The sequence below is a fragment of the Argiope bruennichi genome, chromosome 8 (assembly GCF_947563725.1).
Source record: "Argiope bruennichi chromosome 8, qqArgBrue1.1, whole genome shotgun sequence".
NCBI lineage: Eukaryota > Metazoa > Arthropoda > Arachnida > Araneae > Araneidae > Argiope > Argiope bruennichi.
In genome coordinates this window covers 113,937,255-114,225,612 of record NC_079158.1, presented here as the reverse complement: position 1 = coordinate 114,225,612, position 288,358 = coordinate 113,937,255, and the positions used below count along the sequence as shown (strand labels likewise).

The following is a 288,358-nucleotide window of genomic DNA, read 5'->3' as shown; positions in this document are numbered from 1 at the left end:
GAAAGAGATAGTGCAATTAATTAGGGCAAAGATCTGAGCAAAGAAGAAAGTGTTGAGATAGCATTTGTTTTAAAATGCAGTCGTAAAAATAACTATCCAAGGTGAAAGAGTAATCGTTATTTATAGCTAATTACTCTTTTGTAAACGCATCATGCAGTATACAGTACAAAGTATAACAGTATACATTTTAAAGTATTACATTCTTCAAAAAAATTTGGTATCGAGATTATGAGTAATTTTTATTTTTTAAACTTCTCTCAGTTAAAAAAAAATATATAAATAAAAATAAAAAATAAAATGTTTAAATGAATGTGAAATGTGAAAACGATAATAAAAACGTTTTGAATTTTATTATTTAAATTATTATTAAACTAGCCGCCTTTGGCGACCAGCCGGTTCGCCAATCTTAATGTTCGTTAAAATTTTAATAATTAAATATTTTATGCAATTCCTACTTTAATAGCTTCTTCATCAAAATATTTTAAAACTTCAAATTTTGATAGTCATATATAATCCACTCATAATATTATAAACACCTTCAGTCATAACGTAATATGTATCTCTCTCATTTTCTGTTAGCTCCCGTAGAATTTATACTTTAAATTAAAGTGACAATTAATATAATAATATTTTTTACTGAAACAAAGTATTTTTTTGTAATATGATTACTGAAAACAGTCACTGAGCGTTTAAACTTTATGGGCACTAAAGAATATCTTTCGTAATTTATGTAATATTTCAAGAATTTGTCAACGAAATTTTATCAGATTCATCATGACCAGATCGATTAATTAATAATGTGTAATTTTAAATGCATCAATCACTAAGAAAATAAAACGAATCGTTTAAAATAATTGTTTGAAAACAGGTTAAAAAAACTACTTAAAAAACGATGTACTTAAAACTATAAGCATATACAAAAAATATATAATTAACATAAATACAATTTAATTACAAAAGCATGCAACTAACCTAAAAATAATTTAAATCATCCGTTGATAATGGTTGTCATGCCAACAATCAGAACACAATGTGCATGCGTGAATTTTCAACGCCAGTTACGGTAACGCAAATGCGTGAGTTTTTCTACGCCAGTTGGGGTAACGCTATGTAGATTAGAAATTTTTAATTTCCTTTATTCTGTTTTATTTTAATTCAAAAGTACTTCAGAATGAATCTGAAAGATCGATTCATTAACAATGTTTAATTTTAAATGCATCAAACATTAAGGAAATAAACACAATCGTTTGAAATAATCGGCCAAAAAATCTAAAGCCTAGCCTCATTACTGTTGGGAAAAAAACTGAAGCCTTACTCATTTGGCGGTGGGAAAAATGAAGATTTTTTTGGCGGGAAAATTAGTTTTTAATTAATAATTAAAATTCTAATTAAAAATTCAAAAAAAGGGACCCCAGGTGCACATTCCCGACCTCCAAGGTTTACATGTACCAAATTTGGTAGCTGTAGGTCAAACGGTCTGGCCTGTAGAGCGCCAACACACACACACACACACACTCACACACACACACACACACACACACACACACACACACACACACACACACACACACACACACACACACACACACACACACACACACACAACACACACAACACACACACAACACACACACACACATTGAGCTTTATTATAAGTATAGATTAATTAAAAATATTAAATTATTATAAAGGAATTATGTGAAAACGATAATAAAAATTGTAGCAAGTTAAGCAGATCCATTTTTAAATAACGGTCTTTATTTTTATTTTATTAATTTTAGGAATATGTATTTGTTTTTATTTAAGTATTATGATTACAGACTACTCGTTTTCTACATTTCTACACGATATTATTCGAGCAGAAACTCTGTGTTTATAAATATTTTAATGATCAAGTGAACATAGGAATCTCATTATTTAGACTGATAAGGTATTAGTATTATATTAATATTTTATAATCAATAGCATTTTTATTTTTTTAAAAACTTATTTAGTGGCTAATATCAAAATAATTTTTTTAAACATCTACTTATAGCCTCCTTTCAGCCTAGAGGATTTGCACCTTCAAAAATCCGCCTTTGGTTTAAGCTAACACAATTGCTTTTAAAAATCTAAAGATTTTTAGTTAAGAATGAAGTTGAAAATTGAACTTGTGTGCACAAACACTAACAAAGCATAGCATTATGAAGTGAAGTAAGCATGAATTTTGGTGATATTCCTTTCTACCATTCCACATAAATATTATAACAAATTTTACTAGAAGATTTTGATGAATCAAATCCTTCAACCAAATCCACACATATTTATTCGGAAAACAATATTCCTTATTAAACGAATATTACCGCAATAACTAAAAAGTGAAATGATTTAGATAATTGAAATTTGTTAGGTGATTTTATTACTAAAGTTATTATTCTGTGTCAAATTTTGTTTTTAATCCGTCTAAAAAAGCTGAAAGCATAGTCGGTTTCTTTCCATCACACCAAGAAGCATAAAACGTTCATGAACGGGAATCATAAAATAAAAATCAAGGAAGAATTATACCTTTATTTGGGAGTATGAGAGAAGATTTCATGTAGAGCATTTTTTCTGTTTTTCTTTTTACTCTTAAAATCGAAACGGATAGTTGGAATTCTGTTATACAGGGTGTCCATTCTAAAATTGCCCCAATCGACAATCACTTGAAATAAGTTTATATTTTGTACAGAAAAGTATTATAATTGAGATAAAGAAATTCATTTTCTGTGGTTTGAGTCAATTAATGCACTGCTGAAAAAAATAATGAAATTTGAATTTTTATACAATCTTCCGATACCAGTATATGTTTAATTAAATAATCTCGATATACTAAAATTTCATACTAAATAAGTTTCACTCTTCTTTGACTAAAACTGGCCGAGTTATGAAGCCTTCAATTTCATAAATTTATTATAATTAATTCCCGTTTAGATTATGCGCCACTTATTGGATTCACGATCTTCCTCACAATGGACATTGTACTGGTATAAAATCGGCTAAAGCAGTCACATTGAAACTTTTATAACTGGTCAGTTTTAGCCTCAGAAGTGTGGAATTTTTTAATATTTAGAATATCAATATATGACAAATATTTTACTAAATACGACTATTAGAACCAAAAAACTATTTAAAAAAACAGAAACTGCATTTTTTCAGCATTTTATTGATCGATTCAAGTAACATAAAATATAATTTTCCCCATCGTTTAAAGTATTTTTTGTATTACAAATATATACCTATCTCTAATGACTTAGAAATTAGTTACCCGGTACAATTAGAGTGGGTACCGTATATATAAACAGTTAATATGATTTCAGTGATCCATATACGAAAACAAGAATTAATTTGAAAACAAACTTTGATTAAACGTTTGATACAGCTGAAAGTAATTAAGATTTGGTTCAAGGACGGTCATCAACCGAATGATCTCGTTTCTTTTTCTTTTTTTTTGTTCGAGTTTCAAATATAATCATGATAAACTTTCTACCATCTTCCACCGAATCCAAAGGACTTTTAAAAAACCGTCAGCATTTAGTCATCTTCCCACGCCTCTCCCATGGGAAGTAAGCACTCCGACGTGATGTCATCAGAGCAAATAGAGAACCGTTGATGACGGCTTCTTCCTCGACGGCGGGATCCGCTACTTGAAACCTCGGGAAGGTAGAAAACAATCAAAATGTATAACAAATTGGCGAAAGAAACCACAGGAGGCAGTTTCTTAAAGTGGGTGAAATATCTCTGTTCCTTAAAAAAAGTAGATGAAATGACGACTACTGTGGCTTGTTCATACAAGTGGCTGTTCTTGAATTATTCATGTAAATGCATTATTCTGGTAGAATTTTTTTTTTATATTGAAACTATACGCTTTCGAAGTTCTATTTTTATCAAATCCAATTGAAGTTGCTATTTTATACATTTATTTCAGCCAACCTATAATACTTTCCTTCGTTATTACTTTATCGTAGACGTTGTAGAAAGTATAGTAATCGTCAAAAAAAATATCGAATTCGAAATTTTGATGAATTTTCACGTTTTAGATTTCTCCGAGTCCGAGAAACATATTTTTGGAAAATGTCAGTCTATGGTATGGTAAAAATAACTCAAAAATGGTTTGAGTTAAAATGATGAAATTTTGTATAATGTATTTACATTAAATTTACAGATTTCTATCAGAATTTGAGCAACAGAAAATCAGTTTGTCCGGCTGTTCGAATAAATTAACACAACTATAAAACGAAGAGAGCTAGAAGGAAAAAATTCAGTACGAAGAATGAACATCCATAGTCTATATACCGATCGAATTTTGAGCCAAATCCAAAAGGGAGTTGATTGTCTATCGGTCTCTACTTTTAGAAACATATAAACGTGACAATTCAAAAATGGAATTATTTAGAACTTTAGATTATTAGAATGGAATTATTTAGCAATAGAAAATCAGTTTATCCGGCTGTTCGAATAAATTTATACAACTATAAAACGAAGAGAGCTAGAAGGAAAAAATTCAATACGAAGAATTAACAACCATAGTCTATATACCGATCGAATTTTGAGCCAAATCCAAAAGGGAGTTGATTGTCTATCGGTCTCTACTTTTAGAAACATATAAACGTGACAATTCAAAAATGGAATTATTTAGAACTTTAGATTATTAGAATGGAATTATTTAGCAACAGAAAATCAGTTTATCCGGCTGTTCGAATAAATTTATACAACTATAAAACGAAGAGAGCTAGAAGGAAAAAATTCAATACGAAGAATTAACATCCATAGTCTATATACCGATCGAATTTTGAGCCAAATCCAAAAGGGAGTTGATTGTCTATCGGTCTCTACTTTTAGAAACATATAAACGTGACAATTCAAAAATGGAATTATTTAGAACTTTAGATTATTAGAATGGAATTATTTAGCAACAGAAAATCAGTTTATCCGGCTGTTCGAATAAATTTATACAACTATAAAACGAAGAGAGCTAGAAGGAAAAAATTCAATACGAAGAATTAACAACCATAGTCTATATACCGATCGAATTTTGAGCCAAATCCAAAAGGGAGTTGATTGTCTATCGGTCTCTACTTTTAGAAACATATAAAAGTGACAATTCAAAAATGGAATTATTTAGAACTTTAGATTATTAGAATGGAATTATTTAGCAACAGAAAATCAGTTTATCCGGTTGTTCGAATAAATTTATACAACTATAAAACGAAGAGAGCTAGAAGGAAAAAATTCAATACGAAGAATTAACAACCATAGTCTATATACCGATCGAATTTTGAGCCAAATCCAAAAGGGAGTTGATTGTCTATCGGTCTCTACTTTTATAAACATATAAACGTGACAATTCAAAAATGGAATTATTTAGAACTTTAGATTATTAGAATGGAATTATTTAGCAACAGAAAATCAGTTTATCCGGCTGTTCGAATAAATTTATACAACTATAAAACGAAGAGAGCTAGAAGGAAAAAATTCAATACGAAGAATTAACAACCATAGTCTATATACCGATCGAATTTTGAGCCAAATCCAAAAGGGAGTTGATTGTCTATCGGTCTCTACTTTTATAAACATATAAAAGTGACAATTCAAAAATGGAATTATTTAGAACTTTAGATTATTAGAATGGAATTATTTAGCAACAGAAAATCAGTTTATCCGGCTGTTCGAATAAATTTATACAACTATAAAACGAAGAGAGCTAGAAGGAAAAAATTCAATACGAAGAATTAACAACCATAGTCTATATACCGATCGAATTTTGAGCCAAATCCAAAAGGGAGTTGATTGTCTATCGGTCTCTACATTTATAAACATATAAAAGTGACAATTCAAAAATGGAATTATTTAGAACTTTAGATTATTAGAATGGAATTATTTAGCAACAGAAAATCAGTTTATCCGGCTGTTCGAATAAATTTATACAACTATAAAACGAAGAGAGCTAGAAGGAAAAAATTCAATACGAAGAATTAACAACCATAGTCTATATACCGATCGAATTTTGAGCCAAATCCAAAAAGGTGTAGATTTTCTATGGGTCTCTACTTTTATAAACATATAAACGTGACAATTCAAAAATGGAATTATTTAGAACTTTAGATTATTAGAATGGAATTATTTAGCAACAGAAAATCAGTTTATCCGGCTGTTCGAATAAATTTATACAACTATAAAACGAAGAGAGCTAGAAGGAAAAAATTCAATACGAAGAATTAACAACCATAGTCTATATACCGATCGAATTTTGAGCCAAATCCAAAAGGGAGTTGATTGTCTATCGGTCTCTACTTTTATAAACATATAAAAGTGACAATTCAAAAATGGAATTATTTAGAACTTTAGATTATTAGAATGGAATTATTTAGCAACAGAAAATCAGTTTATCCGGTTGTTCGAATAAATTAACACAACTATAAAACGAAGAGAGCTGGGAGGAAAAAATTCAATACGAAGAATTAACATCCATAGTCTATATACCTATCGAATTTTGAGCCAAATCCAAAAAGGTGTAGATTTTCTATGGGTCTCTACTTTTAGAAACATATAAAAGTGACAATTCAAAAATGGAATTATTTAGAACTTTAGATTATTAGAATGGAATTATTTAGCAACAGAAAATCAGTTTATCCGGTTGTTCGAATAAATTAACACAACTATAAAACGAAGAGAGCTGGGAGGAAAAAATTCAATACGAAGAATTAACATCCATAGTCTATATACCTATCGAATTTTGAGCCAAATCCAAAAAGGTGTAGATTTTCTATGGGTCTCTACTTTTAGAAACATATAAAAGTGACAATTCAAAAATGGAATTATTTAGAACTTTAGATTATTAGAATGGAATTATTTAGCAACAGAAAATCAGTTTATCCGGTTGTTCGAATAAATTAACACAACTATAAAACGAAGAGAGCTGGGAGGAAAAAATTCAATACGAAGAATTAACATCCATAGTCTATATACCTATCGAATTTTGAGCCAAATCCAAAAAGGTGTAGATTTTCTATGGGTCTCTACTTTTAGAAACATATAAAAGTGACAATTCAAAAATGGAATTATTTAGAACTTTAGATTATTAGAATGGAATTATTTAGCAACAGAAAATCAGTTTATCCGGTTGTTCGAATAAATTAACACAACTATAAAACGAAGAGAGCTGGGAGGAAAAAATTCAATACGAAGAATTAACATCCATAGTCTATATACCTATCGAATTTTGAGCCAAATCCAAAAAGGTGTAGATTTTCTATGGGTCTCTACTTTTAGAAACATATAAAAGTGACAATTCAAAAATGGAATTATTTAGAACTTTAGATTATTAGAATGGAATTATTTAGCAACAGAAAATCAGTTTATCCGGTTGTTCGAATAAATTAACACAACTATAAAACGAAGAGAGCTGGGAGGAAAAAATTCAATACGAAGAATTAACATCCATAGTCTATATACCTATCGAATTTTGAGCCAAATCCAAAAAGGTGTAGATTTTCTATGGGTCTCTACTTTTAGAAACATATAAAAGTGACAATTCAAAAATGGAATTATTTAGAACTTTAGATTATTAGAATGGAATTATTTAGCAACAGAAAATCAGTTTATCCGGTTGTTCGAATAAATTAACACAACTATAAAACGAAGAGAGCTGGGAGGAAAAAATTCAATACGAAGAATTAACATCCATAGTCTATATACCGATCAAATTTTGAGCCAAATCCAAAAAGGAGTAGATTGTCTATCGGTTTCTACTTTTAGAAACATATAAAAGTGACAATTCAAAAATGGAATTATTTAAATATTTAATATGCGATTTTGTAACTACAATTGCAGTTATTTGTTAAATTTTGGATTTAATAAGCTGGAAAAACGAATCTAAAACATTAATTCGATTGTTCGTTAGTATTAACTGCTGCCAGGGATTAATTTCTCAAGAATTCGCCAAGGATGACATAATAGATTTAGTAAAAATATAAAATTCAAGCCAAAGGTTATTATTTTGTAATTATTGTACCCAAATGCCATGCAAGATTTTCACTGGGATAATACCTTTATTAGAGAGAATGCGAGAACGTGTTTGGAGATGGGACAATGGAGGTTAAATCTGTGTACCGAAATTTGTCCGTCTACCTCTTTTCGTTTTGTAATTATCGTGCTAGCTTGCATTCGAACACGCGGACAGACAGATTTTCTCTTAACAGAGTTTCCACAAAATTTGATAGAAATCTGAAAATTTGGTGTAAAGACCGGGTGCCAAATTTCAACTGTCCAGCTCACATATTTTTTGAGTTTTCTTCGTCACAGGTAGAAATACAAACAGACATTTTTCCAAAAATGTGGTTTTCGAACTCAGAAAGGTCTAAAGCATGGCGATTCGATAAAACTTCGAATTCGAATTTTTTGACGCTTACTATACTTTCTCTATATTACGTCTATGAGAAAGAAAAAACTGAGTGCAAATAGAAAAAGCGAATAGTTTCTACAGATCCACCAAATAGGCATTACTAAATTGATAGAACGTGTCTGTTCACTTGAAAACAGATTGCACATTTTGGAGGCACCTACAGACATTATCTACAGACAAAGAACAAACAAAAATACCACCTTGCTATAAAGATATTTTAAGTGAGAAAAAGAATGCAGTTGAGCCATCAGACGAGTTTCTTTAATTTTATGAAGCCGTTGACGCTATAATCCGCTTTTAGTTTTATTTAACATATAATGTGTAAAATTTTTATTTCAATATGTGTTATTTTGTATCGATATGTATGAATATTACGTTCTTTAATTCATACTTTTCTATTTACCAAGCCTTTCCCATTAGTTATTTAGAATTAATTTGAATAAAATTCGAACCGGTTTTTGGCACTTTCCGTCGGTTCCACCAATCATGTAATTTTTGGGGAGTTTATTACTGTACTTTTAAAATATTAAAAACCGTAAAAATTGTATCAAAATGTCATGCTTTTTTCTCCTCAGAAATAGTTTCACATTATTTTTGACACTATATAACTTTACTTAATGATTTCTGACTTCTTATGATGAAAGTAATCAAACTAGATTTTTGTGTTTTTCTAATAGAGTTATTGTAACCATTGACTGTATAGTTGATTATTGTATGCTACATGAGTCACTCCATGTATGAGTTTGACTTACTTGTCTATCAGGCAATTGAAGTAGTGACATAGAAGGGATTTCGAAAAGGTCTCGAAATCAAGAAATGAATGCAAACATTTTCTTAGTATGCACTGCTTATTCCGAGCTCCAGGTCAAGTTTTGTGTGTTTTAGAATACCTGTAAAGTTTTCAATTTCAATGGCCTCATGGATTTTTTTAAATTTTACTTTTTTATGATTAATATCGGTGCTAAATATATCTGCTTGTAATTTAATCTCTCAGGGGCTCCTTAAATATTAAATTGAGGAGTCGCTGAACATGTAAGGATGTTCTTGTTTCCCTAGAAAAGTACAACGATAGTGGCACTATCATCGCCAATAGTAAGTTGTACCTCTTATGAATGAAATCGATGCATGATAGCTATTTGGTAATTTTTTTAATATCAGTAGTGTTATTTATAATTATTCGTAGCGAACATCAACTCAATTACATTTGATGATCAAGCCCAGAGTCGAGTGGCTATTATCAGAATTATTAACATATTAACGTGTATTCTGATGATGATTAGGTGTGTGCCAAAAGTGGCGTTACACCGGTAAAAGCTCATAAATAAAATTAAAAAAAAATAGAATTTAAAAAGCTATCAAAGGACTAGCTATTCAAATTTTTTTTTCATAATTTTGTGTTCTAGAAGGTAAAAAAAAGCCAAAGGAGAAAAAAAAAAGTGGAGAGGTCTAAATAGCCCAAACAGAAAAGTCTACATAATATTCCAACAGCATAATTGAAACTTAATTTGTAAATAATAAAATTTACCGAAGATAGACAATTTAAATTTAGAAAATAAAAATAAAAATAAAAAAAATTATGTAAATAAACAAAAAAAAAAGGGAAAATATAAATAAAAAAAAATAAGTAAATGAAAAAATAAACAAACAGAAAAATAAATATATACAATGGCTCAGTCTAAGGTAGGGAGTCCAGGAATCAGGAACAAAAGGCCTGATAGAATTCTTTTTGCATTTTTTTCCTTGTACTCACTAGATACTGTCCACAGTGCTTGACAAACCAGGAAAAATTATTGTTCAAACGTGTATATATACACCATTGTAATAATAACTGAAATATACGGAACAGAGGATGAAGATGGGTTATATCATCTTTGTGTACTTGTTTTAAACCCACGCCAAGACGAGTTTAGAAAGAGAAATGACTGGCGGTTGAATTCTATCCTCTGCAACTGATTATCTCCGGTACTAGCATTATTCAAAAGCTGTTAGATCGTGATGCGTTATAGATCGAATAGTTCATTAATATTGGGTTGGCTGCTGAAGAGGTTCCTAATTGTCCTCCGACACAAATATGGATAAGTTTCTTCTAAAAATCTCCATAAAGGCAGCATTGTTGAACCAAATTTAGATCACACCTTAGTTGCTATGTAGGTCCTCCGCAGTAACTTGACCAGGCCGATGACATGGAATTTTCTTTTTAACCTGAGTCATTAATTTATTTATTTTGATAAATTTTGAACCACCATTCAGCTTTAAATTCACTTATAAAATAAGTTGTAATTTTTATTTAGATTTACATCAGGTTCAGTAACATAAAAAGGCATTTTACTCTACTCGAAAACACTAATACAACGTAGGAAAATACAGCCGAAGCATGTACGTAAAAAGCACTTAACCACTATTTGAAATAAATAGTGGCATTCAAGCAGCAAACCACTATTTGACAACCGCAACAGTGCAAAGCGGTGTTAGCACAGCTAGAGAAATAATTTTCCTATTGTGGGCTCTCACTTAGTTCTTCATCCCTTTTATATGTCTTGTAAAGGTATTAATCATCTTATTTGTGTTTACCATTCACTTAAATCCTCATTCACAATTTTTCACCATTCATAATTTTTCTTGAAAAATATGTAGTACTATGTAGTAATATGTTCTTCATGTATAATTTACGAAAGTCTCTAAAAAGAAACACAGTTCGGTAGAAAATGTAACATTTAATTTCGTGGTATTCTAGTAGCCACACTCGATTATAAATGATTAGTGATGATCATAAAGAATCCACCCCTCACAGCAGTGATATTTTCTTTTGGAGAAGATTTTAAATTTTCACTAAATAATTTACGCTTTCTTAAAAAGAGAGTGAGAGTGAGAGAGAGAGAGAGAGAAAGAGAAAGTCGAACTTCCGTACATTGAAAATCTCTCCATATTGAGCATTGTCCATTAATACTAGATTTTGAATTAAAAAACAATTTTCATAAATCGACTGAAATTTCTATATATCAAACAAAAATTATTACTTATGAAATTTTATATATTATTGGAATTAAGAAACAATAATATAGAACTTGTGATTTCGTTCTTCAGAAGGAATGGAAATTAAATTTAAAAAATAACTATTTCACTGACATTTATTGCAAGAGAAATTCTTAGATCCAAGATCATTTAAACAAATGAAATAAACACTTATGTATAAATGCAAGAGGGCTACAGTGGCCGGATGGTAAAGTCTCGGCTTCAGAACCAGAGGCCTTCAGGTTCGCGACCCGATTCCACCGAAGAGCCGTCATATAAGAGGGCCTGGCGAACGTTATATTCGTCGGGGTCAAAACCCCTCCCCCTGGTTGGAAATTTGGAGAGGAAGGTGTTAGCTCAGGTGTCGTTCTCGTCATCTAACCGAGGTTCAAAATTGCAAGGTCCGTCCTAAAATAGCCCTAGAGTTGCTTTGAAACGGGACATTGTTGTAACTAAACTAAACGTTACGTTCAATACATTGATGTATCAAACTTAACTATACAATAATTAGACTGTTGTATAGTTAGAACTATATATTAGTTTTGTGTTTTAAATGATTTACTTTCGAATTGCTCTTTGCATCGATCTATTCCAGAGAATCTAATCGACATATAGAAATTTGAATGAGCAAAAATAGAAATTACAAATTTTTATCAATTTCTTTCTAAACCCTTTAACTATTAACAGGAGGTATATATTCTAATAACATCTTAAAATTAATCTAAATAGTTCTTTGTACAAACAGATTTGTGGGGAATATTTGGCCATCATGACTCTGCTTCTAATTTAAAAGTCATTTGGAAAAAAATTTCGGACAAATTTGTCTTTTTAAAAACTAAAATTAGAAAAAAAAGAATAAAAAGTTTAAAAAATTCGTAATAAGGGGTTAAAATAACTATTTACATATAAATAACAAAACAATTAATGTCAAACAATTTAGAAGACTTGAAGGTAAATCAAAATGATTTATCTGAAATCAAATGTAATCAATATTTCTGGCGAACTAGCTGGCTGTCTGAGATGACTAGAATTAAATACAGTCCTTCTTCTGTAGCTTTCAACAACACAAGAAATTCAAACGATCAAATATTTGACAAAACAATGAAAACTGTTTGAATTTCAGGGAGACAATGTAATCTGTTTTTGATAATTAATCAAAAAATATTTTTTTTTAAAAAATTGCCTAGAAAATCAGGAAGAAATTAGCACTATTATTAAATTGATATCATCAAAAGAACAATTTTTCATGTTTTGAAGTGGTGTAAAATTTAATTTTTTGCACTAATATTTGTGGAATTTATTCGGGAAAAATACGTCAAAATTCAACTTGATTTTTAGGTAATTAAAATTTTTATTAATATTAAAATTATTGTTCCCTAGATGAATTTCCACCCTCCAAGGTATACACTTATCAAATTCGGTAGCTGTAGGTCAAATAGTCTGGTTTACAGAGCGCCAAACACACACATACACACAATTAATCTTTATTAGTAGTAGAGATTATGTTATCAACTATAAACCATGCAAATGGTGAATGAAACAGAATCGGCCATTTTAAAGAAACAAATACAGCTGGAAATATCAGCTGAATCCACTTTAATGGCTCAAAACAAAATGTAATCTTCTTAGAAACAAAATTGATAGAGTGAGTGATATCAGAGCAACATCCATCTTTTGTAATGGATTTTCGAGGATGATAGCGAAGCATTCTTGATATAATATTTGCCTAAGAGTAGAAAATGCAAGATTTATGGTTCTCTTTAAGCGTATTGTTTTGTAATGCAAATTTGTCTAGTTAAAATTTAAAATTTAAATTAAAATCTTTGATTAAGCAAGTATGATGTGTTTAAAGTTTATAGGCATGAGCAATTTTTCCTTTATTCGGTAAAAATAAAAAGTAAAAACGTTAAAGCAATGTATATTTGCATCTATAGCATTCTTTTAATGATTTTATTTTGAGCCTGAACTCCCCCTTCCCTGTTGTCATATTCTGGAATCAAATTCCCGTTTATTTGATTTTTGGTACCCTTCTGTTGCAACGGCGACCAAAAAAAGCACCAAGAAAATTTTTTCGCCAATTTGGCGATTTTAACCGTTTAACTACAGGGTAGTTATAATTAAACTTCCCCTATAAACAGCATCATACTACGATAACGGATGAACGGATTGCAGCGAAATTTGGTATATAGACTATACATGAGATGCACACACGTAATTTTGGGGAAAAGAAAACTAGTTCCAAAATGTCCACCAGAGGACGCCTTTTCCGAAAAAAAAAACACGTTAAATTTAACACAATAAACGACCAAAACAGAATACAGAAACAATATTAACATTTATTAAATAGTTTTTGATCACCTTGTCATCGAACCACATTAAGGAAGGTAAGTAAAGATAAGAAGAAAAAAAATAGTAGTTTGCTGTTTGAGAAAAAAATAAGTTCAGTTTGCAGAAACTAGAACAGATTATACACAAGATGAGCAGTTGTTAATCGTGTACAGGACGATGTAGGGAAAGATGCTCCATGTGACCACCCTCACTCACCTGTAGAATTACATGTCGATGGGCAATGTATTCATCGTATCGTAACTATTCAGTTGTGATGCTTCGCACATGAAGCGTTATGGAGTTTCCAGCTTTTCCCGGTTTTTCATTTTATTACTCATAATTACTGTTCTGGGTTGTTTATATTGTTTCTGTATTCCGTTTTGGTTGTTTATTGCGTTAAATTTAGTGGTTTTCCGGAAAAAGAGCCCTCTGGTAGACATTTTGGAACTTTTGTTTCGAAACTCTCTACGAGCATCTCGTGTATAGTCTATGTACCAAATTTCGTTGCAATCCGTTCGCCCGTTTGCGTTGTAGGATGCTGTTCATAGGGGAAGTTTAATTATAACCACTCTGTATGCAGCATGCGATTCGAGACTTGAGTATATTTTTATAATTTGGTGAATTTTTTTGTGAGCGCTTTTTGGTCAGTTGCCATCACAACAGAATTTTACCAATTTTTCTATTCGATTTATATTTATCAAAAAATATCATCTGCAAACGATATTTTTTTCAGAAAGTATAAGACCATGGTGGCTAGTTTTCCTTCCTGTTGATAGATTGTAAAATGCGACGGTTCGAAAAATCAGTAACATGTCATTTTTTTCTCAGAAATAAAGGCATTCGCAAAACTCTCGGAGTTGCGACGTCAGAATATTTCAATAAAAAAATATCAACAAAATTCTTTCATAAATTGGATCGAAGCGACAACATCCCATTATTAAATAAATTAAATCATTGTCTCAAGCTTCCGCCGAATGTCAAGAGATTTCGTAGCTTTCTCCACGCATAAAGTCTAATTTTAGCTTTACATCACCGGCATGAGTTTGAAGCGATTTTTCCGAAAACACCTTACATAAAATTCTGCTTTTTCCCCCCTTCCGAATATTCTTAATACTATTACTACTCAGCGTGATTGCTGATCACCTTCTTAATGCACAACCACTTGCTTCATAATTTCAATGCCATGTCAATATCTTTATTATGCGTGCTCTCCGGAAATTAAAAATTTCTAGTTCTAGAACTCCGTGGCCCATGCCTCAAATCGGCAGAAGCTTCCTTTGGGTTTGGAATTGGAATCAAGAGAGTGGAATTATTGAATGGGTATTAATATTTAAAAGTTTAATTAATTTTTATATTTTGGTAATATGTTTAATCCATCCGTTTTATTGCCAGTGAGTCATTTTATACGAAATTTATAACATTTTAAACTAAATATGTCACCCGATTGACTATTTGTTAGTATGTACGTGAGTATACTAACAAAATCAGAGGGAATGTTTCCTTTTTGACTTTCTCCTGTACAGTACACTCCCGATTATCCGCGGAATTGGGTGGCGCGGCCGCCGCGGATAACACAAATCGCGGATAATCCAAAAAAAAGCAAAAAACGGGTATAGCAAAAAAGAAAACAGTCATTCCAACTTTGAAAAATGTACAATAAAACGTAAAATAAACAGCAGGAAATGTTTAACTAACGCTTAATATTTTAGTATATCACTCAAAACTAACCTAAAATGTCTTTTGCTAATGAAAACAGAAAAGTGCTTTGTATTTACGAGAGGCGTCAAGGATGCACAGAAAAATGAATACATATGTACTGTTTTAATACTGTAATGTATTATGTAATTACAAAAGCATAACTGTAAAACTGCACCTTTTTGAAGAAATCAGTCAAAAAAAAAAAAAAAAAAAAAAAAAACTTTGTGCGGCAGGCGCGGATAACCCGCCCGCGAATAATCGGGTGTCTGCTGTACTTTGATAATACAGCGTTAGTTTTTTCGGCTCTTTCTACGAATGACAACATTCCCTCTACGTATCGCGGGGGTAGGGTTGGGGAGAGGAGTCAGCAAGCTCTGGTAGATCCCAGTTCAGAGGAAATTATCGAAACATGAGTCCTCTCATCAATTCCTGCATGCAGTGCCTCAATATAGTATATTTTATGTTTAGAAATATAATGTAGTAAACCGAAAAGGAATTTGGATCCCATCCTCCAAACAATTTGTTCAAATTTCAATAGAAATCTCTATTCTATCTTCTTTAACAGATATCCAGATAGAGAGCATGATGACAAGCATAATTAATTCAAAAGTGGGGTTTTCGGACTTAGGCAGATGCCATAAAAAATTGAGATTTTTCTAAATTTCGGATTCGATTTTTTTTTTTGGATTATTACAATAATTTGCCTTTGTACACTTCATAGATGAGACTGTAAAAAGAGACAATCTAGAAAAATTTAATTTGATTTGTTGTCTTGATATGATGATGGTATGTGTACGTCAAATTCAATGAACTCAGCCGGCCAACGGGAAGATGTTCTAAACGTATATTCCATTCTTTCCACTATGTGAAGAAGCTGAAACGCAACACACAATGTTGAAATCCATGAAAAAAATGGCCAGGTAAACATTACCACTGTTTTGTGAATTTTGCTGAAATTTATATGAGAATAAAGATATTATTGTAGATTTTCAGATTTTCTGCTACCAGGTAACAGATTTGTATATTTGCGGTAGAATGATTAAATTAAATATTTTTCATTTCAGCTATTATCTTTTGCATATACATTACCCAATCCAGAAGCGACCGGACAGAATTTCCTCGAAACAACTGGATAATCACTTATTATCAACCAGGGCCTGTCTTCTAGAAGATGCAGAGAATACACCAGGACAAGAACTGATCTCCGCCGCCCCCCCCTCCTTCTCCCGCACGCGATCATTAAGAACTAAACGCTCACTTTTTGGCAGTTAAACACGTAATTTTCTGATTAATCAATAACTGAAATTACAATAAAATGAAAGGTTTAGATTTAGATTTAGTGGAGTTTTGTGGCACAAAAACCATTCTTGATTATGCTGTGCCAGACATATGGTATTAATTAAAACCTTGTTTATAAACTCTTATATAATCATAAACTAATCCTAAAAATAATATATAATCATAAACTTCTTAAAAAAATTGAAGCATTTTTAATTAGATCAAAAGGTAAAAACCGACCATTTTTAAAAAAATTGAAAAGATTTGGATGATTCATTTTGTGAAGAATGTCTTACAAAATGATAGAGGAAGACTGAAAGCAACGGGTGCGTTGTGAAATGAATTGTGGACAATCAATTAGAATGTGTTGAACTGGCAATGGGCATTGGCATTCTGTACACTGAGGGGCGGGTTCTCCCAGCAACAAATGCGTGTGCGTGAGTCGAGTGTGACCTATTCTTAAACGAGTGAGAGTTGTATCATTCTTTCTATTAGATAGGCTGGGCCAGTGATCAGTAATGTGTTTAATTGAATGGTTCTTATGTTTAATTATGTTATGCTATAATGGAGCTTAAAATGAAAGGATCGTAACAGAATATTGTTACTTGATTACTTGGTTGCTATAAAAACATAGTAATCTCCGATGACTTTCAAAGATGGTCAGTCTTGCTGATACAAGTGATTAATTTTCGAAACGACTGATTACGATCTATGATATTTTCTTCGCACATTTGAGAAAGACTGCACTTACTTCCCATTTCTCAGTGAGGATAAGGTATTTTTTAAAAGCTTTCCAAGAGAAAAACAAACAAACAATAAACAGCGGGAGTGATCTCTCTCAAATATTTCTTTATACTCTATAATAAACTTGTCATGCCAGATAACGCCTTACATGACAATGGCTTACAATAGCTACGAAATATTAACTTTTGACGTGAATTTAGCACTTTTACTGAATCTTTCGTGTGACACTTGGCGAGTTATTTGGCGATTAATCTCTGGCATGTGGTTAATGATATTCAAATCGTTTTTCCCAACCAACTGAAACCAAAATTTGACACAAATCTGCATTTGTAGTCACAAAATCCCATATCAAATTTGGTATATTTAAGCCATTGCGTTTTTGAATGTTTGCGAATTTTTTGCGTTCTGTTTACATTCTTCTAAAAGTTCAGACCGACAGACAATAAGCCTGTTGTTGGATTTGGATCAAAATTTGTCAAGTGTCTGCGCTTTAGATGTTAAATCTATGTACTGAATTTTATCTATCTAGTTCTCTTCGATTTGTAATTATCGTGATAACTTAGATTCGAACAGCCCTACAGACAGACTTCCTTTGAACAGATTTTAAACAAAATTTGATAAAAGCTGCAAATTTGATGTAAAGACCATATACCAAATTTCAGCAGTCTAACTCAACTTGTTTTTGAGTTATCTTTGTCACAGACAGAAGGACATTTTCGAAAAATGTTTTTTTATGAGCTCAGGGGGGTCTAAAACTTGTAGATTCGTCAATATCTTGATTTCGAATTTTTTTGTGATTACTATATTTTCTTTATTCTGCATGTAGGAGAAAGTCTGAAGCCAGACTCACTTCCAAGGTGCTCAACTGTTTTAAAAGCAATAAATAGTAATTTTAAAAAAAAATGTAGTGATATGTATTACAGGTATTTCAAAAAGTTATACTTTCTGTCCTACGAACGTTATCCAACATGAAATAAGAATATTTAGATAAATACATTTTCTATCATTACGTTTACATTATGTTTAAAGTTTATTTAGAATCCTTTTATTGTTGTCTTTGAAAAAAGATAATAGGAGGAGTTTTTATACTTAGATCCCTTTATAGAGATAGCTGGTACTGCTATCAATTAATATTTTACTTTCATCTTTTTCATTCAGGAGTAACACCTGTAACATTCGAGCTTTTAGCATAAAAGCTACTCAGCGAGGTTGACCAAGTGTTTTTCGTTAATATTAAAGAACCAAAGGTAAAAAGAGTGACGTGTCCCACTTTTTGTCAAAAAGTGATTGAATAAATAATTCCAGCATCGCTCACGCAATGTTATCCTCATTTGTGCAACAACCTGTTAAGCAGTGTGCTAAAAAATAAAAAAAAATAGTGGCTGTTTAAACCTTCGGATTTCACAATCGAATTCAAATGCATTTTATTTATCTAGATCCGAAATGTGAAAGAAGTCGGTTTTTCAGAGTGACAGCAACCTCAATTTACAGGATAGTTTATTAAATATAATTTACATATTGTTTGGAAGAATTTTTATTCCGGTGAAAGTTTTTTTCAAAGATTCGGCGTTTATAAGTGTGCTGTTCGGTAAGAATCCACTGGTTCTCGAAGGTGGGTAAAATTGTTTTGTAAATCTTGAATATATGAATATGATTTTATGGAAAGATCATTCCAAGAATTTTGATATATTAATTGCGTTTACTAATTATAGCGAATGCATGCCTGTGTGTACTTGTCAATTGGCGCTATCAATGGCGGATTTAAACATTTTGTAGTCCTAGACAGTTCACATTAAGATATCCCTACATTAATTTTGTAACTTATAACTTATTCATTATTTATTTTAAATTAATATTTGTTTCACTAATTTTGTAAAAATAACTGCTTTTTTTTAACTTTGTAATGATTTATGAAAGCCGTACAGCCACATTTGTACTCAATATTATTTAATCTATTGTTCGCTGTTTATATACTTAGGTTTATTACTGTTCGCTGTTTATTATATTAGGCCGGACACTGCTTCGGAGTATCCGGCCTAATGTGGCGGAAGAGCAGGCTGGATAACAAAAAAGCCGGATAAGCTGGAATTCCATGAATTCATTTCTTTGCTTACCAAAACCAGAAGATAAAGTTTTTCTGTCAAAGCTTGCTGTTATAATACATATTTTCTCACTTCTTATTGAGTACTAAGCCATCCTTTTATCTCAATGTGAACGCAGCCGCTACCCGGTGAATCATAAAAGCAGTTGCCCGTAACGTGTCGAATAAAAATAGAAGCTCTGTATTGGTAGTTTATATATATTTATATACTGCACTGCAAGCTTCAAGAATTTATAAGAGAAAAAATAAATTAATGGATATAAACTGTTCACATTTTAACATAAATTCTATAATGCCCAACTTAAATGCAGGAAACATAAACAAACAAAAAAATTAACGTAAATCGTAGGCCTAATTCTTAAAACTCAAACTGATTTTATTTTTCGCTGATAAATGATACACACATATGAAAAGGTAACGATAGGATAAGAGTCAAAATTTAGAATGTTTAGTTTTTGAAAAACTAGGCCAGATAAGTACTGTAGTATATTGTATTAGTACTGTCTATATATGTCTTAAAATTAATAGAATTTTACAAACGTTTTTAAAAATTAAATTAATAATAATTTTTTTTTAATTGACCTGCCTGCATCACCCCTTTCTCCAAGGGTCCCTGGATAGTTGCCTAATCAGTTCAGTGGGAAATCCATCATTGTACAGGAACAGACTGTTAGATTTACAACTATCAAAATCAACTAATAAAAAAAATTAGCAAATGTTATTGTTTATTTTAATTTTTCAACACCCAAAATATAATCATAAAGAATAATTTTTCACCGTCTTGAAATTAAAAAAAAAATCTTATCAATAATATCAGTATTTTATCCTGAATTTTGAAAAAAAAATTATGCAGAATTTGCAAAAACAATTTTCCTTCTTTCAGCGAAATTCAGACGATTTTCATTGTTTCTTTCGTTTTCATAATTCCCTTGTTGAAAGCTAAGGAATGAAAATTTTATTTCTTTTTCTATTCTTTGGCAATATCGAAAAACATTTTACATACTTATTTCATTTCATAAAATATTTTTTGAAACTCACGAACAAAGTTCTCCGGAATATTAAGTGTATTTGGCAATATATGCTGAATAATATGTATTCTTGAATTTTTTTTGTACGTTGGTAGATTTTAGTTCAGAGAGTATTCTGTTGGAAGAGCTCATGCAATGCACAAAAATGCTACGCACGATTTAAATGTCGAATCAACTGTTGCATTTTGCATGGTAAATAAGTTATTGATATACAGCATTGCTTTAACCGACTTGGAAATTAGCCATTAAATGACAGGAACAATTATGGTTTTCATGCATACGCTTTTCGTATAACTTTACTCCTTTTGAGTGGTTCATATTTTTAATTAATATAGCATACGGAAGGTTACAAAAAGAATGCTGCTTACTATCTATCACAATTTGAAGTTAAAAATATTTTGCTGAAAGCATTATGAATATTTTATTATGTATCTGTATTGTGTCAGAGATCTATGGAGTTCGGATGTTTATGATCTTCATTAAATGTCGAAAGCAGCTTCTTAAAATTCAGTTCAGAATGAAGAATCAACTTGTTTAAGAAAATTGTGCTTCCATTCTCTTAATTATTAGAAAATATTTATTTTATTCAATTAACGAAAAATATTGTGCGGATGAAATACAAGCGAAGCTGAAGAAAGTAAAAACGTTTTGTATTGCAATCACGGTTAAGCTGATGTTTAAGTAGAAATAATAATACAGTTAAGAATGTCAAATTAGTAAAAAAAAATTATACAGTCAAACAAACAGTTAATAAGTTAAAAAGAGCTTATCGATTTTGTTGTTGCCAACTCACTACAGATCTAATTGAATTTAATCAAAATAATATAATCGGCGAATAAGCGTGTTGCTAAAGACTAAAGAGAAAATTTTGTAAACTATATAACAATTGGTTAAAAAACAATCAAATTATTACAACTTCCTAATAAAAAGCGGCTCAATTTTTCTTCTTTTTTTTAAAAATAAAATTGAAAGCAATTAAGCAATTGAAAATCTATACCAAACTGGACATTTTAAGATATATCAGTTTTTGCTTAATAGGATAAGAAATAATCTAGTGCTACGAGCCTGCAAAATTAATTATTGCTGATAGCAGAAAGAAAGGAAGTCACAAAATACAAATTTTAGCTGAAAATACAAAAACAAAAATTATTTAATATTTTAAAACATATCATGCTCACGTTTGATTATAAAACATAGATACTCTCATTAAAAATATTTTTTGTGTCTTTTTAACGGGTTTTTTTTTGCAGTAAATGTAAATTTTTATAAGAATCGAAAATTTCGGGCGCAAAAAAATTACTTCACATACAAATATAGTAATTTTCTTTGAAAATAATAAATAAATGATAAACAAAATCAATCATGAAATCCATGCTATGGATGCATTATGCATTCACTAAGGGTCAAAAAACCTTATGTTACTATGGTATGCAAATTTAGAGAAACGAACAGTACTTTACAATGTTTTCCATTTGATTAAAAAGATCCAGGTACAGAAACCATCGCATAGCTTCAAATCGAAATATTGATTTTATACTACTAATCATACATCATGTATAAGTGATCATATATCGTTCTATCAGTCTTAATGTGTTTCTTGTTTACGATGATCCCCCTTATACCCCCCCCCCTATGAACAGTGGAAGTAGTTAAATGAAATCAAAAAATTGTTCCTAGAATAGTTAAATAGGAATTCGATGAATTTGCATAGTTTATTTTATTTTGTTTAGAAAAACTGGGAACATCAAAGATCAGCCGACAATATTATATGAAAATCGTCTATACTGTCTGGGATTTAAATGAGACCTTTCTAATGATCATTCATTTTCACCGAACTGGTGAGAATTTTCGGGAAATAAGCCGTAAATGCGAGAAACTTTAAGCTTATTTCAGTACTCGTGCGATTAACATTTCAGTTTTCATACCGATCTTTTTCTTTGAAATCACAACAAATTGCTGCGAGATGAGTAATGCGTTCTCCTGGTTCCTTTCTACATTTTTCTCTTAAGAAAGATTACTTAAGCAAGTTTTTTATTTTCTCGCATGCGAAGTATCGATAAAGTATTGTAATCGTCAAAAAATTCGAACTCGTGATTTTGACGAATCTCCACGTTTTAGACCTTCTCGCGTTCGAAAAATATATTTTCGAAAAATATCCTTCTGTTTGTCTGCCTTCGATAAAGATAATTCATAAACGATTTGAGCTAGACTATTGAAATTTGGTATACGGTCTTTACATCAAATTTACAGATTTCTCTCAAATTATGAGTAAATTCTGTTCAGAAAAAGTCTGTCTGCCCGCCTGTTCGAATATAAATTAGAAAGATAACTGCAAAACGAAGAATAAGGATAGACAGATAAAAATCGGTGAACAGATTTAACTTCTATATTGTAGACACGCGTCAAATTTTGAGCCATATTCAACCACGGGTTGACCGTCTGTCGGTCTGTACTTTCAGATTCATGTAAACGCGGTAATTCACAAAACGCAATGACTTAAATGTATCAAATTTGATATGAGATTTTCCAACTACAAGTGCAGTTTTATGTGAAAAGTTTGTTTCAATCGGTTGAGAAAAATATATCTAAAACATAAATTTGATTTTTGGATATTATTAACTTATGCCAGGGATTTATCGCCAAATAACTCGCCAAGGATGACACTAAAAAGTCAATAAAAATGCTAAATGCAAACCAAAAGTTAATACTTCGTAACTACTGTACTCCAATGCCATTCAAGGTGTTTTTGGCATGACAAATTTATTAGAATGTATGATAGAAAGTTTTTTGGGAACTACTCCCGCTGGTTTTAAATAGCACTTAGATTCTGCCCACTGATAATATTTCGTCTTCCTTGTTTTTGAATTTACTTCTTACAATTCTTAAGTCCCTACCATGCGATAAAATGCACTGAATATTATTGAAGATATTTTGCCGAGTCGCTTAACAATTTTTCATTCTGAGATTACGTGTTATTTTTGCTTCTCTAGAACATTCACTCAGAATGTAACCCTTCTTCAACATTTTTATCAATTTAATTTAAAACGAATCATCAAACGAATCTCGTTAGATTTTTTCCGGGCTTCACTTTCCCGGAAGATCATTTTACTATTTCTAAAAATGTGATTCTCAACGAATTTGTTAAATTTAATCGATATTTTGCATAGATGTGCAAGGTAACGATATATTTGTCTTAAAGTGAATGTAATACCAAGGATCATTTTATTATTCTTACAAATCTACTTGATTTTATAAAAGAATCAACACTCCTACTGTTATCAAAGGACTTGTGAATGATTGATCGCATTCTGAAATAAAGGCGAATTTCACTCTCTCTGTAGCAAAATAATTGGTTAAGCATGCACATTTTCTGCAGCAAATGACGTATCTGCACTTTTCTATTATTCTAAAAATAATAATTATGCACGTATAAAAAATAATCAGAAAGTTTTGCACTTATTTTTATTCTGTAATAAGCATCATTATAAACTACTACATATAAACAAATACAGTTTGCCTTAGTGAATTCGAGATTGAATAAATCTAATACTAGATTTATTAGATTTAATAATCTATACTTTATATCTTTTTAGAAAAAATATATTTAGCTGGTGCTAAAAGTAAATTATTTGACGTGTTATGATTTAAAAAAAAAATGAGAAGAAATTCAAATCTTTAATCCTATAGTGTGATAATGTTTTAGGCTTGACGTATCTTTATTTTATTTCTAAAATTTCCTTTTAATTATATAGTAACGATAGCGGGCACAAAAAATATTTAATATCATCTGAATGCACGTGACCAAGAATCGAATAACCAATACATTAAAAAGTATTGATATTACATATACTCAGAAACTAATTTTCAAAATTTATTGGTTAATTATTTGTTAATTATTAATTGAGAAAAAGTTCTGCTGAAATAAGATTAATATTATTGAAAATATATTTATTTTTTAAATTTTAAATTAATGTAAAAATAGTTTTTGTGCAATATTCTCCAAAATTAAATAGTGTAGCACCTCTTTTTCCCCTTGCGCAGAGAGCGCCCCTTGTGGCGTTTTACAGAAGACAAGCAGTTCAACGGGAGACCGTCATCCTGAGGTCGACTTTTTCTCTATGCGCGACCCTTGCGCTAACGCCGAATGCCTTCGGCTGGAAACGGTGGAATCCCTCCACCATACTGCTTTCTTTAACCTAATTGTCTATGTGGTTTTGTAAATTTTGTAGTGTAGCTGTGTTTGTGTAAATTAACAATATTGTATTTAAAACCGGGCAGCTCATTAGAAAATCACAACACACCCACTATAACTGGAAAAAAAATATTAAAATGCCGATTAATTTTAAGTACATATATAATAAAAAATTTGGAAACCTTTTCTTCGAGATCACCAGGAAATAATTTTGTGCCAAATTTTGATTGCTCTAAATCGAATGAGCTGTCCGTGGAGTGTTTAGAAAGAATTTTTATCGCGCATTTCGCATCACACACATCTACAAAATGCAGTTCACAGAGAGTGTAGAAAATCAATGTGCACATATTTAAAATCAATCGGATTCTCTACATAATAAAATAATAACTGCAGACAAACGCTGCTTTAAGCGAAAACTTTATTAATTAGAAACAAGTTCCATTCAATTTGCAATTAACAAGTATAACAAAAAGAACAAGAAAAAACACTATTGACACAAAAAGAATATTCACAGTATAATAAAAAATGATAAATGAAATTATAAAAACGTTCGTACATGTTCTTAAATAGATAGCATTACAAATTATAAATATTGTTGTACCAAAATTGGATCGTATGTCTCTTATACGTTATTGTCTGCATTGTCTAAAGCACAAAATTTTTCTCTTTATCAGCTTATCAATTAAAAGAAAAGATGTGAAAGGTCTAAAAAATGACTGAAGATTTTGGAGAAAGATTACAAAATGAAATCAAAATAAAAACTGCAGCCTTGCAATTCAGCAGTTCGTTACATTCGCTTGAAAGATTGATATTTCCACAAACATTTATTTAAAAACCAATTATTGTTATAAAATAATGTGCAAAAACGCAATGAAGTTTATTTATCGATGAAATAAAGCATGTAAATATTTAATTTAAAAAGGTGAAAATATTTAACTTATTTAAATAAAATGCATTTATAAGATGGTAATTAAATTATATTTGAAATTCAACTTTTTTTAATTCTATCAGAATTCCAAAGAACTTTTGTTCTTTTTTTTTTTTTTTTTTTAGTATTGCATCTCACTGAAATCATCAAAGATGGTTTTTGAATCTTTGAAATCTGAACATTTCAAACATTTCCAGTCATTAAATTCGCAGGTAAAAATTGAAAGAACTGGTTTTGATGACTAAATGCATTGCAAAAGTTTTTGGATCTGTTCCATTACCTCAATTAAACGTTTCCTTTGGACATCTGAGATATTTCAAAGCCACACATAATTTTATTTTTCTCTTTCAATTATCTTTCCTTGTTTGCATTTACTTTCTTGTATACGAAGCACAGAGAAAATATTGGAATCGTCAAAGAATTTCCCCTTGAAATTTTGACGAACCTCCGCTTTTCAGACCTCTATGAGTTCGAAAAACACATTTTTGGAAAGTGTTCTGTCCATCTGTCCGTCCGCCTGTCTGATTGTCTGCAACAAAGATAACTCAAAACCGCATTACGCTGAACGGATAAAATTTGGTATATTTTCTTTAAACAAAATTTACACATCTCTGTCAAATTTTGGCTAAACCCAGAATGACTATTTGTGACAAATAGTCATCCTGAGTTTGACTCTATCAAATTTTGGACGTTCAGAGGATGACTATTTGTGAGGCTATTGAAATATCTGTTAACACGATAACAACAAAACAAAGAGAGATAGATAAATAAAACTCGATATACAGAATTAACATCTATAAAGTAGATATCTATCCGACAAAAGGTTGACCGTCTGGCGATCTGTAGTTTCAGATACATGTAAAGGCAATAACTCAAAAAAAAAAAAAGAAATGATTTAAATATAGCAAATTTGATAGGGTTTTGTGATTATAATTGTAGTTTTGTGTCAAATTTATTGTTTCAATCGTTTGAACAACTCCTCCTAAACTTAAATTCGATTTTCAGATACTCAGATAAACCAGGAGTTAATCGCCAAAAAACTCGCCAAGGATCATATGCTGGAATCAGTAAAATAAATTAAATCCCCGCCAAAAAATATTTCTTAACTATTGCATGTCACTGCCAAGCAATGCATCTCTGGAATAATACCTTTACTACAAAGTATGCGGGAAAGCTTTGGAATTTCAAAGACTACTCCCGCTGGTTTTTAAATAATCTGATGACAATTTCAAAAAAAAAAAAAAAAAACCCATTATAATCTCAGAAAAAAAGTCAAAGTTGACACTTTTGATGTCTTGCTTTGTAGTATAACTGTTATGTTTCAAATAGCTGATATTATTTCCAATAAAAATAATTCACTCCCAATACTTGAAATCTATCGAAAAAGAAGAAGAAAAGAGATGGGGACATCAGATCACAGAATTATACAACGTACTTAAACAAGTAGTTGATATTCACAGTTATGTTTGGCATACGGCTCTAGTGTCTTATGAACAGATGTTACAATATATAGAAATTTGATTAAAGCAAATTATGAAAACCAATAGAAAACCTGCGTGCTAAAGTTCTTCGTTTTTGTTAAGGGGTGTGGAATTATATAAGGTTCAAACAGATAAAAAAAAGGGCATTCAATTATATGTATATATATATATATATATATATATATATATATATATATATATTATAAAGAGAGACAGAGAGAGAGAGAGAGAGATTAATAATAAAGGTGAATGTCTGCTAGCACTCCAGCAGGACATATCTTTCGATTTAAAACCATCAAACGTGACACAAATATATTTTGAAAGATGCGAATGTTCACCTCTTAGCGAATTCTTTTTGAAATTTTAATTATTTAAAAAATTAACGGGATTTCAGCAGTTTTCCGGTATAATATCCGAAAATAATATTGCGTAAATCTAATTTTCTCAACATTATAAAATTTTAAAAAAAATATTCTTTTTAGTTATAGTTGCCCTGTGTTTTTTATTGTCTAAATTCTTACAATTCTACTTTTGAAAAAGTTTTTTTTTTTTTTGCATGACTTTTTAACAACAATTTTTCAAACCATTTTCATTGCTTCTTCGAATATTTAATTACATGATTTTCTTCCATTGTTGAAAGTAAAAGGAAAAAGATACAGTCTGTATCATATCTGTATCATTTCGATGACTAATATGTCAGTTATGTCACCTTACCACGATTGTTCAAAGATAAACGAACTGGATAGTTACCTTTTTAATAACGCGATGACGTCATGGACCTTGACTCCATCAGGCATATTCACATACACAATGAAATAATGAATAAAACAGACATAAGGTTATAAAACCAGTCTCTACAATATGATACTTAAAAATATTTTGTTAGGGGGACCATCGATATCAAGTTATGAATAATAGATTTAATTATAAGTAAACACAAGCACTATTCTCGAAGAACCAGATAGCCGCGAAAATCGGTTAGTGTTTACTTATAATAAAAATGAATGCTTGTGGATATTTTAGCACTTTAAAAGTTAGACCGTTTAACATAGAGTTATCAAACTTAGCATATATATCCTTTGGAAGGTGAGAATGTGTACCTCAGAACGATGTTTTTTTTTTCTTTTTTCTTTTTTTAAAATTTTAAATAGAATTTTGGTTCTAGTGTAGATTTGGGTGCCCCTTCGGTTGACGACAAATTTCAGCGATGAAGCACGACTTCTGGTTTCTGTAATATTCATTGACGTTACTGTTGGGTTAGCGACCGAAAATGCCTTTGGCGCCGATCTTGGCGTCAAAAAAAATCAAGGAGCACCCAATTGTAAACTTTTACCAAAATTTTAATTAATTAAAAATTGAGAGAAGTTTTGATACTCCCGGGTGGACCCTAGTACAGCCCACCTCTTGGCGTCTATTTGAATTCTCGCCAAACGGGTGGCGATAACGTCGCCAATGTGGCAACCTAGACGGATTTTTTAAATATATTTTTAATTTTTTTAATTTTTATTATTATTTATTTATTATTTTATTTTGTTATTATTTATTTATTTTATTTATTTATTATATTTATTTTTCACTTATTTATTATATTTATTTTACTTATTATTATTTCTGGCCTTCAAGTATCGTTTTTTGATTGAAAAATAATAACAAATATTCAATTAGTAGTCAACTTGGCGAGATTTCAAATAAGTCGCCAAGAGGTGGGCCCATCTAGGATTTTACCATACTCCCCTTCAATAAGTTTCGAAAGTATTATAACATTTTTGCATCATTTTAAAATTCAAAATTTAATTTTTTAATAATACCTATTATTTTAACGTATAATTTGATTTTCAAGTTTTAATAATTAAAAAAAAAATTAAAACAAATTTATAAAATTAAAATTCACATAAATTAAAAATAAAATGTATTCTGCGAAAGCACTTTATGTTTACTTAAAAAAATTAGTTTTATCAACGTCTTGTCACCATTGACAAAAGATTAAATAAAAATATTAAATTAACTCTTGCTGCAAATTCACCTTGAAAAGTGTAAATTTCAGCACTTGTCTGAACGAGAAGAAATAAACATGAAACGCAATATTACTTAGAAAAAAAAATGCAAGAAAAAGTTTACTATAAACTTTTAAAATATCAATATCTTTCTATTAAAAACAAATTTTTTATGCGAATACTGTGTCTTATTAGCTTTGTGATTGGTAGATAGCTAGTCACCTGACCTATGGCATTTCAAGTTTGTTTTGCCAGTATTGTTTGAAATATTTAATAAAAATTATTATTGCATGCGTATTAATAAGTATTTATATTGCACTTGTGCGAAATGGTGACAAAAAAAGAAAAGTTTTAATTAACACCGAATTAACAGAAAATGAGTTTAAAAGTAATATTATTTGTTAATTCTACTTTTAGACAAACCATTTGTGGCAACACTAATGAATAACTTTCAGGTTTATTTACTTTTTTGAGTAACGGTAATTTCCCATCTCGCCACTGACAATCGTCTGAATATCTAGACAATATACATGTTAACTCTGCATTGCTTTTTTCTTAAATAGCAATGTTTTTTAATAAAAATATCAGATGAAGAAAAATTGCGAAGAAAGACCGTGCGAGAATCTGCCAATTATGCTTACCGTGAAGCTGCTTCGTTCACGGTAAAACGTGAAAAATTGAATCAATATTTAGATATTAGAGATATAAGAAAATAATATTCGCATTTTGGGTACTTGAATTTTGAACTGGAAGAGGCCGATCAGTAAATGTATATTCTCATCATGGAAAGGTTAAGCTTCCTACATTGAACGAATTCCCAACGTAGTTCAAAAACTTGCTAAATGGAACTAACGAACGTCATGTAGAGTATTGGACAACATCGGGGTTAGCGAGCAAGGGACAAAGTGACCTAGTAATTGGATACAATAATTCTGCAATGATTAAGACAAATATAGTTTATAATGAGAAGATATCCACTTTGATCGGATCCAAACAGCTGATTTTTAAGCAACTAGTGTTAGGCTTACCCATCCAATAGAAAAAATGATCTCAATGAAAAAAGAAGTATATTTTATATTATTTGAGTCAATAAATGTTATAATGAATTACGAATTTTAAATTTTTATTCAAACCAGTCAGTATTGTTAAATATATTTAATAAATTCTTTCCTAATGTAGCAAATGAATTTTATGTAGGATCAGGGAAATTTTAGTTGAATGATCCGTTGAGATGTTGCATAAATTATAATAAAAAAATACTCTGAATTGAATACTGAACGATTCTTATTATTTAAAAAAATGTATTAGTTTTTAAAATAATTTTTTTTTTGCAATATTTGTTGTTTAATCCATTCCGCTTCAAATTAAACTTCAAATTTTAGAGGAAGTGATTTTAAATAAGAGAAATGTGCAATAAAATGAAAAGGAATAAATAAGCTTTAAAAAATAAAATTAGTTATATATTCATCAAAATTTGAAGATTAGTTATTTTGATGAATAAACTGTTATGTCAAATCTACTTAGAATATTTAATCGAAAACTTTAGTAACCACTAATCTTATCGAACCAGCTAGTCCCTAAAGGCGGCTAGTTTTTAAAAAAATAAAATCAAGGAAATTTTTCAAAAAAAAAAAATGGTGTCAAATGCTTATAAAAATTCAACCTTCGTATGTTTTAAAATTCGTGAAGTTATTTAGAGAAAACAAATAAAAAGAAAGTTTCATTCTTAAGGACTTTAACTGTGATGTAAGCAAAAATGATACCATAAATGTATCGGAAAAATTATGTTATTGGACGGAGGAAAATATTAAAATAACATTGGGAGGAAAATTATCATTCATTATGAAAATCATTAAGCAAAGGAAAACGAAAAAACTAAAATAAGACTCGCGAATCTTTTTATCAGAGAATTATTTTTCAGTTTGCTGTTATTGTGCATAATAAGTGGTTGTAATTGGTGTTTTAGTTTTATAATTTCGAATAAATAATTCACTAAAACAAATTCAACAGAGCAAATTTTTATCAAAAGAAAATAATTTATGATCTAAAAATCTCTATTTTTAGATTTCTCGAAGTGATGATTCGCGCCGACTTGGATCGTCGCACTTCTGAAAGTATTTTTTAATCAATGATCAGCAGAGTGGTCTGCCCAAAACTTTTTCATATACTCTCTAATAAACTTTTCACGCCAAAACTACACCTTACAAGGCATTGGCGTACAATAGTTACGAAATATTAACTTTTGGCGCGAATTTAGCATCTTACTGAATTTTTAGTGTCATCCTTTGGCGAGTTATTTGGCGATTAATAACTGGCATGCAGTTAATAGTATCCTAAAAGGAAATTTGTGTTTTATACAGTTTTCTCAATCGATTTAAACAAAAAAATTGACGTGAGGCTTGAAATTATAGTCACAAAATCCCTTATCAAATTTGATATACATATTTAAGTCAATGCGTTTTTAAATTATCGCGTTTAAAATGTATCTGAAAGTACAACCGACAAACAGGCCAACTCGTAGTTGAATTTAGTTCAAAAATTTGACAGTTGTCTGTCTACAGTATAGATGTTTATCTTGTGCACCGAATTTTATCTATCTAGCTCTCTTTTTTTTCAATTATCGTGTTAATTTATATTCGAATAGCCGGACAGATGGCCTTCCCCTGAATAGATTTTACTCAAAATTTGAATTTTAGAAATCGGCAAATTTGGTGTAAAGAACGTATACCAAATTTCAACCGTCTAGCTGAAATCGCTGTTGAGTTACCTTTGTCTCAGACAAACAGACAGACAGACCCCAAAAATGTGTTTTTCGAACTCAGGAGGGTTTAAAACGTGAAAATTCGTCAAAATCTTAAGTTCGATTTTTTTTTAACGTTTACTGCACTTTCTATGTACTAGAAATGCAAGAAAGTAAAAATACACTCTTTAATTCTTTAGAAGAAAGCTCTTTAAGCACATATCTATACATTAACAAATTAATCAAATGAAATAATTTTAAATATTACGACTACAAGTAATGAAAGTATATACTTTGAAAAAACGCTACAAATGCTACAAGAAACGTGAAAGAAAGTACTTCAGAAAGACACGTAACACAATGACGCATTGAGAAGACATTCATCCTTTATAATGTGAAGGAGTCAATTGATTTTATTGTGTAACGGTTCCTGTTGCGGCATTACTCAACGCCGACGACTCATTCTTTTTTGTAAACGCTTCCGCTTGCCATAAAAATTACTTCCCACTTATTTCAGATCGCACAGACGATAAACGAATATTAGTTCACATTCTTACAATTTTACATGAGTAGTTTCTAACCTTTATTACTTTCTGGTATGCGAAGTCTAAAGGATATATTGTAATCGGCAAAAAATTCGAACTCGAGATTTTGACGAAAATTCCTGTTGCAAACCTTCCCCTTTCGAAAAACATATTTTTGGAAGATGTCTGTGTGTGACAAAAATAGCCGGGAAACACTTTGAATTAAACGAATTAAATTTTTTATATGGTCTTTATACCAAATTTGTAGATTTCCATAAATTCTGAACAAAATCCATTTAGAGGAAGTCTGTCTGAATGGCTGTTCGAACGAAGAAAGCTACACAGACAGAATTCGGTACATAGATTTGACATTTTGAGTGTAATCACTTATCAAATTTTGAATCAGATCCAACAAGAGGTTGAGCGTCCGTCGGTCTGTACTTTTAGAAGCATGTAAACGTGACAACTCAAAAATGCAATGACTTACATATCTCAAATATGCTATATAATTTTGTGACTACAGTTGTAGTTCAGTGTCAAATTTTGGTTTCGACCAGTTTGTTCAGAAGCATGGAAACACCATAACATAAACACTCATTTACTTGTCTCGGATAGCCTGGTTGGTAGGGCGTTGGATTGGCATCCCTTGGGTTGCGAACTCGAACCTCTCCGGCCGAAGACTCTCCGCGTGTGTGTGGTGGCTGGCGCACGTATAAATGTGTCGTGGTCACAAAGTCTTCCATGTTGAGAGTAATACCACTGGGGGTACAGAATCAGGGGTGATATCGTTCTCTGATTCAGGTCTAAATTACGATCTGTGGAGGAGTGAATGAAATGCATGAATGAAGTCTGCCCCGTAAAAAAGGTTGTGACGTGTGAGTAGCTAAGTACTCTTGGTCCTAGTTGGTGCTATAGAAAAAACAAGAGACGCTCACTCGGCTTAAATCGCTGAAGGTAACAGTGAGCGGGCTTGTAAAGCGCCATAAGTCACAACACACAAATAATTTTGGTTTCACTCGGTTGGAGAAAAATGTTTTTAAGACACAAATCCGCATTTATTAAAGAGTATGCGATAACGTTTTGGGGAGACCTTTTCCTCTGGTTTCTTCGCACACTTGTTGATTAGGCGGTTTACTTTTGGGTATTTCTCTACTGTTATATATCCATCCAAAGCTATTCTTTAATTAATAATGGTAAGGGCTTACGTTTACTCAAAATAAGGTCTACTCAAAAATGTGATGTTTATATGACGTATTTGTGATTTTGCATTTTTTCCAGTCTTTTCCAGCTTTTTCGTACATTTTAGATTTATGATCTCACAAATTAAAAGAGCAATGAAATATTTTTGAATAAACTATCCATTGTTTTGATGAATTATTCGAATTGGAAAACAATTTTAATGCAATCCTTGAGCTTGTGTTACGGAGCTGATCTAATAATATTAGATTCAAATCAATTATAATCTCGTACCTGTCAATATAACTGCGATGTATACAGCTCTGTCCTCTATCTCTATTAATAATTAGTTGCCTTTAGCAACTAGATTATTCATCGTGAATACTGGCTACATTTACTTTGTGATAAATCATTAAGATATAAGTTCAAGCACATGGTTCTATCAAATTGTCAGGCATGAAAGCCGTGTTATTTTAATTGTTGTACACATGTTCTGTTCATTGTGTACATGAACTTTTCTAAATAATACAAGTGCCCTGTTTTCCTTGGCTTGCTTTTTGCTGTTGAAAATAGCTTGCAACATCCTATTTGCCATTATTATATCTGTCTTTATTCCGTACCACGTATTTCATTATTATTCATATAATTGAATTGTTGTGCTATTGTAAATTTTTATTCCGTGAAATTTTTGTTGCGTATTTTATATGATGCATCATCTTCTTTTACTTAATTCATTGACAAGGGACTCCTGTTTTGGCTCTCTCTTTGCGTTTTTGTTACCATGTTTTATTGCAGAAATGGGTGCTCATTGATTGAAGGTTAAGGATTGGCGATTCATTGGCGATAATTTTGTTGGTGAAATCTTCATTGGCAAAAATACGATTTTCTTCCTGTGTATAAGCAGCTCAAACAGATGCTTGATTGCTTCTCGTAAGTTAGAAGTACGTTCATAGAGTTGCAATGTCAATTTGGTTTTGGTGCTACATCAGGCGAATTTTGGCCCTTTCACCTTTAATTAATAAGTACTATCCAAAAATGAATTGTTTCTGTACGTTTATTTTATTCTTCAAGTTTTTTTCCATCAACTTAGACATAAAAAAGCAATAAAATAACTAATAGATATTTAGTAAAAAAAAATAATAATAACTGAAGAATTAAACACTTTCCAGACTTCAATTCCTACTCTCTGTCTCATCATGGGTAGAAAGTGTTGGTGAGTGGGATGGGCGACTTCCGTTGAGTGAGTGTGTCCTCTTTATGGTAAAGGAGAAAGAAAAGACAGTAAGGCTCCAACAAATAAAGGAAAAATCACCAGACAAACCCTTCAGCTACATCAGCTGCTTTTTTCTATAATAAGACCCTATTCTTGTCACTAACAAAGGCTTCACTTTCTGTCTATTCGTGAGTTAATGTCACTAGTTACTGTTCGTTCTGTAATGTTCGTCCTGCGGATTCAGAAGCGAAACATTCGAAATTTAAAAAGCTGATCTTATTCGAGAGAAGAACGATTGTCCTGTTTAAAATTTATATTATCTATATATTTGTAAGTGCAGTAATTCTTCGAGCACAAATATGAGGTTGCCATGCAACTAAGAAGTATTCCAAACTTCTTGGAGATTAATGGTGTTGTTGATTAGTTAACATTCTTATCAACGCTGATGAGAAAGAGTGGAGGATTATTGACTGGGCAGCTGCTAAAGATGGAGGTGGAACTCAGGGAGATCACTTAAAAATTGCTATCACCATAGCTATGAAATAAATCACTTCTTAAAAAATACAAATTCTATGAATTAAAAAATATTATGATGAAATTTACATTTTGCTCATCGTGATTGGTCAGATTTCAATATTACGTTAATTACTAATCGCCTTTGGCTATCGGCTGGTGTACTGGGATATTGGTTATTTTTAATTTCTGTTAATTCGTTTAGTTACAACTTCATGTCCATGATAGCGTGAAATTGGAAGACGTTCATATTATTTTAATGGTCTTCTGTATGCTCCGCTCACTGTGTATGAAACTTTCTAACGGAGGTCAGTCCCATGACATCATGGTTCGATTAAAAATGTACAAGTGTGATTCATTTACCATATAAATTTCGGGGTATAATAACTTTACTTTTTTTATCTCGTAATTACAGATATGCCAAACAAGATCCTTATTTTTTAACTTTAGACATTGGAAGAAAATCACGTGGTCAAATGTTTGATGAAACAATGAAAACAGTTTGAATTTTAGAGCAATAATGTAATCTAATGTTGTAATAGCTAAAAAATTATCGAAAATATCCAAAATTTTGCATGACTATTAAACTGGTATAATTAAAACAATTTTTTTAGGTTTTGAAACGGTGTAAAATTTTTTTTATGCAGTAATATATTCGGAAATTATCGCAGAAAAATGCCGAATTTCAACTTAATGTTTGTTTAATTAAAATTCTAAATAAATTCTCAAAAAATGATTCAGTGATGCAAATTACCATCATCCAATGTATATATGTGTATGTGCTAACTTTGGTAGCTGTATGTCAAACGGTCTGGTCTGCAAGGTGCCAACACACAAATGTGCAGATATACATTCATCTTTATAATTAGTAGAAACAAATTCCGAACATCTCTGAAATATTAATGAAAGAGGATTCCGCGCAATTATGAGTTATAATAAATAAGTAAATATTAGAGGATAACAACACATACTTAGCACAAAGGTACTCAGATAGAAAGTTAGTCTAAAATAAATAATTATGTGTTGAATAAGTTAAAAATGCAGTGAAATGTGGACATAAACTGATCAGTTAACTAAAAGAGGGGACACATATTTCGTTCAGCTTAGTGCCGCCAAATGGCTGAATTCACACATATTCATTCCTATCAGGGTGCATGCATGTGAAATTCGTAATGAGATATATCATGATTGACAGAACGTGATTATCATTTGTGATTGACAGAACGTGTATTATCATTTGTGATAGTTCAATAAATCGGCTGTACTATATATCTTGTGTTTTAGCTGGTAACAATTATTTATCTAATATATAAAATTCTCGTGTCACAGTTTTCGTTGCCATACTCCTCCGAAACGGCTTGACCGATTTTGATGAAATTTTTTGTGCTTATCCGGTATCTATGAGAATCGGCCAACATCTATTTTTCATCCCCCTAAATGTTAGGGGTAGTCAATTATTAATTAAAAACTAACTTTCCCGCCAAAAAAATCTTCCATTTTCCCACCGCCAACTTTTCCGCCAAAAAATCTTCAATTTTCCCCAACGCCAAATGATTTAGGCTTTAGTTCTTTTTTTCTCCCAACAGTAATGAGGCTAGGGTTAAGATTTTTCGGCGGATTATTTCAAACGATTCTGTTTATTTTCTTAATGTTTTATGCATTTAAAATTAAACATTGTTAATTAATCCATGTTTCAGATTCATTCTGAAGTACTTTTGAATTAAAATAGCACAGAATAAAGGAAATTAAAAATGTCTAATCTTCATAGCGTTACCCCAACTGGCGTAGAAAAATTCACGCATTTGCGTTACGTAAAAGGCGAAGAAAATTCACGCATGCGCACTGTGTTCTGATCGTTGGCATGGCAACCATTATCAACGGACGATTTAAATTACTTTTAGGTTAGTTGTATGCTTTTGTAAGTAAATTGTATTTATGTTATATATTTTTTGTATATGCTTATAGTTTTAAGTACATCGTTTTTTAAGTAGTTTTTTTTAACCTGTTTACAATGATTTAAATTATTTTTAGGTTAGTTGCATGCTTTTGTAATTAAATTGTATTTATGTTAGTTATATATATATATTTTTATATATGCTTATAGTTTTAAGTACGTCGTTTTTTAAGTAGTTTTTTTTAACCTGTTTTCAATGATTTAAATTATTTTTAGGTTAGTTGCATGCTTTTGTAATTAAATTGTATTTATGTTAGTTATATATATATTTTTATATATGCTTATAGTTTTAAGTACATCGTTTTTTAAGTAGTTTTTTTAAACCTGTTTTCGACAGATTATTTTAAACGATTCATTTTATTTTCTGAGTGTTTGATGCATTTAAAATGAAACATTGTTAATGAATCGATCCATTCATGATGAATCTGAGAAAATTTTGTTGACAAATGCTTGAGATATTACATAAATTAAGAAAGATATTCTTTAGTGCCCATAAAGTTTAAACGCTCAGTGACTCTATTATCAGTAATCATATTATTAAAAAAATGCTTTGTTTCAGTAAAAAATATTGTTATATTAATTGCAGATTAATCCTTTACACTTTAATTTAAAGCATAAATTCTACGAGGGGTAACAGAAAATTAGAGAGATACATATCACGTTATGACTGAAGGCCTTTATAATATTATGAGTGAATTATATGACTATCAAAATTTGAAGTTTTAAAATATTTTGCTGAAGAAGTTGGAATTGCATAAAATATTTAATTATTAAAATTTTAACGAACACTAAGATTGGCGAACCGGCTGGTCGCCAAAGGCGGCTAGTGATTATATAATACTTATCGACATGTCGTGAAGAGAAATTTGCTTCAAATCATCATTTGGTATTGAGCCATGGTTTAAGGTATCCAACTAGGTTCCGTGACAAATTTTTTAAAAAATACGCAAACATTTTTTATTGTACCAAATAGCTAAAACAGACTTGAAAACTCAGTATTAGAAGAAAAAAATGAATTTATTGCCATTAATTTTTGAAAGAAAAAAAACTCTGCTTATTTAACGAAAATTGAGCAAAATTTTCAATATTATGAAAAACAGAAAAAGCTGAAAAAAATAATACTAATATTTTATTTTTATTTCACCTATATATAGCTCAAACTACATAAAATGCAATAGACCATAAAATAAAAATTGTTTTACTAAATAAATTTTTTATGAGCATTTGAAGTTATGATTTTTTGTCAAAATTTGTCTCTGTTTTTAACTTAAAGTGCCTGTAAAACATGTCTAAATGAAGCTATTTTAAAATCTGTGATCTATCACAACCTTAAAGGTTTTATATCCCTGCATACCAAACTTCTTGAAATTTTATTGAATAGATTTTAATATAGGGGTGACCGGGGCAGATTGACACCAATTTTGTTTGTGAATTTTTCTAATTTTATTGGTAATGATTAAATAGCTGATATGTGTACCAAAATATTCCTACATCCTTTGGCTAGTATAAAACGGAATTAATAACAGTTTGGTTAAAAAATAAGCGAGAAATATCGAGTTGAATGAACTAACTCCATCGATGTCAACGTGCCCCGGGACGGGGTAAGTTGGCACCATGCTCGGGGCAGGTTGGCATTATATGTCTGCATTTTTCCTTTTCATACTGTAGGTATTTATCTAAAAATAAAATAAAAAATATGTATTTCATCTAGGAACTTTTATTGAATTAAAGTTTAAATAATTAAATTTAACTAATAATTGCACATTTTTTGTTTGGATTTAAGACATTTAACCAAGGTACAACTAACTCAGATGGACTTAACATTGCCCAAACGTTTTTGTCTCTTTGTCACTCTAATGTTTTCTTTAGTTTTCATTTAGTCTTTGGCCACTTTCCTCTTTTTGGTCTTTCTTTCTTCATTTTTATTGTGTAGGACATTAATCTTGATTTTCACAATTGTTTTTAATTTTTTCATCTTAACGGTTTGTTTTTCTGCCTGAAGTATGTCCTTCACCGGGGTATCTGTCAAAATAGCAGCCTGTCTCTTCCTTCGCCCTTTTCTTGTTCCTTGTCTTGTGCCGGCCTTTGGTAATGTCTATAGTTCTTCCAATGGTGAAACAGTATGCGCAATCAAAACTTCGGGATCTGGAGATGATAAAACCTGCGGTGGTTGAGTGCTATTTCTTTCATGCTCTGCTTCGGGAATTTCATCGGGATCAGAAGGCATCAGATTAGAAAAAATGCAACTTAAGGCTGAAGAATCACTCTGAGATATATTAGATGTGGTATGAGGACGGTCTGTAACGTAACTGGGAAGAAATTCTGAATCGGGAAATTTGTCTGGATTCAGTGGACTTATTCCAGTAGCTGCAAAGCTGGCTGTTATATTGCTCTCAGTGGTAGCCAGTGGAAAAGCAGTCGCTATGATGCCTGGAATATGGTAAATCTTCATTGTTTTTCCAGGATTGTTTCTATGCCATGAATCACATGCACTGTTCACGTATTTCTTTAGCTATCCAGAGGTTACAGCTTATGGCTGCAGTGAAGTGGAAAACTCAGCACCCCAACTCCGTTCGCTTTCAAATAATTGAGTGCTGAAATCGAAAGATGAGAGTCATGATTGTCCAGTAGCAGTAGTGCAGGTCTCTTCTTTGTCGACTTCGCGTACAGGACGAAATGTTCAGAAAAGTGTCGAAAATGCTCTTCCTTCATCCATCCTGATGGATTTCAACATCCAGTGCTGCCTTTAGATGCCCCATTGAGGATGTGATCTCTGAAATTTACACGTGAAAAAAATGGAGAGGAGAAATCTTGTTTCCTATAGCAGATACAACAAAAACCAACGTGACAATAGTTCCTCTTTCTGCAGATATCACTTTGCCAATCTGTTTAAATCCCCTCCGAGCTATCATCCGGTCGGGTTTTTGAACAGTTGGGATCCCTGTCTCATCCATATTCCATATAACCGCAGGTCCGAAATTGTACTTGTCGTAACACTGCGTCAAAAGTTTAAAAAATGCGGCAGCGTTTGTTTTATGAAAAGAGGTCGCCCGGCTGAGACTCGTTGCTTCTGGCCTTCTGATGGATAAAGAAGAGTTCCTTTTTAAAAATAAGCCGAGACAGTCCTCGCCTGCTTGGTGATTTTCTTCCCATGAAACAGGCACTTTCCGTTTTAATGAAATAACAAACTGATACGCAAATTTCCGTACTTCTTTCGGACCAAAATAAACATCTGAAGCTCGTTTTACATATTCTGCGAGATCTTCTTCCTCCTTAAAGCTGAAAATTTTTCGTGTTGGCAGATAGCTGAAAGTCAAAGGATAATCACCCCCTGCTTTTGAAGCTATCTCATCCTGGTACGCAAAGATATCCAATACTTTTTAGCAGCATTTGAATAAGAAAATTCTTTATGCAATATCGCTTTTACTGCTTCCAAAATAACGACCCCGGGGGTTGAAGCTCGGTTTGTAGTCCTCTTTCTGTTTCTAACCATGGCTCTGAAAAAAAAATATTAGACAAATAAATCATCGGCATCATTAAAAGTGAAAGGCCAACCTGCCCCGCCTGGCTTGGTGCCAACATGCCCCGTCACGCCATTTTGATTTTGATTCCATTTTTGATCCAGAAACATTAAATTAATTAAAAGATGCTTTCTCACAGATATATTCATGAATATTAAAATACTAAATATAACACGAGAGAATCTTCATTGCTAATATTGTATATTTTAGAAGACAATCAAGTGAGTAGTAGTAATACTTACTTTTCGAAGCAAAAAAAAAAAAAAACAAATCAAAAACAATTTGAACTCTAATATCTGTAGATCGAAATGAAACTGATTGAAAACTTCTGAGCGTTTGAAGTCAGACTTCCTGTTTACTGTGTTCCTGTTTTTACTGCCATCTAGTTTTTTTTTTTTTTTTTTTTTTTTTTTTTTTTTAAATGCGCTATTAGCAAGTGCCATCTTACCCCGGGTGCCAACTAGCCCCGGTCCCCCCCTACAATATTTTCCACAAATTAATCACACTGAAATATTCATTCTTCAAAAAATGCGCTTAGATATTCTTCATGTAAATTCGTTCTTCCAAATGCGCTGAAAACAAATGTAGTTTGTTCGATCTCGATCCCCCCGTAGACGGTACATCCTGTCATCCAATCCTGTTACCATTACTATACCATAAGTGAAGTCAGTAAAATCTTACTTCCATAAAGAATAACTTATTATTACAAGCTTAGTTTAATCATACATTTAAAATATTGAAATTTTTATTATTTTTTGTTGAATTTATATACACGTCCTTTTTTTTTATCATTTTCATGTAACATATCTTTTATTCAAGTAAAATTAAAGCATTTATTTAAACAAATTATGTTTCTCATTCTTACCAGCAAATGTGATAGTTAACTCTGACCCATTTTCCAAAACCGACAATGTCACTTTTATTAATAAGTGTTTCGTATTGTCTGCTGACTTACTGACATGCAATATCACACCAGGGTCATTTTTTTACAGATGTGTTTATGACGCTTGTTACTGTCAGCATAAATTTCTTCCAATCGCTTTGAATAATCAGTACTATTGCCTTGAATTTATTTCATTGTTTTAGATCATTGCATTTGGTGAAATTATATTTGTTCCGTCATATGTAAGTTTGCATAAAAAATCGCGAATTTTGCAATGCAAAGAAAATATTAAATAACTAAATAAAATATCTGTATATGTAATATTTTCAGAATACAGACATGATTAAAAACATACGCAATGAAATTGGATATTTCATATAAATTACAAACAATTTCTTTCACTAATTTGTAATATTTCTTTAATTAATCACAACTACTTTAATCATAGGCATATTTATTCCGCTGTTTTTGTAATTGTATTTGGTGAAATTATATTTGTCCCGTCATATATAAATTTGTATAAAAAAATCAGGAATTTTGCAATGCAAAGAAAATATTAAATAACTAAATAAGATATCTGTATGTAATATTTTCAGAATACAAATATGAATGAAAACTCATAATGAAAATAAATATTTACTACAAATTGCAGACGATATCTTTGGACAATCAGTAATGTTTCTTTTGTTAATTACAATACTTTAATCAGAATAGGCATATTTATTTCGCTATTTGTATAATTGCATTTGGTGGAATTATATTTGTCCCATCATATATAAATGCACGTAAAAATCACTAACATTACAATGCAAAGAAAGTATCAGATAATTAAATAAGAAATCCATGCTTGTAATATTTTCAGACGTAATTAGAAATCATGATTGATTAACAAAATTTGAATTGTTTTCTTCTTAAGAGTTATGCTTCATTTTCTTTAAATGTTTTATTTTGGTAAAATTGATTTCCGGAATAAAAAACAATATAAAAAAATAAGAACTTTTTTTTTTTTTTTACATATTTTTTCAATAATTTTTTGCGTAACATTTCATTACCTCATCTCAACGGTTGCTATCATGTGCGCTTGAAAAGAACTTACTAATTAGCAGCATTCGTTCCTTTAAATTAAATTTCAGAAGTAATTCTTGAATCATATCTTACACTCGGTTTGTTTAAATAATTTTCTAAATATAGAATATATTTCGAATAAATTCTTTCAAAAAGAGTTTTTTTGAACTGACGTGGGCCTTATTAACTGGCGACTTTATTTAAATATTCTTCTTTAGTTTCTTCTATCCGATGAATTTATTATTTCAAAATTAAATTTTATAATTTCTACTTATTTATTAAGCAAAAATATAAGCTGCATTTTATATTTAAAACCTATGATTTTAATCATTTCACAATGGATTTATTTTCTAATTAGATGACACATCTTATCTGGGATATTTATTGTTCTTTTAATTCCTATAATAATATAAGGAGCTTTGAGATATTAAAGAGTTTCTGAGTGATTTTTACATTTACCTAATACTGTAACTTTACTGAAGAATTAAAATTAGAAATTCAGTAATTCGATGTGTACGTCGAACACGTCATTTTATGCGAAGGGATTAAGTAAATGCAAAATGAAAGAATTAAAAAAAATTCCTAAAATTTTAAAGTATATATTTATTTCATCTATTTCAAGTGATGAAAGTTGTAGTTTATGTTCAAGATGGAGCGCTTAAGTGGTAAAAAATATATAAATGTTTTTGAGAATGAAAAAAAAATATATATATTTATTATTCACTAATATAGAAAATATTTTTATTGCAAATTTCACTGCTTTCCATTGCAAGATTTATTTGTAAAAAGAATATTTATAACCCTAGAATACATTCCATGTATTATTTAAGAATAAATGCTTTTAGGGAAACTTTTTTTTTTTTTTTTTTTTTTTTTTTTGCAAAATTTAGTATTGAAAATCCATTGTCTAATGATCTTTGGTTCTTATTCTAAAGAATTAGATTTCCGTTCTATAAATCATATCTTTTATTCAGAATAAAATGTTTTTACTTCCATTGAATTAAATATAAATATAGAATCGTCTGCAAGCCGTCTGTAAGCAATCTGCATGTTTGATGAAAAAATCTGGCAAATTTTGATAAAAATTCTATTTTGTAACAAAACTTCCAATTCCGATAATAAATGAAACGATTTTTTCTTAAAAATAAAATTTTGTTAATGGAGCACAAAGCATTTTTTTCTCTCTAAAATATATAATATTGAATTCAGGCAAATAAATGAATAAGAATCATACATTAGATATCGTCGTAATATCTTTGGTATCCAATTTTTTTAAAGTCAAAAACCAACTTGGAAATGCGATTATAATCTAGTCTAAATCAAGGAGATAGATCAAGATTCAGTGTTTTAATGTACATTTCTTCTCAAAAATAATCAATGAATGACACCTGAATAAGTGGGAAACCCTCAGAAAGCAAATCGATCGAGTAGGAAGGGGAACTTTATATTTTTGTTCTCTTGTTCGGCTTCGAACGAGAGGAATGAATAAGAACCATGACAACACAATGCCTTTTATGTCCAATCTAATTGTTTCCATCTGTATCTACAATGTTCAAGAGATAACGGCGGTCATTTCCGGAACACGTGGGAAACTTACTTTATTATGACTCAAATATTACGCTGTTGCTTCATGTTTCACAAATTGAAATGCTGTGTCGTTTATTAATTTTTACATAATTTTGCAGAAAAAAATATATGGTTTGATTAAAATTTCCCTTGAAAGGATATTATTCGTCATATATAATTCGGTTATAATTCGTTTTCAGAAATATTTTAAATCAAAACACCATTAATTTCAAAAATATTTTGAAATAAGTAGCACGTATATGTTGTACAACATTAAAGAATTTTTGCTATATTGTATAATATTGTTAAATATTGAATTATATAATATAACATTGTGCAACAGGATGTTCTACCAGGGAAGTCTTTGAAAATTTCCATATTTTTGAGGTATTTTGATTCGCAATAAATATGTCAGCAATTTTTTTCGAAATACTATGATTACTTTTCCTCAGTTCTACACTGACTTTTAATAATTTTATTATTCAAAATTTTCATCTAAAATTGTATCAAAATAATAATTCTACAAATATATGCTGGTACCTATGGAAAATGAATCAAAAGTCAAATTTCTTTATATTTTTACATGTTTTACAATTTTCTTTTAAAAATATTGTTAATGGTGCATTTTATTAAAAATTTTCTGATGAGTTGTTTTAAATAAAAGTTGATTTAAAAAAAGCGCTAAAAATAGTTGAATTTCCTTAAATTTCTTTTAAATTCGGAAATGGTTGTATGCATTAGAAATTAAGTAATTGGATTTTTATTTTATTTATTTATTTGCTCATACAAGTACAAATTTTAATTAGAAATAAATCATCTAAAGAATATTAATTCCATATATAGTATGCATTCAGAAAATGTTGAGAAAAGAAAATAAATTAAAAATTCTGTGGCAACATTAGTTTCGAAAAACTAAAAATTGCTCTTTCGTTTAGGCTACATTAGTTTTTGTTTAACTAAAGTTTTAGAAACTGAAGTTTATGGCAAAAGAATTAATTTGAAACAATTTCAGGATAATGCATCAGTTAATTTGATAAAGCGATATATTTTCTTTAAGAATATTATTTGAAATTGAACATAGTTATAAAAATTTCTATATAATTTGACTTTAATTTCATGTTTATAAAGATGGAAATTTGTAATTGACTTCTCACTTACTTCCTCACGTTTTAGAATAATATTATTTTCACATTTTTTAAACTTAATTATCAGGAAATCTACTAAAATAATTAATTTATAAGTAATTTATGACTTTTTAATTAATGACTTTGTGACAACATCTGGGAATGAGTTTAAGGGAAACTTAATTTCAAAATTCTATAATATTGATAATGATGATTCATAAATCTCATAGAATAAAAAGGTGAAAACATTTAAAATACGAAAAGCAAAAGAATCAGCTTTTCACTCTATTAATAGAAATAAATTTATAAAAACAATTTTTTTTTTAATTTTCTTACGAAGTTGCTTTGAATATTTTGCTATTATCTACAAGCATCGAAATGTAACATTAGTGATGCCATATATAAAATTTTAAATAGTTTATTGCAATTAAAGGGAAGTTTATTCAAATACCATGCCTTATATCAGGAGTGGTGAACTTTTATAGATCAACGTGCCATTTTTTCTGAAGAAATGTTTAATGAGTTATAGACGTGCCGTCAAATAATTTTAACTTGTAATTATTGGGAAAATAATTAAACTAAATACAAACAACTCAAAACTCTTTATTTACTTCGAAAAAAATACATTTTGCACTGTATAGAAGTAAAGGTTTTAGTTATACGAGTAATTCAAATTAAAGTAACGTTAGTGTGACTTCTGTTTTCGCAGATTAGATGACAAATAACCTATATTAGGATTGTAAGATGTTACTTTTAGCAGAATGCATGTTTAATTGGTGTCATCTACCAAAAGGTTTCTAAGTGAGTCTTTAATGATACTTATCTCTGACAATAATGATTCGCAGGCATAAGTAGATGAAAATATGGTTAAAATAGCATGAGCCAGCTTCTCAAAACAGTTAAATGTGTCTGGAACCGAATTCCCTGTTTCCATAATTTCGTTACTGGCATTTTTACTTATATTGCTTGTTAATCTTTTTGTTTCCAGTGAATATTATTATGCATTAGTAAGCCATTATACACTGAGTTGACTTCATCCACGTAGCCTCAATTAAAGTCTTTTCACTTACTTCAAACCTATTCCATTACTATTACTTTCGCTTATTTAAAGCCTACGACGATATGAGGTTGACTATTTTTGTGACTAACGCCTTTATATTATCAAGAAATGTTAAGCCACTCTTAGAACACAAGGCTTGTTGGTGAATAAATGCAGTGGAATTCAAGAATGGAATGCCTGACGTCTGTTTGAAATAAACTAATGAAAATATTTTCCTTTTTTCCCACCATGTTTGAAGCCCCATCAGTTACTGAAACAATTCTTTTCAAATCAATTTCTTTCTCAGCAAGCGAATTTTTAACAACCGTACAATAATATACGTGTTTTTTAAAAAATGGAATGGGAACACTCGCGTTTGTTCGTAATACTTTATAGTGAACTTTGTTATTTTGAACTAAAATGAAAACCGTTTTGATCGGCGGCGTGCCCAAAATATTTTGTCGCGTGCCATCAATGACACGCGTGTCAATGATTCGCCATCCCTGCCTAATATATTTCTTAATAATTTAATTTGACTTTTAGGGAACATGCTTCTAAAACATTTTAACTGTCAAAAGGAACTCGCCACTTCAATTTTTTGTATACGAGTTAAAAAAAATTAGTGTTTAAAAATCAATAAAAATTTTCCTTGCATAAAAGATAAGTAAATGATACGAATTTATACAGAGATTATAGAAAGAAAAATATAAGCTTAGAATTAAGGTCATCTATGACAGAATGTTTTCAGTAAGAATTTTCTCTAAATCAAATGAATAGGAAAAATTGTTTTTTAAAAACTTTTCAAATACAAAATTTTCTGAAAAGAGAGAGCAAAGGACAGAAAGAAAACGCAACTTTTATAAATTTGATATTTAAAGTACACTTCTCCCGGCTACACGAGACTCTGTTTTGAATTTAAAAGGCTGTTTTTAATTTTAAAGGTTTTTTTAATTTAACTTTACTGATAATTCTGTACAATCGCTAATGACTGTGCTCTGTGGTGTGATGTTTCTTTCTTTTCTTCTACGCAACAGATTCTAAAATTAAATTTACGCCACTCATTTTAAGAACTTACATAACTGAAACCAAAGTATTTAAATTTTGATTGCGCACACGAGAAATCCATCCTAAACAATATTTTTTAATTTCAAATTTCGTCACAAATACTATGTAGCTTCAATATTTATGAAAAGTTTCTTAATAATTAAATGCATAAATATTTTTTATTAATCAAAACTATATTTCTTCTGCGCAAGTGAACAATGTAACTCAACCTTGCTTGGTAAATTGGATATAAAATTGCCATTGAAAAAAACATATTTAAAAAAGTTTTCTTTTATCTTATTGATAATTAAAAACGTTTATTTAATTGAAATTTGTTTTGAAATTTGTTTTTAATTGAAATTGAAAATTGTTTTGAAGATTCCTATACTTTCTAACTAAATGAAAATATAACATATAACAGCTTGAACTGAATGAAAATATAACAGCTTGTTTTAACGGTAGATGGAAATCAAATTTATTATTTAAAATGTCCGCCTTCTTATTCCATACTGTAAGCACATATTTAGTTGCCACTCATAATATTTAATTGAATTTTATATCAGTCTTTAAAATTTACTAATTACTTAATAAAAAATTAACTTTTTACAATTTTTAAAAATCGTTTGGGATAGTATGTAATTATTCAAAAAGTTATAAAATTTTATACGTTTCGCTGCAACAGATTTTATAATTAAGTGCAAACGATAGAAGAATTTTTTTTATTATTATAATTCACATGAGAGAATATTTTTAACTTCTTAAAAAGAACTTTTGGTATTCAATAATTTTAACGTTTGTTATAAATATGTATTATGTTAAAAATACTTCTGACTTAACACGCATTCTGTAATATAAAGAATGGCCATGAAGTTTACTGACAATTTATTAAATAGTTAATTTTTCCTTATTATAAAATCAAAACATTTTTTTTTTCATCTCAAGCGAAACGGGGAATATCAGTTAGCTAATATCATGAAATATTGAAACGACTCCATTATCAAATTTTCAAATATTTATTTTAATTAAATTTTAACGAATAGCGAATTTTGTCAGAATAAGTCATAATTTTCTGAGCATATTCGTAAACTTTGGAGTGTGAATTGTTGAATGTATCTGAATATTATATATCTTTAGAAAAAGAATAAAATGAACACAAAGTAGAATTTTATGTGTAACAGTAAAATCTCTAGCGTGATGGAAATCGTGATAAAAGTAGAATATGTACTTTCTTTAAAGAGCAATTTGTCCATTTGATTTATAGAGAGTAAATGCTTAAAACAAGCCGAAATATTTTTATTGGGACGTATTTATAAACTGCGGTGAAGATTAGAAGGGTTAAAAATAGTAACCTTAGCATTTAAAAAAAACAAAAAACGTTTTATTTTCTTAATGATATTTTAATGCATAAATAACAAAATGAAGGACCCCACATTAAATATTCTGCATGAAAATAAATGATGTCTTTCAGTTTGTTTATGAGTCTTACGGCCCTATTTTCTTAATGGGTATTCAGATTTAATGACTTTCTGCTTTTTTGTTTCCTTTCTTTTTTATAACATGTATTATTTTTTCATTGGAATTATGGTCAATAAAACAGTTATTTTCGGTAGGTTACACAGTTTTCGTGTATTTAAGAGACGTTCAAATGAAATTTACTTCACAAGTGATACTTTGCATGTGTTTGAATGAATGATAGTTCTCTTTAAATGTTTCACTTATTCCGAATCGCTCAGTTTTATAACAGTAAATGTTGCAATCGGTGCAGTTGCGGTTGTGAATTGAAAAAATAATTTGAAAACGTAGAACAGCCAGTTTGATTATTAAGCGTGTTAAACAGAATCGATTGCCACACGAAGTAGCTTTTCTTCTTAAAATTCTATTTGTGATTTTTTTAAAAACTTTTTTTGTATACGTAGTATAGAGAAAGTATAGTAATCGAATTCTAGATTTTGACGTATTGCAATGTTTTAGACCACTCTGATTTCGAAAAACACATTTTTGTAAAATGTCCATTGGCCTGTCTGTGATAAAATAACTCAAAAACACTTTGAGCTAGATGATTGAAATTTGGTATTCGGTGTTTATACAAATTTATAGATTTCTGTCAAATTTTGAGAAAAATCTGCTCAGAGACTGTTCGAATATAATTTAATACGATAACGACAAAACGAAGAGAGCTAGATAGACAAGATTCGACACACAGAATAAATATCTACAGTCTAGACACCTGCCAAAGTTTGAGCCAAATCCAAGGAGGCATTTACCATTTGTCGGTCTGTATTTTTAGAAATAATTAAATGCGATTACTCAAAGTTGCGATGTCTTAAATATATCAAATTTGGTATATGATTTTGTGATTATAAGTGTAGTTTTGTATTAATGTTTTATTTCAGGTCGGTTGGGAAAAACGCTTTTAAAACACAAATCCGATTTTCGGATACTGTTAATCGCAAGCCAAGGATTAATCGCCAAATAACTCGCCAAGGATAACACGATAGATTAAGTAAAAATGCTAAATTCACATCTAAGATTAATATTTCGTAACTATTGTAAGCCAATGCTATGCAAGGCGTACTCTGAGATAACATCTTTATTAAAGAGTATGCGAGAACGCTTTGGGGAGACCATTTCTGCTGGTTTCAAAGTGTGAGTGCTTCGATATTTTTTGATAAATTGATTTGTATCAGAAAAAAATCATACAGAATTTATATTATTTCAAAATATAGAAAAAAAAATTCAGACTATTCTTCATTTTCAGAAAAATACAAAAATATTTTTAAAAACATAAATTATAGGTCATATTTTCCCAAGTTGACTGGAACAATGGATGTTTAAATTTAAAATATACCTATCCAAAGCAAAGAAGTGATTAGAAACGTATGGCAAAAGAACATCAAATAATTTTAATGGAAAACGAATGATGCGATTAAAGCCTCGTTGACAAAGTAGCATCATATTTCTGTACATCTCAAGCAACACGGATCTATTATTATTTCATTATTGAAAACTATATTTGTGGTATTCTCTAGAGGGATGACATGATGACATATAAGATAAGACAAAATTAAAAGTTTTAAGATTAAAAACGTTTCTTTCAATTTTTTTAACTCCTTTTTTTTTTCGTCACTTTTTTCCCCCATATATTTAAATGCGTATGGCACAGATGTGATATCTTTATAATCATTATTTCGCTCTATAGTTCTCTGAGCAAAAATTAATTTTAATTTTCCTGTATACAGGACTTTTGACATCAGATGGAAGCAATCCCTCGAATTTTAGAAGAAATCAAATCAAAGAGAAATAAATGTGTTAAGTGCGAGTACCAACAAAATTGTTATATCGATTTCAACACTTAAACTGAAATGGTGTTCAGTGATGAAATATTTACGAAATGTGAAGTGAAATACTTGCGAAATATTGATGCCACTCAAATTTCATATTTAATGTTCTTCCATTTATGTTAGATAGCTTCCTGGTGCTATTATCTTAATCGTCTGGACCATTAATTGTTAGATATGATTGTCATTCTGCCTTTAATGTAGCATTAGCAGATGTTTTATAACATCTGTCTGAGTATTGCTCTTACCAAAGATCAATTTTTATTCGAATAAAAAGGATTCACATTCTAAAATTTTGTGTTTCGCTTTTAAAACATGTTCCATTCCATGCTTTCTGCGCCAATACACTATCAGACAGTTTTTGCTTCATCATTCGAATTTTGGAGCCTTACCTTGCCGTCAGAAAAAGATGGAACTCATATAAATTCGCGCACCGGCTTCGTTCTGCTTTGCTGCGTCCCTTTCACTGATAGCGTCAGAACATAACGCTTTCGTCAAGGTTAGATGGTTTGATAATTAAAATCAAACGCTCCCTTGGGTCTTCTGTTTTTTTTGTTCGTTTTACAGAACTTTGGAACGTGAGAATGCAGTACAAAATTTAAGTATTCACTCGTAGACGAATATTGCTTTTATAATTTGTATAAATATACAAAATAATATTAAAAAAAAAAAACTTTTCACCTCGCCTTCTTATATCGAATTTTTTAATAGTAATATGAATTTTTTAAAATATTTTTTTATTATTATTTGGCAGATTTTTAATGCAATTTGCTGCATAAGTATTTGAATCCGATATAATTTTTTTATCGTATATCGATATATCATATTGTTCATTTTTAAATTTGTCTACTAATTTTCAGACAAAAATGAGAGAGACATTTTTTTTATCTTCGGGTAATTAGTAATTAAAATTCGAAATAATATTGTAATAACAAGGACTTTTTATCATGCATTCTTGTATCATATTTTGTAATAATGACAAGCAATTTTTTTTTTATTTAGCAAATCATTATGTAATTGATTCCAAAAATTTTAAATTGGAGGCAGATATATTTATAATTGATTAACACTTCATTTTAAATTTATCGGATGATTTTCGAATAAATATGAGATTGCAATTTTTTCACTCCGAAAAAGAATGAATTAATATCAATAATAATAGTAGAATCACAAAAATTTATCTTGTATAATAATGGAAAGCAAAATCTAGAAGGAATAATTTTTATATAACATTATCAATATAATTTTAGCAAATTTTTTTTAGTTAAATATAAGTTTATTAATCATTGTTTAATATTCCAATTGTATGCTAAAATGAAATGGTGATTTCTTTAGCAATCGAAAGAAAATTTATATATTTTGAAAATTAAGAAAATAAAAAATTCTAGTGCCACGCTACTATTTAAATTTCGATTGAAAAGTTTAAAAAAATCTGAATATGAGGTTAATAGTTAAACTATAAAATATAATAACGGAAAAACGATCTACTTTTGGGTTTTTTTGAATATTGCCAATAGAAATTTCATTGGTGATTAAAAGAGTAGAGTAAGCGATTTGTCGAACATAATATTGCAAAAATTGTTGTAGCGAAAATTTCATGCATTGGAAGAGAGAAAATGAGACAGCAGTAAATTCGGGACTACCATATCAAATATCATGTATCAAAATTTATGTACTATAAATTATGCGAAATTTTAATATTGCAACTGAAACTACTAACATCTTATAGAATTTCACCATAAAACAATTTGAGAGAAGATTTGTTTAACCTATACAAGTATTTTGCATGAGTAAAAAGTTTTGGCAAATTTGACGTAAAACATTTTGCCATAACTAAGATGACGTATGACAATTCGTGTTAATTGCTGAAAATGCCGAGGGATTTTTTTTTTTTTTGTTCGCTTTCCGTCTTTTTTATAAAATCTTTTTCACATTTACATTTTTTAAATTTTCATTTTCTTTCTAAATGCCTTATGTAATAAGATGTGGTCTTTTTGAATACATTTTTTATATATATTTTTTATTTCTGCAACTTTCATATTTAAATGAGTTTTCGTAGTTTGTAAAAGGTTTTGGAGATAAATGGAGATAAATTTATGTTGTGGTTTGCTTACTAAATACAATTTTTTTCATTATTTGATATTTTGTAAATGGTGTATGTGCCTTCTTGGACATAATTGTACTAAGAACAAAAGCACTTTCTGCATATTTATTTCAATATCAATTTTGAAGTTTCCTTGATTAATCTAATAACAAAAATTCTTCTTGCAACCCTTTCGTCTTAAAATTATTTGGAGTGCATCGGCAATTCTTAAGTACATTATAAAATTATGTATAAGAGTAATTAAGAAATTGGTGCTTCTTTGATGCTACATATTACTAGCAAGCCTCACAGAGTTTTGTTTCTCTACCGTCTCATTTTCAGAATCCGACAGATGGCGTTATATTTCACCTGATGATGATTTAATGAGAAAAATTTACTTAGCAGCCATTTTATGTGATTTTCACAATTAAATTACTTAAGTTTTTTTTTATGTAAGGTTATGGAAAAATTGCATGTTTCAGGTGCTTTGCAGTAATTTTCAGGTCTTACAGAAGTCCATCGCAGCTACTATTATATCTATAATTCTTCAAGCATATGTAAACGCAGAACGTAAAATTGAGCATCGTTTGGATATATAGACAATCAAAGGATCTCATACAGAAGTCTATTAACTATAACAATTATAATATAAATAATTAAACAAATTTTTTTATATATATTATAATATTTGTTATATATATGAATCAACAATAGAATCGTCATCATACTCTATAAGTGACACATAAAAAAAACCTTTAAAATACAAAAATTAGGAGGTGCAGGCTCGTCAGACTGTTGTCATCAGCAAATGTATTTTGAGCTAATCAATCTCATCAAACCTAACACAGATATCAAACCCGGGGATTTAATTAAAAAATTATTGCACTCAGTAGTTAATCAGATTACGGTTAAAACACATTTATCAAAAATATGGGGGTGGGGGACTCTGAATATTCCAATGGAGTCATCTTATTTTTACATTCTACACCCTCATCGAATGTGTATTCAATTTAATTCTTTAATCTATTGCGTACCACCCATGGAAGAAGGGGTTGCCAGAGCCTCCGGGGAGGTTGAACTTCTACCTGTTGGTCAGCGGAAGGTATTTTATTTCCCTTCTACCACCCAAAGGAAAAACTAATGGAGGCATTCCCCAATCCGCCACCTGGGGACGCGCCCTCTAGAGTTACAGGCTCCCCCAAGGGTATTGATGATGCTGAGGTTATTCATGTGGCCAAAGCCATTTTAGACACTTTTGGACAGATCTAATCCTATTGCGCTACTGGACAAGACAACAACAACAATCTATTGCGTATTTTATGTGAAGTAAAAAGATCTGCCTTACTGTATATTGCAAGACAACATAAAATTAGATGCTAAGTGTGCAGATGCAGATATATTTGTATTGTGATTCTGACAACAGATGGGTTGCTTTCAACAAAATTTTGCAAAATAATTTATTTGAAATTATAAAAATGTCAGCAAGTACTACCATTATCAAAATTTTAATAATGTTAGTACTCAAGGATCAATCACTAATAAGAGGTTATGAAAGTCATTGAAATTCACTATTTCTTTCCCATTCTTCTAGGGATTCTTCATTGGTATTTATTTGTTCCGACGAAAATATTTTTCCCCCACTCAACAGCGCAAAACCTTCCGACATGTGCCATTTTTTGTAATTTTTTTTAGTATGAAAATATGTTAAAATTCTTATGAATGGAAATGCGGCATAATTATTTTTCCATAAATAACTTCTTGAGTTATTTTTTAAGAAAAATACTACACCTCCTGATAAAGACCTTTTGCAAGCCTTCGCATTAATAAAAATTGGTGAAAATTCGCTCCAATAGTCATTCCATCTTAAAATTTTTTGGAAATAATAAGTATCAGTATTTCCATCTATATAAGATAGACGATAATAAGAAAACAATAGAAAGGATTAGAGAGAATAAAATAATTATTTCGTTGAATTTATTTTTGTTTTTGTTTTCTTCGATACGAATTATCGAAGGCATTCCTATAGGCAAAGGAATGTAACCATATTTGAGATACTTTTCAAATAGGAGATTCTCTTGTATTTTTCCCTAGACTGCCTGTATCTCTTTTGAGATACTCATGTATAGAGTGTGCATTTCTATTTATTATTATCTGTATATCTTGATGGAGTATGAAACAGCTTGAGACAGACCGATTGAGCAGAATATGGGTTTCGTAGCAGTAAATGGTGATAAGGAAAACACACAGAAGTTTCTCATTTTCGATTACTTTTTTTCAACTATTTAACAGTAAAAGAATTCTATCTCAAGAATTTTTATAAATTTCCACATTTGGGAGGAGAAAAGCATTGTAATTATATCTACTTGTAAACAAAATAGCTGAAAAGTTACTGTGATCTAGATGGGTATTATTCAGCACTCGGCTTTAAAATAAAAATTTAATATAATTATCAAATGTTAGTTCGAATCCATCAATAGAAATAAAAGCTTTTCTAAAGATTATACATAAGTTGTTAAAAAATTTTTGAAACTTCCGAAAAGACGTTATTTGCAAAAATTTCTTTACATGTATTCATTGCCATCTACATTAAATGGAGACACTGTATGCAATTTTGATTGAATTGGCCATTTCAAAAAGGGACCGATTTTATTTTTACAAAGTTTACAGGAGAAGGAAAATTCTTTCCATAATATTTTCAGAAAATTTAAACCATTAATCTTCTATCACTAAAGAGGATTACATATGATGTAAAAATGCCTTTAAAATTATTTATGGGGCTACAAGACGACCAGAAAATATATTTTTCCCAATGATCCTGTTTTTTTTCCCCGCATTGATTAGAGATGGTCTCTTTTCAAAATTAAATTAAATTTCAAAATTTAATTCAATTTAGACGTAATTATTGCACCGAATTATTAACATCGCCGCATCGCATTATAAGATGACGAAGTAAATTAAATCTATTTATTACGAAGTTAAAGTTGCTAAAATTAAAATGAGATGATAAAAAATTTGGTAAATCAGAGAAAACAGTAAAGACATCAAATACATGTTGGTAAAGTCATTAGCTACTTTCACAAAACACATATGCTTCGTTTTCACCTATGACAGCATATCTAAAGTCATATATACAAGAAAAAAAAGCACAATTTTTATTACAACGTAAATGAATCCTTAAACTTGACAAACTTAATTATGGAAAAATAATTCAGAAACTTTTTCCACATACGAAATGTATTTTGTTGAAACAAGAAGCTATATATTTATTTTCATAAATTAAAATGATTAAAATTTTTAAAAGAAAAGGCACAAAAATCGAAGATGCAGAAATATATTAGAAGTACTCAGAAATAAACAAAGATTAAAAAGAAATAGAAGTTCCTTGTAAAAATTAACAAATCAAAATGGATTAAAGTAACCACTAACCAAATGAATAGAGCTAGATGGATTTCGGTCAAATCCATCTAGCTCTTATTATCGGAAACCTTACGTTTTATATTTCTATGCACGGATATTAAATACAATTAACACATAAAGTTTTTCATATCCAAGCATTATTATATGCAGAATGAACAAATTTCAGTTACAACACAAGCGTGAAAAAAGTTCATATTACAGTAAGCACCATCATCTGCAAGAGAGATTCATTAATAGATATGATGGATATCAAAACCGTCTTTTTCATATTATAGTTTTTCTCGGGGCAATAAAATGAGTAAAATAACAAAAAAATTGGGCTATTTTTTTAATTTAATCATTTGTTTCAGTTTTTCTGTTATGTAATTGTAGCAATAAATTTAAATTATTTATATTGTGTTCCATACTAATCTTATAACCTCATCTGACAGGCAATATTACTTTCTACATATGAAATAAAAGGATATAATTATTACCATTAGAATAAGATAATAAGTACCAAGCTTTTAATTAGATATATAATTAAAAGATTTGCCACAAAAAATAATTTTCTGCAGCTTTGTAAAATGCTTCATGCTATTTCGGAGATTGCTCCCTATTGTTTCTTTTACGGTCAGGGCCGCCGCATGGGTATTAGGCCCCCTTGTTCAAACTGAAATTTGGCTCCCCTTAATTCTGTTCTGTTGCACTCTTATAAAGTGCTGCAAGTTATATGTGAAATACTCTTTTATAGTATTCAAAATTTGACTTTCGAACTGAAAAGCTTTAAAATTACAATATTAAAACACGTTTGTCTTATTGTTTTTATTACTTCATAAATTTTAAAAACAAGACAATGATAAAACATTTTTAAAGTAAAATATAAAAATTAGAAAATATATTCAAATATTGATTCTCTTAGCTTTAGCAGCTACAAACGCTCGCATCCAATTCCTTTATATTTAATTTATTCTAAATTTCGCTCCCTATGGATATAATTGACAAGCCCGATAATCTCTCCTGCGCCATGGTAGATCGTATGTAGTTTTTTTTATAAATTTAAGTTTTGAAAAGCTTCCTTTTCCAGTAGCCACCGCAACTGGCGGGTTAAAGAAATCCGTAAAGCTATTGCAATATTTTGAAATGTATCGGTAAGTTTTCTTAAATATAATTTAAAACATCAATAGGTGACATATCCTCTTTGGTAAAACATCGCAAAGATTTTATTTCTTAGAAAAAATTTAATCCATCAATGTCCTTTTCATTAACAATTTTAGTATCCCTTAATTTTTGTTCTAATTCTTTCCAATGTTTTAAAATTTCATTGTCACTCCAGTTTTTTAAATTAGGAATATAGTGTACTCACTTTATGAGCAGCGACTACGTACATTATTAAAAATAAGGGTACCCTGTTAATTCAAGGGCACGCACGCACGGTGGCGCCGCCACCATCATTTAAAAAAAGCAAACTAAACAACGACGTTGAGCCACAACAGCTTCACAGCACATAAAGAATAAATATATGCCGATACAAAACATTCCCAATTCCTGTTGTTACAAATAATTAGATTTTAAAATTGCAAGCGTATAATTAACAATTTTTATTTGAGTAACATTAAATTAAAATACTATAAGTACTATAAATTTTGGCGCCACCTGACCCAGGCGCCCTTGTGTGGTGAACAATTTTGCCACCCTCACGCGGCGGCCCTGTTCACGGTTTATGTTTCAGTAATCTGTTCTCTTCCAATAGATATTCTAAAAATTCATTTCTGGTGTCAAGAACAGTCAAACAGATTTTAGAGTATCCATTTGTAAAAATAAAGTTTCATTATGAAAACTACGAAAGAATGCAGATTAGATTATTTATTATTATTTATTATGAAATGTATAAATTATTTTTATTGCAGCAAAGGCTGCCCTCCCTAATACTAGATTGTCAGAATTAATAAATATCAAAAACGTAAATAAACAATGAACAATTTGTAGATAATGCTTAGGAAAAACTGTTTTTCGGGTAAAAAGAAGATTGGTTTATTGTAAGTTGTTATTATTTATAAGATTTCCATTGCTTTGTTTTCAACTGAAAAAAAGAGAGTCAAAACGTATCTGACAAATTCTAAAAATATGTAATAATTTATTGATATTCATTAATGTTTAATTGCTTTTTATATCAGAAGACGGAATAAAGAGTAGTTGAAAAATTTTTGATGGTAGAAGATTTTTCTTCAGGACGAATCTAATGTTATGCAAACTTTTAATACATTGTTACATGCTTGGATAAAGATATTGTGCTAGTAAAAAAAAATTGGTACTATAACATTTTATTGCAAATTATTTATCTTATTAGTGATTTATAATATTATTTGATCCCCCAAAATTGTAATAAAATATACAAGAGCTTAATTTTATAACCTTTTTATGAATAAAAGGTTATATTTAATCAGAATGATACAGGATATTGCTATTTCTAGATAACTAGATATCATCTAAAATCTTCAATAAAAAAAATTCATTTTACGGTTGCGCATTATGAAAAAGTTTTATTTTCAGAAAACTTCTCAGCATTTTCAGTCAGTTTTATTTGATATCGTATTTTTCAAAAAATCTATTTCGAAATAATATTATTGCAAGAGTTTTTTTTTATCCGCTAATGGAAATTTACTAAAAGATTTCAATTTTTTTCAAGAAACACCGTGTTAAATTTTCAAAAAATTTTACTTGGAACGTCGGTCGCATTAGGTGTCAATGAAAAATGATTATATTAGAACTTAGTAATGGCATCACGTCAAAACTTGCTTTCATATTTCGATGTTAAAGTTACAAACGGCCATTTTGAGTGGCGTGTGGCGGTTTCGTCCACGATTTATACGACGTTCTGTATTTTTCTCATTAAAGGTAAGATTATATTTATTACTTGTAATTTATCTATAGCACTATTATCAGAAAAACAGAATGTTGAATTTATAACTTTTCAATGAGTATTATGAACATGCTGAACATCGCAAAATTATGCCGGATGTATAGTTGTAGTCGGTGTGAGTCAACCTTCAAATTGGAGAAAAAAACACGGGGCTTTTCATTCTTTTTTTACGATAAAAACATGCAGATTCATAAGATTGAATTATCTGAAGAATATATGTGATTTTAAAGCCTCATAGGAAGAGCTATTTAATTTCTGTTGGCCTATTTTAAGCGATTTATCCTACGTGCACTGAGCGCCGCCCTTGTAGGTAAGCCTTTAGAGATGGCTTCTTGTTCTTGTATGGGCGTTTGTCTTAATGTAATTAATTACAATATTTTCGTATTAAATTTTTGTAGACATACCTTTTAATTTAGGATTTTTTTTCTGTTGAAATTGTGTAACTGTTGTATATGTCTGTCAAGTTCAAGCATAATCCCCACATTTTAAATGTTCGTTTTCATTTTTTTCGTAGTTTAGTTTTTGTTTTGATTTGCGTAGATACCTTGCGAATGTCTCTACTTCTTGTTTTTGTGATAATTATTTTGCTTCATAATCGGCGTAGTTAAAAAGCATTTTTTTTTCTATGTATACTCTCATTTCTTGTGATTGTGTAATATTTTTTTCCGGCGGTTGTTGCTAGAATGTGGATTGCCAAATGAAAAGTTTATTTTGTAATGAATTGCAGACAAATCTAAGTAATCACGTGATGCTGAAATTTTTATATTACTTGAAAGTAATTATTGAAATTGTCGTTTCTATGAATTATATAATTCTTTGAAAACTTTACACTGTTAGTAATACGAGAATTATATATATGATTTCAGAAAGTGTTTACCTGTTTTCTGCAATCTGTAGCATAGGTATTCTTGGAAAATTTTAAGTCCAAAAGTAATTTTTTCCGTGAAAGTATTTGATGTTTTAAATGTCAAGTTGTTGACACAAAAAAAATTCTTAGTTTTATCTTTCACTATGATTGCTTTTAGATTTTAGTTAATTTTTTAAATTCAAATATGTAACATTTTAATGCATATTTTTATTGCAATAAAATTACCTTTTCAGTGTTTTCTAGATGTCAATAACATAATTTTGTTGCTGTTTTTATGAAGGTCTAAAATTGCATAATTTTAAGCGACGGATCTATTTTTATTGTATTTCATTGGCACCTAAACTTTTATATGAAATTTTTAAAAAAATTTATACAGTTCTTATATATATTCTATTTTTGATTTCTGATAGAAATATAATCTACTTTGCATGAAAATTAAGTGTCATTTATCTAATATTAAATTCCGACTTGCATGTTTAGCTTTTTTTTAATTGAAATTCCACTTGTTTGCAATCTTGATACTTAAATTTAGTAAAACATTGTGGCATACTTTTTATTTGTTGATACTAATATATTAATGTATTGATACCGATTAATTGTCAAATAACTCCAGTTCATAGACTTCCATAACACATGTTTGCCATAAGCTGTTATTACTGCTAATGTATATTAGTGTCGTGCATTTAATACCAAGTGCCTATTTAAATGTTTCGTTAGAAAATATTGCACTATATTTTTAACATAATTTCATGTTGGCTATTAGCTTTTTATTAGACTTTAAATTACCTATATGTATGCATCAGCGTATTTTTTTCATCTGGGATTATTGATTTTAGTATGCGTTACTTGAAGATTTGTGTTCCTTCTAAAATGCTTCAATTTTATAAACAGCCAGATTATTTTGAATAAATAATTATTTTTCTTTAACATTTTAATATGTAACTGAAATTGATATCTGAAATATTTTTGTATCAAATTTTAATAAAATATTCAAATATGAATGATTTTAAGCCCTCAAAGTAATTGAATTTAGTTTTGCATATTTAACTTCAGAACAAACTAGAACATTTATATGTGCTTTTTTAAAATTCTACTTGCATTTTCGTGCATTAGTTGCAAATGAAAATATTATTAGTTTACTTTAAAATCTTTCGATTATTAAAGGGATTGGCAGTTCAAAGTTTCAGCTGAGTTAAAAAAAAATGGGGAAATAATATGGCTAATTGGAGATTTCAGGTTTGGGTTATTGAAATTGGCCAATCTTCAATATTATCTTAATAGGCCTTTTATTTTTACGATATCTAGTTATTATTTTTTGTTTGCTTTTTTTGAAATGCTTACTTTCTATATAATCAAAGCAATGTCCTTTTGTAAATATTTTAATATTAATGAAACATGATTTTTTCAGTTTATATTCAGTATTCTAATTGAAAAAATTAATGATTTGAAGCATAATTTTACGATATAAATTTTTAAAATTAATAGTACTTTCATATTTAAGCTATTTTTTTGAAATTTTTTTTTTATGAAGCAATATAATTTAACTATGTATATTAAATATTGTTTATTTTTAAAAGGTGCAAATATTTCAAAAGGTATCTGTAAAGGTTCTACTTTGACTTTATTATAATGTTTTCTGTAAGGATGTAAAATTTTATTCTTTTTCTGAGTTTTGCTTAATCTCTTTCATATGTGCTTTGTCAGTGAAACATATCATTATTGAATATTTGTTTTACAATCTAGTATTTGTATATTTTTAACTACATTTGCCTACATACTGATTAGATGACATTTTATGTTTATATTTTTCGAATTTTTAAAAATCATTGGATCGAAATTCAAAAAATAACTTCTCAACTTTTCCTTTTTTTTTTTTTTTTTTAAAACTTTTCTTGAGAGACATGTTGAACTAAAAACTTTTGCATTGACTTGCTATTTTAATGATTTATTTACCATATTCTTCAATTTCATTAATTTATTCGATACAACTTGGTTTTAACGGTGACCAAAAAGTGCAAAGAAAAAATTTCTGCAAATTATAAAATTATATTCAAGTGCATTATTATTTATTATAAAAAATTATAAACATGAAATCGCATGCTATCGGCAAATTGGCGAAATTTTTTCTTGCCAATTGGCAAGTACCATTCATTCATTCAGCACAACCAAATAATGGCTATTGTGTAATAAATTTTGTAACAATTTAAGTTAGATGACTATTTTTGCTTGTACTGTTTATAGAATGTAATAAACTCATTGACTGACAACAGTCCAGCTCCTGAATTTCCCTAAAATATTGACGTTTGAATGTAGAAAGAACGTCTTTTTATATTCTAGTCATTATTGGAGAAACTCATTGTGATGACTTTCTACCATCAGTCAATTGAAAGGTTAAGGGATGTGTTAAGGTTCTTATATAATGATGCATTTTCATATAATTGATATGCAATATTTCAATCTTAAAGATCAGGTAATTTTACTTTCAATTAATTTTTATAAAATTATCTTTCATACTGTTGATCTTTGCTGTCTGTCAGCTAGATTAATTTTTAAGGAAGCTGGAGATATTGTATATATTGATTCAGAATGAAACTCCTGAATAATGTTTAAATACTATAAGATATAAATACAACCTATAGAATTATATTAAATAAGTTAGATATATGAATATCCTTATTGAAACTGTTTTAGCAAGTTTTTGAGCTTTGAACAAATTTAGAAAATTCTTGATTTTCTAGGTTAAATTTAATCTCTAGTACATTATCTCTGTTATAAAAAGGTATGACAAATATATGGTTGTCTAGACATTTTTTGTGCACTACTGGAGTATGCATTGCTGATAACATAGTCACGTCATTTGAGTGCTGATGAACTAGTTGTAAAAACAGATAAGAGAGAAGAAGAATCTGAATGAAATTTCTGCCATTGATAAATCTTCAGGATTTTCTGAAATCCTTGTATTATGTCATTTATGTCTTCAAATCCATTTTTCTTTTACTAATAAATGTTTTTTTCTCTGTAGGCTATTGAAGAATAAAACAGCAAAAATGCCTAAACCGGTAAGTTAAAACACTTATTAAAATTGCGAATTAAGGTTTTGATAAATTTAGCAAATATAAACACTTGTCTTTAATGATAAGGTCACTTAAAAAAAAAAAAATTAGAAGATCCAGAAAAAATTTTTCTTTGAAATATTCTATAGTAAATAATAAAATACTATTTAAATATGTAAAAACAAAGCTTTTGATTACAATTTTTTATAAGAATTAATTGTTTAAATTTGTTCTTATGCACTTTACATTTGAATATATATTTTTCTGTATGAAAATTTGTATTGCATATTTTAAGAGATTATTTATTGGTAATGTGCCATATTATGAATGTAATTTTACACATTTAAAAATTGTATTGTTTATTTCTTAAACTATCGAGCACAAAAAGTATCATATTCTTAAAAAGTATTAAAAGTATTTTTATCGTACAAAAGTATTCTTAAAGTATCGAGTATTTAATAAGTATACAACAATGACTTCTTAGAGCAAGAAATCATTGTTGTATACTTATTAAACTTGTAGTCGTCTAAATGTTTTTAGTTCCTGGGTAATTTTTTAATATGTTGTAAAAAATAAATTTAAAATTACATATTTACAATTTTATTTTCAGGATTTTGAGTTTTTCACAGTTAATAAAAAGGAGTTTAGTGCCTATCATATACAATTAATAAGGCGTGAAAGTTTTTGGTATTTGTGCAGTTATTGACAACACAGTAAGAAAAGGCTATTAGCTAAAGGTTCAATTGATAAAGAATCAAGCAATGAAAGATTAAAAAAAAAAAAAAAAATGGGAAAATTGAATAGCGATCTTTATCTTTAATCAAATCCCGAGGAGACTCGAGCAATAAATCAAATATATATAAATTCTACACTTTTTAAGATAAAAGATGGAATTAAAGTATGGTATAAAAATAGAAATGACAGAAAAGAAGGAATTGAAAAATTGCATAGAGCAAGAGGAACAAGGAGGGAAAAAAAGATATGAGAATTCTTGCTTATTCTCGCAAATCTGCTTAGAAATGTTGGTAAATTATAAAAAAAAAAAAAAGGTTATCATCCCTTCAATATTCTTAGAAAATGCTTATTGATGAGATAATATTGAGTTCATTAACATTAGTAGCTAAATGACTGCAGAGAATTCAGAATGGAGATAGAGAGGAATTCTTTGCTGGAATACATCTAGATTATATACTGATAAATTTTTTACAGAGAATCTTGAAATTTTGTTATATTTTATTAATTGCATTTTTGAGCAAGAAATATTTTCTATTAAATAAAATGTAATTTTCTTTGTTTCGGCTAGAATTAGCATCTTGAATGTTTAGCCCTTGTTAATTTTTGAGTTTATGAATTAAATGTTTAAATTACCTGTAAAGTCCTAATTATTATTTTGATTATCTCGAAACCAATATTACTGTTAAATATATTTCACTTGTGATTTAGGATAGATGAATCTCTAAACATCCTATCTAATGTAACGTTAGAGGACTGAAAAGTGTTTTTCTTCCTTTTTAAGTCATTGGAAAATATAATTTTTATAAAAGAAAGGGACCCAAGAGTGTGACAATTTAAAATGAGAAGATTTCAGAAAATCGATTTTTTCTTTACATTTTATAATCATTAAAAATGTAGCAATAAATGTAGTGTTGAAATGTTAACAATATTTTGTTGAATATTGTAACAAATATATTGGATATAGTAACTTACTCTTTCCTTTTGTGTAAATATTTAGTATTGGTTATTGTAATGTGATTGTTAATAGGCTGTTTGAGCTGAGATTTTTGTATTCAAATGTTTGTTTTCACTGCAGGTAAATGTGCGTGTTATTACAATGGATGCTGAGCTGGAATTTGCCATCCAGCCCAACACCACTGGCAAACAGCTCTTTGATCAGGTACTTTTACTTCTTAATAAATAAAACATATTACTGGAAAAAGAAATAATCATATCTTGTTGAGCTTATTAATAGACAATATATTCTGTATATGTAGCCGTTTTGTAGATTTTAATTTCTACTAAATATAAATAACATGCTTAATCCTCTCACTTGCGTATCCTGTGATTTCCACGGGCAACAAAGAAGCAGTGCAGAATGGTCAGATATGGCTCTTGCGCCAGAAAACAAAAAACTCAACCAACGAAGAAGCAGCAAAATTTGTGTTATCCATAATTTCCATGGGGATGTATTTTTCCGTCTTATTTAGCTGTGCAGTCCGCTCTTTTCCCATTCACGATTTCCATTTTGTCTTCTCTGGTTTCATTCAGATCTAGATTAACAGATAGCTTTAGTTATCTATGGTTCTGCAAAATATACAAGCATGTTTTGCAGCATTTTTTATGCTCTTTTCAAAGCTCAAAGGTATCTGGCAGAAAACATTTTGCAATTTTTGAACCTATTTTGATAAAAGAATTAAGCAACAAGAGTGTTAAAATATTCCATTTTTCGGAGTTCTTGTCAGTTTCTGAAACCAGTGTTTTATTTTTATTTGATAAATTTTTCTTGTACATTTAAATGTAAACTATAATTTTGAATCCGTAGGCCAGAGATTCAGATTAATTTTAAAAGTGGCCCTTAATATATTTCTTTTTCTATTGTAATTTTTTTAAAAAAAATTAGCTGTGTTTTATAATTTAGCATTTACTAATGTATTGCATATTAGCATGCTTCTTTTTATGTAATTTTTTGTGTGTGTGAATTTTGATTCTTAGTAACTGAGGTTTCGATCAATAATTTTGCATTATCTATTTGAGCATAACTATATTGTATATAATTATGCTTTATTAAATAGCTCTTAATATGTATGTGTGTGTGTGTGTTCTTATCTAATATGCATACAAGTAATTGATCCAATTTTAGCTTTAAGGATATGGCTGCTTTTAACTTATGGAAGAAATAACTTTTATGTTTTAAATTTTAGAGAGGTATTGATTTTTAATGCATTCAAATAAATGTTATATTTGAATTCTTCATATAATTTTGTACATTGGTAATATATATATATATATATTTGTGTGTGTACAATATAATATAATTATTTAAATAGTAGCCAGTTGTTTTAAACTTAACTTTTAATATTTCATATTCAACTTTTTAAACTAATTAGTTTAAATGTTAATGTTTTTTTATGTAATATTAATAATTAGTTCTGTTCTGTGAAAATGAGTTTCAAACAATATGATTTTGCATAAATATGTAGCAAGCAATAAGTGTTGAATCTTTGCAGGTTGTGAAAACAATTGGTCTGAGAGAAATATGGTTCTTTGGTTTACAATATACAGACAGCAAAGGGTTAACAACATGGTTAAAATTGAATAAAAAGGTATTTATTTTTAGTTATTATGGTAAGTTTCTTTTGTGGGGATTTATTTAAGCCATTAAGCATCTGAATATGTAAATCGTAAGAAGATAGACTAAATTAAAATAATAATAAAATCCCTAAATCTTGTATTCAAAATGTTTAAGATAACTTCGTTTAAAATCAGTTATTTTTTCCTTTATTAGCTGAGGTAATTCTATCGTGATAGTTCTAGATCATTTAAAAAATATTTTATCAGTTTTCAACATTATGCTATTACTATATTATATATTGTAAAATTTTATAAAAATTCTATTATAAGATCCTTTAAATTTATATTTATATGCATAAAATATGAATGCACGTGGATCATTTTGGAGATATGGATCTAACATAGATCATTTTATGCAATTTCAAAACTTTATTATATTTGCAGATCTACTTATGTCAGCTACTTTATTATTTGGATCTTTAAACTTGTTTTATAACTTTTTATTACTTTTGAAGATTCTGATTTCATTACCTCTGCTATTTGTAGGTTTTGAACCAAGATGTTAAGAAAGAAAACCCACTTCAGTTTAAATTCCGTGCCAAATTTTACCCTGAAGATGTATCGGAGGAATTGATTCAGGATATCACTGTGGTAAGTATCTATGTATTATTAATATTAGTGTGTATAATTAAAAAAAAGATTCTAATATAATTTGTAAAACTATATTTATCTATATAAGGTGATATGAATTATTATTTGGTTACTAGAATGAAAGTTATGTTATAGGAGGTTAAGTAAATTAAAGTATAAGTTATTGAGTATTTTCTATTTTTTGTGTACCAATAGTAGTATTTTGTAATTACTTAGTAAAGTTTGAAAAATGCAGAATATGAGAAAGGTAATATTTAAGACAAATGTTGTGGATTATTACATTGGATTTAGATCCTTGATGTATATAATAATTAGATTTGCTCGTGTTTTTTAATAATGGTTTGTTGATGAAATCTTTCAACTTTTATTACACAAGTTAAAAAAAATATTTTAGCTTATAATTTTTCAGCGGGTTTTGTTTTATAAATTAGCCTTAGTTGATATATTTCTGATATGTCAGTAAATTGTATTTGAATGTTTTTACTTTTTGGAAATAATTTGATAATTTATACTGTGTTTTTTTTTCTGTCTAATGTTGTCAATATCGAATGATTTCTAACAAATGTCATAATTAGTTGTAAAAAATTGCTAAAAATGATTTCTTCAGCAATCGAATATTTTTAGGGATAGGCATTTTAGTAAAGTTTGAATTTTTTTTGCAAACTACAGTGTTTTTTTTATTTAGAAAATAGTTAAAATTATTTTTTGCATGTGTATCAAACTTCTAACAAATATAAATTTTTAAAATTCAATCTTTAGAAAATTACAAACAATTACCCGGTGAAGTCAGTGGTATTTTATCAGATTCTGCTGATAAAAAAAAATTTAATGTTATGATTACAAAAGCATTAAATTGTTCCTTATATTTTATAGATGGTAGAAATTTGATAACATTTAGTATTGATTAGTTAATGAATCTTTAGAAAATTACAAACAATTACCCGGTGAGGTCAGTGGTATTTTATTGGATTCTGCTGATAAAAAAAAATTTAATGTTATGATTACAAAAGCATTAAATTGTTCCTTATATTTTATAGATGGTAGAAATTTGATAACATTTAGTATTGATTAGTTAATGAAATTTTCTAAAACTTAATGTTATAGGTTGAGAATCTTTAAAAAAGTTTCATCATGACTGTTGATTTCTTTTAGGTGGTAATTTAGATATGATGGGAGGTTGTTGTAAAGTAGATTTGTTCTCCTTGATCATATAACAAAGATGTGGCTTGCTTTTTAAGTATTTTGCTAATGAATAATTGTGCCTTTGCCCAAGGATTCATTGCATGTTCCCATTGTAATGAAAGTTATTACATATCAACCCCAATCTGGAATTTTCTGTTCATGCTGCTACAGAGTGAATGTTATATTCTGTGTAGTTTTTGAGTGTGATCCCTTGTCAGACGCTGATATAGATAACGAGGCTTTGTCAGTTAAGAAGTGATTTGACCATTAATATTATTATAACTTGATAGATTGTTGATAGTCTGGAGACTGATTGATCACATTATAAACCTTTATTTACAGCAGATCTAGCATACATGAAAAGCTATATTTGATCCTATACAGGCAATTAAAAAAAGTATACATAATGAGAATAGCTAATAGAAATTATTGATACAGCTAGCTTATTTAATATGATGAAATTAATGTATTGCTGTTTAAAATATATAGTCCAATTAAATTTTATCAATTGTCTATTTCAAATGTCAAGATTACATTTTCAGAAAAGGAGGAAATGTTTTAATTTTTCGAATTATTTTATCAGTACTAGAGCTTGAGTTTTTGGAAATGAATAGTTTTCTTGTAAAATAATACAAGATAAAAAAAAATAGCTTTGTTTATAGGTGTCTGTATTAGTTTATTTTTAAGACCTATGAAGAATAAAAGTTCTTGGTTTTGGTAGTCAAAAAACATTTTTCTTACTTATGTTTACAATTCTGAAGCATAAATGAAAAAATATCAGTCTCATTCTTATAATTTTCAAGCTATACCTAGATTATTAGTGTAAATGACAAGTAGAATAACGAAACATTTATGTGAAAGGAAGAGGCAAATGTTTCAAAAATGCACATTAACATTATCGAGCATTATGTTCATATTTCTAATACTTACCTCAGATATCCAATTCAGATCAGATGCTGATGCTGTTATGCCTTTCTACTTGTATGTATTTCTACTTGTCTACTAGTTAGAAGTGTAGTTAAAATGTGTAATACATTCTTTTAATTTGGTTAGTTTTCTTAGTATGGGTGTGAAATTACCTATGATGTTATTTTTCTGCTTGAAGCATTAATATTTTAATAATATTTATTTTATCAAATATTTATGTTAGAAGAATACACAATTACTGCTTCTTATTAAAATGTTATCTCAGATTACTATTATTAATTTTTAGAATTTATTACTCTTGATGCCTATTGTATTGAAATTTTCGCTTTCTTTCATGGCTGATATGCATAGTTACTCAAATTGTTCTTAATTACATTTTATTTTGATTTTTTACTACTTAAATTTAGTATTTTTGATTGGTTACTACTGCTTAAATTATATGGAATAAGGTAAAAGGCATGATAAATATATTTCAAGAACATCAATTTGAGGATTTCAATGTTAAAGCTTTAATATAAATCTGAGGGCTCTACTGAAAAGTTTTAAAAATGTAGAATTATTAAAGATGAGAATGTGAAAAGAAAGGTCATTACTGCATTGATGTCTTAATTTATATGTTCATGAAGAGATGCATCTCTTTTCAGTTCTATTTCTGAACAAGTTACGGATTTTCAGTCTTCTGTATGTAATACGAAATAGTAATGAATGCTTAAAACTATTAATTTCAAGTCTTTATTTTGAATTATGCAATCTTATTTTATATTAAAATTTTCTTTTTTTCCCCTTGTAGCGTTTGTTCTATCTCCAAGTCAGAAACGCTATCTTGAGTGATGAAATCTATTGTCCTCCTGAAACATCTGTGTTGTTGGCTTCCTATGCTGTCCAGGCAAAACATGGAGATTATAATATTGATATGCATAAATTAGGATGTTTAACTAATGATAGATTGCTTCCACAGAGGTAAAATTTACATTATTTGCCTTGCTTAAAAATAGTGAATATGATAATAAAGATATAAATTGTATACTTAAATGTATTAAAAACTTGCATTTCTAATATATAAATGTACAAAACAAAAATTGTCTTCTCATTTTGTAAACTTTTAGAAGTTTGACCTGTTAGCACCAGTATTGTACTAATACTTTAAAGATAAATGCTTTAAGTTCTGTAATTAATAATACTTAAGATTCAGATGAATAATATTTAAAAAAATGTAATATTAATCTTAAAAATTGATTTACTCTAAGTTATGAATAGTAATCATTCTCTGTAAAAACGCATATGAAGATGCAAAATTGGGTCAAATCTATTAATCATCATCTACAACAGCTTGCACATTTGGATTGTTCATATGCTTGCAGAAAGTCTAGAACTATCTTTTTTTGGACTTGGATAACTAAAATAACTTTACAGCTTCAATTATAAATTGAAATATTCAAAAATGAGAAGTTAATGTGATTAAAAGTGTTAAATCATTCGTAAGAAGATCATTGGGAATAAATGAAGAGAGGTGTAACGCATTTTTGTATATGGAATAAATTTTCCAAATTACAGAAGCTTTCACCAGTTTCTATCAACAATTAATTTTGCCTTTTTGAATTATAACTAAATCTACTTGCTTGTGTACAAGCCATAATATTAAACTATCAAGGGGGAAAAATTAGTATCTGCTGTTTATAAATTCTTAAAACCTTAAGATTCTGCATTTTGTGTTTACAGTTTAAAAAGCAGTGAAGCATTGTCAATTATTGACTAGAAAAGGCATCAAAGCATAATGCATAAAAAATTGGGAAAAGTTAGCTACATAGTATAAAATTTTCTGTTATCTGAGCTGTATTGCAATCAGCCGAATTGGTATGATTTATATGTAAACTGTAAATAAATTAAAGTGGAATGGGGTAATTAGTTGAAAATTTAAAAATTTTGTATTTTAAAAAGTAAAAAAAAAATATATATATAGTGAGAAATTCAATGAATGCCTCCAGTTTTCTCTACAATTCTATATATTTTACAAAAATTATATTGTTAATCAAGAAGCATTATCTAATGTAATGCTTATTGTATAGTTGGAAAAAATTAAATTTGTACTGTTTAATAGAAATAAGTAAAAATACTTAGTTTAATTGTATTTGAATTACAGCATTACTCCTACTTTTATGTTTCTGTCTTTAATGGTTTTTTTTTTTGTCATTTATTTGTGACTCTTTATGGTGAGCTTCTCCACTTTCTTATGTTCACCAAGTTTTGATATTTTCAAGCTTATATTTAAGAACTTTATGCTCTTTGTCATTTACACCATGCTAGGGAGCTTGTTTGACTTAAGAGGAAGGGATAGAAGAAAAAAGAAAGCATCGTAATTAACCAAAATTTCTCAAATAACCTTGATGTCTTCTGTTGTGGGGATTGGAGAATGATTTGAAATAGAAATAATGAGAATGAACACATACAAATAAATCTTAGGATTAATTATTTCAATAGGATGCAGCAGTTGTACTTTTATTTAAAAGGATTTTAAATGTTTAATGCAACATTTATTACATTATAAGTGATTCCATGCTTGTACTATAAAACATAATAAATTTGAAAGAATTAATTATATTATATTTTAGTTATCCTTCCCCTAGCCTGTGGACAAACTGAATTACAAAAACATAGTAGTTAATGCAGGGGTGTTTGTGCTCCGGGGATTTTGAACTTCGATACCCGGAAATTCCGGGGATCGTCGTTCAAAAGGAAGTAGGAATAATAATGAATTATTTATTTTGATCTGGGAAATTTTGTTTGCTTTGAAAGCAGAAAACGCAAGGTCATTGTGTGTGGTGAAAACTTTTCCTTTCTTTCTCCAAAGGCAGTGATAATGCGTGAAAAGGGGGAAAAAAACTTCTTTTTTGTTTATTCCTTATTGAGAGTTATGACTCATTCCCCCGGTTCTCGGACATTCTCTTCTGGATTCTTTTCGGCAAGTAGGCGCGGCAGAAAAAAAAAGGAGAGACTTCGTTCGACCAGATGTGCGATCACGTGACCTGGGTTCAAAGGTCTTAATTTTGCAAAAAAAGTAATTCATTGAACTTTTATAATTAGGTCATTCAATACTTCATAATTGTAATTTTTCATTTCTCTCCCCCCCCCCCTTCTCGAAACTCCAAAATGTCGGTAGTAAGTCTGTAAAAGTTTCAGGGGATTTTTTGGGGTCCCACAAACACCCCTGTTAATGTGCAATTAGAAATAAGAACAAAACATTTTGTATTAATAATGTCTATTTACAAAACACATTAAGTAGTTTCCTACAATAAACACTTTTCCTTTATTTCTCAAGTCTTGAGGTTAATATTGTAGATAATTTCATTAGATGCAAATTTTATGTTGAGCTTTTAATTGCTCCGGCATTTTAAATGTTGTGTATTTTTCTCTTTTCAGAGTGATGGACCAACACAAACTAACCAAAGAACAGTGGGAGGAAAGAATAATGAATTGGTGGGCAGAACACAAAGGAATGCCCAGGTAAAGTAGCGTTTACCAGCATTAATCATTGAAAGCTCTTATCTGGTTCTACTGCATAATCATTCAGATTGGATTCTTACGATTATCTGTCATTTCAGGGAGGATGCAATGATGGAATATCTGAAAATAGCTCAGGATCTTGAAATGTATGGTGTTAATTACTTTGAAATCAAGAATAAGAAAGGTACAGACCTATGGTTAGGTGTAGATGCTTTGGGATTAAATATTTATGAAAAGGATGACAAGTAAGTAGATTTCTTTCGTAATAAGATTTCCTGCAAATCAACGCTTATTTCAATATCATAATTACTGAATTATTTATTAGTTATTTACTAATTACTTAAAAATTATTGAAATACAAGTCTTTTATAATTTGCAAAGTTTGATTTAATTTTTAATCTTGCAGATAAGGACTTAAAAAATTATTTTGTACAATTTTTTTAAAGTTAGTGTTTGAGGTTCTTGATTGTTTTTTATTAATAGAAATTGCAATGTTCTTTTATTGTATTTTTCTTTAAATTTAAATTAATTCATTTTTTGAAGTATTTTAATAATTCTTAAAATTATGTAATTTATTGAAATTTTATATGTAGTTCAATTATTACAGGTTGATGTGGTGATAGAATTATAAAAGTAAACAGTATAATGAAAGCCTAGAAAATGTAAAAAAAAACAACTTGTACTCTTTTTAGGCTGAAAGTAAATCTAAAAGTTCTACTAAAAAATTTTACATAATAGTCTTAAGAATTTTCAGTGTAAGTTGTTTTACTTTTTTTTTTTTTTAATATAGCATGTATATTTTTGAATTCATTATTCATTTGTATTTATTATTCAGATTTTGACATTTAAATCTGATATTTTTAATATGCTTGCTTTGTTTTTTTACTGTTTTTAATTCTTGTTTAAATATTCAATTTGCAGGAAATTTTATTTTTTTATCAATTTTTTTCAGATTAACTCCTAAAATTGGTTTTCCTTGGAGTGAAATAAGAAATATTTCTTTTAATGATAAAAAATTTGTCATCAAGCCAATTGATAAGAAAGCACCAGTAAGTGTTTATATTATTATTACAATTAAATTATTAATACAAGTGTTTAAATTATTATTACAATGTGTGCAATCATTTTCATTAACCTATTGTCTAGTTTTGAGTTAAGTAAAAAATTAAAATGATTGTTTTATTAACCAATTATCCATAGTTTATTCTCTCAATGAAAATGTGCTTACATGAGCTGCTAAAAGGAATCTTATTCTGCAATAACAATAATCCAAAGGGAAAGAGGTTTTTGAAATATTTAGTAGAATTGCAAGTTTTATTTACTAGAAATTTTTCAATTTTTCTCAATTAAAAAAATTGTAACTTTAATTTATACTGTTTTTATAAATTCTACTTACCTTACTTATGATCTATTGATAAGATTCTAATTCATAAATTTCTATGTAGCTTAAGTAAATGCGTTAACATATAAAAAATTATTTATAAAATAATGGGTACTTTTCTAGACTACTGAAAGAATTAGACTTAAAACCTTCTAAAAAAACTCATAGCTTCTTATGTTATATTATGTGAAATTATCTTCTGTAAATATGGAACTATCAATAGATATTTATTGAGAATTGATTAAGAAATAATCAAACATTTTAATTATGATAGTTTTAATTTTTCTTCTCATCATTACAAGAAGTTAAGTCTTTCTTGGCAATAGCTGGAATTTTTTTTGTTTGAAAAATACTGTGGAACATGTTTCTGGAATAGATGTTAAAAATATTTTATTAGATATTTATGAGACATACATTTTTATAGTTTCTGCCCTTATATAAAAGAATTTAATGCCAAGCCTTGATCTGTACTGTTTCTTATACATCAAACTATAGGTTGTTTCAGATATAATTTTGTCCTAACAATTTCTGCTACTTCATGTTGATTCTTTTCTTTTAAAGATGTTTCTTATTCTTGAATTTATAGGTAAATGTTAACTAATTTTGAAAATAATGTTATAATAGTTGATCAAGCTTGATAAAAATCATGTTTCTCATTTTTGAATTATTTTATTTTGTATTCTAAATAAGATAATTTCATATTTAAATAGTTGCAGAATATCGGGAAAATTTCAGTAAAATTTTATGTATATATAATATAAACTTTTGTCCCTCGCCTAGTAAATATTGTTATTTGCCGTTATTGTAGCTTATCCTAATTAATATAATTTACAATTTGAAAGACTTAAAATATTTTTATGGATGACATCATATGACTAAAAGCAGTTAATGTTTTTATATGTATTATGCATTAGTAATACTTACACTTTCTATTAAAAAGAGAAAAGTAAACATATTGATTTTATAATTAATTTCTGATTAAATATTTTTTATTTTTTGTACCCTTTCTTAGGATTTTGTTTTCTTTGCACCTCGTCTAAGGATCAACAAACGTATCTTATCTCTATGCATGGGCAACCATGAACTGTACATGAGAAGAAGAAAACCTGACACAATAGAAGTGCAGCAAATGAAAGCACAGGCAAGAGAAGAGAAGTTAGCAAAACAACAAGAAAGGTTTGTATTAACATTGGTCATTATGTTCAATTTAGAACCATTTTATTCATTAGGAAAGCTAGCTTTCTTGAAACTCAAAGACATTGCAGATATTAAATAGGTCGTTAATTTTTTTTTTTATTTGACTAGTATCCAACTGCACAATATGAATGTGAGGGGGGGGGGAAGAGAAGCTTTTTCAATATTAGAAGAAAATGTATATAATACTTATAATAAGTGGTTGATTTGCTGAATTTAAAACAAAATTTCACTTTCACTGTTTTGCTTAACTACTTTCAATAGACAATGTCAGTTCTAAATTTCTTTAGTATAAAATCTAATAGAAATATAAAGTGTTCAAATAGCATATTGTTTTGTTAAAATTAAAAGATACCTTTCCTGTAAACAGATTTATATGTAATTAATGAGTGTCTGTTAAGTCTGAATAAGTATAAGTTTTATTGTATGATCTGCCTGGTCCTAGTGTGTTTAAAATATAGATGTCTGTAAATTTGATCATGTACATCATTATGCCTCAATAAAATATAGTAAGTTTTTTCATAGTTTTTGGAATTTTGAATAATTAAATAATTATTCATTGTTGAAAATTTTGTTCGAAATTTCAGAGAAAAACTAAGACGAGAAATGGAAGCAAGAGAACAGGCCGAGAAAAAGCAACAAGAATATGCAGAAAAGATTAAGCAAATGCAAGAAGAAATGGAAGCAAGACAGAAAGGTAATTTGAGATTTTACTTTTATGTTATTTATTTCCAGTTTATGATTAGGAATCCCATATAGATGCTCCTTTCAGCATCTATTACCTCTTTCTTCGTATGTAAGTTTGAGGTGTAGATTTGTTGAAAAATTAAAATGGAGATAATGAATGGAATTTCATAGTAGATCCCCATACATTTTTAAAATGCAAGTATTAGTAGTTCATTGCCGACCCTCAAATCTGAATGCGAAAGGGAAGAGTAATAGCATTGTGCAGTGCATATTAACTTGAAAGCACCATCTAGAGCCTCTTTATCAGTATAGGAAAAAGAGGTGTAGAAATGTTGCAAAATAAAATGGAGAATTCGCTAACACCATTCCTCTAATGAATGGAGTTTGATAGTAGATCTCCGTACATTTTTAAAATGCAAGTATTAGTAGTTCATTGCCGACCCTCAAATCTGAATGCGAAAGGGAAGAGTAATAGCATTGTGCAGTGCATATTAACTTGAAAGCACCATCTAGAGCCTCTTTATCAGTATAGGAAAAAGAGGTGTAGAAATGTTGCAAAATAAAATGGAGAATTCGCTAACACCATTCCTCTAATGAATGGAGTTTGATAGTAGATCTCCGTACATTTTTAAAATGCAAGTATTAGTAGTTCATTGCCGACCCTCAAATCTGAATGCAAAAGGGAAGAGTAATAGCATTGTGCAGTGTATATTTACTTGAAAGCACCATCTAGAGCCTCTTTATCAGTATAGGAAAAAGAGGTGTAGAAATGTTGCAAAATAAAATGGAGAATTCGCTAACACCATTCCTCTAATGAATGGAGTTTGATAGTAGATCTCCGTACATTTTTAAAATGCAAGTATTAGTAGTTCATTGCCGACCCTCAAATCTGAATGCAAAAGGGAAGAGTAATAGCATTGTGCAGTGTATATTTACTTGAAAGCACCATCTAGAGCCTCTTTATCAGTATAGGAAAAAGAGGTGTAGAAATGTTGCAAAATAAAATGGAGAATTCGCTAACACCATTCCTCTAATGAATGGAGTTTGATAGTAGATCTCCGTACATTTTTAAAATGCAAGTATTAGTAGTTCATTGCCGACCCTCAAATCTGAATGCAAAAGGGAAGAGTAATAGCATTGTGCAGTGTATATTTACTTGAAAGCACCATCTAGAGCCTCTTTATCAGTATAGGAAAAAGAGGTGTAGAAATGTTGCAAAATAAAATGGAGAATTCGCTAACACCATTCCTCTAATGAATGGAGTTTGATAGTAGATCTCCGTACATTTTTAAAATGCAAGTATTAGTAGTTCATTGCCGACCCTCAAATCTGAATGCGAAAGGGAAGAGTAATAGCATTGTGCAGTGCATATTAACTTGAAAGCACCATCTAGAGCCTCTTTATCAGTATAGGAAAAAGAGGTGTAGAAATGTTGCAAAATAAAATGGAGAATTCGCTAACACCATTCCTCTAATGAATGGAGTTTGATAGTAGATCTCCGTACATTTTTAAAATGCAAGTATTAGTAGTTCATTGCCGACCCTCAAATCTGAATGCAAAAGGGAAGAGTAATAGCATTGTGCAGTGTATATTTACTTGAAAGCACCATCTAGAGCCTCTTTATCAGTATAGGAAAAAGAGGTGTAGAAATGTTGCAAAATAAAATGGAGAATTCGCTAACACCATTCCTCTAATGAATGGAGTTTGATAGTAGATCTCCGTACATTTTTAAAATGCAAGTATTAGTAGTTCATTGCCGAACCTCAAATCTGAATGCAAAAGGGAAGAATAATAGCACTGTGCAGTGCATATTAACTTGAAAGCACCATCTAGAGCCTCTTTATCAGTATAGGAAAAAGAGGTGTAGAAATGTTGCAAAATAAAATGGAGAATTCGCTAACACCATTCCTCTAATGAATGGAGTTTGATAGTAGATCTCCGTACATTTTTAAAATGCAAGTATTAGTAGTTCATTACCGACCCTCAAATCTGAATGCGAAAGGGAAGAGTAATAGCATTGTGCAGTGCATATTAACTTGAAAGCACCATCTAGAGCCTCTTTATCAGTATAGGAAAAAGAGGTGTAGAAATGTTGCAAAATAAAATGGAGAATTCGCTAACACCATTCCTCTAATGAATGGAGTTTGATAGTAGATCTCCGTACATTTTTAAAATGCAAGTATTAGTAGTTCATTGCCGACCCTCAAATCTGAATGCGAAAGGGAAGAGTAATAGCATTGTGCAGTGCATATTAACTTGAAAGCACCATCTAGAGCCTCTTTATCAGTATAGGAAAAAGAGGTGTAGAAATGTTGCAAAATAAAATGGAGAATTCGCTAACACCATTCCTCTAATGAATGGAGTTTGATAGTAGATCTCCGTACATTTTTAAAATGCAAGTATTAGTAGTTCATTGCCGACCCTCAAATCTGAATGCAAAAGGGAAGAGTAATAGCATTGTGCAGTGTATATTTACTTGAAAGCACCATCTAGAGCCTCTTTATCAGTATAGGAAAAAGAGGTGTAGAAATGTTGCAAAATAAAATGGAGAATTCGCTAACACCATTCCTCTAATGAATGGAGTTTGATAGTAGATCTCCGTACATTTTTAAAATGCAAGTATTAGTAGTTCATTGCCGACCCTCAAATCTGAATGCAAAAGGGAAGAGTAATAGCATTGTGCAGTGTATATTTACTTGAAAGCACCATCTAGAGCCTCTTTATCAGTATAGGAAAAAGAGGTGTAGAAATGTTGCAAAATAAAATGGAGAATTCGCTAACACCATTCCTCTAATGAATGGAGTTTGATAGTAGATCTCCGTACATTTTTAAAATGCAAGTATTAGTAGTTCATTGCCGACCCTCAAATCTGAATGCAAAAGGGAAGAGTAATAGCATTGTGCAGTGTATATTTACTTGAAAGCACCATCTAGAGCCTCTTTATCAGTATAGGAAAAAGAGGTGTAGAAATGTTGCAAAATAAAATGGAGAATTCGCTAACACCATTCCTCTAATGAATGGAGTTTGATAGTAGATCTCCGTACATTTTTAAAATGCAAGTATTAGTAGTTCATTGCCGACCCTCAAATCTGAATGCGAAAGGGAAGAGTAATAGCATTGTGCAGTGCATATTAACTTGAAAGCACCATCTAGAGCCTCTTTATCAGTATAGGAAAAAGAGGTGTAGAAATGTTGCAAAATAAAATGGAGAATTCGCTAACACCATTCCTCTAATGAATGGAGTTTGATAGTAGATCTCCGTACATTTTTAAAATGCAAGTATTAGTAGTTCATTGCCGACCCTCAAATCTGAATGCAAAAGGGAAGAGTAATAGCATTGTGCAGTGTATATTTACTTGAAAGCACCATCTAGAGCCTCTTTATCAGTATAGGAAAAAGAGGTGTAGAAATGTTGCAAAATAAAATGGAGAATTCGCTAACACCATTCCTCTAATGAATGGAGTTTGATAGTAGATCTCCGTACATTTTTAAAATGCAAGTATTAGTAGTTCATTGCCGAACCTCAAATCTGAATGCAAAAGGGAAGAATAATAGCACTGTGCAGTGCATATTAACTTGAAAGCACCATCTAGAGCCTCTTTATCAGTATAGGAAAAAGAGGTGTAGAAATGTTGCAAAATAAAATGGAGAATTCGCTAACACCATTCCTCTAATGAATGGAGTTTGATAGTAGATCTCCGTACATTTTTAAAATGCAAGTATTAGTAGTTCATTACCGACCCTCAAATCTGAATGCGAAAGGGAAGAGTAATAGCATTGTGCAGTGCATATTAACTTGAAAGCACCATCTAGAGCCTCTTTATCAGTATAGGAAAAAGAGGTGTAGAAATGTTGCAAAATAAAATGGAGAATTCGCTAACACCATTCCTCTAATGAATGGAGTTTGATAGTAGATCTCCGTACATTTTTAAAATGCAAGTATTAGTAGTTCATTGCCGACCCTCAAATCTGAATGCAAAAGGGAAGAGTAATAGCATTGTGCAGTGTATATTTACTTGAAAGCACCATCTAGAGCCTCTTTATCAGTATAGGAAAAAGAGGTGTAGAAATGTTGCAGAATAAAATGGAGAATTCGCTAACACCATTCCTCTAATGAATGGAGTTTGATAGTAGATCTCCATACACTTTTGTTTTTAAATGCATGTATGAGGATTTCATTTCTGACCCTTAAATCTGGATGTAAAAGAAAAGTTTAATAACATTATGCAGTTCATATTTCATTTACCATCTAGATCCTCTTTATTAGTATAGGAAAAAGAATTGTTGCAACATGAAATGGAATATTTATTCCATTTAGTGCACCATTCCTCCAATAGTTTTGATAGTATGTCAAATTACTTGTGAGAATTAAAAATTTTTTAGTCTATTTATAATTAAAAAAATTTATTATAGGAATTTTTGTTTGGTATATAGTTATGCACTCTATTAAGAATATGAATTTCTGAATTAGGAATTTTTTAGTTTAGTTATTTAAGGTAATTATTAGAATAATAATAATAAAAAAAAATTTAGATATATTTTGTTTTAACATGGTTTTATCTTCTTTTTGTTACAAATAACAGTGAATCTAAGATGACTTTGAAATGTTTTAACTTTGGGCAAATTTTATATTGTATTTTTTCCCTTTGACTACCAAAGGGACATATACATTCCACTAACCTTTTAAAATTAGTTAGTTAAATAAATTAATTTTAAATTAATTACTTTTAAATTAATTAGTTCTCAGTAAAAGTAATTTTTTTTGGTGGGGAAGAGAAGGTATTTGGCCATCATATCCTAGCCATGGGGATTTAAATACATTTGAAAAAATCAAATATATTTGTCTAATATAGTAGTTATGTTTCATTTTCTATGCGATTGCTGAGAAAATGATTAAAAAGATTGATTGTCAAAGGATTAAGGCTTTTTTTCTTTGGTAAGAAACGCAAGTTTCCGAAATGGATGTCAAGCTATAGATTAATAATTGCTTGTTGAATTTTAAAATTGTTTCTAAATTTTACAAATTTAGAAGTATGTGAACAGTATTTGATGAAACAAAACTATTAAGAATTTTTTTTAGTAGTGATTTATCAAATATGTTTATTTGAGTTAATAAAAAGAGCAGTTATTGTATAAATTAATGAATTATATTTTAAAAAAATTGTAATGAATAAAATTATCACATATGTTATTTACTTGTGTATTTTGAATGAATTACTATTAAAGTTGAAAAGTAATTTAAATATACCATGCATATATGAATAAAATGACTCAAATGCTCTTAATATATTAAATAATGAGAATTCTGAGTTCTTATCAAAATTATTATACGTTTCTTTAATTAATAATGCATATCGATGAACCTCCATTACTTAAAATGGAGTGGAGGTGTAGAAATATGCAAAAAGTAAGAAAAGGTTCGTCCTCGCCATTTCTCTATGAAAATGGTGTTTGAATCTTCTGATAAATGTGATAATATTAGGAATTGTGCAGATATTTGAAAGTTATTGCTGGTTAAACTTAGATATATTCTTATATTTTTTAAAATAAGTTTTTACATAAAGAGTTGAGAGTAGAGTTTATTTTTCTGGTTAATAAAATGATTTGCAGCTTAAAAAAAATATTCAATAAACACTCGCTGTTTCTCATAATGCAAGCTTTTGTTGTCACATTGCACAATGTCATTTTTTTTTTCTTAGATTAAAAACCTGGTGTCTGTTTTCGCCACTTTGAAATATCTAACAATGCAATATTTTTCATAGTATTCGTTTTCTTTTGGTGTTTAATTTTTGAATATATTGTTTAATACATATTATTGCTGTGTGTTTGAAAGATATAACTGTAAACAGTAGAAACATAAGTATTAAAAGTAAAAGATTGAGAAAAAGGGTTAGGAAAAGAATTTTCCATACGAGAATGTTTTATTCTTTTGTCAGTATTTTGGAAAATTTGATTGTATTGATGCAAATTAAATATCAAATCAGTTTGATTTTTTATTAACTAATTGAAATTCCATTTGAATTATTTTTCATTCCTGCACTACATAATAAACATTTAAACAAATTGTTTGTTCAAAGGCAATGAAAAATGTACTATAATTCATTTTAATCTCATTCATATCCAGTCCTTATAAATAAAATCCATCTTTGGTAATGATCATCTTTATTAAATTGTGGCCTTATAAATGAAGTTTGTGTTAATATTTTCAGTAACTTGGTTATTCACATTATTTAACTTCTGCTTTCCGCAATTCTTTTCGTCTAAATTTGTTTTTCCTATTCAGAACTTATGGAAGCCCAAGAGAGCATCCGTCGTCTAGAAGAACAATTGCGTCAAGTACAGAAATCTAAGGCCGAACTTGAAGAAAAACAGAATGAGCTAGAAGAAATGTTGAAGAAATTAGAAAATGACAAAGCCATGGAAGCCGAAGAAAAGGCCAGATTAGTAAGTATATCAGGGGAAATGTTAAATTTTGCTGGTTGAATTTATTATTGATGTATTCAATTGTTAATTATTATAATTCAGTTATTATAAGTTATTAATTTCATATATTTATAAGTCTTTTCATTTCGTGATTTCTTTCTTTCATCTTATTGTAAAGATGGTGCATTTTCAAAAGCTTTTGTTGATAAAGGGTGATATTCAATGAATCATTACCAAAAAATTTCCTTTACTAATATCTAACCTCAATATTTTCTTAAATTATTAGTTGTAATAATTAATTTTCAGCATTTAATTTTCATATACTTATCCAGTTATTTTTCATGTATCTTTCCCTTCTGGAGATGACTGTTATTGTTCTGACCATTGGTATTTATTGCATTATAAAGGGTTTATTGACACTTCTCCTTTTCATATTCATTATCTATATAAACTTTGTCTATATTTTAAGTTTTGTTTTTTTGCTTAAATTTTTACAATTTAATATTACTAGTAAGGTTATGCATAGCATTTCTCTATTACCTCTGATTACTGAGTAAATGAGCCTGTCACTTTTTATATAAGTGTATAAGAAGGAACATCTAAATTGGAAATTTCACTGTAGGATTCATGGAAGTTTTAATCAATGGAATGTTAATGGAAGTTTTACATGTTCTCAAAAATTCAGAATGTGACAAAAATTAAGCAAAATGTGACAATTAAAAATCATACATGTGTTTAATGGAAATTTTAATCAATATTAATTGGAATTACTTGCAATATTTCTTAACACAATGTAAGTATTTTGGTTGTTTTATTGTAATCTTTATAGGCTTTGTACTTGCTGATATGTAGCAATTTTAACAAAACATTAAGGAGCTTCTAGTTTTAGCTTGAAATATTTAGCTTTCTGACCAACCTTTTTTTTTTTTTTTTTTTTTTTCCCCATGCCTTTGCTATTCATTTTAAGTAAAATCAGAAATGTTTTAAAAATTCATTGCTCTTGTATATTTGTAAAAGTTTCTTATTAATTCTGAAATGTATGAATTTTTTTTTTTCATTGCTTAAAAAGTTATAGCTTATAATTAGAGATAAATCAGTAGAAGAGGCTTGTTTCTTGAATCTTAAACTTACTCATAAAAAAAAACAAAACAATTGTCTGAAATCATTTCTTGAAATATTTACCATCATTATCCTTCCTTATATAGTGTGGCATCTTGTTAATTTTGTCACTGAAATGGCATTTCTGGCAAGTTTCAGAACTATCTGAAATATAGAAGTTCATAATATTATTTTTCATTTATAATATTCATTTCACAATATTATTTTCTTTCTTAGGCGGAGGCCATTCAGATGAAGCAGATAGAAGTACAGCGCATCCAAGAAGAAGTGAACCAGAAGGACGAGGAGACGCGCAAACTGCAGGAGGAGGTTGAAGAAGCCCGTCGCAGACAGGAGGAGGCAGCTGCTGCCCTCCTGGAAGCTACCACACCCCAGCACCTTAACATTCAAGAGGATGAACATGAGGAGAATGACGATATGGTCAATGGAGAATGTGGTACGTATTCTGATTTTTTATTTTTAAGGAATATATTTTTGCTTACAGACTGATTGGTAAGAATTATTGACTCCGACTCTTTCAGGCACAGCAGTCAATTTGTATTTGTCCAAGAAAATGAAATTAATTGGTGTGTATAAACTCTAAGTTGAATTAGAACTAGTGCTGTTATATAGCCTACCATTGTATCTTTGCTTGTTAAAGGAAATGCTATAAAAAGCCTCTTCAGTAATAGTTCTTCACATCTGTAGCTACAAATTATCCTACCTTCAAAGTTTGAAGAAAGCAAATTTAAATGGAAAAACTGTTGGAATAGTTTTCAACATCTAGCAATTCCTTTACAATTCAACTCTTTGTTTTAGATAGTAGCCCTTGCTTGTGTTAGAATAAAATTCGTATTTATTTGTGCCTAGTATATGTTTTTTAATGTTGCTCCTTCAATTAATATAACCCATGTCTACAAAAGGTTAGATCATTGTGCTGAATTTCTTAAACCATTTTATGTTACATTAGTGTATGAAAAGAAATTTTGTTAAGATTTGGGAATTTAAAAGGAAAAAATGGACATTAATATTTTAAACATATAATTTTTATTAATTTCAACATTAAGTGATTATTGAATATATAAATAGATTTTAAAACTTCTTAATTACCCCCTCCCCCGATTCTGTGTTAATAGTATTTTGATGAATTCGAAGGTATGGAAAAAAATTCCAATTTCACTATAGACTAAGATATGATTTAAAAATTTTCCGTTCCATTTTCTTTTAGGTGCTGAGCTGTCGTGTGATGATTCTATCAATCTGCCCAAACCTGAAGAAGATAGAATTACACAAGTTTCAAAAGAAAAGCACCTTCAAGACCAATTGAAAGTAAGAATCTTTTTTTTTTTTTTTTTTTTTTTATTAATTGAATGCTCATGCAGTATATTTTAATTTTGTGCAATAAATTTAATATTTAATTATCACAAATTTAAAAATCACTAATATCTTGTAAGAAGATATACAATCTTACAAAAGAACTAATTAAATAGGCTAATTTAGCTATCATGTTAGATTTTTCTTTTTATATATTTACTTTTTAAAAAAATCTGTCATTTTATAAAGATTATGCATCTAGAAATAACTAAGCTACTCAAATTCAGCAGCTGTATATAGATTATAAATATTCTGTATTATTGTCTAAGTGCAGATGCTTTTCTATAATTCATTGTTTGACAATAACATATTATTCTTTTGTTTTCTTACAAAGTTTTCTACTTATGTTTGTATTTAATATAATATATTAGATGAACTACCATGTAATCTTAATTTGTATTTGTGTAAAGCTTTTTTCTATAAAAATTAATGTTTAATATAATGTTTAACTTGTATGTTGACTGAACTTGCAATTTTGTTAGTGACTTCTTAAAAAGGGTTTTTACTTAGTAGTGCAGTGCTTTAAAATATTTTTTGGAAGAACTAAGTTCTGTTATTTGAAAGTACTGATATAAAATGTATGAATCTAATACTGTTTTTCCTTGTTCAGGAGCTGAGCAAAGAACTTGCATCTTCTAAAGACGAAACAAAATTGACCAAGAACGATCTTCTACATCAAGAAAATGTGAGGCAAGGTCGTGACAAGTACAAGACTTTGCGAGAAATCCGAAAGGGCAATACCAAAAGAAGAGTCGATCAGTTCGAAAATATGTAATCGCATCTGGAATTTGTTCACGTTTTCTGTTCTGTTAGGAAATTGTGAAAGAAATGTATGTGAAGGGGGCTTAGTGTTTACTCTAAAATCTTAACTGTGAAAGCATTTGCAAATAAAAAAAAATATCATTACAGTTCATAGTTATACATTCCATAAACTAATTCTTTTTTTCCCCTCCTGTTTTGCTGAGCATAACACCTTAAGGAGATTTTCTTCTGGATGTCTTTGAACTTCAATAACTGCAAGTATTTAGATCTGAGTTTTTGTTTATCCAACTGTTCCTTCTTAGAGCAAACATGTTTAAAATAAAACTATTGTAAATTATTAAAATTTGGAAAAATATTTTTAAAGCATCTCGAGCTGTAGTTGAAAAGTAGAGAGTATTTTTTTACGAACAAAACAATTTTACATTTTTCCACATTTTAATCAATGTAAATTTTTCAAGTTGACATTGCCTGTTCATCGTACCCATTACGTAACATGTGCCTTTTGTAATATTGAACCTATGAATGTTTGCTTGGAAATGGAAAGTAAAGACATTAACAGTTTTTGTAATTTTTATATCTTAATTGCTCTACAGAAGTTGATGCTTCCGTAATTTTGCAGAGCCCTGCATACTTACAGTATTATAAATTTCTTGTTATATATATATGATTTGTCTGCAAATAATTCAAACCTGAAATAGGCTTCCTGACGGCTTGTGGTGATGTTGAAGGCCTCAAAAAACAAAAGTGTACATTTTTTGCACTTAAATGCCTTATTAGAGATTCAGTTGTTTGCATTGCTAAGTAGTTTATAAATTAGACTTTTCTACAGCAGTTTTGCCTCTGTATTTTGATATAATATACCAATTGTTAAGTATGTTTTTTAAACCTGTTTTCTCATTCTTGAGCTTTGTTGAAGGCTGGTAGGTTGTTCAGGTTTTCGAAGCCTGTGCAGTATTGCGTCCGTTATGCTAAAAGATGCAAGTTTTATTTTTGTATTGCTGTTCTCTGTTTTTTGAATGCAGAGTCAAACCTTCTTTTTGTCTTTATTTTTGAATGTTACAGAATGAAAAGATTTTATAGACATATTTACAGTTCTCTAAATCAAATTTTTAGTGTTACATTTCCTTTGTCATTTTTTTTTTTTTATTTATGAACTCGTATCTCGTGCCAGTACAGTATTGTATTAATTTTTTTCAAGTTTCAGGGTATATTTTGAAAAAGTTTATCGACCTTGTTTTATCTCTCAATATAGTTTTTATCGTTGTGAAAAAAAATCCGGCAGTAAAAATTTTAGACCTGTGCCAAAATGATTTTTTTGATTATAGTAAAATTGCTGCTTCATACTGGAGTTATCTGTTGCTTTTATATTGATTTATGAATTTAAATTAAAATTTTTTTTCCAATGATTATCTTGTTCAAGTTGTTAAATCCTGTGCATGAAACTGAATTAGCTTTAAATGTTAACTTTTGTTTTGTTTTAAGGAAAAAATCAAATGTATTTGTGTATTGCTCTGTTGCTTGAATGATTTTTTAAAAAATCTTTGGTGTTTAGAATTTTTCTGTTGCATTTTATGTTTGTAACATTACATTGCAGTAACTGCTGTTTCTGTAACAAATTGTGGACTGAGTGAATTATTGTTGTGTAATGCATATCATTACTAGATCTTATCTCTTGCAACTTCATAGTGGTTTGGGCACTGTAATGAGGCAAATTTGTTATGTATATTCATAGTGATTTGAATATTTCAAAAATACAAAAATTCTAGTTAATAAAGAAAGCTAAGTTTTTTATTGCTTCTTTTTGCTTTTACATTTAACATAAAAATCTCGATTACACTATCTTGAGCAAGATCTCAATTTTTTTCATTTACTTCTATTTTAATTCCATTATTTTATAGTAAGAGAAATTTTTGTAAATTTAACAAATATATCAATTTTCGTTCACAATTTTTCACCATCATAATAACTAAAACTTTTTGAGCATGCATTAACCAATGAATGGTAATTGGGAAATCTTAAAATGCAACCAAATATAAATAACCTTAAGTTTATGAACAGGGTGTACGTTATTCAGGAAAATAGTGTCAAAATTTAAGTTCTAAAGTATGATTGAATGAATTCTGATTAAAACGAATAAGCATAGAAATGAAAGTCTGCATGTCTCATAAAAATTTCTCCTTTTGGCACCGGCAGCACTAATTAAGATTACTTCGCTTATCGTCGGCAGTTTTTGAGGTTACTGGGAGATTATAAAATTGCCAAGTTTTACTTGTCGATACTTTATGTATGACACCATTGTGATGTTGCTGACCATTGAGCAATACTTTACATATGACACTGCTGTGGTATTGCCGGACAGCATTGTCTTAAAAACACATTTGAATTCATCCCTTTTTTTTATTAAATAAAAATTGGATTGCCTTATTTTGTTGCATATTATGCCAAAGAAAAATTATTTGATGCAAACCAGAGACATTTCCCATAACATGCCTTTTAGGACAAATAAGCCATATTATTGGAACAATTTAATTAATAATACAATGCAGTAACTCGCATGACAGACTTAAAACGAACACAAATATATAGCTGTGGCCAAAACTATGCAAACCTTTTTTGGAAAGATGCATTTTTTGGGATTGAATGGCTGTCGTAAGAGCAAATTTGTTTGAGAAATATCATAATGTTATACGAGTTTGTTTTTTGGCACAAAAAAAGCCACATTTGACTATCCTGTGCCATACCATATTATATATAATTTTAAAGATAATTTAACCAAAAAAATTTAATAAATTTTTATATTTATATATTTTGGAACAGTAATTATAAGAAAACATAGAAATGATATATATATATATTCACTTATTCCAAGTAATACTTAATTTTGTAAACTTAAGCATCTTTAATGTCTTGCATAGACATTCTAGCTTTCACCAGTGCTTTTAGTTCTTTAGCTGTTAAGTGACAGCCTGTTTAGCTTATTGCTTCAATTGAGTTTTATTGCCGAGTTGCTTCTGTGTTGCTACTTTTTTTAGACTGTGAGATTTGAATTGGGTCAAGGTTTGGGATACACTCAGACCATTCCAGTAATAAAATATAATTGTCGTTAAACAAAATTTTACATTCAGTTGGAGCATGACTTGGAACAGATTCCTAATTAATTGTAGATTCTTCCTTATTGGGGAAAAGATCACATGTGGAATGCAGCAGTTTTGAAATGAGTATTTCATTTGGGGATTTATATTCCCACTCTGTCCACATTTATTGCTGTCATGTATAACTAACTGGTTGCTTAACAATAGGTTCAATAATATGTTGTATATTTTATGCCATCATTGCCATATGAGATTTTGGATTTATTTTGACAAATCACAGTCAAATTGTTTTGCTACCCAGTGAACACAGTGTTTGCTCAGTTTAATCTTATTTAAAGATGGCTTTTTTTATGCACTTAGATCATATTCCTGCTATCTGTAGATTGGTCCTCGCACTCAACTTTATTACACTGCGCCATTACACTTTCTATGCTCCCATATGATTTACTTCTATTAAGTAGACACAGCATTTAATCTATCATCACTTAGTGTGCATCTTTTTCAGTTTTTCATTATAATTAACAACTTGTACAAGCAATAGTAAAACTCTATATTGTTTTATGAATATCTAATCAATTCTGAATCTTATTTTTTTACATTTTGAATACTCTTAAAATTATAAATAGTTAATTTGACAACTTCCATATTAAACATGAAAAAGCGACTTCTTTTATTGCTGCATTCTGCTAATAATTGTTACTTATAACTGTCTTCAATTGCTGAGTTTACTAATAACACAATGTTACTTTTTTGGCTGTATAAACAAACGTACTTATTAGATATATTCAAATGAAGGGGGGGGGGGACTGTCCCTTATTAATTGAAGGAAGTTGTGCTTCTTTCTTCTGGTTATGGCGCTATAATTAAAATAAAAGCCAAATGGACATTCTTGATTAAAAGATGCCTTAAAATGATTGCAAACTTTTATGGTATTGTTGCAAATATTATTACTGTCATCGAAATGTGCCTTTTTCCCAAACGTTTCCATAATTTTGCCCATTACTATAAGATAACTGAAGCTCACAGAGAAATGTATTTACTGCTTTTTACATCTTGTTAGCAAATGTTAACTCTTTAACATCCAAGCACTTTTCAAGTGGCACTCCCTTTAACATCCAGACTTTTTCAGCGTGGCTCTGAAAGACATGGACTCTTCCAAGCTGAGGGGCAGTTTAACCCCTCACTCTGAAGTAATAAAACTGTCGACGCTCTACCTTGAATAATTGCCTTGCGGTTTTCGACAACGAGATTCATTTTCCATCAGCTTAAGAGTTTTATTCTAATGTATTTATATTTTTTAGTGTGAAGTGTTTCGCTCATCATCTTTGTGGGGTATTTTTTTTAACAAAAAATTTGAAATTTATTCTATAATTTAGAAAATTGTTTTTTTTTTTTTTTTTTTTTTTTTTGTAAGTTTTATGTTAGGTTTACAAACCATTTAAATAAAAACTTGCTTTACTAGCAATTTCAAAAACATTTTTATGTTTCATTTGATTCTCAATAGGCTTTTACATTTTTTTGTTGCCAAAATTAAATAATATGTCATATATTACCATGTAAAATTTTTTTGCATAGTAATGTAAAACATACATTATATATCAATGCAATTAGTTCATTTTTTAACATAGTATAGATGTGAATCCTTTTCAGTGATAAACAAGATAATGTATTAAATCTTCATTTAATACCAAAATAAAAACAATCGTTGGATAAAAAAAATGTTATTGCTCTTTTTGAAAGATGTTTCGAAAATAATATGTTCTTTCAACACTCAGCTAAGATTTTTTTTATTGTCTTTAGCATTTTTTTTCAATATTAACGATTATCTTTATTGAATTTTTAAATATAAAATATTATTTTGCATTTACAATAGTGATACTAAGAGAAAAGGTTTAGAAAAATTTTTAAAGAAGTTTTCACATTTTTTTCTCCAAAACCTTACGCATTCTTGCTTTTACATTAAATAATCGAAAAAGAATGTAGGGTAAATATAAATTCCAAAAATATCTTTATTTTGCCACTCATTTTTACTAATCTTTTAAAATATAACTATTAAAATTTTTTTCTAACCAAGGGAATGTATTACGTCAAATCTTATACATCTCATCTATCGAATTGTTTCGATAGATGAGTTAACATATTTTTAAAACTTCATTTAATAATGAAATACAAACATTTATGAAATAAAATTGGGGGGAAAAATTACTCAGCGAAATATATTCCGAAAATACATTCCTTCAGTTTTCAGCCTGAACATTTTACTAAAACATTACATTCTTCATAAACTAAATATGAAGATTTAACACATTTAAAATTACATTAATCATAAATATTACTTTTTTAGTATGAACTGTCATGTTGAATTTTTCAAGCTGAATTTCTGATTTTAAAATGTTATGTGAAGTTTTCTATAGTATTGTTAAGACAAGATAAATTTTTGAACGAAAGCTTCATGTTAAATTTCCACAAATTTACACACGAGGGAATCATTTGCAAATTTTTGATAATATGTACATTATATAACATTTTTTGACTCCTCATCTCTCTTTCTCTCGTTCATCTGACCGACGTTAGTTTCATCTCCTGCTTCTTTGCTTAGAATAAACGAGATATCAGCTAAAGTATCATTTTTTGGCCAACCATCATCTGATAGATCACTGTCACTTTCATCAGAATCAAGTAAAATTGCTTTAATTTCTTCTTCAGTGTGTTCACGATTTCTTTTACTCATAATGAAGAAATAATAAGCGTTTCAATAGAAAAATTACTCTGATAATCCAAACACCCGATTCACAGTACATAAAATAAAGAGTAGCAATTCACAACTGAAGAGAAATTTTCAGAATGGCATTCTAAAAAGGAACTCAGTATTTATATAACTTATCTCACTCTTTAAAGAGGGCGATAAAGAATACTCCCAATATTTTTTTTTTTTTTTTTTTTTTTGTCTTTTAATTCTATTTTAAAAGCGGTAGTTTGTACACGGCCTCAGAATTTCCGACAGTTCTTTGATGAAAGAATAAGATGCTTGGAGTGTAAAACGACTTCCTTCCATAGTAACAACTGTCGCTACCCATTTTGTGAGAAAACTGCGATGTGAATAGGCCGCAGTGTCAATGCAATGGTTTGTCTTTATATCATTACAATAGTCTTACTACTGAAAAGGGCTTCTGATGCTTGTCCGAAAAATAAACAACGTGTCGGTATCCTTATATATCATTCATCGTTACCAGAGAACTTCAGTGGAAAATTTCTTTTATAAATGGCCATAAAATCTTTCCAATTTTGAGCTAACAACACGTGAAAATAGAAACTAAAACCCTTTCAAAATACAAAATGTACGCCAACAACCTATTTACTGAATCCCTCCTCAACCCCTACCGCCCTAAGGCACAGGAGAAACTGAAAAAGCCTCGATTGTCGAAGATAACGAGGACCTCCTGGAGTGTTCAGTAGAGGAGCCTCTTTTAATACCCATCTCCCCTAAAACGGCTAACAGCCGCCCCAAACCGACCCACGTGGGTATTATAGGGTAAATTCTCAAACCGCCCCGCTGGAATCGAGAGGGTTAAATAAAGTAAACTCTAAATCCAAATTTAATAGTACTAATATTAACAAAGTACTTTAAACAGTACTAACATTCTTTGACTTTTATTATCTACTGTGAACCATGTTTCTTTTTAATTGGAAGCTTTTTTTCGTCGAGATTGAAATTATTTTACTTTATTGATTACTTGTTCTCAGTAAATATTTATAGAGTAATAATCAATTAAAATTAAGGAGGGAAAAGTTGTGGGATATATTATGTTTTGTTAAATAATTAAATCAAATGACTCAACCCACATTGATCAATCCAGCCAAATAGGTGTAAACAAAGGAAGTCAGCTAGAAAACCAAAATTCAAGTACTCAGCCTAAGAATAGCATTTATTGAATTACTTAAATCTACATAAAGGCATAGACAAAAAAAAAAAAGGAACAAATATAATAGTTTCATCAAAGTTAATTTCATAAACTTTTGAAAAGTTGAATTTGACAAATGTTTATTGAGATCAAGAACATGTGGGAGTTATTTTATATTAAAACCACATGTGTAAGTTGGTACCCTATTAAACTGTTGTACAAGTCACGATTATATCATACCAATGCAATGAAATTATATGGGAACACCGAGGATATTATATTGAACCAATCGTATTCGCTAGGATTCTGAATTTTGCTTTTGTGTTAGTCAGTTTTTAAAACTTTTACATCTGTGTTTTTATATCAATCGCTGATACTTTAAAATTCAATTTCAAGTTTTATATAATACCATATGCTTGGCGCAGTGTGGTTAAATTTGGCTTTTGCATCAAAAAAACCCAACTAACCAACCTATATTTAACCAAATTAAATTGCATTACCAGACTGAGGGGACAAATAAGCATAGTAAGGTAAATTTAGTATCAACAGTTGTTAATAACTTATTATAATTCAATAAAAATTATTAAAATTACTTATTTTAAACATGCATAAAAGAAAATATATAAAAATAAATGTAATCTAAATATATGTTCTCAAGATAAATAACAGAAGTTAGGAAATTATTCCATTTTAGCAATAACCAATCGGAGGCAGAAGTGGATTTAAAAATTAAGCCATGAGTGAAAGAATAGTAAAATAATTGCACAAAAGTCTACATCATTCTTATTTTTAAAGATGAATGTGTGTTAGCGCTCTGTAGACCATTCGATCTACTAAATTTGCCATATATATGTTACAGTGAAAACCAGAAATAACTAGGTAAAACGCTTTTTAACGAACAGCGCTAGGGATAACCGGTTTTTTCTAGTTATTTCCGGTTTTGCCCAGTTAAAACCGTATAAAATTTAATTAATCCAGTATTTATTTACTAAATATATTGTTATTTACATTAACGTTATCTATAAGTAATTATACAGTAGACTAATCTACCAGCTAATCAAGGTAAAATTATTCGGTAAATACTGAAAAAAAAAAAAAAAACAGACCTTGGAATTTTTATTTAATATTCCTGCACGTTTTTAGGCGTGCAGGAATTTTAGCTGCCCTGGGCTCTAGTTACATTAGCTGTCTTTTTATTCAATATATGTTTTCCTGCCTCCATATTCTACAAAATGTACAGAAATTCTAAAGAGCTTTCCGGCAAGAATAAATTTTTTATGTATTGTAAAAGGTACAAATAAAGAAGTCATGGATTTTTGTTTTTTAATATAGTAAGCAAATTTGTTACAAATCTCTTACACGTATAGCACTTATTGCACAAAATTCATGATGTACATCGACAGGACTAAGTTATTACTATATTAAATAATAAATAACTGCGAATAGAATATAAAACACCAATCAAATCGAATTAGCACTAGAATGATAATGTTATAATAATGATTTTTGATCAACTTTAATTTTGAAAAGCTTCTTTCACAGCTGGCATTAATTTCCCTAATAAGGAGGAATATTTGGATTGTTATTATAATATTGGGCAGGATTCTATATATTGTAAAATTCCCGTTTCTCAGTATTGGTAAAACATTTACAGCCAGCTGTGTCGTCGCTGTTAATGACTAAACTCCTCTAGATAGCCAGATAGTGGATTTTTTCACCGGGGTGGTTTCGCATCTGTTCATTAGCGACTACAGTGAAAGACCACATATGGGAATTCCTCGTCCAAGAGATATTGATAGTACTTTCAAAGAGAAAGGGGTGACCAAACATCTGGATGCTAAATGTTTCTCATTGTGAAAGGACTGTGATAACTCCGTGTTCCAGAATAGTGAGTTATGAAAGGTGCATCACTAAAAGGATCTTCCCACGACCGACTGGCGCCGCTAAAGGATCATATTGCCGAACCCCGATTGGCCGAAAGAGAGCTCAAATGACCAATGTAAATTAAGAGGCGGAGATTTTTTTTTTTAGGGAGAGGACAAGAAACGAATTGCAGGAGACTGTTGGATTACGCCCACGAGTTCGGAATCCGAGAACTACCCCTGGAGTGGTCGTGTTGACTAACAACCTGTTAGTTCCCTGCGGTGTTGTTTCTCCGTATTGATGGAGAACTGAGTTTCAAAATAAACCTTCGACTTCGATTCTTAAGTCTCCTATTACAGGTGTAAATAACTATTTATTTAACCAAGATTAGAACAAGTTGTTCTTTTGTATATATAGGGCTGTAAAATAAAGAATTGTCTGAAAATTCTGCTTCGTTATTTGATCAGTCTAGATCAAGACATTACAATATTTTACAGAATCTTAAAAAATAAATCATCTGTTTTTAATTAAAACTTTATTCGTCAATTTTTTTTCTAAGAATAAAATCTTTTATTGTACTATCAATGCCTATAGCGTCACATATGCCAATGTCATCATTTTTTAGGGTTGGGCGGCGGTATGCAGTTTCCATGCTAAAAAACTTGGTGAATTTATTCTACTTTTTAAAGCCAGTCATTCTGAGGATGTAGGAAAAATTAAGATCATATTTATCCTTGCTAAGCTACTGATGACGTTTGGAGTCGGAAAAAAATCATATTATCCCCCGATCGCTAATTTCACGATACCATTTGCTTGCATTTAGCTTATTTATTCTGTGACAAGGAAAGATATGCATTTTGGAAACTATCTTCTTTCGGTTGACAGATTGGGTTCAAAATTTGGCATTATTATACCAGCAATTCAAGAATTCAAGAACTCAAGCCGCATCTAACCTTACCACTAGGTTTACTATGAGTTGGTATATACCTGTTTCGGATCAAAATGACCCCTTTCGGTATTTAAATAGAAATATATATATATATATATATATATATATATATATATATATATATATATATATATATATATATATATATATATATATATATATATATATATATATAAATTGACCTATCTATTATGAAGTTACTGCAGAAAAAAACTTTTATATTTCCAATATATTTCTTGAGGTGTGATGTGATGAAAAGACAGTTCCTCAGTGTTTAGTTACTAAATAAAGTATTTATTTTCTAATCTAGGTCTTCAAGGCCATCTATTCTTCTACTATCATCTTCTACATTCATCAAAACATTGACTCACACGTCTTCTTACTAACAACTTATAATAGCTTCTATCTGACTGCCTTTCGGCTTCTTGATTCTTATATACACACATTTTACTAACACATACTTATTTATATATATATATATATATATATATATATATATATATATATATGTGCGTCCTTGTCAAGCTGTTACATATTTAAATATAAATGTATGCATTCTCAACAATGTTTATTCGAATGGTCAAAGTAACCCCTTCGGTAATAGTAGATGACTATATACATTCCTCTGAAACTAAAAAAAAGGAAAAAGATAATATTTCCGATTGTATTGTTATAAATGCAAGTAAAAATTAATTAAAATAATAATTTTCTTGAAGAAAATTAACGCAAACTTTCCTCAGAGGGATCAAAATGACTCCTTGATAAACCTAGTGTTAAAAAGCTACATATTAAAGTTAACATGAGGAGTTCGTAATCTCTCTGGTGGCATTTTCTGTAACTGACTGTCTCAAGCAGCTGATTTAGGGCCCTGTGAATCTGTGAAATTTTAGTAAAAACCCAAGCGAGCAGCCAGTATGTTGTTGCCGAACATTTAAGCCATTTACGTTTTGTGTATTTTTTGAATTTAATATTGTAAACTTGTTCAGTGTGACGTAACTCTAACAAATTATTGTTATTCTAATTGTGCTTTTTTAATGAACTTAAACGTTTCCCCTTACAACATTAATTTATAGTTTAGATGTAATTAATTTATTTATTACAATTCATGCATTCAGCTATAGTTAATTACGTTTTTTACTTGAACATGAATGGATATAAAACTTTTCAACAACAAATCTAACCAAAAATTTGATGGATATGCAATTTTGATATGAAGGTCGTTTATTAAATATCATCGTTTTAGCATTTAGGTCTTGGAATTATCTTATCCACGAGCATAATTCTTTAAAAAAATTATTTTAGAGACTTAAATTGTCGGATTCATAAAAATCTGGAGATCGATGATTTCTGCATTACAAATGTGACAAAGTAGTAGTTCATAAAATTTTCTTAAAAAAATATGACATTTGCATAAATCGCAGCATTCCATAATCGAAACTGATATGCAAAAACATACTTTCGCTTATGTTTTTTCAGAATTTTTTTTTAATCCTCGAGCATGCAAATATGTGATTCATAAATATGAAACTTGTTCCGTTACTCAGCACAAATTGAATGGATCTTTTATCACTTCCGAGTTCCTTCAAATGATAAAATGTTCTATATCGAGCGATCCATGTGAAAAAGTGTGTGCATTTTCCCTGTCGTTGAAGTTGAATGCCTTTAGATAAATAAATAATGTTTGCAAAAAACTGTGTTAAAATTATTGCACCTTTTGACGTAATCTCTGTTCATTGGAATGTTCTCAATTATATTCTGCTTTTGTTATAAAATGTCGCTGATGTCAGTGACGTCATTTAGGAGATAATTATAGCTAGGGACATCTAGTGAGCCCGAACAAGGCATAGCCTGGTACAAAATGGATTTGCAAAACTTTGAAACATACTTCGTCCAATAAAATAGCAATTTATTTCATGTTTGTTAGATTACACGAATTGGTACAGTAAGGACTAAAAGAATATGTGAATGATAAATAATTAAATCATGTTTTATAAGCCTAACCTTTCAATAGAAATAAAAAAAAAATCTATTACTAATAAAGGAGAATGTATGTTAGCGGTCTGTGGACTAGATCGTTTCATCTACAGCAACCACATTTCGCACATATATGCATTGACAGGTAGAAAATGTGCATCTTGGAGCGCTTTTTAAATTTTTTAAAATTAGAATTTTAATTAATTAAAAATCAAGCTAAATTTTAGCGTTTTTCTGCGATAACTTGCAAAAATACTATTTCACAAAAATGAATTTTATATCAGTTCAAAAATTTTCTTTCAAATGGTATCCATTTTAATAACCGTGCGAATTTTTGCTAAATTGAATAAATTTTTTAAAAATATTGTTTTGCCTAATTTCTAGCAATTAATTACATTGCCCACAAATTAGAGTCGGTTTCAATTTCCCACCAATTTATGATGTATTTTATCCATTCTTGGAAGTTAAAGAGAGCGTTTTTGTTTAATATCTTTATAATTTTTAAAAGACAAATTAAAAAACCAAGGTAAATATCGTTAAAATTAGAAAATAGATTAATTGGATATTTACGTTTTTAATAGCGCTGTGATGTTATGGGCCTGTCGCAAATTGGAAAGGTTCATACACACAATAATCTATTCTAAAGCCATTAAAATAGCACGGCTTTAATGTCTGACGATTTGGAGGAAACATGGACATGAGGCTATATCTAGATAATTTTATTCGAAATCAAATACAACCCATTTCTCCGGAGAACTAGCTGGTCGCCTGAGGCATCTAAACATTAGTAACTAAAAAATAAAAATAATTGATTCATAAAATTATAAAATACATTATGATATACGAATAATAGAATACGAATTAAGACAATATGATATTTTTATCCCATATTCTTGCATGTTTTGTAGCAAATTTATTGATAATATCACAATTTTTTTGTGTGCCTAATTTAGATTCGATATATAAAATATCCAGGAAAGTAAATCCTTCTTGACTAATGCTAAATCTCAAATAATTTTTTATTTTTATTTTTATTTTCAGCTTTGAGAAAGGTCTCTCGACAGGTACCAAGCCATTGTTAAGGTCAATATAATGAACAAAGTTTAGATACAATTCAAATAATTATTTTTAAATAAGCATTGCAATATTTATAATAGTGTGATCCTGAAAATTAAAACTCGGCGATACACTTTGATTTCATGAAAGAAATTAACGGAATCATTATCCGGTCTAATTAATCTCTTTGTAAAAATAATGCGCCATCAGTACTACGTATCAAATGAAAGTGATATCTTAGGTGCCCTTGAAAAGGTGTCAAAGGTCACCACGTGTATTAAATTGGCGCGTGGCCAGGAATTCCATCTTATATAAGACTAGTGATCATTTGTTCGTTCCTTTTTTTTTTTTTTGCCTTTTCTTACTTCTGCTTTGGTGTCGCACTGCATCTGCTTGTAAATAAATAGCTTTCCCGAGATGGGTATTAAAGAGAATTAAAAATACAACGTCTCGTCTATATCTTCAAACTTGCACTCTGCTTCAATCAAAATTCGATTACGAGTAAAATTAAATAATCGGGGCTAGTTTGTAATAAATGTGGTTAGATTCATCAAACCATACTTGTTTTGAATTAATGGACACTGAATTAAAGGCAAATGAAATATAATTAAAGTGCCTCTTAATAAATGTTTTAAAGAAAAAAAAATCTAAACTGTTTTTTTAATCTCCTTATATTGAAATTTATAAGAATATTTTTGAAAAAAAAAAAAAAATTAAAGACGGTTTTTATCTTTTGCCTAAAATATTTTGCTTGAAGGTTAGATTCGACTATTTTCATTTTTATTTAAAAAATGTTCCCTTCATTATATTGGAACGATAAAGCACACTTCTAACGCATAAGTGTAAAATTCGCAGCTCACAACGAATATCCTTGCGACCTAGCAAAACAAAGCGGAGGTGAGACGAACGATATGACTGTTGAGTGGTGATGTATTAGCTGTTGATTCTAATGAGCCTGTACCCATTTGAGTAGCGCCAAGCATTATGACGAGTGTGTGTGGGTGAGTAGTAGCTGATGCTGGTGCTTCGTCAAGTGAGTCTAACGACTTTGGGTTGCTGTGGCCTTTTTGAGTTGCTGAGTCAAGTGAATCTGACGACTTTGGTTGCGGATAGATGGCGCTACAACAGCTGTACGAAGGTTGAAGGTTTATCGTCCGAGGTCACCCATGTGGCGGATTGGAATGAGCGGGAATAGAACCTGGGACCTTGTGGTTCGCAGTCCAGTAACATGACCAGGATGCAAAAGCAATTGCTCTTGCAATGTAGTTTTTAACTGGCTTATAAGCTAATCACCACAATGTAAACGCCGTAACTCATAAACGCAGTGAATTAAATATATCAAATCTGATATGGGATTCAGAGACTGCAAATGTAATTTTGTGCCAAATCCCCTCCTCTCCAATCGATTGGGAAGAACGCTTTTGAAATCCAAATTCGTTTTTCAATTACTAATAACCGCATGCCAGGGATTAATCGCCAATTATCTCGCCAAGAATGACACGGTGGATTCAGTAAAAATGCTAAATTCAAGCCAAAAGTTAATATTTCGCAGCTATTGTACTCCAGTGTCATGTGCAGGTGTCGTCCTCGTCATCTGACCGTGGTTCAAAATGACGAGGTCCGTCTCAAAATAACCCTGGTGTTGCTTTAAAACGGGACGTTAATATAACTAAACTAAACTAAACCAATGTCATGTAAGGTGTTCTCTGAGATAACAGCTATATTAGAAAGTGTGCGAGAAAGTTTTGAAGAGACCAATCCCGTTGGTTTTACTTTCTTATAAAGGAATAATACAAAGAGAAAATACTATAATTGTAAAAGAATTGGAACTCGTTATTTTGACAAATCTCTATATTTCAGATCTCCTGAGTTCGAAAAATACCTTTTTGGAACTATACTGCTCTGCCTGTCTGATCTAAATGTAATAACTCAAAGAATATTTGAACTAGACGAATAAAATTTCGTACACGAATTTCAAACGAATTTTTTTAGATAGCTATCAAATTTTGAATGAAATCCATAATGAGAAAGTGTGTGTTAGTCTGATTGTTGGATTACAAGTGAATATAGTAACAAGACGACATAAAGAGCTAGACAGATGAAATTTAGTATATAGATCATGCGTATGAAATGTAGATCTTTGTCAAATTTTGAATCAAATCCATTATTATCTGTCGATTTGTACCTTCGCATGCATGTGAAAATGTAACAATTTAGGTTAATGAAATTTGGTTCACAGCTTTGTCGTTTTAAGTATAAATTTTTATCAAATTTTCAACCAAATCTGACTCATAGTTGATTGTATATAGCTCTGTACCCTCGTATGTGTGTAAACTTAATAACTCATAAACACAACGAGTAAAATAAATAAAATTCGGTATGTGTTCTTGTAATGACACCTGTTGTTCTATGTCAAATTTAGGTTTCGATCAGTCAGAAAAAAAGATATCCAAATACCAATTCGGTTTTCTGGCACTTGTGTATTAACTTCGTACCAACGATTAATCGTCAAAAATCGTACTCACGCCAAAGATCGTAAATATTATAAGCCATGACAGTGACATTAATACAAAAATATTGGTTTTCTTTAATTTATTATGAAACGCAGAAGTCTTGAGTGGGACTGTAATCGTAGATTTAAACTTTAAGTGTAGAGCTAGTAATATATTTGCCTTTTTTTCAATGGTTTTTATATTTTAATGAATACAGATGAACAGTTTCTTAAAACTTGATTATCACGAATTGAGAAATTGGAACTAATATTCCCTCCCCCCTAAACGATTCAATTATCGTTTTCGTTCCAATATTACACCAGATGGTGCCTTTCAAAATTACCATTTACAATATTCGTTTTTTAATCAGCGCCAGTTTTATTCTGAGAAAATGTGACAAATGCGAGACAATGCGTTCATGAATTAAACCAATTCACTTTCTAGCTCACATCTCCATTCCGAAACTATCTAAAAGAGAAACAGTGTAGAAAATATAAAAAATTGAATATATATTTGAAATAATTCTAAATTATTCGGCGGAGTTGAAAAACTGTTTAAACTTTTGCATGTTATTAAGGATATTCTATTGAATATTTTCTCCCATTGAATAAAAATTTAACTAGTAATATTTCTTCATCCTAAGAAGCAAAATAATGAAATTCTTGATAAATTGCAAGTTAATACCCGAAAGAATAGTGCAAAAAAAGATATTTATTAAAAATAAATGAGAAGATATCAAATTCAATGGATTCTGAAATGTGAAATATGTTTTACTTTGATATTTTATTCGACTAATACAATGTATAGAATACTCGAATATCTTATAAAATAACAAATTCTTCGAAAAAAGCTTTTATTGAAAAGATGTTTTTGAAATTAATTGAAATAAATACAAAATATCGAAAAATGCGGATGTTTCGACAGAAAAAGATCATTGCTGAACCATTCACTGCTTTAAATGCGAACAGGAATGGACTTTTGAATTGCATTTTGATATTCTGTTTATATGAAAGGAATGGAATTTCAACTTTCGTCTTGCAAAGATATCTCGCTTACATTACCGAAAGTTTAGAAATATATTGTAGAATGTAAAAAAAAGTACATATTTTATATTACTCTAGTTATTCGATAGAAGGAATTTTACTTATTATCAAAAATTAAATATATCAAAAACATTTTTTTAAAAAGTCGAACGATTTCATTACCAAGATAGCACAGTGAGGTATATGGGCGATAAAGTATTAAAAAATAAGATGATATAAAACATAAAAATTCCAAAATAAAATAATAAAAGAATTTAAATGGACGACAAAATATTAAAAAATAGGATGAAATAAAACATAAAAATTTCCAAATAAAATAATAAGAGAATTTAAATGGACGATAAAGTATTAAAAAAAAAGAGATAAAATAAAATATAAAAATACCCAAATAAAATAATAAAAGAATTTAAATATATGATAAAATATTAAAAAATAAGATGAAATAAAACATAAAAATCTCAAAATAAAATAATTTCCAGATAAGAGAATTTGAATGGACTATAAAAAATAAGATGAAATAAAACATAAAAATCTCAAAATAAAATAATGAGAGAATTTAAATGAGAGATACAGTATTAAAATAAAGAGACGAAACAAAACATAACAATCTCAAAATAAAATAATAAGAAAATTTAAATGGGCGATAAAATATTAAAAAATAAAATGAAATAAAGCATAAAAATCCCAAAATAAAATAATAAGAGAATTTAAATGGATAATAAAATATTAAACGATGAGATGAAATAAAACATAGAATAATAAAATATTAAAGGAGGAGATGAATAAAACATACCCAAAATAAAATAATAAGGGAATTTAAATCATTAGATATGTGAAGTTTATTGAGGAATATCAATACCATATTGAGGAAATATTACTTGTTAGCCATTTATATCTTCATCTATATCTCTACAAATAATAAAGATGAATGTGTTTGTATTGGCGCTCTGCAGGCCAGACGTTTTGACCTTTTAACTGCTGAACATCTCAGGGACTGGAAGGAAGGCATCGGTCCATAATGGCATGGATGATAATTGTATTCATTGCAGTTTTTTTACTTTTTCGTATACGAAATATAGAGAAAGTATTGCAATCGTCAAACAATTCGAACTCAAGATTTTGATAAATCTCTACGTTTTAGCGCTTCCGAAGTACGAAAAGAATATTTTTGGAAAATGTTTACCTGTCTGTAAAAAAAAAAAAAAAAAAAAAAAAAACGAGACTCTTGACCTAGATTGATTGAATTTAATAAATGGTCTTCATGCCAAATTTGCAGATTTCTGTCAAATTATGAAAAAAATTCTTTCAGAGAAAGTTTATCTGTCCGGTTGTTCAAAATATAAGTGACTTTGACTGCTATAAAACGAAGTGCGCTAGAAAAATAAAATTGAGAGAAATGGATTTAACGGGTGGATCCTAGCACAGCCCACTTCTTGGCGTCTTTTTGAATTCTTGCCAAACGAGTGGCGATAACGTCGCCAATGTGGCAACCTAGACGGTTTTTTAAAAATTTATTTTTAATTAATTAATTTTATTTTATATTTATTTTATTTATTTTTTTATTCTTATTTTATTTTATTATTTTTATTTTATTTATTTCTTTATTTTTATTTATTTATTATTTTATTTTATTATTATTTATTTATTATTTTACTTTATTATTTATTATATTTATTATTATTTCTGGACTTCAAGTATCGTTTTTTAATTGAAAAATAATAATAATAACAAATATTCAATTAGTAGTTAACTTGGCGAGATTTCAAATAACTCGCCAAGAGGTGGGCCTATCTAGGATTTTACTGGATTTAACATATATAGTGTAGACACCTATTAAATTTTGAGCCAAATACAATAGGATGACCGTCAGTCTGTCTGAACTTTTAGAAATATGTAAATGCGATAATTTAAAAAAAGGAAAGATTTAAAAATACCAAATATGTTTTGGTACTTTGTGATTGCAAGTGTAACTTTGCGCTATTTTTTAAAAATCAATTGGGACGAACGATTCTGAAATCCAAATTTGATTTTCGGATACTTTTAACTGCCTTCCAGGAATTAATCACCAAAAAACAAGCCAAAAATCAGTCGATAGATTCAGTAAAAATGCTAAATTTAGTCAAAAATCAATATTTCGTAATCGTTGTACACCAATGCTATGTAAGGTTTTTTCTGAGATAACACGTTTAGTAGAAAATAAGAAGTTTTGAGGTTCCTGCTGGTTACAAATATAAAATAGCTATTTGATTGATTGCCACAAAACCTTCAATAAAATATTCTTTATACTTCATAAAAGTTGCGAGTAAAATTCACAGCTGAACTATTCTTATTTCTGTCTTTATATTTTTAATGAACATATTTGGTTTCAGCTAGAAAATTACCATATTGGTTGAAATTTTATCATTTCAGTTTCAGATTAAAATTCGAAATTTATATGACATAATCGAAAATTAGGACGACACATAATAGTACACTAAAAGAAGCAAAGTGAAGCTTTAAAATAATACGAGTCACATATCTAACAAAACTTGAAAATTCGAGAAAAATCATTAAAAGCAAGTTTCATAAAATAGTTAATTAACATTTTTAGCATGTTTTAATCTCTGTAGGCGAAAAAATGAATGACTAATAATTGTTCCTTCGGTAATAAAATGAAAAATTTGTAAAAAATTATCTCATTGATAAGTCATTTATCAATATAAACTCTAGAAAAAATATCGAAATTAGAAGCCAGCTGTTACTTTATTATCAAATCGCTACAAATTAACTGAGAACTTCTGGAGACAAATCTTTTAATCTTGCATTGTGCACTGATACTATTTCTTGCTCACGTGATACAATTTAACTGGCCAATAAAATTCCAATTTAATTTTGGAATATACTGAGCATGTCACTGGTGGAAAAAGGATAAAAGATCATATCATTCAGTTTAGATAATATGCACAACATATGTAACCTACAAAAGGATAAGAGATCATATTATTCAGGTTATAACATTTTAGATATGCACAACATATGTAACCTACAAAAGGATAAGAGATCATATTATTCAGGTTAGAACATTTTAGATAATATGGACAACATATGTAACCTACAAAAGGATAATAGATCATATTATTCAGGTTGCAACATTTTAGATAATATGCACAACATATGTAACCTACAAAAGGATAATAGATCATATTATTCAGGTTGCAACATTTTAGATAATATGCACAACATATGTAACCTACAAAAGGATAATAGATCATATTATTCAGGTTACAACATTTTAGATAATATGCACAACATATGTAACCTACAAAAGGATAAGAGATCATATTATTCAGGTTACAACATTTTAGATAATATGCACAACATATGTAACCTACAAAAGGATAAGAGATCATATTATTGAGGTTATAACATTTTAGATAATATGCACAACATATGTAACCTACAAAAGGATAAGAGATCATATTATTCAGGTTACAACATTTTAGATAATATGCACAACATATGTAACCTACAAAAGGATAATAGATCATATTATTCAGGTTACAACATTTTAGATAATATGCACAACATATGTAACCTACAAAAGGATAAGAGATCATATTATTCAGGTTACAACATTTTAGATAATATGCACAACATATTGTAATCGACAAAAGATTGAACTTGGATATTTTAATAATTTATTATGTTTTAAACGTCCTTGAGTTCGAAGAAGCCATTATTTGGAGGACATTTTTTGTGAGTGGAATACTTCAAATGTTAACTCTTTCAAGGAAAGGGAATTTCTAATTTACACAGTCTTGAAGAACTTTTTTTAATTGGGAGGCAGTTTTTGATGATTTATCAGAAAAAAAACGAAATATATCTTGTAGAGCTTTAGTATCTAGCAAAGATAACAGATGGCAACATCAGCGCTAATATTGTTTTCCCTTGTAGATTTATACTTTAATTAACATTGTCTTAAAAAAATTACTTTTCCCCTGAAAGGATTAAACTAAAACTATTGATTTATATCAGAATTCTGGTTGCGTGAATTTTGTTTGTACATTTGCATGATAATTCAAACATGAAATAATAAGAAGAACTGGATTTAGCAAAAGATTTTTTTTTCAAAAGAATTTGTAAATCGATATCAAACTTCCTTGCTTCTAGTTGACTGTTTGTCGGTCTGTATATTCGTGAGTATATGATAATTCGAAAAAGTAACGGACTATACAAATCAAATGTATTACCAAATTAAGACCGAAGTTTGATATTTCTGTACTAGAGTTTGGATCCAGTCTGACAACGGAAAGAATATTCCTAATACATATTAGATTCACATACCTATACGATGAATTTAAACACAAAACGCACCATATTATGAAAATGTACAAAAAAATTGGTGGAAGAAAACTACCATTGATTTATTTTATGAAAATTATCTTTAATTATTTCAATGGATTCTAAAACTATTATTTTGAGAAACAGAAAATATGTTTTAGAAAGTTATATTCATCAACCAAGCTCTCTCAGAAATCTCAGAATATCTTTGAAAGATTCTTTTACAGTTTTAGTTAGATCAGAATCAACGTTCCGGCTTTTTTCTTTTTATATATTTATTTTTTATAAATTTATATAAATTCCCTATAAATTTATATAAATTTCCTATAAATTTATATTAAAATGAATACAGTAAATCAGTAATTCAGGATCTGATATGAGATTTATTTCCTTGTATAAGTGAAAATAATCGTTTGCAATAATAAGCGCGTGAAAATAATTTCGTATGTCAATTTTCTGAATGTTTTTAAACTTGGCTTGCTAGCCAAGTTTAAAAAAGTGCAAAATTCAGATATCCGAAGTTTATCGAATTTTTCCTTGAAATACGAATAATACAGGATCTGGATTTCTTTCTTTTGCATAAGGATGGATACTAATTTCATAATTACTTAGAAAATTGAAGAAACGTTGCTTTCAAAACATAAGTGATTAAATATTTTTAAATGTTAAGAATGCTATGGCTTTTTATTATTAGTACGGTAATCAAGTTAATTTTGATTTCAAATTTTTCTGTACATTATTATGTTTTACTGAGTACAAGGATATTTTCTGTGAGCCGCGAGATTTACACGCATGAGTTAGATAGCAGAATTAATTGAATAGGGCAAAAACTGAAGATCCATATTTAAAGATATATCAATAAACATTCATCTATTTAATATATGGATGATTAAGGTTAATGTAAATATGAAGAGAATCATTCTTTTAGCACATTTCATGTTGAATGAAGCAAACAAACTAAAAATGGATGAATTTAGTCCCATAATACAGAACCGCTCCTGTAGCACATTTAAGATAGAGTGAAGCAAACAAAATGGTTGAATTTGATCCAATAATTAAAGAGCCGTTCCTGTAGTACATTTGATGCTGAATAAAACGAAAAGCAAATAAAAAAAATGGCTAAACTTAATCCTATAATTATCGAACAGTTTCTGGTAACACATTGAACTGAACACTGATTTAACAAACAAATTTAAAAAGTTGGTTGAACTTGGTTTGATAATTAGAAGATATTTCTTATGTGCTGAATGAAACGAACAACAACAACAACAAACAAACAAACAAAAAAAAAAAAAACCCACAAAAAAAAAGACCGAATTTGATATCATAATTTGAGAACCGTTCTTGTTACACATTTAATGCTGGGTGAAACGAACAAACTGTAATGTCTTGATCCTGTCCGATCAAATAAGAGAACAAATAATTCCTTTATTAACATTCCTTATTATTATTATATGTGTACATAAAAACAACTTGTTCTCATCTAGGATAATATTATTTACAAAATTTACACAACAGTTGAAAGTTAATCAAGAAATAGTTCCTCGATCATTCATTGATTCGATAATCATGAAATAATTCCTCGATTCGGAGAATAGACACCAAAAAAAAAAAAAAAAAACGTTAACAGAGTGTTAGCTCATACGGCTACTCCAGGGGCAGCTCCAGAAATCCACCGATCTTTATCGGGTGGATCTTATCACAAAAGCCCGAATCACACGGAACTTCTCACAAAATCAGGAACACCTTCGAACTCCTCTTTAAACGGCTCTCACTACTCTTTTTTTCCTCTCAAAACAAAAATCCCGCATTTTATTTCTGTCAAATCTCCGCCTCTTATTTTCTTATTGGTGCACTTGAGCTCCTTATTACACAATAGCTGCTCAGCAATGATTCCTCAATGATCTCCAGTCGATTGTGGGAATGTCTGTTAACGATTCATCTTTGTAGCTGACCCTTCATGGGCACATGTTAATTATATTCAATTCACCTCTAATATCGGCTAAAATCCACCTGACTTTGTCATTTAATGACAACAGTTGCTGGTGATTGATCGTTCCTCGAAGATGCGACAAGTCCATTCATAATGAAAAAAAAAAAGTTTAGCAACTGGATATTTTGGCGTTCTTCACCCTTGAAGATATGATGAATCTCTTTGAAACGACGCAACACACATGTGTTGTCCTTCATCTGGATGCAACAAATGACCAGACACAATGACTCCACTGGCGAAGAGGATCTCCATATGGCGGTCTGTAAGCACTTAATGATGTGTGGGAAAACGGGTGATGTTACATCTGGCCAGAATGCTAATTATCAGGTGAGGAAAAAGGGGAAACGTTAAAAAACAAATAAAAAATGGCTGAACTTAATCCTATAATTAGTGAACTGTTCTGGAGCACATTTAATACTGAAGGAAAAAAAAAACAAATTAAAAAAAATGGTTGAACTTGGTTTGATAATTAGACGATCAATCTTTTAGCTAATTTAATGCTGGTTGAAATGAACAAAAAAAATAATAAAAATAAAAAACCGGTTGAACTTTATTCAATAATAAAAGAACCATTCTTGTAAGAACACGTAATGTTGAATGAAACGAACGAGCAAATTTAAAAAAATGGCTGATCTTATTCCTATAATTAGTGAACCGTTCTGATAGTACATTTAAAGCTGAGAAAACAACAAGAACAAATAAATAATGGTTGGACTTGATCCAAGAATTACAGAACTGTTCTTGTAGCCCATTTAACATTGAGTTATACAAACAAATAAAAAAATGGTTGGACATGGTTCGATAATTAGAGGACTATTCTCAAAGCACCTTTATTATTGAATGAAACGAAAGAATAAATAAAAAATGGCTAAACTTGATCCAATAATTAGAAACAGATAATGGCTGTTTCGCAAATATTGTCGTTTCAAACCTTTGAGGGAATGTTGGAAGTTTCAGTAGAATTATCGGAGACTTGTAAAATGCTCCTCTGGTGGTCATTCAATGGATGAAAATTCAATTTCGCTCTAATTACTTCCAAAATTTGATGTTTTTGGTTTATTAGTCATTGAGCTGCTGTATAAACAAATTTCTGTTGTCACCGTATCTGTGATGAGTAGAAGCTAATGGGTTGTTTAATTCGTACCAGGTGATTTAATGAATTGCTTAGAATTAAGGATTTAGCTGTTTTCTGAAGGGTTAGATGAATCGTGAGTAAGCGAATGAAAATCATCGAAATATTAGAGACAGCTAAATTGATCTTAAAATATTATAATAACTGCTCTTAGACTTGAAAAAAATCTTATCTTGACAAGTTATATCAGATATAATAAATTGATCAATAAATTCTGTTGGTAGAGCACATCCTTAGAATAAATAGTTTTAGAATAAATAAATGTATTCATGAAATCACAGATTTGATATTATTAAAAACTAAAATTGGAAAGTCCAATATTTAATCCAATCGATCTGTGCTTAAAATGTTATAATTGTACTTAGACTTGGAAAAATATCTTATCTCGCTCAACACTGAGTATATCAGATGTTAATAAATCAATCAATAAATTTGTTGGTACGAATGCTAGATTTGATCATTAGAATAAATAGTATTGGAATAAAAGAATATATTTTTGGAGAGGGGGTGACAGCTCAGGTGTCGACCTCGTCATCTGACCGTGGTTCAAAATTATGAGGTCCCTCCTAAGATAGCTTTAGTGTTGCTTTAAAATGGGACGTTAATATAACTAAACTAAACTAAAGAAACTCGGATTTGTTATTAAAAATTAAAACTAAAACTGGAAAGTACAATATTTAATCCAATGGATCCATACTTAAAATGTTATAGACTTATTTCTATCTAGAGTGGGTATATCAACTATTAATAATAAATGAATACATTCTATTGGTCCTAATTCTAGATTTGATCATTAGAATAAATAAATATATTTATGAAATCACATATTTGTTATCATTATAGTGTTAATAAAACTACAACTAAAACTGAAAAGTTCCCTATTAATGCAATCGATCTGCATAAGATTCATCTAAAATTTAGGCTATTAGTTTTTCGATTTTTTTTTTTTAATTTTCTTGCACGTGGCATTTTCTTTTTTCTTAAGAGTTGATAAGTTCCTGTAATGAAAGATAAGAGTGTTTAATTTTTTTTCTGATAAAAGTAATTCAAGAGTATTCTGTGATAAAAATATTTCATTTAAAATTATCTGGATATTTTTCAATAAACATTTAATTCTATACTGCAATATTTTTGAATCACAGTTGTATGAATCTATATAAATCAGGATTATTATTATTAAACAAATAATTAAAAAAAAGAAGCATGGAAATTAAATCTTTATTTAAAAGTGTGAGAAATGATACAATAATTAATAAAGCATTTAATACGATGCAATCTACATATAATAAATATTCATGGAAATTAATTATTAATTAATAGAAATCCCAAATGGCACAAAAATTAATAAAGCATGTAATGCGATGAGATCTACAGCATTTAAATAAATATTCAAGAAAATTCATTATTATTTAATAAAAAAACTAATTATAGTAATTAATAGTATTTGAATGAAGGAAAATTGCTTCTGTTGTATACAAATGATCTATTAATTTACATATTATAAACATTTTTCTTAGTAAAAAGTTGGTTTACTAAATGTATTCCGTTAAAGTGATTTTTGAAAAGATAACAATAAAAACTACAATTACTACTGTATTGGTTATAATTGCACTGCTATTTTCAGGTATAATACTTTCATAATGTAATAAAGCTATAAAATTATTCAAATATTGCATTAAATTTAATTAAGTCCGAAATAATACTTTCTTTAAAAAATTAATACTACTTTCTTTCTTTTCTGATTTTTTTTATAAAGGCAGAAAAATGACGTTGCCTTTAGAAATAAATTCATTTATTACCTTTCTACCACCACTTCAGAAATATTCGAAATTTAATTTAAAGTTTCTGAAAACAGAAAATTATTTCAATCGATTTCAGGCAAACTAATCACGTTTTATAGTTTATTTGAAATTGGAACCATCGTAAGATTGTCTTAAAAATAGACAATTTTACTTGATGTTAGTTACTTTAAAAATAAGTAACTAAATTACTTGAGCTTGAAATATATATAGCATATACATTTACAGCGGCTCAAAAAATTGAGAGTACACCTTACATTTACTTGATAAATCCGACTTTCAATATAAATAACACATTTCCGGGAAGTGCAAACAGATTTTTATTTTTACACATAACAAATGATTTAATTTAGAGTAAAAATATAGAAATATCAGCATTTTAAATAAGCATACGCAGAATTTTGCCTCAAAAAATTGAGAATACACCAATGAAATTTTTGCAATATCACGCATAGAGACAAAGTGTCACTATTAAGTTGCATGTCTTTTGGCTCTTATAATGGCCTCTAAACGTCATGCTACCGATTCGACCCATTTTTGGTGGCATCTGAAGATATTTTACCCCATTCTTCTTCCAATACTTGTTTTAAATTGGTTTTGTTTCTAATTTTGTGTTTTTGAACCACTTTTTCGAGTATGACCCACGAATATTCAATGGCATTGATGTCGGGGTACTGTGGTGGTGTTTGTAACTTCTGTTTACAATGAAAAAGATACTATATTGTTACGAAATTTCCGGGTTCATTTGGATAGTGGGAGTTGTATGGTGTAAAGAACTCTCAATCAGCAGGCGGCGGTAGAAAATAAAACAACGACGTTTATTTACACGAAGACACACAGGACAGCACAAAGACGACAACTATATACAGCACAGAAAACGATTATCTTCAGCCGAGACGTGCAGCATACAACAGACTCTACTGCAGACAGTAGAACACAGCTTAGTTCAGCACTCACTTGACTCCGTCGCTGCTCCGGTAATCTCTGGAAGGCCAGTTCTTACTGTCGCTTCCGACTACTCTTCGACTCCACTGGTCCACGACTCAATTCACCACTGGTTCACACTACAAGGACGACTCCACGGGTCCACGACCACTCTTCTCTGTCGCTTCCGACTACTCAATTCACCGTCAGCTGCAGTTCCTTTTATAGGTCTCAGGGGGAGGGGGCAAGAAGCCTCTCAACCAATCAGGAACGTTCGAAACGTATCTCCGTTCCTACTGGACGGATCGGGAAAATTCTCAATGTTTCGGGTATAATCTATTTTGGCGCCAAAGTCGCCAAATTCGTCGCCAAGTTACCAAATGGTCGCCAAGTTTGTCGCCAAGCTCTGGGACCTCCTATGGAACCAGCTATGCTGGGAAGCCGCATCACAGATTCGTAACAATATTTTGACGTTACATGCATTCTGTTTCGGGTCATTGTCCTGCTGGAAAATGGAATTTTCATCTAAGCCCAAATTTTTAACACTTTCCTTTAGATTGCTGCTACCATATGGTTCATCCAACTTGTTGCAGAAACTTCTCAAATCATAGGCAGAAGTGTAAGTGCTGAAACTGTGCTAAATGCCATTTAACAAGCTGGATATAAAAGTAGCATTCTTAGAGAGAAACCGTTTACCAGCTTGCAAATTCAGAAAAAGCATTTGAAATTTGCAAAAACTCATCAATTGAAGACCAATAACCTTTGGAAGAAATCTATATTTAGTAATGAAAGAAACCTCAACATTTTTGGCAGTGACAACCATCTTACTGTATGGAGAAAGCCTAATACTGCTTTGTATCCAAAAAATTTACGTCCTACAGTTAAACATGATGGTGACTCCGTGATGATTTGAGGTTACATGGCTTCATTCGGGGTAGGAAATTTAGTTTTTATAGATGGCATTATAAATGATACGGTTTACTTGGATATACTTCGCAGAAATCTAAAGGAAAGTGCTAACAATTTGGGTTTAGATGGAAATTTCATTTTTCAGTAAGACAACGACCCCAAACAGAATACACGTAACTTCAAAATATGGTGTCTTTTTCATTGTAAATAGCAGTTACACACATCACCACAGTACCCCGACATCAATGCCATTGAATATTCGTGGGCCATACCCAAAAAAGGGGTTCAAAGACACAAAATTAGAAACAAAACCCATTTAAAACAAGTGGTGCAAGAAGAATGGGGTAAAATATCTTCAGATACCACCAAAAATGGGTCGAATCGGTACCATGACGTTTAGAGACCATTATAAGAGCCAAAAGACATGCAATTTAATAGTGACACTTTATTTCTATGCGTGATACTGCAAAAATTTCATTGGTGTATTCTCAATTTTTTGAGGCAAAATTCTGCGTATGTTTATTTAAAATGCTTCTGAAACTTTTCAATTTAGAAATTTTTCGTTGATTTTTCTTTATTTTTACTCTAAATTAAACCATTTGTTATGTGAAAAAATAAAAACAAGTTTACACTTCCCGTTAATATGTTATTTATATTGAAAGTCGCATTTAGCAAGTAAACGTAAGGTGTACTCTCAATTTTTTGAGCCACTGTATATATAAAGAAATATTCGTATCTCAGAAAAAAAAAAGGAAAAAGAGCCCTATTTTACATTTATTTAAATTTCTTGTGTAAAAATTGTACTATGCAAAATAATGTAAATATCATTAGGGCACTTGCACCATAGTTTGGGAAATCTTGCTCTAGACCATTCATAATGATTAGAATAATCTTGACATTCAAATTATTTTCATTGATTCTTCTTGCATAAGATTCAGGTGTTGTCAAGATCATCAAATCATTCGCAAAATATTTGAAGAAATAAAGAAAATTTCACTTACAGTTTTTTGGGAAATATCGTAGGAGTTTGATTTTATCTTCAACGCTCGCGAATGAGAAAACATTTTCGAATTTCGCTTAAAACAACATCTTTATCATGTCATTATACATAAAAATGATTGCTTAAAATTGAATAATTATCTACTAACATCTTTTTATCTTTTATCATATGCATTTTGGCATTTACAAATGTATTTTACGATTCATAATTAACTCTCTTGCTCTTATTCAAAATGGAAAAAAAGTATTCAGAATTTAGAAACTGAAAAAAAAGCTAATGTTTTCTAGTATATTTTCAACGGTGATTCTTTTTTTCTGTTCTATATACGAATTGCGAATATTTTTCAAAAGCAAATAAATGTATTTTGAATTTAATCATGCACGCAAACGATAAGTATTGAAAATAAATATTTTTGATTAAAAATCGTCGAACAAAAATATTTCTTTATGACAAAATTATTTATCGTCTGTAATAAATGATACATAATGGTGTGAATAAATATAAAAATTCTTATTCATTTTCAATTAATTAGATTGAACACGGTTATTGACTGGAGAATCAAATGCCATAAACATTTAACAGATCCTGGATTCTTATTTCTATATATTATTGTATTCTACATGACTCTGAGTAATTTATTAAATAATAAATTAATTAAATCATAAGCATGGCCTAACATGTTTCTTATAACACTACATTTAATTTTAAAGATGTATAAGATTTTTCCCGTAAATGTTTAATAAAAAAAGATACATTTCAATAAGTAAATTGTGAGATAGTATATAAAATTTTCATTAACTATCTCCATTTCAGTGATTTTTTTAAAAAAAATTATTCTTTCAAAGAAGATATTTAGTTCGAAAATTACCATTTTCATTAACAAAGCAACAAATTAACTTTTTATGAAAATCTTTTGAAAAATTTCAATATTTTTAATTAACTTAAATTTACATGTAATAATTATTTTTTTATCCTTAGGTAGCTTTTAAATTAAATTACCAAAAAAAAATCTCTAAAATTTATTGAATTAGAGATTTACGAAAAGAAGAAATCTCGCACTATAATCGAAACTTTAGCTGCAATCACAATATCAGTTGTTGGAAATATTTTTTTTTATCCATGGGAAATCAGCAGATGTACATCCGCTTTCAAGGAACATCAATACTCTATTTCAGAAGAATGGATGTTTTCTCTTTTTTCCCATAGCTGATAATATGTGTAACCTTTGACTGCTGTTTTAAAGATTTCAAGTATAAATACCGATTTCTTCTGAATGGCTTCACGTTGGAGGAATTACTGGCAACAAGTAAGTAAAAACTTCAAATTCTTAGTATTTACTTACCTAAAAGTGGTCTTTTCATGGAGTTGAGTTACTTGAATGCTTAAAATACAGGCGTTTGATACAAAATCTGGACCTTCAATCTAATGCTCTATGGATTGTAAAATATTTTTGGGGTTTGAGTAATATTATCTCTAACTGTAAAATTTACGAAGTAAACGAATTTTTTATTATTTAATGAGCATACGAAAGAATGCATCTTTCTTAAGAAAAAAATACTATCGATTTCAGTGTTCTTTTATAGAGATTTAATACGTGAACAACAATATACATTAAGTGACTAATATTTATTAATTGATTATATTTTTTTGGATAATATATTTAATTGCAATAAAAATAAATTATTAAAACTAACTTTTCATTAATTATATCATGGGTATTTGAAATAATGCATTTATCTTAAAAAGAGATATAATTATTTTTCATATAATAAGATTTAATACATGGAAAAAAGTCGCAACGATATGCATTTCGGATTTCAGATTTTATTATAGCTTTAAAATTTTATTATTAAAACATTATTTACTTATTTATAATCGTGTGAAATATTTTTTTTAATAAGAATTATTATGAATCTCAATATTCTTTCATGGAGCAAAAATTAATACATAAAAAATTGCGATAATATTATTTTAAGTGACTAATATTTATTTTTCTAATACAAACTCATAGATCAAATACTTTCCAATCAATTACAAATAATTAAGTCTGTAAAATCTGGCTACTTTGTTTTGATCTCAATTTTATATCAAATTAATGCATTAATTTTGGAGATCAAATATCATAAAAAGATTTTGCGAGAATATGGTAAACAAAGTAAGGTTATTATTACCTGCTTCTAAATATTTAGTACCGAAAAAATATAAAAAAGCAAAAACTTATTGTCATTATTTTATGAAAACGTGTAATCACAAGCTCAAAAAGATCCAATTTCTCGAAAATAAAATTTTAATTAAAACAATGTTTTTATTTTGTATTTTTTCATTTTATCACTTGAAAAAACATTTTTTTTTATATTCAATATTTTATTTCATTCTGCTGTTTGTATTTTTAAAAATAAACATGGCTTCCTATGATTAATGTTTTTAGAAATGAGCATTTATTCTTTCTTTATTTCAGAGAAATGTTAGAAACAAGCTATTTTAATTAAACTTTCTAAAATAATTGAATAAATATTCTATTTTGAGAGAAATATTGACTTTCACATAATAGATTATCTAGTTCAAACAAGGAGGTAAAAGAATCTTCAGTTTCTTTTTACTATATTACTTGGACTCATGCATTAGCAAAATATAAATAATAGCTATTAACAGAAAATACAATTTTTAAAAAACACACTTTTATTATCTGAATTAAAAAATAGAAAATAATTTTATTAGAAATTATAGCAAAATATATAAAAGAATGTACATAACAAATATGTATGCGAGTAACTAGAAATAACAAGTTAAAGAAATTAACAACAGAGAAAACAAACTCACAACGGAGGCCTTTATTAAAGTATATTATGAATGTTATTTCAATTTCAATTTGCTAAACTTATTCTTTGGAGTTTTTAGCAGTTTTAACCTTTAACCTCCAAGTTTTTGATTAAGCGAAATATTTTTTTACTTTTCAGTGTATTAAGAAAAGAACGTATAATTCTGATTGTTTAAAAATATTTTATAATGAGTATTTTGCCATATAACATTTATGTAAATAGTTAAATTGTCTAGTTACATTCTAGATTGTTTTTTTTTCTTCCAGCGCCATGAAGTTTCTCGCGGTGCTCTTCCTTGCGGGCTTAGCCCTCGCCTCTGCAATTCCTGTGCCTCAAAAGGGTAAGGATCAATTCATGATATATTTTTCAGCTTTTCAATTGACAAGGTCATGAATTTAAATTCTAATTATTACTCAGATTAGATGGAAATAATTAAACAATAAAATTTGTAAACGATTTTCCATCCAATCCAAAAGATTTTATTTTAAAGCATCAAATGATCAATGCATCGTAATGTAATAACCGTGAAAAGCTCTTGATAATCCTTTAACTGCTTCAAAAGATAGAATAAAGAGATAGTTAAAGTAACGTTCAAGCAGACAGTTTGACAGTTCAAGCAGACAGAATTTTTGCGATTTCCAACATTTTTACTTTTGATGCTTACAAAATTTGTTACTTTTAATTCTGAATTCACGATTTATTTCAAAATATAAATGTTCAAATCACAATGCAAAATCAACGATTAGTATATTTGTTTCTGTAGAATAATGATATGAATATTTATATTTATTTTTTGTCCGTTTAATAACTTCAATTAAAAATAATTTTTAAGCTAGAAAATAGTTGGAATAAACGAACGATTAAGGCGCGCCAAAGTTGAAAATAAATAATATCGTACTTCAACTAATAAAAATTAAATTTGTTACTATTGCATGAAAAATAGCAATCAAAAATTAATATAATAATTTAATTTAAATTAAATTGAAATGAAATATTGATTCACACTAGCCAAGAATTATCAAGCAGGTATTTTGAAAAAGGCCTTAATCTAAAACAATTGCGTTTTTTCAATTTTTATTAAGTACCTGTTTATTTTCAGCATTAATTCTTTGGAAGTTCGTATAAATCATCAGTTTATTAAAAATATTAACTTTTCAAATTTCTTTTGGATATCTAATTTACAGTATGCTCGAAATTCTTCCAATTCAAAATAAGTCAAATTTTGAAGTAATTTATATTGATTAAACAAAGAATTTATTGATGACTTCTATTTTCCAGAATATAAGAAATAGTTCTTCTCTCAAAGTTATTTTACCTTTTATGCATTCGTCGTTGAGAAATCAAAATTCTTTAAATTCTTGTTGATTAAAAGCTGAAAACTTTCCGTGGTAGAGCAGACGATAAAAAAAGTGAAAGAGAATTATCTTATGTTAAGTAAAAATGCAAACGATTTGCAAAAATTGAAAAAAAATATATATTAATAGCAAATAAATAATTGTTTTGTCTCATTGGAGACGAATAAAATTTGGTTCGAATTTTCGGCGGTTCGAATTTTTTTTTATAATTAAATCGAAAATTATTTGTTGCAAAAGTTTGCGATAATATTCAAATTGATGATCCCTTTAATTTTCATTTTATAAAATAATATTGTACTTTGAATCATATTCGTTGTAAATATTTTGTTATTAATTCCGTTTAACTTATTTTAACTTTATCAACAATAATTTAAGTTGAGTGTAAATGGAAAGCTTTGAATGATAGCATAGCTGGTAAATGATGCGACATATGTATGTTCTTCTTTATTGCAGGGCTATAAAAAAGACGATGAAATATAGTTTTTAATACAGAGTTTCATTAAGAAGAATATTGATAAAAAAGGGTTTTAAAAAAGCGCTGTTTAAATATTCAAGTAACAATAAATGTGTTGGAATAAATTATCAAGATTATTTAATTCATCATATTATCCTATACCATCAACTAGATTTCACTATTTATACAAGAATTAAAAAATGCGTTCATTCATCTCATAGCTCATTCAACGAATTATTCTTTCAACAAAAGTAAGATTCAGAATAATCTAAATTGTACGAATTAAATTAATATTTATACAAATATTGAAAGATTTATTGGCATATTTTATTTCATTGATTATTTATTTAAGAATACATTCAGAACATCGAAAGAAAAATATGAGCTGTTTTACATAATAATGCAAAGGCAATATTTGTGGAATATGTGCTAATTTTTAATAAGAAATTCTAATTTATTACGTTTCTTTTTACAGCTGTAGAGGAATATGAATTCGCTATCGACGACTTGGACTTCGCTTTTGAAGCTGACGAGTAAGTAACAGATGTAGCAAGCATTTGAACATTATCTACTAACAAATATTATTAATTTTAATATACATTTAGCTTATTGTGGTAATATCAACGTATAGAAAATGTATTGATTACAATTTCTGTCATAATCCTAAAAATTCAACTATAATAAGGAAATAATTGATATTCATGCATTTATACAAAAAAAAAATTCTTCTTTATGCTATATTAAATATTAAATTAACCTTACCTTTGTCTATTACATCAATACAATTTTTTTCTATTGTGTATGGTTCGATACAGTTACAGTACCCAAAAAATATTTCATTTCACTCGTCCAGGTTATCTGATAAATGATAAAATTTCTCCCTTTGTTAACGTTTAAAATCAGAACGATTAATTATGATTTCCTTTCAAAAATTTTTGATTTGGAATTAAAATAAATTAGAATATAGCTGGAAATCAAAGTCTTTTGAATGAATTCTTCATTTATTACGATTAATTTTTTCCCCTTTACATGTTTCAATTATCCAGGAAACAAAATCTTTAAAGTATTTGGTAATTTTTATATAATATAATTTAATATAATATAATATATAATAATAATATAATTTTGGTAATTTTTTTATATTTGTGGAAAATTTACAAAAATGAATAATTAACTTACTTATAGGAGCCACTTACAAGTTGTGCTTTAATTGTAAGGTTACTGGACAGATTAAAGCATGGGCTCCATACATATAATTTAATTTTACAGCTTTTTGGAAATAACAGAAAGGAAAAAAAAATACTCCATAAAAATTTCGTTTTTAAAAATAACTTTTTTATTGCTTGTCATTGAGTTTTCCCTTGGAGATTAGGACATCTCAGATCGCAGACTTATTTTGGAATGTCACTTTTTAAACAACTGAGAATTTACGTAAAGGAGGTACTGAAGGAACATCGTACTTGCAATTAGTATCCGAATTATATTGTACTGTTGATTTTTAATAAGCACATCCTATTTTTTATTACTGGAAGAAAATTCTGATATCTCCTGTGCTGCAAGAAGCTTATGTTGTCCCCTATGTGTACATGTAGTTTTGTTTTAATAATGATTAATATGTTTGGTAAACCTGAGCTTATCAAGATTTTCATTATCATTTGCGAATTCAACGCGTCAACATTATTAGAAACTGGTAACTTGCTTTCTGAAGCAAATGAACATTGAAATTTGTAGACCAGGGCTATTCAAAAAATTTTTAGAAAAACTTTTTTCACATTTTATTATATAAATCTCTTTAATAATGTTTTTACTCTTTCACTTCCATTACTCAAAAAGCAAATTAAATATTATACTAAATGTATTTCTGCCTTTTCCAGTGGAAACCTTGAGGACCTCAAGAACAGACTGAAGGAACGATTTCAGGAGATCCTCGAAAAAGTGAAAGATGCCATCGAAAAAGGCAAAGTAGTCAAGGCTGATTACCTTGAAAAGGTATGATTATCACTTAGCTAACAAATTAAAAATTTTTTTTTCACCTTGTTATTTCAGAAATGTTTACCTTCTTTATGACCTGATTTTTTTAATCACATCACTTTCCTAATCTTTTCTTTCCCCTTGCTAGCTGAAGGAGATCCGTGAAAAGCTAAAGGACCTGAAGGTCGATCTGACCGCTAAGGCCAAGGAACTCCTCGAGAAGCTGAAGGAGAAGGCCAAGGACTACTGGCAGAGGATCCTTGACAAGCTCAACCCCGACAACAAAGAATCCTACGCTGAGTAAGTTGATTCTACAAATATTTATCTTACATTATGGAAACATTTTGCGAAAAATTGACATTCATTACATTAGGAAAAGTGGTCTGCTCAATTCCTTCGTGAATTATCAAGGAATTTTGTTATCAAGTCAAATTAACCATTAAATAATAATTTTGACCGATCAATATAGAAGAAGGAACTCCACCATTTTCTCCAAAAAATTATGCAAATATATGACTATTTAATGATTTTGATTATTTATCTATAAAAATCTTCCTTTTAAGATCTGTAACACTTGCATACAATTTATATAAATATATAAAAAAAAAAACCTTTTAAATATGCAAATTTAATTTTTGTAATTAATGCAAAACTTCAGCTATTGTTAAACAAGTAAATTATATAATTGAATTCAGATACAATTCTTCCTCTTCTTATTTAAACACTCACAGATTTTATACTAAAAAAAGCAAATATGATCTTTAACATTATACAGATTTTCATTACAAATAATTGGAAAAAATTCTTACTAGAAATTAAACTACTACTATTTAAATAAAAAAATAACAGTTTTTTTTGGCAAAGATTTATTAAACATGCTTCTGAATGAAAAAATTCTATAAATATAATTAAGGAAAACATTAAAAAATGAAATAGGAAATTGATTAAAACTGTAATAATCTAAAGCTATAAAATTTAAAACTTACAATAGATTTTAGTCAACCCGTTCGCTATTAACTTGAAGGTGTGAAAGTTGTGAAGCTGTGAAAGTTTTATATTATTGATCCATTTTTTGGCAGGTTTCAGTTTCAGCAGAAGGTGCAAGAGTAAAGTAAATTATCATTAAGGATACCGTTGCATTGTACTCTCAATTTTTTATTTGAAGAAGAAACTGTACGCAAAACAGCCCATTAGTACGGAACTAGTACGGTTGGGTTGGGCCGGATTGGTAGCGAGAGGGCTAAAAAATCCAATTAATTTTATACAGTTCTCCCTGTTATCCTGATTTTAAATATTGTTTCTAGCAAAACTTATTCTATAATCGACCTCTGTTCTTTGCTTTTGATATAGCGAAAATCTTGAAGATCTCAAGAACAAGCTGAAGGAGCGATACCAAGAAATCCTTGAAAAACTAAAGGATGCCATTGAAAAAGGCAAGGTTGTCAGTGAAGATACTCTTGAGAAGGTAGGAGACACTGTCTTAAAAAAGGCTTTTCATGCTATATTTCTGTCCCGTTTAGTTAATCAAATTCTAAAGCAATTATTCGTTTAAATTAAACACATTTTTTGTTTTAGCTCAAGGAAATCCGTGGCAAGTTGAAGGACCTGAAAGTTGAAATCACCGACAAGGCCAAGGAACTCCTTGAAAAACTAAAGGAGAAAGCCAAGGACTATTGGAAGAGAATCTTGGACAAATTGAACCCTGACAACAACAAGCGATACGTTGAAGAGGAGCTTTATGCCGAGTAAGTCACTAATTTATTTTCTTAGAATTATTTTACGAAAATTTTGTTTGTACTTCTTCAAAGAATTTTTATAACTATAAATAACTGTATTTTTTTTCAATTATTTCAGTGAAAACCTAGAAGATCTGAAGAACAGACTGAAGGAACGCTACCAAGAAATCCTTGAAAAATTGAAGGATGCCATTGAAAAAGGAAAGGTTGTCAGTGAGGATACTCTTGAAAAGGTATGAGGCACTATCTTTAAAAAGTGACGTTTCTTGCTATATTTCTTCACTTATTTCACTTAATCAAATTTTAAAAGAATTACTGATTTAAGTTAAATACGTTTCTTCTCTTAGCTAAAGGAAATCCGTGGCAAGTTGAGAGACCTGAAGGTTGAAATCACCGACAAGGCAAAGGAACTCCTTGAAAAATTGAAGGAGAAGGCCAAGGACTATTGGAAGAGAATTTTGGACAAATTGAACCCTGACAACAACAAAAGATCCGTTGAAGAGGAGCTTTACGCCAAGTGAGTAAAGTTTCTGTGTGGCTGTTCACAATTTGAGTAATTAAAAATTTCATTTCTTTTTTAATGCCTTATAAAAAAGCACTGAAATTTATGAAAGTTACGATTGCCTTTATTCATAGTTTTTTATTCCATTTCAGCGATTCCTTGGAAGAACTGAAGAACAAGTTGAGGGAACGCTACGAGGAATTCCTTGAGAAATTGAAGGATGCTATCGAAAAAGGCAAGGTCGTCAAAGAAGATTACATTGAGAAGGTAATTCAAAAATACGGAAATTAAATTTCACCAACGAGAATATTGGCAATATTTTGTAGGAAGTCTTTATTTTAATATCAAGTACTAAAAACATAATTTTCTGTTTTAGTTGAAGGAACTCAGGGAGAAACTAAAGGATCTTAAAGTTGACCTCGGCAACAGGGCTAAGGAAATTTTCGAGAAGCTGAAGGAGAAGGCCAAGGACTACTGGAAGAAGATCCTGGACAAATTGAACCCTGACAAGGACAACGAGGAGCAGTCTTACGCAGAGTTAGTAGTTAATTTTTTTATGAGAGTTATGTCCTAAAAGCATTTTTTTACTTTTTTGTTACAATATTTTCAGTTAATTTTAACCAATCACATTTGTTCGTATTTCAGTGAAAACCTCGAAGATCTGAAGAACAGACTGAAGGAGCGCTACCAAGAAATCCTTGAAAAATTGAAGGATGCCATTGAAAAAGGAAAGGTTGTCAGTGAGGATACTCTTGAAAAGGTATGAGGCACTATCTTTAAAAAGTGGCTTTTCTTGCTATATTTCTTCACTTATTTCACTTAATCAAATTTTAAAAGAATTACTGATTTAAATTAAATATGTTTCTTCTCTTAGCTAAAGGAAATCCGTGGCAAATTGAGAGACTTGAAGGTTGAAATCACCGACAAGGCTAAGGAACTCCTTGAAAAATTGAAGGAGAAGGCCAAGGACTATTGGAAGAGAATTTTGGACAAATTGAACCCTGACAACAACAAACGATCCGTTGAAGAGGAGCTTTACGCCAAGTGAGTAAAGTTTCTGTGTGGCTGCTCACAATTTGAGTAATTAAAAATTTCATTTCTTTTTTAATGCCTTATAAAAAAGCATTGAAATTTATGAAAGTTACGATTGCCTTTATTCATAGTTTTTTATTCCATTTCAGCGATTCCTTGGAAGAACTCAAGAACAAGTTGAGGGAACGCTACGAGGAATTCCTTGAGAAATTGAAAGATGCTATCGAAAAAGGCAAGGTCGTCAAAGAAGATTACATTGAGAAGGTAATTCAAAAATACGGAAATTAAATTTCACCAACGAGAATATTGGCAATATTTTGTAGGAAGTCTTTATTTTAATATCAAGTATTAAAAACATAATTTTCTGTTTTAGTTGAAGGAACTCAGGGAGAAACTAAAGGATCTTAAAGTTGACCTCGGCAACAGGGCTAAGGAAATTTTCGAGAAGCTGAAGGAGAAGGCCAAGGACTACTGGCAAAGAATCTTGGACAAACTGAACCCTGACAAGGACAACGAAGAGCAGTCTTACGCAGAGTTAGTAGTTAATTGTTTTAATGAGAGTTATGTCCTTAAAGCATTTTTTTACTTTTTTTGTTACAATATTTTCAGTTAATTTTAACCAATCACATTTGTTCGTATTTCAGTGAAAACCTCGAAGATCTGAAGAACAGACTGAAGGAGCGCTACCAGGAAATCCTTGAAAAGCTAAAGGATGCCATTGAAAAGGGCAAGGTTGTCAGTGAGGATACTCTTGAAAAGGTATAGGACGTTTTCAAAAATAAAGTGGCATTCTTATTAAATATTTACCTGTTCTGTAAATGAAATTTTAAAGGTATAATTGATTTCAATTAAACATTTTTTTGTAGCTAAAGGAAATCCGCGGTAAGTTGAAGGACCTTAAGGTTGATATTACCGAAAAGGCTAAGGAACTCCTTGAAAAACTGAAGGAGAAGGCCAAGGACTACTGGCAGAGAATCTTGGACAAATTGAACCCTGACAAGAACAAGCGATATATTGATGAGGAACTCTACGCCGAGTGAGTTGATAAATTGTTTTCTTATAATTATTTCACTGAAGCATTTTTATAATAAATTATTTTCTTATAAACGACTGTATTTATTCTAACGATTTATAAACGTTTCTATTTCTTTTGAATATTTCAGTGAAAACCTCGAAGATCTGAAGAACAGACTGAAGGAACGTTACCAAGAAATCCTTGAAAAATTGAAGGATGCCATTGAAAAAGGCAAGGTTGTCAGTGAGGACACTCTTGAAAAGGTATGGGGCATTTTAATTGTAAGAAAAATTATTTTATATTGTATATTTACTCTATTGATTAATGCGCTTCAAGGAACTGTTGCTTAAAAATATATTTTGTTTCTTTTTAGTTGAAGGAAATCCGTGGCAAGTTGAGGGACCTGAAGGTTGAGATTACCGAAAAGGCTAAGGAACTCCTTGAAAAATTGAAGGAGAAGGCTAAAGATTACTGGAAGAAGATCTTGGACAGATTGAACCCTGAAAAACGATCTGTTGAGGAAATCTTATATGACGAGTAAGCGAAATATAATTTTCTGATATAAACAGACTGTAAGGTGGCTTTTAAATTCACAACTAAAATATTTCAGCATTATAATCTATGTTTTAAACTGAAGTAGATTTTAATTTCTATCAAATCAGGAGATATTTCTTTTTGTTTACAATATACTAAGAATGTTTTAAGTGAATGCAAATCTTGAATGAAATGAAATATGAATGAAAAGTAGTCTCCATTTCCAGTCATATTTTTAATTTCATGATAATTACTATTTCAGTGAAGACGTCAAGACTGAACTCGGAAGAAAACTGAAGGAACGCTTCGAGGAGATCCTGAACAAAATCAAGGAAGCCATCGAGCAAGGAAAGGGAGTCAAGGAAGAATACCTTGAAAAGGTAAAAATAATTTAAAATTAAACTCCAAATAATGAATTCACAGTGAAACAAATCTAAAAAAATATTTTTTCCCATCTGAAAATATTAATTATTTAAATAATTTTATCACTGTAGTTGAAGGAAATCCGTGGCAAGCTGAAGGACTTGAGAGTCGAATTGGGCGAGAAGGCCAAGGAACTCATTGAGCGCCTGAAGGAGAAGGCCAAGGATTACTGGAAGAAGATCTTGGACAAACTGAACCCTGATAAGGACAATGTCCTCTATGCCGAGTAAGTGAATGTCACGAAGAATTCTTCATTTTTATAGAAAGCACTGTTTTCAAATTTTTGAGGAAATCTTTTATGATTAGTATTCAATTGTATAAAACTATCAATCAAAAAATGGTACTGTATAATAGTTTAGAATGCTACCAATAAGAATGGCAATGAGACGGTCTAACATTTGAAAACCAAATAGGTTTTAATATATAGCAGACCAGGTGCTTTGCAGTTTTATTTGGAATTTATTAAAGAAGTTTTCACTAAGCGATATTAATAAATATTAATAATAATGAAAATTTGACTTTAATATTTTATGGATGTTTTTTTCAGTGAAGACATTAAGACTGAACTCGGCAGGAAATTGAAAGAACGTTTCGAGGAGATCTTGGAGAAGATCAAGGAGGCCATCGAACAGGGCAAGGCTGTCAAAGAAGACTACCTTGAAAAAGTAAAATATTTTTTTTTTAGTTTTTCTTAATATTGAATGAGGAAATTTTAAAACAAAATTGAGATTAGAAACCGAATCATAATTCACAGAGAAAAAAACTAATATTGATTTTTATATTAGAAAATATAAATTATTCGTTTCTTAATTGCTGTAGTTGAAGGAAATCCGCGGCAAGCTGAAGGACTTGAGAGTGGAATTGGGCGAGAAGGCCAAAGAACTCATTGAGCGCCTGAAGGAGAAGGCCAAGGACTACTGGAAGAAGATCTTGGACAAATTGAACCCTGACAGAGAAAATGCCCTCTACTCTGAGTATGCTGATATTAAACTTACTAAATAATTCTTGATTTAATTTAATTTAAAATTTGTAACTTCCTGTCCCATGTCATTCTTGATCTTACTTAATTTAAAATTTGTAACTTTCTATTCCAAATTGTCTTATAAATATTAATTTTTATTATTATGGATATGACTTAATATTTATAATCCATTCAGGACTTTTATATTATTGATATTTAAAATTTAGAAAAGTGTTTTTTAACTTAATTAATTTTATTTCGAAATTAAAAATGGATGAAATATATCAATTCTTTTTAATATTTTTTCCCGAAGAAAATTAAGAGGAAGTTTCAAAAAGTCTTTATTGTTAATGATACAAACGATAAATATGATCATATGTCAAATACACCATTTCCCCGAGACATAATAAAAACATAATAAAATGAAATTCACTTCTTTAATAAAAAGAACAGGAGAATAAAACAGCAGCAGTGGATTTTTTAAAAAAAATAATATTATTTACCGGTAAACCTCTTTATAGTTTATTGAGGGTTAACTGGAGTAACTACAATCTAAATTATCCTTTAATTCTCATATCACAACTAACTTACTAAAGCTAAATCAAACCTTTTTACTTTGTTTTACTTTCGAAAAACATATTTTTGGAATTCTATATGCCTCTGAACACAGTAATTCAAAATCGCTTTAAGTCAGACGGATGAAATTTCGTATGTGGCATTTACATCAAATTAGCAGATTTCCATAAAATTTTTCACAGGAAGTCTGTCTATCTGGCTGTCTGAATATAAAGGAATACGATAATGTAAAGAAAAGAACTAGATAGTTAGATACACAAATTAGATTCAAAATATGGAGCAGATTTTGAATCTAATCTGCCAATGAATTGACCGTCATCTGCCTTATGCAAACAATTGTGGTAGCTCAAAAAAAAAAAAAAAAAAAAAAAAAAAAAAACAGCAGTGATAAATCTTATGAAAGTGTTAAAGCAGTTTATGAAAGTGTTACTAAAATTACATACTCTTATATATTATCTATGTAATATACAAGTTGAATTTAATTTCTATCGGTCGAAAAATCGATTCGGAATGTATATTTAGTTTTATTTTATTATAATTCTAATGTTAGAATACTGAAAATAAAAATCTGAGCACTTGTGGCCTTCATAACCTAGTCTAAATTACATAATTTTATTGGGGGTCTATAATACCATTTAAAGACTTTTCTGGAGAATAAGCAAGAAAGGAGAGGTCATTCCCCCTGGTTAAAATTGTTATATGATAAGCCTTACTTTATGATCGTTCCATTCATTGATTATCAACTTTTACGATACTAGAAAATTTAAAAATTAACTGCTAGTGAAAATCTAAATGATTAAAAAACTTAATCAATTTGTACTTTATGAAAGATACATTGGGTTAAGTGTGAAAAAATATTCCATATTCGCAGCAAGTGTCTGTAACAATTTCTACTTACATCTCAGTATTACCAAGTTTTAAAAAACAAATTCAAGTCATATTGGATAACATCTTTGAAAACATTCCAAAAGACCCTGTCCAGTGACTCATTTGAATTATTTAATGATTCTCAAATTATTTCATGTTTCAACTTAAAAAAATGCGCTAGATTGTATGAAATGTGATTATTCATTATCTTCACAATGGGGAATGAATACCCCCTCCCTCTCCCATGTTTTTTCCGATTTCATTTTATCAACTTTCAATTTCTGAAATAAAATAATTTTAGAAGTGTCTGCATTTTTTCGATCAATAAAATATGTTCTAAACGAAAGGGCTTTAGAAGCTTGAAACAAATTTATCGTTATATATTTTAAGTGGGCCCTTTTATTTTATTATGTAATCCTAGTAGTAATTCGAATTTAATTACTTTAATCATTCTAGGGATTTATTTATAAATTTTCTATTTCTTATGAGAAAATGAAAACATTTTAATTAGTTAGCGGTATTTGTGAGCTATACTTACTATCTATTGCCAGATATGGAACTGTAAAATTAGATGAAGCACCACAACCTCAAACCAAAATCAGAAAACATAATAAATTGAATTCGTAAATGTGGTTGTTATTTTATATAGAAATCTATTGTATATATTTTATCAAAAGAGAAGCCACATTGAAACTCAATCCTAACAATTTGGTGCTGATTTTTCCAGCGATGAAATCAAGACCGAACTCGGACAGAAATTGAAGGAAAAATTCGATGAAATGCTAGAAAAGGTCAAGGAAGCCATTGAGAACGGAAAGACAGTCAAAGAAGAAACCCTTGAAAAGGTAATTTCTCTAGAATTGCTCTATTTTTGGAACTTTTCCATATCTGTATCAAAATATTTTTTTTTCTTAAGAAAAAACGAAACGAGAGATATTCCAAAATCAGAGTCAACAATGTTTAAAACAATGTGAAAAATTGTCAGATTTATTTTAATTTTTCTTTGAGAATATTGTTACAAAATTTTTCTTCTACTACAAATATCGCAAATTAATCGAAATAACGCAGCACATTTAATTGCTATAGTTCAGCAGCTTTCTTGCTGTCTAATCCTCCAAGACCTCTCTACGTGTCGACTCCTCTCTCACACACCTCTTCTGACGATCCACACAACAACTTCTTCGTAGCTTCTGAGTGCCCGTCTTTTATAGTTCCGGGAGGCGGGGCTAGAATCTTCTGACCAATCAGGGCGTACCTGGCTGCATCTCGGTTGTTAGTGGATGGATCGTGAAAGTTCTCGAACTTTCCGGTACTATCCATTTAGTCGCCAAACTCGCCAAATTTATCGCCAAGCCACCAAATGCTCGCCAAGTCTGTCGCCAAGCTCTAAATTCATTGATCTTAGCACGTACAGAACCGATCGTACAACGGTCTTTCTTACGATGACTCTATTCGTGCCGGGTAGCAATATTATAGGTTCGTAACAATATGATGCTTAAGGTGATTGTTAGTTATGAACGCGTCATTAGTATGTTTCATGGTAAATGCATAAAATTTTAGATTTGTATTCTCATAACATTATTAACGACATATAATTAATTCATAAAATGCTTAGGTACTTTGCTTTTATCAATAGATATAAAATTAATTTAAAGAGGTAAATTTATGGATCAAGTGTATAGAAATTGTACTTCAAAATTTATTTAGAACATTTTAATCGATAAAAGATTTAAAAATAACAGAATTGATTTATTTTTTGAGAAAGAAAAAAAAAATAAAGAAATTTCTGTTATAGCGATACTAATCTTTTTTCCCCCTTTCGTCTTATTGCTTTTAATTCCTGAAAATATGAATTAGAACACAGAATATTCTTACAGCTGTAGGAAAGTTGATTGTTCTTATAAACAGCTTTCTTCACTTCTATTAGTTTTATTGGAACACTACCAAATGGGACGAGGGCGTTGTTATAAAAATCAATATCAATAATAATCACTATAAAAAGTGTCACACCTGAATGCCTTTTTTTCCTGTAAGCCTTTTACAGATTACTTTATTATGAAGAAAATGTTAATCATTCTATATTTAGCTACAATGAAGCAATGAGTTTATGGCTTTATAATAACAAAGATCGAAAGATGTTCTCTATTTCAAAATTGAATTACATAATTAGCAAACGTCAAACAACTTTACTCATCCATATATACATTCTAAGAATAGCTTATATCATGGTCACTTTTCACCCCAAACTGCAACCCTATATTAAAGACCCATTGTAAAACAACACTAGGGCTATTTTGGGAGGATTTCGTAATTTTGAACCATTGACAGATGACGAGGACGTCACCTGAACTGGCCCCTACCCTCTCCAAACTTCCGAACTACATCAGTGGTAGAACATTTGGCCCTAATTTATTTAACACATGTACCAGATCCACTTACAAAGACGGTTTTCAGTGGAACGAGGTCTCGAACCTGGAAGCTTGGGGGACCCACAGACGAGACTTTACCACCAGGCCACCGCTGATCACTGCTACCTTAATTTTAAATAAGTAAAGGAGTTTAATTTAAAGAATTTTTGCGATTACAACTTTAGATAAAGCGAAGAATTGCCATTTAAATGTAGTCCAAACAACTCTCGAATTGTTTCAATAAAGATGAGAAAAAAATTATACTTCGAAATGGAGTGTCCATCATCTTTAATTCTTAACTAAATATACCACTTTTGAAATTATACGCAATGTATAAATAAACATTGATGTTGCCATACCTTGTTTATAAAATATATGTAATAATTCATTTCTTTTTCTTTGTAGCTCAAGGAGATCCGAGAACAGCTGAAGGACTTGAAGGTTGACATCAGCAACAAGGCCAAGGAAGTTCTGAAAAACTTAAAGGAAAAAGCCAAGGACTACTGGAACAAGCTTTTGGAAAAACTCAGACCCGAAAGCGCTGCTTTCGCTGATGAGTAAGTGATTCAAGCCATACTCTGCCAGTTGTTGGGGAAATTGTAACCCGCAAACAACATGTTGTTTTTTGGGATACTTTGTTTGATCCTAAAGTGGAACTGAAAATAAAACTAAAACTATCTTAATTTACTTTATGAAATATTTTAAAGATTATTATTCACACGAAGGAAGTTGCAATTGTTTGGTAAATATTGCAATATTTTTACTCATCAGGGACGTAAAACCTGATGACTTTTAAGAAGTGTCACCGGAATGCATCTTTTTTCAAGAGAAAGACGCCATTTGAGAAAGAACAATTTTTTTTTCTCAAATAGTTTGTCTGGCATGTCAAACGATAAAGCACTGTGTTCAATTTTTTTTTCAGAATGTGGTACCATATCTATGTGAGCAATCGTTTTCAACATATGTATTCCATTTAATGCAAATTAACGATTTAAATGATGTAATGGCACTACTTGAATAAAATTTTGAAAATAATAACTTTAGCGGCATAGGGCTCTGTTGTGTTTTGTGTTAGCTTACAAACGACTAATTGCAAATAGAACATTCAGATATTGATTATATGATTTTTTTCGTTCAGTATTTAAATCAATAAAAACAATAAATTTTTTAATGAATTTTGAATAAGAAAGATTCGCCTCACAAAGGCACATTTAACTACAAAAATAAAAATATAGACAATAATAATGATGCACTTGTAAAACAAGATACAAATAATGATACATTAGATATTATTACTTGACATGCTACTAATTTAAATTTCAATTATTTGCAAAAATAAATTTAATAGTTTATTAATTTTCGAGATATGCCAATTTGATTCTTCCACCTTTAAAGTTTGTTGACTCTTTGTCCATTGAATCTATCAGTTTTTAAGAGATATGTTTTTTTTAATTAAAAAAAAGCGTCTGAATCTTTCTTTTTCTTTCACAGAGACCCCAAGACTGAACTCGGCAAGAAACTCCAGGAACACTTGGACGAAATCTTGGCCAAGGTGAAGGAAGCCATTGAAAATGGCAAAGTCGTCAAGGAGGAGTACATTCAGAAGGTAGATGATTCTTTTTAAAATTTTGAAGGCTGAAATTCTATTCAGTGATAGGGTTACCTCTAAAGTGCAAAAATCAGTTGATCTATCTGTTAGTTATTTATTGATTGATATTTAAAGATTTCAGTTCAGACAGTTGAACAATGAACCTATTAGTTGATAATTACCAATCAATAAAAAAATTTCAGTAAAAAAAACCAAAAAAAAAAAAAAAAAACCAAACGATTTAAATTATTATAGCAATTAAAGAAATTGATATAATGTTATTTATTTATTTTTCGACATCTAAGGAATCATGTTAATGTAATCGAGCAAACAACAACATTGATTCATGCTGATAGAATCAATCAACTAAAAACACAAATAGTTCAGAAACATGTAATCTTAAAAGTAACATATGATACTAGAAAAGCTGCTCTGACAGTGAAGCTACTGATAATAGTGCAAATTGACCCCCAAATAAGGATAAACTTCATTCCATTTTCAAGAATCAAAAAGATTATTATGTAGGCATTCAAAATCCCTCAGGCATTCATGTAACATGGCGCACACCATCACCTCTGTATCTATTGGACTGGCCTAATGGAAGATTGCTTGGTCGATCCATATATGTTATTACCACGACTAGATAGTATCAGATATTCAAAAGAAAATGTTATTTGCTTTATTTTTATAGAATATGTAGGATATTTATTCCATTAGAGCGCAGAGTAAAATCTTTTACGATTTGATTTTTACAAATATATTAGGCAAATTATATGAAAGCAATAAAATTGTTGATTTCATATTTTAGTTCAAGGAAATCCGCGAAAAGTTGAAAGACTTGAAGGTTGAAATCGGAGATAAGGCCAAGGAGCTCATCAAGCAGATCAGAGAAAAAGCCAAGGACTACTGGAAGAAGATCTTGGACAAACTCACTGGAAAGGAGACTCGATCGTAAGTTTGAATTTCATTTTTAGACGGTCGATGTAACAATTGTAAACATAATGCGATAAAATTTAGAGAAATATATTATCAAGTATGATGGGTTTTCTATAATGGGATAGAAAAAATAAGTATATATGAGGTTTAATGAAGTAAAGGGTGTCCCAAAACTAACACAAGATTTGAATTTGCCACCATTCTTTCAGTAAAGTGTTGGCAATCTTATTAAAAATCTATTTGACAACTGTTAGTTTAGGGTTAATAAAAGCGAACATTACACGATAGAACAACATGTTTTCATTGTTGAACAACACTTCGAAAACAATGAAAGTCTGCTGGTCACATTTCGAAATTTTAAGAATTGGCCCCCTAGATCGTTTGATCTAAAGCCATTGGATTTTTTATGGAGTAATTAAGTCAAAGATCTATGGCAACAAACCACAAGCACGCGTGCATTGAAGGAGGAAATTCCACGCTGTATCAACGAAATTCAGCCATATTTATGCAAAATTGTTCTGGAAAATTTTGGCAAAGCAGCGTGTATGTACCAGCAAAGCCGTAGATTCTATTTGTCCTATGTGTTATTCCATAAATAATTCTATCCTGTGTACTTGACAATTCAATAAAAATATAAAAATTTAAAGAGATAACTGTGTTTTTTATTTAAATAAAATCGTACATTAACACGTTGTACTATCGTGTACGCTCCATTTTTGCTAGCCTTAAACTATCAGCAGTCAAATAGTTTTTTAATAGAGTTGGCAACACTTTAATGGAAATTCAAATCTTGCTTTAATGTTGGGATAAGCAGCCGACTTCTTCGCTTTATGTTATTACCCACTGATCAATCGTATTTATGATTCAAAACTAGTTTGAATGACCAATAAAAAATTATTTTCCTGGAAGAGTTGTAACAGTTTGCCCGGGAGTAGTTTTTACATGTTGAACTCTTTTTGGAAGATGAATGATAAAATTTTTGTCTCTGTAGCATTGACATTTGTTGAAAGCAAGATGTTTAAATTGAACTCGTCAACTCATAAACCTAATTTACTTCAATTATTCGAAATGATCGCTTCATTAAAGTGATTATTTGACTAATTACTTAATGAATTTTAGACAGGGAACTTTTTTAAATATTGTTACGAAATTTCCGGGGTTCGTTTGGATAGTGGGAGTTATATGGTGTGGAGAACGCTCAATCAGCAGTAGATAATAAAACAACGACGTTTATTTACACGAAGACACACAGGACAGCACAAAGACGACAACTATATACAGCACAGAAGACGATTATCTTCAGCCGAGACGTGCAGCACACAACTGACTCTACTGCAGACAATAGCGCACAGCTTAGTCCAGCACTAGCTTGACTCCGTCGCTGCTCCGCTTATCCCTGGAAGACCAGTTCTTCACCATCGACTCCACTGTGTCACGACTACTCTCTCTGGAAGACTCATTCTTCCCTGTCGATCCCGACGACTCTCGACTACTACTCAATTCACCACTACTCCCCGGCAGCTGTAGCTCCTTTTATAGGTCTTAAGAGGCGGGGCTAGAAGCCTCTCAACCAATCAGGAACGTTCGAGGCATATCTCCGTTCCTACTGGATCGGGAAAATTCTCGATGTTTCGGGTATAATCTATTTTGGCGCCAAAGTCGCCAAAGTCGCCAAATTCGTCGCCAAATGGTCGCCAAGTTTGTCGCCAAGCTCTGGGACCTCCTATGGAACCAACTATGCTGGGAAGCCGCATCACAGATTCGTAACAATATTTTTTCCATTTCAAAGCATGCATTAATAGAATGCAATTGAACAGAATGAAGGTAATAATAGAATAATAGAACAAAAAAATCTAGAAGGTTAATTATTGTCTAGATGTGGATTATCAATATCTTCTCTACGATAATCCCATTTTTCTTTGAAACTAGCCTAATGCCTCTTTGTTAAGAATAATCATTTGAATACCTCAGATCATTCAGGTCGTCGTTAGAGAGTTGAGATTCAGTTTGTTCTTATAGAAAACATTGTGCGAATATGCAGTTTTGTTTAAATGTGTTTATATTGCTAAGTTTTCTCTTCTCCTTCTCTTTTTTATGGTATCTTTATAGTTTATTGTAATTTTTTATTTTATTTTAATTTTTTTTACTAAACAGAGTTGCTGAAGCCGACTTCAACATTTTCGAACTGTTCAAGAAGCTGAAGAAAACTGTAAGTAATGCAACTATGAAAAGAAAAGTTGAACTTATATATTTTTTTATATTTGAATTTGGTGAATTTAATTTTTTTATTTATTTTGAACTGAGTTTTATTGAAACTTTTACTCACATGCTTGAAAACAAAATGTAAAACCTTGATTAATTTTTTTTTACACTTACTTCAATTCTTTGATAGAAAATTACAGTTGTCTGAACGTTTGATAACAAACCAAAAAGAAGAAGTTTTCTGAATATGAATATTCTGCAATCTGTGCATTCAATGCCTTATGCCCGGAATGTTTTTTTTTGAAATTAAAGCAATATTAAACAATCATCCTTCGAAAGGTTGTAAATTATTTAGAAAATGAAATTATAAATATTTGATATTTAATAATCGCTCAGATAACTTATAATACTCTTGAGAATTTCTTAGTTAAAACTCCAATTGTTCACAATCTGTGTAAAACACTTTAATCAGTGGAAACAATACTTAAATTTCTGAAAAATAGGGAAGTAAAAACTTTCATGCACGGTTCTATGAAAGATAAATCAACCTCAAAACTGAATGAATCAATTCAGAATTTCCTGGTATATGATAATTAATTAGGATATGTATGTAACATAAATTTGTAGATGAGTGGCCTACAAGAAGATGAATTAGGAATTTAAATCAATTTATTCTTCCACGGAAGGGTATAACTGATAAACGGGAAATAACGGTGGAACACATCTGTTCGCACCATGATAGGAAATTTTCAGCTGTTTCTTCTCCCAGCGCTTTTATTGAGAGATTTTTATAGGAATTTCTTTGATATATGTTGAATTAGAAATGAGGAATCTTAGGTTATCTTTAGAAGGAATGTCATGGGGGTTAGGGAGTTTCATCACTTCGCTTGCAGCGTGAGAATTATAAATTCATCAGTTTTTTTTTTGAACTCGTGTTAGAAATAATTAAATAAAAAAAGGAATTTAAATCAGAAAATCAGACAAAATTTTACAACAAAATAAAATAGATTAATTTAAAATAAAAATTAGGAAATTAATCAGGATTTAAATTAAATTACAAGATATCATTACATACATATTCAATAAAAACTTCGAACTTCTTTATAAGATGAACTAATCAGTAATGATAAGTTTACTCAAGGGTCTCATACAATAATTATGAATGTGGGGAGTGGTAGATTGATCAGTATAAACTAAAGAAATATATTCTATTGCAGTTGAGGGAAAAATTCGATGCTGAAGAACTTAAAGAAAAAGTTGAAAACCTCTTTGGAAAAGGTAGCGAAGTAAGTACCATGAACATTATCTAAGTCTTTAAATTTTTGTAAATTTCTTATAATAATGGACAACAATTTTCCTACTTTCATCTGAAATTTCTATAATCATTTCCTCATATCTGAATTGAAAAGATGTTTTAACAGAAATTACTTCTGAAAAAAAGAAGAGAATATTTATATATCTAAAATTTGGCAAAATTTCAGAACTTAAAAAGTATTCTGAAATTTTAAAAAAAAATGCTGTGACGTTTTTATGTATTTAATTCACTGAAGATTTGAAAAATGTTAAAAATATCGTGTTTTGAGGCACTCGGGAGGAACATTTATTCAGTATTGAATGATGATACAAAGTAGCTGTTTGATTGAATCTTGCTAACTTCAAACATAAAGTTCCCTTTCTTTAAATAAAAAAAAATTAATTTATAGCTCTCAAATTACAATTCCAAGAATTTTTGGTCTACTATTGCAAGCTGTATTGTCTCCCAAAATTGAATTAATTTCATTTCACTGTTCAATTAACTAATTATAATGAAATGGCTAATTTTGGAAATATGCAACATTGGACATTTGTGGCTTTCTGATATATTAATTATGCAACAAAGCATTGTAATCAGCAAAAACTTTGAAGCTGAGACTGTATTGAATTCCCACTTTTCTGTCCTTCTTGTGTCCCAAAATATCATTTTTAGAATTCTTCCTGTATATCTGTGAGAATGTAGTTTAAAATCACGATAAACTACACGTATACAACTAGGCATATGGCGGTTTCTCTACATTTGAAAATTTATTTCAAATAATTGACAAAATCCCCTGATGGAAAGGCTTCTACGTTCATGTGAGACAATGACTCAAAAATAGAACAAATAAGACGAATATACTTATATAGATATATCATTAAAATTGTAGCTTTATAAAAAAAATTATGGACCCAAACCTTTTAAAAATTGACCATCTATCATATATTTGCGAATATGTGAACTTAATAACTTGGAAGCACAAATAGACAAATGGAATTAATTTGATATATTTTCTTTCCACCAACGATGCAAATCTATGTCAAAGATTTTATCCAGTCTGCAGAAACGAAGAAACCGAAAATCGGCACTCAAATTTTTTTCACTATACTTTGAAACATAAAACATACTATATTTTGTTAGCACACACACACACACACACACACACACACACACACACACACACACACACACACACACACACACACACACACACACACACACACACACACACACACATACACACACATACACACACATACACACACACACACACACACACACACACACACACACACACACACACACAAAAACGACAGTACTCTGAGATACAACTCTAAAACAACAATCTCAGAATGGAAACTTTAGATTTTTTTTCATATTTGCACAAGTAAGCCTAAAGCAGGGTTACACGAGGCCAACTATTGCGCCCAATTGAAGGCCTAGCCAACGTCAGGAAGATCATGTGACCCCCAACGGGACAGTGGCAAATGATTGTCTCATCAGGACAACTATTTGCCATTGCCTCATTGCGGTCACATGATCTTCCAGAAGTAGGCGTGACCTTCAATTGCGCGGAACAGTTGGCGAGTGAACCCTACTTTAATGACGATTTGATTATGGTTTAAAAGCACCTTTTCTGAATGGCTTTTTGATCTTTGTCTGTAGCTCGCTGAGCAACTGGTCAACTTGCTGAAAACCAAGGGTGAGAAGGGCAAGAAGAAGATTTTGGACTGGATTGACCGCGTCCTTGGCGAGAAAGAGGAAGAGAAGCGATCCATCTCTGAAGTGTTCGAGAAGATCAAGAACTACTTCAAGGACCTCGGCCTTGACCTCAAGGAGAAGTTCTCCAAGTTCGGTGAATGGGTCAAGGAAAAATACGAGAAGGGACTCGAGAAGGGCAAGGATAAAGCCGAAAACCTCAAGAAAATCGCCAAAGAGGTAAGTAGCTTCCAAAATATTCTGTTGGATTGATACTAGCTCTGTCAATCGATGGTCAATCACTACTGAATTAATAACTGATCTTTTTCAATAGGAGAATTGAAAAAAAAAATCATGTTATGATGCTTGTTGCCATGAATGCAATTCTAAAAGTTCTCATTTTTTAAAATAAATTTAAGACTTAATTAACAATCCATTAAAACATTTGAGAGATGAATCTATAAGAGAATTATCTATAAGGGATAGGAATTCAGTAAATATTTTTGCTTTTCAAAGCATTTCCAATGTTTATTTGGCAAAAAAGTGATAGTCTTCTTAAGACATTTGTTAGAAGTATTTTATGATGTGGTGAAAGCTTATAAGCCAGTTAACAGCTACGCTACCCGAGCAATTGCTTTTGTATCATGGTCATGTTACTGGGCTGCAAACCACAAGGTCCCAGGTTCTATCCTCGCAAATCCGCCACAACGACAACCTACCAGAAAGGGAGATATCGAATTTATTTTCATTCAATAAACATTTGCTAGTAGCTGTTTGCTTTACAAAGCATTATAAACATTTACTTTACATGAAAAAATTACGGTTTCTTGGGTTTTTTATAGTTGTGTAGAGGAACGAGACTCTTTATAACTTCTTTATTAAGTAAATGAAAATAATAGACGAGTTTCACGAACACTTATTTAATTATTTTCGAAGTTCCACATCTTGCAAGATAAAACAAACACGAACACGAAAATACATGGCATTCACTTAGAATGTAATCTAATAATGATTCCCAAGAAGGATTATGGGAAATATACCTTGATTTTAATAAAGTAACGCCATCTGTTGTATCAAAAGAGAAGGTGGTAGAATTATGCAACAACTACAGTTGTAATTTATTTTGATTGCCCATTATAATAAGGTGCATCAGAGAAATTGCTTTTATTTTAATGATAGTTTGACTCATAACTGCGGAGTGATTCAATTTTGCATTGCCATCATTTGTACTAATACTGTTATTTAATAAATAATTAATACGCCAAAAGAAAAGATTTTTCTAATTTTTTTTTTTAACTAAGTGATTAATCTTATAAATGAATTAATCTGAATTTAAAGTGAAGTTCAAATTATTTTTCCAGCGTTTCTTTAATTCATTTTTACAGATTTAGGCATCGTTAAGAATAATAAAAAATTTTTTCAGGAATTTTTGTCATTTAGAAGCAAAATGGTAGATTATGGTTTATTGTTGAAAATAATTTTATGATTCTCTATGATGTTTTATATCTTGTAAAATGAAATTTTAAGTGTGTTTTTTACTCATATTATTGGTTTAACCTTATCCTGATTGATTCCAAACTGATAAATTCTTTCAATTTTCTTCTTCAGTTCTTGGAAGACACCAAGAAAATCAGCAAAGATGTCGCCGAGGAAGCTTTGGGCTTTTTCAGAGAGTACAAAGAAGACTTGGGCAAGGTCTACGATGACATCAAAGAAAAAGTCAGGGAAATCTTGAAGAACTAAGAACTTTTTATTCATATTTTCGATTTTCCTCCTTTCAATTACTTCTTCTATCATGATTTGTGTGCCGTGTAATTTCTGTTATTAATAAATTAATATATTTCATATTATATTGTTTTTTTATTTTCATGAAATAACATCCTTACAAGAATATGACACACAATGGAGAATTATTAGAATACTGATCAATATAAAAAGGATTGACATGAAAAATATCATGAAAAATTTGTTTAAGGGTTAAATTTTGATAGCTAGTTTTTGTATTTAAAAATTTTTAATTTATTCTTATAATTTTTAGAGCATAAAATTTAACCAAACTAAACCATTTTAATATAATAATATTAAGAGTCATTAAAAGCAATTCAATTTGTTACAGCTTCACGCCGATAGATGGCGTATCTGTAGAGTACAAAGTTCCGTTATTTTTTTTTTTTTTTTTGTATCTGAATTTTGAGTGTGTAAGAATGAGTCTGTGACCTAGACGTGGCATTCAATTGTGAGTGGTGTCCTAATCTGTAACAGTCTACTTGAAGAGGCACAAAAACGTGCCCGAAAATAAAATGGTGTTCACCAGAAAGAAATGAGTATTATTTGAAGAGAATCACACAATTAAGGAACAGAAAAATATCCATACAAACATTCATAACTTTTTGAACATTTTCACGTCATAATTATATAACAACCATAAGATAGTTAACTCCAACTTCCTTAACATACGGAATGACTTGAATGACCATTGCACCACAATAATAAATATAGGCTTCAAAATAGACTGTCTAGCACTTAGGTGGTAATATCGTTTTTGGAATGGAAATAATTCAACTCAACAGCATTTTTGTATTTAACAATTTTATTCCTATATCTGACGTTTCTTCCTGTGGTATATACAATCATATAATGCAAGGACATAGATCAAGTTCTTTATTCCTAAATAAAAGCTCAGTGTATATTTTCTTCATAATCATATAACAACCATAAGATAGTTAACTCCAACTTCCTTAACATACGGAATGACTTGAATGACCATTCCACCACGACAATAAAAATAGGCTCCAAAAGAGACTGCCTAGCACTTAGGTGGTAATATCGTTTTTGGAATGGAAATAATTCAACTCAACAGCATTTTTGTATTTAACAATTTTATTCCTATATCTGACGTTTCTTCCTGTGGTATATGCAATCATATAATGCAAGGACATAGATCAAGTTCTTTACTCCTAAATAAAAGCTCAGTGTATATTTTCTTCATAATCATATAACAACCATAAGATAGTTAACCTCACTTACCTTAGCTTTCGTGATGACTTGAATGACCATTCCACCACGACAATAAAAATAGGCCCCAAAAGAGACTGCCTAGCACTTAGGTGGTAATATCGTTTTTGGAATGGAAATAATTCAACTCAAAGGCCCCATTTTTATATTCAGCAATTCTATTCGTTTATCTGGAGTTCCCTCCTATGGTAAATACAATCACATAATGTTGTTCATTTCAAGGACATAGACCAAGTCCTTTACTCCTAAATAAAGGTACAGTAAATATTTTCTTTACCAAATTTGAAAATAGATACTGCTTTTTACAGGTACAAAAGCAACAAAGTTAGTTACAGTCATTAATAATTGTTATCGATAATTTGCCGGCGTCCTGGCACAGTTTAGTGCGTCTTTCCCGTGTTCTGGGCGTCCTGGGTTCGCGTCCAGAATCGGGCACAGTTGATCTTCATCTGTTCTATGAGTGAATGTGTCCTCCCCTTGTAAAAGAGGGTTGTGCAAGCGAATGTGATGCGTGAGTAGCTAAGACGTACTCTTGGACCTAGTTGGCACTTCTAAAACAAAAGATGCTCCCTTGGCTTAAAACCTCTGACTTCGTCAGCGAGCTTGTCTGTGGCAAGTGCCATTATAAACAATAACAATCAATAACTCCTCTTTGATTTGGCTTAGCCATTGGATGCTACAATTCACACAAAGATTCTGTTACTTAACAGAGGAGTGTTTTTATTAAAATCGCGCATAAACACAAAGAATAAGTAAGCCTTAAATTAAAAAAAAAATGACTATTACTAAACGGACTCAAAAGGACATGGTAATGAAATGGAATTGATACTACTGTAGAAGTACAAGAAATTTTTATTGGTTGATAAATATACAGTTACAGTTTCTTTCCTCATATAACCTGTCTCGTGCCTTGACTCAAATGATGACACTTCTCTTGGCAACACATTGTTATTATATTATAAGGATTAAATGATTGATAACTATTTACATATGTACAATTTAATTGCAGTTTAAATTTAAACCCATTTCTCGGAATTCCCCCTGGAGCTCTTACAAACGCACAATTTTACCAAAGTCAGCCACCAACTCCCAAGTAATTCTTCTTCTCTCTTCACTTCATCACCTTTCAGCCGTGAGACCGTGAAGATTAGAGGCATGATGCAACCCATACGACACCATAGATTCCAGCAGATGGTACAGAAGTTGGGGATCCTGAAGAAAGGAAATCATCTCATTACAGTCATTAATAAGCCTTTTCTTGGTTTTTTTTTTTGCTGTTGAAAATTCCTCCATTCATTAGGCTTAGCTAAACAGATGCAATGAGTCGAGGAATCGTAATGGGAGATGTGTAATAACTTCTTTTAGTGATGCAACCTTGAAACACTTGGATACTATCTAAGTATGATTTAAGTTTCACTTTATGGAAGCGGATTTACCTCATGGAGTAAGACTGAATATTATCTTGTCACATCTCTCGATAAATGGCACCAAAACTAACTGCTTGCATTTTGTTTGAAGTTTGGTTAATAAGTTATTAATCAAAGGGTTCAAGGCTTTTGTTTTAAAATCCCTTAACAAAGGAAAACGCGCGTCAGGTTTCAGAGTGCTTTAAAAATATATAACAGAAAATCGGCTTTTCAGTCCCCTCCCCCCCAAAAAAGATTCATTTTTACAGTACTTGTATCCAAGGTTATTTGGAAGCTGACAATAGGCATTTTCAAAGTTTAACTCATTCTTTATCTCAAAAAAACAGATGGTCAGGTCTCACAAGCCTGATGCTTGCGCTGACATTTCAGTATTGGTCTGTTTAAAAGAAAGTTGCAACTAAGTTTTATCTCGAATATATTTTTGGAAAATGTCTGTCTGTCTGTCCATCCACCTGTCTATCTATGACATAGAAAAAAAAATCAAAAACGCTTTCAGCTAGATAGAGGAAATTTGATATACGGTCTTTACACCAACTTTGTAGATTTCTCTCAAATTTTCAGCATTATACAATGAAAAGAATCTGTCCGCAGTTATCTGTCACGCATTTGAATATAAGTTAATGTGATAGTTACAAAACGAAAAGAGCTAGATAGATAAAGTTTGGTCCACAAATTTAACATCTGTTGCCAAGTTCCAACAACGGTTTGACAGTCTGTCGGTCTCAACTTTAACACGTATGTAAGAGCGGTAACTGAAAAACGTAATGATTTAAATATATGTAATTTGAGATGGGATTTTGAAGTTACAAGTTTAGTTGTGTCAAATTTTTGTTTCAATGAGTTTGAAAAAACGCGTCTAAAATCCAAATTCGATATTCGGAAACTTTTAATCGTATACCAGGGATTAATCACCAAAAAAAACTAGCCAAGAATCACTCGATATATTCTGTAAAAATTTTAAATTTAGGCCTGAGGCTAGTATTTCGTAACTATTATATGACAATGCCATATATGGTGTTCTCTTTCCCTTTTCGAGGGTATGCTAGAAAATCTTGGCGATTCATCTCTAGTTGTTCGGCTTATATTGTTATAGAATTTTCATTCAACAATTCTGAATTTCTCATATTAGCAAGTTTATTTTATTGAGTTAATTGTTGACATCAAATCTTAAGATTAACAAACTGCATGTTTCACAACGTCACATAAATCAAATAAAGTTCCTTGATTTAATCAGATTTATTTAGAGTGACAAATTTGGTTAAACCAGCTCATTTTTCAAATTTTCCCGTTCTGTTATTAAATTAGTCAGGAGAGACGAGCCAGCATAAATGACTGACGACCGTAAACTCGTATGATGGAGTAGTTGTATGAACAGAGCTCCAAATGAAATTAAACTTGATATGACCGAAAAAAATATCTTTCTTTGAAATGATTAAGTGGTTGCAGAGATTAGATCGACCATTTATAAATTTTACTCTAAAAGAGATGTGACATTAAATTAAATAAGTAATTAAGTATTTACATTCATAACGACGGCAGACGATTATACTTAAAATCGTCTGCCGTCTCTATATCAGAGGCAAGTGGCTTCTTTCCAATTTGCATATTTGCAGGCGATTTTTTTTATGTTTAGAAAATACATTTTCATGATTAAGAACGAAGTAGATTAAATTAAGAAGATTGTGGTTTTAATTTTTTGAATACCTTTCAGAGTTAATATTTTAATTTGAGCCTCATAAAGTTCAAAATTCAACTTTCCAAAAGGTAAAACCCATGGTAAAAAGATAAAGGGTTTTGAATAATTATCAAAATAAGTTTTTTTTTCAATTTCGAAACGCATACATAATTTGCGATATTCTTTTTAGTGCATTTTTAAAAAAAAAATTATGCTGTAATATTTTTAAGCATCATGCATTTGTTAAACCTATTTTTATTTATTTCTGGATGTAGTATAATATGAGAGACTTTAATTAGTTATGAAAACTATTACACTTCTGTCCCATAATAATAGTAGCAAGTGAATATTTAAACGATAATTATTCGCGAATGCAGTTGTAAGTAATGTTGTAGCTCAACATTTGGAATCATTTTATCAATATCTATGGTGCATGGCATCTGTTATTTGTTTTGACATATTTTTTTGAAGAAAATTATATTAATCTAATTACTATGAAATTATAATTATTTTTGTAATTTCATCCACTGATAAACATCAATTGTTTCATTTCAGTCGAATATCCATTAATTTTAAAAGTAAACTGAAACCAGTGGCCTTAGTCTCCCCGAAAGTTTCTCGCATGTACTCTAATAAACTTGTCATGTCGTAGAATTTTTGCATGACTCTGACGTAGAATAGTTAAGAAATATTAACTTTAGGTGGGAATTTGATATTTTTACTGAATGTACCGCGTCATCCTTGGCGACTTATTTGGCGACTAATCCCGGGAATGTAGTTAATAGCATCCAAAAATCGAATTTGTGTTTTAGACGCGTTTTTCCTAACCGATGGAAACAAAACTTTGGCACAAAACTGCACTAGGAGTTGCCATATCCCTTACCAAATTTCATACATTTATGTCATTGCGTTTATAAATTATCACGTTTAATCATTTCTCAAAGCACAGACAGACAGACAGACAGTCAACCTTATCAAATTTTCTGGGTCAAATTTTGACAGGTGTGCACACTAAAGATGTTAAATCTGTGTACCGAACATTTTATCTATCTAGCTCTCATCGTTTTATCATTATCATGTTAACTTATATGCGAACAGCCGGACAGACGGATTTCCTCTGAACAGAATTTACTCAAAATTTGAAAGACACCTTTAAATTTGGTGTAAAGACCGTATACCAAATTTCAACCATCTAGCTCAAAGCGTTTTTGAGTTATCTTTGTCACAGACAGGCAGACAGACGGACATTTTCCAAAAATGTGTTTTTTAAACTCAGGGAGGTCTAAAACGTGAAGATTCATCAACATTTCGAGGTCGAATTTTTTTTTGACGATTATTATAGTTTTTTTTTCATACTACATATATAAGAAAGTAAATATATATATATATATATATATATATATATATATATATATATATATATATATATATATATATATATATATATATATATATATATATATATATATATATATATATATATATATATATATATACAGGGTGTTTATAAAGTCCCGGACCCATTTTGATGTTTAATAACTCATAAAATAACTCATAAAATAATAAAGATAGATTTAAATTAATAACATAAATTGTTAAATAGACTCAAAAAGTTTCATGACCCTTGTCAATGAACTTCCACGTGTGCCCCCTTCGTCGCACGGAGAATATCAAGTCGATAGTCAATTTCACGCCAGGTAGCGACAAGTATGTCGGCATCCACAGAGCCATTTGTGCACATTATGGCGATTAACAATGCCAGAAACATGAAAGGATGCTTCATCGGAGAACATTATGCTCTTCAGAAAATCAGCAGCATCTTCTATCCTCCTTAGCATATCTGTTGCAAAGGCCATCCTCCTAGGCCTATCGTTCGGTTCCAAAACTTGAACAATTTGAACTTGTTCAAATTGTTCAAGTTTTGGAACCGAACGATACACCGTCGAAATTGGGATATCCAATTCTGTTGCCGCTGATCTCACAGATATTCTAGGATTGTGTAAAAATGTCTCTCTGACACGCTCAACATCAAAATCACTTGTGCAAGGACGTCTGGAACGTTTCTTATCTTCGATACTTCCAATTTCTAGAAAATTCTTTTTCCACCGCAAGATGCTGTTCTTGGATGGAGGATCGTTTTGGTAAATTCTTCTGAAATTTCTCTGTGCTTGCACTATCGATTTCATTTCTATGAACCACCATAAAATCTGTGCTTTCTCTTGTGGTGTATGCATTCTCCTTAATATCCGCTAGAATAAAACATCACATACAAAAGTACTACATAGAACAAACACATCAAAAGTAAACATAACATTGCAATAGTTGCCAAAAACAAAAGAGAGAAAAATGCAATTAATAATCAGACAATATTTAGAAAAGTACAGATATTTAGACTGGAAAATGAAATTATCTGAAATTAACCACACGTGCAGACGATATTTACAAAAGTAAAAATATTCAAACCTGAAAAGGAAAATATATGAGTTATTCCTTCAATAAATACCATAAGTTTGTTTATATCTTTATTATTTTACGAGTTATTAAACATCAAAATGGGTCCGGGACTTTATAAACACCCTGTATGTGTATATATATATATATATATATATATATATATATATATATATATATATATATATATATATATATACAGTTTTTGAGAAAAAGACCGCGTTGCGTTTGTTCAGACTTTGACGCAACAAAAGAAAAATAGAAAGTTGCAGAAAGGTGCAATTACGTTAGCTGCAAAACCATTGAAGGTGAACAGAATGACAATTTAAAAAACTTAGAAATGTGTTTCAGAAAATAACTGTCAAGGCGAATTTTATGCTAATGCCACCGGATTTGCCAAAATTCACGCATGTAATTTTTTTCTTCTCCTCTCTTCATATTTTTTCTAATTTATTAATACATTGTTACGTATTAATTAAATCCTCCATTTATATTAGCACAGCTACTTACTAAATAATCTTCTTTCCATTCCATTAATCTATTCCCCCATTATCCCCGGAGGTTAAGAACCTGGAGTTCGATAACTCCGCGACACTCCCCTCAAATCGACAAATCGATTCTGTTGGAAAAATAATTATGGACGGGAATGCAAAGATTATGGTGTAAAAACTTAGACATACCCCTCTTAGCAGAAAAGGTGACATAAGTTCAGTAGCTTCTGCCACTGAAGTCCAAAATATTCATTATTCAGAATTTTGAAAAAAGGAAAATTTTTAAAATGGGTTTCAAACCTCAGAATTCTTAAAGGAAAGAATAAAAAAGCAAAACTTTTGAATTCAAGGGATTTTACCTACAAATTTACAAAGTGCGATAGCTAAATTATTGAAAAATCTAAGCATTCAAAGTAAGAATTAGTAGTCATATTAATATGCGATAACAAAATTATTGAAAAATCTATGCATTCAAAGTAAGAACTAATAGTAATATTAATATGCAATAACAAAATTATTAAAAAATACGGACACTATCTAAACATTCAAAATTAGAATTAATATTAATATTAATTTGCGATAGCGAAATTATTGAAAAATACGGACACTATCTAAACAATTAATAGTAATATTTATATGCGGTAATGAAATTATAGGAAAACATGGACACTAGCTAAACATTCAAAAAAATAACTAAAAGTATTATTCTTAATTCGTTGTTTAATTTAATCTATTTTTTTTAATAATAAATGTGGATTTTCATATTTATTTTCTTTTACTAGTATTATTATAGAAAAAATTAAATTCATCTACTGATATTGTTATCACAGAGGAAATAGACGTTTCCCAGCTTTTAATATTAGATAATACTCCATATTTAAAAAAAAATAGTTAATGTATAATAAAATGAAAGCTATTTCACTGAAGCTAATGAATCAATATTCATACATTTCGCTGATTTTGGAATAACTGTATGTAAAATTCCTCTTTGTGAGAGTAACAGTTTGTGATTATTAAATTGATGTTATCGTATAACAAAACATTTTCAATTTGTTATAAAAAAAACAAATATTTTTGTGATGTTTTAATATCAAAGATGTCCCGTTCTTTATATGTATATTCTCTTTTTCTTGGGGAAAATTCTCCTTATTTGCAATTCAAATTTCGATAATTTTTGTTGTTGAAAACACTCCAATTTCTTTAACCGTAAAGTAAATATATTTAATGTAATTTTAGGAAATTTGATGTTTTATCAAATTTCCCTAAGGGAAATGCATGAAAGTAAAATTTTTACTAGTGAACTGTGAGTTAAAAAGTTTCATCTAATCGGATATAACTCAAATTTTTCAAACTGGTATAATGTAGTAGCAAAGGGATAAAACTTATATTTACAAAACTGAAAAAAAAAAAAGAAATATGTTTTTAATGTGATAAACAAGATTTTTAAAAGTATACAAAAAAAGTTGACTGTTTAGGCATTAAGGTTAAAACATAAATTCAGGATTAAAACTAGCAAATAATGTAAATGTCAAACAATTCAAAAATAGATTTTCTCATTCAGGTGTCAAATGAGCAATGTTTTACAATGTGGTAAACTTGAAACGTGCTTGATAATCTAAGTAGTTCAAAAAAGAATGTAGATTAATAGCTAGTGTGAATTTGATAATCCTCTAAGTAGTTCAAAAAAATATGTAAATAGTTCGCTAATGTGAATTGGCAGTCCTCTAAGCTGTTCAAAAAAAGTGTAGATTAGTAGTTAGTGTGAATTTGGTAGTTCAAAATACGTGTAGATAGATCTCGAATGTGGATTGGTATTCTTCTTAGTAGGTCAAACGAAAGTGTAGATTAGCAGCTAGTATGAACTTGATGATCTTTTGTTTTTAAGAGAGTATAGACTAGTAGCTAGTCTACACTACTAGAATTTGATAACTCTCTGAGTAATTCAAAAGAGCTTGTAAATTAAACGTTAATTTAAGTTTTTAGTCCTTTGAGTAGATTAAAAGAAAATGTAGATTAGTAGTTAGTGCGAACTTGGTCATTCAAAAGAGTGTGTAGATAGATCAATAGTGTGAATTGGTAATCCTCTAAGTAGTTCAAACTGAAGTGTAGATTAGCAGGTATTATGAACTTGATAATCTTCTAAGCAGTTAAAAATAGAGTGTAGATTAGTAATTAGTGTTAACTTGATAATCCTCTGAGTAATTCAGGCCATGTAAATAGTTTGTTAATGTGAATTGGTAGTCCTCTAAATAGTTCAAGAGAAAGTGTAAGTTAGTAGTTAGTGTGAACTTGGTAGTTCAAAAGAGTGTATAGATAGACCAATAGTGTGAACTGGTAGTCCTCTAAGTAGTTCAAACTAAAGTGTAGATTAGAAGCAACTATAAACGATAATATTCTAACTAGTTCAAAAGAGAGTGTAGATTAGTAATTAGTGTTAACTTGATAATCCTCTGAGTCGTTCAGAAGGACATGTAAATAGTTCGTTAATGTGAATTGGTAGTCCTCTAAATAGTTCAAGAGAAAGTGTAAGTGAGTAGTTAGTGTGAACTTGGTAGTTCAAAAGAGTGCATAGATAGATCACAAGTATGAATTCTGTAGTCCTCTAATATATTTTCTCATTTTATTTTAACAGCGGTCTATTTCATAATTGAAGACTGGAAGTACTATATTGCAAATTTTACAGGTGAGAAAAAAAGGTTTCTGATTGTTTTGGCACTCATGCGTTTGCCAAAAACAGTTTAATGGGCTTCTCGCTCAATTTCTCTATTTTATTTATTTAATTTCTTCAATCAAAGTGCGTATAAATTCTGTTCCCATTCTTCTGGTTAAATGCTCTTTTACTATGCAATATGGGAATTACAAAATGGGCTAAATGATAAAAAGGCAGCTGATAAAATGATAACGGACCCGAAATTAATTATGAAATATCTGTCTGTCTGCCTGTGATAAATATAACTCAAAAACGCTTTGATCTAGATGGTTGAAACTTGGTATACGTTCTTTATAATTCGCAAATTTTGTCCAATTTTGAATAAGATCTATTCAGGGGAAGCCCGTCTGTTCGAATATAACTACAAAACGAAGAAAGCTAGATAGATAAGATTCGGAACACAGATTTAACTTTATAGCACAGACACCTGTCAAAGTTTGAGGCAAAACCAACAAGAAGTTGATTGCTTGTCACTCTATATTTTCAGAAGCACTTAAAATATATCAAATGAGGGATTTTTTGACTACAAGTGCAGTTTGGTGCCAGATCTTTGTTTTAATCGATTGAAAAAAAAAAAAAAACGCGACTAAAACCGAAATTCGATTTTCGGATACTATTAACCGCACACCAGGGATAAATCGCCAATAAACTCGCCAAGGATAACACGATGGATCCAGTAAAAATGCTAAATTCATGCCAAGTATTAATATTTCGTAACTATTATACTCCAATGGCATACAAAGGTTTTATGGCACGAAAGTGTATATGCAAAAAGGTTTTGAGAGACGACTCTCTCTGGTTACTGTCATAAACTGCACTGAAAATGGACATTCCTTAAAAAATTATCCAACAATTTCTTATTGCTCATAATCTATAAAAGTTAAGTTGAAAGAACGTATATTTTTTTACTTTAGAAGTACGCGGATTCATTCGGGAATATGCAGGTTGCCACGAAGCAACCTCACCTAATATCAGGATAAACCATTACCTCACAATCAAAAAGCCAATCGGAGATCATCCATCAACTTCACATTAAGGTTGGCCGGATGATCGCATTTCTGAAGAATCTCCTTAAGAATATCCATTTTTATTAATGCACTCCTAAGCAGGTCTTCAGTTACATTGACAATAGTTATTATATTATTGGATTTTTAGGTTGTTAATTATTAATATGTGATGCATTTCTTAAAAAAACATTTAACCTTGTAATCTGGTGAAACTAAAACATATGAATTCAATTAAAGCAGTTTACTGCAATTTACAATGCGTATATTTTACGAAATGAAAATCCTACTAAAGATCGTATTATTAGTCAAAGTCGATGCGTGAATGTTTTGATGGAGAGTTTAAATCCCATCCCAGCATTTAAAACACATTATTTCTTTTAGTGTATCCGTTTGAATTAAAAATAAATTAAATAAAAAATTATACGAAAATGGAACTTATATCATAGAAAAGTATTTTTTTGTAGTTATAAGAGAATGCAAAAAGTATTTTTATCAGACAATTGTTTTGGAAAATATGAGCATCCATTTCCGTAGGCAAGTCATAACTATTACGGATAGACTTAAGATTAATGTATGGACCCCAAAATTGCTTCTTCTCGCTAAATTTAATCTTGACAATTTTTTTATGACAACTTTAAAAACCGTTGTAAGCATTTATGGTATACACCCAGTATTGCAGACTTAGAGAGTATTTTTGACTATTGGCAGCATTCTGATGTGCTTGACGAAAAAATATTCTATAATCTGAAGGATTAAAATGATTACTTATCTAGTAGCGGTTAAGCCTATTTTTGCACTTGATTGAACTTTTTGTTTGAAGCCTATTTCTTGATTACTTTTATATTATCTTTCCTCTGACTCAGTGTTCTCTTTGGTAACATAAGAACTATATCCAGAACACATCTAATAATACTTTGCATTTGAATCAATACGCTTTAAAACTATTCAATGAATGAAGCAGTCTGAAATTCGTATAATGTTTTGTTTATATTTGTCTGTTGCCATTCAAGAATCAGCAACAACCTCGATTCCTGTGCCACGTACGTTAGCGTTATATATATATATATACAGTGGATAAAAAAAAGTATTGGCAATTGCCTATAAATTATCATATTTGCTAACATAGTATGTTTACAAATTTTATTTTAACATAGCGATTACAGAAGGAGAAAAGACAAACAAATAATAACGAAATTTTCATTTAAATAATTTTTTAGTCAAAATCTACGAGAAAATCCAAAATTTACATGATAAAAAAAGTATTGGCAAAATTATGAAATTGACAAAATTATGAGCGAAAACAAAATCAGTATATGTTTAGTACTTTGTATGCATACCTTATGCATCTATAACAGCTTGTAATCTATTTCCCATAGAGGAAACTAAGGTCTTTGTTGTACTGTTGGGAATTTTGTGCCACTCTGGCAAGAGTAAACGTTTGAGGTCGTCTTTACTTGAAATTTTATGTTTTCTGATTTCTAGATCCAGCAGGTGCCATAAATTTTCAATTGGATTGATGTCAGGCGATTGAGGTGGGGTTTTTAACTGGCGAAGAGCATTGTAGAGTAGCCATTCACGGGTGAGATTCGCTGTATGCTTGGGGTCATTGTCTTGTTGAAAAAAAAAAGATGTTCCCAAGCCAAGATTTTGGGCACTGATTTTTAAGTTATGGCGCAAAATGTCAATGTATGTACGTGCTGTCATAATACTATCAATAAAATACATTTTGCCAACTTCATTAGCTGCCATACAGCCCCAAACTAAGACGCTGCCTCCACCATGTTTTACAGTAGCAGTTAAATGTTGCTCTTCCAATTCAGTATTTGGCCTCCTCCACACATATCATTGTCCATCACTGCCGAAAATGTTAAACTTTGATTTAACATTTGATTGATGAAAAAATAACTGTGTTCCAAAACTCTTCGGATAAATCAACGTGGGATTTTGCGAAATCTAACCTCTTTCTCCAATTTATTTGCGAGATGAATGGTTTCTTTCTAGCTGCCCTTCCATAATAACGTCTCTCGTGTAAAACATTCCGTACAGTCTGTACGCTGAAAGTCTTTTCCGAAGTGAAAGCAACATCTCTAGCTATCTGGGGTGCACTTATTTTAGGGTTTTTCTTAACCTTGTTGATAATGGTACGTTTTTCTCTTGTAGAAAATATTCGAGGTCGTCCACTTCTGGTCTTATTTTCCATTGATCCTGTTTACTTGAACTTTTTTACAACACTTCTGACAGTAAATAAACTTATATTCAACTGCACTCCTATAGCACGATAAGTTAAACCTTCATTTCTGAGCCTAATAATCATGTTTTTGACACTAACGTCCGACTCCTTCGATTTCGAAGTCATTTTACCGCAGTAATCGCAAAATATTGCATAGACACTTTTGGAGTAGTTTTGCAGACTTGATACCGGTAGAGTTTCTTATCAGTCGAAACACGTGACTTCAATGCAACAAAATTTGCATAGCAGTTAAAACTTTGCCAATATTTTTTTGACATGCAAATTTTCGATTTTGAAAGAAAAAATCGTAGAAAATGCAAATTAAAATAAAAGTTTTACTATTTTTATAAATCTAAGGTGTCTTGTATTTAATTACGACAGCTAAAATTGCATAACATTTTATTTATTTGTCAATATGAATAAATTAAGGCAATTGCCAATACTTTTTTTACCCACTGTATATATATATATATATATATATATATATATATATATATATATATATATATATATATATATATGTTGGGTGTTCCGAAAAAACGTGGACAAAATGACATGGCAGATCAGTCATACAACAAGGATCAAAAATCGCATAGGAACATGGGGTCGCAAATGCCTGTAGAGGGCGCGAGAAGCACGAGAGGGCGTTGCGGTGCAGACACGAACCGAGCAAAAGGAGATTGAATTCATTCGAGTCGTGGATGCGTTGGGCGTAACATGGCTAGTTACACGCACCTCGAATTGGCTGACATGCATTTAGTTTACGGCATGGCCAACTGCAATGGACGAGAAGCCTTGCGAATGTATCGTCAAAAATATCCTAGTAGAAAGATGCCTAGCCGCTCATTCTTTGCCACTATTCACCGAAGATTGTGTGAAACCGGCTCGTTAGACGTGCACAAGCCAGATTCAGATCGCCAACGAATATCTCGTACAGTTGATGCTGAAGAAAGAGTTGTCCAAGCACTTCAGAGGAATCCTTCAACAAGTATACGAATTGTATCCCGAGAAACCCATATTCTCCAAACTATCGTCTGGCTCATTGTACACGACGAAGGACTTTACCCATATCATTTACAACGCGTCCAGGCACTTCAACCGGGAGACTACAGCAGTCGTATGGATTTTACGTGGTGGTATGTGCAAGAAAAGGCTGCCGACAGACATTTTGCTGCAAGTGTTCTGTTCATGGATGAGGCTGCATTCTCATTAGAGGGTGTGATGAATTGTCACAACTTGCATAGGTGGGCAGATGAAAACCCGCATGCTACACGTCCGCACGCCGCACAACGAAGATTTTCCGTGAACGTGTGGGCTGGCATTGTAGGAGACTACTTACTTGGTCTATACATTCTACCAGACAGACTGAACGGTTCCACGTATCTAACATTCTTGCAAGAGGTTCTGCCAGACATGCTGAATAATGTTCTGATGCCTATTCGTCGACGCATTCAATTTCAACACGTTGGCGCTCCCGCACATTTCAGTGCACGTCAGAGCACATCTGCAGGCTACTTTTCCTGGCGGCCGGATTGGTCGCGGTGGACCAATTGCATGGCCACCACGATCACCAGACCTGTCTCCCGTGGATTTCTTCTTATGGGGCTTTTTAAAAAGACTTGTGTATGAAACACCTGTTGAAACGCCAGAAGACTTGGTAGGAAGAATCGTTGAGGCAGCGGGATGTGTTCGAGATATACCTGGTATATTTGAGAAGGTGCGCAATTCCATGCAACGTCGATGCCAGGCATGTCTCGATGCATCTGGTAAACACTTTAAGCACCTCCTGTAGGCGCAACGTTTGGCATGCATAAGTCGCATGTCAGTAGGTAATTATCAATAAAATGTTCTGTATTGATTTTGTTTCTTCTCTTATTTCATGTATTATTTTAGACGCCCTCGGTTCCGCATCGCAGTTGCGACCCCATGTTCCTATGCAATTTGATCCTTGTTGTATGACTGATCTGCCATGTCATTTTGTCCACGTTTTTTCGGAACACCCTGTATATATATATATATATATATATATATATATATATATATATATATATATATATATATATATATATATATATATGTATATATGTAACATCATTCTGTTTGCGGCAGAATGCAGGTTGAAGACATATATGAGATGTTGTATTTTTAATTTCGCTTTAATATCCATCTCGGGAAAGCAATTTATTTACAAGCAGACGCAGCGCGCCACAAAAGCAGAAGAAAGAAAAAGGGCGAAACAAATGATCACCAGTCTTATATAACATAGGATTTCCGGCTACGCTCCGATGGAATACATGCGTTGACCTTTGACAAGGGCAATGGAAGTCTCACTTTCATTTGATACATAGTACTAATGGCACATTATTTTTACAACGGAATTAATTAAACCGAAAGTGAAATTGGATCACGACATAAGAGAATATTTTAGAATGAAGTTACTATGGGCAAAATTAAGATAAAATCTTGGAAAGTAATTAAATTGAATTTAGAATTAAAATATCAGTAATATCAAAGTAAATAATCCTTTTGATTCAATTAAAAGTTACTAATCTACTAATCAAGTCTCAAGGAAATAATTACAGAATAGATTTCTTTAATTGGCACCCCATTCTTTTGTAAAACTTGAATTGATTGGATTTCGCAATTAATTGGTTATTTACTTCTTTTATTTTGCGAAAATTCACATTCTTTAATAAGGTTATCAACTAACTGTTCTCTTCATCTTTCCCCACTGATTTTTATCGTTTTTATTAAATGGGAAATTAATTGTTAATGTTTTATAATGTATTATAACCTCTATAAAATACGTAAACTATATTCGCATAAGGGGCCATCAACAAATTTCCATTTGCATTTTCTTTAAATTTTCTACATTGTAGCCCCGATTTTTCGTCTTTAAATAATTTGACACAGTAAGAAATCCCAAGACATTATATTTTAGATAAATTGTTTCAAAATAAATTAAGATATACAAAAAAGGATATTTTGTGACTGTTTCAATATAAGCAAAGCAAAGAGATAATTTTCCTTCATTTAAGTTTTCATTTCAGTTGTTGATATGGTGATTTATTTTACAACTGTTTTTTATCATGTGATATTATGGTATTTTGATTTGGAATATTTGAAGCCTCTAAATGCACGAGCAGAAAATTCGCGATTTATCCCCTTTGGGGTATTAATTTTCCGTGTTTAGGGTTATTAGAAAATGATAAAGAAGGTCGTCACATTTGGCGACTTATCACCATCAAAAGTTACAACTTGTCGTGAATGTCCTCCATATACCCGATTTTCCTGTCTGACCAATAAAGGACAGGGTTGTAAGAAGTTATCGCCCGAAGAAACACACAGAAGAAAATGGAAATCAATACGAAATATAACTGAATAAGATTTAAAAATGGTTTTATTTGCATTTTTTATATAAATATTTTATACTCGCTTCAATTTGTCTCCTAATGGCATGTGTTTTTGCTATAGAAGTGAAAACCAGGATGCTCAGCACTTCATATTTTAATGTACCAAATTCACTCTAGAAAGACGTGCTCTTATGAATGGACTACTAAAGAACAATATAGCAAAGTCTTTATCCAGAACAAATCAACCTTTACATCATTTCGCACGTATATTAACAGTATTCTCTCCAGTATTATTTAGACTGTATTTCTGTTAGTTTGCTTGCATACATAATTTTATGTTTCATATTTTTGTATTTTGAATATCTTATTTTGATCAATTATCCAAAAATTCTCCATTGTATAATCTAAATTATTGAAATTTTCTATTTGCATGTCGGCATTTTTTTCTGTTTTAATTTGTGTACATTAATGTTTTTTAATTTATTTTTAATGTTTATATTCTTATTCTTATTTCTTATTTTTATATTCTTGTTTTTCCTTTTAAGGTGTATGTACACACTTAAAATTTCGAAAATCGTTCAAAATATTGAATATTTTTTTATTACTTAATAATGTTCTCTGATCCTTTAGCTTTCAAACGATACCAAGATGTTGTCAATATTCGAAATATTTCTCGAGTTATAATTATTTTTCTTGAGGTGCTTTCATTAAAAACTCTAGTTACGGTGTTTTTAAAACTCATTTTATGAAGAATGATATTTTTCCACTATGTTGCTTCCTTCAAACAATCATAACTCAATAAGAAATGAACCAAATACAGTTATTTATATATCAAAATAATCTGTATGAAATAACGGATGTTTTGTGCCTCAATCAAAGTTATATTTATAGAAATAAATTTTTAATAGCTCTTTAAAAGTTAAAATTTCAGAAAAAATCTCGCTTTTTCTATTTATCGTTGATGAAAAAATTGTTTTAAAAAAAACTATACATTTTTATAAGTTGTTTGAGGCAGACAACATGAAGACTAATATTAGGCATCATTTCCAACTAGAATCGTGTGTCTGTACAAATTAGAATTTAAGATATCATGTTTCAAAAAATAGGCTAATTAGCTCATTAAATATTATTTAATTAATTAATAATGAGTGTAATATGGTTTTTTCTCACTGAAATGAGTTTAAACATATATTAATGACCTACTGTAAAAAAACTGGATTTTTAAAGTTAAAATTTAAAAAAAAATCTTCTAGTGTGTACGTACACATTAATTTGCATTTGCGCCTATATTTTTTCTAATCGAAATTTTCACTATTAAGTGAATATTGACTTCTGTTTATGAATCTTGTGTTATACTTGTTGGTGGAAGAGTTCAGGAGTTCATACCTAGATCCTAAATAAAAAATAAAAAAAAAATATTTTTAAATAGTATTTCTTAAGACATAATGTTTATAATAATAAAAGATTCTGAACAAATTCAACAGTTAGTCTATATCTATACTTATATATAAAGCGGCGCTCTGCAGAAAATACCATTTGACCTACAGCTACCAAATTTGGTACGTGTATACCTTGGAGGTCGGGAATGGGCACCTGGGATAATTTTGTAATTTTAATTATTAATTAAAAACTAACTTTCCCGCCAAAAAAATCCTTTCATTTTCCCCACCGCCAAATGAGTAAAGCTTCAGTTTTTTTTTCTAACAGCAATAAGACTAGGGCTAACATTTTTCGGTCGATTATTTCAAACAATTCTGTTTATTTTCTTAATATTTTATGAATTTAAAATTAAACTTTGTTAATGAATCGATCTTTCAGATTCATTCTGAAGTACTTTTGAATTAAAATAAAAAAGATTAAAGGAAATTAAAAATTTCTAATCTACATAGCATTACCCCAACTGGCGTAGAAAAATTCACGCATTTGCGTTACCGTAACTGGCGTTGAAAATTCACGCATGCGCATTGTGTTCTGATTGTTGACAATATTATCAACGGATGATTCTTGATTTAAATTATTTTTAGGTTAGTTGCATGCTTTTGTAATTAAATTGCATTTATGTTAGTTTAAGTTCATCGTTTTTTAAGTAATTTTTTTAACCTGTTTCCGACCGATTATTTTAAACGATTCTGTTTATTTTCTTAGTGTTTGATGCATTTAAAATTAAACATTGTTAATTAATATACCTGCGCAAGATGAATCTGAAAAAATTTTGTTGACAAATTCTTGAGATATTAAATAAATTAAGAAAGATAATTTTTAGTGCCCATAAGGTTTAAATGCTCAGTGACTCAGTTTTCAGTAATCATATTACAAAAAAAAAATGCTTTGTTTCAGTAAAAAATATTATTATATTAATTGCAGATTAATCATTTCCACTTGAATTTAAAGCATAAATTCTGCTGGAGCTAACAGAAAATTGGAGAGATACAGATTACTTTATGACTGAAGGCCTTTATAATATTCTGAGTGAATTGAAATTTGAAGTTTTAAAATATTTTAATGAAGAAGCTATTAAAGTAGGAATTACATAAAATAGTTAATTATTAAAATTTTAACGAACATTAAGATTGGCGAACCGGCTGGTCTCCAAAAGCGGCTAGTACTAAATAAAATAAGCTTGAACTAAAATTTTTTAATTAAGCTAAAAAACAAAAGACAGACGATTTTTTAAAAACATTTTTTATTATTGAAATAAAAACAGCACAAGCTGTTGATTCATATGTTCAAGTTTTCATTAAACGATATTTTCAAACATTTAATTTTTATTTTGCTGAATCTCTTTTCACCAGAAAGAGCATTAAATAACAACAATTAATTTCACAAAACACGGTACACGGTGGCCATAAAATAACTTTTTCTGTGCGGCGATTTCTACAGCTAAAACGAATGAACGAAATGAAACCACATTTCATATGTTGACTGTGGAAGTCATGGAAAGATGAATTCCGGAGAAAAATAAATCAGTACTAAAAGTTGGCGATAGAAGAAATATTGCCGCTGCTGTCACGTAGGAAAGAGTAAGTTTGCATACCAAGATGGATTATGTAAAATTCCTAGTGACAGTAATGTCATGCATTCCTTGTAGAAAGGGAAAAGCAAACGACATGTTAGCAGTTTGTTCATGACTATTGATGTGTTCTTGACTGTTGTCAGTGACTGATTGTTGATATGTACTTAATATGAACCCTACCTTACCTCAGCGTGCTTTACTGGTAAAACTGTTCTACACTAGATAGTGTAACGCCGTGGCTGCTCTTAAGAAAACCTGCATGTCTTGAAACAGAGCATAAGACGGGCTGTTTTGAACGTCGAAATTGACTGTTTACTTGTAACAATGGAGAACGTCATACACCGTATGCAATATGTTGTACACAGGATAGGTCAGAATATTGTAAATGTTCCACGGCGTCCAGGGGACCTTAATATTGATGAATAAAAGATAATTTTCAGTGAGTTTCATGAATTGTACTCTCACAGATCCAATATTTCCCCTATCGGCGACTTTTGGTATTAATTTTTTTTGTGTGTAATTCATCTTACCATCCTTCCACAGTCTGTATATGAAAAGTGGTTTCATTTCGCTCATTGGTTTTATCTGCAGATGCCGTCAAACAAAGAAAGTTATTTTATGGCCACCCAGTATAATTATAATCAATTCTCGTTTATCCTATCGTATCCTGTACTTTTTTCTTTATATTTACTTTAAAGAGAAAAATTCTTAATCAAAGAAACACAGAAAAACATGTTTTGTATTCCATTCCATTTGAGGGACCTTTAATGTTGGCGTCCCCCACTCTCTTTGCCTTAAAAGGAAGCAAAACTCATGTTGTCCAGAAAGTGTTAGGGTAGTACTAAATATCTTTAAAACTTTACGATGGAAACGGATAAAATTTAAATCTTGCTCTTTCACTTCGTGCCAAAATTTATGCATGTTTTTTGATTCAGAATGCTTTACTTAAAAATTTATAAATTAAGAAAGCTAAAAAAAAGTGTCCTTATATTTTTAATAAGTATTAAATTGTTTTCCGGCTATTTGTTTCGAAATTGTTCGTTGTTATTTAAAAATGTAAAAACTAAATATGAAGGCAACCCTATGCATACAACACTCCTTATAAATTTTCATGGAAAAAAATGATAGTTTTTTTAGACGACCGACCAAAAACAGACGGCTAAATGTGATATCTGATGCTTTCATTGCTAAAGGTGACTGAAACTACTGAAATTTGAAATTGAGGTTGAATGAACATCATGTGAATTAGATGTCAGTCATTCAGTCGATTTCTGCTGACTATTATTTCGATCTGTGAAATACGGACAAAAATTCTTTAATACGGCTCTTTGCTATGTAGTAAAATTCTAAGATGCAATTCAAATCATTAGGCTCTTTCATGTTCAGTTTTAAAATGAGATTTAAATCATCATGCTCGTTCATATTCAATTTCAAGATGAGATTTAAATCACTAGTTTCATTCATTTTAAATTTTAAGATAAGAATATAAGTGTAATTTTTTAAATTTTAAGATAAGAATATAAGTGTAATTTTTTAAATTTTAAGATAAGAATATAAGTGTAATTTTTTAAATTTTAAGATAAGATTTAAATAATCAGGTTTGTTCATATTCAATTTCGAAATGAGATTTCATTCCAGGCTCGTTTACATTTAATTTTAAGATCAGATTTAGATCATCAGGCTCTTTCATATTCAATTTCAAATGAGATTTAAATCATCGGGCTATTTCATAATCTATTTTAAGATGATAAGTAAATCCTCATGCTCTTTTATATTCAAATTTAAGACGAGACATAAATCGCTAGGCTCTTTCATATTTAATTTTAAGATGAGATTTAAATCATCGGGCTCTTTCATATTCTATTTTAAGATGATAAGTAAATCCTCATGCTCTTTTATATTCAAATTTAAGACGAGACATAAATCGCTAGGCTCTTTCATATTTAATTTTAAGATGAGATTTAAATCATCAGGCTCTTTCATATTCTATTTTAAGATGATAAGTAAATCCTCATGCTCTTTCATATTCAATTTTAAGATGAGGCATAAATCGCTAGGCTCTTTCATATTTAATTTTAAGATGAGATTTAAATCATCGGGCTCTTTCATATTCTATTTTAAGATGATAAGTAAATCCTCATGCTCTTTTATATTCAAATTTAAGACGAGACATAAATCGCTAGGCTCTTTCATATTTAATTTTAAGATGAGATTTAAATCATCAGCCTCTTTAAATAAATTGCCCATACCACCCTTTCGAGAAGGGTAAGAGTTTTGCCGACGAAACTGTTCATTTCTCGCCGCTGGGAGGGTAAATGATCATTGCAGTTGAGGGAGCAGATACCACCTCCTCCACTGCTTCCTAGGATACTTCATTGCCGTAAACCAGCTTAATGCATTCCATCGAATATTTCTTGCAAGAAAGAGGATATATTGGTGATACTGTGAACACGTTAACAGGATTTATCTGCTATGGGGATGTACGGTTCACACAGATTTTGTTTATCGTCCCACTCAAGGTGCTAATAATATAGCTTTAAGCCCCCTCGATACCTCATTTTTAGCATTCCTTTATTCTTTTTTTTTGTACTGTACATTATCATGTCCATTCGTCCAGTTTTACTGTACTCCACATATTTTTCATTCTAGATTTTACCATTTTTTTTGTTATATGTATGTGTATATATATATATATATATTGTTATATGTATATATTTTACATGTATATTTGTTATATGTGTCGTTTGCAAGTTTCCTTCCAATTGATTGCAGTGTAATTTTTTCTTTTTCTTTTTCTCTCTCTCTCTTTTTTGCTTTTTTAATAAAGTCCATCAACATCTATAACAAATCGAAAAGGGGTTACATGAGCTCTAGAAGCGGAGGTGTGGTGTTAAGCGTTCAGTTTATTAGCCGTGAAACTAAAACTGTCTATACTTCTTTGGTGAAAGCTTATAAGCCAGTTAACAGCTACGCTACCCGAACAATTGCTTTTGTATTGTGGTCATGTTACTGGGCTGCGAACCACAATGTCCCAGTTTCTGTTCTCATTCATACCATTACATTGGTGACCTCGGACGATGAACCTTCAACCTTCGTACAGCTGTTGTGAAGCCATCTACCCACAACAACCCAAAGTCGTCAGATTCACTTGGCGCAGCAAACCAAAGTCGTCAGACTCACTTGACGCAGTATCAGCAACCACTCACCCACACACGCTCGTCATAACGCTTGGCGCTACTCAAATGGGTACAGGCCCATTAGACTCAACAGCTAAATACATCCCCACTCAACACCCATATCGTCCGACTCACTGGAGGGAGAGTCTGTGGTGAAAAGCTTATAAGTTAACAGCTACGCTACACGAGCAATTGCTTTTGTATTATGGGCATGTTACTTGGCTGTGAACCACAAGGTCCCAGATTCTATCCTCGCACATCGCAAATCCGCCACACTTCCATCAATATCTTGGAATATGACTTTTACAGAAGTGGTGGTGTGACAATTTGGTAAGAATACTGATGAAGGCATGTATGCCTTCTACATTTTGGAAAGGTGCTCTAGTGATATACTTACTTATTGAGAAGATATTATAGAGCAATTCCATCTAGGTCCATGTGAGCATGATAATAGAAAACCGCATATAATTAGATGGATGAAGGCAAGCATGCAGATTTAGCATTATAATTATAGATCTTAGCTAAAGTTTGGAATTATTCCGTAAACAAATGGATACCTAATCGGTACGGAGTACGTGAACCCGGTAATTCAAAAATACAGTTATAGTTACGACTGGATTTAGGAAATATTGTTAATTTTCATAGAAGTGATATTTTTCTAAATATAAAGAGCTTAAACGGGACAATTATTTTGTGATAACAATGTATTCACCTTGCAAATGTACTTCTGAGGGTGCGGTATGGAAGCTTAGAGAGGGGGTGTCAGCTCAAGTATCGTATTCGTCATATAACCCTGGTTCAAAATTACGAAGTCCGTCCCAAAATAGCCCTAGTGTTGCTTTAAAATGCGACGTTACTACAACTAAACCAAATCAAACCTGAATTCAACTTGCAGCAAAACAAAGAAGGACATACAGATGAATAAAAAAAAGCAGTTTTGTATGGATTACGCATGTTAAGATGCATTACGCAACATGCATGTTAAATAGTTCATTGCAAATGGGGTATTTTATTGATTTTAAGCACAGTGATAAAAATCGAGTAAGAAAAATACATCGTGTCGATGATAGATTTGAAAAAAAAAATTATATATATTATATATTCTAGTGTTGTTTAAAAGATAATTTCTAAACCTTTAGAAAAGGCAGTTGCTATCCACTGGGAAGACGCTATAGACAAGGAAAAGAATGAATTTTATGTCGTTTGAGTCAATAAAGAGATTACTAAAAAAATATAGAATACGTTCTTCCTGTTCTATTAGTATTTAATGAAGTATTTTTAAAAAATTAATATTTAAAAAAAAGTCTAAAAAACTTCCCGGGTTCTGTAGTTTTGAATTAAATTATTTTAAACCAATCAACGAAGAAGCCTTGTCTTTGATTGCAAGATCTACTTTTGGGATAGTACTGATATTGCCTAAAATCACCCACTTAAGTAATATTTAAAGTTTCATAACTCGGTCAGTTTTAGTCTCAGCGTATGAAGCGATTTTGTGTTTTAAATGATAGTGTAAAAGACACTTTATTGAATCTGAATGATAGGATTAGCGGACAGCCTAAAAATTGTTTCGTGGTTTTTCCAATAGTATATTGTATTGATTGTATCAATATCAATATAATTTTCTATATCATTTCAAGCATTTTTCCAATTGGAAGGGATGCTTGTCTCTAATGATTTAGAAAATACCCATTGGTCTATTTTCTAAGAAAGGCTTGACATTTATAATTATTAATTAGAAATGTTTGACTTTTACATTCATTCGTTTTGGTGATTACTTAAAAAAAATTGATTCCTTAAATTACATCATGAGTGTTTCATCCCTGAAATATTTTACTATTTTTATGAACTCAAACTTTATCACATTTGAAACATTATTTTAAAATGTTTTCTCTTATCAAACTCTAGAAAAACATTTTAACTTCATTTTATACTTATCTAAAATTTCATATCTACACAATGTGCGTGTTTTTATTGAATATTATCGCAGTTTCAGCATTTATTTTTTATTGAACTATTTAGATATGACTTAGTTAGTTAAACTGAACTTTTAAACTAGTCTTATTTCTTCTTACTTCAATTTGCTTTTCAAAATCGTGATTTGAATTGGATATTCAACTATGACTTATAAAAAAATTTAAATTCCCGCAAAATATTACCAGTAAATTTACATAAAAATGGACATTATATTCAAATTCTCATTTTCTTATAGATTCTATGAAGGAAAACGAAGAAAATAGTTTTTCTTTTTTTTTAAAGAGTTATTCTTGAAATAAACTCCAAAACATTTAACAATTTCAAAATAAAAAAATAAATAAATATATATCTCTTACCATTTTTTTCACATTGTTAGCATTTCATATGATCAAAAATATATACTAGAAATAAATATAATTTTTCAAAGTAATACAAATAGTACTGTAAATTTCTAATTACGCTCAAAAGTAACTGATATATCCTGTGTTGCATCAAATGTTAAAAATTTCTAAGTCTTAAAAAAATGTCGATAATACTTTTTAATTCATAAAATACTTTTATATAAAATATTCTAATGCAGAAAAGCACTTAAACATTATAATTTAATTTTTAATTTAAATACGACTACCAACATTTTAATATTTTTAAAAACAGTAAAAAGATATTTTTTCTACAATTTATTAATAATTTTTAAAGAAAATAGTATAACATTTAATCATACATTGCAAGTGGCAGCTCTGAAGCAAATAAGTAAAATGATTCATAATGTGTCTAATATTTCATTCAATAAAAATGGCAACACTGACGATAGAATAATTGGAAGAAGAGTTTTTAATTAATAATAAATAAATATATGATTAGCTGACGAGAATTTTCAACTAAAATCATTTCTATGTTTTATCCTATATGGACTTTTATAGAATCCAATTGTTTACTTTTATTTAATATGACAGTAAAGTTTAAAGTCACGTGCTGTATTAATATTCATAATTTCAGCAATTGAAGTTTATATATATAAGAGGATATTGTATATACAGTACTCAGCGATTTTTTATTATATATATATACACACATACACAATATAGTGATATATGCTATATTCCAACATGGAAAAAGAAAAAAAGTGATGCACAACTGATATACATTATAAATAATTTAATATAATAATAAAATGTATATGTATGTGTAACTATACATATAGGTACTTCTTTGAAAAAGAAAGTTTATAATATCCAATTTTTTTTTATGTGTGTTGCTATGCATGGCTCTTATGAGTTGTTGGCTGACCTTCGTTTTAGACAGACGAGTGCATTTACTAAGAGGGAGAGTAGAATGAGATTGGCTGAAAAATGATACGATTGCATTAAATATATTGGTGAGCTTGCCGTATCCCCCCCCCCCCCCGCCCCTATTTCTCATGTCTTCAGTTGTGCATTACGAAAGAGTGAATTTCAGTCAGAACTGGCAAAGTTTGATTCACATTCGTCTCGTAACTTATCAAAACAGACTCGTCTGATGTGACGCAGTTCTGACGTCACATATTCAATACGTCAGAACTAGACTATTCTCTCTCTATTTTTTTCGTCAAATAATTTTAAAATATACTTGCACTTACTTGAACGATTGCATATGCTGATTTTTTTTTTATCCTGGTCTTTAAATTATGCCACATCTAAAGGGCAGAATGAGTCTTTTTTTCAGTATAACAAATTGTAGTTTATTTTATTTGATTTTGTTAACTTCTTTGCAGTGGATACCAAATGTAAATGGAGCTAGGGCTGTAATATTTATTTCTTCTGTCTTTTTACAATTTGATTTTTAAAAAGAAGAATAAAAACTTAAAGTTTTTTTTCGAGAGGCTTACAGAAAGCTTCACTCCTATGCTGAGCCTTTTTGCATGTCTAAATCCTATTAAGCGATTTTTTTGTGATATGAATTTTTACCATCTTATAAAAAGAACGGTTATCGATATATTTAAAATAATTGGCAAAATCAAGTAATCAATCTCTAACCTCAACTACTGATCATTTTTGCTAATTTTCATTTCGCTTGAAAAGTTATGACGTCACCAAAGATCATCAATATTGATATCACCAAACTGATAATCACCTTTGACGGCCATTTTTGAGACAAATATCAAAAACACTTATCTGTACAATTTTTTGCAGGGAAAAAAACCCCTTCGTCTGTCTACTTGAAAAAAAAAAACCTTCTCCAGCTTCAACTACTATTTTATTTTCGCCAATTTTTATTACCATTTGAAAGTTTAGGAAATCTAAATACTTCCTCAGTGGTTGCATGTCTTTCCTGTTTCTCAGTGTCTAGAAATATTTCGAAATGAAGCCTCCACTCAGACTTTGTCTTGACAACTGAATCCTTATCTGTAATTTTACTGACCACTTTGCGATTTCAGCTAACCAATCCATTTCTCGTGCAAATGTTGTTACAATTTTTTTTTTAATTTTCATTTTGTATGATAAAATGCGGTTCATAATTGTCTGGCACGGACTAATCAATGCTATTAATATGACGAGGGAATAGTTAATGACCGAAGGCGGCTAGAAACTTTCTTTTAATATAATACCTGTGCTTATGACTTATTACCTTATATTACATATATATATATATATATATATATATATATATATATATATATATATATATATATATATATATATATACATTTAAAAACTTTTTTTGGCATATATTGGATTAATTTGTGATTAGTTCCTATTTCAGTAGTTTATGAATCCTGTATAAAATAATAAACTAAATGAAATGGGATAAAAATAACTCGAATTCTTACGAATATGAAGGGTATTTGAAATTATATATTTCTATTCCTAATAATGTGCTTTTAGTTAAACACTGGAAGGCTTGGTAACAATGAAATAACTATTTTTTTTGCACCGAATTATATTTTAAATGATTTAATTATATTTTTTATCATTATAGTATTAATCTGTAGAAGTATTTTCTTAACAAGGAAGTATAACAGTCTTTAACATAATTATTTTCATTATATGGGCTATATAGAGCATTTTGCGTTTGGCTTCCTCGTATACATAATAAAAAATGCATTTCGAACTTCTTTACATCTATTGTATCTCTAATAATAATAAAAGAGAATGTTATATGTGTGTGTTGACGATGTACAGGACAAATCTTTCGAATTAGAATGACCAAATTACATACCTTATGGAGTGGGAATATGCATTTCTTGTCTCCAAATTCTAAAAGCTCGCTTAATTTTATTTATTTAAAATTCTCGCTTAATGCGAGCCATCAAAATTTTCATTTATGACTCTCAAAGATATTATCGTACTAAAAAAATTTTTTACACCATTTTAAAATCTAAAAAATTACCTTTTTTATTAATATAAATATAGCAAATTGGTAAATAAATTTTTTTCCTATAATTTTCAATAGTTCAATTTAATCGTATGCTTTCCTTACATTAGAGAAAGCTAAGAATGAAAGCTTTTGTTTATTAAATCCGCAATTTACGTGCAGGAAGTGTGAAGTTACAATATCGCAAGAGACACGTGTAAATAGTGAATAAATTACGAGGACAATTACGTTTTTAATAACGCTTTGAAGTAATGGGAATAGATTCCATTAAGATAATTCGTACTTATAATAGTTAGTATAGGTGTAAGGTAATTAGAATAATACGGCTTTATGCTTTATAGAGCAAATTATGCACATCAAAAATAGACAGGAGATTTAAATAAAATTAAACGAACCAATATTTCCATTAAACCAGTCAGTCGCCAAAGGCGATTGACCTAACTATAATACAGATTTTAATGTGGTATGTTCGCATACAAAATTTTCTATGGCTAGCTTGTTCGCGTTCCCAATACATCATATATTAACTGTAAGATAATTTATATTTCGACGGATTGAGGCCGAAAATGGGTGCAAATCTACAATTTTGGAGTAAAAAATCACAAAATAATTGACCAAATGTTGGTATAAATGTACAGTTTTGATGTAAATAATTGCAAAATAATAGGACAAAAGTTGGCACAAATCTACAATTTTGGTGTAAAAAATCATACAATAATATTTTATTTTTATAGTTTGTTACATTTTGTCGCTCTTACATATGAACCGATAAACAATCAACAGCTTAACAGATAGGTAGAAATTTTACACAGGTTTATTATATTTTGTGATAAAATTCTATAAAGTTTATTTTCTGTATGGCTTTGAATTAATGAGTTCGCGTAAGCACCGATGGACTGACAGACTGCTCGGCATCAGATATCTTTCCAAATTTTACTGAAATTCTCCGTTTTGGAGTAAAGACCACATACCAAAATTCATTCGTCTAGATCTTTGATCGTTTTCTTGTTACTTGATCACAGGAAATCTTGTTTGTTAGATAGAAAGAATTCAAAAAATTTTATTTTCAGAGAAAGCATAAAATGTAGTAATGCATCAAAATTTTAATACTGAATATGTAAAAACTACCCTACTTGCATTTTACATATTTCATACTCGAGAAATATATATAAAACAGAATAAAGTGAAATCAAATGATTAAGATAGAGAAAGGATTAATCAAGAGAGTATTTTTGTATAATTTATGTAATATTATCGTCCATTATGTTCTGTGCTTCTTGTATTGTAACTTATGCATATTATCGTGAATAAAGGTTTTTTTTTGTAAATATTGTTTTTGTATTGGCAAAAAATGATGTAAAAATAAATTAAAGTTATTTATTATGATTAGCTGATTTTATTCCTTTTTGACTTACATTATTTTAATGCATGTGCTATTTGCAAAATTACAGAAATAATCAATTTTCGGGAAAAAAAATATCGGTACGGTTAAAGAGTTTAATTTTTTTTGTGTGTTTGTGAACTATTATTGTAAAACATCTTTTATTTTTATTATTATTAGTTCATTTTAATTATTTTATGTAATATTATTTATATGCACACGCTGCATAGAAAAAGTATTTCGAATCCAAGAGATTACTCAAATAAAATAAGATGAAATAGATATATACATCAAAGTTGAAAATTATTAAATTATTCATTAAATTTAATGATATTAACAATGTATCATTAATAATTTAATTAATTATTAAATGGATAGATTGTATAAATTTAATAATAATTATAATTGATTATATAAATTTAATAATTAAATTAATTATTAAATTTAATTTTTATAGATTTATTAATTAAATCAGAAATTTCTTCTTCTTCTTTAAACTTAACATTTATATGAAGCAGCTAAATTTTCATTGATTTTTGGAAAAACCAACTTAGTTTCTGAGTTTTATATTTTATATTGAATAAAAAAAAATCTTGCTTGAAACTATTTAATCAACTTAATTGAAAGGCATTTGTCATCTTTGTTATGTGATAACAGTGACATAATGAAGACATTTTCTATTACACAATTTCCTAAAAAGAAATACAAATTATGAATTATATTCCCAGTTTCATCTAAAAAAAGAATTATCACTCTAAAATCAGAACAGCAATCTGTATCGGAGTTACATAAATATGGGAATGAACAGGTGTCTGATACACATGCAAAGCGTTCGAAGGAATAGAAAGACTGACCCATTTCCTTTTTCCCATAGCTACTGATAAAGATAACCTTTGAATCAAAGCTAGTACAGTTTCTTAGATATAAAAACCCTTTCGTACAAATGCTTCATTACATTTGAGGAATTACTGGCATCAAAGTAAGTACATAGTTTTTACTTATGGTTCTGGTTATGGTAAACCATTAATTATGCTGACTATTCCATACTCTGCAATGTATTATTAATAATACTCTGCCATTAGTTCTATTGAATATTTTAGCAAACAGATATTAAGACAATGTTTAGAATTATTATAAAGGACATTTATTAAAACTGTTTTTTATTTAAAAATAGTTTTAGGTTTTTTTTTTTAGATATTCAAATGATTTAAGCATTTAATTACAAACCAACTGTGATATTTTATACGCATACAAACAGAAATTGAATAAATTAAAAAAAATAATTGAGATATTGGTATGCTGTTATAAATTATGTTTTCAAATGAGGGTTTAAAAAAGTTTTAGAACTAATTCAGACGATTTAAGTATTCATTTTAATTCCAGTATATTTTAAATTCTTCCTCTTATTAGAATATACATTGGGTAAATATTAAATTCAAATAGATATTTAAAAAAATTACATTTTGAAGCTGTTATAAATAATTTTTAATAATTAATAACATATTTGTAAATAAGTAATTAAATTTTAAATACCTGATACCTGTTCTGATCTCTCAACAAATATGTCTTTAAATTATCGTTTTTTGATATTATATATAAAGCTCGGATTTTAGTTTCATATTTTTGTAAAAAAAAATGCATTTAATTATTTTTCGAAAAATTAATAATATATTTTTGAAAATTTTTTCTTTTGTTTTATTAGATGTTATGCAACAAATATGTATTTAAAATACTTTCACAATTACATAATTATGCACATTATTAGGATTTAAATTCAAACAATTTAAAATATTCAAATTTATTCAATCAAGATATAAGATCTTCGGATACAGTTACGAAGAATATGATTCAGTGTATATTAAAATATTTTTAAATATTTGAATTCAAGTTCTTAAACATGATACTACACATACCAAATTTCAGAATAATTTAAGATGAATTAAATGAAGTGCTTCAAATAAAAATAATGTATCGAAAAAAAGATTCGGTTTAGTTTCACTTGCTAAATATTTAAAATTTTAATTAAAAAAAACCCTTCGAATCAGAATGATTAATTTGTAAATACGAATTTCTTCCGAAAATTGTTATTGTCCCCAGTTCAACGATTTCTGAGAAAATGAAATAAATTTAAAAAATATATGCTAATAAAATATTGAATCCCTTTATGGATTAGCCTTTTTGCTAATTTAAAATAATTTTTGGATTAGTTTTTATAGATCGAATTTATCAAACGATATAATGAAATAAAAATCAAAACAGATATTTTAAGAGAAGTTCATTCAAATCGTAAAGCTTTGCATTGTATTTTTATTTTAATTACAGATGAAGCAGTCTTTGAAATGAGTAAATTAATACAATAATTTTAAACTTGATTATTTTATAATAGTAAATTATTTCTTTTTGTTATTAATTGGATAATTTTATATTCGATGTGTAAGCATATTTGAGTAATTGTTGATACAAAAAATGTCTAATTTAATCACTTTTAATTCAATATTTTAATCTTATTCCTCGAACAATCTATTTTCATAGCAATAATTATATGAAATATAATTCGAAGTTACTATGATTTATTCGAAATAAAGGTTTTTTATTTTTAATAACATTTGTTCTTTAAATACCCTCCTACTTTGTTTTCACGAATGAATAATTTTTTTTTAATGTCTTGAATTGAAGATTTTACATATCTGGGATGGATTCAAACAAACAAAACAATAAAATCAATAAAACTTTGGACACATTAGGTTATATGTTTTATTGTAGAATTGCTGCATTCAAAATGTTATATACGTATTTTGTTATGATCTTCGTATTAATTGAAATTATTATATCTAAGATCATTAGAATATTTTAAACTGTCATAAGTATTAAATAATGAAAATAAATAACCATTTGTTTACAGATTATGCATTATGTATTAAAATTGTGAAATATAAAAAGAAATTAGTTAAAAAAATTGTCATTTTTTTCATGCCGTATTCATATTAGATGGATGTAGATTTCTTAATTCTAATTTTTGAATCAATTGAGTTTTTATTGAGGCCTTTTAGATAGAATTTGTCAATTTTCACTGTAATAATATCTAATATTTTTACGATTTAAAACTAGGCATTTCTAGATACGTTAATCTGTGTAAAAAATTCATTTTATTAATATAAAAAACTTATTTATACTCATTTATACATCGTTTATAAGAAAGAAATAGCAAGTATTTTTCTCATCCATTACTGCCATTGTAAAAAATGATGATTATTTAATCGATACAATTTGAAAAAACTTGTCTAATTTATCACTGCCTCTCTCATGTGAATAAACATTTATAAACAGACCCGATGGCATAATTAGTGAAGTCAATATTTGTCACAGAGGAAATTTCGGCGGAACTAATTAATATCCTTCTGAAATACATTAAAAAAAATTATGAATGGATTATTACAGATTGTGAAAAAAAAGTAATAAAAACACAAGAGACTTTAACATATTAACAGTAGAATTGTCAAAGAAAGAATGAATTTTAGATATATAAAGAATTTTCATACCGATACTAATCAGGGGAAGTTGTCTCATTTGGACAATCTAAATATTACTTGATATTCAATGATAGGGATTAGTTTAATACTAGCAAGCGATGGAATGCTTTTATTATTTATTTAACTTCTTAAAAAATGTAGTGATAATAATATTTCGAAAAATATATTTCAAAATGATAAAAAAAAATGCTGTTTTTTTAATATTGTATCATAAATTTAATTAAAGAAAAAAAATGTATCGTATTAGACCATTGAATTTTTTAAAAACATTATTAAATCAAAATTATCGTTTGATTTTAAAATTTACCGGTAGAATATTTTATGCACTGTATCAATGCAAAAGCAAAAGAAATCGTAGAAGTATTATATAAATGTTCCTGTTAAAGAGGAATTATAATCATACTTAAAATATCATTCAATTTTAATGAATGTTTATAAATTTCTATTCCTTTTACATTGATGGAGTCTTACTTTTGCTGAATAGTTTTTATTGTGCACGCTTTTATAACTTTTGCTCAGATCTTCAGAATTTTCATAGAAAAACATTTCTACATTTTCGTGCACTAATCAAATCGCGTTTTTAAAATTATATTCTTACTTTTATTGTTCTTACTTTTTAGTCTTTGATATTTTTCATAATTCATTATTAAATTACTATAGAATCTTGTAATCAGTGTTTATATAATTCAACACTAGATGGCACCTTCTGTACCAAATAAAAACTTAATAAATTATGTGATTAACCGTAATTCAGTTAAAAAAAGTTTATTACCATCAGGAAGGCACGACCGTGCATCATTTTAAAACTCAAATATTTTACTAAGTGGATAATAAACAATTACCAAATTCCATTTTTACAAACATATAAGCAGGTAAAATAATTAAGCACATGAAGTAATGCCTTCCAGAATTGTCTTAAAAATAGATTTAAAAAATGTTTGGATTTAGTCTTTTCTTTTCATTTCTTTCTAGCTCCATGAGGATTTATTGTTCTTACTTTTTAGCCTTAAATATTTTTCCTACTTCATTATTAAATTGCTATAGAATCTTGTAAACAGTGTTTATATAATTCAACACTAGATGGCGCCTTCTGTACCAAATAAAAACTTAATAAATTATGTGATTAACTGTAATTTAGTTAAAAAAAGTTTAATACCATCAGAAAGGCACAACCGTATATCATTTTAAAACTCAAATATTTTACTAAGTGGATGATAATCAATTACCAAATTCCATTTTTACAAACATATAAGCAGGTAAAATACTTAAGCAGATGAAGTAATACCTTCTAGAAATGTATTAGATTTCAAAAATGTTTGGATTTAGTCTTATTCTTTTCTTTTTTTTCCAGCTCCATGAAGTTTTATTGTTCTTACTTTTTAGTCTTAAATATTTGTCCTACTTCATTATTAAATTGCTATAGAATCTTGTAATCAGTGTTTATAAAATTCAACAATATATGGCGGCCTTTGAAATTATTATTAAATTACTATAGAATCTTGTAATCAGTGTTTATATAATTCAACACTAGATGGCGCCTTTTGTACCAAATAGAAACTTAATAAATTATATAATTAACTGTAATTTATTTAAAAAAGTGTTAAAATAGTTCATTACCATCAGGAAGACACAACCGTACATCATTTGAAAACTTATATTTTACTAAATGGCTGAAAACCAATTATAAAATTCATCTTTATAAATATACAATCAGGTGAAATAATGCGCAGATAAAATAAAACCTTCTAGAAATGTCTTAAATATAAAAATGTTTGGATTTACTCTTATTCTTTTCTTTTCCTTCTAGCGCCATGAAGTTTCTCGCGGTTCTATTCCTGGCAGGCTTAGCCCTCGCCTCTGCTGTCCCTGTGCCTTATGGCGAAAAAGGTGAGTACATATATATATTTTAAAATAAAGGATTTATAAAATCTACACCTGTTGTTCCACATTTAGAAATATGAAAGTTCACAAGCCCGCTTAACGTTTCTAATCCTAAACATTTTCGAAAAGCGATTTTCTAAAACGCCACTTTAAAGCTATTTGTAGAGATATTCGATTTTTTTGTACTATACGTTCTATTTTTTAGGAGGGGATTTTTTGAAGGAGGGGAGGGTAAAGATTTTGGGTTTCCTTCCGATTTAACTGTATATGCCACTCATAGAATTTCATAAATAGTTCACATTTACAAAAGTAAAGAAATAAACATGAATTTTATTCTTTTAGAACATAACACAAAAAGAAACATCACAACTTTATTACTGGAATTTGAAATAAGAAATTTCCTAAGGTAGATTATAATTAAAAAATACAAAATTGGTCTTTTAGAATATAAAATGAAAGAATAAGGGTACATGTTTATTATTCTTACTTCAAATACAAATTTAGATATTATTCTAAGCCTATTACTTTGTTTATACGAAATTGTTCTTTAGAACATAAAATGAAAAATACGAAATTGTTCTTTTAGAACATAAAATGAAAGAAAAATGATAAATGCTTGTTTTTCTTACTTCAAATACAAATTTGGATATTATTCTAAGCCTATTATTTTTTATACGAAATTGTTTTTTAGAACATAAAATGAAAAATACGAAATTTTCTTTTAGAACATAAAATGAAAGAAAAATGATACATGCTTGTTATTCTTACTTCAAATACAAATTTGGATATTATTCTAACCCTATTATTTTTTTATACGAAATTGTTCTTTAGAACGTAAAATGAAAAATACGAAATTGTCCTTTTAGAACTAAAATGAAAAATACAAAATTGTTCTTTTAGAACATAAAATTAAAGAAAAATGATACATGCTTGTTATTCTTACTTTAAATACAAATTTGGATATTATTCTAAGCCTATTATTTTTTAATACGAAATTGCTCTTTAGAACGTAAAATGAAAAATACGAAATTGTCCTTTAAGAACATAAAATGAAAAATACAAAATTGTTCTTTTAGAACATAAAATGAAAGAAAAATGATAAATGCTTGTTATTCTTACTTCAAATACAAATTTGGATATTATTCTAACCCTATTATTTTTTTAATACGAAATTGCTCTTTAGAACGTAAAATGAAAGATACGAAATTGTCCTTTTAGAACATAAAATGAAAAATACAAGATTGTTCTTTTAGAGCATAAAATGAAAGAAAAATGATACATGCTTGTTATTCTTACTTTAAATACAAATTTGGATATCATTCTAAGCCTATTATTTTTTATACGAAATTGTTCTTTAGAATATAAAATGAAAAATGCGAAATTTTCTTTCAGAATATAAAATGAAAGAAAACTGATACATACTTTTTATTCTTACACCAAATACAAATTTTGATTTTATTCTAAAATAGATTTTTTTTTTCGTTTTAGAATTAGAGGAATATGTCCAATCACTTGAAGACATCTACTCAGACCTTGCTTTAGAAGCCGACGAGTAAGTAATTAATCCACATCACTATGGAAAATAGTTTAAATAATTATTACTCACAATCTGCAATAAAATATTGAAACGTATTAAAAAAGTATAATAATTTGTTGTACTTTATGCAAATAATTCTAAACATTAAAAATACAGGTCAAATATATCAAATCACAAATCGTCGACGTACGAAATCTATCCTGCTCATGACTCTGTTTCACTTTTTATAATAAAATGAATTCCAAATAAAAGTATTTATTTTCTTGATGCAACAAGTAGACTCATATTTTTATGAGTCCCTCCCCTTCTTCCTTTCTTTTATAAGAAAGGAGCAAACTTTATTTCGCAGAAATTTAATTCATGAAAATTTGATGCATGCTGCCAATTTCTTATGAAGTAATTGTTTTCGAGTGAGTTAAAACTTTTTTTGGGGATATTCATTAACTTTCCGATTAAATTTTTAAGCTTATTCGGTAATTTTTCAATTAAAAGAAAGTCACTTCAGTTAATGGTAGAAAAAGTTAAATAGTATTAAAATATGCACTCCTGCATGTCGACTAGAATTTTAAAAATAAGTAAAGTAGAAATATAATAATTACTTGAAATTTTGAAATAAAGAGATTAATTCCTAAAAAGAACAAAAAAAAAGTTATAAAATATTAATGCGTTCAACGCATATAAAGTAACTCATAATATTATTTAGGTTTGATCTATGGTGTTAGGGTTAACAATCGCACAGTTGCAATACATATCTTATAATCTTACACACACACACACATATATATATATATATATATATATAATCTTTAGTAAAAAAATGTTTAAGTTCTTCTGATTTTTAAAATTTTGTTTATTAATTCAAATATTATGATTGAATATAATTAGATTCGAACTATAAGGATTCTAATTCAAGGGGAAATAAAGTTTTTATTCCATTTGAATTACCTCATTGAAAATAGTTTAGGTGATTTTCTTAACGATTTCCAATTTTTTTAAAATTGTGAATGCAAATTTATATCAATTCATGCGAAAGATAATTACATTTATACCACTTTTTTCATGCCCCTTGAGCTTATGAATATTAATATTATTCAGTTATCTGTCTTTAAGTAAAATGCTTCTAATAGTCATTATACTTCATTTAAGTGCTAAAAAAGAAATCAAATTTTAAACATTATTTTCAAATTTTTAAAATAAATTACACCGATATATCAGACAGACGTTTTATTTGAAACAGTTAATACACATACTGACATTATTGTTACATTCTAAAAGCGTTTTCAAGGTTGCATTTTCAATTTTATATAATAATATAATAATAATTTTAAAACCACGCAAAAATTGTTCAAGAACAATTCGTTTTTTTCCCAGTGGAAATCTTGAGGACCTCAAGAACAAATTGAAGGAACGATTCCAGGAGATCCTTGAAAAAGTGAAAGATGCCATCGAGAAGGGAAAAGTAGTCAAGGAGGATTACCTCGAAAAGGTAGGATCAACACTCAAGTAGATTATTTCTTCTTTTTCCAAGACTTTATTTTTAAAAGCTTTTTTTGTCCGATCATATTTCTTATATTCAACGAGTTTCACTAAACTTTCCATTTAGCTGAAGGAAATCCGCGAAAAGCTGAAGGACTTGAAGGTCGACTTGACCGCCAAGGCTAAGGAACTCCTTGAGAAGCTGAAGGAGAAGGCTAAGGACTACTGGCAGAGGATCCTGGACAAGCTCAACCCAGACAACAACAAACGATACGTCGATGAGGAACTGTACGCTGAGTGAGTTTCAGTTTTCAAAAATATCTCTTGCTTTCAATAAATCACTGCAAGAATTTCAATTAATTGTCGTGATTGTTCAAGAGATAACATACTAATAATAAAACTGAGTCCTAATGAATAAGCAAAAGAAGTTGATTGTCCATTTTATTGACAAGAATCAGAAATTCTAGCTTTATTATTCGATCAGTTCCTAACATGATGTTGTAATCCTTTTTTCTATTCACGTTACATATGTAGATAATTTGAATTGTGGCATAAATTATTTCAAACAAGATAATCTTCTCAGTTTAACAATTTGCACCGGTAAAAGATTCACAAATGTATATACCAAAACAGTTTACTGCAACTCGCAGCGAAGCCATACAAAATATCCAGTATCTTATAAAATTCGGAAAAATATTCTTCTAAATAATTAATTTTCCACTTAAGACTGCGCTGATGTATACAGTGTTCCGGCAAACAAGTTCAGTCAATGGATCAGGAACATTATTTTTAATTTTGTGACTAATGTCTGACGACATGCACAACATGTCGGTGATTTTGTGTCAAAAGTATTTAATTGTGTGTAGCTCATTTCTCCTGGGAAGTGATGAATAAAATCTTTATATCAAATATTTTAACATCTTCCATAGCGGAATTTATTTAAAAGTTCAATGGTCCGTATCATAACAGCTTTATTCTTAAAATTATTATACAAAACTTTATGTCAATTTCTAGGTTTTAAATTAAACTGAAAGGTATCAGCCGACGTCTCTTTATTTTTCTCATAAACTAATTTAAACAGGTGCTGCCAACTGGGCAACTAAAATATTAGATATAGTCTCGTTGGACAACACTGAAAGAAATCTTAAAACATTCCAAGAATTGCAAGATTTCTCGGATTTTCATTGTACATTAAAATATTTTTTCAAAGTAAATAAAAAAGGATATTTTTTCATTAACATGTGCTTAAATTTCTTCATTTCCATAATTAATTGTGTTAAAAAAACGTGTATTTTTAGAAATAAATACAATATTAAGTTTTTCATTACTGATCACTAGTTCCATTGCAGTGAAAACCTTGAAGATCTGAAGAACAGACTGAAAGAACGCTACCAGGAAATCCTTGAAAAACTGAAGGATGCCATCGAAAAGGGCAAGGTTGTCAGTGAGGATACTCTTGAAAAGGTATTGGAACATTTTAATAAAAATATTGCTTTTTATTTTAGAATCTTCACCTCGCTAATTGATAAAGTGTGAAGTCATTATTAATTAAATTAAACATTTTGTTTTAGCTCAAGGAAATCCGTGGTAAATTGAGGGACTTGAAGGTTGAGATTACTGAAAAAGCCAAGGAACTCCTTGAAAAACTGAAGGAGAAAGCCAAGGATTATTGGAAGAGAATTTTGGACAAACTGAACCCTGACAACAACAAGCGATCCATTGAAGAGGAGCTTTACGCCAAGTAAGTAAAGATTCTGTGTTATTGTTCTTAATTTCATCAACTAAAAATTTCATTTTGTTTGCAATGCCTTCTAAATAAATTTAACGCAGGTTTTTAACGTCTTCTAAAAAAGATGCTAAAATTTATAAAAACAGTTATCGTTTTAATTCATGATTTTTTTTATTTTATTCCAGCGATTCCTTGGAAGAACTCAAGAACAGATTGCGGGAACGCTATGAGGAATTCCTTGAGAAGTTGAAGGATGCCATCGAAAAAGGCAAAGTTGTCAAAGAAGATTACATTGAAAAGGTAATTTACGAATACTAAAATTAATTTTTAGACAATGATTTTTTTTGACAATATTATGTAAACTTTACAAAGAACCCTTTATTTTAACATAAATATTAAAAACAGTTTTTTCTATTTTAGCTAAAGGAACTGAAAGAGAAACTAAAAGATCTTAAAGTTGACCTCGGCAACAAGGCTAAGGAACTCTTCGAGAAGCTGAAGGAGAAGGCCAAGGACTACTGGCAAAGAATCTTGGACAAACTGAACCCTGACAAGGACACTGAAGAGAAGCTTTATGCCGAGTTAGTTAATTTTCTTGTCTGGCAGTTATTTCATTAAAGCATAGTCTTACCTTTTTTTACTTGTTTGTTTAGAATACTTTCATTTAATTTTAATCAATTTTATTTCTTCATATTTAAGTGAATCTCTTGAAGATTTGAAGAACAGATTGAGAGAACGCTACCAGGAAATCCTTGAAAAGTTAAAGGATGCCATTGAAAAAGGCAAGGTTGTCAGTGAGGATACTCTTGAAAAGGTATAGGGCCTTTTCATAAATAAAGTGGACTTTATATTAAATATTTATCTTTTCAGTTCATCAAATCTTAAGGGAATAACTGTTTTGAATTAAACATTTTTCTTCTTTCGTAGCTAAAGGAAATCCGTGGTAAGTTGAGGGACCTGAAGGTTGAAATTACCGAAAAGGCTAAGGAACTCCTTGAAAAACTGAAGGAGAAGGCCAAGGACTATTGGCAGAGAATTTTGGACAAATTGAACCCTGACAAGAACAAGCGATACATCGATGAGGAATTATACGCCGAGTGAGTTGCTGGTTCATTTTCTTATAGTTTTTTCATAAAAATAACTTTTTCTCACAAATGATTGTATTTTTTCTAGCGATTTATGAACGTCTCTATTTTTTTAAATGTTTCAGTGAGTCTCTTGAGGATCTGAAGAACAGGCTGAAGGAACGCTACCAGGAAATCCTTGAAAAACTGAAGGATGCCATCGAAAAAGGCAAAGTTGTGAGCGAAGATACTCTTGAAAAGGTATTGAAACATTTTCACAAACAAAATTATCTTTTATGTTACATCCTTACAAGAGTAAATCCATTCTTAAAAGATTTAATGTATTACGATACGCATGCGTTTTTTTTTCTAGCTGAAGGAAATTCGCGGCAAGCTGAGAGACCTGAAGGTTGAAATCACCGAAAAGGCCAAGGAACTCCTTGAAAAATTGAAGGAAAAAGCCAAGGATTACTGGAAGAAGATTTTGGACAGACTGAACCCTGAAAAACGATTCGTTGAAGATGACTTAGCTGCTGAGTAAGTGTTCTAAAATTTTTAAATAATTTTTATTAAATATAATCAATTTTGTGCTAAAATATATCCTAATTTATTCAATAATAGAATGTATCTCAGCTTAAATTTATAGAATCATTTATTTGTCCTTTAGTGAAGACATCAAGACTGAACTGGGCAGGAAATTGAAGGAACGATTCGAAGAGATCTTGGAGAAGATCAAGGAAGCCATTGAGCAGGGCAAGACTGTCAAAGAAGATTACCTCGAAAAAGTAAGCAATTTATTTTCTATTTTATCATAAATACAAAATTCTTAGAATAATATTAAACGACAATGAGCTCGTATTCATAGGCAGTATAGAGGGCAGACTACTTTACATAATACTCTGAAACTTGATTCAAACATAATTTGAAAAATTCTAATAAATAATCGAAACGGCTCGAAATAAAAAAAAATAGTTAATTTGAAATACTAATTTGATTTTTCTCAACAATAACTTTCGAAAACGGAACAGTAAAAAAATAAATTTTATATTATTTTAAAATAAAAAAAAAAATCTTGATCCACAATGCTAATTTAGTTTCCATATAATATTTTTTCTCTAATTTTAATAATTAAAATTATTTTTAGGTATATTTTCTAACAATACTTTTCATTGATGTAATGAAATTCTAATCGTTTTCCTTGTCTTTACAAATATATTACAAAGAGATCGTCTTTTGCCTGAACATAGAATATATTTTTTTCGTATTCAATTAATTATTGCAATAACGAATAAAATTTAAGCTAATTTATTATAATTTCCTATTTATGGTTTTTTTCTGTGTTATTCTTGCATGCATAGAAATACATTATTATTCTTTAAGCATCAAGTTTTGCTTTCTGGTTGTAGTGTACAAAATTATTTATTGACTTAATAAAAAAACAGTTTTTAAGAGGATACAAAAATTATGCACCGTAATAAGTATAACACAAGAAACACCAATACTGAATATTATACATATTATCTGTATATATTTTACGAGAATATTCAGATTCGGCAAGCAAATTATCTGACTTGTTGAAATTTAATAATAATTAATAACGTTATAGGATAAAACTCAAATTTTTGCTACCATGGCAGAATGAAAAAAATGCATAAAACAGTGAACGAAAGATATAAAACATCTAAAATAGTATGAGGTACATATTTAATAAAATTTATAGCTTTTCTGGTGCGAGTATTAAGACCAAACTAATCATAAGAAATATGATTGAAACGTTACTCACGCAATAAACGCGGTAAATAAAATGATCATTGAAGACGCCAAGTTAATTGTTAAAGACTAACTATATTGTAATAAAATGAAGCAAAATTGTTTAAAGTCAAGGAAACCATCAAATAAGAAAGAATGTCAAGGAAGAATGCCTATTCGATTTCTAGATTATCCGTCAGAAATTGCTAATTTCTTTAAATATTTAACACAAAGTGTTTTTATTTAGTAGTATCCATGAACAAAAATTCGCATTATTAGAAACCTATTTGATTTCAAATTCTCAATTTTTTAGCTGAAGGAAATCCGTAGCAAGCTGAGGGACTTGAGAGTTGAACTCGGCGAGAAGGCCAAAGAACTGATTGAGCGCCTGAAGGAGAAGGCCAAGGACTACTGGAAGAAGATCTTGGACAAACTGAACCCTCAAACACGATCTGTTGAGGAAATCCTTTACGATGAGTAAGTTAAAACATTATTGGAATGTGAAAGTGTTAATTAATTCCATCACATAACAGTATCTGATTTTGTTGGAAGGTTTTGATTCAGGCATTTTGGAATAGAAAGAGAAATGACAATTTATTAGGAAGAAATTGAACTAAAAGTACTGAAATCGAAATATAAATACTCTGATTTCTAATTCTCTTTGCTTAAAAAATAAATAGCAGCTCTTTAAAATCAATTTCACAATGTTTGAAAGTTGAGTTGCAAAGATAGGCTTCATGTTTGGATTGTGCATGGTTCTGTTTAATCAGTTAACACATTGGCCTTACAGATATAATGTGACGTACTTTGAAATTAAATAATGTTTATTAAATGATGCGATTTTTCATTTAGAATCAAGGTGTTAAAAATACTTTTAATTTAGACGAAATTTATATACTTTAAAAATGTAAGAAATGTTACAACTCATCACTTTAATTTAAAATGTTTTTCTTCAGTGATGACGTCAAGACTGAACTCGGCAGAAAGCTGAAGGAACGCTTCGAGGAGATCCTGAACAAAGTGAAGGAAGCCATCGAACAAGGAAAGGGTGTCAAGGAAGAATACCTGGAAAAGGTAAAATATTTTTAGTTCTTTATTCTGGAAAATGGACTTTTAATTTAAAAACAGAAGCTTATTGATGAATTCATCTTGAAATAGAAATTTAATATTGATTATGTTTTTCATTTGAAAATAGTATTTATTTAATTTTTTTCGTAACTGTAGCTGAAGGAAATCCGTGGCAAGCTGAAGGACTTGAGAGTCGAATTGGGCGAGAAGGCCAAGGAACTCATTGAGCGCCTGAAGGAGAAGGCCAAGGACTACTGGAAGAAGATCTTGGACAAATTGAACCCTGATAGAGACAATGCCCTCTATGCCGAGTAAGTGAATGTCTGTGTTATGTGGAAATCTAAAGCCATTGAAAAAACTTTTACTTCAGGAATGTTCAAAATGGATCTTAGTTTTCGTGCGTAATAATATGCTTTACTATAAAAACATTGGATTCTGGAATTTTGATGGCATCTTAGAATGCAACAGAAATAACATTCTGTTATAATACATTTTACTGTAGACAGATTTGCATACTGGAATTTTAATGGAATCTTATAATACAATACAAATAGCGTTCTGTTAACATCCTGTTATAATACATTTTACTGTAGAAAGATTTGGATACTGGAATTTTAATGGCATCTTGGAATACAGCAGAAATAACGTTCTATTAACATTCTGTTTTATTATATTTTACTTTAGAAAGACTTGAATACTTGAATTTTAATGGTTTTAATTTTTTTCTTCTTAACAAAATATTATCTTAGAATACAACAAAGATAATATTTTGTTAAGAAGAAATTGAATTATCAATACAGAAATGGAAATAGATGATTTTTGATTTCTAATTTGATTAGTACAGCAAATCAGTTACATGTGATTTCATGCAATTTCATTACTGGCATTGATGAGTGTTTGTAATATGTTTGATTTATACATCATGCTCTGTTTTACCAATATACAGATTGAATTCAAAAAAATGAAGTGACGAATTTTGAAATGAAATATGCGTTTTACTGCGTTAAACAAAGTACTTTTTCCTTTCCAATTAATATGCTAAAACAGCCTCTGTAGTCTAGATGAAATTTGTATAATTTAAGATGTAAAACATATTAGAGTTTCTCATTTCAATTTAAAATGTTTTTTTCAGTGACGACGTCAAGACTGAACTCGGCAGAAAACTGAAGGAACGCTTCGAGGAGATCTTGAACAAAGTCAAGGAAGCCATCGAACAAGGAAAGGGTGTCAAGGAAGAATACCTTGAAAAGGTAAAAATAATTTAAAATTAGACTCCAAATAATGAATTCACTGTGAAACAAATCTAAAAGACTTTTTTCCATCTGAAAATATTAATTATTTAAACAATTTTATCACTGTAGCTGAAGGAAATCCGTGGGAAGCTGAAGGACTTGAGAGTCGAATTGGGCGAGAAGGCCAAGGAACTCATTGAGCGCCTGAAGGAGAAGGCCAAGGACTACTGGAAGAAGATCTTGGACAAACTGAACCCTGATAAGGACAATGTTCTTTATGCCGAGTAAGTGAATGTCATGATGTTTTTCTTTACTTCTATGAAAAATACTTCCATTTTTTTCAAATAATTGAGATGATGCTTTAGAACAACAAATAGTTCAATATAATTGTCTTTAAAAGAATTTTTTGTGCAATAGTGTTACTGTAACATTATATGTCTGTATTATTTTATTAAATTTGAAAAGTTTTGTGTGAATTTATACAATTTTTTAAGCTTATTTAATTCTTCTTTTGCAACATTACAAGAAAATTTATTTTTCTTTAAATGATTTTTTTCTTGGCGTTTTACAGCGATGATGTTAAAAGCGAAATTGAGAAGACCCTCAGGGAAGCCTTAGATAAAATCTTGGACAGACTAAAGGAAGCTATTGAAAACGGCAAAGGTGTTAAGGAAGACACCATTAAGAAGGTAATATGGATAAAAAATTTTTGCCTGGAATATTTAGATTGTAATATATTTGCTATAGAATGTAAAAATTTGGGAAAGAGTTATTAAATAGTAAGCTGCTCCTTTTGTGAGTTCTTTAAATTCTCTACGTGAATTCATGCTACAAAAATACTATGGAAGAAATATTTTAAGAATTATAGGAATTTTGAATGAGTATAAGAATCATATGTAATATTAGATTTGCTTTTAATAATTAGGGGATAAATAATATTTTGTTAATTTTACTCTCAAGTCATTGATTTAATTACTTATCGTTTAAGTTTGATTTTCATTTTGTTAAAATTTAATTTAAAAGTTATTTGCTTTAACTTCATTTAAACACCTGAATTGATTTTAAACACTTGAAATTCGCCAGTCTTTCTTTTTCAATTGGTTGGTATCATTTATGATTCTAACGCAGGTAATTAATAAATATGGAAAGTGGAGTTTTGATTTCTGATTGATAATATATCAATGGACAATTATCTTTTACTGGTTAATGATTCTTTATTATTCAAATTTTTATTTTTATGTCTAACTATTTTTTTATCAATAGCTGTAATTGTTTAATCGTAATTGTCTTAATTGTCCCTTTAACCTTTTAAAAAACTTTTCATGACATTTTTTATGATCTTATGGTAATTATACCAATGAAAGCAGAATTTGCATTGTTGGGCTGATTCAATCGACATGATTATAAAATTGGGTACCAAATATAATTTCATGTTTTTGAGTTTACCATGGTAAACTGAACTTCAACCTCCGTAATTTAGTGCTTAAAAAAAGGAATCAATTGCTGAACGTTTCACAGCATATATATTTACATATGCAATAGATTTATAATGTAAAAATTAATTCTGAAAAATTTAAGGTAAAAATATTTTTTCTTAGACGTTTTGCGAAAATTATTTTATTACAAAATGTCTTCCTTTGATCCCATTTACAAATGCATTACTCATTAATTGTCTTCAACTGATTATCAATATGTTAAATGCTCTCCATGTATTTACTAAAAGTTTTTCCGTAGAGAGTTTACTATAATAGGTAAATGATGCAGGTATGATGGGTAATTATTGGATCAACATAGTTTTTTCTCAAGTTACGTTGCTTATGTCTCTGTTCAATTAAGCACTGTTTTTCATCCTTTACTTATGTTTAGTTTTGATTATAACTACTAAATATTAAACATTCTTCGTTACTTATAATTAATGGTGGAGATTTAGCAGTTCATTGGCGAAAACAAACAACAAACAAACATATTAGTTCTTTAGTTACAGTTTTAGTATCATAGGGTTGCTATGCCAATTTAGTTTTGGTGCTGCAGTTGATTTTTAGTTAGAGTTTGGTGTCATAGGGTTGCAATGCCAATTTGGTTTTGGTGCTATATTTGGCGAGTTTTGGCTCTTTCACTGTTAATTAATAAGTACCCATTCCTCTATATAATTTCATTTTTTTTTCTCTCAGCTGCAGGAAATCCGTGAGAAATTGCGTGACTTGAAGGTGGACCTCGGCGAGAAGGCCAAGGAACTCATCGAGAAACTGAAGGAGAAGGCCAAGGACTACTGGAAGAAGATCCTCGACAGGCTCGGAGTGGAAAAGAGGGCTGCCCACTTCCACGTTGAACAGCTTTACGCTGATGAAGACGAGTAAGAGATTGTCTGCATTCTTTTGAAATAACGAAATATCAAATTTAATACATAATTATGAGTAAAATTTCCTTTCTATGGGAATTATACAAAATGGCAAAGTCTGCAGTCACCATCTGGTATAATATTTGGTCAATGATCCCAATACTATGCTTAAAAAATATTAAAGTTTGAAATTTTCTGTGGATTTTAAAGAGAATTTTGATTCTTTTCAAATTAATTGCACCAGAAATGATGGATTTAAGTAATGCCTTTTTCGTAGTATTTATTCTTTCTTAACATTATCCATACTTTTGTAAAACCAAAAATTATTGACGAAAGAAAATTTCCAGAGATAATTACATTTTTTTCATTAAATATTTGTTTAGTTTCATTTGATTAATACAGATTATTGTCTTCACAGACCCAAGACTGAACTCGGCCGAAAACTGAAGGAGCACGTTGACCAAATCTTGGAAAAAATCAAGGAAGCCATCGAATCCGGCAAGGGAGTCAAAGAAGAGACCCTTGAAAAAGTAATCAACCAGGCTGAAAAAATTAATTCTTTTATAACTTAATGAATTCTTACAAAAAAATCTAAATCGAAGAATGAGAATTAGATAAGAAATAATTTTGATCATTGTGCCAGGTAGGAGTTGAATTTGGTGAAAGAACGAGTGAGCGTTATACATTGGTGTTAACAAAGTGAATTTATATAATTGATTAATTTGAGTAGGTAAAAACAATCGTAGATTGGAACATATAGTCGAATTTTAAATTTATTATTGGTTAACTAAATTATAATAGAACTAATAAAAGATAGATAGAGATATAAAAAGATAAAATATAAGAAGATTTATAAAGGAAAATTTGAACCTGAATATGTTACAATCAATCAGGAAAACGTAAGGAATACTAGAAAAGATTAGGACTTCAAAAGAAAACGAAATAATTAAAATCAGAATTCATTCATTATTTTTTTTGTTTTAGATAGTAACTGATAAGCATATCAGAAACATTAATATGATTTCCAAAATTTTATCAGTTTTTTTTTTTTGATTTTGTAAAAAAAAAACCAAAAAAAAACCCATTTATCAAATAACATACATATAGCATAATATTTCATTTTGCAGAAACTTGTTTTTAAAATTGTGAATTTGTAATCCAAATAATCGATTACTCTTCCGATTTTAACCAAAAAATATGCCGAAAAGCTTTTGCACACTTAGCACAATGGAATCAAACATTCCCAGCTTTTAGGGCAAGAAACGCGAATTTCCAGGAATAGAATGGGGCATTTTAAAGATGACTGACAAAATTTTCCAACAATTTTTGACAATTTTTTTTATTCAAATACCTCATACATTTCAACTAAATTTTTAATCAAACTTCATGGTATATTATCTTTTATAAATGATACAATTCAACATAGATTCTGCTTAGAAGAAGACTTATGTTTCATTTCAAGTTCTGTCTGTGTTCTTTGTAATATTATTTAAATTTCATTTGCGCATGCGCTTTGATATGCTTTCTTACTGAAGTATTTTGTTTGATATCTTCATACATATCATCTGCTGTAAGTTGATGATAATTAGGTATAGTTTTGCAGTTGAAAGCAACTGCCAGTTGATGGATTTCGTGTTCCCTCTATCAATATGGAAAATTTGCCATGCGGAATCTTATGATTTCTATTAGATTCACGACTGAGTACTTAAATTACGATCTTTTTGGAGAAGGACGATGCAATAGAACTTTTCTTTAAGTCTTTGGAAAAAGAACTATATTATAGAATGCGTATTTTAAAATTGAATCAATAATGCTTATCTGGATGCAATTCAGCTTGAATATTGTCTGAAACAATAGTCCTAATAGACTGACACTTGTTATTCAAGAAAAAAATTTTCATCTCTCATTCCGTGCATTATGATACTATGTATTAAATATATCCCCATATTTTCCCATATATTGTATCTTGTAATGGAATATTATGCAGCATTTGAAAACAGCTTATGGTATATTGAATAATATACCATTTTGTAAAGGAACTTGAATAAGGAGAGCCTTTGCATGTATATTGATTAAGAGAAACGAGATTTTAATATACAATTCTCTCTTTTCTACCAACAGTTGCGTGAGATTCGCCAGAAGCTGAAGGAGGCCAGGATTGATCTGAGCAACAAGGCCAAGGAACTCCTCAACCGACTCAAGGATATCGGAAGGGAGTACTTCGACAAGATCCTCGAACGACTCGGACTCAAGGACAACAAGTAAGACAAACATTTTTTTGTGTGTATCCAACGGAATTTCAGACTTATCCTCGGTTACATGATAGAGAGAGTGATCTCAAAATAAATCTGCCTTCTTATTTCATATTGTAAGATACTAGAAAGTGCGCAACTGCAGAAATAAATGAATAAATTCCAAGTATTTTTCCTGAAAATTGGCACCATAGATATCATTTCACCCATATAAGGGTGCCATAAAATTTATGTAAATGTAGATTAAGGCGTATGTACACACTTGAAACTTCGAAAATCGTTCAAAATAGCAAATATTTTTTTTATTGCTTAATAATGTTCTCTGATCCTTTAGCTTTCAAGCGATACCAATATGTTGTCAATATTCGAAATATTTCTCGAGTTATAATTATTTTTCTTGAGGTGCTTTCATTAAAAACTCTAGTTACGGTTTTTTTTAAAAACTCATTTTATAAAGAATGATATTTTTCTACCATGTTGCTTCATTCAAGCAATCATAACTCAACAAGAAATGAACCAAATACAATTATTTATATATCAAAATAATCTGTATGAAATAGCGGATATTCTGTGTCTCAATCAAAGTTATATTTATAGAAATAAATTTTTAATAGCTGTTTAAAAGTTAAAATTGCAGAAAAAAATCTCGCTTTTTCTATTCATCGTTGATGAAAAAATTAAAAAAAAAACAAACTATATATTTTTATGAGGCAGACAACATGAAGACTAATATTAGGCATAATTTCCAACTAGAATTGTGTGTCTGTACAAATTAGAATTTAAGATATCATGTTAAAAAAATATGCTAATTAGCTCATTAAATATTATTTAATTAATTAATAATTAGTGTAATATGGTTTTTTCTCACTGAAATGAGTTTAAACATATATTAATGACCTACTGTGAAAAAACTGGATTTTTAAAGTTAAAATTTTAAAAAAAATCTTCTAGTGTGTACGTACACCTTAAGTGCTAAATATTTTAAATTTCATTCTGCAGGCAGTACAGCTGGAACATCAACGAGGTTTTCAACCAACTGAAGGATTACGTGCTTAATGAAGTAAGAAAATGTTTTTCTTATGATAATCTTGTAATTTTATCTGTATTAAATTTTTCATAAGATATTAAAAACAATGCTTTGATAAATAATTAGATAAAAATGTCTACACAGTAATTCAATTTAATTTTTGATCTCTGTGATTTGCTAACTAAGCATGTTTGAATTAAATGCTCCTATTATTATTCTTAGTACTTTTCAAGTATTTTATAACATACTCGTTATTGTAAATTATCTCTCTGTATGTGTTTTTCAGTTCCACCAAGGTGTAAGCGCCGAAGAGCTTAAAGACAAATTGGAAGGCTTTTTCGGGAGAGGAGACGAGGTAAATGAAACTTACAGTTTACAAGAAAATATTATTAAAGATATGCTAATTAAAATCGTGACTTTTTTTTTATTCGATCAAATGACTCAATTGAAAGAAAGTTTCTGCAATACATAAAAAAAATCATTTTCGAATCATTTGAATACGCATGACTATCTCTGGTATCACAAACTGTCTACTCCAACCCGCTGGAAGGCACACAGGAAAACTTGAATGACCGGACAACCGCAACAGCAGGAACTGTGGTTGAGTCTTAAGGGCCATCACCGGCCAAGGTACAACCCTTCCCTTGGGAAGTACGTCTCGTCATCGATGGGAGGAGTCAGACCCCCATCTTTTTGTGTGCCCACAGGGGTGGCGAAAACCAAACACCATACCGGAAGTTTCTCATCCTCATTTACGAGGATGAGAAATGACCACGTGGACGACTATGTCTTGTATATAAGAAAAATTGAAATCTGTCTAAATTCTTTATTAAAGTCAATATTAAAATTTTCCAATGTTTATTAATAAAGCAAAATAAAAGAGAAAGTTGTGGAGGCGATGAAAATTTAATTTTTATATAATACTAAAAGAACTGCTTGCATATAATTCTAGTACAGGAATTTTACTATTAAAGTTTGCAAATTAAGAATAAAGAGTTCTGTTTTCCTTTCAATTACCTTCATTAACCATTTTTTATATCTCTTTATTAATCGGAAATCTGAAAGCCAAACATATAATGGACTTTAATATTATAGAGACGTGAAATTCTCCAAGGATAATTGAGGCTTCTCTATATATTGTGTGAATGTGAAATTCGTACATTTTCGTGATGTCACATTTTTCCAAAGCTGAAAGGAAAAAGACAAAATTCTGATGCAACCGCTGCAAGGTAAATTAATGGAACAGTCGTCATAATTCATTCAAAAAAGAAAGAATTAAAAAAATTAATGTCGTTCAAATTACCAAAACAATCATAATTCATTCAAAAAGAATAAAAAATTATTGTCGTTCAAATTAAAATAAAAAAAAATTATTGTTCAAATTAATAAAACAATCATAATTCACACAAAAAGAATAAAAAATTATTGTCGTTCAAATTAAAATAAATAAAAACATTGTCGTTCAAATTAAAATAAATAAAAACATTGTCGTTCAAATTAACAAAGCAATCATAATTCACACAAAAAGAATTAAAAATTATTGTCGTTCAAATTAACAAAACAACCAACCACAATTTATTCAAAAAAGGATTAAAAAATATTGTCGTTCAAGGCAATCATTTATCCATGAACTGTAAAATGAATTTGTCTGAATATTTCCTTTTAGATCGTCGATCAGATTGTCAACATGTTGCTGAACGAGCCCCAGGGCAAGGAGAGGATCATTCATTGGATCGAGCGAATTCTGAACGAGAACCAGGAACAGAAGAGATCCATCAAGGATGTGTTCGAGAAGATCAAGAACTACTTCAAGGACCTCGGAATCGACCTCAAGGAGAAGTTCACCAGGTTCGGTGAGTGGGCCAAAAGCCAGTACGAGAAGGGACTCGAGAAGGGCAAGGACAAGCTCGATAACGTAAAGAGGATCGCCAAGCAGGTGGGTAACATTTCGAAAATCGAAACATACTCAGCTTTTTACTTTTTCGAATACAAAGTGAGAGTATTATAATCGACAAAAAACTTTATCCGAAATTTTGACGGAAGCTTCAGTACAACTCTGAGTGCTTAAAACATACTTTTGGGATTATGTCTGTCCGACTGTCCATTTGAGAATGCAAATTGAAAATGTTTTTTTAATAAGGATATATGTTATTTCTTATGGCACTTGCCATGGACAAGCCCGCTGTTACGGATTACGATTTTTAACAGCGATTACGACAGCGATTTTTAAGCCGGCGGGGGAGCCTCTCTTATTTTTTATAGTAGCGCCATCTAGGGCCAACAGAGCGACTTAGCTAGACGCACGTCACAACCCTTTTTACGGGGAGGACTGCATCCACTGACCGTAATTTAGACCTGAATCAAAGAACGATTACCCTTGATCCAGTAACCCCAATGGTATTACTCTCGACATGGAGGGCTTTGTGACCACGACATATTTATACGCGCGTCAACCACCAAGCACGCGGGGAATCTTCGGCCGGCGGGGTTCGAACTCGCAACCTAAGGGACGCGAATTCAACGCTTTACCAATCAGGCTATCCCGGTCTATATGAATGTATTAATATACAGGGTTGGCAAGAAATAAGTTATCCACTTCAGAGGGCTCTAAAATGCGTAAAACAGAAACGAGCAAAGGATGTTTTCCAAAATAATTTAAACAGAATATATATAAATTTTAAAAAAAAATATTCTATTCTACATTTTATTTGAAATAATTGTAATTTCTCAAGTAATCATTTATTTCCTTTGTTTAAATTCATTTTTTTTTTTTCGTTTCTCTCATCAGTTCTTGGAAGACTCAAAGAAAATCAGCAAGGAAGTTGCCGAAGAAGCCTTGGAATTTTTCCGAGAATACAAGGAAGATCTTGGCAAGGTTTTCGATGACATCAAAGAGAAGACCAAGAACATCCTGAACAACTAAGAACTTTCTTGTATTTATAACCGAACTCTCCACCATCAATGAGTTGCTTTTTATGTTATTTGATACTGTACAAACTCTGATGTCAATAAACTGATATATTTCTATCTATGATCATTTTTATTTCATAATGTTCAATTATCTGAATATTTCATACTTTTCAATGAACAATACACCAACGGATAGCGAAAGAAAGTTATATTCACAGTTGCATGGAATGCCAAGAGAGGAAGGAGTTGAAGTAGACTGATACATGGGAACATTGATAAAATCTCTAAATTTTGAAGATAGAATTCTCTTAAGATGCTCACATTCCTTCACTTATATGACATAACAAAAATTAGATCAGGGTATCTTTTATAGAGATACAATTTTTTGGTTTCTGCCGGCGTCCTGGCCTAGGGATAGCGCGTCATCCTCGCGATCTGGGTGTCCCGAATTCGAGTCCCGATTCGGGCATGGTTGCTCTTCTGTGTTCTATCTGTGAAGTGTGTTTAGGTGCCCCCCCCCCTGTAAAAAGGGGTAACACCAGCGCATGTGACGCTTGAAGTAGCTAAGTCGTACTCTTGGCCCTAGTTGGCGTTACTGAAAAAACAAGAGAAGCTCATTCGGTTTAAATCGCTGACAGATTGTTGTCAACGGACTTGTAACGTGCCATAAGTAACAAATTTTTTTTTCTTTCTAATCCGACTAATTCAAGTTAACTATAATCTAACTGTTAAAAACGTCCTAGTTTCAACTATTTTACTGATTATCTTTGCAGATTTTTTGTGAGTGTTTGTTAAATTGAAATAAGAATATTGTATTAAAATTACAATTTACCTATCGTCTTTCTTTAGATTTGTTGAGCAGCCAACAAATAAATTGTTGGCCTAAAAGTGCCTTCGATAGAGAATTTATACAACTATATAAAAGTTAAATTTTTTTTTAATGGCGGAAGTTGATTGATTTCGTTAAAATTAACGAATTAAAGGGCGTGAAATATCCTCCCCCCCTAAAATAAAAGGTGAGAATGGCTTCATTACATAGAAATAATCCTTCATAATTTTAAATGAAAATAACAAATATCGTTCAAGGAGTGTGGAAAATTTTAGTAAAAGTATAGGAAAATTGCATAAAAAGGAAACCATTCAATAGAAACTTTATTACATATTAATCAGGAAATTGATAATTGAATTCTTATAATATTAAATTAGTCTGATGACATTGAAATACACAAGTGTACGAAATCTTGAAAACAATTCTATAAAAAATTCAGTCTATACAAATATGAAATAAGGTAAATTAAATAAAAGTGTGTAAAAATAAATTTTGTGAAGTAGAAAACCAAAATTTAGGATTCGGTTGCGATTATTAGTTGTACGAAATGAAGCAATTAATTAAAGTTGTATTTATTATAACAATGGAGATAATTTTTGGGTTCTATTTGTAGGAAACCAGAGGGAAAAAGTGAACCTTTATTAATTCTGTAAAAACTCAGAATTCCAATCTCCTGCCAATTGCTATCTGATTTATTTTGTTTTTTAACCAGAGAAAGAATACTTTTTTCTGAAAAAGCTGCTATAAAATAATATTATCTAATTAGTCATAAATATTATCCATCATAGATTTTTTCAAGAGGGTGGAAAAAAACCGACGATGAAAGGGAAAAAAAGATTTAATATTTGAAATTTTGAGGTTGAACAATTTTTTTTTTTTTTTGCCAAAATAAAGAGCTGTATAAGATTTTTGTTAGTTATTTAGCCATTCTTTTTATTGTCTGAAGCCCAGTGTCATTCTTTTTTTTTTCACAATCAATTTGCTTAATAAAGATCATAAATACTATTTGCTATAGATTTTAATATCTTTTTTCCAAAAGTGAAAAAAAAAATAATAATAAGGAAAATTTTATTGCATAGGTCATAAATACTATTTGCCGTAGATTGTAATAAATTTTTTGAAGTGTGAAGGAAAAATAAGAAGAAGGAAAATTTGATAATATAGGCTTTGTTTTTAACGAATATTTTTTTTTCTACAGCAAAAACCGAAGAATAAAACTTCTGTCATCTAATCTTAATAAAGGTTTGCTAATCTTTCTGTTTCTCTGAAATGAAAAAAAAAAAATGATATTTTTTCCCAGTAAACTATAATGGGATGTTCATTTATTCTGATATGGATTTCTAAACATTATCCAGCATGACTCTAATATTTTTTTTCAAGTGCAAAAGGAAAAGAAAGCGGGAGAAAAATATATAAAGAGACTTGACAGTGGGAGTTTTGAAACTAGCTGTTAAACGTCTTCATGCTTTTATGTTAAGAAAACCTATTCCAAAAGAGCATAAGCTGTGACATCTGGACTGCCTGAGCCTCTTATCTTCAAAAAATGACCGCTGGACATCGGCTTGCTCATGAAAACATCGGTGTTTGAGTGCCATCTTTATCAGCAGACTCCGTTCAGTTCGGATCTCACACGCAGACGATGGCTGACAGTTTTTGACAAGAATTCGACTGTAATGGTTTTGTGCATGGCGATATTTTTTCAGCCAGTTATGCCAAACGACATTTTTGAATGATCCATAAATGTCTTTGAACAGTTTCCATGGCAACATCCTCTATCGTACACAAAGTGTGATCAATTTGTCCTAAATGCAAATAAATAAACAATTTTTGTTAATTGTTAGTTGTGGTCCATGGACTGAAGCTATGTATAATATTTTTTGTCTCCATTTTTTCACACTCTTAGCTAGAAAATAAAGCTTAAATTTCTTTTAAACTCTAGCTGTCATTATTTTTCAAATTATTTTCTTACAAATAATGTGATCAAAGCAAAATTGTACATCATGTAGCTATGTTCGAAACTCAATTTAAATGTCTGCCTAAATAAGCACAGAAGGAGTTATTTCTGTCATGCTGTAGTGTCCAGGGTAATCTAAATGATCTTGCGCCTCAACAATAAATCGGATTTCGGATGCAAATAGTGCTTGCTATGACGCGGTGCATGAAGTTCTCCATTCACTTAAGAACAGGACTCGTGATTGGAGTGTTGGTAACTTAACCTCAACACTATTAATAAACCCACAAGAAAGGGAGAACGTGCTTATCTAAATGGAAAATTCGAAATCCCATATTTTAGGAGCTCTCAGTGAGAAATATTTGTCTAAGTAATCTGTAGTTCTAATCATATTTATGGCATACAAGGTATACATAAATTATTTAGCGAATATCAAAATTAACTGTCATCGTAATTTTACAAAATGTCAGGAAATTATTTATATTGATATAACTTTTAATTCAAGCAATTTCATTTTTTTTCTCACATTTTTGTGAATGCGTGTGTGCGATTTCACATAAGCACGTGATTTTTTTGACGAAGCATTTCTAACTCGATGGATGATTTCCAGGGTTCCCACGTCCTAGCACATTATTTGATTTCATTTTCCGGTTATATCTGAAGAACATGGTTTATGCTGTAGAGACTTGCTTTAAAAATTAAGAAATCGAATCAGCATGAAAACAGCTACGTGCATACGCAAAGGCTTATCAGAGTGAAAAATCGAGAACAGATGCGATATTCTTTGAGTAAATAATAATGCTCATATTGAGGGGCAATAATTTAATGTTTTTGAATGGCTAAATGAATCCAAATAAGCTTCCATTTTCGATTTTTCTTTCTTTATTATTTATAATAAATTTTTATCAGGTCATTGTATTTTTAATTTTTAAAGGACGTTTAGGAGTTTTCCTTTAATTATATTTAATTTTCTTTTAGTATAAATTAATTTCAGAACAATTTCTCCAATTGCAAATAGGTATAATTTTTGGTTGACAACGAGAGGAAAAAGAATTTTGAATATATTACAAAAATAAATTTCAAGTCTTGTTTGAGCGCATAATAATTACCCTAAGTGACGTCTCTCTGTTACATGGGCAATATATAGTCTGTTTTAAGCCAAATACAATGAAGTATGCTTGCAGTGATTTACGCGCATTCAATTGTCAAATACATGTTTTGCAAAAAGCTGCTATCTAAAGGATCTGAAGTTAATTCTTCTGTTCAGATCTCATTGGGATGTGTCGTAGATTTTGTTGTAACGTCTAATTTTCATGGAACAGTAAATAAATAGAATTCTAAGGAAGTGTGATTCATTTCAATGCCATTTAAACCAATCTCTTAATGTACCTTCTAAAGTACGAAGTGAGTCTATTAAATTTGGTACACATTGTTAAAATTCAAAGTGTAGAAAAGTACCAAAATTGCAATCAAATCCATCAAGGGATTGACCGTCTTTTGGTCTGTACGTGTGCATGCATTCAAGCGCGATAATTCAAATCTGTAAGAATTTAAGTAAAGAAAATTTGGCTCATAATTTTAGCATATAAAATGTTTCAGACCTTCCTAAATCCAAAAAAAAAATTTTTTTGAACTAACTTTGTCTATCCGTCTGTGAACATGATAACTCAAAATGTTTTGACACAAAAGGATGGAATTTGGTATATGGACTTGAACGAAATCCATTCCGAACACATCTGCCTGTCCGGTTGTTCAAGCGATCTCGATAACTACAAAACCAAAAGAGTTATACCAAATAAAATTTGTCAAAAAGCTTATTATCTAAAGTGGGGCTTCTTATTCAATTTTGAGTCAGATTTGTCAAAGGATTGACCGTCTGTCGGTCTGTATTTTCACAAACTTGTGAACGAGATAATTCAAAAACAAAATGGCTTAAATATATCAAATTTAGTATGTGATTTTGTGACTATAATTTTAATTCTATATTAAAGTTTATTGTACACTAATAGATTTTTGTTTTTAGCTATTCTCCGCCAATGGCATATAGTTAATAATATACAGGGTGATCAAGAAATAACAGGAGGTGCTCGGATCACTGTAGCGTGTTATGTACTCGACGAAATATAACAAAATTTACCCACCATAGACATTAAAGTATGCGTTTTCGATTTATCAAGAAAAAAAATTAGTACCAAAAACACCGATAGGGGAAATCCTGGAGCTGCAAGTGCATAATATGTGGAAAAAGGATACATAACTGTCAACAGAAACAGTAAATAGCAACACACCAAATACTAATGAAAAATGTTTATTATAGTAACTTACATATTTGGCTCAAGGTGACCACCCACTTGATATTCCAATAATTGCATGCGGTACACGAGGTTTTCGACGGTGGCTCGCAGCATATCTGCATTTATTCGTTTGACATGTGACGTTATTTGATCTTTTAAAGTAGGAATGGCAAGAACATATCCTTGATACACAACGCCTTTCAAGTGAATCAGAACCGCTTCACAACCAGAAATTGCCAAGATTCAGATCAGTGTTATTAGTGAATCGGTGTTATCTTATACGGATAAAATTTCAGGATATCTTACGCAATATCTTCTGCATCGTCGAGAACGGGTTATCTGTTGTGATATTGAACGTGCACTGCTGGCACCCTGCTTATTATCTATCGCCTGATCCATAACTGCAGTTGCAACTTCTTCAACTTGTTCCTGCTTGATAACGTTACGTCCTCGACCTGGTTACACGCCAAGAATTCCTGTAGTTTTAAATATTTCAAACATTCTTCATAAGTTAGTTATGGCCATCGGTCCTCTACGTCACTGTTTTAACCGCCGGTATTCACGAAGAGCAGCACTGGCATTTTCCACCCGCTGATAAAACAGCTTGATTAATAAGGCGCATTCACGTAATGACAACGCAATCGACGGGCGAATTCTTGCCGAATGACATAAATTCCCGCAACCCTTCCTTTTATCTTAGATGCCATGTCACAAAGTACCCGTATAAGCAAATTACATAATAAAGTTTTCGATTGCAGCTCCAGGATTTCCCCTATCAGCGGAAAGTTTCTAGTACCTTAGTACTAGAAACGTACTATTACTACTTAGCTTCTAGTTTCTTAGTACCAATTTTTTTTTGATAAATCGAAACCGCATATTTTAATATGTATGGTGGCCAAATTTTGTCATATTTCGTCCAGTACATAGCACGCTACAGGGCTCCGAACACCTCCTGTTATTTCTTGATCACCCTGTACAAGTATATTTATTAGAGAATATATAAAAAAATTTGGCCTGAGAGCTCACACTGATTTTATAAAAGGCTGCATTCTGCCTTCTATAATTTTGAACTGTCTTCAAATTGTTTCGAATGCAATGAGCCTTTGCTTTGAACTGACTGAAGAAAGCACTGTCACTTTAGAAATGAAACAGCGTTGTGGTATATGTATAGCTGTTAGCGGTGATCCTGTTCCATATTGAGGCCAAACTCTTCATAAATTTAGATGTTATATTTTTGCATTCTGTGTACTTTCGAGATAGAAAATATGTAGCAGAATGTAAGTAGTGACTTATCCTGTTTAGAGCCTGAGTATCCCTAACAGCTATACATATTTTGCCAAGTACTATTCCCAACGATTTTGAGAGATTTGGTTTTTCAGTTCGCAACGCCATCTGGCGAAATCGAGAAATATAAACTTTGAAGAGTAAAGATAGTTTTTCTCTCTTTCACTAGTAGCATTGTTTAAGTATTATTATGTTTTCATTTAAATTGTTTCAAATAAATGTTTTAGCTGTTGCCCTGCGATGCTTTCTGATTTGGATACATACAAAACATCCCTCCACAAATAAGACTACTTACTGTTTTTGTTCTAATCTAACTTATGAAACACTGTTTATTAAATGCTTTTACTAAATTTCCTTAAATTTCAGAGAATATAAACTTCGCAATCATATTTTTTAATTATTTTTCTTTAATTATTGAAAGACGGCACATCTAGGAAAAAATGAATGATTTTGTTGACAGTAGTCCAAATCTATCTGTAAATAATAAATATTCGTTTTGAAGTATTGTTACCTGAGAAAGATGGAAAAAAAACTGTTCACCAACAATAACAACCACAACCTTTAGGTTTTAAAACATTAACTGAACCTCTGGGAAAAGAACCTTCCAGCAAGTAGAAGACTAGAAGCCACAACGGAATGAAGGGATTATAGAGGAATAATTAAAATAGAATAAAATATAATTAAAAAAATATTGGAGGAAATATAAACTAAGAAGAACAATTAAGAATACAAAAAAATAGAAGGAACATTCTATCCACATTTGATTTTTAAAATGCCAACAAAATAATGTGATTAAAAACATCTTCCCGATTTACATTTCCTAACTTTTCATGCATAAATTCAAACAGAAATTTTATGAATATAAGTTTACAACTAATGAAGTGAAGGAAAAAGAAAAATATTCTTAGGCACAAAATTTCCGTCAATACATTTTACAATCTACAATAAATACTCTTCTCAGCCGATGGACATTTTACTTTTTTTTTTTTAAATCAAGCCTATTGATGATTCCCGCAGTTCATAATTTGATCACCCATGTTTAGAAATTTCGCAATATCTTCTGATCATATGAAACAACTTTTTGTTTCGTAAAATATTGTTGATTCATATATATTTTAATTTTATTATTTATTTATTATTAATCCAAATATTTTATTTATAAAATAAATGCATTTGTTAAATCTATTAAATGTAATTTAGAAGAAAAATTCAATAAAAAATAGTGACAAATATTTACAAAAAGAACAAATGAAGATGAGAAATATAAATTCGATCAAGATAAGCAATAAAAGAACAATAGCCGGTAAAAAAGTACATCAAGTATTTGCAGCATTTCAAAACCAGAGCTGAGGTATATTCTTTAACTCTTTGTCTAGTTTCGAAATGTAACAAAAAAAAATACCCTTGTTTTAAAAGTTTATGTTTAAAACCTTTTCAATTATCAGGGGTAGTCTCCTCGAAATTTTCTAGCATACTCACCAATAAATTTTTGTACCGTTCTCCCTCATAAAATTGTGAACCTTGGGTAAGGCCAGGAATATCTTGCATGGCATTGGTGAGCGATAGTTACGAAATATAGTTCTTTGATGTGAATATAGCGTTTATACTAAATCTAGTCCGAGAATATGTATTTTGGATGCCTTTTTGTTGATTGATTGATGCCAAGATTTGACACAAAACTACATTTGTAGTCACAATATAACATACCAAATTTCCTTGATCATTAATCATGAATTATTGGGCTTACATGCGTGAATAAGTACAGACATACAGACGGTCAACCGTTTAAAATTTGATTCGAATCAATACTTCAAATATTAATTTTATGAACCAATATTTGTCTATATAACTCTGCGTTTTGCCGTTATTAAGTTTATTTGTGTTCGAACAGTCTGATGAGTAGACTTCCTGTGAATGAATTTCTTTCAAAATTTGTCAGAAATCTACAAGTTTGAACATAAATTCATGTGCCAAATATTTCATTCGTCTCGTTCAAAGCGTTTTTGAATGATCGTGTTCACATACGGACAAACGGACATAACATCAAAAATATGTTTTCGAATTCAATTAGGTCTGAAACGTGGAGAACCTGTTTCTGAAATTACAGATCGATAAACGGTTCATTTCTCGTTGGACTAAAGTTGAAAATTTGATGAAAATAATTATAGTGGAGGAATTCTTTTTGTACATTCAAATAGTTGATTGGAGAAATGTGATGGACTTTTTCTAATTTTAATACAAGTCCTTTTGGAATGGTTAACAATTTTTTTAACTCTGTTGTTTAGTTAATTCACTGCCCTGGACCCCGCCACCATAAAATATAACCGAAAAGTTAACCATTATTTAATAATACTGGGACATGTACTCCATTTCCCTGAATGGTCCTCCAAAATGTGTAGTTAAATAAGAAAAAAAAAGCAAGAGAACAATATATGAAGTACAATTTTAATTGGCATCAAACAATAAATCGGATAATTATAGACGAAACAGTTATTGAAAAAATTATTAATTTTAGACGTAGGATTCCTAGAAAAGAAGATATGGAAAAAAATTGCAGTTTTATATCCGAATTCCAACACTTGACACTTGTCAAAAGCAATGGAAAATTTACCAGCAATGCGTCAGCACATGAAGATTGTGATGGAAAATAGTATCTGATTTCTTTAAAAACAATTGTTTCCAAAAATTTGCTAACATTTTTGAATGCTATTATAAATATGACAATATTTTCATTCAGTACTCAAGTTTCGGCATGAATCATTATAGATTAAATATTAAATATTATTATCTTAAAGATCATGTAAACTTTAATCAAAATTGTAGTCAGGAAAAAATATTTAATTTAAAGTTTATATTACCCTGTTGATCAAAATATTTCGCAATTTGTTTCAAAATTTAAATAAGTTAATATGTTAATATATAGTTAATTTAAGAAAACATTAAATTATTACCTTATCATCAAAAAGATATAATCAGCAAAATTTTAAGTTCTAATACACTAAGAATGTGATAGGAGACAGTATCTGGTTTCTTTCAAAACAATTGCTTTAAAAAAATTAACGAATATTTTTGAATGCCATCATAATTATGACATTTAAAAATATTCGCTAAGTTTTAGAAGCAATTGTTTTTTATTCAGAACTCATGTTTCGGCATGAATCGGTCTTCAAGCCCATGTAAAATTTCATTAAAATTCTAGCAGAGAAATATTTCAAATTTTACATTTCGCTGTTGATTAAAATATTTTGCAATGAGTGTGAGTTTAAAATTTAAATAAGTCAATATGTTAACAAATAATTAATTTCTTAAAAAATTGAATAATTATTCAATTATTAAAGATATAATTAGCAAAATTTTAAGTTTCTAATGTATGAGAAATGTGATGAAAGACAGCATTTGTTTCCTTTAAAAATATTGCTTCTAAAAATTAATGCCCTCTATGCACAGAATGCAAATGTCTAATGACAATTCGGCATATTCTTACAGAATGCCCAAGTTTTAATTCTCAACGAATTCAATGTTTCCATTCTTCTAACATTATTTTAAAAGAATCTTCATAAAGTGCATCATCTTCACCTTTTTACCTTCTCAAAAACGATGGCCGGGGTGGCCTGGTGGTAAGTCTCGGCTTGTGAACCGTAGGGTTTCAGGTTCGAGACCCCATTCCACCGAAGAACCCTCTATGCACAGAATGCAAATGTCTAATGACAATTCGGCATATTCTTACAGAATGCCCAAGTTTTAATTCTCAACGAATTCAATGTTTCCATTCTTCTAACATTATTTTAAAAGAATCTTCATAAAGTGCATCATATTCACCTTTTTACCTTCTCAAAAACGATGGCCGGGGTGGCCTGGTGGTAAGTCTCGGCTTGTGAACCGTAGGGTTTCAGGTTCGAGACCCCATTCCACCGAAGAACCCTCTATGCACAGAATGCAAATGTCTAATGACAATTCGGCATATTCTTACAGAATGCCCAAGTTTTAATTCTCAACGAATTCAATGTTTCCATTCTTCTAACATTATTTTAAAAGAATCTTCATAAAGTGCATCATATTCACCTTTTTACCTTCTCAAAAACGATGGCCGGGGTGGCCTGGTGGTAAGTCTCGGCTTGTGAACCGTAGGGTTTCAGGTTCGAGACCCCATTCCACCGAAGAACCCTCTATGCACAGAATGCAAATGTCTAATGACAATTCGGCATATTCTTACAGAATGCCCAAGTTTTAATTCTCAACGAATTCAATGTTTCCATTCTTCTAACATTATTTTAAAAGAATCTTCATAAAGTGCATCATCTTCACCTTTTTACCTTCTCAAAAACGATGGCCGGGGTGGCCTGGTGGTAAGTCTCGGCTTGTGAACCGTAGGGTTTCAGGTTCGAGACCCCATTCCACCGAAGAACCCTCTATGCACAGAATGCAAATGTCTAATGACAATTCGGCATATTCTTACAGAATGCCCAAGTTTTAATTCTCAACGAATTCAATGTTTCCATTCTTCTAACATTATTTTAAAAGAATCTTCATAAAGTGCATCATCTTCACCTTTTTACCTTCTCAAAAACGATGGCCGGGGTGGCCTGGTGGTAAGTCTCGGCTTGTGAACCGTAGGGTTTCAGGTTCGAGACCCCATTCCACCGAAGAACCCTCTATGCACAGAATGCAAATGTCTAATGACAATTCGGCATATTCTTACAGAATGCCCAAGTTTTAATTCTCAACGAATTCAATGTTTCCATTCTTCTAACATTATTTTAAAAGAATCTTCATAAAGTGCATCATCTTCACCTTTTTACCTTCTCAAAAACGATGGCCGGGGTGGCCTGGTGGTAAGTCTCGGCTTGTGAACCGTAGGGTTTCAGGTTCGAGACCCCATTCCACCGAAGAACCCTCTATGCACAGAATGCAAATGTCTAATGACAATTCGGCATATTCTTACAGAATGCCCAAGTTTTAATTCTCAACGAATTCAATGTTTCCATTCTTCTAACATTATTTTAAAAGAATCTTCATAAAGTGCATCATATTCACCTTTTTACCTTCTCAAAAACGATGGCCGGGGTGGCCTGGTGGTAAGTCTCGGCTTGTGAACCGTAGGGTTTCAGGTTCGAGACCCCATTCCACCGAAGAACCCTCTATGCACAGAATGCAAATGTCTAATGACAATTCGGCATATTCTTACAGAATGCCCAAGTTTTAATTCTCAACGAATTCAATGTTTCCATTCTTCTAACATTATTTTAAAAGAATCTTCATAAAGTGCATCATCTTCACCTTTTTACCTTCTCAAAAACGATGGCCGGGGTGGCCTGGTGGTAAGTCTCGGCTTGTGAACCGTAGGGTTTCAGGTTCGAGACCCCATTCCACCGAAGAACCCTCTATGCACAGAATGCAAATGTCTAATGACAATTCGGCATATTCTTACAGAATGCCCAAGTTTTAATTCTCAACGAATTCAATGTTTCCATTCTTCTAACATTATTTTAAAAGAATCTTCATAAAGTGCATCATCTTCACCTTTTTACCTTCTCAAAAACGATGGCCGGGGTGGCCTGGTGGTAAGTCTCGGCTTGTGAACCGTAGGGTTTCAGGTTCGAGACCCCATTCCACCGAAGAACCCTCTATGCACAGAATGCAAATGTCTAATGACAATTCGGCATATTCTTACAGAATGCCCAAGTTTTAATTCTCAACGAATTCAATGTTTCCATTCTTCTAACATTATTTTAAAAGAATCTTCATAAAGTGCATCATCTTCACCTTTTTACCTTCTCAAAAACGATGGCCGGGGTGGCCTGGTGGTAAGTCTCGGCTTGTGAACCGTAGGGTTTCAGGTTCGAGACCCCATTCCACCGAAGAACCCTCTATGCACAGAATGCAAATGTCTAATGACAATTCGGCATATTCTTACAGAATGCCCAAGTTTTAATTCTCAACGAATTCAATGTTTCCATTCTTCTAACATTATTTTAAAAGAATCTTCATAAAGTGCATCATCTTCACCTTTTTACCTTCTCAAAAACGATGGCCGGGGTGGCCTGGTGGTAAGTCTCGGCTTGTGAACCGTAGGGTTTCAGGTTCGAGACCCCATTCCACCGAAGAACCCTCTATGCACAGAATGCAAATGTCTAATGACAATTCGGCATATTCTTACAGAATGCCCAAGTTTTAATTCTCAACGAATTCAATGTTTCCATTCTTCTAACATTATTTTAAAAGAATCTTCATAAAGTGCATCATCTTCACCTTTTTACCTTCTCAAAAACGATGGCCGGGGTGGCCTGGTGGTAAGTCTCGGCTTGTGAACCGTAGGGTTTCAGGTTCGAGACCCCATTCCACCGAAGAACCCTCTATGCACAGAATGCAAATGTCTAATGACAATTCGGCATATTCTTACAGAATGCCCAAGTTTTAATTCTCAACGAATTCAATGTTTCCATTCTTCTAACATTATTTTAAAAGAATCTTCATAAAGTGCATCATCTTCACCTTTTTACCTTCTCAAAAACGATGGCCGGGGTGGCCTGGTGGTAAGTCTCGGCTTGTGAACCGTAGGGTTTCAGGTTCGAGACCCCATTCCACCGAAGAACCCTCTATGCACAGAATGCAAATGTCTAATGACAATTCGGCATATTCTTACAGAATGCCCAAGTTTTAATTCTCAACGAATTCAATGTTTCCATTCTTCTAACATTATTTTAAAAGAATCTTCATAAAGTGCATCATCTTCACCTTTTTACCTTCTCAAAAACGATGGCCGGGGTGGCCTGGTGGTAAGTCTCGGCTTGTGAACCGTAGGGTTTCAGGTTCGAGACCCCATTCCACCGAAGAACCCTCTATGCACAGAATGCAAATGTCTAATGACAATTCGGCATATTCTTACAGAATGCCCAAGTTTTAATTCTCAACGAATTCAATGTTTCCATTCTTCTAACATTATTTTAAAAGAATCTTCATAAAGTGCATCATCTTCACCTTTTTACCTTCTCAAAAACGATGGCCGGGGTGGCCTGGTGGTAAGTCTCGGCTTGTGAACCGTAGGGTTTCAGGTTCGAGACCCCATTCCACCGAAGAACCTTCGTGTAAGGGAGTCTGTAGTACGTTAAATCCGTCATGCCAAATGTCCTCCCGCTGGTGTGGTGTGGCGTGGAGAGGTGGGTGTCGCCTCGGTGTAGTCCTCGTCATCTGACCGTGGTTCAAAATTACGAGGTCCGTCCCAAAATAGCCCTCGTGTTGCTTCACAACGGGACGTTAATATAACTAAACTAAACTTTTGAAAATGATCCGTTTCTTCTATTTTATATGAGTACTGTTCACTTTTTAATATTTCATAATCTATACAACAGTTTTTTATGCCTATCAGCAAATAGAATTCTTGCAACATTCAACAGAATTTTTAATTAACCTTTTAAAATGACCATATGGAAACTTTCAGTTTATAAGTTTGCATAGACCTTATGGTTGGCGCTGCATAATCAGAAATGGTTTTATCGCCAATAAACTCCATCAACTCCAAAAATTAATGAATATTTTTGAATGTCATCATAATAATGATGACATTTTTATTCAGAATTCAAGTTTCGACATGAATCTTTACAAATTCAATCCTACGCATGATTCAAGCCTATGTAAATTTTAATTAAAATTCTAGTAGAGAAATATTTAATTAAACATTTATATTACTCTATTGATCAAAATATTTAGTAATTAGAGTGAGTTAATAATTAATAATCACTTAAAGTTATTATGTTAATATATAATCTTTTTCGGAAAACATTGCATTATTAACCTATCATCGAAAAGATATAATTAGCGAAATTTTAAATTTCTAATAAAAATGATTGTCTACTAATTCCATTGGTGTAAGCACGAAATATTTCAAGTTAAATAAAAGTTCTTTAAAAATTCAACCCTTCAAACATTGATTGATTCTTTAATGAATATAATTTAATACTAAGTACTCATTTTAACTTTATTCCCAAGAACATTCCATCATTATCATTTTTTAGTTTATTTTTTGCAATGCCATGGCCATGAGAAGTTTATCTTTTTCTCACAAAGGAATTTCACATTCCAAAAACCAAATATAACCGGGATTTGCATGGGTACGGGAGCGAACAGGTGCTTTTAGCATATGCAAATCTTAACTCATAAGATACAGTTGATGATAAAGGCAACCTTTGATTTAACGTTGGTCGAACCGCTCAAGTATAAAAAGTGATCCTCAGAAACTCATATTCATAGCCGAGAAATTACTGGTTTTAAGTAAGTAAAACTTTTCTGGCATATTTTATACTGTCACCTCTGATAAATTACTGTATATATTAAGATAATGTTATTATTATAAAATTTCCTTTTTTCAGCGATTTTCAGCTTATATAATTTAGGATCCGCCATAAATTCCGAGATCCATTTAAATTATAGCCCCCTTCATCGACCAAACTTCACATTAAAAAAATGTATAGAAACAGCTCTTTGTTTTTGCGTTTACATTTTTAGCTATTATCAGAATATCATTTTTGTATTAAATGAACGCGTTTTTATGATTTCAGATCCAATATCTGTGTTTCTTTTCGAATTTCATGATGTATCATCATGCAATTCTTTGGGATATTAAGTTTTTCTTGGACATTATTGTAAAGAAACATTTCTTTGGTTTTTCCTTTATGTTTTTAGCAATGATCGGAATGACATTTTTGTTAAATAAACGTATTTTTATAATTTTAGATCTAATATTTATCTTTCTTTTCGAATTTCATGATGTATCATTATGCTATTATTTGGGATATTAGGTCTTTCATGGACATCATTTTAAAGAAATATTTCTTTGCGTTTTCCTTTACTTTTTTAGCTATTATCAGAATGACATTTTTGTTAAATGAATGTATTTTTATAACTTTAGGTCAAATATTTGTCTTTCTTTTCGAATTTCCTTATGTATCCTCATGCTATTATTTGGGATATTAGACCGTATGAATTTTATTACAACAAAGAAGTGTATTATTGAAAATTATTCCAAAAGCGTTTTGAAATATCGGCCAAATTCAAGAAAAAAGATGTGCATTAATTAAATTAGTATCATTTAAATTTTTTTTTTGAATTTTTAAACAGTATGTAAATTATTTTTAATGATAATTTCTGAAGTTATTGCCGAAAGGTGCCGAAACCATCCTTAATTTTCACTTAATTAAAATTCTAATTGAAAAGTTAAAAAATTCGTTCCTAGACGCGCATTCCTACCTTTCAAAACATATTTGTGACACATATAGTTGCTCCAGAGGTTCTCCTTTATTATTTGTAGAAATAATTAAAATATTATCTGATGGCTTTTATGAATTACTTAAATTAACTGGTTATATCGTTGGCTTATCTAAAATCTGCTTTTGACCCTTTTGTTTCGAATTGATTTAATTGTACAGTATTAATATTATAAAGTTTAAAATATAGGAAAAATACAAACTGTTAAAATATTATCTTTTAAAAATGCAGTTTAATCTATTTTCTTCATTTATAAATAAGTTTTAATCCTAAAAAGATATTAGTTCCGAATAAAGGAAACATTATTTATAATTTATTAATATCGTAAAGATATTTGATAGTCATAAAATGATTTTCTTTGTTTAGATGTATCTTCTGTTAAAATTAATGAGTCGTAATGAAACTAGATTTCACGCGCAAACTGTCGAAAGCTCGAGAAAACAAATTTCAAGACTCTTCCTAATAGTGTAAATAATTACAAAAATCACCGACAGAGGAAATTTCTCCATTGTCGAAATGAAAATGATGAATCCAATAATTGAAAAGAATGCATAGACAATTGATTATGTAAAAATTTATTAAATGAAATTAAATGAAAAAAAAATAAAATTAATAAAAAAAAAAGAAATAAAAAAAAAAGAAATAAAAAAATTAAATGAAAGAAGCACGTACGAAAAGAAATGGCACGCATTAGAAAAATAGTCTTTAATTCATTAATATTGGAGTTACATTTTCAACAGGCTTATCTAATCTTTTGTGTCTAAAATATAACATCAACCTTTTCTGTTTCACCATTTAGCCATGCCTCTCATATTCCGCATGTGAAATTTCATTCCAAGTCTTCCATTAGTTTTAGCTACGGATGTATGTATATACAGAAAAATTAGGTACAGTCCAATTATTTGGATGATCACGACTTGTTTCAGGATTTCATATTACTGTCTATTTTTTAAAATATCAGTTAGCCTTGTAACAGCATAGTAGTCAATTCTATAATCAAAACACTGACACACAAAAAGGGATCATGATTGGACGAAACCTTTTCTAGATATTTTTTTTAGTGATTGTGTTTGACACATGGACATGAGTTATGTTTTCGGGCACTTATTACATCCAGTCAATTATTCCTTATCTAATTTAACAAAATGCTTAACTGGATATGATGCTCAAGTTGAGAAAATGGCGAAATATTGTTTTACATTATTCAAATATATTAGATTGTAATAAGGCAAATCGTTTCATTTTAAAGACTTCATAGGCAGCTTACAGAGTCTAATAATAGTAGTTGTCACAGAAATTTGACATCGAACTTACTTTAATTTTCCAATCCAATTTTAATTTTTACCGAACTATGAGGGCTAGAATGAGGTTATGAAAGATTAACTATGTTTACAATTGACTCTCAGTCACTTATCGCTTATTAATTTATATTTATCTTTATGTTATATTATACTTATCTTTATATCTAACGTCAACAAAATGAGAGTCAACGTCATTTCGTCAACTTGGTGTGGAAGGTGAAAGTTACAGAAAAATATTAAGGAAAGATAATATATTTTTCATAAAGAAAAACGAAGGACATCAAAAACTAATGAATCGGTTAATATGTAACATTTTGATGTTTTCTTATTTTATAATATCAACTTCTGGCATTAAAATCATATTTTTTGGAGATGTTTCGGAGATATGGCTTTCAAAAGATTAAATACAATGCACAAACGAGACATATTAAATATTTCTTACGAAATATTTGATATACCTAGTTTTTACGAATTGTTTCGAAGCAGTAGCGATATCTTCTCATGTCACTTAGTTGGACCCCCCCCCCAAAACTTACTAAAACGATAATTCATAATTTCTAAGTTCATACGACCTTTTAAGAATATTCTTAAGATAGTAAAATTTGTCGGTTAAAATCACTTAATACAGCGATTTTCAAAGTTTCATATTTCGAACAGTTTTAATCGTAGGAGAGTGGAACTTTTTTCTTGTTTTAAATGTTAGTGTGACAAGAATATTTTATAAACTACGACTAAAAACATTGGGGGATGATATAAAAATTTAGATTTTGCAGTTTTGTATAATACAATATATATCTCTTTAAGATACTTAAAGCCTTTTTCCAATAGAAAATAAGACTGGTCATAAATAACTTTATCTACCTCATTAGGTTTACTCGTAATTATAACTAAAATTGATGAACAGATTAAAAGTAATAAATATACAGAAAATAGAAGACATGGGAATATGATTCATGCATGTCGCCTATACAAAATCTTGAACACAGGAAAGATCAGAGTATTAAAAATTTTACACGCAGGCTAGGGTATTCTAAAGTCGATTAATAAAAAATTATTCTTTGTAAATTTCCTATTGTATGCCATTAATTTTTCCAGAATTTTTATCAGTCAAGTACTAATGGAGATTTGCATAATAAATTTTCCGTACTTTCATTGAAATTTCAGTATCGTTTTTCTATTCCGCCATATGTAAACCTCTCCAATCGATACCCTTTATTATAAAATTGTTTTGCATAATTCATCTTTTTATGCATTTACCAGTGTATATATGAAGTCAACTTTCATTCCGTTTCCTGGTATTCGTTGCAAATATCTCCATACAGGGATAAAAATTTTATGTTCACTCTGTATACAGGTTGATCGTTAAAGCCCTTTGACCCCCCTTAAATTCAAAACGGGGTTTCGCATAGCCAGGCAAATATCATGTACCTGCATTAAAGTGACTGTGCTGAATTTATGGCGACAAGTTACAGCGCAACTAGCGGCGAAGTGAGGAAGTTGCAGAAAATAATTGAAAAATAAAGGAAAGCGGCCAAAGAGTCCAATTAGAAAAATGTACACAAGAAAAACAGAAGAAAAAGTTTCGCGGAGTTGCCTACAAAACTGACGGAGATATTTGCGATTAAAATTAGAAACTTTCAGTGATTTAAAAAGAGGCTGGTCTTAAAATTTTAAAAATGTATACTCAGATTCCCCCCTTCCCCCTCCTAGAATGGTTTTCAGGTTTTAAAAATTATTTTTGTTACTTCCTTCATTTCTTAAATTTCATTTCTTCATTGCTTTACTCGGAAAGCCTGAATGATAACAGCAGAGAATACATTTTTTTAATTTAGAACAAACCCTTTTTCAAATCGTAGTCAGTTTAAAATTTTAGCTAGTCAGCTAATATCTATGCCAATTTTGTAGATAACTCGATGAAATTTTTAATTGCTAATATCTCCGCCAATTTTATAGATAACTCCATGAGATTTTTTTTATCTTTTTGTTATGGTATACCGTATTTTTTTGTAATTGGAATTTTTGTCTGACTTCTTTTATTTTTTGCGCTATTTTTGAAACTTCCTTATTTTGTTACTTGAGAAGTAGCAATTTGTCTCAATAAATTCAGTATAGTAATTTTACGACAGGTACACGTTACTTCCCTGGCTATACTAGACACCATTTTTAATTTAAAGGATATATATATATATATATATATATATATATATATATATATATATATATATATATATATATGTATGTATGTATGTATGTATGTAATGTTTCAGATATTTTCTATTCAGTAAAGATTAAAGCGTACACCATGCATAATTCTACAGTAAAAAAACAAAATTATACGGACAAAAAAACACAATTCTGATATCTGCATATTGGATTCAGGGTTGTCTAAAACATGTCGGTGCATTAAAATACCGGGTTACAGCAAACAAGATACTTTTTCTTTAAAATTTATAACAGAAAGAAAAAATAGTATTGCTAATAGAATGATTTTATATAACCGTAAAGAACATAAAATACATCACACCAGTTATTTTGGGAATCCATTCAGAATTTGGCAGGAGGATGAAAAACATAACATCAAAATTCAGAGAACGCAACATGCTATTAAATTATTACGTTTTCCAAACAAGTTTGACTTGACATAAATCGACTTCAATGATTTTAAGGTGAAAAAATACTTAAAAAACCAGTTCTATCTTTTCGCCTTATTATAGGGCATGTATTCGATATATACACTCATGTCCAAAATTACGATCATAAACATAAAATCTGCGAAAAATGAAAAACTATTCACTGTTTTACCACGAAATTTGGCACAGAAGTACACTACAATGGAAGAAAGAACATAGACACGCAACAACATAAAAATTTTTTTAAATTGGTAATTAAGAAACAGGGTATATAAAAAAGTGTTACATTATGAATCAGAGATAAAACATTTATCTCGGGAAAAGCCTGTCTTAACATAGAGTGTGACCACCGTTCACTGCTATACAGGCTTCGCAACGAGCTTTCAGACTGTTTATGAGGGTGTCAATAAATGCTTAGGGCAACAAAACCCATTCTTCCAAAAGCGCGGCCTTTAACTTGTGGAGGGTATTAGGAGGGGGGTTACTCTGTGCAATGGCTCTTCCGGGACCATCCCAAACGTGTTCAATAGGATTCAGATCCGGAGACCTCGAGGGTCAGTCCATACTTCGAATATCCTCTTCCTCAAGCAAATCATCAACGATCTGGGCTCTGTGTGGAAGCGCGTTATCGCTCATAAACATGAAGTCTGGGCCAAAGGCACCCAGAACAACCTCACATAGGCTTCAAAGATCTCATCCCTATAGCGATGTGTATTAACAATACCCGCATCGAAGACGTGCAATGGTGTACGACTGCTCAACATTATGCCACCCCAGACAAGGATTCCTCTGGCATCAATCCTGTCGATTTCTTTTACGTAGGAGGGATGATAGTGAGTTCCTCGCTCTCTCCAGAAGAAGATTCGACGAGTGTCACTCTGTGTGGTAAATCTCCACTCATCACTGAAAAGAATACGCCGCCATTCTTGCTGTGCCCAAGACTGATGTGTTCGTCACCACAACAACCCGGCTTTTCTGTTGGATGTTGTCAAAGGGACGCAGTCAACTGGTCGCCGGGCGTAAAGGGCCCTCTCTGCTAGATGTCAGTATACTGTTTGTATGGAAATTCATAATCCAGACGCAGCAGCAGGGTCACGAGCAAATCGAGGAGCCCTTGACAGCCTATGCCGTCGTGCTCTTAATGTCAAATAGCGATCCTGTGCAGGCGTCGTTTCTCCGTGACGGCCTTGGCCAGCCTTCCTGGTTACAGTACCACTTGTTAAGAATTGATTACACAACCTGGATACCACTTTCGGTGCAACTAGTAACCATCGAGCCACCTCCGCTTGAGACTGCCCAGCTTCAAGCCTGCCAACGGCGCTCCATCTCAAGGAATCGTCTAAACGATTATGAGAACTCATTCTCACTGGAAACAAGTTATTTTTTTATTTTAATGCAATATTCACAAAATTTCAGGCAAAATTCCCAGATTCCTAAACGGTCTAATTTCAGTAGTTCCACAAAAACTAATTCTAAACAACATTTATCCCACAACAAAGGTTAATATCATGTTACCGGTTCTCCACAATATATAAAATATAATTTGTTTAAATTTTACTGGTAGCCATTTAGTATTAGTTTGAAAAACATTTTTGTGACCTTAATTTTGGACATGAGTGTATTTTGTGTAGAATACATGTATACAGTTGCGCATGTTTATTGATATTCATATTTCATTTTATACATATTTCATTACTTAATGGAAAAAAAAAATTCAAGAAAATTGTAAATGTTTCACTTCTTTCTAAGATTTTGTCATTTTTTTCAGCGCCATGAAGTTTCTCGCTGTGCTCTTCCTTGGGGCCTTAGCCCTTGCAACGGCAATCCCTGTGCCCTCTGAGGATAATGGTAAGTACTTCCAACCTATTAACAATTTTTTTCGTATCTTTTGGGTAAACTCATTAGATGTAACCATATTTCATACTTTAAGTAGTTCTTTAAGTACACCCAAAACTCTCATCTGCATAGCATCAATAATTCTTACTTCTTCCAGCAACCTCATCCATTTTCTAAATAAAAAAAACACTTTTTGTTTTATATAGATAGATAACAGTTATTAGTCTAAGCGGAAACCTCTTTTCTATAATATCCAATCCTATTTTAAGTTATTTCATTTAGAGAAATTTTCTCTTACTAAAAATTAAATCTGTAATTTCTTTTGATCAGTTTTAACTCTCATGCTTATTCAGGGTATCTATAATAAATAAATGTGATTAGGCTTAATTCTCGTCATTATATTTGGGATTTAAAAGTGAACACTCGAAAATTTTCTCTCTGAAGTCATAAGGCTGGAGCTTCAGACATTTACGCATTCTTTTACTGTGTGTTTATTTTTAATTATTTGAAGATTGTTAAGCAACTTAATTAGAATCAGTTTTATATGATTTCAGGAAAGTTTCAGAAATCACCTAAAATTTTATAAATGAAATCTCTGCAGTTCACTTTAAAAACACTAGTGTGCTCTGAATATATTAAAAATTATTCATAAATAGTTATCTAAAATCTAATCCTAGAACGTAGATTTTTTTTTTCATACTGAAGTCTTATTTAGTTTTTTTATGCCATTAAATTTCTATATTTATTCTGTTTTAAATGATATATAACAAAAATATTAATTGAATTTTACTGACCTGAACAAAATATCATTTTATAGCTGTAAATATATATCTGAATTTAACATGGTTCAATTGGCAAATTCAATTGTTTTCAATTGGCCATCTACCTATTTCATAAGCTTTACGAATTTGCTTTTGGTGCAACTGCAAATTTAGATAATTTGGATCTGAACATGTTAAAATCCTTGTAAGTAGAAAACCAATGAATACTAAAGAATATCGTATAAAATCAATATAAAGTTCGTATTCCATTTATACAAATCATTCTTTATTTGATTTCTGTCCTGATAAAAACATTTCTAAGAGAGTTAAATTTCATTTCATTTGCTTGCTAAATGTCATAGAATAAATATGATATATATTGTTTGTCTCAAGATCCCGAAATTAGTAACGTTTCGACGATTGTACTTCTCTATGGGGTGAGTAGTATGAGAAAAATGAACGTTGTTCTACCTTCTAATTCTACGAATAATCTCAGTTCTCCCTCCTGCTATATTTAAGCATTTTCAGCTTTCGTTTAACTTCTCACCCCATTTTGGATAAAATAAATCCTTCCTTACGCATGCGCAAAAGCGTGGAGGATCTTCGAATCCGAGAATGTTAGAGTTAGAAGCTGAACCAGAATCGTATATGTATAGATATATATAGTTACCGAGTAAGATGCTGTATTTTATGATAATTTAATCAAATCAACAAATATTAAAAAAGAATGTAAAATAGTTTTGTAATTTTTCCTATTAATTATTTGTTCATTAAATGTGTCATTTCTTTTTCAGATGTGCAAGAATTTGTCGAAGACTTTGAAGATATAACCTTCGATGCGGATGAGTAAGTGACCCCTTTACACTAATTTTGCATAAAACAATTATTAAGTTATTTATAAATCTATTCAAGAATTTATTAAAATTAATCTTTTACACTCATAATAACTTTAAAAAGAAATCCTATCTTTTTTCTGAGAGTACTGCATTTTATTACTTCCTTAAATTATTAAATACGGTTTGGTATAAAAATAAAGCATTTCCTTGGTTCCTGCATTATCTGTAGCTAAGAAAAATGTACTTTGGCTGAAATTTATTGTAGTTAATTTTTATGCGAAATAATGGCCAAAGCAAAAAGTAATCAGTAAAGAAAAATTTTATTTTTAGAAAAATGATAAAATTATTATAAAAAATGGTAGCAGTTTCAGTTATTGCAATGAATATTTGAGATTGTGCATGAACTCCTATAAATTAAAAAAAGTTGAAAGATGAATACGAGTTCCTGTTGATAAAAATCAGTCAGAGCTGTTCAGTTACTTTGGGAAAAATGCAATATATTTCAACATTTGAATGCTTTGTAAAAAAGGCAAAAAAAAAAAAAAAAAAAAAAAAGATATAGAATGAAAAAAAAGGAACAGTTTATAATTTTCAAAAACTAACATCAAATTGGTATCAATCAATCTGACATCAATCTTTTGATCTATTCTACCAAAAGCTAATCTTAATAGAATTGTGAATTTTCAAAAACTGACATCAAATTGGTATCAATCAATCTGACATCAATCTTTTGATCTATTCTACCAAAAGCTAATCATAATAGAATTGTGAATTTTCAAAAACTGACATCAAATTGGTATCAATCAATCTGACATCAATCTTTTGATCTATTCTACCAAAAGCTAATCATAATAGAATTGTGAATTTTCAAAAACTGACATCAAATTGGTATCAATCAATCTGACATCAATCTTTTGATCTATTCTACCAAAAGCTAATCATAATAGAATTGTGAATTTTCAAAAACTGACATCAAATTGGTATCAATCAATCTGACATCAATCTTTTGATCTATTCTACAAAAAGCTAATCATAATAGAATTGTGAATTTTCAAAAACTGACATCAAATTGGTATCAATCAATCTGACATCAATCTTTTGATCTATTCTACCAAAAGCTAATCATAATAGAATTGTGAATTTTCAAAAACTGACATCAAATTGGTATCAATCAATCTGACATCAATCTTTTGATCTATTCTACCAAAAGCTAATCATAATAGAATTGTGAATTTTCAAAAACTGACATCAAATTGGTATCAATCAATCTGACATCAATCTTTTGATCTATTCTACCAAAAGCTAATCATAATAGAATGGTGAATTTTCAAAAACTGACATCAAATTGGTACCAATCAATCTGACATCAATCTTTTGATCTATTCTACCAAAAGCTAATCATAATAGAATTGTGAATTTTCAAAAACTGACATCAAATTGGTATCAATCAATCAGACATCAATCTTTTGATCTATTCTACCAAAAGCTAATCATAATAGAATTGTGAATTTTCAAAAACTGACATCAAATTAGTATCAATCAATCTGACATCAATCTTTTGATCTATTCTACCAAAAGCTAATCATAATAGAATTGTGAATTTTCAAAAACTGACATCAAATTGGTATCAATCAATCTGACATCAATCTTTTGATCTATTCTACCAAAAGCTAATCATAATAGAATTGTGAATTTTCAAAAACTGACATCAAATTGGTATCAATCAATCTGACATCAATCTTTTGATCTATTCTACCAAAAGCTAATCATAATAGAATGGTGAATTTTCAAAAACTGACATCAAATTGGTACCAATCAATCTGACATCAATCTTTTGATCTATTCTACCAAAAGCTAATCATAATAGAATTGTGAATTTTCAAAAACTGACATCAAATTGGTATCAATCAATCAGACATCAATCTTTTGATCTATTCTACCAAAAGCTAATCATAACAGAATTGTGAATTTTCAAAAACTGACATCAAATTAGTATCAATCAATCTGACATCAATCTTTTGATCTATTCTACCAAAAGCTAATCATAATAGAATTGTGAATTTTCAAAAACTGACATCAAATTGGTATCAATCAATCTGACATCAATCTTTTGATCTATTCTACCAAAAGCTAATCATAATAGAATTGTGAATTTTCAAAAACTGACATCAAATTGGTATCAATCAATCTGACATCAATCTTTTGATCTATTCTACCAAAAGCTAATCATAATAGAATTGTGAATTTTCAAAAACTGACATCAAATTGGTATCAATCAATCTGACATCAATCTTTTGATCTATTCTACCAAAAGCTAATCATAATAGAATTGTGAATTTTCAAAAACTGACATCAAATTAGTATCAATCAATCTGACATCAATCTTTTGATCTATTCTACCAAAAGCTAATCATAATAGAATTGTGAATTTTCAAAAACTGACATCAAATTGGTATCAATCAATCTGACATCAATCTTTTGATCTATTCTACCAAAAGCTAATCATAATAGAATTGTGAATTTTCAAAAACTGACATCAAATTGGTATCAATCAATCTGACATCAATCTTTTGATCTATTCTACCAAAAGCTAATCATAATAGAATTGTGAATTTTCAAAAACTGACATCAAATTGGTATCAATCAATCTGACATCAATCTTTTGATCTATTCTACCAAAAGCTAATCATAATAGAATTGTGAATTTTCAAAAACTGACATCAAATTGGTATCAATCAATCTGACATCAATCTTTTGATCTATTCTACCAAAAGCTAATCATAATAGAATGGTGAATTTTCAAAAACTGACATCAAATTGGTACCAATCAATCTGACATCAATCTTTTGATCTATTCTACCAAAAGCTAATCATAATAGAATTGTGAATTTTCAAAAACTGACATCAAATTGGTATCAATCAATCTGACATCAATCTTTTGATCTATTCTACCAAAAGCTAATCATAATAGAATTGTGAATTTTCAAAAACTGACATCAAATTGGTATCAATCAATCTGACATCAATCTTTTGATCTATTCTACCAAAAGCTAATCATAATAGAATTGTGAATTTTCAAAAACTGACATCAAATTGGTATCAATCAATCTGACATCAATCTTTTGATCTATTCTACCAAAAGCTAATCATAATAGAATTGTGAATTTTCAAAAACTGACATCAAATTGGTATCAATCAATCTGACATCAATCTTTTGATCTATTCTACCAAAAGCTAATCATAATAGAATTGTGAATTTTCAAAAACTGACATCAAATTAGTATCAATCAATCTGACATCAATCTTTTGATCTATTCTACCAAAAGCTAATCATAATAGAATTGTGAATTTTCAAAAACTGACATCAAATTAGTATCAATCAATCTGACATCAATCTTTTGATCTATTCTACCAAAAGCTAATCATAATAGAATTGTGAATTTTCAAAAACTGACATCAAATTGGTATCAATCAATCTGACATCAATCTTTTGATCTATTCTACCAAAAGCTAATCATAATAGAATTGTGAATTTTCAAAAACTGACATCAAATTGGTATCAATCAATCTGACATCAATCTTTTGATCTATTCTACCAAAAGCTAATCATAATAGAATGGTGAATTTTCAAAAACTGACATCAAATTGGTACCAATCAATCTGACATCAATCTTTTGATCTATTCTACCAAAAGCTAATCATAATAGAATTGTGAATTTTCAAAAACTGACATCAAATTGGTATCAATCAATCAGACATCAATCTTTTGATCTATTCTACCAAAAGCTAATCATAATAGAATTGTGAATTTTCAAAAACTGACATCAAATTAGTATCAATCAATCTGACATCAATCTTTTGATCTATTCTACCAAAAGCTAATCATAATAGAATTGTGAATTTTCAAAAACTGACATCAAATTGGTATCAATCAATCTGACATCAATCTTTTGATCTATTCTACCAAAAGCTAATCATAATAGAATTGTGAATTTTCAAAAACTGACATCAAATTGGTATCAATCAATCTGACATCAATCTTTTGATCTATTCTACCAAAAGCTAATCATAATAGAATTGTGAATTTTCAAAAACTGACATCAAATTGGTATCAATCAATCTGACATCAATCTTTTGATCTATTCTACCAAAAGCTAATCATAATAGAATGGTGAATTTTCAAAAACTGACATCAAATTGGTACCAATCAATCTGACATCAATCTTTTGATCTATTCTACCAAAAGCTAATCATAATAGAATTGTGAATTTTCAAAAACTGACATCAAATTGGTATCAATCAATCAGACATCAATCTTTTGATCTATTCTACCAAAAGCTAATCATAATAGAATTGTGAATTTTCAAAAACTGACATCAAATTAGTATCAATCAATCTGACATCAATCTTTTGATCTATTCTACCAAAAGCTAATCATAATAGAATTGTGAATTTTCAAAAACTGACATCAAATTGGTATCAATCAATCTGACATCAATCTTTTGATCTATTCTACCAAAAGCTAATCATAATAGAATTGTGAATTTTCAAAAACTGACATCAAATTGGTATCAATCAATCTGACATCAATCTTTTGATCTATTCTACCAAAAGCTAGTCATAATGGAATTGTGAATTTTCAAAAACTGACATCAAATTGGTATCAATCAATCTGACATCAATCTTTTGTTCTATTCTACCAAAAGCTAGTCATAATGGAATTGTGAATTTTCAAAAACTGACATCAAATTGGTATCAATCAATCTGACATCAATCTTTTGTTCTATTCTACCAAAAGCTAGTCTTCGTACAATTGTGAATTTGGAGTTGGAAATCTACATTAATTAATTGTTTTGCAAAATTAATTTTTTTTATAAAAACGAAGCAAAATTACAAACCTTATGACATTGATTAAAATGATTTCTTGTCCAGTGGAAATCTTGAGGACCTCAAGAACAAATTGAAGGAACGATTCCAGGAGATCCTTGAAAAAGTGAAAGATGCCATCGAAAAGGGAAAAGTAGTCAAGGAGGATTATTTCGAAAAGGTAGGATCTGCACTTAACTATCATATTTCTTTTTCTTGAAGACAATATTTCCAAAATATTTTCTATCCTATCAATATTTTTTAATTTAATGACTAATTAATGATTATTCTAAACTTTTTCTTTCCTTTCTAGCTGAAGGAGATCCGTGAAAAGCTGAAAGAGTTGAAGGTTGATCTGACCGCCAAGGCTAAGGAACTCCTTGAAAAGTTGAAGGAAAAGGCCAAGGACTACTGGCAGAGGATCCTTGACAAGCTCAACCCAGACAACAACAAACGATATGTCGACGAGGATTTCTACGCTGAGTGAGTTTCAAATAAGTCAATATAAAGAAATCCAGTTAAATATGACACTTGATACATGATAGGTTTCTAAGTAAGTGAGGGAAGAGATAGCGAAGACTTAAGTATTATAAAATCTTATGATTATAATGGGTTGTTCATGATTTACTTATTAATAAAGACATGTAGTACTTTCTGGATTATTAATATATTTGAGACAAAAATTATCCGCATCAATATGTCGATAATTGCCACAATAAGTCTCCTTTATTTCCAAGTGAGGAATTGGAAACAAGGAATCAATAGATAAAAAAGACTATAATAGACAAATTAATTATTCATAAACAAACAGAATCAGCGGGTGTGGTCTCTCCTGAACTGTCTTGTATATTCTCTAAAAAAGATACTATAACAGGGAACGTTTTGCATGGCATTGGCGTACAATAGTTACAAATAATTGAATTTAGCATTTTTATTGAATCTATAGCGTTTTAGTGGTATGTGATGAGCGAGGATAGAACCTGGGACCTTGTGGTTTGCAGTCCAGTAACATAACCAGGATACAAAAGCATATGCTCGTGTAGCGTTGTTGTTAACAGGCTTATATGCAATTCATCATAGATTCTCCCTCCAGTGAGTCGAAGGTGTGACGAGCGATATGGCTATTGAGTGGTGATGTATTAGCTGTTGTTTAATGGGCCTGTACCCAGTTGAGTAGCGCCAAGCGTTATGGAGAGCGTGGGTGAGTGAGTGGTTGCTGATGCTGCGTCACATGAGTATAACGACTTTGAGTTGCTGCGTCAAGTGAGTCTGACGACTTTGGTTGCCGGTAGATGGCGCCACAATAGCTGTTACGATGGTTGAAGGTTCATCGTCCGAGGTCACCAATTTAGCGGTATGGGTGATGCGCGAGGATAGAACCTGGGACCTTGTGGTTTGCAGTCCTGTAACATAAACAGGATACAAAAGTATATGCTCGTGTAACGTAGTTATTAACTGACTTATATGCTATTCACCACAGCGTCATCCTTGGCGAGTTTTTGGCGATTAAGCTCTGGCATGTTGTTGATAGTATCCAAAAAAACGAATTTGTGTTTTCGACTAATTATTTCCAATCGATTGAAGCAACAATTTGTGCAAAAGCTATACTCATAGTCACGAAATCTCATACCAAATTTAATATTTTTAATTCAGGACGTTTTCGAGTTATCTTGTTGATATGTTTCTGAAGGTACATACTGACAAATGGTCAACCACAAATTAGATTTAGCTCAAAATTTTATAGATATTTACACTATAGATGTTGAATTTTAGCCATCCACCTCTTTCGTATTATAGTTATCATGTTAACTTCTATTAAAACAGCTGGGCAGACAGACTTTCTCTGAACTGAGTTTACTCAAAATTTGATAGAAATCAACAAATTCGGTGCAATGACAGTTTACCAAATTTCATTCCTATAAATCAAATTGTTTTTGAGTTATCTTTGTCACAGACAGTAGTCAGAAGAATATTTTTCCAAAAATGTGTTTTTGGAATTAAGGGATGTCTCGAACACGGACGGAAATTCGTAAAAATCTCGAGTTCGAATTTTTGACAATTACTATAATTTCTCTACACTGCTTATACGAGAAAGTAAAATGAAAAACATGTAATTACGATTTTAAATGAAAGCCAAAATAGCGAAAACGGTTATAGGTGTAAATTTATATAAAGCACATTTTACGCGTAAGCTCATTAAAATTGACACACATGCAATTAAAATTCATAATAATATGACATTAATTTATTTTCAGCGATGAAATTAAGACAGAACTAGGAAGAAAATTGAACGAACAGTTTGAAGAGATCTTGGAGAAAGTCAGTGACGACGTCATAACAGTGAAGGTGGTCAAAAAAGGCTTAATTGAAAAGGTAAATCTGTTTCTTTCAATTTATCATAAGCATTATCTCTTAAAGACACAATATTATGATTGCACTTATATAAATCTTAGGATTGTTGAACTAGTTACAAAGTTGGACATTTTATAAATTTTCGTATTGAATTATTTAGTTGAAGGAAATCCGTGACAAACTGAGAGAATTGAGAGTCAAATTGGGCAAGAAGGCCAGGGAACTCATTGAGCGCCTGAAGGAGAAGTCCAAGGACTACTGGAAGAAGATCTTGGACAAACTGAACCCTGATAGAGAAACTGCTCTTTATGCCGAGTAAGCGAATATAAAGCACTAAGCATGACGGTTGCTATTCCAAAATTATAATTTTTACTAATATAGAGCAAATAGATAAAAATTCTATAGACACATTTTGAGTATATTGAATCTTTAATTTTTATGGCAAGTATACTGCAATCCAATAAACTACACATTCCTTGTAGCGAAGACATCAAAACCGAATTGGGCAGAAAATTGAAGGAACGATTCGAAGAAATTTTGGAAAAGGTCAAGGAAGCCATTGAGCAAGGGAAAGTTGTCAAAGAAGATTTAATTGAAAAGGTAATTCATTTTGAGCTTATTCTTAAAACGATGCAGATTTCTTTATGATATGATATATTTTACTAAGAACAAGAGTTCCTATTTAAAAATTAAAATTGTTAATGCATAAATATTTTGTTTCTATTGAAAAATAAAATATTTTTTTGTCCTTGATATCTTTAGCTGAAGGAAATCCGTGAGAAACTAAGAGAATTGAGAGTAGAATTGGGTCAAAAGGCCAGAGAACTCATTGAGCGTCTGAAGGAGAAGGCCAAGGACTACTGGAAGAAGATTCTGGACAAATTGAACCCTGAAGAGCGATATGTTCTTTATGCCGAGTAAGTTACATCAAACATTAAGGAATTTGATAACATGATATAATTTTGCTTACAATTTCGTTTTTACGAAACTTTCTAATAAATAATTTGTTCTTATCAAATTATAAAGAAAATATTCCTTTTATTTGGAATAGTTTTAAAATTTTAGGTCAATTTTATGATTATAAAGTGTATTAAAAATTAATAGAATTCAATACCTTTAATGTTAATTTTTCCCCCAGTGATGATGTGCAGACTGAATTGGGCCGAAAACTGAAAGAACGTTTCGGAGAAATCTTGGAAATAATAAGGGACGCTATCGAGAAAGGAAAAGTAGTGAAAGAAGAATACATTGAAAAGGTAAAATAATTCTGCTTCCATTTTTTTAAAAATAGGCCATAATTCCACGATAAAAAGATAAAAAAAAATATATAATGTCTAAAAAGTGCAGACAAAATTAGTTATTTTTTTTAAAAATCTTTGTTATGATTTGTTAATTAATCTTATTAATTTTTTATCGCATTTTCAATTGAAACGAACAAAATAAATAAAGTTTTGTAATTTAAAAATAGACAACGTAAAATATTTTGTAAAACTAACACAGAAGGATATTTTGCTTTTACACATTTTGTGATAAATAATGAATCTTCATTTATTTATTTATTTTTTAAGCTGAGAGAAATCCGTGAAAAGTTGAGGGAATTGAGAATCGAGTTGGGTCAAAAGGCAAGAGAACTGATTGAACGTCTGAAGGAGAAAGCCAAGGATTATTGGAAGAAGATTCTGGACAAGCTGAACCCTGATAGAGAATCTGTCCTTTATGCCGAGTAAGCGAATATCAACGACTTTTAAGCCTATTTCATTAATGTCGAAACTCATTTGAGGTTTGTAAGAAATTGGACTGAATTAAATTATTTTCACAATCTATTAGGAGTAAATAATATTTTAGCTTTTTTTGTTAGAAACGATTTAGTTGTCATTATAAAATTATCGTGAAGATTAACGTTTTCTTTTTCGTAGTGAAGACATCAAAATTGAACTTGGTAGAAAATTGAAGGAACGCTTTGAAGAGATCTTGGAAAAAGTGAAGGAAGCCATCGAACAGGGAAAAGTCGTCAAAGAAGATTTGATAGAAAAGGTGAACATAAATTTAATTATTTTTCTGAAAAAATGTAATTTTTTTTCTGCTTGTAATACAGTTTCTAAGATATTTGTGTTTGTTTTCTCAAATCGAAATAATAACAGTAATCACAGAAAAATATTTATGTTTTATCAAATGTTAATATTTTAGCTGCAGGAAATCCGTGGCAAGCTGAAGGACTTGAGAGTTGAATTGGGTGAGAAGGCCAGGGAACTTATCGAGCATCTGAAAAAGAAAGCCAAGGACTACTGGAAAAAGATCTTGGATAAACTGAACCCAGAAGAGAGATATGTCTTTCATGCCGAGTAAGTAATATGCTTTTTAATAGCAATATCTAATTTTAATTGAAATCAATATTTTCTCCAAACTTTTCAATAAACAAAATTAATACATCATTCAGAAAATGTTTCCTATTACAGATAATTTAAGGGTTAAATAGATGTTGGAAAGTGTATTTAATAAATACAGATATTAATTCAAATAATTCAACATGATTTTTTTTCCTGTAGTGACGATGTCAAGACTGAACTGGGAAGAAAATTGAAGGAGAGCTTCGAAGAAATATTGGAAAAAATTAGGGATGCCATCGAGAATGGAAAGGTTGTCAAGAAAGATCTGATTGAAAGGGTAATTAAAAATTGAATTTTAAATTTGATATCACTTAATTGATAAAGACGCAAAACTCTATAATAAATTAGTAAAACGAATACCACATTTTCTTATTATGATTTCCAATCACAGTTACTCAATTTTTTTTTAATATTTATAGCATTTACATTTGAGTGAACAATCTGAATGTATGATGGTTCATAATTTAAGACCCAGAAACTTATAATATATTTTTAGCAAAAATTATATAAAAAAGTATTTGTCCTTTCGCATATTTTGTAAAACATTTCTAATCTTCATTGTTTAGCTGAGGGAAATCCGTGGAAAGTTGAGAGAATTGAGAATCGAATTGGGTGAGAAAGCCAGGGAACTCATTGAGCGCCTGAAGGAGAAAGCCAAGGACTACTGGAAGAAGATCTTGGATAAACTGAACCCTGATAAAGAATCTGCCCTTTATGCCGAGTAAGCGAATATAAAACACATTTAGAGTGTCAGATTACTGTTAGAATTTATTTGAAATTTTTATGATTTTTGTCTCAAGAGAAAAAGATTCGCAATCCAATCAGAAATAAATATAATATAGTAATGTTAATATAGTAATAGTAATATATATAAGAATATAGTAATTATGTATATTTATATACATATAGTAATTTTTTAAAAGAAAAGTTTTCATTATTCGTTCCTGAACTGTGATAAAAATGTACAATTTTTTTTCGTAGTGAAGACATCAAGACTGAGCTTGGCAGAAAATTGAAAGAACGTTTTGAAGAGATCTTGGAAAAAGTCAAGGAGGCCATTGAACAAGGAAAAGTTGTCAAAGAAGATTTGATAGAAAAGGTAAAAACAAATTTGAGTCTTACCATAATTTAACATTTTATCAATATATAACTAGTTTTCTTAAAAAAACCAATTCAATTTTTCCAATTTAAAATAGTTGCAGCAATTAAAGAAAATTTCTTTAATATAATTTTCATGTTTAATTTTTTTAGCTGAAGGAAATTCGCGAAAAGTTGAGGGACATGAGAGTTGAATTGGGACAAAAGGCAAGGGAAATCATCGAGCGTCTGAAGGAGAAAGCGAAAGATTACTGGAAAAAGATCTTGGACAAGTTGAATCCTGAAGAGAGATATGTCTTTTATGCAGAGTAAGTAATATTAAAAATTATTATGACTTTTTTTAACAATATATACTGCTTTACATTAAATTATCCTTTTCTACAAGGAATTCAACAAAATCTCAATACCAATATAACATTCAGGAGATATTTCTTATATTTATGATAGCTTAAACATGCAGAATTTTTTTTTTTGAAAAAAAAGTACTTATCTTTTTGGCTGCTGATCCGGTCTTTTCCGTTTCTCATATTGAACTCAAAAAGAAGCAATGAAAATTTATAGGCCCATATATTAAAATTTCGTAATTAATATATTTTAGAGATTTCAATGAATCATTTATTAGTTTAGCCTTCTGAAAAGCTAATTTATCAGATTTTGAATTACTTAGGCAAACATATTGGATCTTTGGGGCTTAGAAGTGAATTAGAATTCAAAATATTCAATATGAATTTTTTTCAGTGATGATGTCAAGACAGAATTGGGCAGAAAGTTGAAGGAGCGTTTCGAAGAAATTTTGGAAAAAATCAGGGATGCCATCGAGAATGGAAAGGTTGTCAAGAAAGATCTGATTGAAAGGGTAATTAAAAATTGAATTTTTTATTTGATCTCGCTTAATTGATAAAGACGTAAAACTTTATAATTTATAAATCATTAAAACGAACGCAACGTTTTCTTATTATGATTTCCAATCATAGTTACTCAAATTGTTTTTATATTTATAATTTTACATTTGATTCAACAGTCTGAATGTATGATGGTTCATAATTTAAGATCCTGAAACTTATAACATATTTTTAGTAAAAATTACACAAAAAAAGCATTTGTGCTTTCGCATATTTTGTAAAACATTTCTAATCTTCATTGTTTAGCTGAGGGAAATCCGTGGAAAGTTGAGAGAATTGAGAATCGAATTGGGTGAGAAAGCCAGGGAACTCATTGAGCGCCTGAAGGAGAAAGCCAAGGACTACTGGAAGAAGATCTTGGATAAACTGAACCCTGATAAAGAATCTGCCCTTTATGCCGAGTAAGCGAATATAAAACACATTTAGAGTGTCAGATTACTGTTAGAATTTATTTGAAATTTTTATGATTTTTGTCTCAATAGAAAAAGATTCGCAATCCAATCAGAAATAAATATACTATAGTAATATAGTAATGGTAATATAGTAATAGTAATATATATAAGAAAATAGTAATTATGTATATTACTATATATACATATAGTAATTTTTTTATAAGAAAAGTTTTCATTATTGTTTCTGAACTGTGATAAATATGTACAATTTTTTTTCGTAGTGAAGACATCAAGACTGAGCTTGGCAGAAAATTGAAGGAACGTTTTGAAGAGATCTTGGAAAAAGTCAAGGAGGCCATCGAACAAGGAAAAGTTGTCAAAGAAGATTTGATAGAAAAGGTAAAAACAAATTTGTCTCCTACCATAATTTAACATCTTTGTAATATATAACTAGTTTTCTTAAACAATCTATTTAATTTTCCCAATTTAAAATAGTTACAGCAATTCAAGAAAAATACTTCAATATAACTTTCACGTTTAATTTTTTAGCTGAAGGAAATCCGCGAAAAGTTGAGGGACTTGAGAGTTGAATTGGGACAAAAGGCAAGGGAAATCATCGAGCGTCTGAAGGAGAAAGCGAAAGATTACTGGAAAAAGATCTTGGACAAGTTGAATCCTGAAGAACGATATGTCTTTTACGCAGAGTAAGTAATATTAAAAATTATTATGACTTTTTATAACAATATATACTGCTTTACATTAAATTATCATTTTCTACAAGGCATTCAACAAAATCTCAATACCAATATAACATTCAGGAAATATTTCTCATATTTATGATAGCTTAAAGATGCAGAATTTTTTTGTTGTAAAAAAGTAGTTATCCTTTTGGCTGCTGCTCAGGCTTTTTCCGTTTTTCATTTTGAGCTCAAGAAGAAGAAATGAAAATTTATATGCTCATATATTAAAATTTCCTAATTAATATATTTTAGAGATTTCAATGAATCATTTACTAGTTTAGCCTTCTGAAAAGCTAATTTATCAGAGTTTGAATTACTTAGGTAAAAATACTGGATCTTTGGGGCTTAGAAGTGAATTTGAATTCAAAATATTCAATATGAATTTTTTTCAGTGATGATGTCAAGACAGAATTGGGCAGAAAGTTGAAGGAACGTTTCGAAGAAATTTTGGAAAAAATCAGGGATGCCATCGAGAATGGAAAGGTTGTCAAGGAAGATTTGGTTGAAAAGGTAAGTAAACGACTGAATTAGAAATGCTGACTCTATGACATGAAGAAGATGTTTGTGATAATTAAAAATACTGAATACAATATCTTATTGTGATATCCTATAACAGCTGTGTAAAATTCTCTAAATTATCTCACTGTATTTTAACAATAAATACTAATAACTTAATAAACAACATGAAACAAATAAAACTCTTTGATTTAAGATTCGGATAAGTTAAATATATTTTAGACAAAATGCGTCTAGAAACATTTTTCTCCCTTTTCAAATCTTATGAATGATTTTGCCCTATGATTTTCGTTAGCTCAAAGAAATCCGTGAAAAGCTGAGAGAATTAAGAGTCGAATTGGGTCAGAAAGCTAAGGAACTCATTGAGCGCCTGAAGGAGAAGGCCAGGGATTACTGGAAGAAGATCTTGGACAAATTGAACCCTGATAGAGAAACTGCTCTTTATGCCGAGTAAGCAAATTCCAAATGTTCTCAGAGTTCCACAATAACGTATGATATTATTTAATGCTAAATTATTTTGGATCTAAATAAAGATAAGTGAAAATTAAACGTTTGCTTTTTCTCTTAGAAGGGGTTTAATTAAAGTAAATTACATTTTTTAGTTGCAATTAAAATTAAAAATTAATTGTCTAATTATAGTGAAGACATCAAAACCGAATTGGGTAGAAAATTAAAAGAACGTTTCGAGGAGATTTTAGAGAAGGTTAAAGAAGCCATTGAGCAGGGAAAAGATGTCAAGGAAGAGTTTATAGAAAAGGTAATTCGTTTAAAATTCAACTATAAATTTGTGAAAATGCTAAAATTATTTTCTAATAAACGTTATAATTCTGAAAATTAACTTGATAATTAATCTTTTTTTATTTGCATTTGAAATATTTAGTTGAAGGAAATTCGAGGCAAGCTGAAGGACTTGAGAGTCGAATTGGGCGAGAAGGCCAAGGAGCTCATCGGGAAACTGAAGGAGAAGGCCAAGGACTACTGGAAGAAGATCCTCGACAGGCTCGGAGTGGAAAAGAGGGCTGCCCACTTCCACGTTGAACAGCTTTTCGCTGATGAAGACGAGTAAGGATTGATTTGTAATCAGTTTTTTTTAAATATAACTAAATTTACCTGATAATATGAGTGAATTCTTGTTTAATTAATGAACAACTATACGACATTATGAAGTATACAATCAAGACTTAATTCTTATTTATCAAAAACTTTAAAATTTCAGTGCTTTATTTGTAAATAATATTTATGATTGTGTTAATGTTGCTGAGATTTGAAAATACTTTAAAAATAACTGTTTATTAGAGAGGATAAATAGGATATGATGTTTAATAGAATCTTCCGATATTTTATTTGAATATCCTCAATTTTTGGTTATTAATGCTTTAGAGTTGATTAATGTTTACACTAATTATTATTCGAATAGACAGAGTATTTTAGACATTGTTTTCATAATACAAATTTCAACTTTGGGAAATAATTATACAAGTATTATAAAATAGATTTATTGGAACAAAATAAAACTTTTTAAATAAAAAGTGTAATTTTAATAAAAAATAAGTAATTTTATTTATATGAAGATATCAAAATAAATAAAATTAAGTTAAATCCCAAGTTACTGTAACAGGAAATACATACATAGTTTGTTATTATTCAATTAGTATTACTGTAACCTTAATGGCATGTAACGTATTGAGATTAAAGCGCTTTAAATGTCGAGGTAGTGATTACTGTTCGATTCATACACAGAAAGCAATCTAGTTTTATAATCAAATCCGACAACGTATACACCATTCAAGCAATAGTTAAAATTATCCCAATTTATCGTTTCAATTATGGTTTCTCAATTGCTAAGCGATTTTTAAATTTCCAGAAATATGCATGGCTTATTTATCTTTTTTTATTTCTAGTAAAAAATAGAATTTGTAATTGCCGAAAAAATTCGAATTCAAGATTTTAACGAGTCTCCGAGCTTCAAACCACCATGAGTTCCAAAAACACATTTTTGAAAAATGTCCGTCTGTCTGTCTGTGACAAAGATAACTCAAAAACGCTTTCAGCAAGACAGTTAAAATTTGGTATATTGTCTATACACCAAATATTCAGATTTTTTGAATTTTGAGCAAAAACTGTTCAAAAGAAGTCCGTCTGTCCGGCTGCTCGAATATAAGTTAACGCTATAACTAAATGAAGAGAGCTAGATAGATACAATTCAGTACATAGATTTAACATCTATAATGTAGACATCTATCAAATCTTGAGCCAAATGCAACCACAGGTTGACTGTCTGTCGGTCTGTACTTTTATATAAACGCCATCATTCAAAAATGTAATAACTCATATATACATAAAATTTGGTATTGGATTTTGTGACTACAATTCTGTGTCACATTTTTGTTTCAACCGAGTGCGAGAATCGTGTCTGAAGCAAAAATTTAATTCTTGGATATTTTAACCGTATTCCAGAAAATAATAGCTAAAAAATCGCCGAGAATGACATGGTTAAATTCAGTAAAAATGCTAAATTCACGCCAAAATCTCATATTTCAAACTATTTAGCGTCAGCGTGATGTCAGGCATTTTTTGGAATGTCAATTTTATTACAGAATATGTGAGAAAGTTTTGGAAGAACCCCTCCCGGTTGTATAATATTCTGTTGGTCAGTTTTATATAAGCATATCTGTTCTTACTTCCATAAAATCTCTCCACTCAACATTGGCATTTGGGTGGATTAAATGGCAGTACTCTGGCAATTTTCACAAAAATTTAAACTAGGGGAATGTTTACTTTAGAAAATTAATAAAAAGTATTGCCTTACCAAACCCTGGGAATTGCAGAAGATTTTAGATCATATTATTTTTTTTACTTAAATAAAATATATAAAATTCAAAGCGACTTACAGCAGTTATTAAGTATTTTTAATAAAAAAAATACAATGATAGTTGTTTTTTCCTACCTTCTGTGTAATTATTTTGTATTTGAAAGGTGAAAAATTCTTTTTTTTTATGAATATTTTATCTTAGACCGAAGACTGAACTGGGTCGAAAACTGAAGGAGCACGTCGACGAAATCCTGGAAAAACTCAAGGAAGCCATCGAATCTGGCAAGGGGGTCAAGGAAGAGACTCTTCAGAAGGTAACTGATTAGCTTTGTGGAAATCTTCATTAACTCGAAGTCACTGAGTTCTGCACCTAAATGAAGTGGATTCTCACATTCGAAGTAACGAAAAAACTCCCTAAACCGAATACTTTTAAATATCATTCACACATTGTGATTCAGATAGAGCTAGAGAAGCAAAGTATCCGTGTATCTGGCTCGATAGCAATCACTATAGCAAGATATGGCAATTTGTAGATATGAGTGGCATATCAGCCGCTTTACAGTTTAATAAAACATATTTCTAACATCTGAAAATATTTACCTAAAAATATATATTTTTCTGTGTATTTGCTTGTGAAAGTGTGTGGGGGCACTCATAAGTAATTTATATTATATGTCATGATGAAAAAAAAATATTAAAAGAATATTGATAAGCTAATACAAAGAATGGCAGTTTTAGTGATTCTCATATTGGGCTGATACTTCAGATAGGCGAATAAAAACTATTAAGTGCTACAAAAGAGTTTAGTAATGCAAGTTTCCGGGTAAAATAACTTCCTCACCCAAAGATTTTAAATAAAATATTTTTTATTAATTTTTAATTAATCGCTCTATTAATAGTTTTTAAATAGAAAATTTTGACGAACTGAAATATTTAATTATGGCTCATTTTAAGTTCAATTGATTTTAGTATCTCAGATATAAAAAAATATATATTTAAATTTAAAAGCAATTTAAAATAATAATAAAAAAAAATTGAATTTTTTTTAACACAACTTAAGCATTCTTTATTTAAGAAATCAACAATTTTATTTATAAAAGAACACTAATTTTAAATTACTATGAAACAACTTAACGCAAAAAGTAATTAATTAAGAAGTAGAAGGGTGGAAGAATCGGAACTGTTTAGCCTTATTTAAAAGAATGCATAGAGGTCTAGGAATAAAGAAAGAATCTTGAAGTTGAAAATAATGACTTGAAGTACAATATTGATGGCGCCAGAAAATCTCAAAACTCTGACAGACACGATATTAAAAATTAACAGTACTTTTTACCATTTAAAGTTTTAAAGTGTTTGCCTTTCTTTCGTTGTGGTACGAGAATTTGGTGGCATATTGAGTATTTTGAGGAGATTTTCTTAAAGTGGTGGTCTGCTCCTCACTTAACAGGAAGATAGGTGCTCAGGAAGATGAGGAGGAAGGTCAAAAATTGACAACTTTGTGGCTGGGGGTCAACCTCCTCGAAGAGGATGTCAGTTCGGTGAATCGGCCGGTGTTATGGACGGGTTATGATAAAGACAGCAGTTAAACCACAACAAATCCTGCCGACACTGCATCGTTCAGTGGTGGAGGGATAGTCAGCTGAAGAAGCAATCAGAAGAAGAGTAATTAGTATACATAAGAAGAAGAAGAATTAAAATTTTAAACTATTGTTGAGTTTTATTTGAGTAATTCCGAGGGCAAAGTTCTTATAAATTAGATAAAAATGCAAATTTAAATTACTCTTCCGAGGTCCCCCCAAAATTACTTGTCCCAAGGCAGTTACTTACCTTGTCTATTTGATTATCGGGCTTTGGTTGAAGATTGTATATTTTACTTTATATAATTGATAAATGTTTAGAAAAAGGAAAGTGATAACATATACGTTAGCAAAGAAAACATAAATTAAGTAGTGTTGGACATTAATTTTCTATTATTTAGAAACAAAGCTTGATTTTATTATTTTCTTTTCGATAACTAGCTGCGTGAGGTTCGGGAGAAACTGAGAGAAGCAAGGATCGACCTGAGTAACAAGGCCAAGGAGCTTTTCCAGAACCTCAAAGAGATCGGAAAGGAGTACTTCAATAAGATCCTGGAGCGACTGGGCCTCAACAAGAGGGCCCTCGACTTCTACATGTAATGTGCCAACATTTTTACTTGGACTGTATATTGAATGGACTTCATAGCAAATGTTATATTTAGGATGTTTTTAAATTTGCTTTATATGTTGTTTGTGAAGTTGTGTGTATTGAAATTCTGAATTTAAATGTTTTAATATAAGATCATAATTTTATAAGAATAAAGGTTACGAAATTATTTTTATTTTTATATTTCATGAAATATGCACGAGAAACTTTGTATTATATCTATTGTAAAAAATTGATTAAAATAATAAAAAATGAGCAAAATTTACTTTTGTCTCTTTATATAGTTGCTTACTAATTTTTTATGTGCATTAAATGTAAAAATAACCTACAAATGTTTTACTTATCGCAAAAATATTAAATTTTAGCATTTACTTAAGAAAACCATGCATATAATTGGTTTGTTCAATTAATTTTTATTAATGCGTGTTAACTTTTTGAAGTCCGAAAAGTGATAACATGCATAATTATACATGTGTGAACGTAAGGATGCTTAATTGCGCTTAAGAAACTCAGAAATGCAGTTATAGGTTCATTAAAATTTCTAAAAATTAATGTGAGAGTTTTTGCTATCATATGGCTTTCATAATCATCAATCTAACAAGAATGTGGAAATGAAGCATAGTTCAGAATATTGTAATGTCTTGATCTAGGCTGATCAAATAACGAAGCAGAATTTCCAGACAATTCTTTAATTTACAGCCATATATATACAAAAAGGACAACTTTTTCTAATCTTGGTTAAATAAATAATTTTTTACACCTGTAGTAGGAAACACAACAGTTAAAATCGAAGGCTTCCTTGAAACTCAGTTGGTTCTCGGACTCCGAACTCGTGGGCGTAGTCCAACAGTCCCTTGCAATTCGTTTCTTCTCCCTCCTTAAAAAACTCTCCGTACTTTATTTCGGCGACAATCTCCGCCTCTTATTTTACATTGGTCATTTGAGCTCTCTTTCGGCCAATCGGAGTTCAGCAATATGCTCCCTCAGCGGTGCCAGTGGGTCGTGGGAAGGTCCTTTCACAATGAGAAACATTTAGCATTCAGATGTTTGGACACCCCTTTCTCTTTGAAGGTACTATCAATACCTCTTGGACGAGGAATTCCACATGTGGTCTTTCACTGCAATCGCTATTGAACAGATGCGACACCATACAGGTGAAAAGATCCACCATCTGGCTATCTCGAGGAGTTTAGTAAGTAACAGCGACGACACAGCTGACTGTAAATGTCTTATCAGTACTGAGAAAAGGTGAATGTTACAATATCGAATCGCTCGATGTTGGATCGCAAAGTGCTAATAAATTCCAATCAAGTTAGACCTAAACCATTGATAAAAATTATCATCAAAAATTAAACGTTTTAGTTCCAGAAATCAGAATTTAGAATCTGTAAAATTTATAAAAAATAAATCACTTTGTTTTGTAAATTTTTCATGGAGTTTTTTCCAAACACGTGACAAAGAAATTTCTTTGATATGCTCGGATAATAACCAATGAGAGATGCCTATCCAAAACTTTCTTGAAAATTATCTAGTAAATGTGTTTGTTAATTTTTCTCCTCGCGCATACAATTGGGCACCTTGAGTTAGGACATGAATATCTTGCATGGTATTGGCGAGCAATAGATAGGAAATATTGAGCTTTGGCGTGAATATAGCATTTTCACTAAACCTGTCATATCATTTGTGGAGATTAATTCTTTGTACGCTGTTAATACACAAGAACCTGAATACGGAATTTGTATTTTAGACGCCTTTTTTCACAGATTGAATGCAAAATTTGATATAGCATTATAACTGTAATCACCAAATACCAAATTATATATATATATATATATATATATATATATATATATATATATATATATATATATATATATATATATATATATATATATATATATATATATTAAGACTTTATAAGAATTTACATTTTAAATGTTAAACTTGCGTGCCAAATTTTATCTATTTCGCAATTATTAAGTTAACATTTATTTCAACAGCTAAACAGGCGTACTTCTTCAGAATGACCTGTTTTTTTAAAAAAATGGATAGAAAGTTGATAATTTGATATAAAGTACATATAATAAATTTCATTTGTCTAACTGCAAGTGTTTTTGAGTTATGTCCACAAACAAAGGGACATTCTTCCATAAATGCATTTTTCTAACACCGAGAAGTCTGAAACTTAGAAAATCGGTAAAATCTGGAGGACAAATTTTTCTGACAATTACATAATTTTATATACTTGTCTGAAAGTTAAAGGGACACATCATCTGATAAAGGACAGAAAATAACAAATAACAAGTCATGCCTTAAATTTGTAATTTTAAAAATATCAACGAACTTAACATATATTTGTTTGGACAAATATATTACATTAATTAGAAGAGATAGTATATATATTAATTAGAAGAAATAGCCATGAGTCGACGACTCTTTCTTTTACAATATCACACCGATGACAGCTATGAAACTGTTTGCTGCTCGATCAAAGCTTGAATGTAATTCAAATTTGCCTTGCTATGCTCGAAATCACAAATAGTGAAGAACAGCTGAAGTTTACACAATGATGGTACTTTCAAAATCAATAACACAAAAACAAACGGGCAGGCCTTCAGAAAACCGCATCAACATCACAAAAGTGTCCAGAATGCAGTCAGTGAGCTCTTCCTCGCTCTGTTTTATAAAAGATAAATCTTTGACAGATTCCGAAAAGAATAAAACCCCCAATGTTCCTTGGGAAGATACTTCTTTTATAGCGTCCCAATGAGGCATGGAATCTGCTAGATGAACCCTTAAAACATGGCTCCTAATGAAGATAACGATATAATTCTTGTATTTTTCACAACTTTCATTTCTGTCGCCAACTTTACCAGCAAGTCGCCAAATGGTTACCAAAATATCTAGTAACTGATCTGATATCCTTCCATTATCCCTAAAGAATATCTTTAACTCTCTTTTCAGTGGCGATAAAATCATAATAAAATTTTTATACACATCTATAGATTCCTGTGATAAATCTATAAATTTTAATTTGCATTTTGCGGAAAATCTACTGTATGAACATGAACAGGCGAACAGATTCATTGACGAATTTCTTTGAAAATTTGAACAGAATTCTACAGTTTTGGAGAATAGGCTAGATGCAAAATTTCATACTTGTAGTTCATAAATTTTATTTATATTATAAAGGATAATTGATATCTTGTATGAATACTTCGTCTATATAACTTCCCAATGAAGCGTGGAATCTGCTAGAAGAATCCATAAATCACGGTTCCTAATAAAAACTACGACATAATTCTTGTATTTTCTAGAACTTTCATTTCAGTCTCCAACTTCACCAGTAAGTCGCCAAATGGTCTCCCAAGATATCTGGAAAATGACCTGATAGTCTTTCACCATCCCTTATCTTTAATTCTCTGTTTTCAGCGATGTTGAAATCATAAATCTTTACATTTAATTTACAATTTGGCATCGAAGTTTTTAATATATGGATATGAATGGATGAACAGATTCATCAATGGATTTCTCAGAAATTTTGAACGGAAATATACAATTTTAGAGAATAGGATAGATGAAAAATTTCATGCCAGTTGATCATAGAGTTTATAAACTAAATTTTCAAAATACCAATTTTTCTGGCTATGAAATCTATAAAAACAAAATTTGGCAATCCTTTGACTGTTACAATTCTTTATTTTTGTATATTTCGTACATAAAGAAAGTAAAATTCATTCAATCACAATCATATTTTAGTAAGTTCAATGTGTATTACAAAAAATGTCCCTCGCTACTTTCATTTGGAAACCATAAACTACTCACATTTACGGACTGGATATTGCAATATACCGTAACTGGATTTGCTTCAAAATCAAATAAAGAAAGATACTGGACACCAAGGTTTTATATTATTTGAAGAATGGTGGTACCTATTCTTCTGAACACGCTCCCTGCATCTTTTCAGATACACAAGAAAAAAAAAGAGTTTAGAACGGAAATCGGTATCGTATTTTTGCGCGAAATGCAGATCAACTCGGAAGAAGAAGAGCAATTTATTTTAGGTCCGCCGACTCCTTTCTTCTTTATAGAACAAGAAAAAGAACGACATGGAAAAGACCTTCCCCGTCGAAATGGGAAGTATATTTCGATCAAGGGGAAAGGAATATTTTGTTTACTCTTTCCTTCGCTGTTTGTTTTGTTCGAGGAAGCACGGGAGAAAGTGTGTTCCGTGCGCGAAATATTCATGGAAAAAGCAGCACAGGAAATATTTTGTGAACATCTTTGCTCTTGATAGATGACAGGGGATGAACCATCTAGACCCCACTCGCATCCCACTTGACCCGCACGCGAAAAAAAGACAGAAAAATATTATTCGAAAACTGAATCCTTTTGGAAGGGGTTTAGTATTTTGTATGGTTACCTCCAGAGCACAAATATAATATTTTAAAGTAATAATTTATCTAATTTATGCATGCGTAGTGTCCATCCTTCTCGTAGCTCATTAAATGTTTTTTTTTAATTTCTTCTAGAGTTTGGTTTGGTTATATTAACGTTCTGTTTGAAGCAACACTGGGGCTATTTTGGGACGGACCTCGTCATTTTGAACCGCGGTCAGATGACGAGGAAGACACCTGAGCTGGCACCCCCTCTCCACACCACACCACACCAGTGGGAGCACGTTTGGTCATGACGGATTTAACGTGCAACAGACCCCCTTACACGACGGTTCTTCGGTGGAATCGGGTCACGAACCTGAAACCCCCCGGTTCCGAAGCCGAGACCTTATCACCAAACCACCGCGGCCCTTATTTCTTCTAGAGATAAACATGTAGTTTCAATTAGAAAAATATTTCAAATGGAGGAAAGAACTATATTTTATGCTCTTCGAGCTAATAAAATGCATTTCTCAAAAAAAAAAAAAAAAAAAAAATTAGTTTCAAAAATATAACTGTTTATATAGTCCCTAATAATTTTAAACATATTTAACAAACGATTCTTAATGTTTTAACATTTTAAATAAACATACAAAAAATCCATTGTTTTGCTGATATACTTTATTTCTTAAATGTAAACAAAAGCATAATACAAAATAAAAATAAATGTAGGATGAAATTTGTTTTTATGTGTATAATTATAAACACTACATGAAACATAATTTAGGGTTAAGTTATTAGGAAAAACAACCAATGCTGAATTTGGTTAGAAAAAAAATTGCCCTACAATTATAAACAATATGAATGACTATACGATTAAAGATTCGGGAATACAGTTATAAATATTAATATTTAACCGTGTTTCCACTACTTTTAATCTCTTCAAACACACAATATTTCATCTAAAAGTACTTAGGCCGCGGTGGCCTGGTGGTAAGGTCTCGGCTTCGGAGCCGGAGGGTTTCAGGTTCGAGACCCGATTCCACCGAAGAACCGTCGTGTAAGGGGGTCAGTTGCACGTTAAATCCGTCCTGACCAAACGTCCTCCCGCTGGTGTGGTGTGGTGTGGAGAGGGGGGTGCCAGTTCAGGTGTCGTCCTCGTCATCTGATCGCGGTTCAAAATTACGAGGTCCGTCCCAAAATAACCCTAGTGTTGCTTCAAACGGGACGTTAATATAACTAAACTAAAACATCTAAAAGTACTTATTTTTGCAGTACCTCTTAGGGCAGTTTATGCAATGCCTGCTCTATCGCTGCTTTAAGGTCCTTGGTCGAAAAATACTGGCATCCATTTTCATGTACTTCTCGAGCTAGATGCCCTCACACATTGGGTTTAAGTATGAATCAAGCGATGGTTAGTTCATACATTGATATTATTCATGTTGAACCTCATTTTAGTCGGTCTAGACACTGAACTTTGTCTCGGTGAAATGCACAGTGTGGTCTTCTCACCAAGTATCGTAGTGGAATAAAATGGTTTCCTAATATTTGCTGATAGTTCAGGGAGTATTTTTTCTTGCAACAAATTGCCCAAAATGTTTTTCCAACAAAGTTCAAAACCCCTCAAAACCTTACTATATCCTGTACCTTGCTGTCTTCTAGAAATTTCTTAGTCTGCTTCTTCAATCATGCATCAAGCAAAAATTATATTATCTGATCCTTCCAAATTCCACATTTCTGGCCACTAAGTCTATTTTTTTTACCATGAGGCGAATTGGTATGAGCGAGGAGAGAACCTGGAACCTTGTGGTTCATGGCCCAGTAACATGACCACAATACAAAAGCAATTGCTCGTGCAGCGTAGCTGTTATCTGGCTTATAAACTTTCACCACAGACTCTGTCTCCAGTGAGTCGAAAGTGAGACAAACGATATGGCTGTCGAGTGGTGATGTATTAGCTGTTGATTCTAATGCGCCTGTACCCATTTGAGTGGCGCCAAGCATTATGGCGAGCGTGTGTGGGTGAGTAGTTGCTGATGCTGTTGCTGCGTCAAGTGAGTCTGACGACTTTGGTTTGCTGTGGGTCTATGGCGCCACAACAGCTGTACGAAAGTTGAAGGTTCATCGTCCGAGGTCACCAATCTTTTGAATTGAATTTTTAAGCATAGTTTCTTTAATATTTTCCAGAAAGTTATTCGTTTAGATTCCAGTATTCTTCTGCTAATGGTATTTTTTGATACTCCACTTTTAGATGCAATTTGTCACAATGACGCCTTTTTTCTAAATGCCATGCTCAGAATGATTCTATCACTGCACAGAAATGTTATTCTTTGTCTTCCCGTTCTTTTCTAATCAGATCACTTGCCGCCACTATGCAAAATTCTGCCTTTAAATGTTAAATCCAAAATTTTGATAATTTCCTCTTTCGAAATCTATTTATTTGTAAACATTTTATAGAATGTATAAAAACATTGATTTGTTAATTCAAAAAAAGTCTAAAGTTCCAAACGAATAAAAATCAGAAACGCAGACGATGAATACTTTCAAGAAATGTAAATAAATAATCCTCTCTTGAAAATTTTTTTCATATTAATATTTCTAAATAAAGTTATATGATGCCTATTTTTATCAGAAAGACAAGTTTTAATTAAAAAAAATTTACACAGTTTTTACTTTTTTCGAATATTTTTTACAACAAAAACCGAATTAATCAATTAAAAAAAGTATATGAATTATTTATGTAAATACATGAAAAGTATTTAGCTTGGGATGTCATTTCTGATCTGGGTCTGTATTTCCAAATCAGGGGGTAAAACCATTTATGAAAAGTTGAAAATAATTGTTTTAAATAATTTCTCAGAAAAATTCGAGGTCTTAAAGACATCTAAGATATCATTTGCAAATTGAAACTAGATCTCGTTGTATACCTTTTTAAATTATTCCTTAAAATAAATTTGTATATGAATCTTATTTAATCGCAGCTATAAATAATCCAATTTTAATAATTAATAAATTTCTTTTATCTATGTTTTCGAGTATTTTGCTTAATTTTCAATAATAGATGATGTAGTTGAGTTGAAATTCAATCTTTTCATTAAATATTTAATTGTCCGATTTTCTTTCATTTTAAAAGCTAAAGTAGAAGAATTCTGTTTAATATACAGTGACTCAAAAAATTGAGAGTACACCTTACTTTTACTTGATAAATCCGACTTTCAATATGAATAACACATAACCGGGAAGTGCAAACAGATTTTTATTTTTACGCATAACAAATGGTTTAATTTAGAGTAAAAATAAAGAAAAATCAACGAAACACTTCTAAATTGAAAAGTTTTAGGAACATTTTAAATAAACATCCGCAGAATTTTGTCTCAAAAAATTGAGAATACACTACTCAAGTTTTTGCAATATGACGCATAGAAACAAAGTGTCGCTTTAAAGCTGCATGTCTTTTGGCTCTTATAATGGCCTCTAAAAGTCATGGCACCAATTCGACCCATTTTTGGTAGTATCTGAAGATATTTTACCCCTTTCTTCTTGCAACACTTGTTTTCAATTAGTTTTGTTTCTACTTTTGTGTTTTTGAACCACTTTTTCGAGTATGGGCCATGAATATTCAATGGTATTGATGTAGGGTACTGTAATGGTGTGTGTAACTGCTGTTTACGATGAAAAAAACCCCCATATTTTGATGTTACGTGCATTCTCTTTGGGGTCGTTGTCCTATTGGAAAATGAAATTTCCATCCAAACCCAAATTTTTAGCACTTTCCTTTAGTTTGCTGCGAAGTATATCCAAGTAAACCATATCATTTATAATGTCATCTTTAAAAATTAAAGTTCCTACCCCGGAGGAAGCCATGCAACCTCAAATCATGACGGTAGTAGGACTGTAGGACGTACATTTTTTGGGTCCAAAGCAGTATTAGGTTTTCTCCATACAGTACGATGGCTGTCACTGCCAAAAATGTTGAGTTTTCTTTTATTACTAAATATAGCTTTCTTCCAAAGGTTATTGGTGTTCAATTGGTGAGTTTTTGCAAACTTCAAATGCTTTTTCTGAATTTGCAAGCTGATGCACGGTTTCTCTCTAACAATGCTTTTTATCCAATGCTAACAATGACTTTTATATCCAGCTTGTCTAATGGCATTTTGCACAAGTTTCGGCACTTACATTTCTGGCTATGATTTGAAAAGTTTCTGCAACAAGTTGGATGAATCATATGGTAGCAGCAATCTAAAGGAAAGTGTTAAAAATTTGGGTTTAGATGGAAATTCCATCTTCCAGCAGGACAACAACCACTGTATGTAAATTTTACCACTGCCACTGTATGTAAATGTTGCCAAAATAATAATAAAAAAAAAACAGTCAGAATTATAGAACATTAAATTTATAGAACAGATGAACGATACATTTACGAACTTAACAGCGCTATGATGTTATGAGTCTCGAATGTGAAAGCCCATGTACAGTATGAAAAAAAAAATATGGCAAATAGTTAAAATAATAGGGCTTTAATGTCTGACAATTAGAGGGAATTATGGACATGAAGTTATTTCTGAATAATTTAACTGAAATTAAATATAACAACATCCCTGGTGAACCAGCGAGTCAGCAAATGTGACTAATTAATAATAAATTAAATATAATATAAAAGATCGTAGATTATTATCGTGCAGCTGTGTTTTAGATTAGAGGTAATTTTTGCTTTTATTCCTTTATTTGGATTTAATTTCCAAAATAGTGTTTATGCCATATTTAAATATTATCAATTATAATATAATAAATGAGTTTAGCAAAGAATAATTATAGAAGGATTTATCAGCATTTTTAAAAAAGGTGTTTTTAGGCTTTTAGGATGTATATGTCATTTGTAGAAAGTTATTTCATATTTGAAAATAGAAGATTTTAATTCCTCTTTAGTTACTTATAATCACTCAAAAATTATATTAAAAAGTTATTGATTATAGCGAATTATGAAGATTTCAACAAAAAATATATTGAAAATGATGTTGGCATATTAAAAAATAATCTTTTTAACTATTTAGGATAATATTCAATGTACATATATTTGATTTATAAAAAGTTCAATATCTGAATAGATAAAATTTTAATTCCTTTTCATTATTTATAAGAATTTAAAAATTGTATTATAGTTATGCCATTAAACACTTTTCTCAAAAGCTTTCGCATATTACTTAAATTGACATTCTGAATTGAATTTACTTCCTTGAAAAAGCATTAGACTAAGAAAGACGAATATTTCATAAAAAATGAAAAACAAAAGAAAAGAAATATTAGAAATTCAATTCTTGGATTTCAAACGTAATTTAATTTGGACCTTCTACAGAAGCAAAAAAAAAAAAAAAAGTATTTTCTTAATAAGCTATCCTTTGTAACGGATTTTCCTACAATGTTTCCTTTTTAGTTAAAAATTCTGAACCAATGCTTTTTTTTTAAATAGATACGAATGCCGACGCAATTTTCGATTTTTCTTTTAAAACTTTTTAGCTTCTGACGCGAGTCGATAGAAAATAAGGAATCCGCTTCCATTAGCATAGAAATTATACTGGCCTTGCGTGCGCGTAAACTAATAATATCTGTGAAAAATTTCTTTCCGGTTTATGAATAATTAGCTAGAAAAATTTAATACGAAATATTCGAGATTCGGTTTCCCGCGTTTTATGAAAAGCACATTCTAACAGGAAAAATTCCATTCTCCCTTTCATTTTTCTTTATCTTCTTCTTCTTTTTTTTTTATTGAGAAACACTCGGAAATTAGCTTCGAATAAAAAGTCGAAAAACTCTCCAAGCTGTGTGAAGAAGAGAGCGAGTCAGCATTTTCTGAACCGTTGCCACTGCTCTACGAGAAATGTACAGAACTTAAGTGCAGATACTTGTTTGTGTATTCAGATAGATATCTTTTGCTGATGACGAAATTGTGATTCAAGTAGTTATTCTGTCGGGAAAACGCTGACTGGGTCGAACGACAAATTTTCTCCGTTTGCTGATGCCTTTTATTGGAATACATTGTTCTTGATCACGTTTCTTGCATCGATTTTTTTTCCCTCGTTCATGTACCACGGAATAGAAACATGGAAATTCAGAGTGCTTTTTCGTTATCGATTTCATAGCTGAAGAGGTCTTGTTTCCATTAGGCTAGAAGTATCTATTCATTACTCATTGTTCATAAAGAGGTTTATGTGAACCAGAAATTAAATAATCCAGAATATTATCAGTGCGTAAATAACTGGGCGATTTCTTTTCTTTTTTTTTTTTTTTTAGATTTCAAGCAAAACACTTGATCACGTTAGAAGTTAAGATACACAACTTTAACAGATTTATTTAAACAAATTCTTTTGCAACTTTTATTTAACTTAAGCATACTCTAAAAAAATTTCAAATTAAAAGAATAGAATTTTACGAAACGTTTTCGAGAATGAAAATCATCGAAATTTAACTTGTAAATTAAGGGATTTTTCTTTTTTGCAAATAAATATAATATTTGAAATTGAGTGAATGAATATAGAAAAAAGAATGTTTTCATTTTCAAACGGCGTGTAAATATTTGCTTCTAAAAGTTTTTGTTTCTAATAGAAATTCGAATATTTATTGTGACACGATAATCTTCAGTTTATAACTACAATTCGATATCAGCAAAAGCGAATAAAATCCCACCAAAATAAGTATAATATGTAAATATAAGCTTAATAATTATATATTTTTATTGGTGTATGTACGCACTTGAAGATTTTTTTTATCATTTTAACTTTAAAAATCCAGTTTTTTCACAGTAGGTCATTAATATATGTTTAAACTCATTTCAGTGAGAAAAAACCATATTACACTAATTATTAATTAATTAAATAATATTTAATGAGCTAATTAGCCTATTTTTTGAAACATGATATCTTAAATTCTAATTTTACAGACACACAATTCTAGTTGGAAATGATGCCTAATATTAGTCTTCATGTTGTCTGCCTCAATCAAGTTATAAAAATGTATAGTTTTTTTTAAACATTTTTTTCATCAACGATGAATAGAAAAAGCGAGATTTTTTCTGCAATTTTAACTTTTAAACAGCTATTAAAAATTTATTTCTATAAATATAACTTTGATTGAGACATAAAACATCCGCTATTTCATACAGATTATTTTGATATATAAATAACTGTATTTGGTTCATTTCTTGTTGAGTTATGATTGTTCGAATGAAGCGACATAGTGGAAAAATATCATTCTTCATAAAATGAGTTTTAGAAACACCGCAACTAGAGTTTTTAATGAAAGCAGCTCAAGAAAAATAATCATAACTCGAGAAATATTTCGAATATTGACAACATCTTGGTATCGTTTGAAAGCTAAAGGATCAGAGAACATTATTAAGCAATAAAAAAAAATATTCGATATTTTGAACGATTTTCGAAGTTTCATACACCTTAATGCATCAAAAATAAAAAAAAATATATTGAATATCAAGTAACTAGAAAATTTTAAAAATAATGATACTTTTCATTATAAATAATCTTTTAAAAATAAACTACACAGCAAGAATTAAATATAAAAGTTTTCAAAAGACGCCTAATGTGTTTAAATTTACAGAACATTTAATACTATTGCAATAAAATAAAATCTATTTATGCTTCTTGAAATTCTGAAAATAATGATAATAATAATTAAAAAAAAAAAAGGTTTGAGAAAAAGGCAAAAAAGGATTTTTCGGTTTTTTAACTATATTTTTAAAAGTTAATATATGAGCTTCTTGCTTTCATGCATATATATTCATTTTATACTTCTATAATTAGTTGAATGCATTATGTGTATATATACATTATATATTTTTATAATTAGTTGAAAGTCCCGTGTCCTTTGAAAAAAAAAAAAAAACTAAAATACAAATTATTCTATTTCTCTGAATGCGCAAATTGTGAGATTTTTTTTTTGTAATTAATAGTGCGTTTTGATTTAATATTTAACATATCCATATATAAGCGAGTAAATCATCGAAATTTATCCATAATTTATCTTCTATTGATAATTAACAAATTATAGCGTTTTAATAAGAATGCGTTTAATGCGCCGTTCAATGCGCTTGCGATACATTTAGTCCAAAGGTCCCCAATGTATTGATTTTAACGCATGCGAAATATATAATATATTATAATTGTAAAAAATTGAAATTCGAGATTTGGATGAATCTTTCTGATTTAGAATGTCTTTGTATTCGAAGTATCCATTTTTGAAATGACGCCTGTCTACTTATGAATAATTATTCAAAAATGAAAAACAATTCAAGAGGATGAATTTTGATATATGGAATAATTACAAAAATTGAGAATTTTAGCTGATTTTGCTCTAATGTGAAGACGATCTGTTTATTTATCCGTCTGGATAAAAATTAGTACAATTTTTGAAAAGTACAAAAATAATAATAATAAAAAAAATAAAAAAAAAATCTAAAAAATTAAAATGAAATCTACGATTGAAAATTTCAAGTTATCATGTGAGAACATTATTTTTTTTAAAACTTTCATTTTTAATTTTTCTAGCTGGCAAAAACATTTTGGAGCTCTACCGATTTTGAGATGAAATAACAGTTATGATGTCATAGTTCTACGTCAACCTTTTAAAAACGCATCTGCTGTCAAAGAAGCATACGTAATAATAAAGTAATACTGGTAAAAGCAGGTCAACCTTTTAAAAGCGCATCTTCTTTCAAAGAAGCATACATAATAATAATGCAATACTGGTAAAAGCAGGTAAAAAAATATATGCGATTAAAAGATAATGATGAAAATTGCCACTTATGCTTTATTCATTACCTACGCGATTTCGAGCTTCAAAACTCCCTAACCAAAACAACATGTTCTCACATGATACTAAGGCGAATTAATAAAGTTTGGCATGTGACATTATTTTCTATGATGAGCCTTTTCGATTTGCTTAACATAAAGCTAAATAGTGGTGTTTATATATATATAAAAGAATCAAAGGAAGTATAAACCTGGAAATCTTGTTGTAGAATAATAAATATCAGTTGCATAAATCAAGTCACTTGTAAATAATAATTTGCTGCTGAGATTTTGTGCACTAAACATAAACTGTGAGATTAAAATGCATTTGTTGAAATGAATTTCCAAGTATCCGTTACTTTCGATAATTCTATACTCCTGAGCTCTAATACATACCAGGTTAGTGATTAATGAGAAAGTTAAAAGAAGAACAGTTCTGCTAGTTCATTTTCATTTGAAAGAATCAGAGTAACTTAACGCATGTCTCGGAAATGGCATCTCAAAAGTAATACAATCCAATTTTCGAAATTAAATCACTGACTTTCCGAATCGAAACATAATAAAACACCATTTTGTACTATCAATGTCTATAACATTGAAGTTATTTAACCAATTATATGGGTGCAAGTTGAGGGAAACCCCCTGCGAAACCTCGCATAGGGTCTCCAAAGAAAACCCATTGAAGCACATTTCGGAAAACTATATTTAACTCGTTAAGAAAATAACAGAAATTTAAAAGAAAAGCAAATTTTAAAAAATGGAGAGTACAGATTGAACAGATTAAAGAGAAACAATGGTATTTACAGATATATTCTTTCTAGATTTTCTGAAATCGTTAACTATATATAAATTAATTAAATATTACTGTAATGACACGAGCGTCTTCTTAAAGAAAAGTTATATCTCAAATAAAATACAGTACTCAGACTTTTCTTAAAATTCTTTATTCAAAATCAAAGCAAAAACATAATCATCCGCCACACAAGCTCTTCTAACCATATTATATACTAGCCGCCTTTGGCGACCAGCCGGTTCGCCGCCAATCTTAATGCTCATTAAAATATTTATAATTAAATATTTTATGCACCTCCTTCTTCAGCAAAATATTTTAAAGCTTCAAATTTTGATAGTCATATAATTCATTCATAATATTATAAAGGTCTTCAGCCATAACGTGATATGTATCTCTCTCATTTTCTGTTAGCTCCCGTAGAATTTATGCTTTAAATTAAAGTGGAAATGGTTAAACTGCAATTAATATAAGAACATTTTTTTTACTGAAACGAAGTATTTTTTTTTAAATATGAATACTGAAAACAGAGTCGCTGGTATTTAAACCTTATGGGCACTAAAGAATGTCTTTCTTAATTTATGTAATATCTCAAGAAGTTTTCTACAAAATTTTCTCAGATTCATCATGAACAGATCGATTTATTGACAATGTTTAGTTTTAAATGTATCAAACACTACGAAAAAAAATTAGAATCGTTTGAAATAATTGGTCGGAAACATGTTAAGCCTTGAAACCCAAGTCTGTATCCGTTAAAAATAGAGTTATCAACAATCAGAACACAATGCGCATGCGTGAATTTTCAATGCCGATTATGGTAACGCAAATGCGTGAATTTTCTACACCAGTTGGGGTAACGCTACGCAGTTAGAAATTTTTAATTTCCTTTATTCTGTTTTATTTTAATTCAAAAGTACTTCAGAATGAATCTGAAAGATCGATTCATTAACAATGTTTAATTTTAAATGCATCAAACACTAAGAAAATAAACAGAATCGGCCGAATATATGTTAAGCCTATCCTCATAAGAGTGGAAAAAAATTGAAGCCTTACTCATTTGGCGGTGGGGAAATAAAAAGAGTTTTTGGCTGGAAAGTTAGTTTTTTATTAATAATTAAAATTATAATTCAAAATTCAAAAAAAGGGACCCCCTGTGCACATTCCTGACCTCCAAGGTTTGCATGTGCCAAATTTGGTAGCTGTAGGTCGAACGATCTGAACTGTAGAGCTCCAACACACACACACACACACACACACACACACACACACACACACACACACACACACACACACACACACACACACACACATTGAGCTTTACATAAGTATTGATAATAAAACAATAACCCTCCACGGCGGCCGCTAATCTCGCCAATACTTTCAGCAGACGCCGCCAATGGCGTCCAAACATCACAATTGCTAACTAAAAAAAAAAAAAAAAACCTGAAAGATGAGGAAAATTGTCGAATAAAAAAACTGTCAATCAAGTTTGGCTATGCAACGGGCCTTTAAACGTTGTGATACAAATATACTTGGGAGGTATTAAAGCCTAAAGACACTATTTTAAATGAAAACTGAACTTAAACTATACGCTCGGTTTTAACTATGGTATTAAAAAAGAGACAATTTTGTTTATAGAATTAAAAAAAAAAACGAAGAAATTACTTTCACCCTATTAATGTGACAATTTCGGGATACATTAATTCCTAAAAGGGAAAAATCTTGCTCGCGTTTTCCCTATTCGAATGGGGAATTCAGTAAGTCTGGATAAAAATGTTTATGAATCGGTAAAGAACCAATAATAACAATTTAAAACGAATCTGGAATTATTACCTTTGTGTGTTGTATGTTTTTATATGTATTATGTGCATATTAAATCTTTGTCATTCAGTGCTTGTCGTAAAATAAGCATGGTGTAATAAATCATTAAAAAGGAAAAGTACTGATTATTTGGTACACGCAACAACAGAAATATGTCTATGGACGTCACAGTCTATATGGAGAAATCTCACGTGTCTAATGGGGACTATTGTTCTGAAATCTGTTGCTACTGATCTCTCAGTTGGTTATATCCTATATTTTACTTTTTTGTTTTTCTGTTGCGAGGGCGTGTCTGCGGAGAATTAAAGTTACCAGGGAAAAGTTTAAATTGCTTTTAATAAGTGATATTTCCTATTTTAGTAACTGAGTGGGTTTGAAGATGTCTTGGTATTTATGGATATGATTTATTATACCAGAGATGCAGTCTCGAGAAAGGATATCCACTGAAACTTCCCACTATCATCCATGCTCGAATCTGGCATCTGGCTTTTTCATGTGCCATGATATAACATATAGAGTAAAGTGGAACCTTTTTTCCTTAAGGCTAAGTTACGGAGAATTGGCTTTATGATATTTGTTCAGGTATGTCGGGAATGGGTCGTGTCTATTGAAGAACAGGTAACATCATCTGCATGTCACTTGATCATGAGGAGAGATACTATGGACATTATATTAAATGTTGACATTTCCCCTTCTGAAATCGGAACACGGATTTTTACAATAAAAGTAAAAAAAAAAAAATAGATTCGCATTAATACACAACGAAGGAGTTTAAGTGGACATTTTATGAAGAGTATTATTTTTTCCTCTTCTTATATTTTCTGAAATATTATACAAAATAAAAAATAAAATAGTACCCATCCCATCTAGGAGAGTTTCCAGATTTGGAGAAACAGGTTCATATTTGGCAGCCCTCCTCCATTTTAGCTATCATCAAACTCTAAATTCATATTACTTCGAAATCTAAATTCAGATGTTAGAACTGCAACTTGCGATGAGACATGTCATTTGAGCATCTCTGTGCAAAATGAAAATGAAAATTATGAATAGGAGTCATAGCCTAAGGCTAAAGAAGTATAGAATCTAGTATCATATTAATTTTGTACAGAATTTTCTTATCAGACCCCGATTTCTCTCAAAACAGTCGTCGGATAATCATAAGGAATAATAACCCAAACAAATAGCAGCTTTTCTAGCAATAACAGTATGCTAAAATGATGAATATTTATTCCATATCACTTTCGGCGGCCTATCCTTCATTCATATTATTTAAATTTTCAAAAGATTAAATTGACGAGAATTTTTTTTATAAAATATTTTACAACATACTACTGTTTGAAAGTTTGAGGGAACAAGTCATTTAAGACACTTATCATTTTAGTTCAATGTAAAAGTTTTTGAATCTTTCCGTTTCACATATAAGTTGTGATACCCGTCAAAAAATTTCGACATAGATATTGATGAAACCAATATTGTACAACAGTTCTGCGAACGCTGTATTTAGATAAAAGAAAGAGCCAGGAAATTTAACTATTACTTGACTATTAAATTTAACTATGACTATTACTTGAAAATTTAAATCTAAATTTGTAGATTTGCAACACATTTTCAACAAAGTCTGTCCGTCTGTGTGCATTCTGTAGTTCTATGTGGACTTTTACGCACGGAAATAGTGATTTGAGAAATGGATTATAGCACACGACCTGTTCACCAAATTGCAAAACTGCATCCAATTTTAGACTGCATCCATCGATGGGTAGAATGTATGTCTGTCTGCTCATGCATGAGAGATTAGGATAAATCAAAAATGCAATATATATATATAAAATTTAACGTGTAGTCTTAACTCCAAAATTATATAAATCATTACATATATATATATATATGTGTGTGTGTGTGTATTTATATTGTAAACTATTAATTTAGCTCATAGTAAAATATTGTCTTATTTTCTCATCTAATTCCACTTTCGGTTTAATTAACTCCTTTGTAAAAATAATGCGCCATTAGTACTATGTATCAAATGAAAATGATACTTCCGTTGCCCTTGTCAAAGGTCAACACATGTATTCCATCGGCACGTGGCCGGAAATTCTATGTTATATAAGACTATTGATCATTTGTTTCGCGCTTTTTCTTTCTTCTGCTTTTGTGAGTGCGGACACATCGATATATATATATATATATATATATATATATATATATATATATATATATATATATATATATATATATATATATATATATATATATATATATATATATATATAAAATGTTGAGTATGCATATTGGGTACCTTTCAGAACATAACGAAGTTCAACTCAAACCATGAAAATTTTGTTTTGGAATGGATGCCTAAAGAAAACAACGATTGTAAATCATAAATATTAACAAAATCATGCTAGTGAGATAATTATATTCAATCTTATTACAAAATTGTGCTCTTTGTAATAAGGTTCAATAAAATTATTTTGAATCCTATTACAATAAAAAAGTATTGTTGCAAGTTTTGGGAAATGCATTTAAAAAAAAATTATGAACTTTAGGGTGAAAATTAGCTCAGAAATGAATTTGATATCGCTTAAACAATAGTTTTTTTTTTAATTTTAAAGAGCCATAAAAAAACTTATTAACTCCATAGTAATTGAGAAAAATATAGCAAATTTATGATTTATTTCTAATGTAATAGAAATTTTTTTAAGCTTTTCGAGAGACTCTTTCATATTGAGCACACAAGAATAAATTATAGTTCAACTTTGATAACTATAACGTCAAATATTTGTCCTGCAAAAACTATGCGAATCTCATGTGATTTTCATATCCCACGGTTCATAGAAATACATTATTATTTCAAAAATATTTCAAACACGTCCTTTAATTAATATATAAAGAAATTTACAATAGTTGGTAGACCACGCTTTGGCTATAAGTTGCATGCTGCGGTTGAACTGAATGCTATAGAATTTTTCCAAGCGAATTACAACTATGGGCCAGTTTCCCCTAAAAGTGTTTCAGATTATGCGAGAAAGTTGGAAGGTAAAATGTCTTGTTGTTTATTATAAAAAAATGATTACTTTTTAATTTTGCAATGGATAATTAGTAAAAAAAAGCCCTGTTATTTAATTTTTTTAAAATTAAATTATATTTTTATACAAATTGCAGTTAAAATAAGTTATGAAGCGATAAACATATTTTCATGTTAGAAGTTATAAGGCGAGATAACATATTTGTATTCGAACTCCGCAAAAGGTCATAATTTTTATTTTAAAGAATAATCCCACTTTCTTACTTTTCTACTATCGTGCACAAATTTCTCATTTCCTCTTTTGACACAAACACTTTTTTTTCTACTATTACGCTGTCTTAGTTATTATGCAACAACAACAGAAAAATTATGTTGGACGGTAAATATCTACATTTTCTCGCTAAGACATCTTTTGGAAACTTTGGCGACAGGCGTGGTTTTTTTCTCGTTACAAGTTTGAAATTTTCCTTTCAGTTTCTTGACAACCAGTCTTCCTCTTTGCCAACTTTAGACACTTTTTTCTTCTTGCCAGAACTCTTCCATCTCTCTCATATTTTGTAAAGAGTTTGTTTTATCCAGATTTTATAAGTCATCAGGGTATAAATGAGAAAAAAATGCTGTTGCCCAATATTTCGTTTTGATATCGATGCACTACTTGTATAATATTTTTAAATCAATCGCCGATGTCAAATAGTGCTATTTATAATATTTTTTTTTTTACTTTGTCCTATACGTAATACAGAGAAAGTACAGTAATCGTCAAAAATTCGAAGACATTGATATATCTCTACGTTTGTCTATTAGATGTCCGAGTATAAGAGAGAATAATAACTATAAAACTTAAAAATCCAGATAGATGAAATTTGGTATTTACTTTTAACATATAAGGTAAAGATCCGTCTGTATGTATATATGCATACAGCTAGACACTCCATTTGGTTCACTTTTATCAATAATTGAGAAAAGATACCTCATTTTCTCAATTATCGTGAGTTTAAGACTCTTCAATATGAATGCAAGGGCATATGATACGCAAGGGCAAGTGGTTATAGAGTCAACACTAAAAAATATGTCTTTTGTCGAAGAATATATGTTTCGCTATTAATTATTTTTGGTATTATTTTCTAAATCTAAGATAATTCACTTAATGCAAGTATTTGTAACGAAACTATTACATTTTGTAAAGCTCAAAAACTTATTTTTTCTAATTCGTTCTCAAAAACAGTGAATATTTTGCGATCAAGGCTGGGATAGCCTGGTTGGTAGAGCGTCGGATTCGCTTCCATTAGATTGGGAGTTCGAACCCGGAATGCTTGCCCGAAGATTCCCCGCATGCTTGGTAGCTGACGCGCGTTAAATCTGTCGTGGTCACGAAGTCCTCCATGTCTAGAGTAATAACACTGGGGGTGCTGGAATCAGGGGTGATCGTTCTCTGATTCAGGTCTAAATTACGATCTGTGGTTGAGTGAATGAAATGCGTGAATAAAGACCGCCATGTAAAAAGGGCTGTGACGTGTGTGTAGCTAAGTCGTTCTCTTGACCCCAGATGGCGCTACTATAGAAACAAGAGGCGTTCTACCTCATGCTTAAATCGGCTGTATTCGAACAGCGGGCTTATCCATGGCAAGTGCCATAAGAAACAACAGCAAGAAATATTTTGCGATTTTCTAATTTATTTAATATGCATGAATTTGGGAATCCGAAACTAATTCTTAAAGCATTTAAATTATAAGAGAAAGTATAATAAAAATTATATAGTCATTTGCGTTTTCCTCAAAATGTATTTCTTTGATATTTAAGTTAGCAAATATTAGATACGATACTTTTCCGTTGCATTGCCTAGCTATCAAACATTAACATTATATTGTAATATTTGTATGGATTATGCACTTCTTAAACCAGTTTTTGATAATTTCTGTCCAATAATATATTTTTAAGATGCTATAAATAAAGAAATATAAGCGTATTTTTCTCAAGTTTTCATGCTATATTTTACGTTATAAACTTATAATACTATAAACTTATATTATTATAAGTATATACTTATAATACTATAAACTTAATATACACGTATTTTTAAGTTTTTATTTTAAATGCATTAAAATACAAATAATCTACTCTAACCATGAAATCTTAATTCTGCACGATGCTAAATCCTGAAGAGCGTATCTGTGACTGTTCACTTTCAGATTATCGCATCACAACACATTTTCAATTTTTATACTAAAAAAAACAAATATTTTTATATATTTTATAATTTTATTATTTAACGCTATTGCTTATCTTCGCATCTTTCAATTTTAATAATCAATTTAAATAGAATTTTTACGCACTTCTCATGTAGTAGAGTTACGAAATGCTATAAAATTGTTGCTTCCCAATAACGACAGAATGTTTTAATAATTTAAAACCTATTAAGTATCAATAAATATACTAAAGCAGTTAAAAAAATGATTTCACAGATGTGGTGCCATCTACAATTTACTTTGTTAAATATTAATTTTCAGAATCCATAATATTTTCACTCAAAAACTATAAAATATATTAAAGATTGAAAGGTAGAAGATAATAATAATAATTATAAAGTTTTAAACAATACTTCATCAGTGTATCAAAAAGTAAAAAATAATTTTTTATCATAAATTTTCATTATTAAAAAAAAGATTAAAAAAATTAAATCAGGAAGAAATCCCAGTCGTTCATTAAAATTTGAAGTACATTGTAATGTGATTAAATCTACAGTTTATTTAAGTATCCTTATTAGAATCACGGGCTTTTAAGAGTTGTTCAACGCCATATTTTGGATAAAATAATTCATTGAAAGTGAGAAATTACGAATATTTAAGAAAAATAAGGATTATTAATCTTAAAATAATAATTAACAAATAATAATATTCTTAAAATTACATACATACATATATATATATATATATATATATATATATATATATATATATATATATATATATATATATATATATATATATATATATATATATATATATATATATATATATATATATATATATATATATATATATATATATATATATATATATATGCAGAGTGTTACCGAATTCGACCGACAAACTCAGAGGGGTGATAGTAGGCATCAAGAGGATAAAGAATCACCATACAACATGGGGTCCCAAACGACGTTTAGGAGGTGAAAATCGCAAAAATATACGTAGTCGGAGAACTGTTGAAAACGGTAAAAAATTAATTAAAAATAACAAATGGTGTTTCAAATATGATTTTTTTAAAGTGAAAGTGCATTCTTAAATGCTGTTTTTCATGTAAGTAACATGCCGATTTAATGAACAAGGGGGTCGTAAATTATTGAAAACGAAAAAGTAGTTTAGAACCCTTATCTTCAAAAATATTAAAACTTTAAGAAAAATAAAAGCTTGAAAATATAAAGAATTTTATACTCCTTAATTTGATATAAGTCTGCAGTGTGAAAACTGAGGAGGTTTTAAGATATTCAAGAAAAACTAAGATGTTTGCTGTTAAACATTGCTGCAACATCAGCACCGATGTTTACAGAGGGTGTTGCCAAATTCGAAAGGTAAATTTAGATAAGTGATAGTAGGCATTATGGAGATGAAAAATTATCATAAAACATAGGACCGCAGGAGACGTTTATTCTGTGAAACTCGCAAAAACAGGCATAGAAGAGACAATTAGCCTGGCGTAGAGAATGGCCCTAGGAATGCAAGGATTTGGAACAAGGTAGTCGAAAAGAAGAAACTTTCTCGTATCTAAATTTTCCATGCGTTCGAGGAATATAAAAGCGGCGAGCATTGCAGAATTGATGGTTCGCGAGTATAAAAGTAACTTGTATTCATTAAAGAGCAGTGCAGAATTGATAGTCGATAAGTTTCATTCGTAAAAAACATGTCAGATTTCACGAATGACAAATATTCGGATATGCATTTAATTTACGGTCGAGTGGATGGTATTGGACGCCTAGCACAAAGAATATACGAAGAGCAGTATCCAAGTAGGCGTTGTAAATACCACACACTTTGGCAAATATTGATCGACGGTTGCTGGACACAGGATCCTTCAAAATAACGAGGCCAAATGCAGAGTAAGAACGCACCCCTGAAACAGAAAACTGAGTTTTGCAGCGCTTTGCCGATACACCATCGACAAGCACACGATCAGTTGTAGCTGAATTGGGTATTCGGCACTCTGAATGCTTGGTGCCATACAGGAAGATGCACTCTTTCCTGCGAGAGTTTTGTTCTCAGATTTTATCTCAGACCTGTCGATTGCCTCCACGTTCTCCGCCCCTCAATCCCTTGGATTCCTTCTTCTGGGCCACATGAAATCTCTTGTGTATCAGACACCTTTGAATAAAGTGGAAGATCTAGTAGCACGGATCGTCGTCGCTGCTGGAGAAATCGCAAGCACATTTGGTATGTTTCAGCGCGTCCGCCGGTCCTTTAAACATCGGTGTCGGTTCTGTAATGAACTTCGCGGCCGCACCATTGAGTAATGTTTTATAAAAGTTTCCCATCGTCTCCTTCTTATATTAAAATGTCTGTGCTGTAAATGTATGCAGTACCTGTATTCCACCAAATAAATTTATGCTATGAAAAATGCTATGAAATCGATTAAAATTTGAATCGACAAAATTTGAATTTTTATGCGGAACCCGCACAAAAAAATTCCCAGTCAGTAAAATGTGTCCCATCCTCTAATTAGGTCATGTATAAATTTTCAGAATTTTATCACAAAAAGTCTTAAAGATATGAAACTACATAAATGCTGACTTAAACCACTTTTCGATGCCTGGATATGAGTTCGCAAAGAGGAAAAATCATGTCGAATGTTGGTGTTTTTGGGGTTGTACACAAATTAACAAAGAAAGTAATGATTGAATAAATAAATAATAATTTTCCTATTTATTGGTTCAAAAGAATTAAAAAATTATAGAAATAATAACTTAAAGGAAAGATACATAAAGGAAAGATTACATAAGATTTTTTTACCTGTTCATTGACTTTGCTATTTTTAAGTTATATTCTGTAATTCATGATATAAAATTTTAAAAGTATTTTTCAGGAAGCATAAATTTTAAAATTTGAATTAATAAGAAAAAAAATTAACAATCTTGAACAAATATATTTAGAGGCATGAAGTGTGCGAAATAATAGGAGAAAGCTACAAGACAGTATAATAAGAAATAAAAATTCGAAACTTCAGTACGTAAAAATTAAAATACATTATAAATGTTAATACTATTCAAAATTATTGAAAACTTTCCTTTAAGGAACCGTATTTTTGAAACTTATGTTTTGATTTTTTTTAATTAATACGTAGATAAAAGAGTCTTTTTAAAGAAAATGGCCTTTTTTGAATATTTATAATGAAATTATCACTTTCTATATTCTTCTCTCTGTAATGCAATTGCCAACAGTTTTTGTTGTAAAGAACATATGTCCCCAAACAATCATATTATCATTAATTTTCCATTAAAGAAGACTTCATTACAATATAAAGAAATCTACCTAATTTTTTAAACCCTCTGATTAATACTAAATGCACAAATACGAAAGTGTTAAAAGAAATAACTAACTATAATAGTTAGTCAAAAAATAATTTATTATAAGGCCTTTCCTTTGTACGAAGAGTTGTGTAAACTATTCTGAAAAGCTTTGCTTGATTTAAATAATGAACCGTTTTTCTTTACTTTTTTTAATGAATAAATCATGAATCAAACTTTTTAAGTAATTAATTGTTCTCGGGAGAAAGAATAAAAAAACAAAGCAGAAATGTTACAATTTGCAATTGTAATGAACAAGCTAAAAAAAATCTTCCTTTATGAGTTTAATTCTGAAATAATTTGATCAAATGTTTCCTAAAGATTTCGACTAATTATTATCACAATTATTATTTCTACATAAAAGAAACATACATTTTCTTGTGTTTAATCTGTGCTAACCTGAATGATTATCATGACTGTTAAAACAAACAGACACACACACACACACACACACACACACACACACACACACACACACACACACACAAATATAGCAATCGTGCTACGTAAATTTATGCTAATTTTGCAAAGTTCTTTGCTTTATAATTTTTATATGAAAATATATTATAAAAGTGAAAACTAATTTTCAGTATTTCATCGAATCGTTTTTGTCTTTTATAATATTACTAGGATCAGAAAAGACACTATATACATTGAAATAATTCTGGTAAACTTTTATCTTTAATTTTTCTATTATTTCGAATTATTAAAGCTCTCGTAGTTCAGTAAAATGCTTTATTTGGTATTGCTTTGCAAACTTTTATTAGATAGGTTCTTTTTATAATTATACTCCTTGCAATGATTAAAAATTTCTGTATATTTTCATATCATGGCTTTTTTTTTGTCGTGTGACTATTTTAAGCCAAATTTTTGAGCAGTAGCTTCTGAGGTAGCTTAAAGACCCCTGAGCACACTAGGACAGAAGTCTGACTTCTAGCTCAAATGAAGATAGCACACACACACTCGCTTGCGCAACCCTTTTTTACAGGGGGCTCATTCACGCTGCTCACAGAGAGAACACAAGGAAGAGAACAAACATCCCGAACCAGGACTCGAACCCGGAACGCCTAGACGCTCTACCCCTAGGCCAGGACGCCGGCATCATGGCTTCTAGATTATAAAATGCATGTAACACGTTGCCGTATTATAGTGTAAATATGAAGTTCTATTGTCTTAGGTTATGAAAAACACCAGAGAATGTTCGTGGTCCTTTAAAGCTTTTCAGGAAAATTTCTGCATATCTTTATATTACGGTTTTTAGAATACAAAATGCATGTAACGGTTTGCCCATATCATCTTGTAAATGCGATGCCCGATCGCTTTGGACCATGAAGAAATACCAGAAAATCTCCATTGGCCTTTGAAGATTATTTTGTAAATTTCTTCATATATTCCTAAGATTTCTAGAAAACAAAATGCATGAAACGCTTTGCTCTAATTATTGTGTAAACATGATGTTCTATTGTCTTGGGTTATGAAAAACACTAGAGAATGTCCACAGGTCTTTGAATACGTTCCTGCAAAGTTCTGCATATCTTCATAACATGGTTTCTAGAATACAAAATCCGTGTAACGCTTTATTCATGTTATAATTTGAATTCGATGCACTATTGCCGTAGATCATGGAAAGGACACCAGTGTATCTCCATGGGCCTTTAGAGTGTTTTAGAAAACTTTTATCTTATCTTCATATTATGTTTTCTAGAATATAAAATGAGTGTAACGTTGTGCCCATACTATCGTATAAACACGATATTCTATTGTCTAGAGTCATGGAAGAACACCATGGTGTTCTTTAAAGATTCTCTGTGAAATTTCTGCATATTTTTATATCATAGTTTCTAGAATGCAAAATGAGTGTAATAGTTTGCATATGTTATCTAGCGAACAGGATGTACGGTTCTCTTGAGTCATTTAAGAACATTAGTAATTCTCTACCGGTATTCATAGATTTTCCTGAAAATTTCTGGAAATATCTTCATATTATGGTTTCTAGGATGCAAAATGCTTGTAACGCTTTCTCACATTATATTGTGAATGCGATGTAATTGGATTATGGAAGGACACCAAACAATCTTCAAGATTATTAAACATTTTTATTTCATTTAAACTGTCTTGCATAAAGCATTACTAATATTAACAGTAAAAATTAGTATTAGCGTTACTGAATAAATAATAAACATTGCTAAAGAAATAGTTACATTACTATCCAACTGTCTTCTGATAAAAAAGACAGTTTTACAGATCTTTCTGATGGATGATAAATGGATGTCTGGCAAATAAAATCTCGCTTTAGCGACCCACTTGGCGATTATTTGACGAATCTGGAAGCAAAATAGATACCAAAAACTACAAGAATGTTGGCGATATCGCCATTAGAATTCGGGTTATGATGTTTCTTCTTGAAGTTTCTTTGCCCTATCATAGTAAATATTAAAAAACCCGAGAGTCGGGATCTAAAGTTAATCAGTACTAAGTAATCGACCGTTGAGCGTGTGTGAAGTGAGTAGTCAATTAAGAGTAGCAGATGATTCGAGAGTCAGAGTATTTGAGCGAATTCTCCTGCTCGTTTTGCTAGATGCTTTGTGCTGTTACAATTATTTACTGCCGATTTTTTTGATTTTGTGCCGCTATTTACTGCTGCTGTTTTAAATGGTGTTCTTGTATACGCTTAGGTTGTGTGTTTTGTTACCTGCATTAAGTCTTTTCATGTAGAATATAGTATCATTTTGTTACTTAACCTGTTGGACTATTTCACCACACAATATACTGGCGAAGTAGTTTTTGCTTTCCCTTAACGGTATTCTCGCTAATGAGCAGATACTCATAGTAATACAGCAAACCCATACAGTCTCTTAACAATTTTAATTTTTTTAAAAAAAGTGGTTACTTGTAAGATATATGAATAAAGTTGTGTCACGAATTCAATCATTTTCAAAGTTTGTGATCGCATTACCTACTTATAATCAGACAAATTATTGATGAAGAGAAGAGGCTAAATAAAAATTCTTAAATAAGGGCTTTTCCCCGGTATAAAGAGGCAAAATATGTAGCATGGTAGGATGCATCCTTCAAAGGTTAATTTGGTTATTAGTCAATATTGTGTGCCCAATTTTGAATCAAACCAAGACAAATTTGTCTGTGCATGTTCAAATGACCATAATTATTCTCAAAGGCAATGAGTTAGTGGTGTTAGCTATATATTTTGTATATAGCTTATTCCCAGAATTGTAAATATGTTTCATATTTTGTACAAAATGAACTGTTTATATATTTAGCTATTCCATGACCAATATCTAATGCCTCAGGCATAAGAGATTGGCATATATTTACAAGTGGTAAAATATTTAAAATGAAGTAAAAGTTTCAGCCAATTAATAAAATGTTGAAAAAAAATTAAAAATCTAATTTTTATATAGTCCATCTTTCCCACTAATCAGATCTTGAAAAATATATTTTGCAGTTTACCATTACAAACAAAAACAATACAGCTTCTATCCGAGTTATGCAAATTTTAGTAGCACTATTTTAGACAATGCGCTAGTCATTCTTGATACAATTGATCATTTCGACGAATGTCTGATCAATTATTTACATTTCTTCAAAGCAACTAATTTTTTTGGGACTAAAATAGCTATATTCGAATTCCATATTATTAATTCGAATTTATGTATAATTTATATTTCTAAATTTGAATGTATACATTTATAAATTAGTCAGTTTTAATGGCAAAAAAGTAAAGCAGTTTTGTTTCAGGAATATCTAACTAAATGTGACTGCTTCAACCAAGGAACATTGAAAAATTCAAATCTATGGATTATTTTCAGACGCACATTTATTGAATGAAATTACATAATATATAATTATTCACGTCATTTAAAACCTTTCTTTTGATTGTAAATATACTATGGCTTGAGATGTCGGTTTACAATGATAAATGGTACGCTGTATATTTCTCGATTGATGAATTTTAGTAACCAAAATTATTGACCTTTGTCTCTTTAGTAACCAAAATTAATGACCTTTGTCTCTTTAGTAACCAAAATTATTGACCTTTGTCTCTTTAGTAACCAAAATTATTGACCTTTGTCTCTTTAGTAACCAAAATTATTGAACTTCGTCTCTTCAGTAACCAAAATTATTGATGTTTGTCTCTTTAGTAACCAAAATTATTGACCTTTGTCTCTTTAGTAACCAAAATTAATGACCTTTGTCTCTTTAGTAACCAAAATTATTGACCTTTGTCTCTTTAGTACCAAAATTATTGACATTGTCTCTTTAGTAACCAAAATTATTGACCTTTGCCTCTTTATTCACTATATTCCTCAAAAAGTAAAAAGTCTACATATGTCTGTCTGACCGTACATTTGAATTAAATAAATGGAAATTATTATGTAGTTTTGACTTCGATATTGCCGATCAACATTAATGTGTGTTCAACCGGCCTGTGGTATAAAGAATGCATGTACGATTGTCTTTACTATATTACAAATATAAACACAAAATGAGAAATATTGTGTATGTATACAAGAAAATAGAATAAAGCGGATGCCATTTGGTTCTATAAAGACCAATCATTACAACTGTTCATTTACCATTCGCATATGCTTGCGAAAGATTTATATGATCCTCACCTCGATAATTGATTAAATGGTTGATTAATCGATCTTATATTGGATGATTATAAAAGAACTAACCAGATATATAAGATCACATGTCGTTCACAAGAACGGATTTAAATTCTGGTTTAAGGTATTTTGAGATACGCTCAAGGTATTTCTATAAGCTCGAGAATCGTATGAAAAACAACAGTTTAGCTCTACCACTTACGGTTACAGTGACAAAATTTGAAAATTTTCTAATGGCAACACAAATTTTTTGTTTTGGAATGTGTTATCAATAGCAAAAAACAACGAACAGGGTAGGAACGATATTATAGCGATTAGCGATGAGCGAGGACAGAACCTGGGACCTTGTGGTTCGCAGCCCAGTAACATGACCACAATAGAAAAGCAATTGCTCGTGTATCGTAGCTGTTGACTGACTTATAAGCTTTCACCACAGACTATCCTTCCAGTGAGTCGGAAGTAAGACAAACGATATCGTTGTTAAGTGGTGATGTATTTAGCTGTTGAGTCTAATGTGCCTGTACCCATTTGAGCAGCGCCAAGCGTTATGACGAGTGTGTGTGGGTGAATGGTTGCTGTTGCTGCGTCAAGTAAGTCTGACGACTTTGGGTTGCTGCCGGTAGATGGCGCCACAACAGCTGTGCGAAGGTTGAAGGTTCATCGTCCGAGGTCACCAAGGTGGATAATTGGCAAGAGTGAGGATAGAACCTGGGACCTTATGGTTCGCAGTCCAATAGCATGATCGCAATACAAAAGCTCGCGTGGCGCAGTTGTTAACTGACTTATAAGCTTTCACCACAGTATCTGTAGTATGGAAATCACCAGCTGTAGACAGACTAAGACTAACTGCAGACTAAGGAAAACCAATAACAGCAGAAAAGCACCAGAAGCAAAACATTTTATTGTGCTTCACAAATTTTCAGTTCGATTTACTTCAACCACGATGATCCTTTGCATGCGACAGATGGGGCCTAGAACTAAAGCAAGTACCATGCCGGAAGAAATTTGTTGAACTTCACGTCTCTGTTAGACACATCACAGTTGTTTTATCTTTTTTTTCTTAATCTGCCTAACGCTGGTGAGTTTTGAGCTACAGGGGCTGTTACAACCCTATTTATTACTTAACACATTCCAGAAAAAATAAAAGTTGTTGTTGCCATTTGAAAATTTTTGAAATTTTGTTTCTGTAACCGTAACTGTTAGAATTCAACTGTTGTTTTTCATATGATTCTTGAGCGCATATCTCAAAATACCTTAAACCAAATTTTTTTTATCGTTTCTCTGAACGATATGATAGTTAAGATCTCTATATCGGAATAGTTTCTTCATAATCACTCAGTATATACATAACAATAAAAGAATTGAGGAATACTAAAATTATTTTCCAAGTATTTTTATTCCTAAAATTCGCATAGAAACTTCATTTTTGCTTCTTAAACATTCTCATCGCATAGTGTGCTATATTCACAATATCTAAGTAAGTCCGAAACAAATCTAAAATGACAAACAGAGCTTCTTCATGGTTTCATAAGCCCCTCCCACTCCACCCACCAACTGTCCACTTTCATTCCAGTCGATATTGGCGGCAAGCAAACTGTTAATAAGGGCTTCCCTTCTGGGCAATTAGGCCGTGTGCGGAGAAAGCAATATCTGAAGGCAGGCGGCCAGATGTGTAATTGAACGGAATGGACGCGGCAGGAGCTCATTGGAACTGACATGAGCGTGGAGTTCGCCGTTTTGGCAATCTTTTATAAATAGTCTCTCCGTGCAGAAAATTACTCATGTCTAGAATAACTAGGCAGGATGGGATAACTAGGGCAGGATGAAAAAAATTGGAAACGTTCTTCCGTCCAATTTCTGGATATTTTTTCATTGCAAGTTATGAAGAATCCTTTAAATTCTGTGTGTAGTTGCTATGTCATAAAATATCATTTTTTTTGTTTAAAAATAATTGTTTAAAAACATTATTATTCTATGAAAAATTTCCTTTTTTATCATCATTAATGGTAATATTAATAGTTATATATATATATATATATATATATATATATATATATATATATATATATATATATATATATATATATATATATATATATATATATATATATATATATATATATATATATATATATATATATATCATATTTAATCATTATAGACTAAATACACTAGTGCAGGAAGGAAAAAAAAAAAAAGGAAGTGTTCTTCCATCGGATTTCTGGATATTTTTTTCATTACAAGTTATGTGGAATTCGTTGAATTCTGTGTGTAGTTGCTATGTCATAAAATATCATTCTTTTTTTGGTTGGTTGGTTAGTTGGTTAGTTTGGGTTTTCTGGCACAAGGGCCATTCTTGGCCATACTGCGCCATGCTTATGGTAAAAAGTAGAGCTCTGTTGATGATTGGAACTTCGTATAAAATTAAGTATGCTTATGTGTAAACTAAAATAAAATAGCTAAAACAGATTAAGACAAAATATGACATCTTTTTTTAAAAAAATAATAATAAAAATGGAAATTGTTGAAGTTAAATATATGGTAAAAGGTGTATAGCAATTAAAAATTTAAAAATATTTGGATGATAATTCTCTCCTAGCAATTCTGGGAGAGTAGCATTTGATAGATGAAAAAAATGGTGACGTTGAGATTCAAAAGCTGGGCATTCAATCAAAATATGACCAACTGACAATTCGGTGTGACATGAGGAGCACACAGGTGCCCTTTCTCCGAAAAGCAGGTGTTTGTGGGTAATCCGAGTATGTCCAATACGTAGGCGAGACAATTTTACATCAGCCCTACGCATCTGTAAAACGGGCCATGTGTCAATAACAGGTTTAACAGAATGCAATTTATTATGTGTCTGCATATTCCATATCTCTTGCCACACAGTAAAAATCTCATTGGTAATAGATTTCTTTACATCATTGTATGGTATTCTGTGATGTAAAAGAGAAGACGCAGTTTTTGCAGCATGATCCGCCTGCTCATTGCCAGCAATTCCCATATGACTGGGAATCCAGCAAAATAAAATATTAAAACCTCTATTTTGAAGAGTTTTCAGAAGTCCCAAGATTTCTACTACAACTGGATGTGTATGAGGATTAAATTGAGAGAGGATTTCCAGAGAACTCATGCTATCTGTATATATACAAAACTGTCTCTCAGGTGAGAATGATATATTCACCAGAGCATGAGAAATTGCCACTAATTCGGCTGACAAAACAGAAAAGGATGTTTTTTTTTTGTTTAAAAATAACTCTTTAAAAATCATCATTATTCTATGAGAAATTTCCTTTTTAACCATCATTAATGGTAAAATTAATATCATATTAACGCTGTATATATATCATATTTAATCATTATAGACTAAATACACTAGTGCAGGAAGGAAAAAAAATGGAAGCGTTCTTCCATCGGATTTCTTTCCTTTTCCACCACCATTAATCGTAATATTAATATCATATTAACTTTATATATATATCATATTTAATCATTATAGACTAAATACACTTGTGCAGGAAGAAAAAAAAATGAAAGCGTTCTTCCATTGGATTTCTGGATATTTTTTCATTACAAGTTATGAGGAATTTTTTATGTAGTTGCTATGTCATAAAATATCATTATTTTTTTTGTTTAATATCATATTAACGCTGTATATATATCATATTTAATCATTATAGACTAAATACACTAGTGCAGGAAGAAAAAAAAATGGAAGCGTTCTTCCATCGGATTTCTTTCCTTTTCCACCACCATTAATCGTAATATTAATATCATATTAACTTTATATATATATCATATTTAATCATTATAGACTAAATACACTTGTGCAGGAAGAAAAAAAATGAAAGCGTTCTTCCATTGGATTTCTGGATATTTTTTCATTACAAGTTATGAGGAATTTTTTATGTAGTTGCTATGTCATAAAATATCATTATTTTTTTTTTGTTTAATATCATATTAACGCTGTATATATATCATATTTAATCATTATAGACTAAATACACTAGTGCAGGAAGAAAAAAAAATGGAAGCGTTCTTCCATCGGATTTCTGGATATTTTTTTCATTACACGTTATGTGGAATTCTTTGAATTTTGTGTGTAATTGCTATGTCATAAAGTACCATTTTTTTGTTTAAAAACATTATTATTCTATGAGAAATTTCCTTTTCCACCACCATTAATCGTAATATTAATATCATATTAACTTTATATATATATCATATTTAATCATTATAGACTAAGTACACTTGTGCAGGAAGAAAAAAAAAATGAAAGCGTTCTTCCATTGGATTTCTGGATATTTTTTCATTACAAGTTATGAGGAATTTTTTATGTAGTTGCTATGTCATAAAATATCATTATTTTTTTTGTTTAAAAATAATTCTATAAAATATTATTATTGTATGAGAACTTTTCTTTGTAATCATTATTATTCTTAGACTAAATACACTAAAGCAGGATGAAAAAAAAAAAATGGAAGCGTTCTGTCCGATTTCTGAATATTTTTTTTATAATATATCATGTCGAATTCTGTGAATTTGTAGCTGTTGCATTATAAAATATCATTACTTTTTTTGCTTAAAAATATCTTTTCGAAAAGACATTTTCTTTTTTTAAACATTATCATTCTATGAGAATTTTTATATTTATATATTTTAATAAAAAACTTTACTAGACATTCCAGCAAAAATTTTGTGAACTGTTCGGATATGAAAATGTTAAATTGAGACAACAACAAAAAAAGTTAATCGTTTTAAGGGCAAAAATCAAAATTTCGGAAAATTTAAAGAATTATTCACTCTAACTTTAAGAACGTTCACACTAGCAGCCATTTTCCACATTCTTTTGAACTGTGCAAACAACTATGTCATTTTTCACATTTACCACATTAAAAAGCATTGCCAGTTTTAATTTTTTTTCCTTGAAGAACGTATTTGAATTTTTTGGATCGCATAATTTATCATTTTTAGAATTGAATTATGTAAAATATTTTTGATGTAGATAAATTAGAAACATTTATCTATTCTCTTTTATTTTCTCGTATCGAAGAATAAAAAGAGGAAATAGAATAGAGAAAAGAGGAAATAGAGGAAATACGAATTTTTTGAATAATCCTCAAAAAATTCGTTTTCTCGAATCCCCATTTTTCAGATCTTTCTGACTTCGAAAAACACATTTTTGGAATTACATCTGCCCGTTCCCCACCCGAGGAAGAGGGGGGGGGACCACAGAAATGAGGCTGAGACGCTTCTCGTATGATGGTTGGTTCACGCCAGCATGGTGGGAACAGAAATGTTGGAGGTCGGCTATCTCCCACGATGACGGGGCGTGTTTCTTACGGGAAAGGTTGTACCGTGGCCGGTGATGATCCTTTGGACTCAACCTTAGTTCAACGCAGAATTGCTGGAGGTCTGGTCAATTAGATTTAATCCGAAAGCCTTAATTAAGCAGAGTGTTGGAGCCAATGTGGTTGTCTCTGGCTTTATGCGACCACGATAACTCAAAAAAACTTTGAAATAAAAGGATGGGATTTGGTATACAGTCCTTGCTCCAAATTAGTGCACCTCTATAAAACTCTGAACGACATCCATTCAGAGCAAGTCTGTCTTGCTGTCCGTCTGCAATTGAACTAGAAAATGTTGAGAGTCAGATAACTAGAAATTGGTACTCAAGTTATTATCTGAAATGCAGGTTCTTATCTAATTTTAAACAAAATCTGTCAAAGGTTTAAATATCTGTCGGTCTGTACTTTCGTATACGTATAAAGGCGATAACTCAATAAATAAATTAAATCTAGTATTTTATTTTCTTATTTCAATTGCAACTCTGCGTCAAATGTTGGTTTCAATCGGTGAAAACAAAGGTGCTCAAACTTCTGACAAGATTTTTCTGTACAATATTACGAAGCACAAAACTCTCATGTGTAGGAATCTGAAAATAAGAATATGAACACTTACAGTGTTCACAACTTTACTCACTGACCACAATTCTTAATAACACTTTCATTACTGACCCTGCGAGAGAGTTTCAGAAAGACAATTCCTACTGGATTTAAAATTGCTTTAAATTCAACAACTTACATAATTTCAATATAAAAAATTTTCCTTTTTTTTAAATTCTAAATAAAAAGAAATTGCTGACATCAATTAAAAAAACGAAAAAATGAAGACCATATAGAAAAAAAATTGTGCTTCATTTAATTTAGCAACCGAGTTTTGTGTTAACGAAATTAAATATTTACAAAGTTAATTCAATAAAATTAAAGCAAACATCAGTTATATTACTTTAAAGCCAGGCTCCACAAAAATTACAAAACTTTTCGAAATAACTAAAAAAAATCTTATAATTTAATGAGATAAAATAAAAGACAAAATTTAAAATGACTTTCTTTAGTAACGGGAAGCAAATAATAGAAAAAAAATAATATGAAACAAAATTTAAAAACTTTCAGTTTTGGAGTTAATGCACAAAGTAAATAATTTTTTATAGTAACATGAAAAGTCGAATTAAGAGACAGAAACAGAAAATCTGATGGAGCAAAAAAATTAATTTGAATTTCTTTACAAAATTATTTAAAATTATTACAAATTGTGTTAAAAAGCTAGTCTTGAAAACTTGATGAAAACTAAAGAAAAATGATGCAGAAATTACATTGATACTATTATAAAACTAGATTATTCAATTTTATGAGGATATAAAATAGTATTTTTTGTAACAATATGATATCACAATGTTTAGGTAAAAAAGATAAATTTTTAATTTATTAAGAACTAGCCGCCTCTGGCGACCAGCCGGTTCGCCAATCTTAATGTTTGTTTAAATTTTAATAATTGAATATTTTAGGCAATTCCTACTTTAATAGATTCTTCATCAAAATATTTTAAAACTTCAAATTTTGATAGTTATATAATTCACTCATAATATTATAAAGGCCTTCAGTCATAACGTAATATGTATCTCTCTCATTTTCTGTTAACTCCCGTAGAATTTATGCTTTAAATTAAAGTGAAAAGGATGAATCTGCAATTAATATAACAATATTTTTTACTGAAACAAAGCATTTTTTTATAATATGATCACTGAAAACAGAGTCACTGAGCGTTTAAACTTTATGAGCGCTAAGGAATATCTTTCTTAATTTATGTAATAACTCAAGAATTTGTCAACGAAATTTTCTCAGATTCATCATGAGCAGATCGATTCATTAACAATGTTTCATTTTAAATGCATCAAACACTAAGAAAATAAAATGAATCGTTTAAAATAATCGGTCGAAAACAGGTTTAAAAAAACTACTTACAAAACGATGTACTTAAAACTATAAGCATGTACAAAAAATATATAACTAACATAAATACAATTTAATTACAAAAGCATGCAACTAATCTAAAAACAATTTAAATCAAGTTCACATCCGTTGATAAAAGTGGTCAACAATCAGAACAAAAAAAGGGACCCCAGGTGCACATTCCGGACCTCCAAGGTATACATGTAAAACATTTGGTAGCTGTATGTCAAACGGTCTGGTCTGTAGAGAGCCAACACACAAACACACATTAGCTTTATATAAGTATAGATGTATAAAACATTTTGAGAAAATCCTTTTATTAGTGAACATTTACGACCCAGGAGGTAACTTCCTATTATAATCTAACTTCAAGCTTTGATGGTTTAAAAGATTAGAAGAAAAGTCGGGTACACATTTTAGGGATAGATCAGGCCGGCTGGAAAATGCCATTTTTACAATGAAGCAAAAAATCGTAAACTGGAAAACAATCTTTCACTTTGAAAAGTTAATTAAAAGAAACTAACTCCATAACATGCGCAGCATACTTTTAAGACAATGAATTCAGAATAGCATGAAAAGAAATACTAGAAATCATAGAATGAATGACAGAATCAGCGAGAGTGGGCTCTACAAAACTTTCTTGCATATTCTCTAACAAAGGCGTTATTCCCCTGCTTAACTTTGGGAATCTTGGGCATTGGTGAACACTTTATTAACGAAATGTTCTTTTGGAGTGAAATTATCGTTTTCACTGAATCTATAGAGCGTAATTTGGCGATTAATCGTTTGCATGAGGTTAATGCACAGTAATCGAAAGAAGAATATGTATTTTGGACTTTTTTGATCACTAGAAAACAAAATTTGATTTAGAACTGCAATTGTGGTCACACGATCACGCACAAAATTTCATTTATTTAAGTTATTATGTTTTTGAGTTATCCCGTTTAAGCGTATGAGAAAGTACGGAACGACTGAAGGTCAATTGAAGGACAAATTTGATTTAAATCTATCGTATATCCATCGCTAGGACAACCAGACAGATAGATTTCCTCTGAATGGAGTTTGTTCAAAAATTATAAAAATCTACAACATTTTAGTAAAGATTATACAAAATTTCATTCTTCTAGCTCAGAGAGTTTTTGAATAATCTTGTTCACTGAAAGGCAGAAATAATTTCAAAAATGCATTTTCAGCATTCAGAGAAGCTCGCCACAATCCCGATTTTTTTTTATGATTACTATACTTTCGCTGAGTACTTGATATATAGTTACAGCTGTAGCCACAAAAACGCATACTGTATTTTATAGATTTTAGTGATTGTTTTTTTTTTTTGTTTTTTTAGTGAAAATCAATATTTTAGATGCTTAACCTGTATGCCAACTTATGCACCTGTTTCATGTTTTGTAGCTATGGAGTTCATACCTGAACAAACAGGCTCTGAATGGAATTTCTTCAAAATATGGCAGAAATCTTAAAATTTGATTTAAAGTGTATATTCCAAATTTTATCTGTCAGGCAGACATAATTCCAAATGTTTGTCTTTTGATCTCAGATAAGTCTGAAAAGAAGAGATTTCTGACAAAATCTGAAATTCTAATTTTTTCATGATTTTAATACTTTTTATACTTCTTAAACTAGAAAATAAAAAGCGTTACTGCCGCCCTTCTTTGTACACTGTAAAAGGCGGGATTTTCTATCCCTATTATTAGTTTAAATGAATCAATATATGGCTTAGATAATAAAACCCTTTTACTATCTAAACAAGTGCCAATAAAGCCACACGGATGTGACAGAAATTATTATAATAACGAGAAGAAAATTAATATACAAAAATTTTGTTAGCTATTTTGGAGATTATTCGTGCTCCGGTATATAACTCGCTATTAACGATAAAGAGAGGCCCAGCCTGTTAGGAAGTTAATTTCCTCCTAATTAAATGTCCAAGTAAACGACAGGGATTTTTAATGGGTTTTAGGGGGTCTGATTAGCTCAGTATTCTTCTAATGAATGAAAATGTCCCACCAAAGGGAAATAAAAAAAGTTAATTTTCCCGAAAGCTTACTAAATAGCTTTGATTTAATGGAAATGGCTTTAGGTGTTTGTTTTGTATATTGCGTATGCAGGATTTTCCCCAAAAACTGTAACAAGCGCTTATTTCCTTAAATATTACAATTGGATAAATACTTTCACTTACAAATTTTCGTTAAATAAACTTGGTAATTGTATAAAACTGTTTTAAGTTTTTGCGGATATCGATAATAAGAAGTTTAAAATGTTAAATTTCTATACGACCCCCGTTGAATATCAGTCGCTTAGGAAAATGTTTCTCTAACATTCATCTATGTCTTTCTTTGGAGGGCACCTCAAAAATAAGGATGAGAAGCTTCCGTTATGGTGGTTGGTTCTCGTCCCCCGGGTGGGTACAGAAAAGGTGGGGGGGGAGGGAGGGAGGCTACCTTCCATCGATGACGGAATGTTCATCTCATGGGAAGGGTTGTATCGTAGCCGGTGATGGCCTTTAGGACTCAATCACAGCTCCAGCCAGTGTTGCTGTTGCGGGAGTCTGGTCATTTAGATTTTTTCCGTGTGCCTTTGGATGGGTTGGAGTATCCAGTTATAGGTTACAGTTATCTGTGCCCACACAAAAGTTCATAGATCTATTTATGAAGCACTCAGATATAAACTTATCTTTAAATTTAAAGGCTCTTCACAAATTTAGAAAGGCACATTTATTTTAGAAATAAAAATCTATTCAATGCATAGAAAAAAAACATATGCAAATAGTTACCTAGTAGTACAGGGTGTTTATAAAGTCCTGGACCCATTTTGATGTTTAATAACTCATAAAATAATAAAGATAGATTTAAATTAATAACATAAATGGTTAAATAGACTCAAAAAGTTTCATGACCCTTGTCAATGAACTTCCACGTGTGCCCACTTCGTAGCACGGATAATATCAAGTCGATAGTCAATTTCACGCCAGGTAGCGACAAGCATGTCGGCATCCACAGAGCCATTTGCGCACATTATGGCGATTAAAAATGCCAGAAACATGAAAGGATGCTTCATCGGAGAACATTATGCTCTTCAGAAAATCAGCAGCATCTTCTATCCTTCTTAGCATATCTGTTGCAAAGGCCATCCTCCTAGGCCTATCGTTCGGTTCCAAAACTTGAACAATTTGAACTTTGTATGCATGCAGTCTTAATTTTTTCTTAATAACCTTGTACACCGTCGAAATTGGCATATCCAATTCTGTTGCCGCTGATCTCACAGATATTCTAGGATTGTGTAAAAATGTCTCTCTGACAAGCTCAACATCAAAATCACTTGTGCAAGGACGTCTGGAACGTTTCTTATCTGCGATACTTCCAATTTCTAGAAAATTCTTTTTCCACCGCAAGATGCTGTTTTTGGATGGAGGATCTTTTTCGTAAATTCTTCTGAAATTTCTCTGTGCTTGCACTATCGATTTCATTTCTATGAACCACCATAAAATCTGTGCTTTCTCTTGTGGTGTATGCATTCTCCTTAATATCCGCTCGAATAAAACATCACATACAAAAGTACTACATAGAACAAACACATCAAAAGTAAACATAACATTGCAATAGTTGCCAAAAACAAAAGAGAGAAAAATGCAATTAATAAGCAGACAATATTTAGAAAAGTACAGATATTTAGACTGGAAAATGAAATTATCTGAAATTAACCACACGCGCAGACGATATTTACAAAAGTAAAAATATTCAAACCTGAAAAGGAAAATATATGAGTTATTCCATCAATAAATGCCATAAGTTTGTTTATATCTTTATTATTTTATGAGTTATTAAACATCAAAATGGGTCCGGGACTTTATAAACACCCTGTATGTTATTCCATTATCAGGATTTAAAGAAATTTACTTATTACGGATACTGTTTTCAATATTGGTAGTTGGCATTCGATTTGATTTAGTAAAGAAGGAAAACCAAAAAATTGAATAGTTAAACTGTCTCAGAGAAGTACTGAAATCTCGATCAAGAAAAAAAAATCCTTGGCTTGCAGTTATGCGCTTAATATTTATTAAGTTTTCTTCTAAAAATAACATATTTCAGCGAAAGAGAACATTTCAAAATCTGACGATATATGCTATATGTAACCATAATGCAGCAACATGTGTATATATTAAGGCAAATGCTATTAATCCGGTGATTATGTATATGATTATCAGTGATTTTTTTTATAACCATCCCTAAACGTATTAGTGATCCTGTATAATAACTGGTATTTATATATATACGTAACTATGTAAAGGCATCAAAAATGTTCGTTTAAAATTTTTTTTAATAATTTTAATTAATTAATTATTAAATTTAAAAAAAATTTAATGAGTAGTAATAAGTTAATTAATGAATTATTTAACAAATTTGATTAATCGTTATCGTTAATTAATGAATATTTTAATTAAAGAATTATTTAACATTTTTTTGAAATTTAATGAGTAGTAATAAGTACATTATTATTTTTGATCGCGTAAATTTAAAAAATAAATTTTTAAAGTAAATATAGCATATAATAGACGAATATAATTTATAATAGACGAATCAAAAATAAATCATTATCATGTTATGATATTTTGCATCAAAGATTCGAATGCCTTCTGGATTATTCTAAAACGAGCAGGAGTATTTTTCTCGAAGCTTCTGCATATGTTCTCTAAGAAGTGTACTTGTGCATTGTTTACTGCATGCCATTGAAGAGCATTAATTGAGAAAGAACCTATTAACGTGTGGCCCTTGTAAGAATTTTGGGGGATTAATCGCTGGTATGTGGTTCATACACGATCTAATTAGATCAGAAGTGATTTCCCCCTTTTGGAAGATGAAACCAAAACATTGCTAGGTCTCGTTTTACTGAATCCCACGAAATTGTGCAGTAAAGAAAAATCAATCTAAGATAGTTCAAATTCATGTTATGAGAGATGTGTGTAGAAAATGAAAGATAAATCTCATTCCTTATATACATATACCTCAGTTTCTTTGAAGGCATACTAACTTTCAATTTAATAATGGAACACTTCACTCCTTAACCAGTCTCTTCTTCTATTGTTAGTTAGCTCCGTTGTTTTTAACTATATCGCCAAATACAAAGGAACAATTAAATGAGACGAAAATTCTCTTTCACTGTTTATTGCATGTTTTTTTTTTTTTTTTTGTATGTGTAACACAATATCTGGTTTATCCATTTTATTCTCTCATATAGAAGTTTACAAAAAAGAAAATAACAATCGCCGAAAAATTCCAACTCGAGATTTTGACAAATCTTCTCGTTTCAGACCTCTCTAAGTCAAAAAAAAAAAAAATATATATTTTTGGAATTATTATCTGTGTGTTCTCTACAAAGAACTCAAAAGGATATTAAGTTAAACGGGTGACATTTGATATATGGCCTGTAGAAAAAATCCGCGAATTTCTGTTAAATTTTTATCAAAATTCATGTAAGAAAAATCTGTATTTTCAGTTTTCTCAGCGAAAAGTAAAGCTTTTAATTACCAAACGAAAATAGCTAGAGAGATAAAATTTTGAAAACAAATTTAATATGAAAAGAATAGATAAATATCAAATTTGGAATTAAATCCAGTAAGGGATTGACTGTCTCTCATTAAATATTTTTGCATGCAGATAAAAGCGGTAATCCAAAAAAGCAATGATTTAAATTAATGAAATTGTTCTGTGAATTTGAGACTACAATTGTAATACTGTGTCAAATTTTGAGTTTAATTTGTTGTAACGTAGTACTTTACAACACACTTCTGTTTCTAGAGTTCATGTTTTTTTTCCAGTTCGGACTTTATTAAAAAAATACACGGCAATCAATTGGAAAGAAACATACAAATGACAAAATACAAATACACATAACATAATAAAAATAAAAATAATAAATTTAATATAAAAAATATTGAAATCTGCTATCGAAAATTTCAATTTATAGTGGGAGAACATTTTTTTAAAGCCATGTGGTATCAATCTGACAGAAAAATATAATGTTCATGTTCACATGACTCATATTTCGCAATCACCAATATTTAGAAAACGATGATTTTGATCATCTCAAAATCAATCACGTTCTAAAAATTTTTTCTGGAGGCCAAATTTTTTCCCCCGAAAATTTAGTTTAAACTGGTTTGGAATGATCACGTGACTATTGTATAGTGCAATTGTCAACTTTCAGAAAAGCGATGGCTTCCCTCCCTCTCCATCTAAAAATCGTTCGAGCTTCAAAACTTTTTTTGCCAGTACATGGCGGACCGAGTAGCAACTTTTTGTTGGTGATAAGTCGCCAAATGTGACAAACTTCTTTATCATTTTCTAACAACCCCAAAGGCAAAAAAATTGATTCATCAAAAGTGATAAACCACCAATTTTCTGCACATGCATTTTGTGGCTTCAAAAACCTCAAATCAAAACAACATCATGCTCTCACATGATAAAAATTGATAAAAACTAGAATAAAAAATTTCTGGAGTAAAATATAACTGGATGAAGGAACATGATAATGTACAGTACGAATGAAAAACTAAAGCAATAATAAAAAATGAGGTGCTAGATTAGGCTTAATGATATATCATGAATAAAGGAAAATAGTACTCAAAATTCATATTTGGTTTTCTGGTACTTGTATAATAACCGCCAGCAATTTATCGCTTACCAACCTCCAAAAAAAATCGACAAAGTTCCCTTATTAATAATAGTCTCTTTCGTAACAATCTCTCGCCAATGACATGGGATTAATAATATATAGGTATTAAGTTTGTCTTTATAAGCTACAAACTACAACTGTCATATGTTGAATTCTGAAAATTAAAATCTCAGCACTCACGCTTTCCACGCCCTGGCCCCAAATCCACAATTTTATGCAGGGCCTTGACTTTATAGAATAATCCCTCTGGTTTCTTTCATATAATGAACAAATCCAGATCCAAAAGAGAATCCCGCGAGCATCGAGTGTATATCTTGCGAAGACTGCAAGCAAACCCCGCGCTCTAGGCCTAAAATATTCAGATAAGAAGCCAGGAGAGGCCGTGTAGTGAACTCTCCTGCTCCCCATATTTCTCAGCCGGTGGACCGTATCATTACTCTCGATGATCTGCCTCATGTTTGGCGATTCATGAATTATTAATGGCCACTTGCTCTTGTTGCGCGTCTGGTTTTGAATGAATAATTGAACCTGAAGATGTCGGTTAGAGGGAGGGGAAGAGGCTCTTTTTTAGCTTCTGATGGCTTCAAAGTGAAATTTATATATATATATTTTCTTGCCGTGTTTTGGGATCGAGACATGGTAATAGAAGTCAGATTGTCGGAGTGTCAGATGTGTTTATTTCGGATATTTTTTTTGTGAATGGCAATCCAAGTATTGTGTACTTTTGATGGTAGTTTTTATTCGCGGTGTTATAAAAATTATAAATGGATTTATGGATATTTAATTAAAAAGACAGAATATTATCACTCATAAAAGGACCAATATTGTTGGGGAATATTAGAGAATGTTCCATGTAGACTTGGAGGCAATATTTGGCTCGATTTTTAATATGCTCAATAGAAGGTAGTCAGTGGAATAGAACAGAACATCTACCGTAATAGTGAAGAATCAAGAAATTGGCGAGTTTGGTGGCATCTGGAGAAATAATATTGTCAGTCTAAAAATTGTATTTCTCAGGAAGGGGTTGCCAATTGTATTGGAAGAGAAATTGTTAGAGTATCAGATGTATTAATTTCGATTTTTTTTTTTGTTAGTGGCGTCCAAATGTTGTTCTAATCCGTTTATTTTTTATGGTAGTTTTCTTTCACGGTGTTATAAAAATTATAAATGAATAAATGGATATTTAATTAAAATTACAAAATATTACCACGTAGAAATTGTAGAATATTGTAGGAGGTTGCATGTAGGCTTGGACGCAATATATGGCTCGATTTTTTATATGATCAACAGAGGACAGTCAGTGGAATAGACGTAAAGATTGCCATAATAGTAAAGAATCAAGAAAGTAACGAATTCATGGAGCTTTAGAGAAATAATATTGAAAGGCTAAAAATTGTAATGCTTTGGATTGGGGGGGGGGGGTAATAGTTGTGTTTGAAGCGGAATTGTTGCAGTGTCGGATATGTTTATTTCGATTTTTTTTGTGTGTGTGTGTGTGTGTGTGTGTGTGAAAGGCGATTAAATATGTTTTCCAATCCTTATACTTCTAATGTTAGCTTTCATTCGCCGTGTTATAACTATTATAAATGGATTGAAGGATATTTAATTAAAAAAGCAGAATACTGTCAAGCAGAGAATGGGAAATATTATTGGGGGATATTGGAGAATGTTGCATGTAGGCTTGGACGCAATATTTGATGCGATTTTTAATATACTGCAGATAATAGTTAGTGAAATATGACTGCTAAAATTGTAAAGAATCAAAAAATTGGCGAGTTTAGTGTGTTCTGGTGAAATGACATTGACAGACTGAAAATTTTAATGCTTTGGATCGGTAGGGACTTGATAGTTATGTTAGAAGGGAAATAGTTGCAGTAGCAGATGTATTTATTTCGATTTTTGTTTTGTATATGAGTGGCGATAAAATTGTTGTTTCAAACCGTACACTTTTGATTCTAGCTTTCAGTTACAGTGTTATAAAAATTATAAATAAATGAAGTGATGGTTAATAAATTAAAGAGACAAAATAATATCAAGCAGAAAATGGCCAATATTGTAGGGGAATTTTGTAAAATGTTGTATGTAGGCATGGATGCAGTATTAGGTTCAATTTTTAGCCCATCACATAGCCATTTGGCTAAATGTCTTTATTTCCACTTTTAAGTTTCACATGATTGTTGTTATCTTATGAGTGATTGAAACTCCTTGCTTTTTTAAATGCTTTTTAATAAACATTTGTAGAAAAGACCGACAGATTGTAATAGCGGTGTTAGAATTAGGGTTAAACAAGAAAATTGAAAAAATATCAGGACGGTTGTTCTATGAATAGTTCTACCATTAAAGATACAATAAAATACTTTTTTTTGCTTCTTATAAATTGGTAGAAAGGTACTTTTATTTTTATTGCAGAATTGTTGTAACGTGATTTGTGTTACTGGGATATAGTTTAATTTGTAATATATCCATTTGGCACATTTTAATTTTTTATAAATTTCACGAAAAAATACTTTGATTTTTTTAAAAAAAACAGATTTTTAGAATTATATGAAGCTATTCAAAACACATATAATTTTTGTAAAAAATAAAATGCTGTGCACTGAAGGTTTAATATGTTCACCAGAGAATACCAGCCAATGGAAGAAATCAAAACAATTGCCATAAAAATGGCGAATCTAAGTTTGGCACGTTTAGCCATTTTAGGTAGAAAGTTTTTAACTTTTCCTGATCGTATCAAATTATGTTAATTGAAACAAATAGAATATTTACTAAGGACGAGATAAAAGATTCAGAATTGAAGCAAAGAAAAAGAAAAAAGAATTATTTTGAAGCAAAAGTTTTGTTCTCTGATAAATAAATCATTAGAGACTCTAATCTTAAGTATTCAAATATTCCTGGAAGTTCTAAAAACTTTTGGCGTTATTTTATATAAATAGTTTAGCCAAATCGTCATTTAAAAATACTGAAAATATTCTTTGATCATAACAACTACTCCTTTTTAGGAAATTATATAAATATGAGTCGTTTAAAGGAAGTCTAAAAAATTTCGTTCCATTTGCAGCCATTGATTGTCCGTTTTAATTTGAATTGGCAATTAATTTAGCTGACTTCACAATTAATTCCTTATATGTAATGGACCCTTATCATTTCGAAGGGTGATTAATTTAAGAAAATGACATCAGAGTCGGTACACCAATCTTCAAATTTCATCCCTCCTTCTAGAGGAAGGAATTTTGTCCAAACGAAATGAAATGCTCCGAATTCGAGAAGGCATTCGTTCAAAATTTGTAACAGACATATTATTTAATTGATTGCGTTTATTTGTCGAAGGAATCAAGAAGACAAAGAGACTTTATTGATTAGTGAATACTTAGAGTTTGTGAATAGACAGTTTACTATAAATCCCATACTTCACAACTTTTTGAAATGCAGAAATTTTATTGAATTAGCTATTCCTTTTTAATGATTTTATGACCAATATAAAATCAAGACATTGTATTCTTTAACCCTTTCTAAGGCATTGGGAAGTATGCTTCCCACCAAATTTATCAATTTTTGTATGAAATTATGTAGGTTGGCATCAGTTCTGACAATTTTTTTAGAAAGACAGAAACTTAGATGCTTCAGTTCTTAATCTCACACAAAATGATGTGTCTTGGTTAGTCACTTAACTATTAATTAACCAGATTAATTAATTAATGAAATTAAAATTATCTAATAAGCTAAATGAATCCCTTTTCTTATTCTAATTTCAAGCCTAAAAATATTTTAACATAATATGACTAGAAAAAAATGGCCCTTAGAGTTAAGGCGTAAAACCTCTTTTAGAAAACTATTCTAAATTCGAGTTTCTAATTACTGACCAAATAAATTGTATCGATAAGAGTACTAAAACTCTTGTAAAACTTTAAAAAAGAAATTTTTCAAAATATTATATTATTTTTTTTGTTTAAAATATAACATAAAACAAATAATTAATTAGAGAACTGTATCATAGCTTGTTTTTTAATAAATTCATGCAATTGTAACATTTCATTAATACATTTTCCTGGTAAAGCCCGAAAAAAAACTACCCTGTATCTTCTGATATATTTCGCACCAAAATCTTTCATGCGGATTCTAGAAACGATAAAAATAGCGCAATAATGCTTTTACCTGCCTTACTTCAGAAAATCTGATAAAAAAAACCCTAGGAAAATATCGATTTTATTTTGTTTGTTTATTTTGTTGCTCTTAACTTTTTATTGGTTGTATTAAAATTTCGAAGTTATGTCTTTAATGTGTCAAAAGTTGTTTAGTTTCGTATTAACGATGGCAAAAGAAATATTTTCGAAATAACGATTTTAAATGGCTTTTCCTTCTTTTTGATTTTTTTTCACTTCCATGTTTAAAAAAATCTTTTGGCTTTTTATTTTTCAGATGTAAGAAGGAATTCTAACTTTTTTTTTATATTTGATTATTATTATTTATTTGATAAAACTGTGTGTTCAATAGATATTAAATTATTTTGTTTTTTTATACACAAGATAAAAATAGCTACATTTTCACATTTTTGCACAATATAACAGTAAAATTTTAATATTAAATTTAATTTTCTTTGGAATAATTATCCAATTACAAATTGATTCACAGCTTTTTTAGTAAACAAAGATCGAAAGAAAAGAATTTAACAGAATTTAGCAAACAAATTAAGAAGTTTTTTACATACATAATAATTTAATAATGCTGGTTTGCTCTTTGGTAACCGCAAATGAGCAAACCCATTCCTGTTTAAGAATTCCGAGTAAACTGGAAGACAGTCGTCACAATAGCATTGAAGTGGAAAACAAGATTGGGTCTTTATTACCATTACTGGCCACGGTATAACTCCTATCTCAGGAGGTTATGTTCTTTCATCGGAGTGGAGATAACTTGATCTCACGTCATTACTTTACCCACTAGGGAAGTCTGAACCAACCACCATAACTGGAAGCTTTTCATCTCCATTATTTGCCACACTCCTTTTGATGATGCTGGATTTAACTATTTTTGATAATATTGACAATATCTTTTCAGTATTCCAAAAGAAGTATATTCTAAGAGTATTTTTAATTCGTTCGTTGTTTCGGGTAAAGGAAGAGTTGAGTTAAAATATACAAAATATTTCAATGAGATAAAAAAAAAGAGTTCATTTTTGGAGATTTGCATAGCCACATGCATATGACCATTGAAAACACATTAATGGTTCGCAATGTCTCAAGAGATTTTCTTAATAAAAGAGTAACCTCTGTTCTTCTTAAGAATTCAGAGTAACCTAGAGGACAATCGTCACGATAATATTGAAGTGGGAAGCAAGATTGAATCCTTATTACCATTACTGGTCAGGGTACAACTCCTATCTCAGGAAGTTAAGCTCTGTCATCGGAGTGGTGATAACTTGTTCCCTCACCATCACTTTATACACCACGGAAGTCAGAACCAACCACCTCGCCGGAAACTTCTCGAAAGAAACATTCTCTAAGCTTATTATTAATACATTCGTTGTTTAAGGCAAAGGAGAAGTTGAGATAAAATATTGCAGTTAGAAGAAAAAAAAAATGAATTCATTTTTGAAGATTTGTTTAAGCGTACGTATATGACAATTGAAAACGCATCAACGGGTCATAGTGTCAGAAATTAAATGAAATACTGAATGGATGTTGCTCAACTGAACAATGAAAATCCTACATAGCCTTTATTACATAAGCAAATAAAAATTCAAGCTTTTTTTTTTTTTGAAATTTTCTCTTTTTTTGTAAAAAAAGAAGTTATAATTATTTGTAATAAGAATAATTACTTTTAGTCGCTGTACTTGTAATTTTTTAAAATTAAACATAGAATAATTTTCTTTTGTCTAAACGATTTTAGTAACTGAAGTTCAATAACTAAAATCGTTTGGACAATACAAAAAATAGGTATTAAAATTTGCCGTATGTGATTTCCTTTCTATTTTTAAAGAATTGGAATAATTAAAGTTTATTTTCGTCTTAACATACGAGCATACGACATTTATACAGACTTTACGTTAAATGTGAATATAAAATCATGAAGTAGAAAAAAGGAAAAACGCCAATCAAAAGCTATCTTTCAGCAACCCAATTTAAAATGTTATCCGACTCGATGAAAATTTAAATAAAAGATTAAATCTCTGTTCCTGAATTTTTATCGTGTTCAATGGAAATGATCCACCATTAACTGGAGAAACAATGCTTTTGATCGATGAGTATTTAATTACCCACAATAGCTTAATTAACTTTTTTTTATTAAAAAAGTTTAATTGTCTACAAAAATTTTTAGTTTTATCTTAGTTCTTTCGTTAGCTTCGGTTTTTTATTTTAATCAGATAATCTACATATTACGACTTTTTTTGGAACAATACTCTCAAATTAAACTTTCTAAAAACTACTTTTTATTGAAAAGAATTTTTTTCACAATGTTTACTCAACTGTAAAAGATTTACTTTGTTAAATCAATAATTTAATTATCCAGAACAATTTTTTTTATAAAACTGCGTTTGACAATTTTGTGAATATAAGTGTCACAATAATTTTAAGAATATGTTATTATGGTTGACTCTCTAAACAGTTTTTGACTTTGAAAAAAACATTAAATGAAAATGTTAGCAATTTTACAGTTATGGCATTTATGTGTTCAGTATTAAATATCGCAATAAATAAAAATTAAATAAGATATTCATGGTGAAAAAGAAAAAAAGATTAATAATTTTACGAAATAAAATTCCCTTATTTATTTTTGTTTCAAATTTTTACTCTTACATGTTATCTTATTTGATGACTTTACACTTACACTTTTCGTAGCAAAAGTAACATTTTCGTTAATAGGGTTTTTAATAGTTAAATAAAATCCATACTTTCCAAAGCATTTTTACATACTATCACATAAACTTGTCCTGTTAGAGAACGCTTTACATGGCATTGGTGTCTAATAGTTACGAAATATTAACTTTTGGTGTAAGCTTGGCATTTTTACTGAATCTATCTTGACATCCTTGGCGAGTTCTTTGGCGATTCATTTCTAGCATACCATTAATACTATTTTAAAATCGGATTTATGCTTTAGACACGTTTTTCTCAAAGGATTGTAAAAAAGAAAAGACACTAAATGGCACTTGTAGTCACAAAATCCCAAACCAAATTTGACATATTTAAGCCACGGCGTTTTTGAATGATCGCTTTTACGTGTTTTTGAAAGTACGAACAGACAGAAAATCAACCTTTCGTTGTAACAGGCTCAAAATTTGACAAATGTCTTCACTATAGATGTTAAATCTGTATACAAAGTTTTATCTGTCTAACTTTCCTCGTTTTGCAGTTATCGTGTTAACTTATATTCGAACAGCCGGACAGATAGACTTCCGCTGAGTGGATTTCACTCAAACTTTAATAGAAATCTTCAAATTGGGTGTAAAAACCGTGTACCAAATTTCAAACGCCGCGATTTTGAGTTATCTTTGTCACATTCAACCAAACGGCCATTTTCCAAAAAATCTTTATTTATTTATTCTTTTATTTTTTTTATGGAGGTCGAAACGTTGAGTGTCGAAAAATTTCGAACTCGGAGATTCGCCAAAATCTCAATTTCGAATTCTTTGACAATTATTATACTTTCCCTATACTATGTATTCAAGAAAATAATATATAAAAATTAAACCGGAGAGATTTCACTTGTAGAAGTATTTTGTCGTGACTATAGTGATATAATCCTTGTATTCTATCACTATGTTCTTCCGTGAATGTAGCATACAAGACAATAATTTTTTGCTGTGAGAGGTATTGTTGACCATTAATGGCCTACAGATATATGAAGCACTTTTTTTTCCTTTCTCGTATACATAGTATAGAGAAAGTATGGTCATCGTCAAAAAAAAATAAAAAAATTACAAACTCGAGATTTTGACGGAACGTTTCCATGTTCTAGGCCTCCATGAGATCGAAAAACATATTTTTTGGAAAATATCCGTCTCTGTCCGTATTTATGTGACAAAGGTAACTCCTAAACGCTTTGAGCTAGATGATTGTAATTTGGTATTCGGTCTTCACACCAAATTTTCAGATTTCTATCAAATTTTTAATAAAATCTGTTCAGAGGAAGTCCATCTGTCCAGCTGTTCAAATATAGATAAAATTCGGTACACCGATTTAACATCTACAGAGTAGATATCTGTAAAATTTGAGTCAAATCCAATAAAATATTTACTGTCTATCGGTCAATACTTTTAGAAACATATGAACGCAACAACTCAAAAAGTCAATGACTTTAATAGATCAAATTTGGTGTGGGATTTTGTGACTACAAGTGTAGTTTTGTGTAGCATTTTTTTTGTTTCAATCGAATGGAAAAAACGAGTCGAAAACACAAATTTGATTTTCGGATACAGTGCCCGAAAAAATTATAAGGACACGCGAAAAATCGCGAAATCTAGAAGCCTTGTTTACAGAATCGTATGCAAATTTTTGCAGCAAAAATAGAAGTAAAACTAAAATATTTTATGCGTAAAGTAATTAAAATTTTCAATTTTAAATCTACTAAAATTTTAATTTTAATTTTTAAACCTAAATGAAAACGGAAAAAAGTGTAAGGACATTGCTTTTTTCTCCAGTAATTATTTAAAAATTTGCATATTTGAAAGCATAAAATGACAATTTCGAGTTAAAAGATTCATTTGCAAAAAGAATTTCCCATTCGGCGACTTTCAGTGTGAATTTTTAAACGATGCCCAAAGGAACTCAACTTTCTGAATCTGAAAAAGGAAAAATTGTTGCCTTTAGAGAATGTGGATTAAGTGGATAGGAAATTTCAAAAAGAATCACTAGATCTAAAACGGTGGTTTATAATTTTTAAAAAAATCCTGGGATGTATGGTAAGAAAAAGCAAACTGGGAGACCAGAAATTCTCACTCGTCGACAAAAAAGAATGATTGTAAGGAGAACTTGCGAGAAAAGAGAAACCACAAATGAAGTTAGACAAAATTTGAGTTTACCATGCTCAACAAGGACTGTTCAAAATGTTTTGAGTAAACATCCTCAAGTTTCTTATGGGAAATTAGTGTCACGCCCCCCTCTTACAAATCATCATAAGAGAAGAAGAGTTTACTTTGCCAAAAAATGCATTTCTCTTGGTCAAAAGTGGGCTGATGTAATTTTTTCGGACGAAAAAAAGTTCAATCTTGATGGAACTGATGGTTTTCGTTATTTTTGGTATGATCTGCGAAAGACCAAGGAAGTGTTTTCCAGGCGTAAATATGGTGGTGGCTCGGTTATGGTATGGGGCGCTTTTGCGGCAAATGGAACCACTCCAATTGTATTTATCAACCGTAAAATGAATTCGGATAGGTATGTTGATATGTTAGAAGAAAGTTTCTTACCTGAAGCGTCACTAATTACTTCAGGGGACTATATTTTTCAGCAGGATAATGCTTCGATACACATTTCTACGAGTGCAAAACTCTGGTTTGAAGCTAATTCTGTAAATTTACATGATTGGCCGGCGAGAAGTCCAATCGAAAACTTATGGGGACTTCTAGCCCGAGAAGTTTATAAAAACGGCACACAGTATCAATGTACACAAGATCTTGTCGCTATCAAAGACGCTTGGAAAAAAATATCTGTGGATATTTTAAAAGATCTTTCAGGATCTATGACCTCACGGCTTATTCAAGTGATTGAAAAAAAGGTAGTTTTCTTGATTATTGAAACATTTTTTAAGTATTTTACAACATGTCCTTATAATTTTTTCCGCATTTCCTTTAACGTTAAATTTTGTAAAATCAATATTTTGAAGCTAAATTATGTTTTTTTATGTGGTATAAGTGTTATCACAAAATTATGCTGCAGAAGTAAGAAATATAAAAAGTTCATTTAGGTGGAATGGAAATAAAGCATATTTTCATGCAATTACATGTTGTCCTTATACTTTTTTCGCGCACTGTACTGTTATCCTCATGCCAGGGATGAATCGCCAAATAACTCGCCAAGGATGACACGACAGGTTCAGTAAAAATGCTAAATTCATGCGAACGGGAGATATGTCACAACTATTGTATGCCAATGCCTTGCAAGGAGTTCTCTGGGATATTAGATCTATTAGAGAGTATACGAAGCTCATTTAGGGAGACAATTCCCGATTTTGCTTTATCGTCATTTCTGTAAGGAAATAAATAGTTTAATTTCTAAGTCCGTCAGAGTACTTATTCCAAGAAGTTAGGAAAGCGCAATTACGCCCTCACCCACACATACCCACACTATTTTCTGATCGTATAAAGTTGATGATCACCTGTTTCGACAGGAACCCCTAAAAACGATTTGGTGTAAGAATGAAATTTATAAAGTTTTGCTTCAATGTGATAAAATAAGACTGGTGTCGTCAATAATGGAGAGAAACAAGCTATTTTTCTCATTCAATTTATGTATTAATAGAACTGTTTAGCCTAGGAAAGTTTTTCATTTTAATTTTGGAGATAACACTTCTAACTAAATTTTACTTCCTATAACAAGCTTACTAAAAGCATGAATCGAAAGATATGAGAATTGGATCTTTGAAAAAAAACTCATATAAAT

The 288,358-nt window shown here is 30.1% G+C and overlaps 2 protein-coding genes across 6 annotated transcripts; both read left to right on the top strand.

The window, feature by feature from the left end:
* Nucleotides 1-59,161: 59,161 nt before the first annotated feature.
* Nucleotides 59,162-87,485, top strand: LOC129980950 (moesin/ezrin/radixin homolog 1-like). The gene is made up of 15 exons (XM_056091461.1): nucleotides 59,162-59,280; nucleotides 63,196-63,232; nucleotides 65,037-65,120; nucleotides 66,451-66,546; nucleotides 67,061-67,165; nucleotides 70,065-70,234; nucleotides 72,692-72,775; nucleotides 72,874-73,020; nucleotides 73,728-73,824; nucleotides 75,169-75,332; nucleotides 75,938-76,047; nucleotides 82,321-82,481; nucleotides 83,796-84,015; nucleotides 84,787-84,887; nucleotides 85,543-87,485. The coding sequence occupies exons 2-15, from the start codon at nucleotides 63,221-63,223 to the stop codon at nucleotides 85,705-85,707; spliced, it is 1,716 nt and encodes a 571-aa protein (XP_055947436.1). The 5' UTR covers nucleotides 59,162-59,280; nucleotides 63,196-63,220; the 3' UTR covers nucleotides 85,708-87,485.
* A 27,899-nt stretch (nucleotides 87,486-115,384) lies between these two features.
* LOC129981124 (centromere-associated protein E-like) lies at nucleotides 115,385-234,923 on the top strand. 5 transcript variants are annotated; one of them, XM_056091810.1, is made up of 41 exons: nucleotides 115,386-115,448; nucleotides 117,228-117,301; nucleotides 119,246-119,303; nucleotides 120,645-120,759; nucleotides 120,890-121,041; nucleotides 122,092-122,206; nucleotides 122,317-122,486; nucleotides 122,596-122,710; nucleotides 122,825-122,994; nucleotides 123,132-123,246; nucleotides 123,356-123,516; nucleotides 123,625-123,739; nucleotides 123,854-124,023; nucleotides 124,161-124,275; nucleotides 124,385-124,545; nucleotides 124,656-124,770; nucleotides 124,878-125,047; nucleotides 125,175-125,289; nucleotides 221,798-221,892; nucleotides 223,665-223,782; nucleotides 223,922-224,076; nucleotides 224,244-224,361; nucleotides 224,524-224,678; nucleotides 224,900-225,017; nucleotides 225,330-225,484; nucleotides 225,678-225,795; nucleotides 225,949-226,103; nucleotides 226,308-226,425; nucleotides 226,715-226,869; nucleotides 227,130-227,247; nucleotides 227,400-227,554; nucleotides 227,985-228,102; nucleotides 228,395-228,549; nucleotides 228,822-228,939; nucleotides 229,090-229,244; nucleotides 229,673-229,790; nucleotides 230,092-230,246; nucleotides 230,436-230,553; nucleotides 230,677-230,858; nucleotides 232,811-232,922; nucleotides 234,627-234,838. In XM_056091810.1, exons 2-41 carry the CDS (start codon nucleotides 117,232-117,234, stop codon nucleotides 234,783-234,785), a joined length of 5,325 nt encoding a protein of 1,774 aa, XP_055947785.1. In that variant the 5' UTR covers nucleotides 115,386-115,448; nucleotides 117,228-117,231; the 3' UTR covers nucleotides 234,786-234,838. The 5 variants fall into 5 exon arrangements, with proteins under 5 accessions (XP_055947788.1, XP_055947787.1, XP_055947785.1 ...); XM_056091813.1 differs by lacking the exons at nucleotides 124,656-124,770; nucleotides 124,878-125,047 and having other exon boundaries at nucleotides 115,385-115,448; nucleotides 234,627-234,858; XM_056091812.1 differs by lacking the exons at nucleotides 122,317-122,486; nucleotides 122,596-122,710 and having other exon boundaries at nucleotides 115,385-115,448; nucleotides 234,627-234,849.
* Nucleotides 234,924-288,358: the final 53,435 nt, after the last annotated feature.

Excerpts from the sequence above, each read along its gene's own strand:
- LOC129980950 (XM_056091461.1), top strand. Across the intron at positions 70,235-72,691 it reads GATAGATTGCTTCCACAGAG|AGTGATGGACCAACACAAAC; the intron begins GTAAAATTTACA and ends TTCTCTTTTCAG. Across the intron at positions 72,776-72,873 it reads GAACACAAAGGAATGCCCAG|GGAGGATGCAATGATGGAAT; the intron begins GTAAAGTAGCGT and ends CTGTCATTTCAG.
- LOC129981124 (XM_056091810.1), top strand. The coding sequence starts at position 117,232 with ATGAAGTTTCTCGCGGTGCTCTTCCTTGCGGGCTTAGCCCTCGCCTCT. Across the intron at positions 123,517-123,624 it reads GAGGAGCAGTCTTACGCAGA|TGAAAACCTCGAAGATCTGA; the intron begins GTTAGTAGTTAA and ends TTCGTATTTCAG. Across the intron at positions 223,783-223,921 it reads AAAAAGGCTTAATTGAAAAG|TTGAAGGAAATCCGTGACAA; the intron begins GTAAATCTGTTT and ends TGAATTATTTAG.